General features: G+C 47.2%; 3 protein-coding genes, 2 long non-coding RNA genes and 1 pseudogene across 10 annotated transcripts in view; 3 read left to right on the top strand and 3 right to left on the bottom strand.

Moving 5' to 3' along the window:
- JHY (junctional cadherin complex regulator) overlaps positions 1-45,875 on the bottom strand; it is a 61,125-nt gene extending 15,250 nt beyond the window's left edge. For 2 of the 4 annotated variants that reach the window (XM_047824231.1, XM_047824232.1), the window contains exons 1-5: positions 45,773-45,875; positions 42,470-42,897; positions 28,777-29,293; positions 9,793-9,906; positions 3,390-4,051 (exon numbers count right to left, since the gene is read on the bottom strand). In XM_047824231.1, the coding sequence (XP_047680187.1) occupies positions 3,390-4,051; positions 9,793-9,906; positions 28,777-29,293; positions 42,470-42,804 (1,628 nt within the window). In that variant the 5' untranslated portion in view covers positions 42,805-42,897; positions 45,773-45,875. The remainder of the gene's footprint in view (positions 1-3,389; positions 4,052-9,792; positions 9,907-28,776; positions 29,294-42,469; positions 42,898-45,772) is intronic. The other 2 variants (XM_047824233.1, XM_047824234.1) reach the window with 2 other exon arrangements.
- A 17,895-nt stretch (positions 45,876-63,770) lies between these two features.
- Positions 63,771-92,333, bottom strand: CRTAM (cytotoxic and regulatory T cell molecule). Of its 2 annotated transcripts, XM_047824283.1 has the most exons (11): positions 92,292-92,333; positions 92,078-92,167; positions 84,055-84,201; positions 80,675-80,827; positions 78,304-78,447; positions 76,973-77,134; positions 72,552-72,632; positions 70,485-70,568; positions 68,841-68,987; positions 66,517-66,603; positions 63,771-64,613 (listed from the first exon to the last, which is right to left on the bottom strand). In XM_047824283.1, the coding sequence occupies exons 2-11, from the start codon at positions 92,121-92,123 to the stop codon at positions 64,483-64,485; spliced, it is 1,182 nt and encodes a 393-aa protein (XP_047680239.1). In that variant the 5' UTR covers positions 92,124-92,167; positions 92,292-92,333; the 3' UTR covers positions 63,771-64,482. The 2 variants fall into 2 exon arrangements, with proteins under 2 accessions (XP_047680239.1, XP_047680238.1); XM_047824282.1 differs by lacking the exons at positions 92,078-92,167; positions 92,292-92,333 and having other exon boundaries at positions 84,055-84,335.
- On the top strand, positions 82,684-82,784 carry LOC125147246 (uncharacterized; annotated as a pseudogene).
- An 11,716-nt stretch (positions 92,334-104,049) lies between the features above and the next one.
- On the bottom strand, positions 104,050-243,187 carry UBASH3B (ubiquitin associated and SH3 domain containing B). Of its 2 annotated transcripts, none has more exons than XM_047877346.1 (14): positions 242,698-243,187; positions 139,897-139,954; positions 138,925-139,111; positions 137,419-137,617; positions 133,880-134,049; positions 127,837-128,045; positions 123,366-123,498; positions 121,926-122,046; positions 121,161-121,283; positions 119,819-119,911; positions 118,085-118,229; positions 110,523-110,629; positions 108,746-108,855; positions 104,050-107,047 (listed from the first exon to the last, which is right to left on the bottom strand). In XM_047877346.1, exons 1-14 carry the CDS (start codon positions 242,747-242,749, stop codon positions 106,910-106,912), a joined length of 1,845 nt encoding a protein of 614 aa, XP_047733302.1. In that variant the 5' UTR covers positions 242,750-243,187; the 3' UTR covers positions 104,050-106,909. The 2 variants fall into 2 exon arrangements, with proteins under 2 accessions (XP_047733302.1, XP_047733301.1); XM_047877345.1 differs by having other exon boundaries at positions 139,901-139,954.
- LOC125176238 (uncharacterized) lies at positions 115,032-117,481 on the top strand. Its single transcript, XR_007156182.1, has 3 exons — positions 115,032-115,071; positions 115,180-115,320; positions 117,075-117,481. It is a non-coding gene; the product is annotated as an uncharacterized LOC125176238 (long non-coding RNA).
- Positions 165,472-168,428, top strand: LOC125176237 (uncharacterized). The gene is made up of 3 exons (XR_007156181.1): positions 165,472-166,166; positions 168,091-168,185; positions 168,287-168,428. It is a non-coding gene; the product is annotated as an uncharacterized LOC125176237 (long non-coding RNA).
- Positions 243,188-287,336: the final 44,149 nt, after the last annotated feature.

Below are 287,336 nucleotides of genomic sequence, written 5' to 3'. Positions count from 1 at the left end.
GGAGGGAAAACAGAGTAACTATTTACTGAGACAGGAAATATTCACAGGAAATAGTACATAATAATCAAAGGGAAAATGGATGGTAGTTTTATGGAATTTATGAAAGCGATGAATCCTCAGATTTAGGAATCACAAGCAGGATTAAAAACTTCATGTCGAGACCTAACACAGGGAAACCTCAGAATACCAAAAACAAAGGGGGAAGCCTTAAAAGAGAAAAACAAAAGGAATGATAATTATACTGACAAAAACTTTTCAAAGAAACAGAAACCAGGAGATAGGAAAATCTTTTCCAGCTCTTTACCAGGTTGAACTATAATTCAAGATAGAGAGTAAAGGTCCTTCAGGTAGATTTAGCAGTGACCTACCCTTCCTGAAAACCTTTCCAAAAGTTCTACCTCAGGAAGAAAGAGTCAAATGGAAGAAAAATGGTGAGGCAGAGACATTAATAAACAGTTAAGTTTAAAACACTCTCTACAAGAAGCCTTAACTTTTGGAGACCTAGGAACTACAAAAGATGCTGAAGGAAAGATGCGTGACTCAAAGGGCGATTGGATTGAAACAATCCAGCGATTCTGAATATGCTCTGGAAGAGAACAGAAATATTTTGCCTGGCTAAGTAAGTTTTTCAAAAACCTAAGTTGGGTGAATCTAGAGGGCATTATGCTAAGTGAATGAAGTCTGAGTCAAATACCATAGGATTCCACTCATAAATGAAATCTATAAACTCTAAAAAGCAGAATTGGTCCTGTAAATACGGAGAACAAACTGACAGTTGCCGGAGGGTAGGAGGTAGGGCGTTGGGCAAAGTGGGTGATGGAGAGAGGGAGATACAAGGCTTCCAGTTATGGAATGCATAAGTCACGGGAATAAAAATCATTGCATAAGGAATACAGTCAATGATACTGTAATAACAATGTGATGGGACAGAGGGCAGTTACACTTGTGAACGTAGCATAATGTATAAACTTGTCAGATCACTAGTTGTGCAGCTGAAACTAACATTGTGCGTCAACTATACTCAAAATAGACAAAGCGTATTTCCAAATCAGGGGAAAAAGTAACAATTCTATTCAATAAAAGACACAGACACACACACACAAAGGATAGAAACAGGGTGATGGACAAATTACGATGGTAGAAATAAATGCAAATATGATTATTACAGTAAACATAAAGAGATTAAAGTTGAAAATCTGCCCACAAACCGAACAAAGCCAAACAAAAAATACATGTGATCTAAATGGTTTTATAGGAAAATTCTATGAAACTTCAAGTAATAGAGAATTCCAATTGTATATCAAGTGTCCTAGAGGATGGAGAAAGAGGGAATACTCTGCAGCTAGTTTTATAAGGTTGGTATAGTCTTGATAACCCATTCAGATAAGGCTAGTGGCAGATAGGAAAATTTTAAGCCAACCTCACTTCATGCATGTGAATGTTAAATTCTAAATAGTGTTAAAAAATTAAGCAACATATTAAAAATACAATGTGACAAGTTAGGTTAATCCTAGGAATAAAAGGATGATGTCACATTAGGAAATCTATTAATAGGGGCACCTTCGGTAGCTCAGTCAGTTGAGTGACCGACTCCTGATTTTGGCTCAGGTCATGATCTTGTGGTTTTGTGGGTTCAAGCCCCATGCTGACCATACACAGAGCCTCTCTCTGTTGCTGCCCCTCCCCTGCTCATGCTCTCTTTGTCTCTCTCCAATAAAAATAATAACTTTAAAAAAAAGGAAATCTGTTAATATATGTAGCTACCTTAAAGGATTTAAAGAGAAAATTTTTCAATTGATGCAGGACAAGTCTTTGATAAAATTAAGTATCCATTTGTGATAAAAGCTCTTGGCAACAGGAATAGGAGACATTTCCTGTCTCCCCTCCCTGTCTAGCAAAAGTTAAATATTTTAATGGTATGAATGTTAGAAGCACTCCCTCTAAAGTCAGGAAAAAAGACAGGGATGCCTGCTACCTATCACGATCTCTTCTAGGAAGCCAGTTCTGAATTTTATTGACTGTTCCATACCTCCAGGTGAAGCACTGAGATGTCTTCTTACTTCAGACATGCAAAATTGTCTACCTACTTTGAAAGTAAGCTCCTTGAAGGCACCCGGGCATCACACTACTTTTGAACCTTCTATATAGCATTTTAGCACTGGATTTAGTGCATATCTGGTGTGTAATATACACATTCGATTGAATGACATCGGCACACGTCCCCTGATGTGAGTTTAAAAATAACTTTTTTTTTTTTTTTGGTCTGATGATGGAAGCGATACATCTACACCGCAGGGAACTTGAACAATTCAGATTCAGAAAGTATGCACAGGACATTAAAAATAAGTCCAATTTCTCTTGCCAGAAATAACTGCTATGGACATTTTGATGCATTTTTCCTCGTTGGTGCCTATTTCTGCATAGTAGAGCTCCTACTCCTTTGGTGTAAATTTGCACCTTACTGTTTGCTTTTTATAGAAGTATTTCTTTAAAATAGGTTTTTTTAATGTTTATTTTTGAGAAAGAGCACGAGCAGGGGGAGGGGCAGACAGAGAGGGAGACACAGAATCTGAAGCAGGCTCCAGGCTCCGACCTGTCAGCACAGAGCCCGAGGTGGGGCTCGAACCCACAAATTACAAGATCATGACCTGAGCCGAAGTTGGACCCTTAACCGTCTGAGCCACCCAGGCGCCCCTATAGAAGTGTTTCTTTGGGGCGCCTGGGTGGCGCAGTCGGTTAAGCGTCCGACTTCAGCCAGGTCACGATCTCGCAGTCTGTGAGTTCGAGCCCCACGTCGGGCTCTGGGCTGATGGCTCAGAGCCTGGAGCCTGTTTCCGATTCTGTGTCTCCCTCTCTCTCTGCCCCTCCCCCGTTCATGCTCTGTATCTCTCTGTCCCAAAAATAAATAAACGTTGAAAAAAAAAAAAAGTGTTTCTTTATAACCAAAGCTTTTTAATGGTTGCGTGACATTAAATACCATCATTAACCTAAACGTTTTCTTATTGTTGGATTATTGTTGTCATTTTGGTAAATGATGGTATTTGGGGGCATACCTATATTTCCTTAGGATAACCACGTTGGAGACCGTTTCCTCCAAACATTACTTGTAACCCTCAAAATATACTGATATTTTTTCCCCCCACCGGGTCCTTCTCTCTCCTCCCATCCCTCCAACTTCTGGCTTAACTACAGTGGGAAAAGTAGAGGAGACTGGGAAGAAGAAAAGAAATACCTCGAAAGTGGGCTATGTGAGGCAGAAATCAGAGCCAAGGACATTGCTAGGCGATGTTTTTCTCTCCCTTGACCGTCCCCATGACCCACGCCTTCTCCTGTCTCCAGTGGTCTCTCATAGCTCCTCTAGGAAAAAGTTGGGAAAAGGGAATTCTTACCATAATATTTCTAAGTTCTTATATTTCGTCTCTGTGTAAATCTGCTTGGGTTGCTTCTTATTTCTGGTTGATCCATTAACATTTACTGTAGGAACAGACTGTGAGCCTTTCTGGCTCAGGGGCACTTGTCTCTTACTAAGCTCGTTTAGGTGGTTCAAGCCCACATTGGAAAGAGTGTGGATGTGTGGCTGCTGGTGTGACGGTCTTTTCTCATCTTGGCCTTCGTGTCCTCTTTGTTTGTGAACATCCGTCACTGACTGATACCCAGTAGAGTTGTTATACGATGCCTTATCAGAAGCCTGCTGTGCTGGGCCAAGTTTGTTGGAGGTTACTTTGGGATCCCGGCTCCTAAGTGCACTTGAGTCTTGTAAATCATCATTCGGGGCATTCGTAATTACAGTTGTTTCGTGCTTTATTGAAGGATCAGTGGGCTTATTCTCGTTTGGTTGCTGTCTGGGAGTGCTATTCTGGTTTCCCTGACAGACGGCCAGCTCCTCAGTCACCAAAGACTTCAGGCCACGCTGGCGTTGATGCTGTTTCCGGATGCTGCGCTTGGCTGGTTTTCTGGAAGGCTGCTGACCGTTGGTGGTTTCAGAAGATTGACGTCTCAGTAGGTTGTTTGATTTTGCACTTTCACATTGAGACCAGTGTTCTTGGTGATTCTAAAAAGAGACCTTTGGTTAACGTAAAGCTAAATGATCAGCATGCTTCACAATTTATATTAGTATTTTCCAAATTGCCAGTTAAGACTTCTGGAAAGTGACCACAGAATCGAAAGGAGATTATGAATGGGGGGGAGGGGGGGACCTTTCCTAATTTCAGGATATGAGAGTGATTAATTCCTCTTGGCAATTTCAGATTATGAATTTTCTAGAAAGAAGAAGAGAGCTTAGAATGGGCTTTATATTCAGGACTAGTCTTTGACTTCAAATATAAAACGATGTATCACCACAGGGTGGGGAGGGAAAGGGGCTTTACCTCTACAGGGCTGCATTACAAAGAAAGTGCAAATCTATACCAAAATATGCAAGTTTATTCTAACCAAGACGAATATTTTTAAACATCTTAACCAGAGGGGACATCAATGATCTGCTTACCAACAAGGTACAAATCTAATAGGAGATACAATTTAGATGATCAGATCTTCTTACTCATATGGGTCAGAAGCTAGAAATGACCTCTTCACCAGATGAAACAAATTAGATTTTATTCAGAGGATTATAAAAGAGTCTGCACTGTGATAGGACATCTGTGAAACCACAAGGGTTGTTTTGCTTCAGTTCCTTAATATAGCCTGTACTTAGGCAATCAAACATCTGGGGGAAATATTTCAATTTCAGAAAGGTCTTTATGCTTTTCAAAGTCTTGTAACAACAAAATGTACTCCTGGTATAATAGATACACTATGTAACTATATTGTGCTAAGCCATTTAGAAATCTTTTCCAAGGAATAAAGCACTCATTACTTTGTGAAAAACTAGCAGAGTTAAGAGGCCTTTGGAAAAGAATGATTAAATGCTTAGTAAAAATAGTAAAGACCATATGCATCAGTGTGGAATATACCTGTGCCATATTTTTTCCTTTCTGAACACCTAAAAAATCTCTATGGCCTGTATCTATGCAATGTTAATTGAAAAATCCAAGTTACCTGGATCACTCGAGGGGGGAGAAACACCTTTTTTTTTCTTTCTTTTTTTTTTTTTTTTGCTCAAATTGTTTAAGCTTGCTATGAACAATGATTAAATTACTGCAGCGAGTTCAACTTTTTTTTCACTTTTCTGGTAGAATTACTAGGACATCCTGTTCTCCGTAATAATAAATGGCATTCTATTTCTTTTTTTAATTTTTTTTTTCAACGTTTATTTATTTTTGGGACAGAGAGAGACAGAGCATGAACGGGGGAGGGGCAGAGAGAGAGAGGGAGACACAGAATCGGAAACAGGCTCCAGGCTCTGAGCCATCAGCCCAGAGCCTGACGCGGGGCTCGAACTCACGGACCGCGAGATCGTGACCTGGCTGAAGTCGGACGCTTAACCGACTGCGCCACCCAGGCGCCTCTGGCATTCTATTTCTAATGAAGTCTCCTTATAATGATTAGGTCGAGACTGTTAAATTTAACACGATAACATACAATATTACTTTGCATTGTCAGATTTTTAAGTGAGAATGGCTTATCTGAAAATTTAGACTATGTTCTCCTCAGAATTTGAGCTTTCCGGAGGATTGGCCAGGCTCTGATTAGCTCGTCTAAACTTTGCATTTTTACCTTTGGTACTCGAAAAAAGAAAAAACTTCCTTTTTTTTTTTTTGTATTTCAGTTAAGAAAGGGGCACCTGGGTGGCTAGTTGGTTAAGCATCTGACTTCGGTTATGATCTCGTGGTTCATGAGTTTGAGCCCTGCATCAGGCTCGGTGCTGACCACTCAGAGCCTGGAGCCTGCTTAGGATTCTGTGTCTCCTCCCCCCCCCCCCCCCCCCCCCCCCCCCCGCCTAACCCCTCTCAAAATAAACATTAAAGAAAAACAGTTTTCCTTCCATGTGGTATATGGAGCTGCACGGGAGAAATGTGGGCACAGAGGCTCTGCAAATAGATAATCCAAGAGCATCCTTCCTTAAAGTGGACCCAGAAGAAAATGGCTATTTTACAGTCGTATCAGTGTGTTAATGAAACACGGTGGCTCTTTTCATGGCTGTCATCCCTGTTTATGAAGGCAAAAAAGAAAAATCACCTTTGCTGTGATCTCTAAATATTTATTGATGCTGATAGTGTCATATAGAAGAGTGTCTGTTCTGGAGCGCCTGGGTGGCTCGGTCGGTTAAGCGTCTGACTCGTGATTTCAGCTCAGGTCATGATCTCACAGTCTCGAGTGAGATCGAGCCCTGCGTGGGGCTCTGTGCTGATAGTGAGGCGCCTGCTTGGGATCGTCCCTCTCTCTCTGCCCCTCCCTGGCTCACACTCTATCTCCGGCTCTCTTCCTCTCTCAAAATAAACAAACAATTAAAAAGAAACTTGTCCAGCCTTTTAGTTGCTAGAAAAATAAGCGAACAGGAATTCTTTCTGCTGCCATCCTAGCCCTCCCTCCTCATTCCCACCGACAAAGAGGGGGGGAAAAAAGCTACCAAGAATTCTTTCTCTGGGGTCCCAGACCCAAAATCTTGGGTTACCACTTGGTTGTAATCATGTCCCACCTTTGCTGCTGACGATTCAGATTACAGTAGTACTCTTCATAGGGGGCTTTGTCAACAAGGCGGAGGACTCCTCATTTGAGGAAACTTCAATTGTCTCGAGTGTTAAATCCGCTATTCACGTGAGCGTAAGTGCCCAGAGATGGCATTTCAGTCCCCAGAAGGGAAGACATTTACGGGCTTGCTGTGATTTCTCTCACCTTGTGAGCAGACTACTTGAGCTGTGTGGTTTCCTGAAGATTTATTTCCCTACAATTGAGGTGCCAGGTGTCACTTTTTAGGTCACAAGACCTGAGTTCCCTCAAGGTAATATACAAAGCCATTCTCAGGCTATTTAATCTCCATCAGCGCTGAAATCCTCTATTTTATCCTGCTCTCAACGGGGTTCTTTTGTTACCAACACTCACAACCGGTCCATGCCACATGCACTCAGAATAACGGCTTAATGGCACTAGGGTTCCCTGGCCCACACACACCCTCGTCCATCGGAACAGCGTTTGCGTCGGGGAATCCTGGTGCCTCACGCTGGGAGGATGATTTCTTAGTAAGATCCGCACTTCGTTATTAACGTTTGTTCATACCGCGCCATCCAAGGGTAGTTTGCCCCCAACCCCGAAAAAGGCAGTGTCTGGCTGTTTCTCTTTGGCGGCTTTCCTGTTGCTATGCCATAAGCAGAGAGGAGGATGCATGGTCGTCTTAACCAAAGGTTCATCTGCTTTAAAACAAAAGCTGTTCTTGTCCTTAGTGACCCCGATCGACCCTGGCGTCCTGAGGGTTGTGCCTGGGCTCCAGGATCAGCTCTGACGTTGAGAAGTGTCTGTTGTGTTTATTAACAATGAAACACAAATACTTTGAACTTGGGTTAGAAATTCCATTGGATAATAGTAAGAAAACTTAGAGCACACGTATTAACTGGCTCTAATTTATAGCATCAGGAAGGGAGGGTTCTGTGTTCAGATGAACAAAAGACGTCAAGAAGTCTTGACAGTGTTGGAGCCCAAACCAAAACAATAGGTCTTTGGAAAGGTGGGAAGTTATTTAGGATGTGATTACAAGGAGCTTGACATTAACTAGTCAAAGATCCTACATACCCTGTCCTTCCTTTGCCTAGAAAGTCAAGAGTTATTTCATTATTTTTTAAATGTTTATTTTTGAGAGAGAGTTCTCCTGAACCATGAGATCATGAGCCAAAATCAAGAGCTGGATGCTTAACCAACTGAGCCACCCAGGCGTCCCAGTAGTTATTATTATTATTTTTTTTAAGTTTATTTTTGAGAGAGTGAGAGCTCTCATGCACATGAGTGGGGTAGGGGTGGGGGACAGAGAGAGAATCCCAAACAGGCTCCGTGATTTCACCATGGAGCCTGATCTGGGGCTTGATCTCAGGATCCGTGAGCTCATGACCTGAGCTGAAGTCAAGAGTCAGACGCTTAGGGGCGCCTGGGTGGCGCAGTCGGTTGAGCGGCCGACTTCAGCCAGGTCACGATCTCGCGGTCCGTGAGTTCGAGCCCCGCGTCGGGCTCTGGGCTGATGGCTCAGAGCCTGGAGCCTACTTCCGATTCTGTGTCTCCCTCTCTCTCTGCCCCTCCCCCGTTCATGCTCTGTCTCTCTCTGTTCCAAAAATAAATAAACGTTGAAAAAAAAAAATTAAAAAAAAAAAAAAAAAGAGTCAGACGCTTAAATGACTGAGTCACCCAGGTGCCCCAAGAGTTATTTTAGAGTGGCAAGAAAGCAAATCTCCTATTTCATTTTTTTTTTTTTTGAAGCTTTACTTAATTGGAGAACTTTGCATTTCTTTCTATTGGTGACCTGTTCCATGCCTGGGAAAGGATCTTCTGCTATTGGGAATGTGCTCCCTCACACTAGTCAGCAAAGTACTGGGTCTAGTTCTGGATACACAACGGAATTGGGATTTGGAATACCCAGGAGCGTTCACAGGACAGCACAGAATGATTCAGGACAAGACCTATGTGGAAAGGTAGAGTGAAGAGGGATTAGTTGGTTTAAAGTAGAGACCTTAGGCACAAGTAGGATGCTTCCATAGAAAATAATGATGATGGGGCGTTTGGGTGGCTCAGTTGGTTAAGCATCCGACTTCAGCTCAGGTCATGATCTTGCTGTTTGTGGGTTCGAGCCCCGCATTGGGCTCTGGGCTGACAGCTGGGAGCCTGGAGCCTGCTTCGGATTCTGTGTCTCCCTCTCTCTCTGTCCACCCCCCCCTCAAAAAGAAACATTTAAAAAAATCAAAAAAAGAAAAAAATGATTATGACGACCATCAGTTGTCAGTATTTTTAAAGTGAGGGTGCATAAATTTAAATTGTCTCGGGACCTTGTTTCCGGTGTCTTTTTCTTGAGATGTTCATGTCTCGGGTTCCATGGTCTTCCATCCAGAAAGAAGGCACTAGATTTGGGTAGTTGAAGAGGAAAAGGAAAGGCAGCCTGCAGCATTGGTATGCTGAACGCCTGACTGGTGTGTAGGATGCAGCAGGGAATTAACAAATCCTTTTGAAATGAACAAATCCTTTGGAAGCATCCCATGGGCCACTCCGTATTGCTGCCATGTTAGGTCTAACGACCTTGAGATACTTGGCTCCTCTTTATCTTCATTCAGGAGTGGGTTATAAACAAATGAGTTCTGGGCTGCTGGGTGGCTCTGTCGGTTAAGTGTCTGACTTCGGCTCAGGTCATGATCTTGTGGTTGGTGGGTTCAAGCCCCACATTGGGCTCTCTGCTGTCAGCACAGAGCCCTCTTTGGATCCTCTGTCCGCCCCCCTCCCCCCAAAAAATAAACCTCAAAAAAATAAAATAAACAAATGATGGGAATGCAAGCTGGTGCAGCCACTCTGGAAAACAGTATGGAGGTTCCTCAAAAAATAAAAATAGAACTACCCTACGACCCAGCAATTGCAATTCTGCCCATCTGGGCACAAATCAGTCTTACCTATGGTGGGTAACTATTCTCAGGCATAAGAATAGACCTGTAAATAGAGGTGCCTGGGTGGCTCAGTCGGTTAAGCATCTGACAGCTCAGAGCCTGGAGCCTGCTTTGGATCCTATGTCTCCCTCTCTGTGCCTCTCCCACTCACACTCTCTTTCTCAAAAATAATAAACATTAAAAAAAAAAAGAATACACCTGTAAGTAATAAGTCAGTGGTGGATATTATTGATATTTAGCAGTAACCCTCGAAACCCATTTAAAATTCAGTCTAGCGAGTAACCTTTAACTGTTGGGCTCTTTGATGCCATTTGTCTACAGGATCAATGGCAGCGTTTTCAGTCTCTTTGGCATTCTGAATGGACGTCTTGTCAGTTACACTGATGGAGTAGGAGATCTAAGAGGGTAGAACAGAGAGAGCATGTTAACAAGTTTCTTCTTAGTCTTAGAGCCACGAGGCTCGTCTGTGTAACCTAGAAAGAGACCCTGAAGGGCTGTGTTTTCCTTTTGGTTCAAGGATCTATCTCGGTGTTCAGGGACCTGGATTGTTCCTAAGGAAAATGGGAATAAATAACGTTTCCTCCTGTAGGCACGATGTGAGAATTGGTGCTTTGAGGTCAAACTATTTATTTTTTTTAATTAAAAAACTTTTAAAAGTTATTTATTGAGAGAGAGAGCAAGAGTGCGGTAGGGGCAGAGAGAGAAGGGAGAGAGAATCGCAAGCAGGCTCTGCACTGTCGGCACAGACCCTGATGTGGGGCTCGAACTCCCGAACCGTGAGATCATGGCCCGAGCTGAGATCAAGAGTTGGACGCTTAACCGACTGAGCCACCCAGACGCCCTGTACTTTAAATGTTCGATATATACTCAGGGGACCCAGTTTTCAAACAGTTACCTGAACTGAATGTAGCCACAAATGTCGAGTATATCAAATGAGATACTAACGTAGTGAAATAACACTGTACTTGAAGATAGCGACAACAACAACAGAAATAACAATATTCATTGGATGTGCATGGTGCGCTAGTAGCTGTCCTAAGCACTTAGCATATATTCTATCAGTTATAATATATTAAAGCTGATCAGGTATGTAACTATTAACTACCATATCAGGTATGTAACTATTAACTATTAACAGATGATCTGATTATCATCTCTCAGAGAGGTTAAGTAACTTGCCCAGAATCAACAGCTAGTAAGTAGAGGCACCAAACAGTCTAATTCCAGAGCCTCATATTTTGCAATTTTGCTCAAGTAACTCACTTATTACAGATATCATCTTTGGGGTGCCTGGGTGGCTCAGTCGGTTGAGCGTCCAACTTCAGCTCGGGTCACGGTTGGTGGGTTCGAGCCCCGTGTCGGGCTCTGTGCTGATAGCTCAGAGCCCGGAGCCTGCTTCAGGTTCTGTGTCTCCCTGTCTCTCTGCCCCTCCTCTGCCCATGTTCTGTCTCTCTCTCTCAAAAATGAATAAACGTTAAAAAAAAATTAAAAACGTAAAAACATAGAGAGCAATATCATCTTTGAGTTGCAGAATTTGTAATGTTGGCACTTAGTGAATTTGAATGATGGAGAGTGAGGTTCTCAACTTCAGTCAGATGTTGGAATGACAAGATATCAGGCGCCCCTGCAGTGATACAGTCTTAATGTTGGTAAAAGATTCTAGAGGTAATCCAGTATAACTATAGTACTTCTAAACCATCCATTTGCTATTTAGACACATGCCCCAGGGGGCGCCTGCGCAGCTCAGATGGTTGAGCATCCAACTCTTTTTTTTTTTTTTTTTTTTAATGTTTATTTATTTTTGAGACAGAGACAGCTTGGATAGGGGAGGGGCAGAGAGAGAAGGAGACACAGAATCTGAAGCAGGCTCCAGGCTCTGAGCTGTCAGCACAGAGCCCGACGCGGGGCTCAAACTCACAGACCGTGAGATCATGACCCGAGCTGAAGTTGGACGCTTAACCGACGGAGCCACCCAGGTGCCCTGAGCATCCAACTCTTGATTTCAGCTCAGGTCATGATCCCAGGGTCCTGGAATCGATCCCTGGGTTGGGCTCTGTCCTGAGTGTGCAGCCTGCTTGGGATTCTCTCCCCTTCCCTCTCCCCTCTCTGCTCTTCTCTCCTGCTCATGTGTGTGCACATGTGCACACTCTCTCTCCCTCCCTCCCTCCCTCTCTCTCAAAATAAACACACTCCCGTCTGTGTCACTGTAGGTTTAAAGACCTTCTGTGGACTAAGGAGGGGAGAAGGCATAAGGTGGCTTGAGAATATTCCTTTTTTTCTGTAGGAGACCTGGTCCTCTCGACCATCCCATGGAGTAAAACACTAGCTCTCTTAATCCCTGTTTCGTGGATGGTGAACATACTGTCGCATCACTGAGCCACCCAGTTGCTATAAAATTTCTTCCTATGAGAGCAGAAATACATCTTCCTGTAATTTCTAGCCTGCTTCCTTCTGAAATAATGGAGTAAGTCAAACAAAATGAGACTGTTTGGCTCGTTCAGACGATGGCCCCAAATAATAGAAGCCGACTGTGATGCCTTTGCTAAACCTCCTCTTATTCACGGGCGCGGTGGCGAGATTTCTTTGCCATTCGTCCTGGGACAGGTTACCCAGCTTGGGTTCCTTTGGCCACCGTGCCCGATGGCTCGTCAATGTCGAGCTTGCCCTTTCAAAACTGATATAACTTTCAAATTTAGGTTTTGGATCTTATACTTGTTTTATTAAATTGTCCCTGGTGGGCTGCGTAGCGTGACGAGCAGCGAGCCGTGTAATGCAGGAAGAAGCATGGGGTTTAGGGTCCGTTGTGTGTGTTCACGTGTTCCCATTCTCCTGCTGCTCCGTACTCCGCATACATGCAGAGTCAATACAGGGAAGAGGGGGAAATATTTGTTACATATTAATAAGTCAGCGTCTGACAGTAAAGATAACCTCATTCCTCGGGGCGCCTGTACTTAGAGGTTGATCTGAAAATGGAGAAAAATGAAAACAAAACTTCTTGATGCTCGAACCATCCTGGCAAATACACGGAGCGACTTGTGCCGTTGGGTCATGGGGATTTTTCTGATTACAAATGGGACTGATCAGCAGATTTTGAAGGATGACCTACTCTGCGAAAGGAAAGCTTCCCAACACCGTGAAACAGTGTAACTTGCACTGAGATAGTTAAGAAATATGAATGCTGCCACCCAAGGTCAGGAACCACTGTGTCATGATGCCCGTGTCTCTGTCCCTCTCATGGCACCGGTTCAAGAAACACAAGGGGATTATACAAGCATTAGGGTTTTACAGCTTTTGCTCCTCTTACTGTAAAGGTTTCCATCCCTTGTTGCCATGATGTTAAAAGGAAACACCACTCATTTAAAAGTAAAATCATCTCTTTCCTGGAGGAGAAATGAAGGCCAACAGAGTTTAAAAAAAAAAAAAAAAAGTTGGGGGGGGGGTTGGCGCCTGAGTGGCTCAGTCAGTTAAGCGTCCGACTTCGGCTCAGGTCATGATCTCACAGTTCTTGAGTTTCAGCCCCGCGTGGGGCTCTGTGCTGACAGCTCAGAGCCGGGAACCTGCTTCGGATTCTGTGTCTCCCTCTCTCTCTCTGCCCCTCCCCAGCTCATGTTCTGTCTCTCCTTCAAAAACAAATAAACATGAGAAAAATTAAGAGTCTAAATAGGCTGTCTAAGCAGGCAAGGAAATAATCCTTTTTCCAACCTCAAATGAGCGATGTCTTGGACAAAAACGTTATCTGGAGCCTGGAGGAAAAGTTGGGTTGATCTCCTAGAGCCTCCACTAGGATGTTTGATTCCCTGGGCTTCTGGGAAGGGGACTTGGTTTCATTAACTCAGTTTTTCACTGGTGATATCGATGGTTTGATGACCAGTAATGGGATCCCCTACACAGCCTCTGGTAAAGAATTTGCAAATTAAAAATGCATTGCCCTACGCTGCCTTCCCCAGAGAATGTGGGCTGCGTGATATTTCCATCCACACGCTGTTTCGGTGGACTCCGTGTCTGAATCACCCCAGCGAGAGACTCCGAGCAAGTAAAGCATGCTTCTTTCTACGTTATCTCTTTGAAAGTGGAGTGGGACACAACCTCTGCCAGCTACTTTTTTTTTTTTTTTTGTGAACCATTCTATTAATACCAATCAAATCGAGAAAATGATCAAATGAAATTGCATTTTGAGCATCATAAGCTGCGTAATGTCTATTCTGTTAAATTGGGGCCTATAATTGCTTCTCTACTGAAAAGATACAACAAAGACAGCAATCATGGCATGTCATTATCCCAGACTAGAAAACCGGCCTTTGCCGGGAGGACTTCAAAGGCTTGTGGTTCTCGAATTGCATTTGGCTGCTATTGATGAAGCACGGGCAATCCTGATTAGGTGTTTACACTGAGGTAAGGCGCAGAGCAGAGAGCCTGAGTGCCTGGGTCTAGAGCCATTAAAAAATTGTACATTATGTTCCTTGCTTTGAAGTGAGGGTTTGTAGGAAGGAAAGCAACTCAGATTGAGTACAGCTGAGCTAGACTGGGCTGCGGCTTCTCTCTCAAAGAAACTGGGCAGGTTCTCAGAGAGCATCGGCACCGCACAAAAAAGTTGAGGCTTTAACCAAGAGCGATATGTGAATTAGCGTATCTGCACGACACATGCTGAATTGTGTTTGCAAAGCGTATCAGCCTTAAGTCCCGTAATCGCTGGATGTTTGGCTCCTTTATTCCTTGATGTTGTGTGTTTTTTTTTTTACTTTATGGGGAGCCCCACTATTAATTTGTTTCCTTGTTATTCCTTGAGGGTATTAACTAGCACGTGCCCAAATTAAAGCAGATCAAGGAGTCTGATTTCTGAAATGTAGCGTTCGCCCGCCCTCACCCCAACACGTCTGCTATTGAAACCCTCCCTTCGGTGCATAGTCGCTGGATTCAATGAGCGTTTGTTAACTTGGCTGATCTGCTGTATTAATTCTGTCCTATTTCTCATACATTCTGCTCCGTGTCAGTCCCCACCCACTCACATGGGTGCTGCCACCTCTGTTCATACGTGGCCAGCAAAACAGGTGGAGGCGTGGCGGTCCAGAGAGCCTGCCGAGGTGGGGCTCCACCTCCGATACGTCGCACGGCTACTTGGATTGTCTGGGGACCTGTAGTAATTATTCAGCTGTTTAGAGACAATACACGTGAGATACTTTGGCTCCCGTGGGCCGCTTTCTCCGTGCCTGCCGATCACTTCCTAATGTATTTCACAAGTATGTGTTCAATAAGAATTTGAGGGCCTCGAGACCTCTGGATCTATTATTTTTTACATTCATTCTCCCTATAAGATACCGCAGCTTAAAAAACCCCTGAACTAATTATGCTAAGCCACCACTTTAAAAAACCCTTCAGTGGGGTGCCTGGGTGGCTCAGTGGGTTAAGCGTCCGACCTCAGCTCAGGTCATAATCTCATGGGTTATGAGTTCGAGCCCCATGTCAGGCTCTGCTCTGACAGTGTGGAGCCTGCTTGAGATTCTCTCTCTCTCTCTCTCTCTCTCTCTCTCTCTCTCTCTCTCTCTCTCTCAAAAAATAAACAAACTTAAAAAAACCTTCAGGGGTGCCTGGGTGGCTCAGTCGGTTAAATGTCCGACTTCGGCTCAGGTCATGATCTCACAGTTCATGGGTTCCGGTCCCGCTGGCTCTGTGCTGACAGCTCAGAGCCTGGAGCCTGCTTTGGATTCTGTCTCCTTCTCTCTCTGCCCCTCCCCACTTGTGCTCTCTCCCTCAAAAATAAAGAAATGAAAAAAACAAACAAACCTTCAGCACTTCTCCGTTGTCCTTAATCTTTAAAGGTTTGTAAGGCCCTGCATCCTATACTTGGTCTTTTCACACCGTATTTTCTCAGTTCTGTGGTTGGGCCACATGTACCATTATGTCTAGGTCCGCACATAGGCCATCCTTTGCTGAGAAACCCCTCTTCACCTGATTTATTCTGACCAATCCCATTCACTGTTCCTGTTCCAGCCTTGGCTGAAATATAACTTCCTCCAGGAAGCCCTCCTTGACTCCTCAGAGGTTACTTAACAATAGATGCACCTGAGCTTATGGCCTTGGCACTTTGTACTTTCCCTTTTGTAACAAGTCTTACCTTGGTCATTAGGTTCGTTTCTCTCACCTCCTTCATGACCTCTTTAAAACTATAATTTCCCCCCAGCCCCAAATTCACCATTTCTCTGCTCTATTTCTCTCCCTTGCACTGATTTATCTATTCTGTCTATTGTCTGTCTCCTCCTCCTAGAAAGTTAGCCCCATGGTGGTTGGAATTTTTTGGAATTTTGTTCAGTGATGTATTCTAAGTACCTAAGACAATGCCTGACCCACCATAAGCTGGTAATAAATATAGGCAAGTGAACGATGCAATTAACTGTTTTCAAGAATACGAAAGAGATTTTGTGTTCGATTAACCAGCAGCCCGAGTTCTATATAACACAACTAAGAATGTGGACGTGGGACCCCTGGATGACCACATAATTCAAATTGTTCCCTTACTAAAATCCTTCAATGATTCTATGTCGTGTAGAGGAAAAGATACTTCCTTAGCGCAGCATTCTAAAACTTGAGCATGTATTGGAATCACTTGGAGCGTTTATTAAAACATTGCTGGGGGTGGGGGAGGCGCCTGGGTGGCTCAGTGGGTTGAGTGTCTAATTCTTGGTTTCAGCTCAGGTCCTGATCTCAGGGTCGTGGGATGGAGCCCCATGTCAGACTGTGCACTGAGCACAGAGCCTGCTTAAGATTCTCTCTCTCTCCCTGTCCCCCTCTCCCCCGCTTGTGTGTGCACTCTCTCCAAAATTAAAAAATAAAATAGATTCCTGGGCCTCACCCCAGAGTTTCTGATTCAAGAAGTATAGGATGGGGCCCAGGAATTTGCACATCTAATAAGTTCCCAGGCAATGCTGACGCTGATCTAGGGACCACATTCTGAGAGCCCCTGCATTACAGTGACCTACAAGGGCCTGCATGAAAGGCACCAGCCAGTTTCTCTGCCTAGATACCTACACTCCCATCCTCACAATCTAGTCCCATGCAACACGGAAGTATTCGTCGTCTCAATTTACTGGATTAAGTAATACCCTCCAGTCCTTCTTTAAGATATCCTGGGGCGCCTGGGTGGCTCAGTCAGTTGAGCGTCCGACTTTGGCTCAGGTCACGATCTCACGGTCCGTGAGTTCGAGCCCCGCGTCGGGCTCTGTGCTGACAGCTCGGAGCCTGGAGCCTGCTTCCGATTCTGTGTCTCCCTCTCTCTCTGCCCCTCCCTTGCTCGCTCTCTCTTTCTCAAAAATAAACATTAGAAAAAACCAAAAAAGATATCCCAGCTAATGCCCACAGCCAGATGCCATGACTGGCCAGCTGCTCTCTAGGATGCCTGGGCATTTCTGTCTCCGGTAGTTGAACTGTATGTTTACCAGCAGTTTTCTCCATGTGTTTGCAAACCTGTTGATTTCTATTACACGTGTTATTAAAATTATAAAATTCATTGGAAGGTCAGATTGTTTGGAGAAGTCTGTGTGTGAACAGAGAGTCGTTCTTTTCATGACAACTAAGTAAAATAACTTAGAATGACCCAGCAAAGCAAAAGGCAAAGTGACAAGTAGGGCAGGGGGAAAGCTGTAAAAGATTATGGAAATGGTTATTAGCAAAATCAAAGATTATGTTCTTAGATCCTAGGCTTTTTAAGTTTTCCCTTTGCTTTTAAGAAATCCAAAGTACAAATCTTAGCTCTCAGACTGATTCAGGAACAGATGACGCAATACCCTGGTAGCATATGCACGGACAGAAGAGGCCTTGGCCCCTCTGTTAAAGGTTGGTGAATTAATGTATGTTTATATACTTTACGTGAAAATCAGCGATCTCAGATTATCATTGTTCATATCTGCCTTGACTGCTTTTTTCCTTAGGTTTATTTATTTATTTTGAGAGAGGCAGAGCAGGAGTGGGGAGGCGGAGGGGCAGAGAGACAGAGAGAGAGAAAGAGAGAGAGAGAGAGAGATTGAGAATCCCAACCAGGCTCTGCTAGGCCAGCCCAGAGCCCGACATGGGGCTTGAACTCACGAAACTGAGATCGCGAGCTGAGCCGAAATCCAGAGTTAAGATGCTTGGGGCGCCTGGGTGGCTCCGTCGGTTAAGCATCCGACTTCGGCTCAGGTCATGATCTCACGGCTCTTGAGTTCGAGCCCCGTGTCAGGGTCTGTGCTGACAGCTCGGAGCCTGGAGCCTGCTTCGGATTCTGTGTCTCTCTCTCTGCCCCTCCCCTGCTCACACTCTCTCTCCCTCTCAAAAATAAACATAAAAAAAAAAAAAGAGATGCTTAACCAACTGGACCACCCAGGCACCCAAGCCACTTGGATTGATTGACCAAATACCATTCCTGACCTGTATCCTAGAGGTTCCCACTGTACCAGGGGGCTTCTACCTAAACAGCATCCTCTCAATGCTTTTCTAAAAAAATTTACTTTTAACATTTATTTATTTTTGAGAGACAGAGACAGAGAGCACGAGTGGGGGTGGGGCAGAGAGAGAGGGAGACACAGAATCGGAAGCAGGCTCCAGGCCGTCAGCACAGAGCCCGACGCGGGGCTCGAACTCACGAACCGCGAGATCATGATCTGAGCTGAAGTCGGACGCTCAACCGACTGAGCCACCCGGGCGCCCCAGCATCCTCTCATTGCTTTTACACCATTGCACTTCACTCCCTAGGCCTCAATACTTTTTCCGCCCACTGCCACCTGCTAACTTCTGCTGCTTTTTAGAGAATCTGTTTAACGATGGCCTCTTCTGTGAAGCCCTCTCTGACTTCCCCTGCCAGACTTGCGCACTTCTTCTTCTGTGTTCCTTCGGGGCCGTACGTGTCTCTACTACAGCAGCTGCTACTTGGTACCCACTCTTTACTCTGTGGACTTGCCACGGGGCCAGAAGGTCCTGAAGAGCAGATATACTGACAGCCGCAAAAGAACGGCTTCTTCCCGTTGCCACAGCTCCCGACCTTACCGCAGAGCCACGCCGTATGGCCTGGGCAAGATGGCACGGAAGGGGTGGGCCCACCGGGCGCCTCTGTGCAAGCTGTCCTGAGACACGATTACTCGTGTTACGATCACTTCTGGCTTTCGAAAGGGCATGCTTTCGTTACGTGGAAAGGTTCTCTTTTCGTGGATCCCTCCTCAGTCACATGGAGTTAATGGAGTGCCACTCTGTGGATCCTACAACTGGTAGCCCAAGCCCGTGCTAGACAGCACGCGCGGAAAGACGCTGGACAAAACCGTAACGTTCAATTTAAATTAGGCTGTCGTGAGTAAGTGCTCATGTTGCGGTTGCACGGGGCAGAAGAAAAAAAAAAAAAGGCCAATCAATGAACGCACAGAGTACTTACTCTGTAGAAGAAACGTTTTTACCAGCATAAAAAGGTGAGACTCGAACGTGCCATCAGACTGGAAGAATTCTCTGGAATGGGATTCTACGTTTCTAGCCAGCTGTGTTTAGAAAAAGATGATCATCATTTAAAGGTAAAGCCTGATTTTCTAGACAGCCAAACGTCTTGCCAAGGCTGAAACTACGGAAAAGGCAAGCAATGTATCGCGTAACTGTTAATCTTCTCTGGTGGGAGACTAAGTTCAAATTAAATGTCAATAATAATAGACATGTAGGGCGACATGCCCATCCAAGGCTTTCACACATAGTATCTCATTCGGTCATCCCAATAACCCTGAACCTGTGGTACAAGGCCGAGGCCTTTGAGCTGCATCGCAAGAGGGGGGTACAGTTTTCCTAAGCAAACAAGATAGGGAAGGGTCGTCCATCAGGGTGGCCAGAAACACAGGGGAGATGCTGGGTTCGGGGAGCCGCGAGCTCCCAGAAGATGCAAGGGGGGGGAGGATGACAAAAAATAAATAAAAAGACTGAAGCAGCAGGAAGGGGCCGGGTCTCGGAGAGGGTGTGCGAGTCTGAGAGCCTGAGTCTGACCTACAACATGGCAAGTGTGAAGTGTCCCTCCGCCTGCCCGCTTTGCGGACGGTCTTCTGGGGGTCCTGCCGTCGACCGGGCTGGCAGGGCATTTCCATGCTATCCTTTTAGCTACACTTTCTTATCCCACTTGAAGCCCCACCCCTTTCCTTTTGCGTCACCATAACCTGAAAAAAGAAAACAATCTGTTTAGAAGCCGTGGCTTCGGAATGCCCAGTGTTGGTAACAGCTTCCCTCTGCTGAGTGTCTGCAGCGCGTCGGGGGCTTTGTATAATTTTTTTTCCAATAAGCCTCCAAGGCAGACGTTGACCCCACGTAATAGATGAAGAAGGTAAGGTTTAAAGAATCCCTTGCTCAGATGTCTAGGAAGTGCCACCACCTAGGACGTCGGGGGAGCCGGGATATATAATCCATGGTGGTCTGACTCCCAAACTAGCGCTTTGTGTTGGTTTTGTTTTTTTCTTCCATGACCTCGTGTTGCCCCTACGGGAGAACGCTGCTCCCAAGGCTGGCACAGACCGAACGAAGCTGGTCCCCCAGAGCTCCCGAAGTTTTCCCTTTGCCGTCCGTCCACGCCTCAACTTGGACGACGTCTCCGAGCCCTTCCCAAGAACCCAACCATCCCAGTTAGGCTCCCCCTCGTCATTTGATTAAGTAGCTATTCAGCATCCTCTGAGGCTTTTATTGGCGTTTGAAATTATTTTGTTACACGTTTCTTGCCTCTGTCACGTGACTGGAAGGTAAGCTCCTTGAAGACTAGGCTTTGTGTGTCTTGTTTTCTGTTCCATGCCGAGCACAGCACCGAGCACATCGTTGGTGCTCATTAAAGGTGTGTGGGCTGACTGAGCTGCTGTCGCAGCAAGAGCCACAAACGTATGTTGACCTTCAAAATGGGTAGTGGATACTTACAGGGCTTTACATTGGCTTCAAGGCTATAGGGCGACTGAATAACGTTTCTGTATTTGCACTTGAAAAGCATCTGTACTTTCTAAGGAAGGACAGGAGAGGACTAGCGTGCCTAAAGCTGCTCCTGCTGTTTTCCAGGCATGCTAGATTTCACCTTTATCAGTCTTCAGAGTCATACTGGAATCAAGACACAAAGGCAGCTCCTTTTTCAAGACCCCACTTTCTTTTCATGATAGATCATACATGGGCTCAAATCCTGGTGCGTTTCCGGCAAACGCTGAACAAACCATGAATAAAAAAGTTAAGCCTTGAATACTCCCCAGCAAAGCTCCTGGCTGACTGTGATACTTAGGTGCCCTCTAGTGTGTGTTCGTTTTTATATCCGTTCCTTGCTTTCCACGGCATGTGATAAACATCTCGTGTATTTCAAGGTGATTTCCAGTGCGTTTTAATGAACGATCAGCAGATGTGTGAAAAATGGCACACACAAAAAATTGCGGAGCAATTGAATTGAAAAGTCGGTGGTTCGGAGTCGTCATTTAAAAGCAGGGAATGCATTTTAGGTCACCCCCAAGCACTCGGGGGTGTATAGTTACAAGGGTTATTACAAGATGTTGTGTGTTGTGGATCCATAGGCATGGTTCCAAAGAGAGGAGCTATCAAAGGATAGAAAGTGAAAAGCTGTGCTCTCACTCTGGCCCCCCGTCCACCTTCTGCAATTAACGCCCGCCAGTCCTATCAGGGTTTTTTATGCGTTCCGAACAAAATGTGTATCTTTATTCTTCCTCACTTTTCTTACACCGTATGTGCCATTCTTCTAACCTTTACTTTCTCTGTTAATAAGCCCTGATAAGTTACCCATAAGAGGTCATGGAGAACATCCCCATTCTTTTTTTTTTTTTTTTTTTAACAGTTACAATGTCCTCTACTTTCTGGATGTACTATAATTTCAGTATGCCCCAAATAGTAGACATTTGGGTAGTTTCCAGTCTTTTGCTATTAAAAATAAGGCTGAAATGAATAATCCTATACACGATTTATTTAAAAACTGCACATACCTAACTAGGAAAAATGCCTCGGAGTGGAATGTGTTGGGTCAACTAAAAATAATTGTGGGGTGCCTGGGGAGCTCAGTCGGGTAAGTGTCCAACTCTCTCTCTCTCTCTCTCTCTTTTTTTTAATGTTTGTTTATTTTTGACAGAAAGAGAGAGACAGAGCATGAGTGGGGGTGGGGCAGAGAGAGAGGGAGACACAGAATCCGAAGCAGGCTCCAGGTCCTGAGCTGTCAGCAGCACAGAGCCTGACGCGGGGCTCGAACTCACAGACCGCGAGGTCGTGACCTGAGTCGAAGTCAGAAGCTCAACCGACTGAGCCACCCAGGCGCGTCTCTCTCTCTCTCTCTCTCTCTCTCTCTTTTTAATGTTTTTTATTTGTTTTGAGAGAGCGTGCAAAAGGGGGAGGGGCAGAGAGAGGAGAGAGAGAATCCCAAGCAGGCCCTGTGCTGTCATCACAGAGCCCAGTGCGGGGCTTGATCCCACGAACCATAAGACCATGACCTGAGCCAGAATGAAGAGTCAGACACTTAACAGACTGAGCCACCCAGGTGCCCCAAGTGTCCAACTCTTGATCTCAGCTCACATCTTGTTCTCATGGTCGTTAGTCCAAGCCCCGCATTGGGCTCCATGCCGGGCACAGAGCCTACTTAAAAAAAAAAAAAAAAAATCATAATCATTGCTAACACTTGTGTAGTTTTTGCTATAAGCCAGGCATTGATCTAAGCACACTCCCTATATTAACCCATTGATTTAATCTTCTTAATAATTCTGGGACGAAAGTACTATTTATTTATTTTATGTATTTATTTTATTTTTTTAAATTTTTTTTTCAACGTTTTTTATTTATTTTTGGGACAGAGAGAGGCAGAGCATGAACGGGGGAGGGGCAGAGAGAGAGGGAGACACAGAATCGGAAACAGGCTCCAGGCTCCGAGCCATCAGCCCAGAGCCTGACACGGGGCTCGAACTCACGGACCGCGAGATCGTGACCTGGCTGAAGTCGGACGCTTAACCGACTGCGCCACCCAGGCACCCCTATTTATTTTTTTAAGGATGAGGAAACTGAGGCACATAGAGGTTAAGCCACCTGCCCACGGTCAGACAGCTAGCAGGTGTCAGTGCCAGCTGCCGTGGCTCAAAAGTCTATTCTCTTAGCCATTATGCTTTACTTTTTCAAGGAGTAAATGTATTTGTATTTTAAATAGATATTAACAAAATGTCTTCCGTATCAGTTATACTAATTTATTCTCTCACCAACTATTCTGTACTGTTTTGGCCTAAAGGCTGAGGCCTAATGACTGAGGTTGGGGATCTTTTCATGTTTCATAGATACAGGTATTAACTTGTCTGAATTATCTATTCCCCACCTTTGTGTATTTTTATATTGGGATTTTTTGGTCTTGATTTCTAGGAGCTCTTTATATATTGGAGATATTAGTGTTCCATCTATGATATGAATTAGAAGTATTTTTCTACTTTGTTCTTTATATTTTGACTTTCTTAGGCTTTTTCTCTGCAGAAGTTTCTGATACTTATGTAGTCAAATTTCTCAGTCTTTTATAGACTTTGGACTGTGAACCATTTTGAGGTTCTAGGAGAATTTTCTTGTTTTTTTTTTTTTCCACCTAGTATTTTTACGGTTTAATTTTTTTCAATTAAATATTAGACCCATTTGGAATTTAGCTGGTTGTATGATATGAGGTATGGATATGACTTCATTTTTGCCCAGATGGCTACCCATTTGTTTTATCGAACAAGCCATCATTTCCTCACTGACTTGAGATCCTGCTTCATCGAATCGTAGTATCATATCCTATACTCCCGTATGTAATTTGGCTCTGTTTGTAGACTTTCTACCACCTTTTTTTTTTTTTTTTTCAACGTTTTTTATTTATTTTTGGGACAGAGAGAGACAGAGCATGAACGGGGGAGGGGCAGAGAGAGAGGGAGACACAGAATCGGAAACAGGCTCCAGGCTCTGAGCCATCAGCCCAGAGCCTGACGCGGGGCTCGAACTCACGGACCGCGAGATCGTGACCTGGCTGAAGTCGGACGCTTAACCGCCTGCGCCACCCAGGCGCCCCAGACTTTCTACCACTTTTTAATGTCTGTATATGCATTAAGTGTTACCCTAGTATTTAATTATTGAGACTTTATAATACACTATGTGGTAGTACTAGATTCTCTCAGGATTCTTTTTTTTAAATTTTTTAAAAATTTAATGTTTATTCATTTTGAGAGCGGGAAGGGCAGAGAGAGAGGGAGACGCAGAATCCGAAGCAGGCTTCAGGCTCTGAGCTGTCAGCAGAGAGCCCAACGTGGGGCTCAAACCCACGAACTGTGAGATCATGACCTGAGGTGAAGTTGGACGCTCAGCCTACTGAGCCACCCAGGTGCCCCTCCCGCATGATTCTTAATTTCCAGAGCTTTCTTTATTGTTCCTGGTTTTAGATTTCATCTGAACTTAATCAGCTTTTTTTTGAGTTTTGTTTTTTAAAAACACTTGACTTTTTTTAAATGTAAATTTCTTAGATTTACTTTCTTTTTTAAAAAAAAATTTTAACGTTTATTTATTTACTTGAGAGAGACAGAGACAGAGTGTAAGCAGGGGAGGGGCAGAAAGAGAGGGAGACACAGAATGTGAAGCAGGCTCCAGGCTCTGAGCTGTCAGCACAGAGCCCGACGCAGGGCTCGAACTCAAGAACTATGAGATCACGAGCTGAGCTGAAGTTGGATGCTTACCGAACTGAGCCACCCAGGTGCCCCTTAGATTTACTATCAAATCTTCCCAAAAACAATACACTACTTAAGACCCTGTATTACTCAACTGGGCAGGGATGCTTGCAACAATAAAATGTTTTAAGAAGCTGGTTTCCTTGGCTGTGTAATGGCAATTGACATTAAGTCATTCATTTGGCAACAGGTGTCATTTGTCCTCTCAGTATTTCTAGTTGTAAGACACTTGTCATCTTTTTCAAAGAAATTAGGAGGAGACAATAGATTTTCAAATATGAAAACCTTCCAGATAGATGCTGCTTAATCTAAAACAATAACTTCCGCAGCTGCCACCCCCAATACTTAACCTCCTGCTCCCAAATCCACAGAACAATTCTATCAGCCATTGAAAACATCAATGCTCTGTGGGTACTCACGTACCCAACTTTGACTTTGGGTCTCTGGAAACCCCTGTATGTGCTTTATGTGTGGTCCAGCAGCCTTGACATCACCTGGGAATTTGTTCGAAACGAACACTCTTAATTAAGTCTTGCCTCCGACCTACTCGATCGAAATCTGTACTTTAACAAGATCCTGAGGTGGCTCATTAGTGCCTTCGAAAAGTTTGAGGGGAAAAAAAGATCCATGATTCTCAGTGGGCCTGATAGCAGAAGTGGCATCACTCAGAACCTTGTAGAAAATTCAAATTCTTGGGTCCCACCCTATGCCTGCTACATCAGAAACCCTAGGTTAGGTCCAGCTGTCTGTTTTAATAAACCCAGAGTTGGCTCCGATGCACACTAACGTTTGGGAACCACTGTTGTTTTTGTTTTGAATGTTTGTTTGTTTATTTTGCAAGAGAGGGGGGCAGAGAGAGAGAGGCAGGGAGAGAGAGAATCCCAAGCAGGCTCTGCCCTGTCAGCGCAGAGCCTGATGCGGGGCTCGATCTCACGAACCGGGAGATCATGACCTGAGCCAAAATCAAGAGTCGGATGCTTAACTAACTGAGCCACCCAGGTGCCCCTGAACCACTCCGTTAGATCAAGGATCCTCTCAATCTTGGCTAAATATTAGAATCGCTTAGGGAGCTTTGAAAGAAAAATACTGGCTCTCAGGATCTTACCCCGAGGTGTCAGTTGGTCTGGGTGAAGCCAAGAATCATTTTACAATTCGTTTCTCAGGTGAATCTAATATCCAGTGAGGTTTTCTAACCACTGCTCTGGAAATACGATTTCCCCCTCAAATAAACTTTATACTGAAGAGAATAAGTTTGGAGGTGATGGAAGAGATTCAGTTTTCATTTCCCATATATTTACTGAGACCTTGCCATATGTTAGGCTCATTACCACGAAGATTAAAAATAACTACAAAGTGGGGGCGCCTGGGCGGCTCAGCCGATTAAGCATCCAACTTCAGCTCAGGTCATGATCTCACGGTTCCTGGGTTCGAGCCCCACATCGGGCTGTGCACTGACAGTATGGAGCCTGCTTGGGATTCTCTCTCTGTCTCTCTCTCTCCCTGCTCCGCCCCTGCTCTCACTCGCGCACGTGCTCTCTCTCTCTCTCTCTCTCAAAATAAATAAATAAGCTAAAAAAAAAGATAAGTCCAAAGCATAGTTCTTGCCCATAAGGGAACTTTTAATCTCTACTGGCAGAAAGACCTGCACATATTTCATATATAAATAATGAAAGGAACACGTCATTCTATGCTATTGACTATAATTCAGTAAAACAAGTTACATGTATCATATCACTGTTAGGTCAAACTGATTTCTAGCCTGTTTATTTATTTATTTTTTTTTTCAACGTTTATTTATTTTTGGGACAGAGAGAGACAGAGCATGAACGGGCGAGGGGCAGAGAGAGAGGGAGACACAGAATCGGAAACAGGCTCCAGGCTCCGAGCCATCAGCCCCGAGCCCGACGCGGGGCTCGAACTCACGGACCGCGAGATCGTGACCTGGCTGAAGTCGGACGCTTAACCGACTGCGCCACCCAGGCGCCCCTCTAGCCTGTTTATTTTTAAATTGCTACCTTTTTTTTTTTTTTAAATGGAGTAAGATGAAGGAAATATATGTTGGGAAATGATGAAGAAACACTTTTTCGATTATAATTATAAATAAGCCCTTCAACATTTAAACCTGGACCAAGTGGCAGACAAGGTCAATGGCCACTTCAAAGACTAATTCATGAGCTTAAAGATTGAGCGGGCCAAAAATGCTTTGAAGCTTCCTCACTGGCATAACACAGAATTATGCTGTGGAATCACTGACAGTCAATTCACCCCAATGTTGTCTGTAAATTAAGGTACAACTACTAAGAAAAATTAGCAATTAAGAAATCAGCAGTTAGGGGCGCCTGGGTGGCTCAGTCGGTTGAGCGTCCGACTTCGGCTCAGATCATGATCTCACGGTCCATGGGTTCGAGCCCCGCGTCGGGCTCTGTGCTGACAGCTCAGAGCCTGGAGCCCGTTTCAGATTCTGTGTCTCCCTTTTTCTCTGACTCTCCCCTGTTCATGCTCTCTCTCTCTGTCTCAAAAATAAATGTTAAAAAAAAAATCAGCAATTAAAGAGTTTATAATAAAGCTATTTTCACTTTTATTAGTAGACATATAACTCTTTCCTTTGGCTTCATCATTTGCCTCTCCTAGATTGGCTTCTTTGGAGAACACATTTAAAAATAAATGAAAAATATTGTTCTTGTCTGGGGGAAACTACTGGCTAAGCATTTTTCACAGATGCTGGACTGTTGAATTAAATTAAATAAAAATTTTTAATGTTTATTTATCTTTGAGAGAGAGAGGGAGACACAGAATCTGAAGCAGGCTCCAGGCTCCGAGCTGTCAGCACAGAGCCTGACGTGGGGCTCGAACTCATGACCTGAGCCAAAGTCAGACGGTTAACCAACTGAGCCACCCAGGCACCCCTATTTATATTTTTAAATGGGCAACGAAGCAAAATTCACAATTCCACCTAAGCTTCATGAAAATTATGTTAACATCTAAAATTGGGTCAAAATTAAATTCCGCTAAGTGTTTTGATAATTCTGCTGAATATAATGCATCCATTCCTTTGTTTTATTATTAGTTACAAAGGCAAGGATGTGACCCTAATCCTTTAAGACTATAAAAGGATTTTCTGAATTAAGGGAAAATCTCAAATGTTCATCTACCTCCTCTCTCTTGTTCTATCAAAAAAAAAAAAAAAAGCTACAGGTTAGAACAGGTTAGAGCACTTTAATACCAGTTTGAATCTGGAATGGGTTTAAGGGCATCCTCATTCAATACCCTTTCCTTCTTATTTGAAAATGATTCCACATTCGTAGGCAATGAATTTCAAGCCATTTCCCCAATATGGATGGTAGATATACTGATCCGGCCCTTCTTTTCTTTCTTAACAATTTTTAAACATTTACTTTTGAGAGAGAGAGGAGAGAGAGGGCTCGCAAGCAGGGAGGGTAGGGGCAGAGAGAAGGAGACACAGCATCTGAAGCAGGCTCCAGGCTCTGTCAGCACAGAACCTGACGTGGGGCTCAAACCCACGAGCCGTGAGGTCATGACCTGAGCCGAAGACAGGCGCTTAACCGACTGAGCCACCCAGGCGCCCCAGACCTTCTTTTCTTACATCCACAGACACGTCCACCAGGAGGTGGGCTGATAGGATCGTTAATGAGTGCCCATGAAATAGATTTTGAATCCATCATCTGGGATGGAATTTATTCTAGAAATGATCAGATGAGAAAGGGGGGGGGGGCATTTATTCTACTTTTATAGATGGAGAAACTAAAGTTTAATTATATCATCTGCCCAGAATAAAGGAAGGTGTAGTGATTATCAATCATGGCTGCAAAGGTAATAAAATCACGTGGAGAATGAAAAATGATGACCAAACAACCACATGTTGTACCCCGCCCCTCTCCCACTACCACACAATATGTATCTAAAATCTAAGTTGAGAATAACTTGCATATGTGAGTTGCTGTTTCTGATGTGAGTTTGTCATGTCACCTCCGTTGTCTTGGGCATTTAAGAGGGTTGAAAACCAGGTAACCAGCACAGGGAACCATACGTTCAGTCCTCTGTTTTATCTAATGGAATAGGCAGTTAAAAAAAAAAATCTGCATTTGGGGTGCCTGGATGGCTTAGTCGGTTAAGCGTCCAGCTTCAGCTCAGGTCATGATCTCGCAGCTCGTGAGTTCAAGCCCCGTGTCAGGCTCTGTGCTGACAGCTCAGAGCCTGGAGCCTGCTTGGGATTCTGTGTTTCCCTCTCTCTCTTTCTCTCTCTGCCCCTCCCCTGCTCACACTGTGTCTGTCTCTCTCTCTCTCAAAAATGAATAAACATTAAAAAAAATTTCTTTTTAAATTCTGTTTCCTTGAATGGAGATATTTTGGATATAATTGAATTATAGCATTGTAAGCCATTGATGGCTTTGATTTTGCTCTTAAGAATTAGTGGAATAACTCCCCCGATTCCTCAAAGAAGAGCAAGGACATTTGTCTTAGCCATGTGGTTACAATGACATCACCATCTCAAAGGAAGTGGTCTCCAGCCATTTCAAACAAGGGCAAGTCCCAGTCTAGGGCTGGGAAGAGAGAAAGGAGCACTTACATACCTGTTCTGAGAGAACGTCCCCCCTTTTTTTATTGTGAAGCTGAAGATACGAGTCCGTTTTAGGAGTAGGTAATCCCAGAGTCAGCTTGTTTTTTTCCACAAAATATTGTTTGGACTTCCTTCGCCGCCGGCCACGTGATCCTGGCAGAAAAACCTCATTATGTGAACTTGAACTCTTCAAGCACCGAGAGAGCTTGCTGGACTTCTCCAGATCACGGTCGCTCAGCTCCGAAGATGGCTGGCTGTGATGGGTGCCGCGCTCATAGTTCGGGCTTAAAAATTCACTGCCAAGTAAGGAGGCAACGCTCTGTGGGCTCCTCTTCTGTTCCGCCTTTCCCCCAGGGAGTTCCATGGACGTCTCCTTGGAGGGGTACAGTGGATCTGAAGTCAGATTTTCAGTCGAGCTGTCTACAGACTCTGGCAGTGCTTCCACCGTCAAGAACTTCCTCTCCTCTTTCTTACTCTTCCAGTTTGGGTCGTATCGCAGGTCTGAATATTTATCCTCTACCGGCTGTTGGCTGCCCAAAGCAGAAGGAAAATGTCAAGTCTTTCATCAAAATGAACTTACTCATTATATTTAGTTGATTATCCTACTTAAATCTTTCTCCTATAATTTTCCTCTTTACTATCTTTTTTGTTTTTAATGTTTGTTTATTTTGAGAGAGGCGGGGAGAGGGTGTGCACATGTGGGAGGGCTAGGGAGAGAGAGGGAGAGAGAGAATCCCAAGCTGGTTCTGCACTGTCCGTGCAGAGCCCAGTGTAGGGCTCGTTCTCACAAACCACGAGATCTTGACCTGAGCCGAAATCAAGAGTCAGATGCTTAACCTACTGAGCCATTCTTTTGCTATCTATACATTCAAGACCTATCTGAGGCTCAGATTACGTTTACACGCTGTACCTAAGGACGAAAAGGTCTTAATTACCCCAGTTCATTAAATTACAGAATCAAAGTGGGGGATAGTTAATTTATAAATGCCAGAAAAACAGCTGAAAAATAAATGTCAGTGACTCACTGGTTTAAGGGAGGCTGTTATGCACACCTTAAGTACTTCGGCTAATGAAGATAAAATTGATTTCACGTTTTGGCTGGTGACATACACATTTGACTGCTTATCTAGGAAGAACATGTTGTTGCTGCCTGGACGCTATTTTCCTCGGTCTGCGCCTTTTGTGAGGGAAAGCAAGATTCGTCTCAACTGAATACCCGCCTAGGTTCATCCTGCTGTAAAGCGATTTTACTTTTCACTTTGTCTTTGTAGGTTTTATCAGCCGCGCTACAGAAAGATCCCCAAATGTTGAGAATCCGAACTCCTCCTCCGTTCATGTTCTTTTCATTGGTCGGATCGATGCACACAGAACAGCAGACAGGTCAGCATGCGCTTTAAGCTGTAGGACAGCCCTGTTTCAGCCAAAGGTTAAACGTAGGGTCCTGCCTTAGGGACACGGGCCAGTCCATAATCCGTGCATATGACCCCAAATAAAGTCTTCCCTTTTCCTCCTGACAGTCTCAATTTGTAAAGCACCTCCCCGTCTTAACCAAAAAAGAAAAAAAAAAAAAAGGCTGGTAATATGGCATATTTAATGGCCCCTTTGATCTTCAAAAGCTAAATGGGGGAGATTTTCCTTCCTTGAGTACAGTACTTGCAATCCTCTAATCAAAAAGAAAATGTAAATCACCTAGGCTTTTATGCTACTTGATATTCCCGTTTACAGAGGACGTAATTCTATGCTGGGTAAACAGACTAATGGTGCCCCTACGGCTAATTTACTTCTCTTAACGTGGACCTAGATTTCTTTTGCTTCGATGTAAGGCAAAAATTAGGGCAACACCACAAAACTCCCATGCCTTGCTAAACCGTCATTTTGAATTTGGGGTTCACGTATTAAGACGGAGAACTTCTTGGAGCTGGTTTTCTTTCCCCACCCAGGGAAGCGAAATGACACGCTCTTCCAGCAAAATGCCTGAAGGGAGATTGCGCCCACGAGTCGGGAAGCCGGACACCGGTTGTGCAGCTTAGTTCACCCCCTAGGCAGCACAGGGTTACGTGCCTCTGGGGCTTTGAGGGGGACCTTTCTCCTGGGTGATGTCTTGTCACGTTGAACGCACTGTGTTGTGGCCTTGCCTTTCTCCTGGTTCCGTGGGTCTCTTTGGGCAGGTAGCGGGGACACGGAGTGGTGCAGCAGGGCACAATCTGGACCTGGGACTGGACAGTTCTGGGTCTGTCCTTACCTATCTGTGCATCGAATGCTGTCATCTCTGAGCCAGTCTCTCTGGTCTGTAAGTAGGGCTAAATTATATTTTGTTTACTTGTTGGGCTTGCATAAGCATCAAAATGAGGCAGTTATGTCATAATTAAGGGTTTGTATTTGCTTATTTTCACTGTGGTAACTTTGCCTCTCGACCTAGTTAAGGTTCTGGGCAACAGGGACTTAAGTGTCACCCTTCCTTCCCTAACCTCTGCCCTTAGTACTCCACCCTGAGCTATGGACAGAGGAGTTAACGGGTGTTTCTTAAATAACTGGGCCTCAAAAATACTCGAGTCAACACAAATGTGGCATCGGATGTTAATTTTTAAAAACCCAACAGTGTAGGAAATCAGACTCGAAACATGCAGGAAAGCTTCTTGCCTGGAACCAAATTAGTGAAAGCTTTCAAGGCTTGGTTCGTAATGAGTTAAACATAGGGTTCATCGGCGGTGGTTTAGGGACGAAAAGAGGAAGGGGTACCTTGATTATATCTTCAATATAATCATATAATCTTCAGTAAAGCCATGAATTTGTTTTTTTACATGAAGAAGGGTGCCGTTTCCCCGTATCCAGTACATATTGAAAGGAAAACATAACGTTTAACCTCTCCTTGTTCATTCATTTGCTCCGTTTCACAGAATTTAACTTCCCTCACTCGTTTGCTCACTCAGTGACTCTACAGGTATTTACTGAGCACTTACTGAGCTCGGGGATACAGCGATGGGCTCCCTGCCTTGTGGGGAATACAGACCAGGAAACAGGCAGTTTACAGTGGCCGTGATGAGGGACCTGATGACAGATTCTGTACGGATGCAGCGGAGGGCAGGTTGAGGAGAGCTCAGGGCGAAGCAGAGGGGAGGTCTTTGAAAGGCTTTGTGAACTCTGCGAAGGAACCTGGCCTGCGTGTACCTCAGTGAACTCGAGAGTCTGGCTTTCATTGAGCAAAAATAACTTAGAGAACAGAGGTGTTAGACACGAATACTTTCGAACAGTCCAGGCGATGAGTTTGGGGAAGGGATTGTCTCTAGAGGTGTGCGTATGTATTTGGTGTTTCGAACAGATAGAGTCCCCTTCTTTGCTGCACTCCGTTAAGAGTGACGCATCACTTTGCGGATCTGCTCGGCAACTCGGTCGGGGTGGGATGTGACGGGCTGACTTTGGGAAGGCAGCATACTTATTGCGTGCCAGGGAGGGGGAGTGCTCACGGCGAATCTCCAGTTTTTTCCTTAGAACAACCCTGTGCGGGCAGTACTCTCATGCGCCCCATTTAATAGATGAAGAAGCTGAAGCCCAGAGAGCTTGTGTCACTTTGCCAAGGTCACAGAGCGAACACGTGGTGGAGCCGGGACAGAGACGGCGGCAGCCTGCCCTGGCTCCTGTCCACGGGGTCGGTGGCCTGTGTTGTGCAGCTATCCCCGCGGGCGGTCACGGAGCGAGGCCTGCCTCATGTGAGTTAGCGAGTTAGTCCACATACACGCCGAGCGGCTCCCCGGGTGCGGAGGCATTGGAGCGTGGTGAGCAAACAGAACCGGGCCGGTGGATCTTACCTGCTGGAAAGGAACCAGGCTTTCTGCGCCAGCTCTCACAATCAAGGGCGAAGTTAGATGTGTACAGAAACATGCAGCATGTTATGGGTATTTAAAACGGGGGGCTGCACAACCTTGCTTATCACTGAAAACGTGTTAACCTCTTCTTTCCAGAGTCAGTTGCTAGATGATCACCTCAAGGTCCGTTTCAGGTCTATCCTTCTATGACCCTGTGATAAACTCACAGAAGAAGCGATACGCTGAGGGGTGCTTATTATTATCAAAAAAAAAAAAAATAGGTAGTCTTTGAGGATTGAAGGATATGAAGGATATGAAGGTTTGAAGGATATGAAGGATATGAAGGTTTCCCTGGTTGTATCTCTGCAGTAAGACTAGCGCTCAGAGCGGTCATCGTATTTACCCAGCATCGGCCGGGAATGGCATTATGCCCGCAGTCGCGACCGTAGACCTTCCTCAGTTATACATCATCTCCGTGGTGCTTTTTCTGCCTGGATAATGACAGGGAGTACTTTGGTTCTGAGAAATGGTACAGCAGAGCGTCTAAGGACAGGCGGCCCAAATCAGACTGCCCGTATTCACAATTCCTGATGCCACCAGTAACCGTGTGAGCGTGGGCCAATTATTTACCTTCTCTGCGCTTCCTCATCGGTAACAGGCGGATAAGAACAGCACCCATCTCACAGCGCTGTTGAGGGGATTAAGTGAATTAATACGTACGAATGCTTGTAGTTGTGTCCTTGACACAAGAGTGAGGGCTAGCTGTGAAAGCCTATGTCAGTGAGCTCTGTCACCGTTCTTTGCTTGCTGAGTGTCACAGTCACCGTGACATAACAGTGTTGTGTATTGTGCTTCCTGCTGATAGATCTCAAGGGATTCTTGTCTCCCTGGGGCTTATGTTCTTTCCAGAACATAAGGCTGTCTTGTGATGCACTAAGTGGCACCTGAGTGGCCTTGAAGGATTAACACTTATCTTTAAAAATCCAATTTTTTTTTTTCTTTAACCACGATTTAGGCACCGTGGACAATCTTTTTGAGCTATAGTTTAGGAGATGGGATTAAGAAATTTCAGCCACGTGGTGAAGTATTTTAAGAACCTGCTGAAAGATGAGGGGGAAGATAAAACAGGGAGAATTAAATTACTTTAGATCTACAGAAATAACTGTACTTTTGGGCCTCAACAAATTTCCATTCCTAAATGCCCGTAGAACTATATCACACGCCGCAGAGAGACTGGTGTTTATAAGTGGAACCTAGAAAACACGACGGGCTTGGAAACAAATCAGAAAGAATTAATGGCTTTGGCTGAGAAAACTGGTTTTGAACCAATCGTGTGGAGAGAAACGCTAATGATGTTTGCATAGCCGATTTAAATCTGAAAACGTGGCTCTTCTAAGAGCCTTAATTACGCTGTGCCACTTGCGCCGGCCACGACTGTCTCAAAGTCTCCCCTTGGTCCCCCGTCTAGATGGAAACTCTACGTTGAAACAAATGAAAGGTTACGTTTCGCAAAATCACGGGCATGGGAAGCTGTACTGTTTCACAGAAACAAATCTAATGGCCGAAACAGAACATGATACTGAAGGATCCCCATTGTAGCGGGCTTGTGTGCAAAGACGCTCAATTATGTCTCGTGGTCCAGGTCAACACGCGGGAACAAAATGAGCGTGAAGTGCTCCTTCATCGGTAATCATCTGCACACAAAACATGCACTTCTTTTCCTCCGCATTCGCTAGAAAGGTTACGCAGACAATGCGGACACAACTCTTTTGTTACCGTTCAGACAACAGATGCAAGGTCTCCTCTTCAGATGCCTAGGTAAGACACGGATGCAGAGAGGCAGGGGAGGGTGGTCTCATATGCATGCACCATGATATTCGCTGGCTTTCATGGACCGTATTCGAGGACTTACTGTACTCCAAACAAAATAAAATCAAATCTCCATTTAATGAAGAGCCTCACATGTAGCATAGCACTCGATCAAAAAAAAACCTACTAAAATTAGAGCATGTTTCTAGCACAATTAACATCCTTGGCACTCATAATAAAATATTCAATAACTGGCCATTTTGCCTGTTGAGGAGGTGAATAAAAGCACTGCTATTAATCATTTAGCAGTTATTTATTTGCCACTTTATTTTAAGTAGGCAGTTAAATTGAAACTGCACATGTTATTATTGATTCAGGTTTAATTTAATCCTTTTAAACAGACCAATTATTCCCAATTTATATGCCATTAAATCTTTTATGCATATGAACAGCAAATTCAATTTTTGTTTAAGTGTAAAGTTTTTAATGCTTCTTTAAGGAACTATAAAACTGACAATCACTGCCAAGGATTTCTGAATTCTAGGCTCATGTTCATCTTTTAATCAATGGCTTTTAAGTAAATCAAATGAAATAAATCCAAAGGATTAAAAAATCACTTCTGCAAATATGAAATAAAATGGTGCCACAACTATACGGATGTACTTCAAGTAGGTTGTTTGCAGTTCGGGAAATTTCATTTAATGTAGGCATTCTGCTAAAAAAAAAATTAAACATTTTAATGGAAGAATGTTGCTTTAATGAACTGAAGGCCAAACACTATCTACAGAAACACACCGAAGAGAAGGGATTGGATGGTACCGAGTGGATTTTATTTACAGCAATTAGATAATTTGGGTAATTCCGACTAAAGTCCCTTCTTTGTCGACAACAGATCTATGGCGGCAAAATAACCAGATATTTGCCCCACGTTCAGCCTTGATTCAAGGGCAATCTGTGAATTAAAGGAAAATAAATGCTGTAAAGAGTGTGTGTTTGTAATCGCAGTGTAAAATCCTAGTACCTCACCTCTATCACTTATGTGAAACAAAGCCTCCCTACAGCTTCACAAGGAAAATGTTGTATGTCCAGTATTTAGAAACATAATTCCTCGCAGTCAGTGAGAGGTACAGCGCTCACTAGGAATTTTCCGTACAGGTCTTGGATGTTCTTTTTAATCTGCAGAAACGCTGCCTTCTTAGAAGCAGAGCCTTGGATTTATAAAATGTCTAGGTGCTTACACTTTCTTTAGATAGAATTTCCTGTCTTTGAGATGCCAGATATTGACAGCATTGTACCTGCAAGGTAGCCGTGATGTCGTGAGAAAAGCAGTGGAAGGGACAGGTCTTGAAACCTGGGTCCCAAGTCCAGATTTTGCCACTGACCGGCTGGGTGCACTTGGGTGAATCTCTTCACCGCCCTCGGCCCTCGGTTCCTCCTTTGGACGATAAGGAAAATAGGCTGGGCTTTAAGAGCCCTGCAGCTCTAAGAATCCAGTTTTATTCATTGGGTTGCATCCATTGTGCTAAACTCACCAATGTACATAAGAGGTGGAGGGGTGGCTGGGTGGCTTGGTTGCGTAAGCGTCCAACTTTGGCTCAGGTCATGATGTCACGGTTTGCAAGACCTCATGGTTCATGAGTTCGAGGCCCGCATCGGGCTTTCTGCTGTCAGCGAGGAACCCTCTCTCTGCCCCTCCCTCCCTCCCTCCCTCCCTCTCAAAAATAAACATTAAAAAAAAAAAAAACGAATTGGAAAAAGCATTCATTTTAAATTCAATATATTCAAAATGTATAGTAATGAAAGCTTTCTATATTTTCCCACTTGCCAGGGAGTAGAAATAAAATGAATACAATAAAGGCCATGGATTAAGCCATTCCTTTAGTAACTTGGTTATAATCCGCTTAATCATCTTGATAAACTCACAGGATTGTAGGTGATGTGAATTTAAATTCTGCTTTGTGAGGTTCGGAACTCGCTATTTACTAATTTAACACAGTAAGCATCCCAATTTTGAAATAAGCCAGAAAGGAACTGGTGGTGGTCTCCGAGGGCATTAAACCCCAGGGCACTGCGGCGTTAGCATTTCTGGCGGGGACTCTGCCTTTAATGGACACAATCTATGCCCACGCACATTCTTTACTTTTGTCTCTGACGGCTCATCCGTTGTGATGGCACCCTGCCTTCCCGGGGGAGGGCACCGAGGTTTAACTACAGCAGAGTTTCTGAACAAGCGGATGAAAAGAAAACAAATGACCAATACCTACGGCAAAAAGTCACTTCTCTGATAACAGCCACTCCCACGTGATCGGAAACAAACAACAAAAATGCTAGTAGCCGTTCCCCCAAATACTGTGTGGAGTAAGGAAGGCAGTGTAATATATTTCAAGTGGTCGGCCAACCGATGTCCTTAAATTGAAAATCTATCCAATAAAGTCAATAAAAATGAACATGGGTGAATGTCTCTAGAGACCAATAGGGATGAGTGGGCTCCTGGAATCTCTCACAATGTTCTTAGTAACACTAGCATGTTAAACGTGCCCTCGGGTGTCATCCTTACTCTACTAATGGGGGGCGGGAATCTCTACACCACCTGTGAAAGAAAGTCTGCCCTCAGCTTAATATTTCCAGTGTGTTCTCCAAAACAGCCTGGGAAATTTGAGGGGAAATGAAATGCTGAGTTTTGCTCCTTTTTTTTTTTTTTTTTTTTTTAACATTTATTTATTTTTTGAGAGAGCACGAGCAAGGGAGGGGCAGAGAGAGAGGGAGACACAGAATGCAAAGCAGGCTCCAGGCTCGGAGCTGTCGGCACAGAGCCCGATGTGGGGCTCGAGCCCACAAGCCATGAGATCATGACCCGAGCCCAAGTCGGATGCTTAACTGACTGAGCCACCCAGGTGCCCCACTCAGTTTTGCTTTTTACCAAGCCTCTCTTTACCTACTGTCTCTTTTGGTTCTTCAGTACTGCTCTAAGCCCTCCACCTGATTCTTGTATTAGCAATCAGAAATAATACCTATGAAAGCATTTGAGGGGAAGATCCTATAACACCACAGCACGATAAAAATGCAGATTATTACTGAATCCATTTCTTACTTTTAGACAGTTTTGAGTATTACAGGGTAAGAATTCCTCATTGGGGGGGGGGGGGCACCTGGGTGGCTCAGTTGGTTAAGCGTGTGACTCCGGCTTAGGTCATGATCTCCTGGCACGTGAGTTCGAGCCCCACGCTGTGCTCTGTGCTGACAGCTCGGAGCCTGGAGCCTGCTTCGGATTCTGTGTCTCTCTCTCTGCCACTTCCCTGCTTGCACTCTGTCTCTCTCCCTCTCATAAATTAGCATTAAAATAAATTAAAAAAAAAATTCCTCATTGTGCCTGTCTCCTGCCCGGTGATTTCTGGTATGAGGTGGTTTATTAGAATATGGGATCTTTGGTGAAGGCTTTCATTCCCAGGTGATGCAGAAGACACCTACAGGCCTTGATGAATGAAAACATTTCTGTTTCCCGGGACACATGCTGCGGCATATAGGCTACAGTGACCCTGCCGCCCAGAGCAAAGTGCGATCAATGTTTGTGCATTGCAAAGGCACAGTATCCTTGAAAAAAATGTGTGTTACTTTCCTAAAATGTATAACCTTACATACATATTTACTCTGGCCTCCATTTAGTCCGTATCGAGATTGTTATAGCTTTAATTTTTGCTATCAGCCCTGATCACCTATCTAGATAACTGATAATTAGAGGATCAGGCTTTGGTTAGGAGAGCTTTCATTCAGTTCAATTTCTGGCTCTGCCACTTAGAAACGACATACAGCTACACGACTCTCAAAGCCTTGGTTCCTTATCTGCAAAATGGGGATAATGGTGCCTAAGAGGCTCTCGTAAGGATAAATGAGATAGTATATATAAAGCAAATAGTTCTACAAATGGTAGCTAATTACATTTAAATATTCTTATTAAACACATATACTAGGTATGGTACCGCTGCCCCCTGACTTTTTTTTTTTTTTTTTTTAACATATAAGGTTTCAGAGGCCCCACGACTGAAGAGGCTATTTCTAAAGCTCTAGGAATTACATTGATCTCTTTCTTTGCCATTGCCGAGTTTCCTATGGCTAGTTGTGGAGTGGGGTTTAAGGATTATCACGTGGAGATCCTCTCTCTCCACTCTCGATTCATTCACTGTAGTCAATGCCGCTCCAATTTCCATTAAGTAAAAGGTTTTCTCTAATCCATATACATTGAACTATGGCTTGACTTTGGTGAGGTACAGGAGAGTAATTGCTTTGAGGAGGTTCTGGGAACATCAAAACAGAAGAGTGGGGCTCAAGCGATTTGTCAGGCAGCTTTTAAAATTGTTGCTTATAACAGCAAGAGGAAAGAGATGTTTCATGGTTTTAAGGCACGGCTTTGACTAATTGTTTTTGAACTACAGTTCCCAGAATACCGTCTACCTCGCAAAAATGAAAGCCTGCTTGAATTTCATAGGAGAGCCTGGGATCGATTTGTCTGTTTCACGGCTAGCAAACTACCCAGGGCCAAGCAACAACTGCACACAGGAAAGGTTTCTGGGACTAAAGTGAAAAAGGCCAATAACTAACCTGAATAATATTTTTGAGGCATTATTTGGCTAAATGCTTCAGTTCTGTTTTCCTTTGTAGTGGAGAACTGGCCCTCCTAATGTTCAGTGCACGGAGCACTACACCGCCAAACAATTACTAGGGCTAAAAGCCATTCTAACCCCGGGGATGACAGTCTGTCATTAAAGATTTCGAAATAAAATCAGTCTACAAAAAGCAGCAATCTTCATGGATCTCTGAATCAGAAGACGAGGGCCCTGACCATAATTTTGATTTCTATAAGTAGTGGTCTTTATTTTGAAATATATTGAGTGGCATTTACATTGGCCTGGGGTAAAGAGCAAGGGAGAAAAGTCTGCTTCCTGAGCACTGGACTCAAAAGAAGAAAAACTCAACACTGGGGAAATGAGGTCACTTAATGGATCCTTGCTTTGGTTTCTCCGTTGTAAAAGTACCGACAAGAATGCCTATCTGCCGCAAAGATCTGTCCTTTCCAATGCCCTCGTTTCTGGAGGAAAAAAAACCCCAAAGAACTACCATTTATTACCTAGGAGACTCTGACTCTCTTAACATCAGAGCTAGGATAAAAACACGGCTTAAGGCACAGAGACTGTGTGAGTTTTCCACTCTACCACTCAGCCGATGTAATAAATGTATATAATGACAATCCCTTTAAGCGTCGTGGGCAGCCTTTAAAATGGGGATCGGGGGCGCCTGGGTGGCTCAGTCGGTTAAGCGGCCGACTTCGGCTCAGGTCATGATCTGGCGGTCAGTGAGTTCAAGCCCCGCATCGGGCTCTGTGCTGACAGCTCAGAGCCTGGAGCCTGTTTCCGATTCTGTGTCTCCCTCTCTCTGACCCTCCCCTGTTCATGCTCTCTCTCTGTCTCAAAAATAAATAAACGTTAAAAAAATTAAAATGGGGATCATTGTAGCATCTCCTAACAGGGCTGCATACAGATTAAATGAGACAATATGCATAAAGTGTTTAGTGCAGGGATGGGCTCATGATAAACATCCTATAAATGCTGGCTATTGTTACGAGAACCTTAATAGTGACCTTTGGTTTCTCTTCTTCCTTCAGTCACCATGTCTAATGTGTCAACAGGCCCTGTCAACTCATGTTCTCATTCTCTCTCTAAATTACCTATGCAGTAAATGAATAAAGGATTGCTAAGAAGGATACACATCCACGGAAGGGTACATACTGGTTCTCTCTGAGGAGGCACGTGGGGGAATGGGTTTGAGAAGGGGAATTAGGACACTTTATCTGTAACATTTTAGGTCTTTAAAAAAATATACGACACACATATGGCAAGAAGGGTTAATCTGTAGATTAGGATTTTTGTCATATTTTTTAAAATATTTTGAGAGAGAGGGAGAGAGAGAGGAAGAGAGAATCCCAAGCAGGCTTCACAATGTGGGCCTTGATCTCAGGCATCATGAGATCATGACCTGAGCTGAAATTAAGAGTCGGATGCTTAACTGACTGAGCCGCCCAGGCCCCCCAGAATTTTGTCGAAATTTAAATCAACATCAAGAACAAAACCACAAGTATCCTCCCACAGCACTATGATGTTCAACAAGTTACTTGATCTCTGTTCACCTCATTGTCCTTATCCATAAAATGGGAATAGCAGCATTTTCTTGCAGGATGGCAAGGCAGAATTAAAAGAAATTACAGATGGGCCTTTAAAAAGAGATACTGTTGTCATGGCTATAAATTGTTACTATTTGGTAGTCTCTTTGTCCATCATGAGTTTACCCTCTAATTCACGATGCACCTGCTTATGGTATAATCTTCCTTACACATGGCTTCATCTCCCAGGTGTCCCCAAGAGCCTGTATTCTCTCCCCGTGGTGTACCCAACCCAGGCCACGCAGGGGTGGCTGGCTGGCTGATGCCTCCCTGAGCCCCTCTCTCTCCCCCAGCGCCGTGGCTGCACCTTGGTCACAGCACTTACTGCTTAGAAGCAAATGCACTTGATTCTGCAGGATGTCCGTAGAGAAAGAAATAAGGAAGGAAAGCAGAAAGGAAGAAAAAGACTCAGGACTGGGCCCTCACTGTGGCTCCCGCAGGTGCCCTTGTTAGGACGGTGTTGCTGGGGCTGGTTGTTGGGTTCCATGTTCAATGCCCGGTCTGGGGGGTGGGCTGGTTGCATTCACTGTGGTCCCTATAATCAGGGCCCTGTGCCGTCCTCTTTCTCTATGCTCCTCTGGGACCAAGTGGGGCTTTAACGTGTCACGCGTTCGTTCTAATTCTGTTGTTGTCAAATTTTACCTTCTTTCCAAAACCCTGCCTGCCCAAGTTCTAGGCCTTCTATAAACTTTGTTCAATATATTTTACCCATTTAGGGGCGCCTGGGTGGCTCAGTCGGTTGAGCGTCTGACTTCGGCTCAGGTCATGATCTCACAGCTCGTGAGTTCGAGCCCCGCGTCGGGCTCTGCGTTGACAGCTCAGAGCCTGGAGCCTGTTTCGGATTCTGTGTCCTCCTCTCTCTCGGCCCCTAACCCACTCACATTCTGTCTGTCTCTCTCAAAAATAAATAAACACTAAAAGAATTTTTTTAATATATTTTATCCATTTAGAAAAAAAACCCTGATACCTATATAACTTATAAAGCACTTCATTCTACACACTCTGTGTATATTGATTGACTTTCACCTCAAAGCTCAGTGAAGGAACTATTGTCCCATTTCAGTGATGATGGAACTGAGGCACAGGGAGATTAAGTGAACTTGGCCAAGTCACACAGCTAGTAAGTGGCAGAATCTGAACCCAGACTGTCCGTTTTGGACTATATACTTCATCACCCTGTGAAAACCTCTTTTCTAATCAGTAGCTTTTAACTTCTTCCATACTGTGTTAGAAAATTGGTATTTTTCTTTAAAACTGAGTACTGTACTCATTTAGATTCTCTTAAATTATTTGGTAGCTCCCACATAGCATTATGTTAATACCCCATAAATACAGTTTACTAGAAATTAAATCCTTATATGATTATATAAGCCCCGGGAGGTAGCTAGGATTCTACTCCCAGAATGTATTTACTGACACTGATAGCCGTCCTGGGAGATATAGGCAGGCCAGATCAGTTTGACCGGTGAGAAAAATGAGTCGCAAAAGAGTTAAATGATTTATTCCAAATTACAGACTAGATAGCAGTGCCTGGACTAAATCAAGACCACCTGGTTCCACGTCCTGGTGCTTTCCTATATAACAGGCTTCCTGGAATTTCTCCAAGGTCAGGTCGTAGCAGTGGAGGCACTTGGAATATGGACAGGAAATAAGGAGTGCATAGCCCTTATTAATACCCGTCCTTGTCTTTTGCATATTTTTTAGTTAAAAAACAAACAACCAAACATGGCAAAAACTGGCTTCGAGCTGTCCTTAGTTGCTTGGGACCAGTGCCAGACACATTACAAGGTGTTCGTGACTCTAGCCTGTCCTTACTGTTGCTTGTAATTATTTAACAATACATTTCAGAACCCACTGGTATCTTACACAAGCCAATTCCTTACCTGGAATATATGCCATCGTTCTGGGTATGGAGGTTCTCCTTGCCGTCCTTCTGGGCTGCTCTTCTGCTTGCTTCCTCTTCTGTCTCACTCAGGCTTTCCAGTTGAGGGCTTTCCTCCTCCAGGCTGTCAGGCTCCATATTGTCCTGGGTTGGATTTCCAAGTCCAGACTGGGACTTGCTCTCTTGAGTGAAGCTTTCTGAATCGGATTCCAAGGAGTCTTTTGAAATCAGGTGTAAGTCTTTCTTAAAAGGTGGCTCTGTGGACTGGACTTTTAAGCTGGTGTGGTGGACAGGAGACCGAACTGAGAGCTTGGGAATTAATTTACTATGACTCATCTTGAAAAAATAGACTTACGAATATGAATACAAATATTCTCGATAGGAGCAGTTGGCTTGAATATTTAAAGCTGCGGTTCACCAAAGCATCACCTAAAAAACAATGAAGTTTATGTCACTTGGCGACTCCTGAAAGCTCTTTAATTCCAGGGTTACTCAAACATTTAAGTTGAGTAGAACTCCGTTATGTTATCTGCAGCCTTTTTGTACCCTTTTGTGGGAGGAAGGTCTATTAGAAAAACTGTTGTGTTTTTCTCTCTACGGAAACACATCTGATGTGGAGCTCATAAATAGCCTGAGTAATCAAATTTCCTTCCTCTGCCTTCCAAGGGCCTGTTACAGACACGCCTGGACAAAAGCTAAATGATTAATTATTTCGAATGCCCAGGGCACCAATACAAATATGCCAGGTTCAGGAGTATTCATGAATAGAACAAAACAGGTTCAGGGTCTACCTTTTGAAAAGTAGAGGAGAAAAAAAAGGGAAGAATGTGTTTTGGAACTGTAAAGAGGGAAGGCTTTTGTGCGTAGACCTATATTGGCCGGTCTTGCCATTTAGGAGACATGTTGGTACCCAGCTTGCTACTGGGTAGGAATGTGTAACTTAGGTGGCCATCACATGGAGGTCAACCTCCGGTCAGTATATATATCTAAAAAAGCAATGATTAGAACCGTTTAACAAAATATTTGGAGGCTTTGTGCATTCGGCCACTAAGTGACTCCTAGCAGAGGCTGGACATCTACCTACCTGAGAGGGACGTTGTCCCGGAGAATGTTGGGTGGGTGGGAGATTGGCCTGAGTAACAGCGAGGGTCCCTTCTAACTCTCTTAAGTGTGTGGTTCCAGGCGAGCCTTCCCTGTCTCAAAGGGCCGTCATAAAGACCCATGAGACGTTTTATGGAAAGGGGTGCTCTGAGTTCATATCAGATTGAAAGGAGATGATGATTTTGGATTGTGCTCCCTTTCATCTCCACCTAGCATTCCTATTTTGCTCTGTCTTCTTTCTCCCCGCCTTTGTGCCATTTTTTTCCCCCTGTAGGTCAGGTAACAGAAACTTTACCATCAGAGATTCCTGTAACTTTTTTTTTTTTTTAACGTTTATTTATTTTTGAGAGAGAGAGAGACACAGCATGAATGGGGGAGGGGCAGAGAGAGAGGGAAACACAGAATCTGAAGCAGGCTCCAGGCTCTGAGCCATCAGCCCAGAGGCTGACGCGGGGCTCGAACTCGCAGACCGCGAGATCATGACCCGAGCCGAAGTCGGACGCTCAAGCGACTGAGCCACCCCGGCGCCCCTCCTGTAACATTTTTAAGGGCTCTTGTTATTTTGGCCGACCGCTAGCTTTAATTAAATAAATGAACTTGTTCGGATTCCTTGCACTGTAATCACGTGGAATCTGGTTGCTAACGTTGTCAGCTCCTTAGAGGAAAATACCTTAACAAACAAAACGGACAAAAGGCAGCTTTCAGATTTAAATACATTATGAAGTGGTTTTCTTTTTAATTCAAAACCCCCCAAGGGGGTAGACCTAATATATTATCAGTTTAACTGTACAGACTAGTTTGCTGTATCAGCTCATTTTAAAAATACATAGTGTGCCTTACCTTGTTAGCTCAATATTGATAAGCAGATTAACTGTTGCTCTTCAGGGTGTTTTTATTTTTATTTTTTTAAGTTTTTTTTTAAGGTTTGTTTATTTTTGAGAGAGACACAGAGTGCTAGCAGGGAGGAGCGGGGAGAGAGAGAAAGAGACAGATTCAGAATCTGAAACAGGCTTCAGGCTCTGAGCTGTCAGCACAGAGCCCGAGGCAGGGCTTGAACTCATGAACCTGAGCTGAAGTCGGAGGCTTACCTGACAGAGCTACCCAGGGGCCCCTCGGGTGTTTTTAGAAAGCAGCAAATCCACCAAGGACTAACATTTTAATGGAAAATTTGTATAAACATCTGTTAAGAGTTTGAACGGAGTTTAAGCCTCTGTACTTGGGATCTTATAGACAAAGCTTAAAATAATCATTCTGTTTCAATTTGGAATGGCTCATGAAATCCTTCAGTCCCCTCAGTAGTTCTTAAATGAAATAGGCTAAGGTTTCTGAGATTTAACGAATAAAAAAATAATGTCCGTGGAAGAAGATAATTTTGTTGTTAATGAAATCTGGGATAGTGGGGAGAGAGCAAAGCCAAACATCACCAGGCTTTGGTGGAGGCCTGATCTCATAAAGGCGTGAGATTAAAGAGGGGAAACTGGTATCTTGAATAAATGAGCACACGGGCATTTTAAACGTAATGAAAGTGGCTCCCTAGTGGCACAGTTGTTTTTCACTGAATTTCTGACCTAGAGAGGCTGACAAATCTCGTTACAAAGTAAACAAGACAGGCTGGGATGTCGCCATTGGTATCCAGGCGCTGAGACTCGGCCAGTTCCCTAGGGTTCTCTTCAAGACCTTGAGTCTCACATACAGGGAGGAAGGAATTTCCTTCTGTAGGTGAAAGGGAACTCTGCGTGTTCTGGCTAAGAGGAAAAGTAGAAAGTTGTCCTGTTGTGGAACAGCCTGGAAACTGCCCGTACGGGGCGGCCGGTTTGTTTTCTGTATTTGCCTTCCCCCCCCCCCCCCCCCCCCCCCCCACTGATGGACAAGACTGGGCAGCAAAGGCGGTTTAAGATCAGGGAAGTGACGGGTCGTGCCCTGCACGGGTCTTAGTCAACAGAGGACAGGGCTGCTCTGGGAGTCGGGAACCGAAGCATTTCCAGGGGCCCTTGTCCCTGCCTCGCCACGGTCCCCCTTCCCGCCTGGACCCCAAATGCTGTCTAGCACGGGCTCCTTAGGTGTCTCCTGGTCCTGATCCAGTTTCCTCTGGAGGTTTCCTGCTGTCCCCGTCCCCACCAACCCCCCCCCAAGTCTCAGCTCTTCCCATTTCCCTCCCGGGCACGCGCACCCCGCCCCCCTTCAGGAGGCAACCGCTTGTCACCTGCCCAGCGCTCCTCGGAGACCGTGACCCCCGCAGCCCGCATTCTCCAGTGCCGCCACAAGCCGGCCTCCCTCCCGCCGCCCGGCCCCGCCCCGCCCCGCCCCGCCCCGCCCGCGTCGCAGGTGCTGCCCTGGAGACCGCAGCCAACAAGACCCAAGTCCCGAGCACAGCTAGCGAGGTGCCGGGGGCGGGGCCAGCGCCGGGGGCGGGGCCAGCGCCGGGGGCGGGGCCAGCGCCGGGGGCGGGGCCAGCGCCGGGGGCGGGGCCAGCGCCGGGGGCGGGGCCAGCGCCGGGGGCGGGGCCAGCGCCGGGGGCGGGGCCAGCGCCGGGGCCCGGGCGCTCGCGCGGTGGCGCCCCCTCTCGCTCTTGCAGAGAAGGATGGACCAGTTGTGATGACTGCGTTCAAATGCAATAGAGCAATGCAGAGAGGGATCTTAAAAATGTTGAGGAAGAAAACCCCCCAAAATACGTACTGTGTGATCTTGTTTATAAAGTTAAAAAGAGGAAAAACTGTGCTATATTTATGGATGCACAGTTTGTGTCGAAAACTAAAAAAAAAAAGTAGTGATTCTCATAAAGTTAGGATTGTGGTTAGCTCTGGCAAGCAGGCTGGGGGGGGCGTGTTGGCGTGAGAGACAATGGCTTAATAAGCAACACGGCAATACTCTGTTCTTCACAAATTCCTAAGAATTAGCACATACAAGGAAAGCCATAAAGTGCATTGTTTTTATCTGCTGCTATGATAATACCAGCGATACTTTGTGTATGAGTGACACTTCCCAGGGTTTGCAAAGTGCTTTTCCGTGTATCATCTGCTCAGAATTAAGCTGTCAACCTGACCATCACCAAAACACAAAGAAAAAGGAGAAAGATAAGGCAAAAAAATCATCAATATAGATAGGTTAGCAACGCCGGAGTGATTTTCATCCTTCCCCACCCCTACTCCGTCCATCCCTTCTCCCTACTGTTTTTTTTTTTTTTTAAATTAATTAATTTATTTTGAAAGAAAACACAAGCAGGGGAGGGACATTAAGAGAGGGAGGGAGGGAGAGAGAGAAAAAGAGAGAGGGAGGGAGGGAGAGAATCCTAAGCAAGCTCCACACCATCAGCACAGGGCTCAACTCGGGGCTCAAACTCATGAGCTGTGAGATCATGACCTGAGCTGAAATCAGTAAAATCCTCCACTAGTTCTCCCCTCCTGGACCAACTTCTACCCAGTTACATGACCTTGGTGAGCTTCCTCTCCTACAGGAAGAATTTTCAGACAGTCCCCTGACACTGTCCTCATGACCCTTGGACCCGGGTAGTTCTCAATCCTGGGCGGTATTGTCCTCCCGGGGACATCAGTGGTGTCTGGAGACATTTTTTATGGTCATGACTTCCAGGAGTGCTTCTGGCATCTACTGGCTGGAGGCCAGGGATGCAGCCAAACAACCTGCCAACAAGTAGGGCGGTCTCCACCACCAAAAAACCACTTAGTTCAAAATGTAAATAGGGCTGAGGTTGACAAACCCCATGCTAGACTAATGGCCCTTGGTCTGTGGCCCCATGGTACCCAAGTGCATGGTTCTGTCCTTATACGTGTCCTTATGTAGGTATGGTAGTGTATTTCTTATTAGTCACTTGTTAATGATTCTGTCACCTCCTTACTACAGGGTAAGCTCCTAGAGAGCGAGGACTAGCATTGTGCATGACACTTAGTAGATGCTCAATAAATGCTGAAAATCCCCAATACCTTGATAATTTAGCCCTTGCATGGAGGGTAGATAAGCTCTTTTAATAGAGATATACTCTTATTTGGCACATAACTAGGATGATTACGTCACTTGTTATTTAAGCCCAGGATGCACTCAAGAATAAAAAATATAGGCTATTAATAAATAGCAACTGAAATTTTCACGGGTAGCTGGAAAGTGCCGTCATTCTAGGCATAACTCTAACAAGGTTAATTGTCTGGTTCCATCGCCTATATGTTAAATTAGAAGCAGCACGTTAGAGATCGATAATGAAAGGCACCCAGAGGACAGAGATGGGACACTACCAGCAAGTGAAGAGACCGGAGTATTACAAAAATAAGACATGTTCAGGAAAACAAAGCAACGTGCAGTCATTTGGTGTAGACACCCGGGAAACTTGTAGCTGAAAACCCTGTGTGCCAGTCAGGGGATGATAGCAAGTACACGATTAATTTCCATAATGATTATTTATTTTTACAGTGTCAACATTTTTATTTTCCATTCGTATTTAAATTCATAACAAACCCACAAATTTGTAAAAGTATGCAATGAAAAAAATGGTGTGACTGAGCATGGAAGTGATCACTCTTTTTGCCGTTAGTAGATACTTAGACATAAGTTATTAAGAACAGAAAGTTCAGTCGAGAAACCGAAACCCAAAGAGCAAGGGACTTGGCCAAGTCTCAGGCTTTGATAATACAACTTGAAAAACAGCCTAAATTCTCTTCCACATTCTAGCACACACATATTCCGTTTCCATGGCTAGTTGGTAAGTTCCTTGGTATTGGAGATCTAGCTTCTAGCCCAGGCAGTTTGTCTCTGATTAGCTGTGTGACCTTGCGTGGGAATTAGACCATTAGGTCCCATAGTCCTCATCTGGGAGATGGAAAGGGTTAGATGAACTGTGGTTTTCACACTGTGCTCTTTGGTACCCTGTGGTTCCCTGGGGAGGGCAAGAGGGCAGCTGTCCGTTTACCAGCCTCTCCCAGTAGAACAGCTCTGTTTTTAATCACTTTTTAAAAAATTATTTATTTTTTAATTTACATCCAAGTTAGCATCTAGTGCAACAATGATTTCAGGAGTAGATTCCTTAGTGCCCCTTCCCCATTTAGCCCCTCCCCCCTCCAGCAACCCTCTGTTTGTTCTCCATATTTAAGAGTTTCTTTTTTTTTTTTTCAACGTTTATTTATTTTTGGGACAGAGAGAGACAGAGCATGAACGGGGGAGGGGCAGAGAGAGAGAGGGAGACACAGAATCTGAAACAGGCTCCTGGCTCCGAGCCATCAGCCCAGAGCCTGACGCGGGGCTCGAACTCATGGACCGCGAGATCGTGACCTGGCTGAAGTCAGACGCTTTAACCGACTGCGCCACCCAGGCGCCCCCATATTTAAGAGTTTCTTATGTTTCGTCCCCCTCCCTGTTTTTATATTATTTTTGTTTCCTTTTCCTTATGTTCCTCTGTTTTGTCTCTTAAAGTCCTCACATGAGTGAAGTCATATGATATTTGTCTTTCTCTGACTAATTTCGCTTAGCCTAATACCTTCCAGTTCCATCCATGTAGTCGCAAATGGCAAGATTTCATTCTCTTTGATTGCTGAGTAATACTCCATTGTGTGTGTGTGTGTGTGTGTGTGTTTGTGTATATATGTACATATGTGTGTATATATACACATATATATATATACATATATATACACACACACTTATACACCACATATTTTTTATCCATTCATCCATTGATGGACATTTGGGCTCTTTCCATACTTTGGCTATTGTGGATAGTGCTGCTATAAACGTTGGGGTGCATGTGCCCCTTCGATGGATGCTGTTATCCCTTGGATAAATACCTAGTAGTGCAATTGCTGGGTCGTAGGGTAGTTCGATTTTTAATTTTTTGAGGAACTTCCATACTGTTTTCCAGAGTGGCTGCCCCAGTTTGCATTCCCACCAGCAGTGCAAAAGGGATCCTCTTTCTCCGCAGCCTCGCCAGCATCTGTTGTTGCCTCAGTTGTTAATGTCAGCCATTCGGACAGGTGTGAGGTGGTATCTCATTGTGGTTTTGATTTGTATTTCCCTGATGATGAGTGATGTGGAGCATTTTTTCATCTGTCGGTTGGCCATCTCAATGTCTTCTTTGGAAAAGTATCTATTCCTGTCTTTTGTCCGTTTCTTCACTGGATGATTGCTTTTTTGGGTGTTGAGTTTGATAAGTTCTTTATAGATTTTGGATACTAACCCTTTATCTGATATGTCGTTTGCAAATATCTTCTCCCGTTCTGTAGGTTGCTTTGCAGTTTTGCTGATTGTTTCCTTCGCTGTGCAAAAGCTTTTTATCTTGGTGAGGTCCCAATAGTTCATTTCTGCTTTGGTTTCCCTTGCCTCTGGAGACATGTTGAGTAAGAAATTTCTGCGGCCAAGGTCAAAGAGGTTTTTGCCTGCTTTCTCCTCGAGGATTTTGATGGCTTCCTGTCTTACATTTAGGTCTTTCATCCAGTTTGAGTTTACTTTTGTGTGTTGTGTAAGAAAGTGGTCCAGGTTCATTTTTCTGCATGTTGCTGTCCAGTTTTCCCAGCATTACTTGCTGAAGAGACTGTCTTGATTCCATTGGATATTCTTTCCTGCTTTGTCAAAGATTAGCTGGCTGTACGTGTGTGGGTCCATTTCTGGGTTCTCAATTCTATTCCATGGATCTGAGTGTCTGTTTTTGTGCCACATAACTATTAACTCTTAAAAACTCATAGAGTAGATCAGTTAAGTAAATGCTGAGTAGAAAGGTAAAAATCATGCAATATATTTTAGAAAGAAAAGATTTTTTTTCCCAAAAATATTCAAATGTTTTCTTCTTTTTTTATTTGAGAGAGAGAGAGAGAGAGAGAGAGAGAGAGAGAGAGAGAGAATCCTAAGCAGGCTCCGTGCTCAGTGTGGAGCCTGACATGGGGCTTGATCTCACGACCTTGGGATCATTAACTGAGCCAGAAATCGAGACTCGGATGCTCAACTGAGCCACCAAGTTGCCCCTGAAATGTTTAAAATTTCAAGGGACAAACTCTCAATTATCCACCCCCTCCCCCCCGCCCCCACAAAGCATTTCTTTAGAATAACCAGTCTTGAGAATTTTAGAAGACTGAGATTGTAATCAATGTATGTTTATATAGACCATGCAGTTCCACAGACAGAAGTACAAGTAACCCTAACCCTGTTCCATAAGATTGAGTTGAGTGCTGGGGCCCACCAGAGTAGAAGAGGGGGATTCTGCCTGGCTGGAATCAGAGGCTTTAGGAATGAGATGATCCCATAGGATGGCTCTTATGAATATAAGTAACAAGTCATTAACATCTGTCTTTTTTTCTTTTTTTTTTCTTTCTTAAAAAGAATTTTAAAATGTTTATATTATGGACATTTAAAAATATATACAACAGTAGAGAGGAAAGTATGAGAGGATACATGAAGGCCCTTCTCCAGCTTCAGCAAAGACCAACATGTGATCAGTCTTGTTTCTAAACATACTGTGCTCAACTCCCACTAAATTATTTAAAGGCGAATCCCAGCTGTCATATGGTTTCTCTGTGAAGTACTTAAGGATGTATCTGTAAGAGATCATTTTTAAGTAACTGCAATAGAATTATCACATGTAAAATAAAATTAGTGACTCTTTAATATTGTTTGTACTGAGTCAGTATCTTCTAGGTATCCTTTTCGGGTTGGTACGTTTGAATCAGCATTCAAACAAGTTATACAAAGTGGTTTTTGAAATAACAGCTTTGAGATATAATTCACATAACACACACTTCACCCTCTAAAAATACATAATTCAGGGGCACCCGGGTGGCTCAGTCGGTTAAGCGTCTGACTTCGGCCCGGGTCACGATCTCACAGTTTGTGAGTTCAAGCCCCACGTTGGGCTCTGTGCTGACGGCTCGGAGCCTGGAGCCCGCTTCAGATTCTGTGTCTCCCTCTCTCTCTCTCTCTGCACCTCCCCAGCTCATGCTCGCACCCTGTCTCTGTCAAAAATAAATAAACTTAAAAAAATAACTTTAAAAATACATAATTCAGGGGTGCCTGGGTGGCTCAGTCGGTTGGGCGTCCACCTCTTTGATTTCCACTCAGGTCATCATCTCATGGTCACGAGATCGAGCCCTGTGTCAGGCTCTGCACTGAGCATGGAGCCTGTTTTGGGTTCTCTCCCCAACCCTGCCATCTCAGCCCCTCTCCCTTGCTCACACACTCTCTAAGATAAAAAAAAAAACAAAAAAACAACTACACAATTCATTAGTTTTTTGGCATATTCACAGAGTCTTGCAACCATCCTAACCGTCTAATTCCAGAATGTCTCAAAGCCCCACACGCATTGATCCCTCCTCATTCCCCAGATCCTGCCAGTGGCAACCACTAATCTACTTTGTCTCTATGGATTTACCTCTTCTGGTCATTTCGTATACATGGAGTCAGACAATATGTGGTGTGTGTATGTGTGTGTGTGTGTGTGTGTGTGTGAGAGAGAGAGAGAGAGAGAGAGAGAGAGACTGGCTTCTTTCACTTAGCTTCATGTTTTCAAGTTTATCCAGTTTGTATCAGTATTTCATTCTTTTTTATGGCCACATCATATTCTACTGCGTGAATATGCCACATTTCCTTCATCCATTCATCAGCTGATGGACACTCGTACTGTTGCTATGTTTCTACTATTACGGACAAGGCTGCTATGAACATTCATGGGCAAGTTTTGTGTGGATGTATGTTTTCACTTCTGATGGGTATGTGCCTGGGGGTGGGAGTTGTAGTTCATATGGTAACTCTCTGTTTCACTTTTTTTTTTCTTTTTAGATTCTCTATATTAACCTTGTGTATTTAGTAATATACATATTGTACTCTACATAACTTGGTTTTCTTCCTAAAATTATCTTTTTTTTTCAATATATGAAATTTATTGTCAAATTGGTTTCCATACAACACCCAGTGCTCATCCCAAAAGGTGCCCTCCTCAATACCCATCACCCACCCTCCCCTCCCTCCCACCCCCCATCAACCCTCAGTTTGTTCTCAGTTTTTAAGAGTCTCTTATGCTTTGGCCCTTTCCCACTCTAACCTCTTTTTTTTTTTTTTCCTTCCCCTCCTCCATGGGTTTCTGTTGAGTTTCTCAGGATCCACATAAGAGTGAAAACATATGGTGTCTGTCTTTCTCTGTATGGCTTATTTCACTTAGCATCACACTCTCCAGTTCCATCCACATTGCTACAAAGGGCCATATTTCGTTCTTTCTCATTGCCATGTAGTACTCCATTGGGTATATAAACCACAGCTTCTTTATCCATTCATCAGTTGATGGACATGTAGGCTCTTTCCATAATTTGGCTATTGTTGAGAGTGCTGCTATAAACATTGGGGTACAAGTGGCCCTATGCATCAGTACTCCTATATCCCTTGGGTAAATTCCTAGCAGTGCTATTGCTGGGTCATAGGGTAGGTCTATTTTTAATTTTCTGAGGAACCTCCACACTGCTTTCCAGAGTGGCTGCACCAATTTGCATTCCCACCAACAGTGCAAGAGGGTTCCCGTTTCTCCACATCCTCACCAGCATCTGTAGTCTCCCGATTTGTTCATTTTGGCCACTCTGATGGGCGTGAGGTGATATCTGAGTGTGGTTTTGATTTGTATTTCCCTGATAAGGAGCGACATTGAGCATCTTTTCATGTGCCTGTTGGCCATCCGGATGTCTTCTTTAGAGAAGTGTCTATTCATGTTTTCTGCCCATTTCTTCACTGGGTTATTTGTTTTTCGGGTGTGGAGTTTGGTGAGCTCTTTATAGATTTTGGATACTAGCCCTTTGTCTGATATGTCATTTGCAGATATCTTTTCCCATTCCGTTGGTTGCCTTTTAGTTTTGTTGGTTGTTTCCTTTGCTGTGCAGAAGCTTTTTATCTTCATAAGGTCCCAGTAATTCATTTTTGCTTTTAATTCCCTTGCCTTTGGGGATCTGTCGAGTAAGAGATTGCTACGGCTGAGGTCAGAGAGGTCTTTTCCTGCTTTCTCCTCTAAGGTTTTGATGGTTTCCTGTCTCACATTCAGGTCCTTTATCCATTTTGAGTTTATTTTTGTGAATGGTGTGAGAAAGTGGTCTAGTTTCAACCTTCTGCATGTTGCTGTCCAGTTCTCCCAGCACCATTTGTTAAAGAGGCTGTCTTTTTTCCATTGGATGTTCTTTCCTGCTTTGTCAAAGATTAGTTGGGCATACATTTGTGGGTCTAGTTCTGGGGTTTCTATTCTATTCCATTGGTCTATGTGTCTGTTTTTGTGCCAATACCACGCTGTCTTGATGATTACAGCTTTGTAGTAGAGGCTAAAGTCTGGGATTGTGATGCCTCCTGCTTTGGTCTTCTTCTTCAAAATTACTTTGGCTATTCGGGGCCTTTTGTGGTTCCATATGGATTTTAGGATTGCTTGTTCTAGCTTCGAGAAGAATGCTGGTGCAATTTTGATTGGGATTGCATTGAATGTGTAGATAGCTTTGGGTCGTATTGACATTTTGACAATATTTATTCTTCCAATCCATGAGCAGGGAATGTCTTTCCATTTCTTTATATCTTCTTCAATTACCTTCATAAGCTTTCTATAGTTTTCAGCATACAGATCTTTTACATCTTTGGTTAGATTTATTCCTAGGTATCTGCTTCACTTTTTGAGGAAAAAATTGATTGTTTTTCCAAAGGGGTTGAACCATTAATTCCTACCAATTATCTATGAAGATTCCCATTTCCCTATATTCTTTCCAGAACTTGTTATTGCTTTTTTTTTTTTTTAATCATAGCCATCCTTGCGGGTATGAAGTTCTGACTCATTGTAGTTTTGACTAGCATGTCCCTAATGACTAATGATGTTGAGCATCTTTTCATGTGTTTATGGCCATTTTTATTACACAGGGACTGTAATGATGTATTTCAAATTTCGTATGAAAGATCTGATGTCTGAGCAGTCTCTGAAAGTGACGAATAAGTTTAAGTGTCACGAGTTCATGAATTTCAACGTATTTAACATGTTACAGGTGATCAATGAATTTTTAAAGGATTATTATGAACTCATGGGTTTTAATGTATTTAATCCTTTACAACTTTTTCTCTTTTTGATGCTTGAATTGTTTCATTTTGAGCCAGTGGAAGTCCCTGAAGGGCATGCACAGGTTGGTTTCTGTGTCCTTCAGCACAGCCCTGGAAGAGTCCTTGCTTTCTAGTACAAAACGTTCCAGGCTTGTCTTCATACATTTCTCGCTCCAACCTGAAATTAGCCATTTCTGCAAGGAACCTTGGGTCATTTTAGTGAGAATGCTATGTAGAGACCACAATCTGGGCACTAAGGATGCTTATTGGTGCTGGAATGGTTATGGTCTCCAGGTCTGTTCAGTGGAAGAGGCTAGGAAATACACTTTTGTTTCTTTTTTTTAAGAGAAAGATACGAGTGCGTGCTTTTGTTTCCAATTTAGACGTAAGAACACAAGGCTTTTACTGAACTTCCTTGATTTGATGTTTATGTTTCTTTCATGCTGAGAGTCTTAGGGCAGCCATATTAACATAATTAGTTTACACGCTTCATCCTACACAATGTGTATTATACTTTCAAAGTGGCTATGCTAATACTGTGACTAACAATAGGGCTACTGAAAGTAATTTAAATTTTTAAGAATTTTTTTATTACATTTATTTTTGAGAGACAGAGTGAGACAGAGTGAGAGTGGGGGAGGGGCAGAGAGAGAGGGAGACACAGAACCCGGCGCGGGGCTCGAACTCAGAACCCGTGAGATCATGACCTGAGCCGAAGTCAGACGCCTAACCGACTGAGCCACCCAGGCGCCCCTGAAAGCAATTTAAATTTTATTTGCAGTTCTTCTTGTCATTGGGATTTATCCTGATGATATATGCGCTCAAACGTCTGTGTTTGATTTTATTTTTTTTTGAGAGAGAGAGAGTGTGCACAAGTGAGTGACGGGCAGAGAGAGCGAGAGAAACAGAGCTCACCTGAAGCGGGGCTGGAGCTCACTGGAAGCCAGGCTTGTACTCACCCGATGTGGGACTTGAATTCAAAACCATGAGATCGTGACCTGACTGGAAGTCAGATGCTTAATGACTGAGCCACCCAGGTGCCCCAAATGTCTGTGTTTTAAAGTAACCTGAGCTAATCCCTCTCTGTGTTGCAGTTTTTGTAAGGAAATTAATTTTTAACTTTGATTTATTTTTGAATTTTTTAATGTTTGTTTATTTTTGAGAGTGAGAGAGACAGGGCATGTGTGGGGGAGGGGCAGAGAGAGAGGGAGACACACAATCCAAAGCAGGCTCCAGGCTCTGAGCTGTCAGCACAGAGCCCGACGCGGGGCTCGAACTCACAGACTGCGAGATCATGACCTGAGCCGAAGTCGGCGGCTTAACCGACTGAGCCACCCAGGCGCCCCTTGATTTAATTTTTAAAATGATTAGGTAAGTCCTTTATGTAGTTCCAAAGTCAAAACTATAAAACCAGATGCATTTATAGAAGTCTAGCTTCTATCCCCATCCCTTTATTCAGTCCTCTCTTAGGTCATAGAGGTGATGATTTTTGTCAGTTTTTGGCTTAGTTATATTTAAAAAAATGTAATGCAATATGTACACGTTTCTAACCTCTCCCCTTTCTTAGATTAATGGGATATATATCTTCTGCACTTTGCTCTTTTTTCGTTCAATAATGCATCCTGGAGATGACTCTGTAGACCTATACAGTGAACTACCTCATTATTCCTTGGTATAGTTGTGTAATACTCCACTGTCTGCCCCAATCACCCCCTACTGATATATACTTGAGTTATTACAGATGGTACTGCAATGAGTCGTTGTGATGTTGTGATATAATACGAAATATATAAGGGTGTCTGAGTGGCTCAGTCAGTTAAGTGTCCTGACTCTTGATTACGGCTCAGGTCATGGATTCCACGATTCGCGTGGTTCACGCAGAGCCTGCTTGCGATTCTCTCTTTGCCCCTGCCCCACGGGTGCACATGTATGTGCTTGTGGTTGTGTGTGCATGCGCGCGCTCTCTCTCTCTCTCTCTCTCTCTCTCTCAAATCTTTAAAAAAAAGAAATATATATTTGGTAGGCATCCTGATACCCGGCACAGAGCTCCCAAACCGCTTGTCCTTTCCTGATCGAGAAGGGTGATAGGAGCATCGTCTATTATAATGTTTGGTCTTTGTCTCAGGTTTCTGAAACAAGAGCTGCTGAAACCCTTGGAATATCCTGAGAGATAGGTGTGAGAGGAGTATCTTTTGTTATTTATAATAAACCCCTTGCAGCCATATCGGAGTTTATGCTGATGAGGTGACTCCTGGTGGGCCCTCAGATAGCTTTAGGATGGCAGCTGGTTGCCATAGGAACCAACCAGGTGCAAGGAACTTTGGGCCCCAACTCCGGAGAGGGAGGGGCTGGAGAATGAGTTAATCACCAATGGCCAATGACTTGGTCACGCCCACTTAATGGAACTTCAATAAAAACCCCTAATAGATGGTGCTCAGGGAGCTTCTGGATTGGTGAATGCATCCATGTGCCAGAAGAATAATGCAACCCAACTCCACCGGGACTGAAGCTTCTGTGCCTGGGAATCTGTGGTGTATAGCTGGTCAGTCAGAAGTACTGGTGGCCTAGAATTTACGATTAGCATCTGAAGTGGGGACAGTACTGTGGGACTGAGCCCTAAACCTGTGGGGTCTGCGCTAACTCCAGATAGTGTTAGAATTGAATTGAATTGAATTGAATTGAAGGATAACCAGTTAGCATTTAGAGAGTTGGAAAATTGGTTGGTGTGGAGGAAAAAAGCCACACATTTGTTGTCAGAAGGCTTGTGAGTAATAAACAGTTCATAAACCTTGTGCATGAGTCAAATTATGCTTTTGCCATTTACCTTTGGGTTTGATTCCTGAAAGTGGGATTATTGGATCGAAAGTAAGTACTAATGTAATTTTGCTAGATTTTGACAAATTCCCCTTCAATAGAGGCTCTATTATTTTCCATTCCCACCAGCAACAGAAGAGAGAGCTTGTTTCTCTACAGCCTGGCCAACAAAGCATGCTGTGAAATGCTTGAATTTTTGCCAATATAATAGACAAGAAATAGTATTTCAGTGACGTTTTACTTTTGCATTTCCTTTATGTGTGGTTTTTATACATTTAAGAACAATTTGCCCTTTTTTCCTGTCTTGTGTGTGCAAATTTTTTTCCCACTTTGTCATTTGTTATTTACATTTTTTTTTTTGTCCACCAGAAGGCATTATGTAGTCAAATGTAGTCAAATTTATCAATCTTTTGTGCCTCTCCCCCCCCCCCCCCCCCCACTTCTGGATTTTGAGTCCTTATGAGGGAACTTTATCCCAACTGCAGGTTATGGAACGATCAACCTATGTTTTCTTCTAGTGTTTCTGTGCTTTCATTTTGTACATTTCAGTGTTGCGTCCATTTGGTTTTTATTTCTCATCGATGGTGTGAGCCACGCTTCTAATTTTACTTTCTTCCGTATGGATGCCCAGTTAGTAAAATGTGTATCTTTTCCTATCGATTTGACATACTACCTTTATCACGTATAACATTTTTATTTGATAGTCAATATTAAAACATATTCTCATAATTGCTACCGATTTCTTATGAGCTGACCAAGATCATCGATAGTCTCCAGTACCACTGAGTCTTTCTGCGTGCCTGTCTTCAATAGCTGTTCCTTTGTGCCCTGTTAGCTTTGAAGTTAAAATTCTACATGTTCAGTTGTCGGGTGTGCCCAGGAAGGACACCGAGACTCTGTGGTCTCCATGCCGTTGTCTCAGACTCACACAAGCAGAAGACAATCTAAAGTAGAGGAGAGGGGAGCCTGGGCCCCTCAGTCGGTTAAGTGCCTGACTCTCGATTTTGGCTCAGGTTATGATCTCACAGTTCCTGAGTTTGAACCCCAAGTCGGGCTCCACACTGACAGTGTGGGGCCTGCTTGGGATTCTCTCTCTCTGCCCCTCTCCTGCTCACTCCCTCTCTCTCAAAAATAAATAAACTTAAAAAAAAAAGAAGAGGAGAAAAATACATTTGTTATGTATTTATTATGTGTCTAATACTGGGCTAGACATTTTTGCCGGTATTATCTCATTTCATTTAATCCTTACACTAATCCTCTGTGAGGAGAATTGTTATCCTCACATCACAGATGAGGAAATTGAAGATCCAATAGGTTATTCGTGACCAAAACCAACTAACCACAATTTGGGAATAAGGAATTAGAGGGAGGCAAAAGAGGGAGAGCAGTTTCTCATTTTAAAGAGAAATATTCGTTTGTTTTATGTTTGTCTCCGGTAAAGGGGGTAATTCCATTAAAAAATTTGGTCTGGATAACTGAGGCTTAGCCTTCCTCAAACGACGTTGGAAATCCCAGAGTTCAGTATTTTTCCAAAGAGATACAATTTTTATTTCACGGATGAGGACCCAATTCAAAAGACATGTTCTGTGTTAATGAAAAATTGTGACCCACTGTTTCGTGGGATTTGCAGAAGACCTGGCAGAATTTTCTTTGTTTAAATGTCTATATATGGTGGTCTCACAAAGTTAGATCTTTCTACAGTCAGGCAACATATCTCTCCCCACCCCACCCTTTTTTTTTTTTTTTTTTTTAGGTAAACTGTGAGACATTTGGGGAGAATACGTTTTTGCTGCCTTGCTTTCGGTTTGCCTCTATCTAAAAATCAGATGTAAAGCAGAAAAGGTAGGGAAGAATTCACATATTCTCCAGGTCTAGAGTAATGATCTGTGATGACACATTTGCTCATGAATGCATCACAGGAAGGAAAAAAGCTCTCTCTTCGAAGGTGTGGTGCTGTAAAAATAGAACTACATTTCATCTAGATCAAAACCCCATTATAAATATAGCAAATTACCATGACCTCAACCAGAGGAAGTAACAAGAGATTATGTTGTTAGGTTAAATTAGTGGACTTGTGAATGATGGGCAATTCAATTTTCAGTTCAATAGTATAATCTCACTCTCTCTTCCGTTTACCTAATAATAGATGGTACAAATGATGCTTGGAGCCAGAAAATTTGGTGTGAGGTTTTTGTTTTTGGTGGGGTTTTTTTTTGTTTGTTTGTTTGTTAGTCATTTTTGAGAAAGTAATAGAAGCATCCTTTTGACTTAGTTCCCCCAAATGAAGAAGTTCATCTTTTAGTTCCCCAAGATGAAGAAGGATCATTAAATGGAAATGTCTCCATTGTTCTTTAGCTCCATCTCCCGACGAGCAAGAAGATGTGAGCATGAGGTCCTCTGCTGGTCATTTCAGTTCTGTGTAAGGAGAGGAGCAGGGTCCTGTTTTGGTCTCTTTAGGAACCAGGATATCAAGGTTCCAATCCCCACCGTCTTACTAATCAGTTGTGTGGTCTTTGATGACCTCGGAAACCTTTCTGGGCCTCAGAAAGCTGTTCTGAGGCCTCGTCTATCATACAAAAGAAAGCTCTAGATCAGTGTTTTTCCAAATCGTGTTACTTACACTAACGTTTCGAAAAACAGTTGTTTTGTACATCAAAAGATGCCCCATTTTGGAGCTGAAAGTAATTTAAAATCCAGTTCACCTCGGGGCGCCTGGGTGGCTCAGTCGGTTGAGCGGCCGACTTCGGCTCAGGTCACGATCTCGCGGTCTGTGAGTTCGAGTCCCGCGTCGGGCTCTGTGCTGGCAGCTCAGAGCCTGGAGCCTGTTTCAGATTCTGTGTCTCCCTCTCTCTGACCCTCCCCCATTCATGCTCTGTCTCTCTCTGTCTCAAATAAACATTAAAAAAATTTTTTTTTTTTTAAATAAAAAAAAAATCCAGTTCACCTGGTTAAAATAACACTATGGGGCTTTCTATCTCGAGAAGTTCTGAAATATTTAGCAGCTAAACAAAATCATCAAAGAGTCCCTGTCATTTTGTTCCTTTTCTAAATTGGCATCCTCACCACGTTGGCTCAGATTCCTTGACGGGCTCACAATGGCCGTAGCCATTCCAAGCATCGCTCACAGTTAAGACAACGTTTGGGGGTGAAGAAGATCCTTTCATTCTGAGCATCTCTTTTTATCATTAAGAAACAGCTTTCCCAGAAGCCTGCTAGGAGCTTCCAGATAAGTCCCAATGGCCAGCCTTGTTTTATGTATCCAAGTAGAAACTGACCACCAACAAGGGGAATGGGACCGTGACTGGTTCGGACCAATCATAAATTTCTCTTTTTGGCTGGGGGTGAGTTTCACCTACCCCAAAGCACAGGACTACATAATAACATGGGGTAGGTACTGGAACAAAATCACAGATCCGTTAGTAAGGAGGAAGACTTTGGCAAAAGGTCACTGGGTGGGCAACCATCATGAATTGCTCTAGATGGTTACGTTTGAGCTTTGCTGGGTTAAATAAAACTTAAGAGATTCCTTTATGAGAGGGCTTGTCAGAGCCTTTGCTATGCTAATAGGTATCACCTCTGTGGGGGAGTTAAAGTATTTGGCTTTTTTTTTTTTTTAAGTTTGAGAGAGAGAGAGTGTGCGCACATGTGTGTGAGCGGGAGAGGGGCAGAGAGAGAGAGAGAGAGAGAGAGAGAGAGAGAGAGAATTCCAAGCAGGCTTCACACTGTCAATGCAGAGCCCAACGTGGCTTGCAAGCTTTGAGATCATGACCTGAGCTGAAACCAAGAGTCAGACGCTTAACCAACCGAGCCACCCCAGCGCCCCGTGTTCAGCATTTTTCAAACTTATTTGAGCCCAGAAATCTTTAATTTTCCTGTCTTCCCTCTGCTATTTGCCAAATATAAATTAAGAAACTTCCCTTGAGCTAGGCACTGTACAGATTGGATGCTCTTTGTCCACAGAATGTGTTTGGCCTTTGTGTTGGGGTGTAGCTGTACATCTAGGACTAGATGTCTCATAAGGTCCCTCTGCTTCCAGAATATAATATTTTGAAATATTATTCCTAGTTCAGCTTTAATGATAGTACATCTTCTTTAGCTATGCTTTGGAAGATTCTGGTTTATGCTACAACAGGGCACCTTCCCCTACTGGAATCACTCACGGAGCTTTAAAAACTTGCAAATCCCGGGGCGCCTGGGTGGCTCAGTCGGTTAAGCGTCCGACTTCAGCACAGGTCGTGATCTTGCGGTCCGTGGGTTCGAGCCCCGCGTCGGGCTCTGTGCTGACAGCTCGGAGCCTGGAGCCTTTTTCGGATTCTGTGTCTCCCTCCTTCTCCGACCCTCCCCTGTTCATGCTCTCTCTCTGTCTCAAAAATAAATAAATGTTAAACAAAAATTAAAAAAAAAACACAAAACTCGCAAATCCCAAAGCTCTGTCTTTGGGATTGCCGTGACCAGTCTTTGAGGACAAACCTGGGAGTCCCTGTTTTATGAAATCCTCTCAGGTGATTCTGACGATTGACTAAGTCTGCTTACCTCTGCTCTGCATGGTGCTGTAATGTTGGCACCTTAGTTTGGTCTCTTGCTTCAAAGGCACCAGGGCAACAGAAACAGTCCCAGCCACCTTAGCACCAAGAGGGAATCCAGATCATGGAGGACTTGAAGGGGTGGGTCCGGGGTTTCTGGGGGTTGCTCATGGCCACTGCGGGTCTCCCAGCGTGCTCACAGGCAGCAGGCGTGACCTTCCCACCAGTTGTCTTCAATTTGGTCTTGGAACTGGCGTGGGCAGCTGTAAATAAATGCCCTTTGGCTTTTGCTGCCCACTCTTAAAAAACAAAACTGTGTGTAAGTGGACCTGGGAAGTTCAAACCAGTGTTGTTCAAGGGTCAAGTGTATGCATACTTTCTCATATATTTCCTAGCTCTGTCTACTGAGATGACTTGAGAACGATGATAGCCCCAAAGCAATGAGTACACCTTGCCCCTATGTTTTGGCTTCTACATATCCCTTTCCACTGAAAGGAACCAGGGATCCTTGGAGAAATGGCTCCTTAAAGGGCTGAGGCAGGAAAAGTTTAAGATGAGCGTGGAATATTTTGTACCAGAAAGGAAGAAAGTGCTCACAGGCTGAGGATAAGAAGGACACAAAAGCCTGTTTTCACAATTTGATCACCCAGTTAGCAAGACATTAATTTGAGGGTAACATTATAACCCAGTGAATGAGAGACTAGTAACAGATTGTGACTCCTTGGATAACAGGAAACTGTGAGTCCATACAGATATAAATAAATGAGTGGCTTGGAAGGGGATGAGGAATAGGTATCTACATATTTTTAAAGCATCTCTGCACAAAATATTAGTTTACATGGGAGGAAAGAGTAACTTTGCAGTGGGGAGGTCTGGCTGACACCGCCTTAATCAAGTGATCAAAGTAAACATCATCAATAAAGGGGTGAATAAAATGCAGCAAGAGAAACAAAACGTCACTTCTGTGACAGTCCTGTCAAAGTTTCATAACCTGAAGCTAATCACGAAAAAACAATCAGACAAAGGCAAACTGAGGGATAGTTTGCAAAATAAACTAGCCCACAATCTTCGAAAGTATCTCAAAACATCACGAACGTGAAGGAAAGATTGAGGAACTGTTCTAAACTTGAACGAGACTAAAATGAAACAAGTGGTTCTCAACTGGATCCTCTGGATCCTCTGGACAATTGGAGAGACTTGAGTCTGAAGACTGTTAGTAGAAATCCATCAATGTTAATTTTGTGATTTTTGTTAGTTACCTTGTAGTTACAGGGGCAGTGTCCTTGCTTGTAGGATATATACACGCAAGTGTTTGGGGTGTGGTAGGCAGCATGTCAACTGACTCTCAAATGGTTCAGAAAGAAAAATGCTGTTTTATTTTTACACCTTTCAGTAATTTTATCATTCTTAAAAAATTTTTTGGGGGGGCTCCTGTACGGTTCAGTCAGAGGGCATGCACCTCTTAATCTCGAGGTCCTGAATTTGAGCCCCACGTTGGGTGAACAGATTACTTAGTTTTTCTTTTTTATCAAGAAAAAAAAATCACAGCTGTATCTGGTTCTGTAACAAATTATAAACTCATATGAGTGTGTGTGATAGGGTGGGGAGATATTATTTTAGAATTAGTTTATTCAGGTCCAAATAATGAGAAATGTCATAAGTGAATGCTTATTCAGCGTTTGCTATATCTTAAATAAACTGATGGGGGGGGGTGGGGAAGACATGTCCCTTTCCCATAGTAAAATAAAAGGAGGAAATACAACTTGGACCATAACCACTAGAAAAACATTCAGCTTTTTATTAAATATTTTTTTAAAGCATTAATTAGGTCATAGTAAGTTAAACTCGTTGTTGTTGTTGTTGTTGTTTTGATACATGTTTTTGTAATGAAATGTCCTGTGAAAACTTGGCCAGATCCGCTCTTGTGATTTAGCAAGAAAACCTTCGAAAATCGAATCTTTGGGCCCGCCTTGAACTAAAGCTACATCTTCTTAAAGCCCTTCTTGAAAGTAAGCTCCTAGGATTGGAGACCTTCTTTAGGTCCTTTTCATCCCAAAGTTTGTTACTTGGCGATCAGAAGGAAAGATTTATTAAAAAAAAAAATTTTTTTTTAAAGTAGTTCTGCTCAAGCCCAGCATCTAAAAACTCCTTTTCCCTTCATGGTAAGATGCTAGCTGGCCCAATCAACCCTGATCTCCAAGACTTAAGAGTCTCCTCCTTCTCTGAAGTAGTGTCAGGCATGATAGGTTTTCTCTCTTCTTTTTTCTTTTCTTTTCCTCTTCTCTTCTCTTTTTTTTTTTTGTTTTTAAACTATGAAGCTTTGTGTCCATGGTCTGGTCCTCATTTCATAGCCCTGAATCCAGGGCAGTGTGCCACGGGAGGCTACCATGTTGCATTGCACTCAAAGTATATTTTTTCTTGTGACCGTAATTATGCTCCTTCCCATAGGCTGCTCCACTGTGAGGCCTGCAGCTGCACCGAAATCCATATTTGCTGTGGCAAAGAACGTTACACGATGCTCAATATTTGCTTGTTGCAAAGAACGTTACACGATGCTCTCTGGTATATGAGCGGGCTCTCCTTTGAATTTCGAACTCCGTGAATCGTCCTTCCGCTTTGTTTTTGCTTCAGAGTACAACCGTGTGATGTAGTTCATGTAGCTCTTCGAGTGGAAAGCTGAAAGAAAAGCAGGTCGAAGATGAACATTCCTTTTGAACAACAGTGCACCCGTTCGTTTGGGACACGTTGACTGCACGTGGTCTGGTTAGGTCCATATGTTAATGTCTTAAACATCAAATCAGAAATCGATGGATGCATATCCTATAAATGGTCTGAATGCATTGCCAGAGTCTGATTTTTAAAAAGTCTTACGTAAACAATACGCTAACCACCCTGAAATAAAATATGTAGACATTTCTGCTGTAAAACCCAACAAATAAAAACACACGTTGCATTTGGTAAATTTTATACTGAAAGTCACAGGGCTTACGGGAAACAGGACCACTCAAAGCCCGTTAACTATACACAGAGGCTGGAGACAGCTCCAGAGGATGCTTTTTAAGTGAGCGAAAACAGCGAAGTTGAAATGTCAGGTCTGAGGGAGCCAAGGGAAGGAGGATGGACGTAGAGGTTGGAGCCCAGGGGGAAGTACCACCTCCCACCTCTGTGGCAAGCCCCTGGGATTGGACCTTTCTGGGGAGGGAGCCCTGAGTGAAAGTACTCATTTTCTTAAGTTGAGATGCAAAAGGCTTTCCTGAGCTCAGGGCATTTTTTTCTCCTGCTAAAAGTTACAATTCAACACCCACTGTTCTAGTGCCCCTCACTTGGGAAAATTGGCATAGGAAACAATCCAACTTACGCCTCATACTGACGTTATTCTCCTACTTGCGGGTCGAGTACACAGACATTGACGTTATAGAAACACATGCGATACAACAGACTTTCTGCACCTCACACACACTTCCCCTCACACCCCCAGTTCTCACAGTCTGCCCTCTTGTTCCCCCCTCCCAGCCAGTAAGTGATTCTTCCCACTTCACACCCTACTGGGTCAAAGCAAAAAAAGGGCAGAGGTGTTGTGAAAGACCGGCTTCCTACAAAAACCTCAATAAAACCATTAGAAACTAGCAGCAAAGCTCTTCTGCATGTCTTGCAACTCTTGGCAGGGGGAGGAAGTTAATTTGCATGGAGGAAACAAAACGGTTGGAAGGTATAAGATTCTTTACTGTAGCGCTGGTTGCTGTCTACTGGATTTTTGTCAAACACACACACACACACACACACACACACACACACAATCTCCTTTTAGACCCTTCCTTTCACTCTTTGGAAACATATTTTGCTTGGGAAACTGCAATGGAGTGCTCCAAAAGCCCCCAAACATTTCTGCTTGAATCAGTTAAGCCTTGTGTTCGTTTATTCAACACACATTTGTCAAACACTCCATTCGCATCAGGCCCTGTGTTAGAATCTGCGGACACACTGAGATCAACCCAGCTCTTCACCACCCAAAGGAGATCTGTGGTGGCTAAATCAACACATCAAAAATGACCAGTTGGGGGGCGCCTGGGTGGGGCAGTCGATTAAGCGTCCGACTTCAGCCAGGTCACAATCTCGCGGTCCGGGAGTTCGAGCCCCGCGTCGGGCTCTGGGCTGATGATGGCTCAGAGCCTGGAGCCTGTTTCCGATTCTGTGTCTCCCTCTCCCTCTGCCCCTCCCCCGTTCATGCTCTGTCTCTCTCTGTCCCAAAAATAAATAAACGTTGAAAAAAAAAATTAAAAAAAAAATGACCAGTTGGTGCGGCAAGTGCTGGACTGTCAAGGTGTCTGTGAGATACCCCTCAGCACAAGAGGGACATACAGTCTACGGGTGTGTCTGGGTGTGACAGTCAGGACACAGAGATGGCTTCCCAAAGGAACTTAATGGTCTCTACTTTTCATTTTGGAAGATGCACTTGTGTGCTACACAAGACGATTTAGGTGATTGACTTTCTAGTGCTAAAAATCAGACTTGGCGTTTCACCCTCCTCCTTCAAGACAACAAATTATTTTTCAAGTTTTAGGTCATGTAGGTGACTCACTTTGGTCCTTTTTCTCTTGGGATGATGTTTCTTCATTATTTGACCTCGATTTGTAACTTTCCAGCGTGTGTTCTGAAATTTCATTCTCTGCAAGAAAACTGTGTTGTTAGTTTCTGATGTCACACATCACCTATGTGTAGAAATGTATTTTGAATAAGATGATCCTTCTGTCTACACAATAGTGGATTTACCCCTGCCCCTCCCATACATCATGCCCTCATTCATTTAGAGAATTGTTTTTGTTCTTTGCTATGATTCCTGCAGGCACTGTGCTAGGCAGTGTAAGAGTTGTGGAAATCAAATGACCACAGATTAGAATCAAGTATTGTTCTTTGAGATGGAATGATTCCAGGAGGCCTTAACGAACCCTGGGGGTGAAGCATTAACGGGGGGACTCTGCAACTATACGATGACATTTGCCTGTTGCGCAGGTACAGCCGAAAAGCCAGGCTTTGTCTCTAGGTCTAATTATGATGAACGTTGGTCCAGCTGAATATATAGAGAGAGTGACATCAAACCGGAAGTTGTACTTTTAAGAGGGTGAGAGCCATTCAAAGAGGTAGTGTATTTTGCCTTGGGACATAATGAGTTCTCTGCTACTGGGGATGTTGGAGCCACATGTCGCTAAATGATCCTGGGCCAGCAGCGCCGTAATGCAAGTCACATGTGTAATTTTATAAATTTTCTAATGGCCATGTTGAAAAAGCAAAAAGAAGTAGGTAAGATGAATAATTATTAACAATTTATATTTTATTTACCTAGTAGATCTAATATGTTATTATTAGAAATGTATTTGTGTGTGTGTTTTTTTTTTTTAACTTTCTTTTAATATTTGTTTATTTTTGAGAGAGAGAGAGAGAGAGTATGAGCAGGCAAGGGGTAGAGAGAAAGGGAGACACAGAATCTGAAGCAGGCTCCAGGCTCCGAGCTGTCAGCACAGAGCCCGACGCGGGGCTCGAACTCACGAACCGCGAGATCATGACCTGAGCCGAAGTCGGACGCTTAACCGACTGAGCCACCCACCCAGGCGCCCCCGTGTTGGGTTTTCAAAGTGGGGTGTATATTTTATCCTTGCAGCACATCTCGAAAGCAACTGGCAACATTTTAAGTGCTCAATAGCCATGTTGTGTCTACTCTGTTGGGCAACACAGGTCTAAATAATCACTCAGAATTAAAGAGGGGATATCACCCTGGTACACATTTATAGAAGGAACTGAGTAGATAGTTACTCTGGATAACTTCTGAAGTCCTTCCAGCCCTGATATGTGTTGAATCTATGCATTTCAATAGGCTGAATTATATATATATTACATGCTGTCTGAATTATATATATATTACATATATACATAATATATATAATAATCTTTATGTAATACTATTATATATGATACTATTATACTATTATATATGATACTTTTATAATATTGTATGTACTATTATAGTATATATAATACTATTATAATAGCATATATAATACTATTATAATGTTATATATATATATATATATATATATATATATATATGTTTTCCCCCCATTGATAACTTTTAAACCAGAATGCTTAGCAAAAATTACTAACATATTATGGTTGAGGGAGGCTGACTGCATTATTTCAAAGTAAGAACACAACTGGGACACCTGGGTGTCTCAGTCCGTTAAGCATCTGACTTTGGCTCAGGTCATGATCTCGCGGTTCGTGGGTTTCGAGCCCCGCATCGAGCTCTGTGCTGACAGCTCGGGGCCGGAGCCTGCTTCGGATTCCGTGTCTCCCTCTCTCTCTGCCCCTGCCCCTCTTGCGTGCATGCTCCCTCACGCACTCTCTCTTTCTCTCAAAAATAAACAAGCATTAAAAAAAATTTTTTTTTGAAACAAAAACAAAGTAAGAGCACAACCAAGACAGTATACATTCAACCTTTGATTGACCGTCCCTAGAATATGAACTCCTTGAGAGCAGGGGTCTTGTTGACAGAGGTATCCCCAGTGCCTGGAATCGCGCCCGGCGCATGATAGGTACTCCATGAATAGAGTGCATGAATGAATGCGTTTTCCGCCTGGCGTCCTTTTGCGAATGGCAGCTTTTATAATTTAATGTCAATCCCCGGAGCTACTCTATTTTCTCTTGGTTATACGCTCTTTGATTAGAGCCCCTGGAGATTGCACATCCCGTGTTTACTACGAAACAGACCATGGCGTATTTGCGTGACAACACTTCCCAAACAGATGGCTGAAGTATCTAACAGAAAAGCTTTAAGTTGGCAGAATTTCCTTTTGGCTAGCCAACCGTTTCTGCATCTTGCAGCCCCCCACCCGCTCCCCTGCCGCTCACCTTTTTTCCATATCACGTGTGCTTTCCGAAGCTTCATTATGAAGAGCTGGACGATGATGAAGAGGATGAAGATGAGAAAGGAGACCAGGGTGAGCAGCAGAATGCCATTTTTCCTCCTTATCACCCCCACATACTGAAGATTTGTTTCTGTAAGGCAAACGAGAGGAATTCAGCTCAAGGTCGGTTTGCTTCCGTCCCTGAGGAATTTGCAGGCTGCTTCCCAAATGTCAGATAGGCGGATAGGCCACTCAGACAAAAAGACGGAGGACTTTAACCTGAAGATAAAGAGATTCATACTATTTATTCTCCAGAAACAAGCCAACAGGCGGACAGACAAACAAGGCCATTCTGTGAGGCGATTGGAAAAACGCTCTTATGTGCCATAGGTAGTGAAGCTGTGATTTTTCATTTCTAGAGAACGCAGGCAAGAATATTGACTTAGATTAGAGTCGGGGGATTTAAGTGAGCTGTAAGGAATGAGTTTTTTTAGCAACATGTGGTTAAGCAGCAAGAGAGGTTGTTAAGGAGTGTGGAAAGCCATGCAAATGCAGCGAACATTCATGAATGTTGGCTTGGTTAAAGGTGGTCCTCCATGAAGGCATTCGGAGATCAACGAGGTGAGGTCTTGAAGATCTTTCTAAACCTCACACTCGGATTCGGCCGGCTCTGATTTTGCCCGAATGTCCTGCCCCCTCTAACAACAAGCAGTTCAGGAGCACCAGCTCCGTGTGGAGCTGCTTGGAGCTCATTAGACACAATCTCTGTGCTTTAGGGCATAGTTCTCTCTCTGTAGAAACAAATAAATTAATGAAACAGAAGTCAGAGTGCGCTTTATGGGAGGTTTGAGGGTCCTGTTCTGCCCCGTAGACTGTGGGAGCCACAGAGGTCTTGTGAACACAGGTGTGAAGCATGCAGAGGGGTGTTTCGATAATAGAGTCTTAAAAATGATCACAACTCCAGCGAGTCACAAGACTTTGTGCAGGAGACGATGAGAGTCTGGACCAGGGAGGTGGCAGTGATAGTAGACAAAAATCTGGAAGGGAAGACTCAAAAGTCCTTGGAGACGGACTGATTTTGTGTGTGTGTGTGTACACACATAGGAGTGAAGGATGACACCAAGGTGTGGGGCTTGTGTGATGGTTTGGACAAGCTGATTTTATGGGAAAAGATGCTGTTCGGTTTTTAGTGATGTTGAGTTTGAAGAGATGGCAGAAAATCCAGCCATGGGATACGTAGGAGGTGGAATGCAATAGGGATTCATTCTCCAGAGAATGTTCTGGAAGCATAGGTATGGAAACCTTCTGCGTAGTGGCAATAGGAACAATCCTGGGGAGGGGTAAACCCTTTAAGAATTAAGGGAGGAATCAAGAATAGAGAAGTAAAGTCAGAAGTATATCCACATATAAGAAGCCAGAGGAGGAAGGGAGGTTAGCGCATGGACACAGAGAAGGACTGATTAGCAAAGAGTGACAGGACCAGGCAGAGTATGTCAGGGAAGCCAGGGAGACCCTAAGTCAAGGAACAAGGGAGGGATTAACCAATAAAAAGGTCAAGGAAAGTAGGGACAGAAAAAGGCCATTGGATTTATTGGTTCAGAGGTTAAAATGTCAAGTGTTTATTCTAAATGCTGTAGGGGACACTTACCAGTGGTTAAGTCAGGATCTTGAGCGGTTTGGTTTTTCTCTTCCTTGTCAATCTCTGTTGTATTAGAATCTTCCACTACTGCAACTAAGTTGAAAGAAGTTAAGACATGATATATACATCTGACTCTCTGTGAATAGCGTGTATATACACATACTAATCCCCAAACAGCAAAGCATCTTTGGGAACCAAATTAAGTAGTCCGACTTAAAAACAAACAAACAAAACAAACAAAACACAAGACTATTTCTGAACTACTGACTTTTTCCAAAAATAGTTGCAAACGGCCAGGCTCATTTTGCTTTATTTTTTAAAGATACATGTTTACCGAACACTGTGCTAAGCCTGAAACTGAGCATTTGGTATGTTTCTCACGGCAGCTCTGAACAGAGGCTTAGAGAAGCTAAGTAAATTGTCACGCAGCAAAGAAGTGACAGAGCCTATCTGGAAATTCAGAATGCAGAATTTAAACCGTTCTTTTATACTTCCACCTGAACCAGGCCTGTGAGCGAGAAGGTCTTTAGAAAGGTGCAAGATAACAACAGAACACTGAAGGGTGACATCCCGAGCTTTATGGAAGGATAAGCTAGCAGCCTGGAAAGCAATGATTTTTATGTTGAAAAATAGGCTCCCTTGTCATTCAAACCTGTACTGGCCCCTCCCCCTTAGAAGCAGGGTGTTCTGTGATGGTTTTGCTAGGTGAGAGAAGTCATAGAAAGAAGAGATCTCTTCTTCTGATTTTGTTGCTCGTCCTGCCTATTCCCACCTCCCCGCCTCCCCCTCCCAACCTAGTCTCTTGCTTTTTTAACCCATTGCACAGCGCCACTGTGTGGATCCCACGGGGAATGAGACCACCCATTCTACTGAAAATGGCTATTATTAACTGTAATACAATCATAGGAATTGAAAGCTGAAAGGAAATTTAGAAACCATATTAAATCTTCGGTTCTATATGAAAAAGCAGAGCAGAAAATTGGGTTGTTTAGTAGCTCCGTAAGCCAATTTAAAGACAAGTCGATTCTAAACACGTTTAAAAAAATTGGATTATTAAAGCAAGTGATGTGACCGCTCCACTTCAGGTTATTTTCAATTTCCATCGCCCTTCAAAAAACCGTACGGTACATATTGCTTCTATCGGTGTTTAGAAACCCCAAACATTGACTTTTTAAATATTATTCCAGATAAAAGTTGTAGAAAAATACGATCTGATACTCAACCATGAACATACATGCTAATGATACGAAAACATTTATCCCATCAAATGAAATTATTAGAGACACACTATTTGAAATAGGAAGAGGACACGTAGGAATTTCTGCCCTTTCTGGCTGGGGCTGTTTTGCTCAAAACATCATAGCAAATGAATGTATTCGTACCCGTATATATTCGCACTGCGTTTTCTGAGTACCTCCTAGTGCCAGATACTACGCTAGTAAAATTCAAAGATAAACACGTGATTATTCCCCCCAGTTAACCCCCCAATAGGTTCACTGTCTAACAAGTTGGTTATAATTCATTCAGGCTTTTTAAATTCTGCGTTTAGGGTTCAATCCTGTCATCAAAAACTATCTGAGTTCTTGACAACCAAGTAACTGAGGTGTTTTCAAAGGTGATTTTGTTCTTCTGTGACGAAGAGCAGCAAATCTCCAGATCCTGTTTCTTTGCCTTTTGCTGAAATCAAGTCTTTATTTTGTGTTTAGTCTGTTCTGGATGAGAAAACAATGAAACGAGTCTCTCCATAAATGAATACAACCTTGCCCTTTACCATAGAGGAAATTCAAAGGTCACTATTGCGTGTGTGTGTGTGTGTGTGTGTGTGTGTGTGTGTGTGTGTGTGTTTATCAAGCAACATAGCACTGAATTTACAAGGCATTAGTGACCCTAACCCCCCCCCCCCCCCCCACTAAGGGAACATTCTACCACAAAGCTGGAACCAGCAGAGGGGGTCCTGCATAGTCTTATTAAAATTTTTTAAAAATCTGAAAATTGAGAATTGGAAAAGTGACCTTCCCGAGGAGGCTTTTTTTGTTTTTTTGTTTTGGTCTTAAGTTGTAATGGGTTGACACTTACCAGTGCTAGTGGGCTGCTGAGGGTCTGCAGACGATGGAGAGTTTTTCTCCAGGGCATCTGAAGCTGTCTCTCGATCAGTAACTAGGAAAGGGGAAAAACAGAATTCTGCAACCACGGAGAGCAGTTTTACCCACATTGTGCTCAGTACAGTAGGTTGGAGAATGTATTTGGCTGCTACCTGCTCGTGGAGGTTTTTGCAGAAACCTCAGCGCTACGTATTCTGCAGCTCTTGCTCTGGTCTTTGAATCTGTATCCTGCTGGCTGCCCATCTGCTAAGCTGCCTGGCTTAGAAGTGCAGCATGCTGGACTTGGAGTGGTACATTTGGCAATAATAGGCAGAGGGTATTCGCTGTCTTTCTCTCTCTTTCCATCTACCTGCCTGCCCCTCTGTCTGTCTGTCTGTCTGTGCATTCACCTATCTCCCTCCTTATTTATTAGTTAGGTGGCCTTGGAGTCCGTCACGGAGTGGGTCGAATTCCAATGCCGTTGACTTGGCTTGTGCTGAGTGAGTTTGAGCAAGATGCCTAATCTCTTGAACGCTCAATTTTTTCTTACCTGTAAAATGGAAATGCTAAGCTTTGCCCTTGGGGGGTTTTTTTGTGTGTACGTGAGAATTAATGAGTTCATTCATACAACACGTTCAGCCCAACGCTTTGCTGTTTATAAAACATAATGCTTACAGTATAACATAAAACGATGTTTAGGGATGTCTCCAGACATTCAGTGTAGCGCGGATTTGACCCCTGAGCAGTCCTGCAACCAGTGGGTGTATAGGAAAGGTGCCTGAAATTTTATAAATAGGGATACGTGACGGGTAGGTAATGTCTTTTTGGAATCTGTGAGTGCTTCTCAGCTTTTTATTTAATGGCTTTGAACGTTTCTTTTCTTAAACATGTAAAACTTTTGGAAACGATACAAATGCCAGAGTTGCATGCGAGAGCTCTGAGAAGAGGAAGAACCACCGCTAAGGAAACAATAGAGAAATAGTAATTTAGACTGTCAGGCTAAGATGAACTCTGTGACCACAAAGATGTCAGGGAAAATTGAAAAGACAGCTGCTAGCAATGAAAGGAGAGAAAAAGCTTGAAAGCTAGTAGGATGGAAATCCTGGAGGCAAATGATGAGACGAGTAGATGGGAAATATTGGGGGCACATAGAAAAATTATCAAGAATGATCAAGATCTTCTGGAATAATGTATATGATACTGTGTGGATTCAGATAATTATATATTTTTGTACAGAACAGGAGATATACACACACCCATGAGTTTGTATTTACTTTGATTTGTTCTCCCAGTCAACAAGCTAGTGAGTAGATTCAGTTAGACCAAATGTTATTTTGATTAAATGGGTACTGGTGCTTTATGATTTCTGTCCCTGCTTGGTTAGAATGTTATAGACTTGTGCTATTCAATACAGCATACACGGGCTACACTATTTAAGTTTAAATTAATGAGAGTTAATATTAAAAATTTACTCAGTTGCACCAGCCACATTTCCGTTTTGAAAAACCTGTACCCACCCCTGTGAGCTTGACAGCTTCTAAATACTAAGACTTCGATGAAATCAGTGACGATATTAATGAATGGGATTTTGACGCCGAAATGTGTCAACATTTGAAAATTCTGTATAAATCAATATATTGATATTTTCCAAATGACCAAGGCATGATGCTACAAATCATGCCTGGCTAAAAGATTTATCCAAAGTGCAAATCTGTTCAAAGAATTTAATGTAACAAGGGCACGAAAAGTTCATTGATAGGGTTCCAGAGTCCACATAGCAATTAACCTTTAAGAAGTCACCTCTTGTTGAGTTTTAGTATAGTATCAAAGAAGAATATCCACAATTATCTGAAAAGTTATTAATATCATCTTCCCTTTCCCAACTACGTATTTGTGGGAGGCTGTATTTTTGTATATATCTCAAGCAAAACAACATATCGCAAGAGAAAAAACGCTGAAATTATGAGAACCTAATTCTATGAAAACAGATACCAAAGAGATTTTCAAGATGAAAAACAATGCCATTTTCCTCGCTAACATTTTGGCGTTGCAAAATACAGGTTTTTTTTTTTTTTTTTTTTATACAAGTGTGTCATTTCTATGTATATGTAGTGGATTCATTTTTTAAATAAGTCAACTTTTTTTAGTTTTAATTTCTAATGCGTAAGTATGGACAGGTACGATTCACATAAGTAAAAATTCTTTGGGGTCCTCAAATATTTGTAGGAGCGTCGAGGGTTCCTGCAATCGGTGAGTGTGAGAACTGTCGCTCAAGTTTTTTGTTTTTATCTCACCTCCAGATAAGTAACAGGAAATCAAGATTCCTCATTGGGAATACTAAAAAGATGAAGTAAATCATTGTGAAGGTGGCCTGATCTATTCCTGTCCTGTTTTCCTTCTCCAAGCATTGCGTTGTGAGTTTTTCAAAGGAAGACATTACTCATTCCAGTACCTTCCCCCCCTCCAGATATGGTGCTTGCCTGATGTTCATTTTCTCAAGTCCTACGATGCAGTGTGGGGATGAAGGGGGTCAGAATCCTTACTTGTAAAATTATTTTATCTTATTTTATTAAAAAATGTTTTTTTTAATGTTTGTTTATTTTTGAGAGAGAGAGAGAGAGAGCACAAGCAGGAAAGGGGCAGAGAGAGAGAGGGAGACACAGAATCCAAAGCAGACTCCAGGCTCTGAACTGTCAGCACAGAGCCTGACGCAGGACTCGAACACACAGATTGCAAGATCGTGACCTGAGCTGAAGTCCGAGGCTTAACGGACTGAGCCACCCAGACGTCCCCTTGTAAGTGTGTTTTAAAGCATTCTCACTAATCCACCTTGTAAAACTCATGGGATGAACAAAATGGGTGTAGTATGCAGTAGCTTGCCACAGGGGAAAGTCATAAACACATGGAAGCCACCAACAGCTGATACTGGAATTACTCTTTGAATACTTAATGAAGATCTGGCAGTGGGGGCTAAACAGTCGACCGTTAGGTCATAGATAAAAGTCAAGTCGTATCCCATTACTGTTAGAAGCATTGGATGGCTAGGATTTTGAGTCGTAGAGAACTACGGCCATAATGGAAGAGAAAGAAACTGTGATTTCCCCTCAAGAGTAAATTTTTGTAGGTGGCCCGAACAGTAGCTGAAGAAGTCAACATAGATTTTTTTTCGACATGGTTGGTTCTCTTATTTAAGACCCTGAATGACTTTCAGAAGCAGCCCCTAATAACCCCCCCCTCCCACGCATGCCCTGTGCTCCATTGACAGCAGAGGCTGGAGGAGGAGGAGTCATCAGGAGGTAGGAATGTTTGCGTCAGATTATAGTACCCAGCCGTGTCTGCGGGGGCTTAAGTCTTCTAAATGCAGCTTCCTCAAGACTTGCTACTTTTGGTTTGACGAGAAAGTGACTGGTGGAAAACCTGTGGTAGTGAGGGGGGGACCTGTTAGCCACAGCAGCGGCACCCCCACCCCCCACGGGGCAGCATGGCAGTTTTCCCACCATGGTGTTCTCCTTCACCAGCGCCTTTCATTAGCAGTAATTTCCCAAAGAGCTTTTTCAGCAAACGCGTCCTCATCCAACAGCTTCCTCCTTCCCTAGTGTGAGTGGATCCTTGTACTTCAGAAATTCTTCTGACACTGAGAGGTACTTTATACAACAACGAAGGTCAGAGTCTTGTGATTCATGCTACCTCTTACTAGATACTTCTTGACTCAAAAATTTTCTAGAGTTTTGAAATCACTTTTTTTTTTTTTGCATTTGATGAAGGAATGCATTTTTCCACTGGAAAAATGGAGGCGACTCATCTTCACAGGTTTTTTTTTTTTTTTGCATTTGATGAAGGAATGCATTTTTCCACTGGAAAAATGGAGGCGACTCCTCTTCACAGTTACGATGTGACGTTTCGTTTGTTATTTGTTCTGCTCGGAATGTTAACCTGGTTAAACTAAAATCCGCAGAACGGTCATAACAAAAGAAATCTAAAGAGTAACCATGACTTAGTTTGACTGTGTGAGTGTTTTATATTAACGTAAAATGATATGGACAAGTTTAGATTTATTTCAACGGCAATTATCTCCTTTTGGGTATGCTTCAGATAACCTCTTCAAAATCATGAGTGCAATCAAACGATTCAAGGCCAAGTTATGTCAGCGGTTATTATCAAAAAGCAGGCATGATGCTGTTTGCATATGGCGCTCTGCTAGGCTTTGTGCACAACTGGGGTTCCCAACGTTGGGACGGTCGCATTCTGACGCCCAGCTGGAGAAATTTCAATCATTAAAGGAATCTGCTGTTAAGGAGAGCTTTGTTGACTGCGATCTCACTCTGAAGGACTTTTCCCATTCCATTTAATTTTGTTCAAAAGTGTACTATGAAGGTAAATTGAAAATGATTAAAAGCAATCATTCATCCCTCTTACCCATATCTTCAAATCGGAATGGTGCCACCAGTTTTCTTCCTTGTAGACCTTTGTGTCGGATAATGCAGTCCACTGTTGAGTTTTTGCTGTACGTGTGGACTCTGAGGATGCTGCTGCTGTTACATTTCTTCCCATCGGTTTCAAACTCATGGTGGGTTTCACCTATGGAGCGAGTTAAAGAGGTGTTTGAAGTTGTGGCTACTTAATACCATGGGGTGGTTTGGTTCCCTCAGAGACCAATGGCCTTGACCTCTTGGCAAAGCTGTTAGACTTCTAACCTCATTCTGACTTCAGCCAACTCCCTTGTACCTACGTGGCCCTAGTCACAGAGGGGAGCAGGTGAATAGCAATGAATAGGTTTCTGTAAACCCATCACTACTGGGGGAAAAAAAATCCAAAGCTTATCGTGGTTACAACAAGGGCAGCCCGATGTTGTCAAACACAAAGACCCACGACTTTACTCAGTTTGGACGAATGAGCCAAATTAATGGAGAGGTCTTGGAATGATGTAGAATTGGCATTGGAATGAATCTCTCTATGATTAAGTAAAATTGAATGTAACCTGTGTTACAACGTACACAGACCGTAAACAGGTCCCAATTGTGACAGTTTGTTATCCTGCTTAGTCAATTGAACGCTGCTTCAGTCTAATCAAAGTTCAGATTCTTTGGTACCATATGATATTTTTATCTGTCACTGAGGGTACTGCACTTTATAAGTGTTCCAATATACAAGCATTGTGGTAAATGTATTTTCAATTTTGTGTCTGCTACACAAGTCATGCTGAGGTAATAGCTGTTTTCCTGTTTTATGAAATTTTGTTGAATTTTAAGAAGCCATAATAACTCTATTTTAGGTTTCTACTTTTTTTTTTGTTTTTTTTTAATTTTTTTTCAACGTTTTTTATTTTATTTTTGGGACAGACAGAGACAGAGCATGAACGGGGAAGGGGCAGAGAGAGAGGGAGTCACAGAATCGGAAACAGGCTCCAGGCTCCGAGCCATCAGCCCAGAGCCTGACGCGGGGCTCGAACTCACAGACCGCGAGATCGTGACCTGGCTGAAGTCGGACGCTTAACCAATTGCACCACCCAGGCGCCCCTCTACTTTGTTTTAAGCACAAACAGGGAATCATATTATTTGTGATAGGTTTTCAAGATGAAGCCATAGTATCGATTGGTTATCAAGATAATTTGGAAAAGAACTGATGGGTTAATGAATGTTGTTTTCTGGCACTTGGTGCCACCAGAGGGCGCCAGAGGATTGAAGACTTCCTTGGAAATGTAAGTAGGAAGGAAAACAAAGGAGGAAAGAACCATCTCCCCTACTTACCGTAGAGCTCTATGTCGTTCCCTAAAATCCAAGTTATCTGCGGAGGGGGCTTACTTCTCACGGTGGAGCATGTAAGCGTAACGTGTTCTTTTCCATTTTGCATTCTGGTAACTGAAGCTTCCAGGATTGGTGTGGAAGGAGTTGCTGGAAGAAAATTGTTTTTTTTTTTTTTTTTCATGCTTAATTAGCTGGTCTACGTATCCCAGTAAAGCACGGAGTCTGATCATCTGTAGGGATGATTGTAGCGTATGGTCTCAATAATGGGATTTTTTTTTTTTTTTTTGCTCGACCTTTTCCAGAATACTGTTAAAGGGCTTTTATGTACTTGTAACGCTACCTTGGCTGTAGTCACATTGTTTGTTACCCAGTGTATGATTAGTCCCTGAAAATCCCCAATGTTTCAACGGCAATTTTTGCCTTTGACAAATGACTGTATTTGATTAGTGACATGAAAGGAGTTGGTTTATGGCTGTTTCCGTTCTAAACTTTCACGAGTGTATGATTCACGCCAAGGTAAGTTAGTTCCGTCCCCTCCTTACATCAAAAGGTGCATTTCTTTCTTTCTTTTCTTTTTTTTTTAATTTTTTTTTTTAACATTTATTTATTTTTGAGACAGAGAGAGACAGAGCACGAACGGGGAGGGTCAGAGAGAGGGAGACACAGAATCTGAAACAGGCTCCAGGCTCTGAGCAGTCAGCACAGAGCCCGACGCGGGGCTCGAACTCACGGACCGCGAGATCGTGACCTGAGCTGAAGTCGGCCGCTTAACCGACTGAGCCACCCAGGCGCCCCAAAAGGTGCATTTCTTTTATAAAGGACCCATTTGTCCTTTTTCTTCCTACTCCTGTCTTGGGAATGGAATTCACCCTTGAACAGTGTGGGCATTAGGGGCACTGACACCTCCCTCAACCCCTGTGCAGTCAAAAATCTCTGTATAACTTTTGGCTCCCCCCAAACTTAACTAAAAGCCTGCTGTTGATGGGAAGCCTTACCGATAACAGGAACACCTGGTTAGCACGTTTTTGTATGTTCTATGTATTTTATAGTGTATTCTTACAGTAAAATAAGCTGGAGAAAAGAAACTGTGAAGAAAATCATAAGGAAGAGAAAATACATTTATAGGACTGGACTGTATTTATTGGCAAAAATCCACGCGTAAGTGGAGCGGCACAATTCAAGCCTGTGTGGTTCAAGGGGCAAGTGTGATTTTTAGTTAGGCTAACTTCTTCCTCTTTCCCGTTCTACTTCACACTTTGGTCCAGAACCCTACTCTTCCGCATTTATTTGCTGATTTGTCTGCCATCGAAACATGGTAAAGTCAGCCCCGAGTATGCAGCATTGGATGCCGGCAGTACACATATGAAAAAATTAGCTATTTGAGGAGCTCACAGTCCGGTGATAGACTCAGCCCCTAAACTGTCAGTTGAAAGATCATGTATTAAGTGCAGCGAGAGAGGTACGTGTGGAGAGTTCTAAGACCCCAGAAGAGCACGCAAGCAGCGTGAGCCAGGGTGCCACAAGGGGTGGCCAGTAAGGTGGGTGAGTCACATTGGTTCTTAAAACCCGAAGGGAGCTGTTCCTTCCCAGGTACTTTGTTACCCCGCAGGCACCACGCTGTATTAATTCAACCGAAGTCTAAGAAATCCACTTGTGGGATATGTGGAATTATGCCACTTAGAGATCGACAGAAAGCAGTGTTTCGAATTGATCTGTTCCATCACAAAAATCGGAAAAGTAAAGACAGTAAGACTCAGGCTGAACACAGCTGACCGTCCACAGAACCGGGCAGGTCCCGGGCGATCTGGACGCTGTTACTTCCTATCCTCGTCTCCCAACCCACCTCTCACTGGCAGAGAGGGACTGGTTTGGGCAGAGGATGCGAGCCGTTGCCCAGTGCAGTCACCTCTGAATTCATCCCATCTTAGGCTATGCAGTCGTGAGGTTCTACTTTTTTTTTTTTTTTTTTTTTTTTTTTTTTTTTTTACACACTGCTTTGCCTGTCTAAACTAGCATGCCAACTCCTGGCGGGCACGGATTGTGTCTAATCCCTCATTGATTCCCAGGAGCTTAGTACAGTGCCTGGCACACAGTCGTGGCTCATCAAATATTAATTCTCCTTCCTTTTAATTTCCCCAGAGAGGAAACTTCGCTGATGCCAGAGACACGTTTCACAAAGTCACATTTTAATCTAGAGCTCGCCGGTCAACATGTTCCTTTCTGCTTCCTTTCGACAAAGGATGGCAGAGGTCCCCTGGGAAATGCCTTGCTACAGGCGCTGTTTCTAAACTCAGATGTTAAGCGTAAGCATGATGTATCCTGTTCAGAGGCCCGTCGCTCACCCTGCTGGGTGTGCTGGCTGTCAACCACCTACCTGTCACGATCACTTTTACTTCCTTTGTTCTCACGGAGCTGCCGTATCGTAAACACTTGTACACGCCTTCATCTTGCTGGCTGACATTAAGCACGCGGATGGAGAGCTGATGGGCGGAGTGATTCAGAAGCTGGTATTTGGGATTTTTTAAAGCTGGACCAGAAGGTAAAGGAAGTGTTAGGAAGCAAACTAGCAGATGCACACAGACTCTCTGCCCATTGGCTCTTCACGGGAATGGCCTTTGAATTTCACACGTGGACGGAGCAAATGTCACATCTTTGATTGAGCTGCCTTCCAAATTTCTGGTGTTACCAGCTGGATGCCTCTCAACAGCTCCACGTTCGTTTAGGAAACAAAATATTTTGCTACTGGGATCTGTGAGATAAACCGGTCGCTTTATTTGCACGTGTATGAAATTAACTGACATTAACCCTGTGCTGGTGAAGGGTTCAGGCTGCAGGAGGATTACATCCCCCCCCCTTTTTTTTACATTATGAAAAATGCCCCATTGTAATTACCTCCTCGAAATCTGATTGATTTGAGGCTGTCTTGTCACAAAGGATGTGAAGAATGGAAGATCAGTGCACGGCTAGTCATTACGCCCGTTGGCTGCTTTATCTTTTTATGTTTTTTAAGGGCTTTTTAAAAAAAATTTTTTTTTTTAATGTTTATTTATTTTTGAGAGAGAGAGAGAGAGACAGAGCATGAACGGGGGAGGAGCAGAGAGAGAGGGAGACACAGAATCGGAAGCAGGCTCCAGGCTCTGAGCCGTCAGCCCAGAGCCCGACGCGGGGCTCAAACTCACGGACCCCGAGATCGTGACCCGAGCTGAAGTCGGACGCTTAACCGACTGCGCCACCCAGGCGCCCCATTAAGGGCTTTATTTTTGAGTAATCTCTACACACAACGTGGGCTCGAGCTCATAACCCGGGATCGAGAGTTGCATGCTCCATCAACGGAGCCAGCCAGGCGCCCCTTTTGTTTTTAATGTTTTAGAAGTTGGTTATTATTTGAAGTTTCCTAAAGATTTTAGCAAGTGGTTTTTGTTTTTATTTTTGTTCTGTTTGGTTTGATTCTATACTGACCTGGGATGTCTATCTCAGACCATAGGTCCCTTAGCAAATCAGAGGCTCCTGAAATGAGTGGTTTTGTCTTCCTTCCCTTCCTTCCCCTCCTTCTCCACCGCCCCCCCCCCTTGCTCTCCCTGCTTTCTTTCTAGATTTGTAACACAAACAAACCTAAAATAGTTGTGCTTTGAATGGCTGCCCAAGGAAGGTTGTCTCTCATCTGAAATAATGGTTGTATGTCCTGGGACACTACTGTTACCCCGGCTAGAACCCCTGAATTGTCAGCCTCAGCACTGTTGACTTTTGAGTCCATAATTCCTGGTTGTGGGGGCCCTCCTGTACATTATAAGATGTTTAGCAACAACCCGGGCCTTTCTACTCACTAGATGCCAGTGCCCCTGCCTGTCCCCAATTACAACAACCAGAATTCTTTCCAGACATTGCCCTATGTCCCCTGGAAGGCAAGAATGACCCCCAGTTGAGCATCACCGAGTTCAATCAAGGTACTCTGCTAGAAACTGGGGAGTGCCCATCTTATCCTGGTTTGCCAAAAACCAAGCCAAAACAAGAGAAAGCGTGATTTAACGGCAATTATCTCTACCCAAAGTTTTTCTCTCAAAACTTTTAACAACCAATATCTACTTTATTGGAATCTACTATTGATAGTTGATTTAGTTTGAAATATGTGGTTATTTTACATTGAACATAGCAATATTTAAAGATTTTTTTAATGTTTATTTTTGAGAGAGAGAGAGAGAGAGAGGGAGAGAGACCGCATGAGTGGGGGAGGGGCGGAGAGAGAGGGAGCCACAGAATCCGAACCAGGCTCCAGGCTCTGAGCTGCCAGCACAGAGCCCGACACGGGGCTCAAACTCCCTTACTGTGAGGTCATGATCTGAGCCAAAGTCCGATGCTTAACCAACTGAGCCACGCAGGCGCCCCGAACACAGCAATATTTAAAAAATGTTTCATAGCTGCAGAGAAGAATAGCATGGCCCCTGTGCAAGGATGACCTGCAAATTCGTGAAGCATTCCATATTTTTCTGGGTGTTGTATGGAAACCAATTTGACAATAAATTTCATATTTAAAAAAAATTTTTTTAAATGTTTCATAGCATATTAAGTTTTTTAGGGGCTCTGCTTTTACAAGGCAGAATGCAATTTGCTGTTTTGGAGACTTTTCCAAGTATTTGGCAGCTGAGAATATTAAATGGAGACATGCAATGGTCTCATTATCTAGGGGAGGGTTTAGTAAAATTCTGCCCAAAGAGATGAACTAAATAGACTTTTAAGAACACCTTTCCTTGGGGCACCTGGGTGGCTCGGTTTGTGAAGCGTCTGACTCTTGATTTCAGCTCAAGTCATGATCTCACAGTCCGTGAGTTCGAGCCCCGAGTGGGGCTCTGCGCTGACAGTGTGGAGCCTGCTTGGGATTCTCTCTCTCCTTCTCTCTCTCTCTCTCTCTCTGCCCCTCCCCTGCTTGCCGGCTTTCTCTCTCTCTCTCTCAAAATGAATACATAAACATAAAAAAAAATCCCTTAAGAAAAAAACAACAACATTGTGACTCTGTGCGGTGATGGATGCTAATTAGATTTACTGTGGCAATTGCTCTGAAACATATACATAATACTAGATCATTGTACACATCAATACAGGGTGACATGTCTGCTATATCTCAATAAAACTGGGCGGGGGAGGGGGTTGCGGGGAAGAATCCCCTTCCATCTCAGGCATCCAGGGCTCATTGTGTGCTTGTGAAAAGGAGGAATGACTGTCCTCCTTTCCAAAGCGGCATGTCCTGTCAGTTGCTCGGCGACCTTGCTTTTGTGCTGAGGCCAGCAGAAGAGGAGATATTGGGAAGGGAGTTTTGTGATGTGACTTTGAGCTGCTCAGATGGAAAACGAAGCAGCTGGCTCCAGACGGGGGGCGACGGTGTTAGCTGCTGGGGGACAAAGGGCCTCTAGTCAGTCTCCTGCCTGCCTGTCATGGCGCTGCGGAGAGTGAAAAAGCGAGGTGGGGGTCAGGTGCGGGCATGGAAACGTGCTTTGTAATTTGAGCCCCCTTTACCAATCATTCTGGGGGGGCTTTCCATTTCAGACTTCCTGTCAAAAAAAGCAGCTGTGTGTAAAATGGTAGGCTGCTGGGTGTGATCCCCGCGTAATCGTAGGTGGGCCAAGCCCATCGTTGGGGTGACTCATGCTGGTTTCTATCCCCCACCAGCTTGTCTGTCTGGAAAATCCCTCAGGTTGCGATCTGGTGGCGATTGTTTTTTTTGTTTGTTTGTTTGTTTGTTTTTTTGTTTTTTTCACTTACCAGGATGCTCATTGAAAAAAATGGTGAACCCTGATGGGGCCAGCCACTGCAGGGATGTGGTCTTCCCCTGAGAAACGACACACTTGAGAGTGAGCGTCTGGCCTTCCTCCACGGTGACCGTTTCTGTGTGGTTGGTCAGAAGGGCTTCTGCAGAGGAAGAGATGTGGAGACAGTCAGGCTGGCAATGGGGCAAGGCACTCCCAAGCTGAGGCAGGGTCAACGCAACCTCCTCCTCAGCATAGCCTCCTTCGTTCATTCAGTCATTCATTACGTACTTTTTTTTTTTTCCTAATAAACATTTTGAAAATTATTTATTTATTTATTTTGAGAGAGAGAGAGCAAGCGGGGTTGGGGCAGAGAGCGAGAATCCCAAGCAGGCTCCACGCTGTCCGCGCAGAGCCCGATGTGGGGCTCGATCTCACAGACCGTGAGATCATGATCTGAGCCGAAATCAAGAGTCGGTCGCTCAACCAACTGAGCCCCCCGGGCCCCTCTCATTACATACTTCTTATAGAAACAAAACGTAAGTCAGTACAAAGGAGACAGCACTGTAGGTAGCGACAGTAGGATGTGTCCTGAAGGGGTGCGATTTTGATAGGAAATAAAGGAAAACGTTGAACAACATCCATCGGGCGCCTGCTTTCTCTCGTAGCCCAGAAACTCAGCCAGGCCACGTCAAACCTATATTTAATTTAACTTTCGAAATAATCCTATAAAGAGCGAGTTACTTCGCTGGCTCTACAGATGGAGGGAGTAGAGGCTGATGGTCACACAGGTCCTGGAGCTGGGATCTGGACCCATGTCTGTGGTCTTCCAAGTCCACGGTCATGTAACTAGGTCAGACTGTCTCCATGATGAGACCAGAAAACTCAGCCTCTCTGGCCTCCGTTTATGAAGCAAGCTCCTTCTGGCTTGAAGTATAAGCAGTGTGTCTGGAATTCTAAGCGGCGCTCTTGTGAATTAGGGAGCTCCCCTTCACAGGAGCAGGGAGGCCCCCCCTGCAAAAGAGCTGCTGTGCCGGAGGAATGATGTTCTAAGATCTCTTCCAATTTAATTTTCCACAGCAGCACTTTCTCCAGGCAAACACGAGAGACTAGTTTCCCGAATCGCAGCCCCCAGAGAATGGTAAACAATTGGTCGTAAACAGCTGCAAATGTATCCTCCCAAAAAAGGAAATTGATAAAAAAAAAAAAATTATAATAATAAATTGGATTTACTGCTGATTTGGCTGCCATCGGTTCTTCAAGTTTTAAATTAAAAAAAAAAATTTTTTTTTTTTTTGTTTTTAAGGACAAGACAATTGTTAGCAATGAAAGTACAAAACACTTCCGTAGACAGAAGAATACCGTGGGGTTATAAATTATGAATAGCAAATGTAATGAGTTTTACTCCATCATCTGAAACCTTAAAAAAAAAAAAGAGGGAAAGGAAAAAAGGAGTTTATTTCCTTGTGATAAATTTCAAGTATTAGGAAAAGTGCTTTGGAGAGCCCTGGGAATTAATTGGTGCAGACTTTTTAGTTTGTTCCATTTCTAGGTCATTAATTTCCAGCTGGCCCCTGGCAATAATAACCCAGAATTGTTGTATTGCATTTGTATTGACTTCCATGGGAAAAAAGTTTGCTTGCGTTCTAATGGAAAAATACCCATATCATCAGTCAATACTATAATGAACAATGAAGAGTCAATAAAAAGATACTGTGTTTTCCTAAGAGCGTTGAAGCATAAGCCCTGAATGCTGCTTAGGTTGGGTCATTTGGAAATATTTTCATCTATAAAGTCAACCCATAATTGAGTAATAGGGATAATATTAGTAGAGATGCTTTGAAATGACAATGGAACTAAGGTGAAGCAACTTCTGAGCCAAGAAATTGAATCTGAAACTGTCTACCTTCTATCGCTTCCATAATCATTCCATTATGATTCTCGCTTTACTTTCTAGTTCTTGTGTTAGCCTGCTTCCCACAGGTTGAAGTTTCTAGAGGGCAGTGACTATGTCATATTTCTCTAAAATTCATTCCTTACAGAAGCTATCACAGTGTGAGCTTGAAAAGTAATGGTTTAATGCCAGCTTTCATGATGGCACCATAATGCCGGCGATGGGCAGATGTCTTTGGTCTCCTGTTGTTAATAAGAATACTGAGAGACAGGAGGGAAGGCACTACGTTGAATCAAGGATAGAATAAAAGACCGCTGTTAAGCAACATGCCCTGATTTCATCCTTCAGGCCAGAAATTGATACTTGGAAGTTTTGCCCAAGTTCTTATCTTTCAGTAAAGTGACGGTCTAGACAGGAAGCCTGTATTTGGGGAAATAGAAGCAGTGATATGTATCGGCAGCCTGTTTATGAACGAATGGCTTCCATTTTAAAGCTATCTTTTTCTCGAGATGCATGCTTTTGAGTGAAATTGCGTTATTTGATTCTTACAATGTAAAAAATTATAATGAGGGGCGCCTGGGTAGCTCAATCAGTTAAGCGTCCGACTCTTGGTTTCAGCTCAGGTCATGATCTCACGGTTCGTGGGTTCAATCCCCGCGTTGGGCTCCATGCTGTCACCCCTGCTTGGGATTCTCTCTCTCTCTCCTGTCTCCTCTCTCCTCTCTCCTGTCTCCTCTCTCCTCTCTCTCTCTCTCTCTGCCCCCCCCCCACTCCACATACTCTCTCTCTCTCTCAAAATAAATAAATACATTAAAAAAATTGTAATGAAATACAATACGACTTCTTAGCATATGCTATAAAGAATTGTATCTCCTAAGATCGGTTTACTCCCGTTGAGAATGTAATATCGGCCAACTGACCTACCACAACTATAAATGCCTGGGTTTCAGATGGAAAGGGCTGCGTTGGAGACATAGGCTGTTTTTGTGACTCTGCTCCAAGCCTTGCCTTTAGCTTGACCAGCTCATTTCTCTTGCAGTGTTACCAGTGGGGGACCCCTTGTTTAGTTTTGAGACAGGAAGTCTTTGTAGAAAGGAAGAATGGCTCCAGTGAGAAGCCACAGGCCCACGCTGCTTCAGCTGCGGTGCTTAAAAATACTGTTCACTGTGTCAAGGGCCCGCCGAAGGGTAGAAGAGGAAGACACCTGTACCTGACTTTTCGTGGGACGCCTTCTGAGGGAAAGTTCCCCAGGATTCTCTCATTGCCACTGCACGCTGAGGGGGAACTCTTCTTTTACATTTTCTTTTTCATCTAAGTTTTGGAGTCCAACTTTCACCTTCTTTGTCAGAGGGATGGGGTGTGGGTTACCTTCTTTGTTCACCACTTCCTCCCCCGTAGGCTCTAAACATGTCTATGCTTGTGCACCCTTCCTTGGCCTTTCTTATGTAGATCCTGAGGGCTGCGTCCCCTTCCTAGTGCTCCCCAGCCGGGCCTCAGGGTTCCAGTCTGCGGGTTAGCGCGCCACACGGCTCCACAGATACCGGGGAGCAAAGCTTGGCAGTGAATGGCTGTGGAGTTTCTCCTGGGAGCTCACCGCTTACTGTTAGTAGGTCGTGTCTACTGAGTGGATTATTGACTTCTGACCAGATCCATCCATCCATCCATGTAAGGCCACGTGTTATGAGGCTGCTAGTTGACTCTGGGCTCATAGATCGGGACTGGTTTATATATGGAAGTAGAACCTGTGACCTTCACCGTCGTCTCCACCCCCAACCTCACGAACTAATTGTCCTATCAGTGGAATGGCCACACACCAAAGCCTATGTGACCGGGCCTCAGGCAAAAGGGCAAGCATCAGTGACCACCACCTACGCAGGCATCCACGGATAAGACCTGTGCAGTGCCTAAGATTCCTTGATGTCCCCCCAAGATTTTGGGAGTTGCCACGTCTGCTCTCCCCTTTACTAGGGGCTATCATGGAGATCGAAGAACGAATAAGATGTTCTTTCTTGTTCTTACCTTAGTAGGCCAATTATTGCGTGCGGCACATTTTAAAACTCCAGAACCGAGCACGTCTGTCCTGCAGGGACCCAGACTCATCACGCCCCATTGGAAATCATCATCTCTCGCGTCCCCCTATGCTCCAGACGCGTCCTACACAGATACGCCACCTGCTCTGTCCCAGCTCTTGCTTGTGTTAACTAATGTCGTCGCCAGCCACTGCCAGGTTCAGGGTCAAGAAGATACTTTACCTTCATGCTGTTCTGTCATCCTGGATACATTTCTTATCCCCGCCAGGACTCAACTCAGATTATCCGGCTTTTGTCGAACCTGCCTAATGAGTCTTTAGCCTCCTCCTTCCTCACAATGACCTGCCCTCTCCTCCAAGACCCTCAAAGGTTCTGAATGGACTCCTGTTATAGCACTTGGCACATTCCTTTATAGTTATTTAGTTACAAGTATGTCTCTGTGTGTAGATTACAGACTTCTCGTGGAAAGGTTGTTTGCCATTCATTCATTTTACAGTCCCAGGGCCTTACACAAAGGAAGATTTTAAGTATTAGCTGAGTCAGTGGCTACAAAGATGAAGAAATGTATATATTCATGACTAAACACTATAATAGGATATAAGCTTAGCTCTGTTATTGTTATGTTGCATAGAAAAGCTTGAGTTAAATTAACACCAGAGACACAGAATGAATTGTCTCAAATCAGAGCCCTATCTACACGACTATTATGCAGTAGTAGACAAAAAAGTGCTTCAATTTAGATCGTTATGAAAAATGCTTACTATCATTTTTTTGAGATAGAATCAACAGAGAAAGTTACGAGGGTGACAATGAATCTGGCTCGGCCCAAATTAAATTATTTCCAATATGGCTTTCTTTTCTTTTCTTTTTTTTTTTTTAAACGTTTATTTATTATTGAGAGACAGAGAGACACAGAGCATGAGCAGGAGAGGGGTAGAGACAGGGGGAGACACAGAATCCGAAACAGGCTCCACGCTCTGAGCTGTCAGCACAGAGCCCGACGCGGGGCTCGAAGTCACAAACTGCAAGATCATGACCTGAGCCGAAGTCGGTCACTCAACCAACTGCGCCCCTCCAATATGGCTTTCAAGAAGACCTCTCAAAGTATCCACACACTTGGGAATTATCAACAGGCGTATCAACAGAACCTTATATTTGCAACTGTTCTTTGCTTCCTATATCCTACCCTCCACTAAAGACCAGAATAGCGGGAGTCTCATCATCCACAGTATAGGTGAATGGGATGAATTTTGAAAAATTGTTCGTTCTTGAACTGCGTTTTACCCATCCCAAAGGCTCTTTATGTGAGTGGTAGCCTTGAAAAGAGGGAGGCTCTGAGATTATGGGACTTTTCTTGTCTATAATTCTTGGCGGCCTTAGTTAGAAGTTGCCCTGGTGGAAGCAGGTGCAGTGATCTTCCCATAGTTCATAGCTAAAAACAGCCGGCAGTGTCCAGTGTTGCCAGAATTGATGATTTGCTGCCTTTTTTTGCCAACAGGAAAGCAACACGACCAGCCCCTTTCCTATTTGGAACTCTGATGGGCCTGAGCAAGGTGAGGTCAGAGGGGACAGTTTGTGCTTAATACCATTAAGTCTAGATGCCTTCTGGGTGGCCCTTTGGGTGAGTTTCCAGGTTGGGATTTTTCAATTACACATCTTCCAAACTGTATAGATCAGTGGCTATCAAACTTTTGATCTACATTAGGAAACACTTTCTATCACAGCCTGGTAGAAAGACACACACACACACACACACACACTAAATGTTTCATTAGAAAATACATAAGTGCTGTGTAAGCTGATTGACTACCTGTGAAAACTTAGGCGGGTTATCTAACTTCTTTTAAACTCTCTATTCTCATGTAAATTAGGGATATTAAATGTTTGTTTATTTTTGGGAGCGTGCAAGTGGGGGAGGGGCAGAGAGAAGGGAACAGAGGATCTAAAGCAGGCTCTGCACTGACAGGCCGAGGGCAGGGAGCCCGATGTGGGGCTCGAACTCACGAACTGCAAGATCATGACCTGAGCCGAAGTCAGAGGCTCAACAGACTAAGCCACCCAGGTGCCCCAGGGATACTAATACCTCAGTATCTTTGCTAGGATTAGATGTAACTGATAAAAGTGCCCAGCACTGTGCACAATGAATAGCTTTTTCTACCGTCTTTATAAATAGTATTTGAATAATTTACATTCTAAAAAAGTTGTCTCAGGTTTACCTTAAGACGCGATTATTACTGCCTTTAAAAACTTTTTTTGGGGGCGCCTGGGTGGCTCAGTCGGTTAAGCGTCCGACTTCAGCTCAGGTCACGATCTCGCGGTCCGTGAGTTCGAGCCCCGCGTCGGGCTCTGGGCTGATGGCTCAGAGCCTGGAGCCTGCTTCCGATTCTGTGTCTCCCTCTCTCTCTGCTCCTCCCCCGTTCATGCTCTGTCTCTCTCTGTCTCAAAAATAAATAAACATTAAAAAAAAAATTTAAAATAAAAAAAAATAAATAAAAAAAAACAAAAACTTTTTTTTGTATGGTACTTTTCTGAGGCAATAACTTGAATCCTCAAAAAATTAAGGTCTCTTAAAGGCTTCAAACTTTGGAATAATTGCAAAAACATTCTAATTTTATCTATCTAAATGTACTTCTCCTGAATGTATGAGCTGTTCTTTAAGCCACTTATTGAAGAAACTAATATTATTACCAATATTGAATTCATATTATGTGCCTCAGGGTAGAGGGACCAAAAAAGAAAGCACTTCATTTAATTGTATAAAGTAGGAAATTGAAGGACTATGTAAAATAGGAAATCGAGTTTTTTAAAATAATGTCATTCAGATGCAGTTGTATCGTGAATGTAGATTTAGGACAGGTGCGTTACCTGAAACATAACTACAGTTCAGCTCAATATTTGCAAACAAACACAGCCAGCAATACACTTCTGCATAGCTTCTTTTGCAAGAATTTGGTACAACTTGCAATCAGAGATTTAAAGACACCTATATCCTGCCTCCCGTTTGAGCAGGCTAAAAAGGTAACAAGAGTTTTAATTTTCATATTGCTACATTAGAAGTAAGTGAGCATCAAAAATCAAAATGGGAAATCATAATAAAATGTAGAGTATAATAGGGGCACCTGGCTGGCTCAATCGGTTAAGTGCCCGACTTCCGCTCAGGTCACGATCTCGCCCTCAGTGAGTTCCAGCCCTGCGTCAGGCTTTGTACTGACAGCTCGGAGCCTGGAGCCTGCTTCGAATTCCGTGTCTCCCTCTCTCCCTGCCCCTCCCCCACTCATGCTCTGTCTCTCTCTCTCAAAAATAAAAACATAAAAAAATTAAAAGGTAAAGTATAACTGACTCCAAAAATAAGCAGGAACTTTTCACGAGGCTCATTAATATCTCGGAACTAATTAAGAGTTGTATAGCTAGCCTTTGCCATTTTCAAAGTGCTTTCACGTTTGAAATTTGATCCTTGTAAAAATGTGAGTTGGTTGGCCCAACATTTTTAATCATTCTTCGTTTCAAGATACAGAAATTGAGTTTTCTTTTATTAAATGTTTGTTTATTTTTGAGAGAGAGAGTGCGAGCAGGGGAGGGGCAAGGAGGGAGGGAGACACAGAATCCGAAGCAGGCTCCAGGCTCTGAGCTGTCAGCACAGAGCCCCACGCGGGACTTGAACCCACGGACCGCGAGATCATGAGGAGCCAAAGTCAGACGCTTAGCGGACTGAGCCTCCCAGGCGCCCCCAGAAATTGAGTTTTTAGAGCAATTATCTGGCTAAGGCTTATTCAGTGAGGAAGTTTTTAAAATCCAAAACTGATGCCCTTTCAACTGGTCGACCCTTACAACACAGAGCCTAAGGAGCCCGTTTGTTACATTTTGCCATAACGCAGATCCCACAGAGACACGTGCTACAGTGACCCTTTTCCATCCCGGTTAGCAATTGAACAACAGGTTAAATAAAGCAGTAACATCCCTCCCTGTGAGATCTTGGTGTCCCTTGGAAAGCATTAACATATTTACCTGGGTTGCCTTCTGTGGTAGGTCCGCTGTGAACGCAGCTGACTGATGGGTAGATTTGGTAACATACCAGGTCGACTGAGTGGCATAAAAAATGAGCTCTAAGGGCTTACCTTGTAAGGGGAAGCAAGCCAGCAAGCTGCAAAGTCTCCACCACATACTGTGCCGTGCTGTTGTTATACTTTGTCAACTTCCTCTAGATTCTGAAATAAATGGAGCAGAGTGGTTTCTTTTGAAGGGGGAGAGGCAGGAGCTTTGTGACCTCACGTGTCTCACCGCCCCCATTGGCTCTGGAAGCCCCCTCTTAGTTCGCTGCCCCCAAAATACCTCCAGGTGGAACATTTAGGGGACCACATGTGTCATCGCGATCGTGGAGAGGTGTGAGTGATGTGTTGGTGGCACAGATCACTCTGCCACACGTGGGAAGTACTGGTAAATCTACTAGTTGTGAGGCTTTTTGGGGGAGGAGGGGTGGGAGAGAGATTAAAATTTCCCCGTGTAGTGACGTAATCTTATTTTTACTTTTCTGGTGTATTGACGGTGATAGACGATTTATTTTATTTGTTTTTATTTATTTATGTTAATTTACATCCAAGTGAGTTAGCATCTAGTGCAACAGTGATTTCAGGAGTAGATTCCTTAATGCCCCTCCCCCCTTTAGCCCATCCCCCCCTCCCACCACCCCTCCAGGAACCCTCTGTCTGTTCTCCATGCTGAACTTTTGTGAATATTTTGTTTCTAATTCTGACAATAATGTATAATGGTCTTCAGGGGCTAGAATTCAGTCACGTTATTTGATCATTTAAAAAATCTTCATCCAGCCAGCCAGCCAGCCAGCCATCTCTACATCTATCCAGCCATCTATCTAGTATGTATTGTTCCAAGATATCGCATATAAAAGATAAATTCCTTGCTTTCAAGGAGAATATGATCTCGTAGGGGGTGACAACTGGCAAATGAACTATTTTGGTATTGAACTGTCATTAATTGGGCAAATTGAGATACGTTATTTCATTTTTTCCAGGACACACAGCCAAGTACTTATGGTTAGACTTATGGTTCGAAAATAGTCTAGTCTGCAATGTTTGACAAATTATAAAGGAAATAATATTTTCTGGTTTGAATTAAAATGAGTCTTGATGGGATGCCTGGCTGGTTCAGTTGACAGAATATGCGACTCTTGATCTTGGGGTCATGAGTTCAAGCCCCACGTTGGGTGTAGAAATTACTTTAAAAAAGAATAAAATTTAAAACCAACAAACGTGAGTGCTGCTATTCTGTAAATGTGTTGATACTTTGGGGAGGGAAAATTCTACCCACCGAAAATGTTTTTCAAATATTTAACCTATTTTAACGGGTAGAAACAGATTGAAAAGAGGAGAGAAAATTGTATTTTCTTGTAGGGCGTAACATGATATAATGGGATGTTTCTCGAATTGCATGATGATAAAAATGCCTTGGGCCTCTAGCCAAAAAAGGCAGTTTGCTAGGGTCAGCCCCAGACCGATTAAGTCAGATTCTCACTTGAATCAGGAGCTACCTGTGTGTTTAACAAGCTCTCCAGGGTATCGTAAGTCAAGTTTGAGCAACACTGACAGTGTTCTGGAACAGAAATCAAGACATGTGGGAGCTAGCCTTCACCCTGCTACTAGCCGGTGTGGCTAGGGTCCTAGACGATTCTCCATAAATTGCTTGTTGACTATATTGACATATATTGACTTGCTTATGGAAGCAGGGAATGGATAGGTTGCCTTGTACCATTTTTTATTTTATTCTTTTTAAAAATTTTATAGGGAGTACGGGCAGTGGAGGGAGCAGAGGGAAAGTTGGCAGGCTCTGTGCTCAGCGCAGAACCCAATGCAGGGCTCGATCGCACGACCCTAGGATCACGACCTGAGCCGAAATCAAGAGTTGGACGCTCAACAGACTGAGCCACCCGGGTGCCCCTTATTATACCGTTTTTAAAATAGAGAATTAAGGAGTTTGCTAGAAGGGACAGTCAGTGGCAGAGCTGAGAAGACAAACCAAGACTTAAGTCTTTGGTCTGATTTTTATTTTTTTCCCACATGAAATTCTCTCCAGTTACTTCCAGTTTTTGTATTTGAGGCTGTGTGGTGTCTGAGCATCTGGTTTTCCTGTTGCTGCCATGTCCTTGCTTTAGGGTGATGCCTTATTTTTGTACCCTGTCTCCTACCCCCTTAAGAAAGCCCAAGGAACATGTGTAAGGCTCTCTGTGGACCTCACATGGGAGGTGTGAATTGCTTATGGTTAGTTTCTCACATTTTCACCTGGAAGAGTGCTGTTCCTTACAGGATTTTCTAACACTTCCTGTCAAAGCACAGAGGGAAAGAAGTTTACTTCGGGTCTCGTGTCACATGGGCCACCATGGAACCAGCATCATGTCTGGACCTAGATACTGATTTTCCAGATCATGAACACATCGTCTAACATGAATGTGTGAGGAGGGCCAAAACCACTTTTACAGGAAACAAACATGTCATCATGGGACATTTCATTTTAAGCCAGTGGAAAAAAAAATCACGGTCCAGCTCTGAATTAAATTCAGGTAGAATTAATCACTCTGAAGGGTCACTCTGCTTCTCTCTTTCCCAGGGGTGGTTTTCTGTAATTTTCTCTGTTGGGTAAAAACGTATGGAAACATGGGTGAAAACAGAATGAACATAGGACTCAGGTGACCAGAGAATAAAATATCCTGACATTGAAACTAAAATTACAGTGTAGTCCAAAATATACTCATACACTACATTGAAGGCCATTCACACCCTGGCCCCAATCTACTTTTCAACCCCCTTTTCTACCTTGGCCCAAAATAATACTCCTAGAAAATTCTTGCTGTATTTCAGGCATACAATACATTTTTTTGTAGTCGTAGTCTTTTTTATTTTTTTGTAATGTTTTTGAGGATACTAGCTTTATTTTTTTAGAGAGAGAGAGAGACAGAGAGAGAGAAAACACCAGTGGGGGAGGGGCAGAGAGAAGGAGACAGAGGACCAGAAGTAGGCTGACAGTGGAGAGCCTGATGTGGGGCTCGAACTCCCAAACTGTGAGATCATGCCCTGAGCTGAGGTCAGACGCTTAACCAACGGAGTCACCCAGGTGCCCCTTTGTAGTCGTAGTCTTACTGGGTCAGAGTTCATACTGCCCTCTCTGCCGAAAATTGCCTTTGTTCTCTGGGGAGATTCTGGTTATCTTCCAAGGCCCAGATCAAATCAGGGAGGAGTAGTGATAGCGATTAGGAACATGGATTCTGGAGCCAAAGCCTCAGTTTCCTCACCTGTGAAATGGGTATAATGACAGCACCCACTCATATGGTTGCTGTAAGAATTAAATTAATGTACGTAGTGCCTGGCACATAGTTAGCCATTACTAGCCTCAGTACTCCTAGAAAGAAGTCACCTCTCCACTTTTCTTTGCCCCCATAAGAGCTTTTCTTTTTCTTTGTTCTTATACTGGTTTTTATCATGACTTGCATCATGTGTCTTTGAATGCGCCTGTCTCCTTTGGTGGACTCCAAGCTTCCCGAAAACAGGGTTTGTTTCTCTCTACCTTGGTGTCCCTGAGGCCTGCTGGCACGGGTCCTTTCCCAGCAAAAAATGTTTTTAAAAATAGCCTTCTTGGGGCACCTGGGTGGCTCGGTTGGTTAAGCATCCGACTCTCGATTTCAGCTCAGGTCGTGATCTCACAATTCGTGGGATTGATCCCATGTTGGGCTCTGCACTGACCATGGAGCCTGCTTGAGAGTCTCTCTCTCCCTCTCTGCCCCTCCCCCACCCATGCCCTCTTTCTCTCTCAAAAAATAAACAACAAAAATAATAAAAATAGTTTTATTGAGGTGTAATTGACATAAGGAGCAGTATGTATTTGAGGTGTACAATTTGATAAATGTTCACGTGTGCATATGCCCGGTCAAGATAGCGAACATCCCCATTACACCTACAAGTTTCTTCCTGCGTGTTGTAACCCGCTCCCTTGTCCTCCCCCCCCCATCACCTCCCACCTTGAAGCCGCCACAGATCTGCTTTCTGTCTCCATCAATTAGTTTTAATTTTCTAGAAGTTACATAAATGAGATCATACAGTGTGCACTTCCTTTTATCTTTTGCTCGGCATATTTTGAGGTTCATCTGTGATGTTAGCGTGTGTTGAGGGTTCATTCATTCTAGGGCTGAGAAGTGGCTCATTCTATAAATGTACCATGGTTTGTTTCCCTGTTCACCTGTGGCTGGATTTCAGGGTTGTTTGCCATAGTAGAGGTTTTTTTTTTTTGTTTTTATTTTTAAATTATTTTAAAGTTTATTTATCTTGAGAGAAGAGAGAGAACAAGCAGAGAAGGGGCAGAGAGAGAGAGGGAGACAGAGAATCCCCAGCAGCCTCCGTACCGCCAGCACAGAGCCCAATTTGGGGCTCAAACTCACGAACCGTGACATCATGACCGAGCCGAAGCCAGGAGTTGGATGCTTGACCGACTGAGCCCCCCAGGTGCCCCATCATGGTGTAGTTTTTAAATAATTATTTAGAGTCACCCCAGAACTGATTCAATGTAATAGACAAAGAGAACCTAGTATATTCCCATATTTGCTTTTCATGATCTCATTCAGACCAAAAAGTTCAAGTTAGTTAAATTAAGTGCTGGTCCTCAGTTGGCACTTGGGGTGTATACTCTGACGTGCCCCCCAGATTCTCCCTTGATCCCCCAGCAGCTGAAGGGATGGGACATGCCAGCTGGGTCTGGGAATTGCTCTCGGTGGGATAGACCCATCTCACCCAACTTCCTCCCTCCAGCATGGGGCACTCAGGAAGGGACTTAGCGGTTCTGTCCTCTTTGTCCCAAGACGGAGCCGCTCCGAAGGGAAACATTCTAGCTCCTCACCTCTCTGCAGGATCCGGATCCGGAGAGGCCTTTGTCGTCCCAGTGTTTCACTCCAGTATCTTGCTTTGCTCGATCTTGCTTCCTTCACAAGTGTCCTCCCCAAAAGCATCTCCCATAAACCTGTGCGCACAAATCTCGTCAACTACCTGACCTGGGGAACCTGACCCCACGACAGCACTTGAAATAAATTGTCAAATGAGTGAGCGAATGAAAGGTCGGACTCTCCATCTGAGATGTTCTTTTTGCTCTCAAACCTCAAAGGATGTTTGACTTCTCATTCTTCTGGAGCATTAAGGGAGACCCCGCTTTATTTTTTTAACGTTTATTTTTGAGAGAGCAGGGGAGGGGCAGAAAGAGGGGGACAGAGGATCCAAAGTGGGTTCTGTACTGATGGGCTGACAGCAGCGAGCCTGATGCGGGGCCTGATGCGGGGCTCGAACTCACCATCCGTGAGATGATGACCTAAGCTGAAGTTGGATGCTCAACCAACAGAGCCACCTGGGCGCCCCTAGGAGACCTTGCTTTAAATTGCACTGTGGGCGATGATGAGTGTATCTTTTTCACCCACCGGTGTGATATCTAACTTGTCACAGACCTTGACACACGTCACCATAGTCCAGCGGTCTGAGGTTTAAAATGGTCCGTGGGGGCAGTGCCGGAAGGCAGGCCGGTGACCCTGAGTGACACACAGTTGTGGTTTGCTCGGTTCTTTCCACCCCCTCGCCACCCCCACTTCACCCTGCAGCCCACAGGGGGTTCAGCAGAAGGTGGCTCTGGTGGCTGCTTAGCCGGGTGGAAGGAAAAGGCGAGGTTGGAGTGTGGTGGTCATGGGGTGACCTGTTATCTGTACTCTGATGGGACAGGGTCTGCTGGCCACCTTGCATGTGGGAGGCCTTGCGACTGACAGCCAGCGGGTCATTTTGATCTTCATTTAATGAAATCCTCCTACTGTGTTCCAGCACTAATAGGAAGTCACATTTCAGGGGGTGGGGGCGTGGGGACAGATTTTAGAGAAACAGACAGACATCTTCCCTTTCCTGCCATCGCCTTGGTCAACGTCGGTTGTCAGAGGGAGGGGGAAAAAAAAACTGAAAAGGGAGACATTGATGAAGTGCGTGAAAGGTGGCCTGTTTAAAGGGTCAGAAGCGAGACGGGATTTCCCCACGTGTAGAAGCCACCGGGCTTTTTGTTGCAATTAGCAGAGGGCCTAAACTTTCTTGACATTTCACGGCTGCTGGGAGGAACCCATGGCCTTTCCCAAGGTCAAGGCCAGAAGTGGCCTCACCTGCGTTTCCCAGCAGGTGCCTTGGGTGGGTAGTTCACACCTAAGTAGGGAGTCTACAGCTCTGTTGTAGACACGCAGGGTAGCTGCGGAGTTTCTCAAGTTGGGCAGCAGCCGTTGTAGTTGAGAGAAGGCTTTTTATAGCAGCAGCAGAGCTTAGTGGGATGGGGTGGGGGTGGGGTAGGAGGCAGGCAGACAGACCTGGACTGTCTCCTGGGCCCCGTCACTAGTGGCTGTGGAGCCCTGAATAACGTACTTGCTTCTTGGCGTCAGTTTCCTCATCTGTAAAAATGGGAAGAATTATAGCATAAGGTGACTGTGTGGTATGACTCAGAGACGGTATCCCAAGTGCCTAGCACAGAGGCCCATAAAAGATCTTCCATCGGTCTGGAGACTGCAGGGGGCTGGGGCTATATTCCATGCCCCCAGGAACCACCGGAGGTTAGATGCAGCTGCAAGAGGAGGGAGTCTGCCAAGCCTTTGTTCTAAAGACTTCTGCCTAGAATTGAATCACGTGGATCATTTCTGGAAACACACACACACATACACACACACACACACACACACACACACACACAAAACCCAAGTAAGAGTTGATTTCACAAGGAAACTGTGGTTTGGGGGAATGCACCACCGAACAGCCAGTGTGCCAGCTTTGGGCCTCAGCTCACATCTCTCTCCCGGGACAAAGGAGTTCCCTGGGGGTCCTTGGTCCCACAAATGAGGGGATTGAATGAGAGCAGTGGTTCCCAAACGGTACTTCGAAGAAACTGCGTATCTGCTAGGTGCCTCCGGGCCGGGCAATACGTTCCTTAAAGTTTCTTTACAAAAAACGTTTTAAGCGATTAGTCCAGGCTTCGGAACCAGGTTGACTTGGCTCGAATGTCAGCTCTAACGTGTACTAGCCATGGGACTTTGGGTGAGTTACCGCACCTAAGACTCCGTTTCCTCCTCTGTAAACTGGAAATAACAGAAGATTGAAGAACGCTTACGTCTGGTCAGTACTTGGAAAAGTGTTAGGTACACATAACCACTCAACAAATGCTATCATTTTGCCAGCCTCTGAACACCACCAATCCATTAATTTGTTATGCCCGGTAAACTAGTTTCTGGGCTGGATTCCTTGGGCTTCGAATCAAACCCGAAGATTTCACCGTGGTCTACGACAGGCGTTGGCGAACTTTTCCTATAAAGCACCGAGCAGCCTTAGGCTGTAAGCGAATGAGCATTGGCTGTGTGCCAATAAACTTTATTGATAGGCCCTGGAATTTGGATTTTATATAATTAGCATGGGTCATGAAATAATATTTCTCTTTTGATTTTTTTTAAGTTTATTTGAGAGAGAGAGAGAGAGAGAGAGAGAGAGAGAGAGAGAGAGAGAGAATATATCCCAAGCAGGCTCCATGCTGTTAGCAGAGCCCAGTATGGGGCTCGATCTCTCGAACCATGACATCATGACCTGAGCCTAAATGAAGAGTTGGATGCTTACCTGACTGAGCCCCCCCTTCCCCCCCCACGCAGGGGCCTCTCATTCGATGCTTTTTAACCACTTAAACTTATAAAAACATTCTTGTTTCTCCCTACTTTCTGCCACGCTTACTAAGTTTTAAAGCTCTCTGACCCCTTGTGTTCGTTCTCACCCAGCTAACTCCTTTTTACTTGAGGGCATCTGCGATCCTTCTGTCTTCCTGGAGCCTCCTCAGTTAGCTCTTGACCATGACCAGCTTCTACTCAGCCTTAGCCAGGAGTTTCATTGCCAGCTTGCTGGGGGACCCCATACGTGACCTTATGTGACGTATGCCTTGCCCCACATCCCTCCCGGAGTTACTGTCGTATAACGCAGTTTTCTTCTTAGACAACATCGATCAACATCTGTAATTATCTTGTTTATGTATTAAGGGTCTATCTCTCTGCTCCACAAGAGCAGGGATCTTGCTGTATTTGCTACTGTAGCACCAGCCGGCCACCCTGCTAAGAACGTAGCATCTAATCAATATTGTGGAACGATGAATGAACCTATGGCCCCAGTGTCTTCGTTTCTTTCACACAGTGAGTTAATAATGCCTGATTTCATTACCTTGTAAAATTATGAGGCTCCAATGCCAACGTGTTTGTTTTTAAGACTATAAAGGGTGACACAAAAAAGGAAGGTGGTAAACCATTAAGGCAGCCTCTTCGTCAAACTCCAGAATTCAACCAACACACCCCCTTGCACCATTCTGACCGCGGAAGCCAATTTACGGGGATAACAGTAACGTGAGACTGGTATGCATGAGGCTACTTATAGTCCTTGCCCCCGATATTTTCCACAGATAGGAAAACGGCTACATGTGTGATTTCACTTTTGGCTTTAGCAAAAGCAATTGTTTATTTATTAGCAAGTAGTGTCTTCTTCTTAGCATGTCCTGTTAGGCTTTTAATTTACTTACCTAATTTTTTTAATGTTTACTTTTGAAAGAGAGTGAGTGTGAATGGGGGAGGAGGAGAGAGACACAGAGAGAGAGAGAGAGAGAGAGAGAGAGAGAGAGAGAGAGAGAGAGAGAGAGAGAGAGAATCTGAAATAGGATCCAGGCCCTGAGCTGTCAGCACAGATCCTGATGCGGGGCTCGAACTCATGGACTGTGAGATCGTGACCTAAGCCCAAGTCAGATGCTTAACCGACTGAGCCCCCCAGGCGCCCCTAGGCTTTTCATACTCATTATCCCATTTCATACAACCATGCCGTAAAAACTTATGTGCCCATTTCGCAGGGGCAAACAGTCCAAGGGATCTAGCAAGCAGCTAAGCCAGGATAGCAATAACCCAGCTCTGACCCCAGAATGAGGGCTTCCTCTGTGGTACAGCGTGCCGTTCTTCTCCAGTGATAGGCTGTGTTGATTCTCCTTCTCAACGTACAACTGGCACCCGGGGATCTATCTAAACCTGTTTCTTTTCATGGTCAGGAGCAAGCCATCTGGGTTTTACAGGTTGATTTCTGGCAAAATGAAGTATTCTGTTTCTTCAGGAGGAAGACTGTTTTTTAGTCTTTAAAGAAAAAAAAAAAAAAAGACATTTCGTTGATTGCAGCTTAAATCAATCCAGAGCATACGGATTCATTTTCTCTGGATGTGCAGGCAGCCTTTCCTTCCATCACAAGAGGGCAAAATGAGTTAGGGTGTCCGTCAAGCAGAGAACGACCGAGGACGAGCCACGAGGCTAAACACACCCGGTCTTTTGTTGTCCGATAGCAGCAGGAGCTGCTGTTTCCTCGGGCAGTAAACCGTGCCAGGGGAGTGGCTGGCTGTGTCCATGAAAATCTGTGTTCGTGTCGGAGTATAAATTGGTACACGTGGCTTGTGGCTTGTTCTACATCAGCTTAATATATCCGTACCTCAAAAATGGGCTCTATTACGGCTTTGGGGAGTGTGGAACCTAGCTTGAGCTGGATTTCCCCTCTGTCTTACCAAATTCCTTTTTTATGTTTATTTATTTATTTATTTTGTGTGTGTGTGAGAGAGAGAGAGGGAGAGAGAGAATCCCAAGGAGGCTCCACGCTATCAATGCAGAGCCTGACACGGGGCTTGAACTCCTGAACTATGAGATCATGACCTGGGATGAAATCAAGAGTCGGATGCTTAACTGACTGAGCCACTCAGGCGCCCCTCATTTACCCAAATTCTTAGTCTATGGATCATTCCTGGAGCACTTACGTCCTCAAAGTGAGCAGGGGTGAGGGGTGAAGGCTCGCCTGTGGGCAGTGGGAGTATTTTGGAGCTTGTTTTCTCGCTCCTGGGCGTCCCCTCTCCAGCCTGGGTGACTCGGAGAGCAGCCTCACCAGAGGGGACCAGAGAGACCCACAGTGCTGCTGGAGCGTCATCCCTCCATTTCCATCAGCAGCAAATGCCCCTCTGGCCCTCTGAGCGAAGGACCACACTCTTAATGGACATTGATGAAATAGTAATGACCACAGCAGCATCGAAAGACATGAAGGAAGAGAGACCACTCAGAATTTAATAGGAGACGGCTCTGGATTGACTGAGGACACAGCTCCTCTTTATTAAATCATCTATGAACCACTTCAACGGAGATGCTCGTGGAATGGAATGATCTAATTACAGCAGTATCCAGAGGAAGAACACACAGCCAGGAGAGCACGGATGCCACAGGTCGTTTACAAGGAACTTGGCGATACAATTTGGTGCGGGTTTCCTTTTTTAGAATTACAGACCTTTTTCTTCAAATAAATACACCCGAGTCACATAGAATAAAAACAAAACCAAACCCCCAGAAACCGAAAAAACAAAAACAAAAACAAAAACACCGCACACGATACAATAGCCTTATAAATGAGAGTGAAACGGATACACCTCCAGAAACAGCAGGTTGAGAATGGTCTATGCAGAACCAGAATGCTTTGGGATGGTGTTCCCATCTTGAGTGACAGAGAAAAGAACCAGCACACATTTCCCATTATACGATTGTATCCTGTACAAAGTCCAAGAATAGTTCAAAACAGCTATAAAATTCTGATTTTTGTGGGGGCCGTGGCAGCTAAGTGGTTTTGTGTAATACATTTCTAAGAGCTGATTGTGTATTAAGTCTGACTACTTCCTATTATTTTAAGCTTACATAGACTGAACACAACATTATATGTATTTAAAGATCACGTTATTTCCTCTGTATTTCACGGCAGTTCTTTCCTTCCCTTGAATTTTCTTTCTAGCTAGTTGCCTTTCCTAGGAAAAGTTCATAATGGTGAAGTGTTAAAGAGAAGTAAACCCAATTTGAATCCTACGTTTAAACAGGAAAAGCATCTGCCATCACCGAACAAAATATCCGCCCCCCGCCATCACCTTTGTAAAGTGAATATTAACCTACGTAGATGTTAAATAGCTCTTTTCCCTACCCTCCAAGGCCAGGCTCATCATCCCTCCTGGCAAGGCACCCGGACTAAGCTAGCACCTCTCAGTTCTCATACGTGCAGGACTACAATTTAAATGCAAATAACCCTGTGCCTCATTATCTGAGAAGTTCGTGCAGACACAGTACAGTTGTGACTTTGCCTGTGAAAATAAAAGGAGGTTCATCTGTATTCGAACACACGCATTACTTAGAGTAGATTCCAAAGAGCAATTCATCACTGGTCTCAAATTAAACACTGGAGTTGCGGAGTGCCTAGGTTACGGAGGAATGCCTTCCTTTTTGCTACACAGGAGACGCTTTCCTACAAAGGCAAGGAGATAGGAACTTCTCTGACCATCGCTCTTCAGTGAGTACCCAGTGACACTGGTTAACTGGCCTTTAATAGGAACACAGCTAGTTGAGTGGAAAAGATACATTTATGGTAACGCTAAGCACAGCTGGATGACGATGTATATGCCTCCAAATACCACCGACGGGAAAATGACCACATCAGCTTGAAATGCGGGAAAATTATCCACAGTGATTTAGCAAACCGACCTCACTCCAGAAGATAGTATTTTTTGTTTTTTTTGTGTTTATTTTTTGCAAAATCATCTTCTAAATATAAGGTTATTCTAAAATAATTCTTTGGTTAAAGTATACTTCAAATAAAAAGTAGAAACTCCTCCAAGCCTTCCACTACAGGGTGAAAAATACCCCCCTCTTTTAGCCATCAGATGGCCATTTAATCAGCCATTCAGATTCTATGAATCTAAATGTAATGGAAAACACTGTATTCTAACTCCACACTGGGGTAAAGCTCCTAGCTACCGACGCAGCGATGGAGAAGAGGGCCTGGGAAAGTAAGACTCCCAGCTTGTGCATTAAAATGTGCCAATTATTCTAGTCCACAAGGAATAGACGTGGCATGTTAAAATCACCGAAACCCAAGTCCCATCTATGAATAATCCTGGGGCATTAGCCGATTGATGTGGCCCAGTAGGGCAAGCAGGAAACTGTTGCAGAGTTTCAGTCCCAGATTAAATCCTTCAGTTAATTTCATCTCTGTTCATTTCAGGTAACTTTCTACATTAAAACAAAACAAAACAAAACAAAAAAAACCTCTCTACCAGAAACATTTGATTCTTCCTCTCTTGCATGTCCGTCCTTCCTTCCTTCCTTCCTTCCTTCCTTCCTTCCTTCCTTCCTTCCTTCCTTCTCTCTCCTCCCTTCCAGGTTTTGTTCTTAATAAATATCAGCCTCAGATCCAAAAGAACCACGCTGAACTTCAGGTTGTAATATCAACCTAGGATTTGTGGATGAAAATGAAATCAGGTAATATACTTGTGCATTCCTCTTACTACACATAGATTCAACATGATTTTCAGAGAACTTCTCAGTTGGGAGTCCGAGTTTAGTTTTTTAAACAGGTATAGGTGAAAAGAGAATTTAATAGGAATTCCAACCATTCAGACCATTTTGATAAACAATCTAGAGGATTCAAGCAGAGGAATAAACTCTCTAATTCAGGGTTTTCCACCTAAATTATTCAGAAAATGATTTCAGATCTGTGCCTCCTGCTCACGTAGATGACAGCCTAAGACTCTGTCCATATTGTGCTAAGGACAATAGATTGTTGCCCAGCTAACCTGGCCTATCAGGTCATCTAGGACCAAGACAGCCAAGAGCGAGGGAGGGCATGGCCTATTCTAAACTTTGTTCAGTTCAAGTACAGACCCTGCCGAGAACACACCGCTAAAGCTTTCAAGGAAATCGGACGTGAAGTGTTCAAGCATTATTCTGAGCATTGCAAGTCCATGAAAATTTGTGGAGAATCTAATAAATGTGACAGATCTGGTTAAACAGTGGATTCATTTCATGACAGATAAAAGAACGAACAGCAGTGATGTTACATCGGCTGTAACGTGATTTTTCTCTTAAAGCCTTTTAAGAGAAAGGAGTATTTCCCCCATTATAAGGTTAAAACTTTTCGATTACTCAATGGTATCCGCCCAGAGTACTTTTATACCCAGTAGCGGGATCAGTGTTTGTGCAGTGCTGGAAGAAATCAAGATTGTTTCTTAAAACGTAAAATTCATGACCTATGTGTCCAAGTGACTTAAAAAAGAAAGAAAAACCAACTGTAAGCCTCTTGCCGATTAACATACATAGCCAGCATCCTTTTACTTCTTTTTAGGAATCCTCAAATGCCAGTTTCAAACAGGAGCATAGATCTATTTTTACATACTGGGTTTTACGTCTATTTGGGTTTTGAAGCTTATTCAAGTGCTACGACGCCTATTGATTTGTTTTGCGCTAATGTTTCCTTTAAATGTCTGGGACTTTTGCACACATACTCTGTCTAGTGAACTACACTGTACCAGACCACTGTCTGTTGCCAACAGTCAGCTAGTCACACAATTAAATACACACTGATAGCTGATGTTTTGGTTTGATTGTCATTTATTTTTCTTTTCAATAGACTCCCTCTGAATTTGGGAAGCAAGGTATGAGGAGAAACCACAGGACATGGCTCTCCCACCTTTTCTTGAGTAGCCCTACCTACATATTTTAAGTTATAGAAAAACACACAAACAAATAAAAACGACAGCACAAACAGCGATCGTGACTGTCATCCTTTAAATTAGTTCCCTGACTTCAATATACTTCCCTGGTATAACCGACCCATTGGTGGATGCTCTGCTATGTTTTTTTCAACGTTTACTTATTTTTGGGACAGAGAGAGACAGAGCATGAACGGGGGAGGGGCAGAGAGAGAGCCGTCAGCCCAGAGCCCGACGCGGGGCTCGAACTCACGGACCGCGAGATCGTGACCTGGCTGAAGTCGGACGCTTAACCGACTGCGCCACCCAGGCGCCCCTGTTCTGCTATGTTTGACAGGTACCCTAAGTGTACAATGACCTGACCCTTGGAATGGTTTGTAAAGATGTCCATATTGCACAAGAATGAGCTGCTTGCTGACTCCAATAATGTATCGAATGTACATGCTTTCAAATCGTCGACATCCTTAACCAGTTACCACAGTCTAGACTCTATGGGCAAAGACAAGCAAATCATGGCCGTTTGGAAGTGCTGTGACATGGAAAATTCCAGGTGACTTTATATTTTGCAAGTTCTTTGCTCCTACAGCTGCATACTTCACACGTTTATCTTCCTCCTGAGTCTCCAAAAGTGCTTTGTCTCCCGTTTCACAGAAGCAAGGGGGAAGGGCTGTAGCAAAAAGCTGTAGCCAGCTGTTCTAGAGACAATGTGGTGGTACCGGGGTGGATGTGAGTCCTCAAGCAGGCGTCTTGAGCCAGCAGCACTGGTGGGTGGGTCACGTTGAGGGTAGAATTTGATGGGGAATCTAAGAATAACTCTGCAGGGGCATGTTTTCTAAGAACGGTCAAAGAATTCTTCAGCTTGGCTTTGCCTCACTGGAACATGGAGTTAAAAAGAAAATCCCATCACCAAAATGGCAGCTCAGTGTCCCTCCAGCTGGATTCTGGACTTACTCCCTCATCCTGAACCTTTCCTTAGCGTGAGCTGACCGCTCCCTTTGGGAGCGCTCTGACTCCTTGGCCATGCGTAGAAGGAAGGAAGAAACCCATCCTTTGCCGTAGCAGCTGCCTCGATTTGTGAAGACAATTCTCGAAAGCCTTGTTAGCTAGGTAAGCATCCAGAGAGAATGAATTTTATCCCTGAATCAAGTCTTTTTCTCCTTCACACAGTCTCATCATGAGAGCTTTAAAGCGTGAAAGGAAATATGCTAAATTATTCTGAGCTGTCCACTGAGAAGGTGGTGCAGACTTTCCCACTGTTACTAAACACACAGAAAGACCCTTCTCCCAAAGGCTTGCTAAAGCCTTTCCATCTCATTCACTGGTGTGGCTTATTCCTGTAGCAAGGTCTCTCTCCAGTTAAAGCCCCCAGTTGGTCCATGGGTAAGAGGAAGGATAGGTGGGTCTGTCAGCTGCCATATTCCAGTTTCTCCCAGTTCTTCACAGGAACAAAACCCCAGGTATGGGATCTGAAGTCAGAGTAGTAAAGATAGGGAAGAATAGAAAACAGAGGTTTAATGCTTTAACTTCTACCTAGACACAAAGATCTTCAGGTGGCCCATGAGAATAAAGAGTATTCATTGGGGCGCCTGGGTGGTTCAGTCGGTTAAGCATCTGACTTCGGCTCAGGTCATGATCTCACGGTCCGTGAGCTGGAGCCCTGCATTGGGCTCTGTGCTGACAGCTCAGAGCCTGGAGCCTGCTTCGGATTCTGTGTCTTCCCCTCTCTTTGACCCTCCCCCCGTTCATGTTCTGTTGCGCTCTGTCTCAAAAATAAGCAAACATTTAAAAAAATATATTTACAGGCATTAATAGGGGCTCGGTAGACCTGCGTCTCTTCGAAGAGTCAATAAAGACAAATGAGATGGACAAAGCTGACAAATTAGAGGGAAGAGTATTTACACTGCAAGGGGATTCATCGGAAGGCTTTATTAAATGGTGAGCTCCCTAGTGTAATTAAGTAATTGTTTATAGATTGCTTCTTGATTGTGTGGGAGGAAAGAAGACAATAATGCAGAAAGCTGAGGTGCCCAGAGTTGATTCTTAATTGCAAATCAAGCTAAAAATGCAGCTTGGACATTTCAGAAATAATATTTGGGCAATGAGAGAGAGGATGCTATTTTTAAAAATATTTCACCCAGTTTTGTCCTTTTTTTTTTTTTTGGCATGGGCACCTATAACATTCAAAGCGGAAGCTGCGCCATTCCTAAATTCAGCTTGAAACGTATTTTTGTGTGTCCCCAGAGCTGCAGTTATACACAAAAGCAAAAATCTCTGCCCTCAAGCAGCTTACGGAGTCACGGGGAGACGTGGACGCATAAATAAGCTTTTAAAAACGGAGAAAAAGAATCGCAATTGAGTTTGGATCAGGTTCTCCGGGGGCAGATACAGGAAGCACGTAAGTCAGCCTGGAGGGAAGCGTGTGGGAGGGCGACTGACAGGAAAGCCTCTTGCACAGCCATGAGAAGGAAGAAGCCAGATGTGTTGTCAGTCTCATGGGTTTTGTCTTGTGGCCTTGTTCCTGGTTTGCCCAACAGCCCGATCGTTTAAAAAAAAAGTTTTGTTTTTTTTTTTTTTACATTTATTTATTTTTGAGAGACAGAGCACAAGTAGGGGACGGGCAGAGAGAGGAGACATAGAATCCGAAGCAGGCTCCAGGCTCCGAGCTGACAGCACAGAGCCCGACGTGGGGCTCGAACTCACACACCATGAGATCATGACCTGAGCCGAAGTCAGATGCTCAACTGACTGAGCCACCCAGGCGCCCCCAGCCTGATCGTTTTAAATCACTGCTTGCTTTGGCCTACCTGCCAGGCCCTCTCTTCTGGCTGAGGCTTCAGATGCTCCGTGTTGGTCCACTCCCCCCTCTTCATCCAATCCATGGCCCCCCGAGGGAAATCCAGACAGTCTGCTGATAATTCTTAGCTCCTTTCTAAATGTGCACTCTTAGCAACTAAAACCAGCTCAAACACATCTCTCTTCCACAAGGCCTCATAAAGTGCCTTACACAGAGCACCACTCAGGACATCTTGGTCGAGTGAATCAATATGTGCGTATTCCCAGCTCAGGATAAACTCGTGCTGCAAACAACTTAGCTACCGGCCAGTCATCGAACTGCTCTGAGACTACTTGGCACCACAGGCCTCCGAAATGTAAGTGTGAATTACCTTTCGGACCATTTGTACAAAGTCCTTGGAGTTCTGGGGTGACAGACCCTGGAGCTGGCAGGTACATGCTTCAAGGGAAGATGCGTGAGCCACAATCAGGATGTTATTTCCTGGAGAAGAGAAAAAAAAAAAAAAAAAAGGCAAGGGACTGGGAAGACCATTTCTATAAAGACCTATGTTAACTCCATAAATACTGGAAGACGAATGTTCCAGGGAGGGACAAACATTCTCAAGAATGAGACAATTTGGCTAAGCGATTGTTAAGGCAGCCTAACATCATTAAAAAACAAACAAAACAACCCTTTTAATCTTAAAATAATTATAGATGCACAGGAGGTTATAATTATGTATATATACAATATATAAATATTTACAATATATTAAGTTATATAATGTATATACATATATATGATTATACATGTATGACCTCTATATTGTGTAACGTGTACATACACAAACATATATTGTGTGTGTGTATCGTATATATACTATATACTAAACTGTATACTATATACACACACACATATGCACACCAAGGAGGTCCCATATTCCGGTCATCCAGCCTCCTCCAGTGGTAACATCTTGCCTAGCCATGGTACCCTAGCTCAATCAGGACGTGGATGCTGATACAACCTACTTGGTTTATTTCGGTTCCACCAGGTTTAACCAACGATCTCCTGTGTAACTCTTCGTAACCTCCACAATCAAGATACAAATTATTCTGTGTCTGTAGGGCTCTCTGCCACTTCTAATAACAATTCTCAATGTCACCACTATAGAATTGGGTGAGCACTTCATACTTTCTGGCTGATAGAATATGCTGATGAGTATCTTTACAGTGGGTGCCTAGGAGTAGTAATGAAGTGAGTGGTTTATCAATGTTTAAAAAATTTTTATTTTTGAGAGACAGAGGGAGACACACACACAGAACCTGAAGCAGGCTCCAGGCTCTGAGCTGTCAGCACAGAGCCCGACACCGGGCTCGAGCTCATGAACCGTGAAATCATGACCTGAGCCGAAGTCAGACGCTTAACCGACTGAGCCACCCAGGCGCCCCGAAGAGAAGTAACTTAAAAAGGAATGGTAATGCGCAGACGCTTTTGTAATCCTTTTTTATCTAAAAATTTAGAGTGAATTGTCTTATGTATCACTTAATATTTGAGTTCAGTGTTTATAAGATTCAATAGGGAACATACTGGAATCTTCCAGAACACTACTTTTGGTCAGTGCTAGCAGTGACCGTGTATTGGCGAAGGTGTGTTTGTGCGTGGGTGCCTGTGCACCTGGATCAAATTATAGGCAAAATAGTGTTATGCAGAATTGTAAACTATTTCATACAGTAACTAAGTCTGGTGTATTCCTATGGAATATCTGCCATTTTAGCTACTCAAGAGAAGATATTACAAATTTAACGTGAAAGTATCTACATGAAAGTCTAGAACTACTTTTCTTTCTCATTAAGCAAGTTAGAATATCTTGAATAGCTTATTAACCAGGATGGAGAAATGATCACATATTTAACATTTGTTTATTTATTTTGAGAGAGAGCACAAGTGGGGAAAGGGCAGAGAGAGAGAGAGAGAGAGAGAGAGAGAGAGAATCTCAAGCAGGCTCTGCACTGTCAGCACAGAGCCCGACGCACAGGGCCTGAACTCACAAAACCGTGAGATCGTGACCTGAGCTGAAATCAAGAGTTGGACGCTTAACCAACTGAGCCACCCAGGCGCCCCTAAATGATCACATTTTAAAATATGGAGTCCAAAAGAATACCACCTACCTTTACTTTTACATTCACTTATTATTTCTTTTGTTACTTGGAAACTTCTACTAATATAAGTGTCATAGGATTCTGAAACCACTAATTTGCCGACTGGAATGTGAGGTCTGTAATAGAAAAATGAACAAAGGCAATGAAAACATTTTGATCCCAAGACAAAGCAACTGATATTATTCTAAACTTTTTCTTTCAAGACCTTTCTAGAGTTCCATGTTTCTGTTCACCCATTTCCCTAGAAAGGATGGAGGTATAGGGAAGAGTATTTCCACTACATGGAAGTGGGGTCCAAACGTACACAATGCACAGAAATAAAGGCTGTGCATGTGTGGTGTTAGAGTGACCGGCTGCAAAATGAAACATTTTTCATTTGCAGATATCACTTGCAGGATAACTCGTAAGCAGTTTGACTAATCTTACCATCAGTGCTAGGTCACATTGCTAACGGGAAGCAGAGGTTAGATTTCTTTCTTTCTTTCTTTCTTTCTTTCTTTCTTTCTTTCTTTCTCTCTCTCTCTCTCTCTCTCTCTCTCTCTCTCTTTCCTTCCTTCCTTCCTTCCTTCCTTCCTTCCTTCCTTCCTCCCCTTTCTTTTCTTTCTTTCCTTTCTTTCTCTCCTTCCTTCCCCTCCCTTCCAACATGTTAACTGTTCTTTTCTTTTTCTTTCATGTTTTATTTATTTATTTTCTGAGAGAGAAAGAGAATGAGCAGGGGAGGGGCAGAGAGAGGACAGAGACAGAGAATCCCAAGCTGGTTCTTGGCTGTTAGTGCAGAGCCTGAGGCGGGGCTCGAACTCACCAACTGTGAGGTCATTCCCTGAGCGGAAACCCAGAGTCGGATGCTTAACCGACCGAGCCACCCAGGCGCCCCCCTCTCTTTCTCTATTTAGATCACCGGAGATTTCCTAAGCCTTCTTTTCTGTAGCCTTACCCATGAGAAGCTGTAAGGATAGGTTTTATTTATTTTTACATTGTTTCCAGCTTTATTGGGATAGAATTGACACTTACCGTCATGAAAGTTTAAGGTGTAAAAGTGTTGATCAGATACCCTTACATACTACAAGACGATTTCCACCGTAGTGTTGCCTAGCACTTTCGTCACGTCACATAATCAGTTTCCTTTTTGTGGTGAGAACATTTATGTTCGACCGTCTTGGCAACTTTCAAGTATGTAATACAGTATTATCAACTATAATCCCCACAGTGTGCATTAGATCCCCAGAACTTATCAACTAGAAGTTTGTACACTTTGGCCGACATCTCCCCATCCCTGCCCCCGCTCCCGTTTCTACCACATTCTACTCCTGTTTCTTGGAGTTTGGCTTTTTAGATTCCATAAACGAGTGATATCATGCACAGATACCTCTTTGAGATCCTGTATTCATTTCCTTTGAATATTTGCCCAGAAGTGGGATTGCAGGATCCTACGGGAGTTCTATCTTTAATTTTTTAAGGAATCTCCGTATTGTTTCCCATAGTGGCTACGCTGACCTACATGTTCACCAACACTCAACAGCTCTTTTCTTTTTGATGACAGCCATTCTGACAGGTGTGAGGTGGTATCTCATTGTGGTTTTAAATTGCATTTCCCTACTGGAGAGTGTTATGCTAAGTGAAATAAGTCACACAGAGAAGGACAGATTCCATATGTTTTCACTCCTATGTGGATCTTGAGAAACTTAACAGAAGACCATGGCGGAGGGGAGGAAAAAAAAAATGGTTAGAGAGGGAGGGAGCCAAAACATAAGAGACTCCTAAAAACTGAGAACAAACTGAGGGTTTATGGGGGGTGGGAGGGAGGAGCGGGTGGGTGATGGGTATTGAGGGCACCTGTTGGGATGAGCACTGGGTGTTGTATGGAAACCAATTTGACAATAAGTTTCATAATAAAAATTGCATTTCCCTGACCACGTGATATCGAGCATCTTTTCATGTACTTGTTAGCCATTTGTATGTCATTTTTGGAAAAATATTGGTGAAGTTCTGCCCATTTTTAATCGGATTTTTTTGGTACCAGTTCTTCATATGTTTTAGGTATTAACCCCTTATCAGAGGTAGGATTTGTACATATGCTCTCCTATTGTGTAGGTTGCTTTTTCATTTTTTAAATCCTTTTGCTTTGCAGGAGCTTCTTAGTTTGATGTAGTCTCACTTATAAATTTTGGCGACTGTTACTTGTGCTTTTCGTGTCCCATCCAAAAAATTGTTGCCAAGAGCAATGTCAAGGAGCTTTTTCCCTACGTTTCCTTCTGGAGGTTTTATGGTTTCAGTCGTTACGTTTTAAGTCTTTAATCCATTTTGAGTTAATTTTTGTGACTGCTGTATCTGCAGGCTGTTATACTATTTTCCCAACACCATTTATCGGAGAGACTATCCTTTCCTCACTGAGTATTCTCGCGTCCTTTATCAAATGTTAGTTGAACGTATTGGAGGGTTTATTTCTAGGCTATCAATTCTGTTCCATTGGTCTGTGCCTATTTTCATGCCAGTACCATACTGTTTGGATTACTATAGCTTTGTAGTATAATTTGAAGTCAGCAAGTGTGATGCTTCCAGCTTTGTTGTTTTTTGTTGGGTTTACTTTGGCTATTTACGATCTTTTGTGGTCTCATACAAATTTTAGGATTGTTTTTTCGATTTCTGTGGAAAACACCGTTGGGATTTTGATAGGGATTGCATTTAATATACAGATGGCTTAGGGTAGAATGGACATTTTAATATTATTAATTCTTCTCATCCATGAATATGGGATATCTTTCTATTTGTGTCCTCAGTTTCTTTCATTAGTCTTGCAGATTTCGGTATACAGATCTTTCACCTCTTTCGTTGAATTGATTTCTAAGTCTTTTATTGTGTTTGATGCTATTGTGAATGGGATTGCTTTATTTCTCCTTCAGGTGTGTTGTTGTTAGTGCATAGAAACACAAATGATTTCTGTACGTTGATTTTGTATCCTGCAACTTTACGGAGTTTGTTGACTAGCTCTGACAGCCTTATGGTAGTCTTTAGGATTTTCTATATATAAAATCATACGATCTGCAAACAAAGACATTTTTACTTCTGTGTTTCCAGTTTGGATGCCTTTTATTTCTTTTTCTTACCTGATTGCTTTGGATAGGCCTTTTCAGTACTTTGTTGAATATGAGTGGTAAGAATTGGCCTTGTTCCTGACGTTAGAGGAAAAGCTTTCAGTCTTTCGCCATTGGGTTCGATGTTAGCTGCAGGCGGGTTGTATATGGCCTTTATTATGTGGAGGTGTATTCCTTGTACACCCAATTTGTTGAGCATTTTTATTATGAAGGGATGGTATATTTTGTTAAATGATTTTTCTTCCTGAGGTGAACATACGATTTTACCTTTCATTCTATGTAGTGTATCCTATATGGATTTTTGTATGTTGGACCATCCTAGCATCTGAGGGATAAATCCCAGTTGGTAATGCTGGCCTTGTAAAATGAGCTGGGGAGTTGAAAGGATAGGTTTTGCAAGCAGCTATTAGGTTCATTGGGCCTGTGAGCTTATAAAATCTTCACCAGTCTTTTCTTTCTTACTTTGAACACAGACCGTCCGCCTGGAACTGGGAAAAGCTAAGGGAACACAGAGACAAAGAGGAACCGAGTTTCTGTGCTTGAGGAGTCCTCAGTGTGTGGTCGGGGTGAGCCGGCTGTCGATGTAAATGGTAATTATGACGCATTGTACGAAGCCATATGAGGGCATGATCAGTGCAGGGCCCTCCCATCTTGGTGACCCTGCAGGTCTTCAATCTTGGCCACTTCTGCCGCTCCCCTCTCCATTTACTACTTAGGGTTGCTAGCCTAGGAGATGTGTATCTTGTTTTCGAGTACAACTGTGTCATATTTTCTGTCTTATTTGATCTTTCACTGTTGGTGTTTAGTGGAGGGTTGATGGAGGTGGTAGTGAGTTATCCAAGTGAATTTGCGTGGCATCTTGATCAGAATACATTACTGCTACCACTGCAAAGGTTTACTAAAATACTCCCACGTGTCAGGCTCTGTACAAAGTGCCTTACTTGCATTCATTGAGTATAGCCCTCCCAGCGACCCTTTGGCAAATCCCGTTCATGGTTGACAAGACAGGCTCAGAAAGTTTAGAGATGAGCTGCCTATACTTAACATCGTTAGCAACTCTTAGGGCCTGGATTTGAACCTGGGTCTGAGATTAATACTGGTAAACTTATCCTCCATTTTGGATGGCTTCTGAAAGTGCCTCCCTTCCCCCACCCCGCGAAGGTTGCCCTTCCGTGCACTTGGGTTTACTGTCCAGAGAGGAAGGATGCTATTCCACTTGAAAGAAACCTGCCCGCATCGAAATCACATTCCCTCAGCAGGCATACTTCTCCTAGGAAACAACCTTCTGTGTCTCACCATACCCTGGGGATAGGGGGAGACATGAATCACCACTTTTAGGGATGCACCTCATTGTTCTGAGCAAGCTCTTTCTTCCATCATCACCTCTCATCTAGTTCCGTGGTCTCCCGGGAGCCCCAGACAGTGACAAAAGGCCACTTCGTGTGGTCTAGGAAGTCCTTTCCAGGGTGAGATCACATTGTAATGTGGGAGACTTGTGTAAGTAAAGAGCAGGTAGATGCTGGGATCGAGTTCCTCCTGGCTAATTTCCGCCTTTGTCTGTTCTTGCCTTGAAGTTGAGCCCATGAAAGGCTTACCACGTTTGAACTAGTTCTGATGGGGGTAGGACAGAGTCCACGCTTCCTCACCCCTGTCTACAAGCACGTGCCATGCCTCCAGCCACAACCGCAGGACTCACGGACTCCACTCAGAGTCAGGTAGGCCTCCAACCACCAGCTAGACCTGGAACCCAGGGAACCGGGTACTCGGGTAGCCTTCCTGGAATAGTATTCTTCCCAGTACGCGCTCTGTTCCACACTTTGATCTAGGCTATAGGGTGGACTTCTGCCTTGAGCCCCACACCAAAGTATGATTCGTTGCCCCTCTAACACTCCAGACTCATGCCCTATCCACACCTAGTCAGAGCCCTATTCTGAAGCCCCACCCAACTGGTGTATATTTTATTTTTCCTGCCTTGGTCCTTCTGGCCCAGCTCCCTAAGACTGGGGCTGCTTTTTACACCCAGCCCCCAGGCTCAGTCTTGGTGCCTGTGGATGATGCTTGGATGTTAGTCACCAGGCTGGTTTTCCTTAACCTGTTTCCGTCCCACCTCCTTCCTGTTCCAGAGTGACGGGGCTCTTTCTCTTTCAGTGGTGCCTTCTTGACTGACAATACCCTATCCGTCCTCGCCCCTATGCCCACCACATTTATTCAATCATTTAGGCATCACTACGTGCTTTAAAAGGCCTGCTCACTTGGCATGATTAATTTCAGAGGGAATTTAGAGGCCATGCCTCTCACGTGCTTTACTGTTGACTTTTACAGAGTTAGAGGCTTCGTCTCTTTCTCTCCCCCTCATATACAGAAATGATCGGATGGAATTCTGATTTTCTGTAGGGGAAAAGAAAATCTGGAATAAGGATCACGTCCTGGCCCCCAAGATGGTGTGTGGGTCTGCGTGTGCATTGCAAGGCTCAGACAGGGTGATTCTGGAAACTCTGTAAAATCAGCTTGGGAGGAACTGCAGGATGCATTTAAGGGGAAACCCAAGACATAGACTTGCCCCAGGATGGCCTGGGAGGTGCTGCGTGGTGAGTGAGGAAAATCATTTCACCAATGTTGGCAATCACTCACCCTCTTTCCAGCCCGGAGGGATGAGGGCTGTTGGACAACAATTTATTGCATTTCCCCCAAAGGACAGAAAAACAGTTGCCACAGGGTAGACAGGACAAACTGTGAAGTACAGTTCAGCCTTGAGCAATACAGGTTTGAACTGCATGCGTTCACTCATACGCATGGAATTTTTTTTTTTAAATAAATACAGTACTGTCCCTTTATTTTCTTTGATTTTCTTAACATTGTCTTTTGTCTTCCTTAGAACATACAAAATATGTGTTAATTATTTAGGTTACCAGTAAGGCTTCCAGTCAACAGTACGGTGTGAGTAGTTGAGTTTTGGGGAGATCAAAAGCTCTACGTGGATTTGACTGTGTGGGGGTCAGCTCCCCCACCCCCTGTGTTGTTTAAGGGTCAACTGCCTATTAGTAGGGGATCTGATGGATTTAACTGTATTTTTGAGGAATGCTAATTCCGTTAAGCAAGTAGCACTTATTAATTAATTTAGGGGGTAACCTGAAGTTTCATTTACAGAAGAGGAAAATGGATATGGAAAAAAGGCATTTTCTCCTATCTTGGCCAGAAGTTCACATTGCTTCATTTGTGGTTGGGGTAGGTATTTGAAATGAAACGTCAAGGGACACCACAAGGAGGACATTTCTGCTTCAGTTGGTCACTTGCTTCCAATTCTGCCTTACGAAACATGAACTTAATTCCCCACCACGATGGTCGTGAATATCCCTTTCTCAGGGACATTTTACAAAATGCCTGAGTGGCGTTTTGATAGTTAATTGTTTACATGTGGATTATTCGTTTGTGATCAATCTGCAAACACTTCTTTTTACTCCCCGCACAGACTGGTCTAATGGCAAGAAGCAACGAACTAGGAATGGGGAAGACGGTAAAGCAGGTTATACAGTTCCTGACATGCAGAAAATGATCAATAGAGGTTAGTTGTTGTAATCATTGTTAGGTGTGGCCACTTAAACATATGACTTTAGGCAAGCTGCTGGGACTCTCTTATAGATTAGAGTGGCTTGCCTACACTCTGGGGTTCCAGCAATAATAAATGAAGATAAAGACAATTAGAAATACTTTGAAAGAGGACAATCCAAGGCAAGACCTTGTGATTTCCCTTATCACCCAACAAGCTTCTGGAACCACATCGTCACTAGCCGGTGCATAATCCTGGAGTGCAAAGTGGTTTTATTATTCCCTGAAAGAGATATAATAAAGTCCGGAAAGTCCAATGTGTGGGGCTTTCCTAAATATAAGGGAACTATATATATATAATATATTATTATAATATAATATATAATATAATATAATATAATATAATATATTATATGTAACACATGTAATATATATGTATATATTATATATCATATATATGTATATATGTGTATATATCATATATATGATATATATATGATATATATGGATATATATGATATATATGTATATATACACCATATATATGTATCTATATATATACACATATATATACATATATATATGTGTGAATATCATATATATGTATATATACAGCATATATATGTATATATCTATATACACATATATATACACATATACACATACACATATGTATGTACATATATATGTATCTATATGTGTATATATATAGATATATATGATATGAACAACATATATATATGTTATATGTATAACCTTAAATACAAAGGGATGCTGGCTTTCTCCAGTTGTGGTTTTTCAAAATCAGAACTTGACTTCCACCAATATGGACAACTGCCCACAGGCTACATCTAGTCCTTCCTCTTCGTGGTTAGCCTGGCGTAGAAAAGTGCTTCCGCATCGACTCTGGGAAGTAGCAGCGCGGAGGGTTACCTGTAGGTTGTATCAACACTCAGGTTGGCTGCAGCTAACTCTGATGGAGGTATCCACGCAGGTAAGGTGTTCCCAGCAACCCATTTTGTCCACTCAAATAAGCCAGGCTCTACACGGATCTTCAAGTGATTTTCTTGTTGTAAACCTTAGAGGTAAAATGAAATGCAGATGAAGGCAATACCACTGTGTTCTCAGTGGAGAAGTAAATCAGAGGCCAACTTGTTATCAAACTTCGGGTAAATCTGTTCTCTTTTACCCGTTGCTCTACACGGCGATAAGAAGGTGGAAAGCATGTGGGTTTGGACAAGGGTTTTTAATTTCCATGTGTGACAGACATTCGAGTTTAATACTCTGGCCACACCAACAGGATGTATGCTGGCTTTGAGTGGTCTCTGACTTAAGGAAAAGAACACAAGTCCTTCCCCCATATAATGTATACACTTCTGTGACTACAATTCCTTTTTCTAAGGTAAGTCCCAAGATTGCCTTACTAAGGAACTTAAGGGGTGCCTGGGTGGCTCATGGCTTGAGCATCCGACTCTTGATTTTGGCTCAGGTCATGACTCCAGGGTTGTGGGATCGAGCCCTGTGACTAGCCTGCTTAAGGTTCTCTCCTTCTCTCTCCCAGACTCTCTCTCTCTCAACAACAAACAAAATTTCAGAAAGTCTCGTAGCCTCCACTACTCTACAATAGCTTACACTGTATTTGAATATCATATAAATTACTCATTTTCTCTACCAGAAAATCCGATGTTGAATATTTGCAAGTGCCAGTGCACAAGTCTTGTGTTTTTTCAAAGGGTAATTACCCACAGAGTAGGACTGGTCCCTTTTCAACATTCTTTGTATTGCCTTCTGCCCAGTTTTTCTGTGCAAATTTAGTACATACGGTATTTTAATACACACATGCATTCTGGTTTACTTAAGGAAGTCTCAAAGATAGTGTAAATTCTTCACTGGCTTGGCTATTTCTGGCTCTTTTGTTTTTTTGGTATAAGTGAGTAGTTCCCCTCTGTTTCTACTACTCTTCCTTCCCGTGAAATGAGAATGGAGATCCCTGTAACTCAAGCATCCCGAGATTTTCGGGTGAAAGTTGTGTATCTTTATAGCAATGTACTTTTAAAGTCATCCAATTAACTAAAGAAACAAGGATGATTAAGATTTGTAGACACTTAGGAGCATCGTTGCTACTATAAACGAGAAGCAACCAGAGCAGAGTGGGAAGAAATGATTTCACTGTTTCACTGCAAAAAAGGGATCACTCTGTAGGCTCCAAATTATTGCTAGACAACGATATTCTACAAGGCTACCGTTCATCCAAGAGGCTTTGCATTTTCAAGAGAAAAATTGTTTATCCTTTCATCTTATTTAGGCCGCCAGAGTATGATTTGGGGACTCTTTGCAAAGACCTCTTCCATAGGAATCCTGGCTAAAAATTCCAAAAATTTTTAAGTTTTTCTTTTCTTTGAGAGGAAAAGTACAAGTGAGAGAGAGGCAGAGAGCGAGAGGCACCGAATCCGAAGCGGGCTCTGAGCTGTCAGCACAGGGCTCGAACCCACAAACTGGGAGATCATGGCCTGAGCCGAAGTCAGATGCTTAACCGACTGAGCCACCCCTAAAAATTCCCAATGTGAAGCTCTCAATTGGCTCATGTCCCATGAGTCCAGGGTAATTTGGGTGTAGGGCTGCCTAGAGGCAGAAGGGTGGAGTTAGCCGACCTTTGTCGAGTCTAACCTTTCAAGATGTTGTACGCAGTCTGAACACAACGCAGAGATGGGGAGCAGTAGACGTGGTCGATAATGGTGTTGCTCTCTAATAAGGCTTCACCTGCAAAGGAAGGCAGACCGTTTGCTGGATTCACTCAGCCTCAGCTGGACCTCCGTGTGGGAGGGGGTGGCGGGCAGAGCCTGCGAACCCCTTTTTCAGCGGGGGCTCACACAGAGCCGGCGGTATCAGCCTCGTTTCTGGCCCATCCCCTCATCTGTGTTCCCATGAAAGAGCCCCAGTGGAAGACCCCCCGCCTCGTCTTTTTCTCTGCTTCTCTCTGGTGCTAACGAGCAGCAACTTACCCATCTAGGAGAGACCCCGAAACCTGACCGTGCTCTGATTTGCCCCTTGTGATGTAAGCGAGATGGTTTCTATTGTGACCGTTAGGTCTTGTTTCACACTTATCCCGTGCTGAACAAGATCTCAACCTGTCATCGTCTTATTAGAGAACAGAGGTAGATCCCAACACCTGCTGCTTCCACACTTCCTCACAGAATACGCTTCTTTTCTCTACTGGATAAAGTCTAGATGCCTTAATATGGGGGGCAAGGTCTTCCGTAAACTTGTCTTTATCGGCGTCACCAACCTTCTCTCCTGTGTGGCTCACCAGCCATGTTCTAGAAAACGAGAGCTTTTTCCTAAGTACTTTTGATATTATTTCTCACATCTGTGACTTCGTTTTTCTCCCCTCTTGGGAACACACTTCCCAACTTCCCACTCTTTCTCTACCCAGCTGACTTCCCTTCTCTTTGTGTGTGTGTGTGTGTGTGTGTTTTAATGCTCCCATATTACTCTGTACACAGTTCTATTCCTGACGACACCAGACTGTACAAGTTTGTTCCCTGGAGGGCGGGGACTCTGCTTGCGTCCCCGGCACCTAGCAAAGGACCTCGCCCCAAGTGATCAGTGAATATGTTAAATGATTGAACAGGACAAGGCTGCTGTCTCTGCCTGGCAGGTATGGAACAGACCGGCAAAGAACGGACCGTCTTCAAAGGATCAGTTGGCCTGTCTACATCCAGCCACTCCAGGATTCTCCTCCCCTGTGCAGTAGACGCTGACCTTGCCCCATCACTGGGCCACAGAGCCCTCAAGGGGTCACACCTGCTTCACTTTGGTAAACCGGCCTAGCGCCCAGCACAGTGTCCTGAACTTAATGGTTATGTAATAAATCCCTTCTGAATTGGAGAAATACACTACTTGTAGGAAAGTTGGAGGAAGCCCTGGGAAGTGTCCTGGCCTGCCCACTGGAACCAGTCTTTGGAAGGAGCAGCCAGGAGAGGCTGTGCAATCACCCCGGGACACTCACCCACCAGTCTTGCTTGCATACATCCAAACACGGTGATCGGAGCGTCTTTCTCATAGTCCCGGAAACCACCACTCCGCTGAGGTAAGCTATGAGGCATGTTCAGGTTGGTGCGTATGTAGCGGCCTGGAAAGAAAAGAAAAAAAAAATCAGACAAAAGACAACTTTCTGTTTTCCTCAGGACTTCTGTTGCTGCTCCCGACAGCCCTCCACTTCCATTCCTTGTTTGGCCAAAGACACCGAATTGAACTTTCTAGAAACTATTGAGGCTGACGCTTTTTCTGTGGTAGAGTCTTGGAATCCACCCCTCCGTTCTACTGACAGAAAACTACCTCTTGCCACGTCTGTGTGAAAGTAACAACCATACACTCTAAGGCAGGAGAATTCTGCGCTACACCAGCCTTCTTCTCTTAGACATGTCACTCAAAGGGAACTGGAACCAAAATGAGCCAGGGTGATTTAATGGAGGGAATTCTGGCCACAGAATCAGGACACCTGTCTCTGCCTCTGCCAAATGACCACGGGCGAGACATTTGTTTCTTTGGTCCCTGGTGTCCCAGTTTATGGAATAGGGGACAAGAACACTTACTTACCTCTTCGCTAACACTCAAGACAATTGGGAAGGACTTAGTTTGTAACACATTCTAGGCATTTCCTATGTAGCACAGGAACCAGGAAGGACTCCCGTCTAGACGAATGTAGCTTGACTGTGCCCCCTAGAGGCCATAAAGGGTACGCCGATGCTAAGCAGGCCAACGCAGCACTCACCTTTGGCATCAAAGCACTGGGACAGCCAGTACTTCCCAAACACAACATCCATCCTCTCACCGTGCCGACACACAAAGAGGCATCTCTTCTGAGGGCCAGGCTGGCTATTGACCCTCAGGGGCTGCAGAGCAAGAAAGGCCATTAGTGGGGGGGTGGGCGGGCGGGGAAAGCACAGAAGAAAACGGACACGTCCTGGAGCCAGGTGCCAGATGAGCAGAACTGAGCTCTAGGACAAGGGCCCCGCAACGATCTTGGATTAACGTTGGCAGGTCTGTAACACAGTGGGGGCAGGAAGACGCCTCCTACAGACCTCACAAGTTAGTCTGAGGCCCAGATGAGATGAATGGCACGCGTTCTGCAAAATCAGAAGGGCTGTGAAAATTGCCTCACCGTTGCGGTTGCCGGTGTGGGACTAGCATTTGGCCGGTAGGGGAACGGGCAGACCGCTTGGGCTACCGCTCAGAGGTACCTCCAGCCAGTACGTGCCTCTAGTCATCTAGCCCCCCTCTACAGGGATACTTCATCAACTTCAGAGGGCGAGGACTGTTAATCACAACAGTGCTTGCCTCCCCTCTAACACATGGTGGGTAGACCGAATGGACGGTCTCCTCCAGCAACGACGTTCTTCTCTGGCTATTCTAATCGTACTTTTGGCTCTCTTGTCTGGCTACACGCGCGTTGGTGTTCCCGCAAATGGTTCAGGGAGGTCAGCGGTGACGAAATAGGCCAGTCTAGTCAAAGGCGTGTCCAAATGACCTTGGGCTCTGGAAGTGCTGGGTGGATCCTTCCACATGTTTCTATATTCCTTCCTTCTGATGGTCAGCTATTCCCCGTTTGCTTCGTGTGGTCACCTTCATGTGGGCTGGTACTTTACACGTGCTGCCCGTTAGTTGCCCCGACAGGGTTAATAGGTGGGATAATGGCATGATCTTTCCTGTTTCTTCTCCTGCTCGTCCCTAATTCAGGCCCTGGGCTCCAGCCAATGTGATCTAGTCTCTTGATCCTCCACTTGCCTTTGCCTCTCTTGTTCCAAACGATCCCCACCCCCACACTCTCCATTTTGCAACATTTCTGGCATCTGTTGAGCACTCAGACATACATACAGGTGCCAGGCACTGTGCCGAGGGCCTTATTTTCTTTTTAATCTCACGATGGCCTATGAAACAGAACTATTACGACTTTACAGGTAACATGTCCTTCCCTCTGTAGAACCTCTTCCTCTGCCAGCCTAGACCCAGATGCCGGTAGGTGCGATCAGTACCACCCAACCGACTCTCCCTGGCCTTAAATTCTGTGTGTCTTTCATAAAATTGTGCGTCGTCGCCCCCAAGAGACCTAGGACCCTTGGGGGCACCAAGGGCAAGCCCTCACACTCCGCAAAGACGTGCTCAGTGAATCCTGAAGTAGAGTCGAGGATGCGGCCCCAATGGTCAGCCTTACCTGCGTGGGCTGGCAGATGATAGTCAGGGGAGCCGTCTCCCCCAGGCCCTGGTCCTCATACTGCCGTCTGTCCACCACACCATCGCCAAATGAGAGGGCGTTAGAGGACGCCGTGTTCAGGATGGAGTGAGAACTGTAGGGGAAGATGAGGACGCCGTTAACTGTTTGGGCCAGGAGTCATTAGCACGTCACCCTTGGGCTCAAGGGGGAGCGTGGGAATTCGCGGGAAACACGCCCAGGGCGACGGGTGGGAAAGCCGAGGAGGCGACACCCCCTTTCGGGAGGGGAACAGCTTGTTCTCTACTTAGGTCTTGCAGTGGCTAAACTAGGGGAAGATGGATTTCTGTACTTGGAACAGATGTGTTCATCTCTCTGGGTAGGGATGGGGCCCTGAGTGCGTGCCAATCAGGATGCCACCGCCGCGGCTGGCGCCGAAGGCATGTTAAAGAATGAGTTTTCAATTTTGTGCCATTGTTTCCAGCTATTTTTCTGGCTCCAAAGAAGAAAACAATTCCTGTTGCCTTTAATCTTTTCCATGGCGATTTCCATCCGAACTGACAAACGAGAGGGAGGATTTGTACTGTCTCCACCAGTGTGCCTGTGGCTCTTAACTGATGGAGGAAACCCGATGGCCATCATCCTCTCTTCCACCTTCTTCGGTGGCCCCACCCCCTCCCCAACTCAGTAACACCTCCAACACGATGATTAAACACAGAATTCTTTCGGAGGAAGCCGTTCTCGCCAGATGTATGGAGCCGTGGGCCGAGAGCTCTCATTTCTGGGTTTTACACCGTAGCTACAGAAGCCCCAAAGAGGCCTCGCTGACAGCGAGGCAGCAAATTATGCCATGTTTGAGTTACTGTGATTAGTAAGTCCTCCAAAAGGCTTTATCTAATAAACACTGCAATTCAACTACGGTCGCAAGGCGAATCCAGTGAACATCTCTTTCTGCCTCACTGAGCGGCGTTCAAGGGAGACCATTTGCATTTGAGATTTCTCGCTTCTTTGCGGCCAGGGTAGCCGTATGTTTCAATCTGCTCAAACCCGAGTCCTGGTCTGTACCTGTTGACCTACTCTGTTCAGGAATATTTCATTTTAACACAGCAGTATTCTTCGAATTTCATTTTGGAAAAGCCCTTTTTATAGTCAGCGATGTAACAAAGCTAACTGGCTGTTAGGAAAACAGTTTTTTTTTTTTAAGGCTCTTAAGAGTTTTAGGATCCCCTTCCAGTCTCTTTTTTTTTTTTTTTTTGACTGTAAATAGACTCCTCCTACTGACAAAGGCTTCAGAAGCCTCACACCCTGCAAAAGTGGCCTTTCAGCCCTAGTGCATATCAGAATCGCCAGGAGAGCTTTAAAAAAAATACACGGCTGGGCCCGACTTGTCACAGATTGTGATTCAGCAGATCTGGGCGCGGAGGGGGGGTGGGGGATGGGGGGGGTGGCGGGAAGCTGTCATCTAACAAAGCTGCATCAGCAAGTGTGATGTGCAGCCTGAGAGACCAACTGGAAAAATTAAGCAACTGTAGACCAAGAAAATCTAGTGCCATTCACAGTCGGAGAGACAGGCTGTTCTCCTTTGCAAACATCACAGTTAAAGAAAATTTGGTTTCGCTGTCTGATTCATCAAAGCTTCGGGGCCTGAGGTGTCTGGATAGACAGAATCGGCTTGACGTCCTGCTTGTACATGTCCCTTAATTTCTTTATTACAGCTGTGAAGACACTGGCAGAGTCCCTCCTCTCTCTCTCTCTCCAGCTCGGTTGGCAAGGAGAATGCCAACCTTCTTCTCAACTGTCACTGTAATCAAAGGACCGGGCTCACTTTGAGACAGTCTGGTGCTGTCACTTCCATTAAGACAACAGTCAGATGCTTTGTGCTGAGAAGTTGCGTAGGGAGGAAGCTGAGCCTGGTACCCAGGACATCTTCTCAAGGACCAGGGCCGGGTGCTGGCACTTTCCCAGACACAGCAGTCCTGTGCGTAAGCCCGGAAGGACCGGCCAGCCCCCACCCATAATTCAAAGGACACAGTGGGGCTTCACCAACTGACAAGTACTGAGAGACAGAACCAGGCGAGATGCCCTAATCAGGGTGGCAGGAAAAGATTTCCTCAGGGGCCACCCGGGTGGCTCAGTCGGTCGAGTGGCGGACTTCCCCTCGGGTCATGATCTCGCGGTTTGGGAGTTCGAGCCCCGCATCGGGCTCTGTGCTGACAGCGCAGAGCCTGCTTCAGGGCCTCTGTCTTCCTCTCTCTCTCTCTCTGCCCCTCTCCTGCTCACGCTTTCTCTCTCAAAAATAAACGTTAAAAAATAGATAAAAAATACTTTCTTATGAGTGACTTAGAACTGAGAAGAACCGGGCAGAAAGGGCGATGAAAGGTCACTCCTTGTGGCCTGAGTCCCCTCTGCGACCTGCCATCGGGTCAGCCGGGTCACTGAAGGAGCATCTCCTGTGGCTGTACCTCCTCAAGGCTAACTTTAGTTGGGGGAGAGAGAAGATCCGTCTTATCAGGAGCCTCCTTACATCATTTCTGCTTCTGGAGTTAAATAGGAAAGTACAGTTCTTCTATAGGATCACCTCGGGAAGAGACATTTGATTGGACAAGCATGTAAGAGAGGACTGGAAAACACGAGGTAGAAAAATCAGAAAGCTGACAGCTTTTTAGGTTCAGTGCTATTACGGGTGTGGCACTTACCCGTGTAAGGCTAAGTCCTTCACCGTGGTCTTTATAAGGCTCCTGTGAGGTAAATGCAATTATCCTCCCCGCCTTATAGAGTAACAGACGGGGGCTCAGAGAGGTGATGTAACTTGGCCAAGGTCACACAGCTTTTAAGTGGGAGTGTTAAGATTTGAACCCAAGACTAGCGGCCTAAAAACTCAAATTCTTGATTACGGGGTCCTGACACCTAACACGAGCCTTTCCCCACTCTCAGCAGCACTGGCTGCGGAAGCTGACAGTTTCAGATACGGTTCCAGGGCAGTATCAGCGGTAGGGACCTCTCCAGAGAAAAGGAGGTGGCACGCGAACGTCCCTGTGGTCCGTGGACCCATGTTTCCGCCTGAGCTCCAATTTGGACAGCAGTGGGTCTGGAAACAGTACTCTGGAGTGGGTCAGCAGGCCTTCTCCCACCTACTCTGCTCCAACTTCTAGCCCGACTTTTTCTTTTTTTTTTTAAAAAAAGGTCTGAGAGCTGTGCATCATATCATCTTAGTGTTCAGTGTATCCACGGATAATATGCTTCACTCGTTTTTCTAAGGGATAAAACGGTGACTGTGGAAACACAACGTAGATGTTCAGAAGCCTTTCTGAGAACGCAAACGTTTGGGGAACACGAGGCAGCTTTGACCTTCCGACTGTGCCCTGAAAAGCTGGATGTTCCCGGGCAGGGGGTGGGGGGGGGGGTGGACCAAAAGGAAGCGGAAGGAATTGCTGGGTAGAAGGAATTGCTGGGTAGGGGGTTGTTAAGGAGGAAGGTGTTCTCTCCCATCTTTGGGTTTGTGGTTTGCCTGCTTGCTGCTAACTGGGGGGAGAGAACCTTTTCTTTTCTCCCTCCGGGCAACGCACTCCCTGAAAGTGCCCCTCTCGCCTTCTCTTCCATGGCGGTAATAACAATGTTAGACGCACCACGCAGCTGGTGCTCAGAGCTTCCGGCTCTCAGCCACGCTGGCACAGAGCAAGAACAAGAGAGAGGAAAAACAAATCAGCATGCGCACCCTGGCGAGACGCCTGCATGTGCTAGGGAAGGGCTGGCTGGCTTTGAGCGTCTCCGATTAAGAAAGAGAAGGTGCCTCCTGTGCCCGTTTCATCTGCCGAGGCAAAGCTGGCCCTACAGCACGGGCCACGCTGACCGAGCGACCAGTTTGGTTTGGGGACAAACCAGTCGTGAGGGATGGGTGGAAAGTTCCCACTCTAGAGGACACTAGGGGCACCGCGTGTCTTTTTACGGTTCTGGCAGTTGCCCATTTCTTTAGACGGTCTCTCTCTCTAGGTGCTTATGCGCCACGTCGGAGGACTCGCTCAAGGCCACCTAGCAAGCGAGGGGCAGTTAGGTCTCCTGACCCTTGCAAAGCCTTCCACTGCCGGTCTGGCTGGCTTATTGGGAACCTACCCAGCGGTTCTGGGGAGTCAGACCACTCTTGAGCAACGGCCCAGGACAGAGCGGACAGGAGACCCAAAAGCACTGGGATGACCCACACTTCACAGCCAGGGAGATGGACCCCCATGCGTGCCCCCCCCCCCCCCCAAGCCGCCTCAGTTGAGTCTCTGACCAGGAACTCCATCCCATCAAATGGGGCAGGCAGTGAGAAGCGGAGCAGACCCATCCCTCATTTTGCCATGCCCCAGGTCGGCCCTTCCCTGAGCGTCCTGAACCAACAGCTTTCCTCCCATCTCCTGAGCCCGTTTCCCCACCACCTGCCCACAGCCCGTGGTGGTCTCCCAAAGCAGCAGGTGAAGGACGTGAGTCTGCGTACCCGTGAAATATCCAGGTGCTGCATTCGTCGGCCTTGGTGATGTAATTCTCCGGCAACAGTCCGGAGCAGCCCGTGGTTAAGGACGTGCCGTAGATCCAGCCCTCGCTGGTGCTGGTCTGCTCCATCGGAGACATGAAGACGAAATCCCCAGGGACCAGCTCTAGCTCGTCGTCATTCTGTGGGGTGTACGGGTAGATCACCTGGAGCGTCTGAGAGAGGAGGAGAGGGAGGAGTGAGGCCCAGTCTGAGCGCCTCCGGGGCACGTCTGCGTGTCCCGCTTCCAGATGTGGACGTTGCAGGCGCCCCTGGGGTCTGCAGGCTCTGAGTAGATTTGCACTCCGATCCGAAGGCATGTCTCCCCCCCCGCCCCCCCCAGGGTATTGTAGATGTGTGCCTGGTCCTGCTGAATAGTTCCAGACTTCCCTTCAGGCAGGCCTTTCTTCCTTTCAGGATTCAAAATAGTTTTCTGAAATTTATCTGAAAGCCCGTAGGCGCTCTATTAAGCTGCTATACAAATGGGGTTGGACCTATCTCCCCTTTTCCATCTGCGGTAGGCACCCTAATAGACACCTTAAACCCCACTCATGGAAAGCCAGTCTTCCGTATGGGGGTTACAGAGGGTCTGGGTGCAGACACTCTCCTGTAGGAAGGCTTTGGGACTGACGCATTTCCCCTTCTAAGTCACTCTGGGGTTTAAACAAGGCAGTCTCTGCCTTCAAGGAGCTTTCTTTAAACCTACATTAAAAAAAAAAAATTTTTTTTTAATGTCTATTTTTGAGGGGGAGGGGAAGGGGCAGAGAGGCAGAGGGAGACACAGACTCCTAAAGCAGGCTCCAGGCTCCCAACAGTCGGCACAGAGCCCGACGCGGGGCTCGAACTCCCAAACCATGAGGTCATGACCTGAGCCAAAGTCCGATGCTTAACCAACTGAGCCACGCAGGCGCCCCTAAACCTACGTTTTCAACAAAGACCTTGAAAGAAAAATATCTTTCACAGCCATCAGTGTATACAGTACGTCTGTGTAACCAGCTTTCACCGGCAACCAGATGGAAACCACATGTTTCTTCTCTGGGCTCATAAAGAGCCTTCAGAGCCAACCAGAGGCCATACCGCTTGGCTGACGTACTTGGTGTTTTGCGTCCTTTCCCGGTAGACACAAACAGCATGGGCACGAAGATATTTTGGAAAAACATCTTCCTGATTTCTCATTAACAGCAAGCGTCCTCAATTGTGAGGAAGACATTTCTATCCTATTTATCTCACATGGGACACTGAGATAGAGATACTTTAACAGACTTTCCTGAAGTTCCAAAGTCATTACTGGCAGGCTAACCATTCTGCTTCCACCTTCAGGCTTTTAACTTGGGCCTCTGTTTTCTCATCGGTAACCTAATGCCTGGATTATAACAGTTAATGAGACCATCTAAGGAAACTCTTTAGGACGGAGCCTGTATCCAGAAGGCGCATCATGATGTCTATTGAACCAGGACACCTGATCTCCCTTCTCGCCTGACCCCCCAGACTGTGTGCCCGTGAGCTAATCAGCTCTCTGTGTGTCTGTCAAGGTGACACATCGGAACATGTTTCATGGACCTTCCTTCTGGAAGTCTCTAAGGAAAGGCACTGGCAAAAAGGTGATTTTTTTTTTTCCTCAGAGAATGCAAATAAAAATGCACAGGACTCCGTGGTACCGCTGGATTCTGATTTTCCTTTCGCTTGGGGCCCCCGTTTCTTTCCCTATTTCTTTTCCAGTACCTTTCAGCTCCAGACCGTTGCCCCTGGTGGCCTCCTGCTCCTTTCCCTGTCCTCTGCCACGTTCGTGCTCAAACCACCATTTCCAAACTAGCCAGGGAGGTAGTTTCTGCTTCGTTGTGAAAACAGCTTGCGGAAAGAAAAGAAGAACTCTCTTAAGCTAGGTATGCGATGCTCCACCAAAAGGAACACTCCTTTTCCCGGAACAGGGTGGAGAGAGGCACCGAGTCATGGGGGAACAAGTCGAAACTTCTCTTAGATCCTCAAGCACAGCATAGTTTTGACTAATTAATTATGCCTTTGGCCCAGAAGTGTCTTTCCTTCGAGAAACTCAAAGTGACTTCAGAACACTCATTCCCCCTATCACTTGGCGGGGGCAGGGTGAGTATTCTGTCTCCAGGTTACCTCCAGGGAAATCGAGGCCCAGCAAAGGAGCATAGGAGACCTTGTGTCCTAGGACCTTGTGTCCTAGACCTTGTGTCCTAGGGTAGTTAGGCGACAAGGAGCTTCGATTTACTGAATAAGCAATACGATAATTAAGATATTGCAGCAAATCTAAAATTATAACTCGTGCCCATGTCCCCACAGCCCATGCAAAAGCTCGTGCAAAAAGCCTACGTTTGAGAGATACCAGGAGACATGCCTAGTTTTGCACTACATCATACTCTTTTTCAAGTTTTTTTTAAGTTTCTTTGTTTTGAGAGAGAGAGAGACGCAGCACGAGCGGGGGAGGAGCAGAGAGAGAGAATCCCAGGCAGGCTCTGTGCCATCAGCGCAGAGCCCGACGCAGGGCTCGAACCCACGAACCGCGAGATCAAGACCTGAGCCGAACGAAGCCAAGAGTTGGACGCTTAACCGAACAAGCCACCCAGGCGCCCCTATACTCTTTTATGTTTACCACTGACCTGCAAGAATTGTGGGGTCTATCTCGAGTTTGTGCCTCCCCTCGTGCAGGGCAGCTGCGACCCTACGTGGGGTAGGAGCCTAACACCCTTGCCTTTGAAGCTCTTTATGCTCCTAGCACAGCAGGAGCTGCGACACTTCTGTCTTGCACCCACCCGGGGCTACATATTACGGCCCTTCCATCATCTTCTTTTGTAGCCTGCACGACAGCAACAGTCCAGCAAAATACTATCGCCGTTGTCCGCAGGAGACAACGTAGGACGGGAGCGTTCTAGAAGCTGTGAAAGTGAACCTAACAACTGCCGAAGGGATGGAGCCACGTGTGCTTTTTTGTCCTTCCTCAGGTTTCTGTCGCTCGGCATATAAACCGGGCACGGCCCAACGCAGTCCCTAACACGGAAAACTACGCGAAGCACAGACAGGCATTTGCAGGTCGGAATCAAAGGGAGAACCAGCAGAGGGAGGAGACCTAGGAGTTCTCCCGAGCATGGCTTGCTGCGTGCTCTTGTCCAAACCACTTTCCTTCTCTAGACCTCTGTTGCCTCAGTGGAACCGTGAACGGTCCTGGGGACAGAAGGCAGGCAAGAAAAGGTATGCAGGGGGGGCTCAGGGAAAGCCAGATGACCTCAGAGAGAGAGAGAGAGCTGTATCAGAAGGAACAGTAATAAATGAGCTTTTACAAATCAGAGATAAAAGCGGCCAAGTTATTTTTAGAAAATAATTCGTGTGGGCGCTTGCTGCCTCTTTCCCTCCGTGCCAAGTGCGCAGAATGTGGGTCAGGCAGAAAAGCAATTACCCTTTGATTTAACTGGAGGGCAGTGTTGATTAGAAGATATTCCTGGTAAAATTCCATTGCCACCTTCCCTCTCTGAGAAAGGTGACTTCTCACAGCCCATCTGCATGCAACCCTTGACTTCCTTTTTCTTTGTCCTTGTGAGGAGTCCGGTCAGCCACACCTCTCTCGTTATATTTAGGGCTCATCCTGAGCAATTCCAGGAGATGTCAGAATTCTTAAGCAAGATCAAGCCCCGTCTCCTTGGTGTGTCTTTCCAGAAACTTCCATCAAATGACTTGGAAGGAGGGCAGGACATTCTCGTCAGCGGGGTCAGACAAAGCTGCATGTCCCTGACGCTCGCAGGCCCCGTGCCCTGGCCCGGACCTCTGGTTCATGGGTCAGCTCTTCTCAACATTCCAAGACAGTGGCGAGATCAGCTGGTCTAGACCCTGAGATTTCATTCAACCGTGTTTCATATTTTACAAGAGGGTAGGAGGATGGTTCAGTCAGCTGAGCGGCCGACTCTTGATTTTGGCTCAGGTCATGATTTCACGGTCGTGGGATCGAGCCCCACGTCGGGCTTCTCTCTCCCTCTGCCCCCTCCCCCCCACCCCTGCTCACACATGTGCGCTCTCTTTCAAAACAAACTTAAAAAAAAAAAGTCAACAGAGATATTAAGAGGCTAGATAACCTGCCAAAAATATCAGCCCTTTTACTGTTGAAAAACTGGAAGCAAATTCGATTTCATAAATGTATTTACACTAGATGACAAGTTTCTCATTAAACTGTGTGGTCTTTTTTTTTTTTTTTTTTTTTTTCAGATGGGCTGCTTGTTTTTATTGGTCAGAATGCCTGGGTTCTGGCTTCAGCTCTGGTCCTAAATTGCTAATTAGGTATGGACCAGCCACTTGCCATTCTCTTTGTCTCAGCTTTTCCTTAAAACAAAGGGCAATATTACTCTTCAGAGTAGCATAGGCTTGTCTTGGAAATCACTATCGATTCCCTCAAAAGAAGGATGCTAGGATTATGCCAACCTTCCCACATGCACTGGGAATCAGTGGTCCCACTCAGGCCTCCCAGGGGATGCACGTAATTGTCACAACATGTCGCCTCTGTTTTTTATTTCATGTGTCTGCTCTCTCTCCCCTGCTGGACTCAAACTCCTTGAGGACAGGACCACATTTAAAAATTCTAGGGGCGCCTGGGTGGCGCAGTCGGTTAAGCGTCCAACTTCAGCCAGGTCATGATCTCGCGGTCCGTGAGTTCGAGCCCCGCGTCAGGCTCTGGGCTGATGGCTCGGAGCCTGGAGCCTGTTTCCGATTCTGTGTCTCCCTCTCTCTCTGCCCCTCCCCCGTTCATGCTCTGTCTCTCTCTGTCCCAAAAATAAAATAAAAAACGTTGAAAAAAAAAATTCTAGTATATTTCTGGGAATGCAAGCTGGTACAGCCACTCTGGAAAACAGTATGGAGGTTCCTCAAAAAACTTAACATAGAACTACCCTACGACCCAGCAATTGCACTACTAGGCATTTATCCACGGGAAACAGGTGTGCTGTTTCGAAGGGACACATGCACCCCCATGTTTATAGCAGCACTATCAACAATAGCCAAAGTATAGAAAGAGCCCAAATGTCGGTCGATGGATGAATGGATAAAGAAGATGTGGGATATATACACAATGGAGTATTACTCGGCAATCCAAAAGAATGAAATCTTGCCATTTGCAACTATGTGGATGGAACTGGAGGGTATTATGCTAAGCGAAATTAGAGAAAGACAAAAATCCTATGACTTCACTCATATGAGGACTTTAAGAGACAAAACAGAGGAACATAAGGGAAGGGACACAAAAGTAATATAAAAACAGGGAGGGGGACAAAACAGAAGAGACTCATAAATATGGAGAACAAACTGAGGGTTACGGGAGAGGTGGTGGGAGGGGAGATGGGCTAAAAGGGTCAGAGGCACTAAGGAATCTACTCCTGAAATCACTGTTGCACTATATGCTAATTTGGATGTAAATTAAAAAAAATAAAATAAAAAATAAAATTCTAGTATGTTCCATGGTAACTTACATGCCATAGATACTTAGCAAGTATCTGTTAATTATGTGTTCAGATATATATATACGTATATATGTATATATATATATTGTGTTCATATATATATTGTGTTCATATATATATATATTGTGTTCAGATATATATATATACATATATATATGTATATATATATATTTGTATTTCTGTGTCCTCCTTACCTAAGATCTGGATGAGGTCTTCTATTAACTCCATGAATTTATAGAATTAAAATCTTTTCCAACATACTTTTCTACTCTCCCTTTTCACTTCTGCATCATTCCAGTAAGGTTGGCAGGGCAGACAGGACAACGGGGCTATTACACAGATGAGTCACTTGGGACCCGGGGAGGAGGGCTGCAAGCTCAGAACTTCCCAAGGAAGCAGGCCGAGCCCGGAGGAAATTGTGGTCCGGTGCTCACTCCACTGCTTGCCTTTGGTCCCCATCTCCCCGTAGCAGGGAGCTGCCCGTGCTCCCGGTTCTGGCCGCACCCCCTGTGCCTCCGGTAGGGTCAGGAGCCACAGTGAGACATTACCTCATGGTTGGCAAACCGGATATCTCGCGAGAATATGGTAGCCACCCAGTCACAGCCGAGTTTGACATCGATGTTCTGGGCTAGTTTCTCCAGGGTGGGTAAGTGGCTAGCTTGGAAGTGGTAAGCCAGGGTTACGTGCAGCTGCTTCTTGTGAGGTTCCACGTGTACTTCTGGAAACAAAGGAAGGGAACCGTTATTGGAACGTGGTCAGCAGAGCAACGGTGGAGGCTCCAGGAAGAACACGGAAGGATTGCCCTCATAAATCCCGCCTCCCATGTGACAAAGGAGGGCATCCCGTGGCCGGACAAGAGCTGCTGCTGTCCTTCACAGCAGCGGAATAAGGGGACAGGCAGGTGCAACAGATCGCGAACAGCCTACAGTTCGAGAGGGAAAGGGCCACACCTGGCTCCCGACAAGGGAAGCGGAGAGGTCATTGTTTGGGTCGGCGTTGCCTCCTAGTAACACACGGAGGATCACCAGCCCGAGGAGACCGCGACCTCAAAGGATGAGCTAATTCACGCCAAAGCAGAGATCCTGCGACGGCGTGCGGGCCAGGGCCGATCACCGTCGTTTTGAAATCGCGTCTCTTGGCTTCTGGGCGGCTCCGACAGAGGAGCCAGGGGAAAAGATGGAATATTTTCAAGGTCCAAGACAGGGTTTTCCAGGGTTTAAAACAGAATGATTCTCTGTTGTGGGGGCTGCCCCGTGCACTGTGGGGTCTGCGGCCCCATCCCCGGCCCCCACCCACTAGATTCCGGTAGTACAACCTCAGAAGTTGTGGCAACCAAAAACGACTCCAGACACGGCCACGTGTGCCCCGGGGGATGAAATCTCCCCGACTGAAGCCACTGCTTTAAAGTATACAACGGACTGGTGGGGTGCCTGGGTGACGCGGTTAAACGTCCGACTCTCGATTTCGGCTCAGGTCGTCATCTCACGGTTCATGAGTTCTAGCCCTGCATCGGGCTCTGTGCGGATAGCGTGGAGCCTGCTTGGGATTCTGTCTCTCCTCCTCTCTGCCCCTCCCCTGCTTGTGCTTTCTCTCTCTCTCAAAATACATAAGTAAACTTGAAAAAATATATATATATACAGACTGTGCTTCTAAGACACTGTAAGAAACAAAACAAACAAAACGGTGAATTATGTTTCTCTTTTGTACATCTTTACATGGGGGAGATCCATCTACTGTCCAAGCTAGAACAGCGCAGAAGATACAACCAAAGGGAAGGTAGGGAATTTGCGAAGGTAGGGAATTGAGGGGCTTGTTCATGTCCCAGGGAGACAGATGTAGCAGTTGGATATTTTTCTGTTACACTACATCGTATTTTTTTTGGGTGTAAGCCCCGTGAGGCAAGGTTTTCTGTGTCCTGTTTGCAATGAATCCCCAGTGCTCAGGACGTGATATAGGCTTTTAGGATTCGGTCAATGATCGAACATACATGCATGATGAATCTCCTTAAGCCACCCAGGACGGAGGAGGACAAGAAATCTACTTGCTGATGGACTCTGGGTCTGCAGAAAAGTCTAGAATATCGAGGCATAGGTTCTAGGGCCAAGACGGGATGGCCAGCCATCCACGTAAGGAGGCAAGAAGCTGGACCAGCTACCCAGGGCAGCGCCACCCGGTTCTCCCGGTCACCACCAGGGGGCCGCACAGGGGCAGAGATCGAGCGGCCGAGTTCTTAGACAGAGTGGCCAAGTGGAGAAGAGCTGGCCCTCCCTTGCCTACAAGGAAAGCAAGCAAGGGCCTCGCAGCCTCTCACTCATCATGCGCCTTAAGAGTCTGGCACAGCCCTGGCTGAGACCCGCTTTACACATTTGTGAAGGATTTGAGTTTTGTGGCCACACCACCAGTTTTGGGTCTTGTGGGAGTTTTAGTGGTTTTGGTAATAGCTACTGTAGAATGAAAAAGAGTCATTTTCCTGAAGTGGAGGGATAGGAACAGGAAACAATTTGCCTCTCTATTATGTCATTTCTCTGAAATATTAAGCCATGAAATGGCAGGCCCCAGCGAAGTCAGAAAGCAGAGCCTGGTCCTGGGAGAAGAAGGGGTGCCTGGGGAGGGGCTCTAAGGAGCCCCCCACTTCCCTAAGTAGAAGAGGTATCTTAAGGGTCACAGCTCCTCTGAGAGGGGAGACCTCCCTGCAATCCTGCTCGGTGACGCTGAGCCTTCGCTACACTCTTTCTAGAATCCTGAGCCCTAACGGGGGCTTTTCTGGTAAAGAACACTAAGCAAAATGGCAGGTGAGTTATAGGTCAGAGGTTCGGAGACCAAGGGGCAAAGCAGGGGTTTTACTCAGGTCTCTCCCGTCTCCATCCCTCCTTGAAAGGGGCGGGGTGCGGGGGGTGCTGGCCAACTCTGGGCCTCCTCCAGTTTGCATGCGATGCTCAGATTCAGCTGTACCGTTCACGCCCAGCTCTGCTCTGCTGGGGGCTCTGCTCCACACAAGCCTCTGCACACACTTTGTTCCTTCCTGCCTGCAGGGCCCTTTCTCCACTGTAGGGATCCACATCGCCCAGCCCAGCATGCATTTCCTTTTTTGCGAAGGGGGAGCCACTGCATCCTATGATGGCCTTTCTCTTCTCAGAGCTCTCTGTGAGCACAGGTACTTGAACCTGTATCTCGGGCCTGGAGAAACCACTTGTCACGTTGCTTTCTTCACGGATGAATGCATCGCGGTCCCTAAGAAATACCCACTGATGGTGATTTCTCAAGGGAACCAGCAGAAACTGCCCCCTGCCAACTCTTCCCCCCTCGACCCCACTGTCTGTCTGTCCCACTGCAGGTAAGGCTCACCTTGACCTAAGTGAGCTCGTCTGTACCTATAGGCAGACCGGAAAGCTCTGGCAACTTCTCCCACTTGTCCCCTCTCCGTGCTTCCTGCCTCTAAGTCAACACATATGCTGAGCATCTTTTAAGCTAATTCCTTTGGTGGGAAATCTCAGCTGGCTTGAACTAAGACCTGCCATGGAAAGAGCAAGAAACAGCTTGAAGGGGTGACATTTCTGGACAGACTGTTGAAGCTTCGGGACCCCTCTAATGGGTTTCGGGGAGTTGCGGGACATGGGCCCGGTGGATCTATTATCTGACACTAAGTGGCTCCACTCTATTCTCTGTGCTGTGCTACCCCGCCGAGCACAGCCCTGGGTCCTCACGGAGTGAGCCGTGAGACCCCGACAGAGGCCTTCATGGCAGGGAGGCTGGCAGGGAAGGAAGGCTCGTTAACTCTGAACTAGAGAGAGGCAGTGGTGCTACAGAGGATGCGCTTACGGCTTCAGTGTGAAACAGTGAGTTGTGAGCCTTCAACTTGGCTGTTGAGGGTCGACGCTGGACATTCTCCCAGGAGGCTTAGCAGAACAGGAGTCTGCTATTTTTAAGAGGGAGCCCACAGGTGCTGCAGGAAAGGGCTGTGCTCCGCGCATCCCTGCAGGGCCCTCCACCTGCCGGCCCCAGCCCAGCCGTCCATAACTCCCGATCCCTTTCCTTCCCCATTTTTGATGAACGGGACCCACGCCTGGCCTGGCAGCTGTCAGCTCACCGGTTTTGGACGCAGCCTCCGCGGCAAAGTCCGCGGCAAACTTCTTGAGGACCTCCGCGCTGTCTTCCTTCACGAAGAGGCCAATGAAGTTGGAGGAGGTATAGAGCTCCAGGGGCAGCGGGGCCGAGAACTTGCACTTCCAGCGACTGACCGTGGTCTGGAGGGCTTCCCCCAGGGCGTCCACCTTGCTGTCCTCACACTGGCAGGGGAAAACAAAACGCTCCATTCAGAGGGGGGCGGAGGTCTACCGCTACTGAACATTTGACATCCTCTGCCCGGGGCTGGAGGCCGAGGACGCCATCCCTAAACCCTCGCTTCTGTCTGTGAGGACGGAGGAGAACTGCAGGCTCCCGGTTATCCGGACGTGGGCCGTCTAACTGGTAAATTCAGCTGGGGCCATGGGACCGACACTTGCCTCCCGCCCTGCCCTGCTGTGCCCCTGGGCGCAGCCTGGTCCAGCGGGAAGGAAGAATAGGGGAATGTGCCCGGAGAAAAAGGCATCTCAGGGTAAAGGATGTGCTTTCCCCTGCTCTCACATCATCTGTGACTTTTCTGTTCTCCTTGGATGATCAGAAGTTGACTCGGCTGCCAGTCTCACGCTAGCTCAGAGAGCTGTGATATCATCTCCCCACCCTCTTGGAGCACTGGGGGAAAATGAGTATCTCTAACGTTCGGAATGCTTTTGAGAAAGATCCTGGAATGACTGGGAGGAAGTGATAATCATTATAATTCTCAGAGGGAACGGTAAGAAAGAAGGTGTGAGGAACACGGTTTTGTTTTGTTTTGTTTTGTTTGTCTTAAAGAGGCAGAGACAATCTGGAAAAAAAATACTTCAAAATACTTTTTGAAAATGTTGTCTAAAAGTGCTACCATTCTGCCTCATCTCGAATACACCTGGATAAGCCAATTCTGCTCTATCTCCACAGGGAACTAAAGTAGATGAAAAGTATTTATATTTATTACACGGAGGGGGATTTAATTTAGTCATTAAGTAAGCTCTGTGATAGCTAGGATTATGGAGGTTAGGTAACTATGGCGGGTCACAGGTATCTTTGCTGTCTCTAGAAAGATCTGGTGAGACAAAACTCGTGGCCAGAGGGTCTATGAGGCTAAAGTCCCCTCCCGTGTCTGTAGAGCACATTTCTTGTTCCTAGCTCCCTAATTTCTACTCTTACCCGTGGACCAGGGTGGAAATGCTTTAGTTTCAGTGTTGGGGCCGCCCATCCAGGTCCTGACTCAGTGGGTCAGGCTTGTCCCTAGAGTCCTGAGGAACAGCAATCATCATGATGGTGCATCCGACCCGGGGTGCTCCTGGGCCCCGGCAGATGGGACCTTACTCATTCCTTAACGGTCCATCCAAGCCCAGGAGCCCGTGACTCCTTCGGCCAGCTCCCCAAGGCTGCTGACTCTGACTCCAGGTCCCAAGGCGCTGGCTGGGGTGTGGCAGCCAGGCTCCCCGGGCAGGGGCTGAGGGGCTGGGGGGCCGGGGCAGGGTCTGCGGCTCACCATGAAGAACTGGCAGAGGGTGATGTGGGGGAAGATGTTGTGGGCTTTGTTCTTCCCGCAGATCTGCTTCGACTGTTGCCAAAAGTCGGAGAGCTTCTGTGCTAAGGGGCCGGTGGGTCGGAGGTAGAGGACGTACTCCCGGGGCAGGGGGTCATCCAGGAAGGGGTCGCCGACATGGGAGAACAACCTGCCAGAGAGGAGGGAGCCAAGCAGGACCCGCTTGAGAACAATGGAAGGGAAGGAAGACCCGAAAGGGACAGATCCGCCCTCCAAAGGCTCCATACCCCAGGCACTGTAAGGGGATGGGTTTTCGTTTTTGTGCTTTAAAAATCCATCCTGGGGCGCCTGGGTGGCTCAGTCGGTTAAGCCTCCGACTTCGGCTCAGGTCATGATCTCACGGCTCGTGAGTTCGAGTCCCACATCGGGCCCTGTGCTGACAGCTCAGAGCCTGGAGCCTGCTTCGGATTCTGTGTCTCCCTCTCTCTCTGCCCCTCCCCCACTCATGCTCTGTCTCTGTCTCTGTCTCTCTCTCAAAAATAAACATTAAAAAAAAAAATCCATCCCTACGATTAAACCCACATGCCTCCAGACAGGAGCGTAGGGACCTGCCCTGGGCAGTGATGTCCCGCAAGGTGTTTTTGTTTTGTTTTGTTTTGTTGAAATCGATTCACCCAGCACCCACGCACCTAAGGTGTATCTTTGAGTGAAGTCGGGGGACAGATACCGTGTTAGGGGCTGTATCGTGGAAATGCTTTGAATTTCTTTAAACAGCTTTAAGGAGAAGCACGCCCTGGAACCAAGACCCAGGAGGCCATGAGCTTGATAACCCTGTCACATGTCACATGGCTTGTCACATGGTCTTTTGCCCCCCACCCCCCGCCCGGTCCGTTAGAGAAAGGCTGCACATCCCTGCTCAACCACGTACACTTAGAGTTAATTATATGCTATTTTCCCTATTTATTTATTTCATACCAACCAGTCACATGCTGCCTGAACACTTCTCCCTCCTGTGGATGCCAAGGCTTTTTGTCTGGAAGAAGAAATCAAATTTCTATTGTTAGTATTTTTAGCCTCCGATCAGCCTTTCTCACTGCTGTGGCGACAGTGTGAAGGAGACGACATCAGAGCCTCCTCAATGGCGTGTGGGGGTGGGGGTGAGACCAGACACCTGCAGCAAGGACGCCCCCTCCCCCCAAGGGTCCTAGCGAGGCATATGGAAATTAGGACTTGTAATTAATTTCCATGTAATTAGCACTGGATTTGCATGCAGCCCGACAGCCATGCAGTCTATTTTCAGCAGTTTCCACATTAGAATTTTATTTTTGCTTCCCTAAAGGTTGCCTGTCTTGGTCCGTCCTCCTTCCTTTTCACCCACTCTCATTGACCCAGATCCCCGGCGGAGCAGTTTTGTGTTTGCAGCCCCTTGGCAAAGCGTGTTAGAAGCTGATGCCCACAAGGATGCTTGCTTTGGTCCAGTTCAGTGACCCCTCCCACCCATCTCCAGCCACCACCCACAGCCTCAGGCTAGATCTATAATCTCCCCGCTATTTTAGACGCCTCTGGGGACAAAAGACAGGTTGAGTGTGGCCCAGAGCTCTGCCTCCATCACTCCCCCTGCTGGAGTCAAAACTCTATTACTGGACGGGGCGGTGTCACAGGAAGGTGACAGCGGTGAGGCCCTTGGGCACAAGCACGCGAGTAAGAGTGTCTCAAATCTCAGGTCTCTGAGAGCCAGCCAGTCCTGGCAAAGCTTTGTCACCAGCTTTGCCTTGCATCCATTCGTTCTGCATTCATGCTTCCGTTTGCTCGAGAAATACTTCCTGAAGTGCAACGATTTTGTCAGCACTGTGCTAAGCTCCAGGAATACGGTGACAAACAAGACTTCTACGGTCCCCACCCTCATGGAGATTTGGGTGGAGCGGGCATGAAAACCTTGATTGTACAGATACTTACATTGGTGGTGAGTGCAATGAAGGGAAAGCATGGGGAGCCCTAAGAACGTAGGACGGGAACACTGAACTTGGGCTGGTCAAGGGGTCAGGGAAGGCTTCACTGAGGAAGCATTTTGAGTGGGATCCAAATAGTGTAGACGCCTCTGGGCAGGGGTGGGTGGGTGGGAAGGTTGTGGTGGCAGCCACTTAGCATATCTGCTCTGTAGGTGTGTACCTAAGGGGCCTTGAACTCTCATCTGACCCCACGGAGTTGATCGATAAGTGGCCGTTCCCATCCCTTGTAGTCTACAGATCCCGGTTCTTTGGAAGAGGGAGGAAAGGGAAGGGAATTCTAGCTTCAGTTGATACTCTCCAAACACCCTTCTTCCAACTGGCCACTAAAGCCAGCTTCTCTGTCCATCGCCTGGGCCCTCTGTGGAGCAACCAGAAGGGCTGGTGCTGTGAATCACAGGGGTCAGCCTGGAAGGACCTTCAGATCATCTGTGAGTGAGCCCAACTTCTTCACTTTACCCCGGAGGATCTCAGGTGAGGGCTCAAAGCAGCCTGTCCCTACCATTGGCTCTGTAGCTCGGTTCCACAGCCCAAAGATCAATTTAATACCTTCTCCCGTATGAAATTCTGAGCATAAACACCATATGATCAGGATTAGGATATCTACACAGCTAAGTAGAACAGCATTACAGAAGCAAGCCAGACAGCCCCCTCTGAACCCCTCAGAACAAAAGCTGGTACAGAAAAGGCTGGAAACCCAGGGACCCCCCTCCCTCCCCCCTCCACACATACTCGCCCCAGACCTTAAGGTGCTTAATTGCTGCCACGTTGCCCACTTATTAGAGGCACACATCGTATGCTTTTTTTTTGGATGCAGAACCCACATACCCACGAAAGAATGCAAATCATGGTCTTTTAGGTTAGAATCTCTGAGGAATTAAATTCACCAAAAAAAGACCCATTGTTTCAAAAACCCGGGGAAGGAAAAACTCATTTGTGATACAATGTCCTATTTATATAAAGGATCCAATTTCTTTCTTTCTTTCTTTCTTTCTTTCTTTCTTTCTTTTCTTTTTTTTACAGGCCCTTCCCCCAGTGAAATATATCTGACTGAAATTTAATTCATTTTTCCTTAAGCACCAGGAGTATCATCTGGAAATGAGAGATCTAATTAAGTTATGGTCCCCATAACTCAAAAGACAGGTTTTGGAGAGGGCTCAAAGATATAATTGAGAAAGATAATGAAAGGTTTGGGTGACAAGGCTCCGATGAAAGGTTAAGAAAACCCAAATCTTTCTGAAGAAGACAGGTCTGAGAAATCTTCATTCAATTTTATGGAAGGTTCTTGTATCTGATGTACCTTCTCTAGCAAGGGCCAAAGTAAAATAAGCTTTGGGGCACCTGGGTGGCTCAGTCAGTTAAGCGGCCGACTTCGGCTCAGGTCATGATCTCACAGTCCGTGAGTTCAAGCCCCGCGTCGGGCTCTGTGCTGACAGCTCAGAGCCTGGAGCCTGTTTCGGATTCTGTGTCTCCGTCTCTCTCTGCCCCTCCCCTATTCATGCTCTGTCTCTCTCTGTCTCAAAAATAAATAAACGTTAAAAAAAAAAATAATAAGCTTTGGCTAGAGCACAAAGGGCTCACGTTAGACACCAGAAAGAACTTTCTGGGGGGCGCCTGGGTGGCTCAGTTGGTTAAGCATCTGACTTCGGCTCAGGTCATGATCTTGCTGTTCATGAGTTCGAGCTGCTTGCCTGTGCTGACAGTTCAGAGCCTGGAGCCTGCCTCAGATTCTGTGTCTCCCTCTCTCTCTCTGGCCCTCCCTCATTTGCACTGTCTCTCCCTCTCTCAAAAATAAATAAACATTAAAAAGAAAAACTTTCTGGAAGGAAGGTGTTGTGAAAGTGAGGTGCTCTGTTTTTTGTTGTTGTTGTTGTTGGCGGCGGTGGGGGGGGGGGAGTAGAGAAAGTTTCTAGAAAGCCATTACCGATCGGAAACAGAGGAATGGGATTCTCTGGGCAGCGGGAGTAAAAGCACCGCTTCCCTAGGGTCACAAGCCACAGGCAGGGCTCTGCTGCTCCTTCACACACTACCAGGCTGACAATGGTTTGGGTGGTGTTCCCAGAACTCTGCCCACAGAACAGACGGAACATGGGCAGTGGCACAGCACATCTCCCCGCTCCACCCTGCTGTACAAAGACTGTTGCTATAGAGCTCCCACCTCCACGGCCCATCGATGGGGCCAATGCCAAGAACAGCGGGGTGTGCGGGGTGGACCCCAAACACCAGGCTGAGCCTGTACAGCTGCTCCGCTCGGAGTGACTCAGAAGTTGGCAGACTGTCGGAGACCCTGGGCCGATCAAGGCGGAGTATCCCTTTAAACTCAAAGGCGAGTGGTCTAGCCATTGGATTATAGCAGCCGATTATTCAGATGGGATCTTTGTGGTTGGACTTGGCGGGACACGGGAAATGCTGCAGCTCTGTTACGTGAGAACACAAATGTCACCTCTGATCCTGGTCCTAACCTTGCCCATTATGTCTAGGGTTCATTTGTAGCAGAAGGTGGGGGGAAAAAAACCCCAAAAACCAACCAAACAAACAAAAAAACCAACTCAAACTCTGATGTCCTACTCATGGTGGTTTGAAAGAACAGCACCACTCAGATCAAAGCAATGGCTCACCGACAGATCAGGCAAGCATCTGTGAGGACACTAGCCCACACGGGAGGAACCAGCAGCCCCCACTGATGGCCTTGCTTCGCTCTCGCTGGGATCCCTCCCACTGTCTGCCCTCAGCTCTCCTGAATTTTAGGTTCCAGGTTGGTCTGGCCCCAGGGCCACCGCTCGACCCCACCACCACGGTCACGGAGAGGCCCTCAAGTCTTAAAAGGGCTTGGGAAGGAAATATTCCTTTCTGGTTTGCCTAAGACAAAGTGGCATTCTTCCCTCTGCGTCTTCCTCCCTTCCTTTCTTTCCTCTCGCCTTCGCTTCCTCCCCAGGAACTCTTACCAGGAAACCAAGCGAAAACCAAAACCCAAACCAGAAGTTTAGCTCAGAAAGCTACACTCTAATGGAGTTTGGCCTGGGTCCTTTTGGGAGACCATCGCCTCTGGGTCCTGTGGTTGGGTTCAGGCCTGCCTGTGTGGATTCAGGCCGGCCCCGTGTCCCAGTGCAGCATGATTCCTGCTCCCTCTCAGAACCACAGCTTTTGAGCTGGACTGGAATGTCCTGTTTAAGGGCCACCCTTGGCCGAACACCAGCCGTATGTCAGGCGCTGGGCATAGAGAAGAGGAAAGGGAGTTTCTGGGGCTGGCGTTCTTAAATTGTAGGCCAAGCGACCCTAGGCAGTATAGTACAGATAAGTCTGCGCATGGTGAGCACGAACAATTTCTGTTATGTTCCATGAGGACAGCTAGACCGAGAATCCTCGGCAGACACCAGGTCTCATTGTGGAAACCACATTCATAAAGCTTCTTCTGTTAGCCTGTGATTCCATATCTCTTTCTGTTCGTAAGCCAGACACTTCTTTTAGGCTACCCAGTGAGTTCCGATTCCCTACGGAGTACCGTCAGCTCCCAAATCACTCAATACTGGGATCAATAGTCAAGGCATCCCTGGCTCAGGTAGACAGGTTGGCTCAGACTCCCAGGTTCTCCAGGGTCATTCATCTTTTACGTGCCTTCAGAAGAGTTCTTCCCCTATTTTTCTGCACCTGACAAAACTCAGATATCTGACACCGGAATCTTTTAAAACACAAGAAGCAACACACATACTACTAGAAAAGGAAGGACATTCCCTCAAAGTAGTAAGAGCTTGATCCAAGCAAGCCGAGCTTTCCAATTACTTGAAGTTGTTCTGTCCTTGGCTTTGGATTGCTGGTCAGCACATCTTGCGGCCTCCAGATCGTGTACGCTCTTGCTTTGGTTCCCTGTGACCGAAAACTTCGTTATGTAGGAAAAGAGAAGACAGGAGGCCAAGCCTGTAATCCTGCAAGTGGATGAAACTCCCCATGCGACGAAAATTCTATCATTCCTTCATGTAGCTAAGTAATCTCAAATATTAGCAATATTTAATGCTCACTGTAGGATTAAAAAAAAAAGTTCTCAACCTCCAGGATACCAGTTGTTACATTTTCCACATCTAATACTTTGAATTCAATTAAAGGATGACCTAATTAACCAGATACCTTATTCTCTTTCCTCACAATTAGCTTAATGATCTGTGCTAGACTGGGGAGCGAGCAAACTTAGAGGGAACCCAACTTCTGTTTTTCCTGGTTGGAAAGTCCAGCCCTATCAAGGGGCCACTGGTTCCACTAAACAACGTTGAGGGATTCTGTTAGGGTGTATTTGAAAAACGGACATTGTTTTGTAGTGTGGTTTTAGGGAGAAATACCAGAGGCTTTTAGTGTGCTGGGTGGAGAATTGCCAGCTTAATGCGGACCTTCTTCGGACCTTCTTCATCAGAGAATTGGAGGCGGCTTAACGACTTGCCTGAGGCTGACAGCTATCCTGAGAATAGGGGCAAGCAGGTGACTCTGCACCCACAGCTTGCTCCAGCAGGAGGAAAACAGTCAACACAGTCAATAATGATTGGAGGCCTTCCTTGCACCGAGAGTTTCACAGACTTTAAACGCTCATGAAAAATGGTCAAGCTATATTGTCAAGAAGCCTCCTCTCTGGACCTGGGCAGCTCTCACCTGATAGGTCAGCTGTCCGGTCATTTCTGTGGTTGTCCCAATCCAGGGGCTGCTCCCACAGGCTGTGGCTAAGCTCTGAATCAGTGAAAGAAGTATACTGAACAGTTGACGCCCTGAGCCTAGAGCCCTGGGAAGCATTTCTGCTAACTGCCCCCAAGCTTCCTCTTCTCTGGAAACCCAGGGTGAAGTGGCCCCTACCCTTCTGGCTGGGAATGGTCGTGGACACCTGCTCCTGCCTCCTGGGTGCCTACCTGCTCCTGCCTACCAGAATGGGGTTTCTTGGTAGAAGAGGGAGGTGGAAATGTTGAGAATATTAGCACCTGTCTGCCTGTGCATTTACCTCTGCTCAATCAGCACAGTCCTCCCTCTTATCCTCCACATAAAAGTGAGTAAAACCAAACCTATCCTCTGAAGGAGCAAGTCTAGACATGAAGAAAGCTTTTAGGACTAAAAAAAAAAAAATCAAAAAATGAAAAAAAAAAAACCCACAAAACCCCTACTAATCTCTAAAGGAGAAGTTCTCCCTACCTTATTATCTTTTTTCTATGCATCAGAAATGACTTGTTTCTTGGGCTTTTGCTTAATACCCACTTCCTCTCGGATTCCGACTTTCTCCTCTGGTGAAGGTTTGCTTCCACCTCAAACTATGATCAGCCTGCTTCTGCTTTCTCTTCTGTTAGGTTGGGTAGGGTTGTTTCAGCAATGAGGCATCGCCCACGTGCAGAGCAGAAAGGTGTGAGGACGGGTTGGACACAGAATATGGGGCAGACATGAGTCCAGACACTTCAGGGGCCAAGGATGGGAGATGCTTCCAGAGCAACCAACTTGATCCCCTGAACGTCTCATCCATCGCTGCCCACTAATCGATACTTCATTTTCGGACATAATTACCCTCTCAGCTACCAGTGGCCAATACGACCCATACAAATTTGGTCCCGACTTTAACTGATGGTCAGAAGGCAAATGAATGTTGGGGAGCATTTGAGGAGCATCTAAGAACCACACAAGCCAAAGCAGAGATGGTTATTTTAGCCAAAACTTCTTGGCGGATGTAAAATCAAGGAGTGGCCAAATGCTGTTGCCCCAGTGGGTCCTTGCAGGAGCTGGGACACGGGCACAGGTTCTCAGGTGCTTTTTCCCCAGAGGAAGTTGTTTCCCAACTTGATGCTTTAGTTTTTCATCTTCAAAGAGAAAGTGATGAATGCCCACCCAGGGAGTTTGAGAAAGAAAGGTGTGACATCTGTAAAGTCTTACGAGGTCCTCAGAAGCCACCATAAGTACTAAACCATGATTCTGTGGTTACAAAGGATCTAGAAACTGGCTGGTCCATTCTTCCTTACGGCCAGACAAGGCTGTCCTTCCTTCGAGGTTGCACCTTTGAAGGAATCTTTCTCGTTCTCACAGATCTTCAGGGGAATCCGCCATGTCTCTTGATTATAGAAAGTAATGGCCCTTGAGCTCAGAAAGTTCTTCCGTGTGTTCAGACTCTTCCCAACTGTGCCCAAACTCATGCCACCTTTCCTGTACCTGGTAGGGTCGATCACTCTTTCCTACATAACAAAATAATGTATTCTGTCACTTTGGCCCAAGGAATCCCAGCTACTGTTTGTCACCAAAGGCCAGTAAGAGAGGCTTGCAAGAGGCTGGGCAGTTCAGTTTCACAACCTCACCTCCGAAGTCTCTTGACTCCTCCCTGTGAAGCTGGAGAAGGCCAGTGGAGAGGCCTGTCAATAAACATAAACCATAATGGTCCTACCCATTTCCTTTGGAGGAAATGAATCTAATGGAGAAAGATATATTGATCATAAAGACCCAATCTCGGAATCAGTCTCCTGGCGGTGAACCCTTTCAGTTAGCTGGGGCTAATGGCCTAGGCTTTCAGCTGCTGGGGCCTGTTTGAGAGCTGTACATCTAACAATCGATGGGATCTCAAGCCTGCCAGGGGGCCGGGGACGCGACCACCAAAAGGCTGGCCAACAGGAAGGAAAGTGCTGTGGGCTTTTTTATAAGGCTAATCAGAGAAGGGGAGCGGGGGGAATGCTGAGCTGTTTGGGAGCCTTAAGGAGGCCTTCCAGTTGAAGAAACCCAACCTGTGGTGACACCCCTCTTTCTCTTCTATCAACAAGACTCTATTTTCCAACCCGGAAAGAGCCCATTAAGCCGCTCTCCGCAGGGGGTGGTTAGCAGGGAAAATGCTGCTTAGGTTCCCTGATGTGTTTATGTGGCAGGGCCCAGCGGTCCAGATGGAGAGGCCTTGTTTTGTTCTTGTGTAAAGGGGGCTGAAGCCCTGGCCTCTCTGGAGTTTGTAATTGGGAAACCAGCCATTAGACCATGGGTGGTGACATAATAAAACACATTGCTTTCTGCCTCTGTTGTAAGTCTCCCTAGGATCCAGACAATAGCTTTCCTCCCCCCAAAATCGAAGACTTTTTGCACAGAGACACAAGTGGTATGCTCGTAGTATAAAACGAACTTTATAGTTCATTCTTGGGAGCTGACTAACTGTGGGACTATGGACAAGTTAATTATCTGAAGAATAATTTTCCCAGTCTCTTAGGTGGGGATAACAGCACCCACCTTGCAATGATAAATATTGGTATCAGATCCTGTATCTGAAGAGTTCAGCACGGCGTCCGGCATCTACTAGGCACTCAAAAATAACACCTGCACGTACACCTCTCCATGGTATCTAACGATCTTCGCAATTTTCCCAGAATAAGTGTAAGTTCTGCACTAATGGGAATATTTCAAGACGGGGCATCGGAAGACGCGGATTCGTTCTCTGCTAAAAACATCCTCAAACCATCTAGCATGGTCTCGAGGAGTGTACGGGATTTGGGGCAAAAGGAAAGCTTTCTAGACACGGCCACAAGAAAAGGCGCGGAGGGGAAATCGGCCAGTGATGTGGAACTATTGTCACGGGAAGTCTACAGGAGAAGGGGACACAACCCAGGAGGCAGGGGACTTTAGGTCAGCTCAGGAGAGAAGTTGGAAGTCCCTGAGAGGCTCTGAGCATCAGTGGGGGGGCAGTCTTCACTCACTTATCCAAGGCAGACCTAGGCGGAGGGTGGGGGGTGGTCAATGATCATCATGCACTGGGGAGAGTCTGGCCAGGGTTCCCCCTTTTCCTCTAAGATCCTAAGTTACTGGTGCTCCCTGTGGGGCTGCAGAGACCCACTCCTCTCTCTCTCTCTGCCTGTGGTACTTCCCAAGAGAATGGGATCAAAGTTTCAAAAGTTCAACGCACTGCACCTGTTGAACCATAGTTATTCCCCCAAGAAACCGGATCAGAAGTTGCCTCTGTTTTGTTCAAGGACACACAGCCAGCCAGGGACACACCGATCCCAGAGACAGACTGAATGTATCATGAATGTTATAGTAACACTTGGCCCCGCCCCCTGCCTATAATAGGTGCTCGGTAAACACGGCGGTGATTTCTATTTTTATGACCAGCTCCCTCTCCAGAACGTCACCATTTCTGCATGTTTTCATATGCGCTTCCTCCCCTAAGACATACCTGCGAATGGAGTGTGGGTTAGTGCCCTATCTAGCTGCTTGGCTCGGTTTCACATTTAAGGCGGCAAGTCTCTTGTGTTCAGTCCAGAAGGTTCTGTTTTTAGGTTACGGGTTCTATAGAAAACCACGGAAATCAGGCACCCCTGGAGGGGGAGTGTCTGTTGTGTAGAGTCTCTGAGTCCCTGCAGAGGAGAGTCCAGCCGGTTGAAAGCAAAGGTGTCCAGCGGATAAAAGAGGGTGTGTCCCTGGGGGGCACTGGGGAAGGCGGGAGGTTAATCCAGAGCCATGGGCGGCCCCCGGACGCCTGTCAGGCTGGCAGCCCAGGCAGAAGTGCTTGGAGACGTGCGGAAGGCAGGATGTGCCCAGGAAAAGGATGGCACTTACTGATAAAAATGATGGGTAGCCCCAACGCCATGGTAATAGAGAAGCTTTTAAGACTTTTATGTAATCGTTCATGGATCCTCTAACAGCCCTGAGAAACAGGCCGATCATCACTGGTTTTGTTTTTGTTTTGTTTTTTAAGTTTATTTTTTGAGAAAGGGAGAGAGAGAATCCCAAGCAGGCTCCATGCTGTCAGCAGAGAGCCCGACGTGGGGCTCGATCCCACGAACCGTGAGGTCATGACCTGAGCCGAAATCAAGGGTCGGACGTTCAACCGACTGAGCCACCCGGTGCCCCGTTATTTTCGTTCACAGAAGAGGAGAAGGAGACGACGGAGAGGGGAAAGGATGTGTTCAGCTCACACAGGAGCGTAGGGTGGAGCTGTGACTGAGACCCTGGCTCCTCCTCCTAGTCTGGAGCTCGGAGGTCACCAGGACCTCAGGGGGTGAAGGAACAGGGCGGGTCTGGGCTCCAGCAATTGGCAAGTGGGATTTCAAACGCAGAGAGGGGGCAGCGCCTTCCCTCACTACCAACCCCCCCCCCCCCATATCTGGGTGAAACAGATGAAAACGAGGAGTCGTTTCGGGTTGCTGGGCTCATTTTTTCTCCTCCCGTTCCCACTACCTGTCTCCCCGAGCCCCTGGGATCAGCTAAACATACTTAAACACGGGTGGTTTTTAACACTTCTGAAATGGTTTCAGCTCAAAGCTACATAAGAGGCTCTGACTCAACACTGGTGGGTCAGGGGAAAGCACACAGACCAGACCCAGCCATTGTCATTGTCACCGTTCTGTGCCTCTCCACACGAGTGGCGTACTAGCTAACAGGTACTGAGCGTGTACGAGGAACCAGGCACTTTACTACACGTTGTAAATAGAAATGGTCTCCCTGGGTCCTTACTCAACCCTGTGAGGCTGGTGCCATCGTATCCCTCACTGAGCAGGTGGGGAAAGCGAGGCTTAGCGGGATTATGGAACTTGGTCCGGGTCCCTCTGCCGAAAAAAGGAAGGCGTGGCACTCAAGTGTGTGCTCAGCCACCGGGCCACTTGTCCCCCCGAGCGGATGGATGTCAGCACCAGCAGTGGCCTCTGTTTCTGGATCACGGTGAGGGGAAACACAGTGACAGTCTTCCACGGGAACTTTCTCTAAAACCCAACTCCTGACGGTTCACGCGTTTGCTCATTCAATGAAACGTTCCTTCAACAAGCACGTACTGTGGCAAGCTCTGGCACTGGGTTCGGGGCTGTGAACATCAGAATAGGAAAACATGGCCCATGCCCATCAGGGAGCTTGTCATAGGACCACTTCAGCAAATGGATGGAGGGGCGCCTGGGTGGCTGTCAGTTAAATGCTCGACTTCGGCTCAGGTCCTGATCTTGCGGTTTGTGGGTTCGAGCCCCGTGTCAGGTTCTGTGCTGACAGCTCAGCATCTGGAGGCTGCTTCGAATTCTGCCTCTCTCTCTCTCTCTCTCTGTGCCCCTCCCCGACTTGTAGGCTCCCTCTCTGCCTCAAAAATAAATACATAAATATTTTTTACAAACCCAAAGGGATGGGTATTTGGACAGAGAAGGAAGCGAACATTAATGGAGTACCTATTATATGCTGTGCAATTTACAGGTTATCGTACTTAATTCCTGAAGCCAGTTCGGCGAGGTGGATATTACTGCCTCCATCTTATACATGATGAAGCTATGGTGTAGAAAGATTAAGAACACTGTTGAAGGCCTACAGGTAGTGACAGTTCCGGGATCAAAACAGGTCTTATTTAATTTTTTATAAGAACATAATATTTAATTTCTTTCACAGACTGCTTCCTCATGGGTACTTAGGCTAACACTAAGTGAATTGCTATATGCTAAACGTTCACATTTCCTGGAAGAAAGAAGCCATACATGTTGTCAGTTAGTGGCAGAGGCAGGGCTGGGAATCGTCAGGACAGAAGATCCAAAATATAGTTATCAAGAACAGGGACTCTGGGGGCGCCTGGGTGGCGCAGTCGGTTAAGCGTCCGACTTCAGCCAGGTCACGATCTCGCGGTCCGTGAGTTCGAGCCCCGCGTCGGGCTCTGGGCTGATGGCTCAGAGCCTGGAACCTGTTCCCGATTCTGTGTCTCCCTCTCTCTCTGCCCCTCCCCCGTTCATGCTCTGTCTCTCTCTGTCCCAAAAATAAATAAACATTGAAAAAAAAATTAAAAAAAAAAAAGAATAGGGACTCTGATTTTGATTATTTAATTTTTTCCCCCCAAATACCTTACCTGCATCCACAGGGTATGATACTGACACTTGTTTATGAAATAAATGATCATACCTATAATTACAATTGCCAATTGGCACACATGCATCGGGGCGACAGTCAGTTAAGCGTCCGACTTCGGCTCAGGTCATGATCTAACGGTCCGTGAGTTTGAGCCCCGTGTCGGGCTCCGGGCTGACAGCTCGGAGCCTGGAGCCTGCTTCGGATTCTGTGTCTCCCTCTCGCTCTGCTCCCCTCCCCTGCTCACACTGTCTCTTTTTTGTCTATTTTTATCCTTCAAAAATAAACAAACATCAGGAAAAAAACGGGGGTCCAATCAGTCTTATCAACTATTAAGTTATTTCATAGTGATGGCATCTAACCTTGTCCTGCAAGATGCCGATTAATTACTGGTTCACGGTTGCCCAGCACATGCGCAGCCCAACCTGAACTCCCCTCTGACTTCACTTGAGCTTTGTTTCCAACAAATTCCCATTTAGTGAGGTCAGAACAGGGGTTATTTTCAGACTCACGTGCCTGTCTGCACCCCGCCTATCCGCCCCTTGTCTCTCCCTCCACTGAACGGGGTCAGTTTCATTTATTTTTTTTTTTCAACGTTTTTTTTTTAATTTATTTTTGGGACAGAGAGAGACAGAGCATGAACTGGGGAGGGTCAGAGAGAGAGGGAGACACAGAATCGGAAACAGGCTCCAGGCTCCAAGCCATCAGCCCAGAGCCCGACGCGGGGCTCGAACTCACAGACCGCGAGATCGTGACCTGGCTGAAGTCGGACGCTTAACCGACTGCGCCACCCAGGCGCCCCCGGGGTCAGTTTCAAAAGGAGGGTATGTGGGGAAACAACAGTGAGTCCAGGATTTGAAGAATTCAGCTGAGGGTCTTCTACCGGGAGGACGGATCGTTACCACAGGATTCTTGGGTGCGCTTTGAAGGAGAACGTAAGGCAAAGGGTGACCGCGGAGTCTCACGGGGGTCCCAAGCGCGCGAGAGCGAGCGCCAGTCTCTCCCAGGTCGAATCCCATTCTGCCGACCGCTTGTTTCAAGAGATTCGTGGAGACCAAAACGCAAGCCAGCAAAAGAAGCGGGCAGTCCCGGGGCTCTGAATGAGGCGAGGACCAATAAGTTCTATACGCGCCGTGAAGGCGCAAAGAGGGGACTCGGAGCTAAGTGGACTGGCTGCTGTAGACACCTGCCGCCATCCGGGATCCAACAGAAACCATCCCTGTCCGATTTTTAAAGATCTTCCTCTCCGAGAACACGTATAAACGCCTCACTGTGCACACCAAGCCCTCCACGGACTCTGCCTCACCCTCAAGCACTCGGTTCCCCGACTCTTGTCTCTTAAACCTTTCTCCTGTTTGTTCCTTTTCCTGCAAGGTCAACTCTACCATCGGGTACCTGGCTACTGCTTACTAACCCTTGACACTCCCCATAGGTTTTGTCCCCTGCAGGAAGCGGTCTTTGGCCTGGCCCCGAACGCCCCGTACGTAACTATATCATGGCACCTTCCGCATTCTACTTAAGCGTCTGCGTTTCCCCACGAACTGTGAGCTACTTGAAGCAGAGACCATTTTTTATTTTCTTTGTAGCCCAACAGCGGTCGTAGTATTTGGCACAGAGTATGTTTCAAATACATTTTGAAAAAACGTATTTATTTTTGGGAGAACGAGAGAAGAGAGTGAGCCGGGGAGGGGCAGAGGATCCAAAGGGGGTTCCACACTGCTAGCGACGAGCCCAATGTGGGGCTCGACCTCACGAACCGTGAGAGCATGACCTGAGCTGAAGTTGGACACTCAACCGACTGAGCCACCCAGGTACCCCTAAATACTTTTTTTTTTTTTTTAAGCAGGAACTTCATGAAGATGTTAAAGATATCGATATCCAGCGTGGTGGATGGGCTTTAAGCTGACACCCTAGCAATCACTGCCTTCTGGTATTTGCTCCCTTGTATAACCCCCTCCCACAGCGTGCGGATGAGACCCAAGGCCTGCCCCTGTCCCAAAGAATACGACAAAGGTGCCGGGTGCCATTCCTGTGACCCCATGACGATGCACATATAAGAATCCCCTTGGTTGCCTTGGGCTCCACGGTGAGGTCTGCCGCCCGGACCCTCCCCCTCCTCACCCAGGTCCCACTTCCCTCCTTGACTTCCTCCCCCCAGGTTGCCCCGGGCCCTACCTCAGCCCTCCACACACTACGACCTTTGAGAACAGCTCAGAACCACCCCTGATGTGAAGGCAGGGGAGCGTGCCAAGAGCCACACACACCCCTTTCCCTGGGTTCTAGGAATTAGACGCTGGAAATAAATGGTGTGCGGCGGGGGGGGGGGGGGGGGGGCACAAGGAAGGAAAAGAAGGGGGTGCGGGGAAAGACTGCGTGTCTGTCACTGGCCTGGGCACCTTTGCTCATGTGACAATACCTTCTCCGGCTTCAGGGCAGGTCTTTGAGGTTTTTGTTTTTTTTTTTTTAACATTTTATTTATTTTTGAGAGAGAGACAGAGCCCGACGCGGGGCTCGAACTCACGGACCGTGAGATCATGACCTGGATGCTCAACCGACCGAGCCACCCAGGCGCCCCGGAGGTATTTTTTAAAGCCAAGGAAGCTGAAGCTTGCGGAGGGAGGCAGATATCGTTACGACCACACAAGAGTCCAATCTAGTCACTGGCTCCCGTAACTGAGACACCGTCCGGAGTGTCTGAAGCACCAAGTACGCCTGACTCATCTGTGGGTTAACTAACTGCATGGGTTTCGAGGCCGCAAGCGCTGACGAATCTCTCACATGGTTCATTCTTCCTGCCACCTTCAAATGTCAGCCCAGGCTGCAGTCAGCCTCGAGCCGTCTTACGCCAACACACGGTATTGCTCTGGCCCAAATGCCAGGCTCGATTCCTTCCGTCCTAACCGACCGATGCTTTTCCTTAACCAGCTCGGGAATTGTGCAGGAACACCTGTCTCCTGCGTCCGGCGCCGTCCGTGGTGACAGGGAGAGGGGCACCGCAATGGCTGGTTACAGACGATTCCTCCAATTATCTCCAAACCTGGGAAACGGACAATCAAATGCAACCAGGGAGTAAAAAACCAAAAGCCGATTATCACGAAGTACCCACGTTCAGACCCGGGTTGCCGTTAAACCACAGATTTACAAAAGTGCTTTCTGGTCTGTTTTCTTTTTTCTAAATATAAATCCCATCTTAGAATCGTAGTGCCTTGAGCCTGAGTTGACAAAGGCTGAACTGACTGTCCCCAGCTCAGAAGAGGACCCTGGGAGGGAGAGATCAGGAGGTCAGGGTTGAGAACTACTTCGGCATCATCCAGCTGCGGAGGGCATGCCCTTCTCGGAGGAATGATCCTTGTTGACATTGTAGGCTCTTCCGAAGCTGGCTGGCAAAACCCCCTAGGTGCCAGACCATCACCATGAGCGGCCACACTCTCTAACCCTAGTTGCTTCCCCCCCCACCCCGACCCATAGCCCGATCCTCATTTGTCTTAAAAAAAAAATTATCAAATGTTCAGCCCCTTTCCACAGAAGGGTCAACTGATACCTAAAGTCATCTGCGTCTTTGATTTATTTTTAAATTATTTTTTAAATGTTTATTTTTGAGAGAGAGAGAGAAAGCACAAGCAGGGGAGGGGCAGAGAGAGAGGAAGACACAGAATCCAAAGCAGGCTCCAGGCTCTGAGCTGTCAGCACAGAGCCCGATGCAGGGCTCGAACTCAAAAACCATAAGATCGTGACCTGAGCCGAAGTCAGACGCCAAAACGACTGAGCCACCCAGGCGCCCGTATCTGAGTCTTGTGGACAAGGTGGAACTCAAGAAGCTAGGAGGGGAGAAGACGCTGCATTTTCCTTATGATTAGGTATTAAACTGTATGCACAGCGTTAGAAAGAAGCCCCAAATGGAGTCCCTTTTGCTAATTCCCACCAAGGCTTTCCTGACAGTTCCAGCCTCTCCCAGCAAGGAAGTTTTAAACCAGTCTGGAATGCCCTGATCAGCACTACTGAGGTAATCAGCCTGATGAGACCCCCTTCTCCTAAGGGAAGGTGACTTGGCCTTGAACAATCCTTTCTTTTCTTTTGCTAATAAACCCAGGCCCGCATCTGCCTAGAAACCCCTTTCAGTTTGTACAGCCCCTGGGTACTCCTCTCCACTGGCTGGATGGGACGCTGCCTGGTTCATGAATTGTTGAATAAATCTGATGAGATCTTTATTTTTTTTCATGTTGATTTAATTTTGAGAGAGAGAGAAAGAGAGAAAGAGACAGCACGAGCAGGGGAGGGGCAGAGAGAGAAGGAGACAGAATCCGAAGCAGGCTCCAGGCCCCGAACTGTCAGCACAGAGCCCCACGCGGGGCTCGAACTCACAAATCGCGAGATCGTGACCTGAGCCGAAGTCACTCAGGCACCCCATGATTAGATCTTTAACTTCACTCAGTGGAATGTTGTTTTCCAACAATGGCGATGTGCAGTTTGGGGTGACGGCGGGTATTAACTTCATTAAATACGCTTAAGAGCTTTGGGGCTTTGCTGGAGATGTTCCCTGTTGGACTGGGAAGGGGGCGACATTGTGCCGTCTTCCCCATTTTTATAGAGCAGGGGACTGAGGCTTAGAGAAGAAACATGACTTCCTTAAGGTCATGGGGAGTTGGTGCAGAGCTTAACGTAGAGCCCAGGACTTACATATCCTTGTCATGTACCCCTCCCTCCACCACAACCTAGATCTTCTTCCCCCCACTTCTGGACGGTGCAGCCCTCGGGCGGGGAAGGACGGAGGTCAGCTAAAATTAGGGTCCTAGCTCTGTCACCAGTGTGCCCCCGAGCAAGTCCCCTGACTCTCCAGAGACTGTGGAAAAATGCAAAGAGACTTAGATGGATTGGGGGGGGGGGCCCTTCCAGTTCTAACAGCCTGTGTGTGCTGTGGATACTCTTTTTCTAGCCACCGGGAGAGGAAGCCGGGCTCTGTGCTTAACCGTACCAGGCAGGGGCACCTGGGTGGCTCAGTCGGTTAAGTGGCAGACTTCGGCCAGGGTCATGAGTTCGAGCCCTGCGTCAGGCTCTGAGCTCAGAGCCTGGACCCTGCCTCGGGTTCTGGGTCTCTCTCTCTCTCTCTCTGCCCCCGCCCTGCTTGCGTTCCCTCTCTCAACAATAAATAAGATTAAAAACAATTTTTGAAACCTCACCTTACCAGGCACAAAGGATAAAGGGGTAAAGCCGAGATGCCGGGTACGGGGCCGATGACGAGAGGTGGCCTGACCGTGAGGGGTGGCCTGCGAGGGAGGGAGGGTGCAGGTCCCGAGAGAGTCCTCGGTGGGAACTGACACCAGAAACCGAAGCCGGAGTCGCACCTACAACAGCCAATGCGACTGTAAAGCAGCCACACAGCAGCCACCTTAAAGTGCTCTCCTCTCTTGAGGTGGCAGCCCCAAGCCCCACTCTGCTTTGTCCCACCCCGGAGGCACCGTCTACTCTCCCCAAGCCCCTCAGGCTCGGTCTGACCCCTTCCGCTGCTTGCCCGTAGGCGACACTGGCCGGGTTCCCCTAATTCCTGTTCTGTGTTCAGCGGTTAAGACCCAAAGAGAATGATTCTTCAGGAAAGTGAGGTGCTATTTTTAGTTTATCAGCAAGGCAATTTCCTTAGGAAGAGAGGAAGCTTCTGGAGTGGCAGCGACATGCTCGAGGGACAGGCTCCACTATCCCCAGAGAAAGGCTTCTTCCCCTTGGACTTCGCTTTTCTCAGCAGTTGAGCGCGCGGTTGGAATCCCCCCTCACTACCGTGTGTAAAACCGTCCCTCGAGAACGGGGGACATGCTTACCACCAGCCACATGTTACCTGCCACTAAAACTTCAGTTCCTGGCCACACTAGCCACGTTGCAAGTGCCCGTGGATGCCATGTTGGCAGTGCAGACGTGAACATTCTCATCATCACAGAACATTTGACTCCAGGATGTAAGCTCCGCCGAGGCCAGGGACTTGGCCTTGGTCATTTCCGGATCTCAAGTACCTAGGCAGTGCCGGGCACATAACTAGCACTCAACCTGTTGCATGCATACATTGAATTCATGGATAAGCAGGTTGGAAGAAGGTACCATTGGGCTAGGAATTCAAAATTACACAGCAGATTTCTAAGAGACTCTGCCTGCTCCCAGCGTTCCTTCTCTAAGAGGTTTCTGAGCGCCCATCGGTGCTCCCCAAGGAAGGACAGGAACACCACCACCGCTAAGAGAAGACGCAGTCAAATGTAATAGAAGAGGCAGAGGACGGGGAAAGGCAAGACCCAGGCTCTAGTCCAGATTGCATTCAGAAGGGCGAGTGGGGGAGAGTCAACCCCCTTGAGTCTCAGTCTCTTCAGCTATAAAAGGGGACTAATAATACTGTCTCCCAGGATTTGTTTGTAGGAAGGAACGATAGAACAGAAAGTGCTAGGGGAACTGTAAAGAGTTGGATGTTTGTATTATTAACCTTGACCTCAAGTTGCCTTTGAGCCTCATTGCCACGGCCTTTAAGAGTATTTGCCTTCTCCGAATGCCACCCCCCACCCCCGCCCCGCCTGGGGATCATTACTTCACCCCAACTAGCTTTGTACGGTAGACTGTTTTTCCTTCAGTGGATTCCGTGGTCTAGTATACACATTTCAAATATCGTGTGTTTATAAGTAATAATTCATTCTTTTCCCCCTTTGTTGTACTTTAGAGCTTGTTACAGTTTCAGGAACATAAAATTGTAGTTAGTTGAGGCTTGACTCTAGAGACCGGGCTTTTTTGGGTTGTAGCAATTGGTCCCACCCTGGATCAAAGCTCTAGGACCCCCAATCTTCATCTAGAAGCTTCTCACACTGGTCTAGGAGGAGGGATAGCAACGGTGGCTGTCATGTGGAGCTCAGTGACTGAAGACGGTATTCTAGGGGAAAGCAGAGCGCTGTCATCAGGCAAGATCATCCCAGACGACGATCCCAGGCTCCCAAGCCACTGCAGAAGGCCTGGGTGTGTGGCCCCGGATTTCATCCCCTTCATAATAAATACCACCTCCCCAGGGGAGAGCCGGGATTATAGCCAGGCAGCCACTGCCTGTGTGAGGCCCACGCCAGCACAACAATTCTGGCTGAGTATAAACAGAGGGCCCAATTAAAACACCTAATTACAGGGCAGGCTGGAACCAGGAGGGGGACTTTGTTGGTGGCCCTGAAGCCTGACGACAGACAGGCTCCCGGCATCTCCCCGATCGGCCACAGCCTGAAATGAGCTTCCATGGGGACAGATGGACTGAAGGACAGAGAAGGCAGAGAAGGAGCTTCTTAGTTCCGAGGGCTGTGGAGAATATTCTGCCAAGGAGCATCTAGGCAGCTTCCTGGAAGACGCTCCTGAGTGCAAGAGAATTAGGATTTTACATTTTGGGGGACCCTGTTGCCTCATCTATAGAATGGAGTATCTAATTCACAGGATTACGAAGAAATAAATGCTGTCGGGAGTAACTTCGAAACTTTCTGCCCTTGGCTAAATGCTGCAATAGATTATATACTTTCCCCCAAAGCAGGGGGAGGAGGGGCAGCAATGTTGTGAACAGCAGTGGCCCAAAACCTGGGCACAAAATACAATCCCCCCACCAACCTGGGGGTGCTCGTCCCTCTTGTCAGGCACAGAAATACGGCCGTTCAGTCAACTCTACCTCAATCGTGGCATACAGTCAGTGCTTAATGTATGTCTTTCTCAGCACTACTCTATAAAATGGGTTTCTGCGCTTTCTTCCTAGGGTCTCAAAGCAGGTTTATACAGTTGTCTGTTAGTCCGACCTTCCTAAGAGGCTGACGAGAGGGACAGACATCTGTCTGTCTGATGGAGAATGGGGGGCTCTGTGTCCAAGTGACACGCCCCAGCCCCCCTAGAGCTGGGACGGGGACCGTAAAAGACAAGCATCAGGATCACCTCCTCTTGGACTCGCCCTCAAGGCGCTGTCGAAAGTGAACACTCCGGAAACGGAGAACTGAGTAACAAGCCCCAGGTAGAATTCGGATGGAGCCTGGGTTCTAAGCTTCTCTGGAATCATCTCACGGGGCTCTTTTGGCAAGGATGCTGCTTCTGCGCTATCAAAGGACGGATGGGTTGGGTCCCTCGCTCCATGGAGGGTGATACCATCGGTCTCACATACCACTGGCTGAGGGCAGGTCTTTGGGGCCTTCGAGGTTTAGGTGAAAGCCACAGCAACAATGGCGTGTGGCTGTAACTGAGGCTCTGTTGTGCCTGGGAGTGGAGAAAACACCTTGCCCCTGCCAACCAGCCTGAGCAGGAGGCCAGAAAGGGGGCCCTGCAAAGGAGCCCCATCTCAGCAGTGGGCATCCACCCTGGCAAGCGTGTTTCATCAGCAGACCGGCATTCTGACCGGGGGACGGGAGTCATACTAACAACTACGCTGAGCCCCAGGTCGTCAGAGGCTCTGGCTTTGAGCCCTGGCTCTGCTATTTAACCACGATTTGGGGGGAACCTCTTTGGGCCCTTCTATCTCATCCGTACAAGCAGAATGATAGCGAGGACTCCACGGAGCTCCTGTTACAGTGTAGAGACCGTGTGGCATAGGGGTCAGACCCCTGGCCTCGAGAGACAGACTTGGATTTGAACCCTGGCCCGCCACTTACTCGTTAAACTTCACTGCAGAGGGCTAACCTCTAGTCTTCCTGCCTGGCACCAGGGGATGGTAGTAATACATCAGAGCTGTCTGGAGGCTTTCACGGACGGTGCCTGGTACGCGGGGGGCACTCTGTAAAGTCTGGCCGTTAACGTTGCAGACCTAAGACGCAAAGCACAAATGCACATGCAAACGATCGTGGTTCTTTTCCAGGCTTTGGGCAAGCGTGGCCAACATGTGCAGCGCTTTGCAGAGCGTAAGTGCATAATGAGTATCTGCTCCGCGGTAATTACGGCAGCCTTAGCAGCAGCTTTGCTCTGGAATTCGGCTCGGAGATAAGTATCGTTTGCAGTTAACTACATTCCAGGCTGCCAGCCCTACAAATTAGACCGACTAAAGATATGCCGTGCATGATCGGGCTGCAGCCCAGGGGAGGGTTTCTGGTGACAGTGAAAGCCACAAGGGATCCGACCTCGGGATGGTCGATGTGTCAGCAAAGACTATTTGTCCCACAGGGAGGAGAAACATACCGCCGTGTGGAGCTGGGGCGTGCGCTGGGCGGGGACCACTCTGGGACCAGGAGGACACGCAGCTGTCCCAGGCTGTCCGGCAGCAAAGAAAGCCGAGGGCAACCCCTCCCTGCTCTCTTCCCCGTGTCTCCATCCCTCAGTGCCAGCCAAGAACTTGGCGGGTGGCAAACGGGGTGCGCAAGTGACCCAGGGACCGGGGACCCGTGGCGTGGGGCTGCTGAGAAAGGGGCGGTAGCTCCTCACCTCCAGCCATCCTCCGACCTGCAGGATGGGAGTTCAGAGCTACGCACGGCCTTCCGGAATGAGGATTTCATCAGCTGCCAACCACTGCGTGTGAACGCTCTACCTTCTCTTATTTGCCACGTGCATTCCTTCAAGCACATTCTTCCCCCCATCTCCGCGATCTGGGGACTCACTGAGCAGATACCCTCTTCCCAGTTAACATGAAAGCCGTCAGGAAGTGCTTCTCATGAGTCACTCCTCGCACAAAGCTCTCTACCTTCCTGTGTCATGCAATCCTTACAACAAACAGCTCAGGACGATCATCCCTTAGACAAGTGAGGAAACAGACGCTCAGGGATGCTAGGGAGCTCGGCCAAGCCAATAGGATTTTATTTTATTTTTTAAAGCCTATTTATTTTTGAGAGAGAGAAAGAAAACACGAGTGGGGGAAGGGAGAGACAAACAAGCAGACACACACACACACACACACACACACACACACACACACACACACAGAATCTGAAGCAGGCTCCAGGCTCTGAGCTGTCAGCACAGACCCTGACACGGGGCTGGAATTCACGAACCGTGAGATCATGACCTGAGCCGAAGTCGGACGCTCAACCGACCGAGCCACCCGGGTGCCCCTGTTGTTGTTTTTAAGTAAACCTCTATGCCCAACTCATGACCGGGGGGATCAAGAGTCCCATGCTCTACTGACTGAGCCAGCCAGGGGCTCCAGTAGGCGGCTTTTAAATTATAGAGTCGGGATTTGAACCCGGGCAGTTGGTCTGCGTCTCTGTCCGCTCCTGTGCTGTAAAGCCTAAGCCTGGCAGACTCCCTTTGTTCTTCCACACTGGGGAGTTCCAATGTTTTCATCACGTCTCTATAAAGAAACCTTTCTAACCTCTTGGTTGCCCCAGTGCCCTTCCCTGGACTTTCTCCAGCATTGGTTTTTATCTCTCAATGCGTAGGAGCCCAAACCACCCAGCTGCTGACCCTACTGTTTACACAGAGCTTGGCGATAGGTCATCTCACTTTGTTCTCCCAGCACTCCTGGTAGGGGCTCAGGCCAGCCAGGTCACAGAGCCAGGCTCAGCCCAGGACCCGTGCCGCCGGCACACCCTTCTCCCCTCCCAGCTAAGGCTGCTTCTAGGTGCCGGGCTCAGCACTGTCCCCCCAGGGTACCCTGCATGTCTAGAAGGAGAATAACATTCCCAAAGCTTACTGGCTGAGGTCCCAGGCCAATTCCACCCCTGAAGTCACTCTGGGTCCATTCATTCCTTCCTTCATTCATTCTATTCTCAGTGCATAAGCTCTCGCTTGGATGATTTTAGAGGTTCTCTTGGCTGCGGTTTTTGTGCCCCTGCTTTCCATTGTCCAATTACCAGCCCCCCTCCCCCACTACAGAGGCCACGACAATCTTCCTAAAATATTAACCTGGATCATGCCATGGTCTTGCTGACCCTGAGCTCCCACTGGCTTTACCTACCTCTCCCGCTGCTCCCCCCGCACCTGTTACCTTTCTACGACGCAGCCCTGCTTCAGCCACCGGAACCCCGTGGTTGCCCGAAATACCCTGAAGCCCTCTCTGTCGAACCTTTGTCCACTTGGCTTTTTCTAGTGGAACTGTCCATACCTCCTCTTTTCTGTCTAGTGAACTTAAAATTAATCGAATGGAGTGACTCCCAGGTCCCTGCTCTTTCTTGCCAATGCTAATCAGAGAGAGGCAGCATCTTGTATCTCAGATAAGCCCTGCCTAAATGCAGGGCCTTAAATTTGTTCGCACTGAAGCACGTCAAGTCCTATCTTAGGGGTTCCTCCAATGGTCTACCCCCCTGGCAGGGCACTTCCCCTCCAAAAGAGCTCTGAGTCATCTACAGATATGCAAGTTTCACTCCGAACTTCCTTTTCCAGATCATTCACAAATATGTTAAAGAAGCCCAGTCATGGGGATGAAAAGTACATCACAGGCAACAAAGTCGATAATGTTGTACGAACGTCGCGTATGGTGACAGACGGTAATTACTACATTTGTTGTGCCGAGCATAACGGACAGGGTTGTCCAATGATTATGTTGTACACCTGAAACTAACATGGCCCTGGATGTCAACTCTATTTCAAGTTTTTAAAAAAGGATAATCTTGGGGCACCTGGGTGGCTCAGTCGGTTGAGCGTCCCTCTGACTTCGGCTCAGGTCACGATCTCACAGTTCGTGGGTTCGAGCCCCGGGTCGGGCTCTGTGCTGACACCTCAGAGCCTGGAGCCTGCTTCGGATTCTGTGTCTCCCTCTCTCTCTCTCTCTCTCTCTCTCTCTCTCTCTGCCCCTCCCCCGCTCATGCTCGGTCTCTCTCTCTCTGTCAAAAATAAATAAACATAAAAAAAATTTTTTTTAAAAGGTGAGAGAGGGAACGTTCATTCATCCATTCATCTATCCCACATGTGTTAAGCATCTGAGAAGGACTGGGTTTTGTGCCAGGCTCTGGGAAATTCAGCGATAGAGAAGACATAATTCCTGGCCTCAAGGAGCTCAGGTGGCACTGAAGACAATCGCAGTGCTCAGTGATGCATCTACACGGTCATTTACAGATTAACTTTGCCCCCAGAGGGGGCAGGACTTGAACTGGGCCTTGATGGATGAGTGGAATCTGCCATCCAGACGAGAAGGGAGAAGGACACAGTGTGGGAAAGAGGGAAGGGGCTTGGAGGTCCAAGGTGGCCAACAGTGGGCTAGGGGAGGGGGCACGGGAGGAGAGAGGCACCTTACCCTTGTTCACGTTCTCACATGTTTGTTTCCAAAAGACTGTGTCAATAATATTACCTTAGTGATAACATTCAATATGAAAAGGCATATGGACTATGGCCTTCCCTCTGCCAGTAGCCAGAAAAAGCTAGAGCCTCAATTAGAAAACTAATGAAAGAAAAGGAATTTATTCTGTCATCCTACGCTAACAACACTGCCATATTTCCATACATAGTTGTGGGATCGCGATGGTATCCCCCCAGCGACTGTAAGCTCCCCGAGAGCAGAGACTTTGTAATGATCTGCATTGACTCTCAAGAGCCTTGACTTCCTGGTACATAGTAAGCACCCCATGAATACTTCCTGCTGGTTGCCAGGAACCAGCGTAGGTCCTTGGGGTAGAAAAAGAGACTTAGATGCACTGCCTGCCATCCAAGTGAAGGGCTGAGTCTGCTCTACTGTGTTCTAGTTCCTTAGGAAGCCAGTTTTGGACTGGTAAAGAAATTGTTTCTGTTTTACAGGTTGGGGAAAAAAAGACATTGGGGCGCTTGGGTGGCTCAGTCAGTTAAGCATCCGACTTCGGCTCAGGTCATGATCTCGCGGTCCGTGAGTTCGAGCCCCGCGTCGGGCTCTGTGCTGACCGCTCGGAGCCTGGCGCCTGCTTCGGATTCTGTGTCTCCCTCTCTCTGCCCCTCCCCTGCTTGTGCTCTGTCTCTCTCTCTCTCTCTCAAAAATAAATAAAATGTTAAAAAAATATTTAAAAAGCATGTCATATAAATAAATGAACAAATAAAAGGGAATAATGAAATAAAGTTGTTCTTAGACCTACAAAAGCTGAAAGAATTCATTGCCAGCATACCAGCAACTACAAGCAATGTTAAAGGTTGCAAAATAATTTTTTTTTTTTTTGCAAAATAATACTTTAGGTTATGTATGTAACTATTCTCATTGTCTCTTTAAATAATAGACTTTAAAAAATAATAATGTAGTTTGTACACAAATGTAAAATGCAGGGGGGCGCCTGGGTGGCTCAGTCGGTTAGGCATCTGACTTTGGCTCAGGTCATGATCTCACGGTTCATGAGTTTGAGCCCCGCACTGGGCTCTGTGTTGACAGCTCAGAGCCTGGAGCCTGCTTCGGATTCTGTGTCTCCCTCTCTCTCTGCCCCTCCCTCACTCAAGCTCTGTTTCTCCCTCTCAAAAAATAAATAAATGTAAAATAAAATAAAAAATAAAATAAAATAATAAAATAAAATAAATAAAAAGATCTTTCTACAAGCTAAGAGAGGAGTTCTCCAGTTGACAGGAAAGGCCCCAGCAGCCCTCCTGGGCAGGCTCACAGACACTGATCTCACAGCGTGCCTTCCTCTGGTTAGTCAGGCAGCCGGGTGTGCTGGGAGGGCAGGAGCACTGGCATCCCCTGTGGGGGCGAGCCCTCCGCCTCAGCTGCCTTCCCCAGGCGGTGCGACGCACCCATGCTCATACACACACACACACACACACACACACACACACACACACACACACACGCGCGCGCGCGCGCGCGCAGCCTGAGCTGTTAAAGTGACAGCACTCACATTTTCCATTTATTGGTGATTTCAAAACAGGAAGCCTCGGTGGGGAGCGGGGAGGAGTCGGCAAAGGGAGAGCTGCTGCAAAGGGGCCCAGGTGCATAGGCGGGACTCAGGCAGAGATGTTGCTGGCGCCGGTCTCCACGGACAGGAAAGGCCCCGGGCCCAGCCCAGCTCCTAAGCAGCATCGGTCTGGGGCCCGGCTGGGACTGTCCAGCGGGCCAGGCAGCAACAAAGACGCATCTCTCCCTGGGGCAGGGGTTTTCTGTGAGGAAGAAGGGAGCACCCTATGCCTTCCTGTCTGCCAACGCAGAGCCCCTTCTGAGGAAACCTCCTCGGGAGCCCTCCAGGACTGACTCCTGAGGGCCGCAGTCCCCGGCCCCTTAGGCCCTCCGCGACTTAACTGGGCCATGCCCCTTTGCAGTGGAATATTCTGTCTGATGCCCTGTCCCCACCCCACTCGAACATGCAATTCGCCAGGGTTTCCAGTCTCAGCTCCTTGCGGCACCTCGCGTTTTGCAAAGTTGTTTCATCACCAGCGTGTGCTTCTATCTTCAGGACAGCTCCCCGAGGTGGCAAACAGCACGCCCATGTTACAGAGGCGGAAGCTGGGAGCAAAGAGAGTAAGCCGCGTGTGCCGGCGTTCCAGAAGCAGACCTTCTGATCTCAGACTCTTCCTTTTCAAGGAAGTCCCAACTCCTATCTCCTACCTGGCTCTGAACCCAAGGTGTGTCTAAGATGGCCAGGGACGCCAGAACAGCCAGGGAGAAGAGTGAAGGTAAGAAGGGCTGAAAGGCGAGAGGGCATAAAGCGCACCCACGGGCTGGCGTGGCGAACAACCAGGCACAGCCTGGGCCGTGGGGGCACCAGCTTTACCCCGTCTCTCCTACGTCTATGTGCACCTAGAGCAAACCACACACGCACACACACACACACACACATCCTAGCTGGCCTGGCACCAGGAAGGGGGTAGGTCCACACACACACACACACACACACACACACACACACACACACACACACACAATCCTAGCTGGCCTGGCACCAGGAAGGGGGTAGGTCCATTTCCACAGTTTAATTGCCTGAGGAGCTTGGGGCTGATTTCCACAACTTACATTTCTGGAACTTTGCTTTCTCTGGCTCTCTGAGAGAAGGGGTTAAAAAAATCATCATTTCCCTCAGCAGTGACCTTGCAGAGGAAGCTGCATGCTGTGTTTCTGCCAGAGGGTGCTCTGGAGGGCAGAGGAGGGGTGTCCACAGGCTGTGGCCAGCCCAGGACAATAAAATCTGGTGATAGCATGACAGTGGCTGGAAGGAGACAGGAGGGGACAAAAAAAAAAAAAAAAAAAAGAGAGACCAGGCTGGATTTTTCCGCCAGGCTAGCGTTTCTGTCAGACCACAACCTCCTTTTCCTGGCGCCCTCCCCTTTCAGGTTTCACAGATTGAACAGCCGGGACCCATAAAAGGGGACATTGCGGGTCACAGGAAAAAGGATGGGTTAGACTCAGGGGAAGCCCTGGAATTTCCTTGCCTGGAGATCTTCAAGACTCAAATGAGAGTCTCCTGAACCCGGGAGGATTTCTTGCTCTTCTCCTTGGCCTCTTTCCCTTCCCCTGTCTGGAATGCTCTCCAAATCTCTTTCTCGAAGTCCCGCCCTTTTCTTAAAAGCCTCTCCTGACCCTTCCAGGCTTCAGGGCTCCCTGAGGCCAGAGACCATGACCCTAGAGCCTTGCTGACCGACAGTGAGAAAGCAGACGCCCGAGAGGACCCTGGGTCCCACCCAACTCTGAGGGTCTGTCATCACGGTCTTTGACGAGGGTGGGGAGCGCCTTCTCAAGGTTGTGCTCTCGCGTCTGACAGGAGAGGTTAAACTCCAGCTTGTGTGGGTGTCGAAAAGATCTGGGCCAGAGGGGAGGACGGTTGTCCTAGAAGAATTGGGTTGGGTCACACACCAAGGAATTGCTCAAGGCTGGTTTCGCCGGTCAGCAAAAGGGTCCAGGAAGCAGAACCCGTGGGAGGGAAAAGAAACTGGGCTGCTCACTCCAAAAGCCTGGCCACCCAAGTTCAGCAAGTTCACGTTCCTGGGGCCTTGTGGGAGGGAAGGGGAACAGCTGGGCTCCTTGCTATAGGTCTGTGCTTTTCCAAGCAAAGCGTCACGGAGCCTCATCATCCAAAGAGATCAACACGCCTACTGGGAGACTAACGAAGATCTCAAATCTGGAGTATTCGATTACTAACGCAGGTCCTGGGCACTGGGAGGTTGAAAAACCACCATACGAACGGAGTTAGATCTGAAAGCAAGGGGCTTGATCTCTCACCACACACATCAGCTGAACTGTGCCGTGAACCTGATGTTTGTTTATTAGTAAACAACCAGTACCAGTGTGCTATTTTTGTGGTCGATTTCTTTGTTTGGGTTCATTTCCTTTTTGAAACATTTCATGAATATATGTGTACCACAATCAGATTCATGATTCTTAAAATTCACTAGGAGGCAAAACACAAAACAAAACAAAACAAAACTCAGAGCATGAAAATATTCTATGAAGGGAGAGTAAATGGAACAGATTTTTTTTTTTTTCTGTGCAAGTTTCTTGTAGAAATCTGAATCCTGTCACTTTTCGTCCTTAAACTAACTGGAGGCTAAAGCCTATCTTTATTCCTTGATTTTTAATTGGAGAATACATTTGACCATTTTTAAGGTGAAAACAGTAAACGACTTAGAAGTACTTTTTTCTACCTCGTTGGGGTTTACTTTGGTGACTGAAAATCAAGGGTCTCAGGACGCTGTTTGCAAGTAAGTAGGAATCAAAATTTCTAAGAACAACAAGCTTTTAAGTTAGGTCTCTTATCCCAAACCTCCTGTCTCATTTACACAATTATCTCCCACTAAAACAGGGCTTATGCTGAAAACGTGCGTGGGGGCACCTGGATGGCTCAGTCGGTTAAGCGTCGGACTCTTGATTTCGGCTCAGGTCGTGATCTCACGGTTCGTGGGTTCGAGCCCCGCATGAGGCTCTGTGCTGACAACGTGGCGCCTGCATGGGATTCTCTCTCTCTCTCTCTCTCTCTCTCTCTCTGGCCCTCCCCACTCGCTCTCAAAATAAATAAAAGTAAACTTAAGCCAGTGTGTCTAAATAGGGTCCTATCTCACTTTAAAAGGAATGCAGTTACATTTTTATAAAAAAATAAACATGCAAAGATGAATCTACTAATGCCACATCTGGCCTCATCCCCCCAGAGGCATCACCCCCCACTCTGCCTTACACTTTGCTACCCCACTGCCCGCAGGAGCCAGCACCCAGCTCGCCTGCCACGATGCTTCAGAGTCCACAGGCCCTCGAGTAGGATGGTCTGTGTTCAGATCCTTGCCGTGTCATCGGGTGATTTCGGGCAAGTTACTCAAGCCCTCTAAGCATCGCTTAGCTCCCGTGTGAGATGGGGGCAGTCGTGGGACCTGCCTCTTCAGGTTGTTCTGGGCCTCAAACGAACTAAAACAAAGCACTTAGCACCCTGCCTGGCCCATACTGGACTCTCAGTGAACATTTTGTGGGCATTCTCATCCTGGAACAACAAATGATTCACGCTTCTCGGGGCCAAACGTCCTCTTTCAAATTACATGCTGGTTCCTCGAGAAAACAGGTCAGGAAAGCCCGTCCCCTTTTTCTTCACCTGGGAAAATGAGGCTCCCACATCAGGAGTCCATTCAAATATCAGCTTTGCTAAAGTATTTTCTTTAAAAAAGGAATACTTTAGCTTTGCTAAAGTATTTTCCTTAAAAAAGATTTTTTTTAAATGTTTATTTTTGAGAGAGACAGACAGACTGTGAATAGAGGAGGGGCAGAGAGAGAGGGAGACACAGAATCCAAAGCAGGCTCCAGGCTCCGAGCTGTCAGCCCAGAGCCCGATGCAGGGCTTGAACTCATGAAGAGTGAGATCATGACCCGAGCCAAAATCAGATGCTTAACCAAATGAGCCACCCAGGTGCCCCTGAAGTATTTTCTTGTAGCTGCCCATCCCCCACCCACTTTGAAGCTGGTCGGTAGCTCCTACTTAACTGAGCCATAATCGACCGAACCTATTATGTCTTTGGGTCTTGCTTTGCCACAAAATCTGGGACCATTTAGAACGCAGAACTGAACGTTGTTCCTCTTTGCACTATGGATGCCAAGCGCCCAAGCAGACACTCAATAAATATTTATTGAATGAATAAAACAAAATGGAATCAAATGACATCTGCATGGATGCCAGGATGTACAGAGCATATGGCTTTAGAGAAATGTAATCCATATTACATCTTTTCCAGAAACCAGTTATTTCGGGCTGGAAATGAATTTAACCAAACCAGATGTCGTGGAAGACAGGAGAAAAAGAGAAACTGGGAGAAAAGTGAGGGGAATGGTTTCAGGGTTTTGCTCTCTTTCCAGGAAGGATGTGTTCTCCATCTTGTAGGTAAATGCCTTCACAGCTTTATGGGAAAGGGCTACCCTTGAGCCACTGCCCAGCCCCAAACACAAGCATCCGTGCATCAAGACACATTGGTACAAAGCACATGAAACACATCAATCTTCCAAATCAGGGAGGGAGCGGGGATGACACATTAACCCTATTCTGGAAAGGAAACTTTTTGAAGACGAGATTGTTGTTTAATTTTAGTACCGCACAGAACCACAGGAAGCAAAACTAGCTCTCCTGAAAATCAGGCGAGAGCAAGGCCTTCGGGTACGCTACCAAGAGTGGGAGGGGAGGCAGGACGGGAATGGGAAGGACATTGACCGAAGAGTTCATTGTACGCTAACCCCCATCCTGGATACTTGACATAAAATATAATGCGCCAAAAAACCTTAGAGGTAGACAGTACCACCCCCACTCTCTTGATGGGGAAGCTGAGTCTGAGCCAGGTTAAATGACCGAGGCAAGGTCGCACGCTCCCAAGTGGTTTTTTGCTCTGTCTTAAAACTCTTCCGTCGACAATCACAGTGTGGATAGCTTTTCCCTAAATCCTTCTCCGCTAGAACCCATCCCTCCCTCCCTCTTCTGTTAATTTTCCTGAAACAAGGTGAGCTAAACGTATTCTTTTAAAACTGCCAGCGGCTCCCTTACATTCATAAAACAAAAACTCAAAGACGCCAACTCCATTCATGGTACATTCTTTATAGGCTCCGCTCCCTCCCGTAACTCGTCCTGCCTCTTCGCAGCCATCACACTTGACCGCGGTCCCCTTCCCGCCAGCTTCTTTGGCTCATGCCTGTCCAGTGTCGTTCCCTTTATCCCCACGAAAACCAATGCATCTTCTGCTGCACCTTCCCCTTCTTCCTCCCTGTGAACTCCTCCTCACACCCCAACGATCCGCCCCCACCCTCTATCTCACTTTCCTTCCTAGAAGCTACTGTAATCTGGCGCCTCGCCACTAAAACCGGCTCTAGAAACAGTGTGAAAAATAATGGCCCCCCTGTTTACTGAGCCTTTAGATGCTGATCTGAATACGGAACAATCACGCCCAAGTGTAGGCGAGGCTCCGTGTAAAATTCAGTGACTTGTCTAAGGTCACTCAGTAAGTAGCAGTGAGCATCTGGGTCACTAGGGTCTGGTCCACCGGGCTTTTGGCATTTCAGTCTCTCGTGACTTCTCATGAGCATTTCACGTCACTGACGCTCCCTTCACCGCTCTCTGTTTTTTACTGCCCTGACTCTACGCTTTTGGTTTTTCCTCGGATTTCCCTAGCTATACCTTCTCAGCTTCCTTTGTAAGCTCGACTCCTCTGCAGGCACTTTGGTTGCTGGTATTCCTCGAGAGACTCTGTGCGGTTTTCCTTTACACATTCTGTGCCTTCTCTGTAGGAGATCTGAGCCATTCGCTGGGCTAAAAGTCCCACCTCTCCATTCCAATGTTGCCCTAATCCCTAGGTACCATCATTTTCTCTTTCTTAACCTTTGGGCTTCCATCACATGTCCTGGAAGGTATAATCAGTACTTGAACATCTTGCTTGTACCGAAGCCTCGTGTATTCAAACACCAAACTCGCCTTGCCCCCTCCCAACCTGCTTCTTTCCAGATTCTTTTGGTTAATGCCACACCATCCACCCAACTTCCCAAGTTATAAGCTCCAGATCAACCTTGACTTCTCCGCCCTTGCTTCCTTCTCAGATGCAATTAATCGCTAAGTCCTGTCCGGGTCTGCCTCCGAAATCGCACACCTGTTCTCTCCAATCTGCTGTCCCCTCTCGGTGCTAACCCACCGTCACCCGTCTGACTACTGCAACGGTGTGTCTGTCCTAACAGATCTGTTCTTCCAGCTTTGCCCTGTGCAGTGTATTCTCCAGTTATGCAGTAATCTCACCACTCTTCTGCTTACGACCTCGATAGCTCCCTATACCCTTTGGGATAAATCTCCAGAACCTTAACCTGGTAAATAAGCCTGTGTGATCTATTCCGGCCCCTCCCGGCCTTCCTTCAGGCCACTCCCCCTGCTCTTATGTGCCATTCACATTAGATTTCTTTCAGTTCCTTGAACATGCCTCATTTTCCCACCACTGAGCAAGCGGACGCGTACTTCTCTCTTCGGGAACATTCCCCTACGCTGGTATCTCGACTCACCTGTCATGTCTCAGCTTAAACCTTCTGGGTTTGCTTTCCCTGATACCTCAGACTAATCTCTCCGTTGTTTATTCTCATGACAGCCCGTATTTCTCTTTTCCAGTATTCACCCTGCTTATAATTCCTTATTTAATGTTTTTTCTTCCTCCTTCTCATGTATATGTATTTGACTGCTCTTCTCAGTGCCTGAGACCTACATGGCATGTGATAGATGCTCAGTAAAAACGAACAGCCTGGTGCAAACCCCCGGTGTGAAATCCTCCCGAGTCCCCCCCCCCCCCCCCCGGCTTCTTCTATGCCCTCACAGCCCTTTGGTTTTCACTCAGCCTTGGTTAATATTTACTGTTTTACAGGTCTTCCTCCTCCATGAGTTTATTATGAGCTTCTTGAGGAAGAAGACCAGCTCTTCATCCTTCACGGTGCCAACGATGTTTGTTGAATTGAAGAAGAAAGAGCTAAAAGCCTAAGCCCTGTACAAGTCCCCAGACAAAAAGGTCAGAAACGTGGAAGGAGGCTGTGCTTTAGCAGATGTTAGCTTGTAACTGTCCACGTCAAACACTGGCCATACCAGTGAGATAAACAGAAATTAGGAAACACTCACGGCTCCCTCATCTTCCTCATGCCCAGTCCTCAAGCAGGAACCAAGGCATCCTGAGTGAGGCTGACTGCACTTCCTCTGCTCCATCCGCATGCTCCCCTGACTCGGGCCAGCCTGTTTCTCACCTGTCGAGTCCACTCTGGTTTCCCCTAGCCTTTCCTCCCTCTTGTACACCATCCTCATTGCTGGCAGGGTCATTATTCTAGAACTTAGATTTGACCATATTACCTCTGCTTAAGCCTTCGGACTCCCTGTTAACTGAAAGATATCATCTTTTCCACATGGCATCCGAGGTGCTCCATGGTGGTCCCCAAATCCACCCTTCTAGACTCAACCCTGCCATTTTCCTCCCAGGCTCCCTACATCTCAACAACCCTGAACTCTCTCTCCCCCTCAATACGTTGTTTCCTTCCTTGTCTTTGTGCATGCTGGGCCCCTCTGCCCGGGAAACTGCTCCCCCTTCTCCACTCATACATGTTCTCTACACATTTTTCTATATCCAGCCCAAATACCTCTCTGTGCAACACAGTGGAGTTAATTGTTCCCACCAAGGCCTCATAGATCTGTTTGGGTAGCCATTAAGCTGTGTGTTCATTTACAGAACCCAAAGAACAGAGGACGATGTCTTTTACTTCTTTGATCTCCAACACCTATCCTATACTGGGTGCTCAAGAAATGTTGAATAAATAAAGGAATAAAGTCTAGGTCTTTGTGAGTCAGGTTGGTGGAACAGGCCTTCCTATCTGTCTAGGCTTTTGTTTCTTCCCTTAACTACAAGACTGTGTATTTAGCCTCTCTTCATGACAAGCTGTTCTCGTTAGAGAAGAGTTATATTATTCTAGCTTTCAGTCACCCACTGGCTGATGGGTTATCCAATGGAAACTCTGTTGCCCGTCTACTATATGGATAAGAATTGCAAATGAAAGCAGCTTAGTGTGCTGAAAACAAGATCTTAAGTACATTCGAAGGGCAAATAAACAAATGGGGAATGTATGCCATTGGTATTATATGTGATTGCTTTAATGTCATTTTGCTGATAATTTATGCAGATCCCCTTCTCTAGTCAACCCCTTAAGTGCAAATAATTGAGGGTTGTCAAAACATTTTCAATAACTCTGACCTTTGCACATATATGGTGAGTAAGAAGGTATAGAAAAATTACTGGCCTTCAAAAAGGGGAAAGGTTCACTCCTGAATTGCTTAAGAAATGACAAAATGAGTTCATATAAAGCTTGATAGGGAACAGGAAGTTAAAAAAAAAAAAAAACTGTGATAAGGAAAGAGAAATGCTGACCCAGAAAAGATGATCTGAAAATGCAGAGGGAAACTTTTTTGACACAGATGTAATATAAGATCATTGCTCTGAGGTGGGTTTTTTTTTTTTTTTTTAAGATAGGGCTATAAAAGTGAGAATTGAACTCATGATTCTGTAAGACAAGCATGTCTGATGAGCGGGGGGAAATGGTTATTCACTCTACTGGAATTGCTTTAATGGAAACTTCTTGATGAGAGTTGTGTCTTAAAATACTCATCCAGTGATGAGGAGTTATTTCAAGATGTGAAGTCAAGGAGGTGGTTGCAGTGAGGTTCGTGTGTGAAGCACGCCATGTCTTCAGGAGGCCGAGTGGAGCCAGATGAACAGTGTGCCAACAACTGTTCCCACTGGCCTTTTTGGACAGCTGGTTCCCATCCCAGGGACATACTGGCAGCCATCAGCAACTAGTAAATCTATGAATGCCGCCCAAGCAAAAGGGCGGGGCGAGGCCTTGAGCTCCTTCCTTTCTCCTTGGTAATCCCCATCTGCCCAGCAGAGTCCTTCCCTCTGGCTCAGCCGTCCTAAACTCTTCTCCATTCTCGCTCTCTACTACGACAGTAGACAAGGCCCCCAGTAGACCTCCGGGCCTCCAGCCCGCTTTCTGTGCCCATGAAAACCAACAGCTTTTGAAGTGCAACTCTCAAGAGAGGAGAAATTAAATTTCAACTGTCCAATTCGGCCGTCCCTGTTCCGGTGCGTCATTCAAGACCCAGGTCAATGTCACCTCCTCTGATGCTTCTTCCAGTTCTCCCAGGCAGCAAGACACTACTTCTCCTGTGTTAATACGTTTCTGTACATGCCTCCACTTTCATAGACTCCTATCGCTACTATGGTAATCTGGTTGCACACCTTGGGTGCCCTTAAAGTCAAAGACTCCAAGTCTCCATTCCCCCAAGCCTAGCACAAGGCGTCTCAGTATGTGCTTGTGGAATGAATGTCCATATGAATATACTTCCGAATGAAGAGCAACCGTGGGCAGATTTTGTCTGTTGACATCCTTTTGAAGACAAGAGCCAAACATGTTGAATGGCAGCCATTGCCCATGTGAAACTTGAATTTGGGGTGAGGTTTGGTACAAGGTGCCTGAGCCACATAAACAAGCAAACTGGAGGGCTGGGATTGGTTTCCAGTAACTTATCAGTGACATACTTGGGGATGTGAACACTCCCCTTTCCAAAGTCAATACCCAGTCCTTGCCAGACATCTTCTCCTGAAGCACTTATTAAACGGGGCGCCACGGAGCTCCAGAAATAAAGGAGCTTGAAGAAAGCACTTTGCATTTATGATGGTTTGGATTAAAATTTAATTGGGACTGAGATGGACTGAGTGGGAAGCTAAGGTGAGTTTCCTAGTGCAAAGGGGAGCTCATTTTCTGTTCGTGTGAGGTTACCTATGTGTTCACCCCACCCCTACACTCGCTCCCCATATCCACAGTCCTTTCTCAATTCCTATTTAGCACAAGGCTTTGGGTCTCTAAAGAGAGGAAGGCCAATTATGTAACCCATGTGGGTGGGAGACATTGACCCTGATATGCCACAGGCCTTTAAAACCTTCTGTTTGATATGATGTAGGTACAGTGGTGGGTACACCATAATAGGTCAGAAATTTCAATACTATTCATTGGAAGAGATGGAAAGGTTTCACGGGCGGGAGAGAAGGAGGGAAGGTAGAATTCTAGCACTAATTTGAAGAGAAGGAGCCATTTGGGGAAACTAGAAGTTTAAAAATAGCTCACCTTTGGGGCACCTGGGTGGCTCAGTCAGTTAAGCGGCCGACTCTTGATCTCTGCTCAGGTCATGATCTCACAGTTTGCGAGATCAAGCCCTGTGTTGAGCTCTGCCCTGACAGCACGGAACCTGCTGGGGATTCGCTCTCTCTCTCTCTCTCTCTCTCTCTCTCTGCCCCTCCCCCACTTACTTGCAAGAGCTCTCTCTCAAAAAAACTTTAAAAAAATAGCTCAACTTTTTAGGTCTTATGGCTAATCCTTATCGAATGGCATCCAGAACGCTGTCAGACCCTTTGAATGGGCATAGGAAATTTCAGGGGAAGACTTCTAGGATAAAGTTGTTGGCATACCCAGGCAACCCTCACTTTAAGGCTATTTCAAATGGGCTTGTCGGCTTATATAATTGAGGCTTGTAGGGAGCTGGAAGAGGGGTGGTGGGAAAACCATGATTTCATCTCCGTTATAAACACAGGAAATAAGTGTGCCACGAAAGGACTTCATAGGTTGTGTTTTACAAGCTGCGGGAAATGCCATGGGAGAACCTAAGCCTACCATATGGTGAGATGAAGTCCAGCCAGGAGCAAAATTCCTGAGTCTCAGTTAAGATATTGATACCTAAAATGTGAAGAGTAGAAAGGGAAGCCTGGGGAAGCCTGGCTGGCTCAGTGGGTAGAGCCTGTGATTCTTGATCTTGGGGTTGTGAGTTCGAACCCCATGTTGGATGTAGGAAAAAACAAAAAAAGGGAGGTCCAGATAGCCCCTGTCTAAATGTTTGAAAGTAATAAATCAAGTGAACAAACTGGTCAATTAAATAGGTCTTACCCTCCGACTTGACAAATATCCCTTCATAACGGCCCGATTAGATGTCTCAAGCTGCTTGGCATTCTGTGCGGGAGATAGCAGCCAACAACCCCGGATTCCTCTCTACCTGTGGTGTGCCCCCATCCACATTACACTCTGCCCCTGGCTTCTTTGGGTACCAAGAGGGGCCCCACATGCACGTGGATGGACACCCCAGGAGTATGTCAAAGCTCTGTCTGTACCTCCATGAATAGCTGCACCTTGGTCATCCTCAGGGTTAGAAGTATCTGTCCTCAGGAGGCCAGACATGAGGAAGAAACCCAAGAAACGGGTTCTCAGTCATTTGGGTCTCCAATACCCCATATGTAGCATTTTTGTCGGGAGCGGCGAGGGGATACCTGGGAGGACACGGGCTCCAGGCAAGCAAATCTCCGTGAACCTAAGGAGTCTTCATCTATACTAAAGGGCATGGCCATAAGAAGCCCAGAATGGAGACTTCGGGTCAAGAGCAGGTCCAGGTACAAAAGCTTCGTGAACGAGTCACGTGAGAGAGAACAAAGGGAAATGAACTAGGAAGAGTGACATCCCTACGTTGTACAGGCTGTGCGTGACTGCAGATCCTTCTGTAAAACTATCGGCGGGCAGAAGTAGCGACAGGGTCACGGTTGGGGGTGTGGGGGAGAGGAAAGGGCCAGATACGGACGAAGGGCTGAGTAAGGAATCAGATATATGTATCGCAACACGCTGAAGAGATAAGTTCTGTGGCACAGCGTTGGTAATGCATTTCGTGACGGCTGAGCGACAGAATCTGCCTCAGGATGGGCCTCTCTGGGGGAGCCTGAGGGGCCAGCCTGCGGCAGAAATGGAACCAGAGATGACACTTGTGTCCACCTGGCAGCCGCTTCCAGAGACAGGGGTGAGCTGGGCATCGGTGACATCACAAAGACAGATGTGCTCAAGAGGAAGCGTTCCAGTCCTTCTGGGTATCCTCTGAGATAAGTAACCAGGAACTCAGGCCAATTACTCTGGGGCCTCCGTACCCTCATCCCGATCCGGTCAGCCACGCAGTGCCAGCCTCCGTTCTGTCAGGAAGGGGTTTCGCTGTAAGTAGGGAGGGCAAGGGTAGACACCCAGGCCCTATTTTTAAAGAAGACTGTTTATTCTGGAATTTTCCAGACACATACAAAAGCGGAGGGTATTGTATGACAACCCCACCCCGACCCCTTCAACGATTAACCACGGTCAACGTTTTGTCAAACCGTTGGTCTATTCCCCGGCTTTCTCCCCCGCTGGAATATTATTTTATTTTGTTCTACTTTAAATGTTTGCCCATCTATTTTTGAGAGAGAGAGAGAGAGAGAGAGCGCGCACAAGCAGGGGAGGGGCAGAGAGAGAGAGAGAGACGGAGACACAGAATCAGAAGCAGGCTCCCAGCTCCACCCTGTCAGCACGGATCCCAACGTGGGGCTCAAACCCCCAAACCGTGAGATCATGACCTGAGCTTAAGTCAGATACTTAACCGACTGAGCCACCCAGGGGCCACCCCCTGGCCCCCGCCCCCCGCCAATATTTTAAAAATAACCCAGACACCAGTATGCATCGCTAATGACTGTTTTTGTCTTTAACACAATCACTGTGCTATTATCATACCTAACATTCACTATCATTCCCTAATATCACTGAATGTCACATCCACATTTATGTTTCCCTAATCGCCTCCTAAATGTCTTTTTACATTTAGTTTGTTTGAATAGGAGTCAGACAAGGTCCTGGCCATATTTTAGCAGAATGGAAAGCCCCACTTTTTTTTTTTTTTAGTGTTTATTTATTTTTGAGAGAAGAGCGTGAACGAGTGGGGGGCAGAAAGAGAGGGAGACACAGAATCTGAAGCAGACCCCAGGCTCCGAGCTGTCAGCACAGAGCCCGACGCGGGGCTTGAACCCACGAACCGTGAGATCAAGACCTGAGCCGAAGTCAGAGGCTTAACCGACTGAGCCAGCCAGGTGCCCCGGAAAGCCCTTCTCTGTGGTTTTATGAACTAGAATCCCTCATACACCTTATCCCGAAAACCATTCAGCACCTCAGCTGAACAGAGCCGTAAGGTCAAAACTGATGAGCCTTCATCTTGAGAGTTCTGGACTCTCCGGAAAGATGTCCCCAGTGGGCGCTCGCAGGCAGCTGAGCCCTGGCTGCCTTTGAACAGCTCACTCTGCAGTCCGAGTGTGAGAACCACTGTCCAAAGCTTCCGAGCACTTGCAGGATTTGGGGCACGGAGCATCAGCAGACGTTCGGTGAGAGTGTGCTCCCGCGTGCTCTGGTACCGCCTTCCGCTTTTCAGGATTTGCTCTTTCTAGTTAAAGGGCAAAAGCAAGCCACATGGGGTGCCCCAAAGAGCCAAAAACAAGGACTGGGGACAATTCTCACTCTGCTTCGCCTGACTGTGTGGCCATGAACGCAAGCCTCTCACCCATCAGTCTCTTCATTTCTGAAATGAGAGGGAGGGACTCTGAAATCCCGAAGACACTCCAGCTCTATCATCCTGCAACCCTCAACTCAGAAGGCACCAAGCGGCCTCTAGATTTCTGGCACTGAGATAGACGGGAGGAGTATGCAGATGCCTCTTCTCTTAGACTATCAACTCTTCAACGTTTTTTATTTATTTTTGGGACAGAGAGAGACAGAGCATGAACGGGGGAGGGTCAGAGAGAGAGGGAGACACAGAACCGAAAACAGGCTCCAGGCTCTGAGCCATCAGCCCAGAGCCCGACGGGGGGCTCGAACTCACGGACCGCAAGATCGTGACCTGGCTGAAGTCGGACGCTTAACCGACTGCGCCACCCAGGCGCCCCAGACTATCAACTCTTTATGGGCAGGGGCTGTGTCTTATTCTGGCATTACCGGATTCCAGCAAAGTGCCACGCACGTAGTCAGCACTCAATCGATGATGTCGTTGAGTGAAAAACAATCCAACGACCAATTACTGAATATTCACGATGAGCCTGACGTTGCGCGGGGCTAGGGTTCACAAATATCTCCCTGGAGAGGCTAATGTTTCGAGGGGGAGCCGTTCAGTGGAGAAGGAAAGTTATCTAACTAACGGAAGGGGTTGTGGGCCGCAAGGGCTCAGACCCAGAATATACACATCGCGCCGGTCGCCCCCATATACGGGTTTCCGGCTCCTCACGCTGAACGAACCCCACCGAATCCAACAGGAGCACAGTAGAGAGTGGTCCCAGCAAAAAGGAAGCGCAGAAAGCCGTCCGTGCCAATTGACGGAGGGGAACACCTGCCAAGCAGCACCCAGAGCCCTTTTAAGGGTCAGTCTTCCCAAAGGGAGGCCCACAGGAACGATGCAGATCGCTAAACACTCCATCAGTGAACCCAAGGATTCTCGCGTCCTCCTGAAAACTGAGGACAGACTCACACAGGACAACTGTGTAGTTCCCGTTCGCCACGAGCGAAAACTACCAGGCAGGAGTGGGTCCCGACTGCGAGGTGAGGGCTGGGAGCCCTTGGCACAGGGAACGGGCCTCGCTGGGAGAGGAGGGTGAAGAAGAGACTATTCCAAGTCCCTCCGGGTCCTTACGTAGGACAAGGATTTCTTGAATTCACAAAGTTGGCGCTGGTAAGGTTTGAAATCATGATCCAGCAGTAAGGTCCTCAAAACCAGGTTCGTGTCTGGGAGACAGTGGCTTTATGTGCTACCTAAGCACCAACATGAACCTACTGCTTAGAAAAGACCTCCAGGAAGCTTTCCAGTAAAACAAAACCCAAGTCCCTTTCAAAACATTGACCAGGCTCTGTGGATTCCAGGCAGTGGCATCACCGACCTTTCTCGCCTGGTCCGCATCCCAGGGGCCTCTCCTCACACCGTCCAGCCAGCATGCTGTGCAGAACGGTTAACTCCTGACGTTGGGACCGGGAGTCCCCGACGGTGTCACTAAAGTGTGATTTTAGAACCAAAGAGATCTTCAGAGATCATCTAATCTAGCCCCTCCGCCATTTCACAGACAACTTCCTTCCTGAGTCTCTCCCGCAACCCTAGAGGACGCGGGAAGTTCTCTCTACAGGAAGCAAAGGTGCCCTGTCTTTCTGGCCGGGAAGAGTTTGCCATTCTAGCCAGTTAACAGCCAGCTCTGGCTCACCGCTGCCCTGTGATTGGGACTCTGGAAGTTTCTGTGCACCTCAGCACACGCAGTGGGAAAAATAAAGAACTTTGCCAACAGATACCACGAAAAACACTCGACTCTGGACGCAGGCAGGTGGGAGGACCCAGCAGGTTGGAGTTTAAAATCAGATACACACGGCCCCCAGCAGAGACTACGGCTGCCAACTGAGACTCAGAAGTTTGGCGAGGAAAAGCTGGAGGGGAGGAAATAAATAAATAAATAAATAAACTAACAACTTGTTAACAATTTGCAGTCAACATTAAAAAAAAAATAAATAAAGGATCCTGGGATTGGAGAACAAGAGGAAATATTTCACTGAGAAATCAAAACAGAGCCAGTGTGAGAATCCCTTCCACCAGAAAGCTCAAAGCTGTTTATGAATGTGAAATTGATTATGACTTTCCCCCATGGGAGCCAGGGCGGACAGAATATGGCCTCTATTTTACGTAGCAGGGAGACAAAGTCACAGCACAGCCTCCGCTCCCCTTTGTTCTGTTCTAGAAGGAATAGCCGGACGAGTCCGAAATTCCTTAACAAGTACAATTTTTGTGTTTCAAAGAGGTCGTTCATATTCTCCCTGGAGCGGATACATATTCTAAAGAAGAAAGGGGGGTACAGGAAGAATCTAAGCTCGTATTTGCATAGATAAATGCCAGAAGGGTACCCAAGAAAATGAGTGAGGGTGGTGTCTCGTGGGGGCGCCTGGCTGGCGCGGTCGGTTACGTGTCTGACTCCTGGTTTGGGCTCAGGTCGTGATCTCACAGCTCGTGGGTTCCAGCCCCGCACTGGGCTCCACGCTGTTAGCACAGAGCCTGCTTGGAATTCTCGCTCACTCCTTCCCCTGTTCCCTCCCTCTCTCAAAATAAATACACAAACTTAAAAAAAAGAAAGAGCGGTTTCTTGTGGCAGGGCTGGGGACAAAAGGATGGACGGGCACAGGAGCGAGCCTGGCCACGCGTAACTTCTTCGGTCACTTTGCTTTTTGAATGACGAGGACACTCCCTTCGTTAAATAATAAAGTCAAGTGCAAATGTATTTGACACAGAGAGAAAACCAGCAATGCACGGACAGACACCCAGCTTTCCTTTTGAGTAGGCTACATTTTGGGGGGCTGGAGTATATAGCACACGGCTCCTACGTTACCTACAGATGAGGTAGGGAGAGGGGCAGTATGTCCTGCTCGAGGTCACCCGGAAGGCCACGGGAGATGGCCACTCTCCACAGCCTTGCCTGCCGGCCACAGTGGGCACTGGGCGCTCTCCGAAATGGTGGCTGCCCAACACCCACGTTTAACGAGGGTGAGAAACTCAGGTCATTCAGCGGCTTTGCTTCCTTTCTTACTGTTCTGTACTCCTCATGGCAACCAGAATGATTTTATTAAAAGGCACACTTGAGGGGCGCCTGGGTGGCTCAGTCGGTTGGGCGGCCGACTACAGCTCAGGTCACGATCTCGCGGTCCGTGAGTTCGAGCCCCACTTCGGGCTCTGTGCTGACAGCTCGGAGCCTGGAGCCCGCTTGGGGTTCTGGGTGTCTCTCTCTCTGTCCCTCCCCTGCTCACGCTCTGCCTCCACCTGTAATGCCTTGCCCCTTTCTTCTACCTGGAGGATTCCTGCTCATGCTTTGAAATCAAATGCCGTCGCCTCTAGCTCGGGCTTAGCCCCAGCCCCTTCATGGCACACGGTTCTCCGGACGTCCCGTTACTGCACTTCCCACCCGCCTGGGCGACTGTACGTGGCAATAATCCATTTCTGTCTGCCTCCCAGTGAACTGTGAAATCCTACGAGGCGGCGCCCATGGTTGTCCTTTGTGCCACAGTGGTGGCCCCAGAATGTGATGTTTGCTGCGCAGCAGAGACCCTAGCAGCCCCTTTCGCGCGCCTGCCTCCATTCTAAGTACTCCGCGATGCTCACCATTATAACCCGAGGCAGTGGGTACCAGCGTCAGCGCGACCCTACAGATGCGGAAACCGAGGCACGGCCACATTAAAAAGTTACGAGGCCAGTAGGTGGCAGAGCCAGATTTTGAGTCCAGGAAATCTGCCTCGAGGGCCCTAATTTTAACCAGGATGCCATAATGCCTCTAAGGAAATAAATGAATAAAGTAACTGGAAGTCACTGGACTCCTCCTAAGGCCAAGGTCCTCTGGGTTTCAATCCCCAGCAGCCACACTGGGGATCGGGGTGAGGAGGGCACCTGCGAAGTCAACCCAGGCTTTCGGCGGCAGGGGCTCAAAATGGTACAGGCCCGGCCGGAACCAAAGAGCCCAGCGCTCTGGTTACTTTTCCAAGCTGACATGTCCTCACCCACCAGAACCAGAAAATCCACTCAGAGTTTCCCATACCCACCCCCAAGGGCCACCCTGCATCCTTCCCATTATAAGGAAACTTGAGATTCTGAGGTTTCTTCCTGATGAGCCAGCTCCAAACACAATGCACATGGAAAAAGAGGCAAGATTTACCACCAACTCTCCACGCCAGTGGTCAGTGGTTTCTGCCTATGCACTTCAGGATTCTTTCTTGGAACTGGGCTGACGGATCTGTGTGGCCATGAAGGCCTGTCTGGGGCCCCCACCCCACTCAGCTGCTGATGGTGCGGCGCCTTCAGGGTGAGGCTGGCCTGTATACCATCGTTGCCTCACAGCCCAGAGAACCAATATGGTCGGAAGCCCCAAAATGCTGCCTCAAGGGCCTGTACTCTCACTCAAAGCTGCTCAGAGCTGCCCTCGGGGAAGAAGAGTTGGATCCGGTGAGTAAGACTGCTGGTAAGCAGTCAGAATATGAGGAGAAACCAACACCCCCAGGGTAACAGAGAGATGGGAGAATGAGTCTCCAGGGGGCGAGCACAGAGGAAGGTCGGACTCCAGCTTGGGGACAAAGGCCGTGGGCTGGACCCCACCATTCCCTAACTGAGAGCCTCGCGGTAAGTTATTTACCGTATTTGAGCCACATCTGCAAAAGAGGTTAACAGCTTCCTCATGTGTTGTGAGGAACAAACGAAATATTATATACAAAAGGCCTTTGTAATCTAAACAGTGGTTTCCAAGCCTCATTAATTGTCAGGATTGCCAAGGATTTTTTTTTTTTTTTCCTCTTAAATTACAGATTTCTGGATCCTTCTCAAACCTACTGAGTTACATTCTCCAGAGGAAGCGTCCAGGAATCTGTATTTTCAAAGACCCCCCCGCCCCGGCCCCGGATGCTTCTGAAGCACAACCACAATTATACAGCGCCGTACAAAGGTTGGTGTTGCTGCGATTCTGTGGAGAGATAGCAGGTCTGAGTACTATGCTAAGAGGGAACCCTCTAGAGCTGCCTGACTTCCAAGTGGAGGATTTCCAAGGGGTGTCACTTCACGGCGGAGGTCCAGGGAAGAAGTCCGATGAATTTAGGGAATCCGTGAACTTGGGGAGTGCAGCTCTCCATGGAGGTATAGATGGTTCCTTCTGCCTCCAAACGTTCTCCTGGCAAGAGAACAGCCCCCTAAATACACAGAGACACGCAGACAGTGCCCCTCTGTCTCAGAACCTGCAGAAGCTGTAAGTTCCAGAGGGATACCCACAGTAGAAGCCAACCGTCAAGTGTTTGAGGCTATCCAGGAGTACAAGGGAGAACCAGGCGGGCACCTGTCCCTGCTGAGGGGAGCCCCCGATGCCGAAGCGAAAGTCCTGCATAGCCAGGAAGCGAGAGCAGAAGCCCTGGGACCTGGAGCCCGCCGGGCCCCCCACCAGGACCAGCGATGAGCAAACCACTACCCTCTCTTGTGCCTCCGGCTTTCATCTGTGAAGCGTGGACACAACTTGTCCGCTACAGGAAGCTTCCGTGAGCATCAAACGAAATAACGGATGTGAAGGGTCGCGGAGCATTACGAAAAGCCGTGCAAACGCAACACAACGTTTCTGTTCTTCCAAAGGAGCAGGACTACCACACCCTCCCACAAACACGAAACTTTCTCCAAAGGACCAGAAGTCTGTGCAACCGATTCGTTCGATACCAAGTAGCCTCTGTGAGTCTCATGCTTTGCCTCCCCGAGGAAAAGAAGCCTCACTCCCCTAAGAGACCGCCCCAAAGAAGCGCGTGGCTTGCTTCTGGATCTCCCCCACCGCGGGACCCCAGTGCAGGTGGAGTGCGCTAACCGACGTGGGAGGGGAGGGGTGCTGCAACCTCAAAGAGGTTATGTTAGGTGACTTCGCAAAGAAGGGTTAAAAGTGAAAAAGATCCTGGAAGGCTTTTCAAAACCACTAAGTAACAAATGTAGCTCCCACCTCCCACCCACGCACCACTGGAAATAACTTTAAATAATGCATCTGAGAATGTCTGCAGAACAGGCAGTCTGGATTAAGGCCTTTTGAAGGGATGGCGTTCCAACAAGGATACTTTCAGGCGCATCGTCTTGAGAGCCACTGAATTCTCAGGCAAGTTCACCCTGACAAGTATCTTTAGGCAAGCCTGGCGACAGAGCTGAGATCTTGGCGTGCTGACTCTCCCCGACGTGGAAAAAGAGGGCTGGGAGCCCTCCCGGCCACCGCGTTACCCCAACTCTTACCCCGACAGTGTTGTGTGGAAGGCTCGCCTACTCCGTGTGACCAGAATTCCATAAAGAGCCTGGCTGGTCGCTGGGATGTTGTAGAAACGCGGCCATCGCCATTTGCTCTCTTTAACAAGCATCGATCGAACCCCTACCTTGTGCGCCGGGCGCTGTTCTGGCCCTTGGGGATGCAGCGGGGAACAAAACATACGCAAATCTTCGCCCTCGCGCAGCCTGTGTTGTTGGACAGAGGGCGGACAAGAAATACGTAGATAGACGCCCGTGCCTTCCAGCAAGTATTTTGGACAGGAGTAAGGAGGGAACGGTGGGAGGGAATCCCTGTTCTATGCAGGGTGGTCAAAGATCACGGGCGAATCCGGGAGGGAGCGAAGCATGCGGCCATCTGCGGGAAGAGCCTTCCTGGCAGAGATCAGCGGGCGCAAAATGCTCCCGCCAGTGGCACACTGAATGCACACTCCAGCAACAAGCAGCAGGGCCTGAGGCTTCCGTTGACTGAGCAAGGAAGGTGACGGGAGAGAAGATTCACAGGTAGCAAGGGAGCACCCCCGGGAAGGACTTGCAGATTTTTACCTTGACCGTGATGGAGAAAACATGGGGGGCATTTGGGGCGGTGGAGTAATACAATCTCTCCTACGCTTTAGAAGGATCTCCGTGACCGAGGTGCCTATTTGCACCCTAAGGAGATGCTGAGCATGGAGGCTGGAAAACACGAGAGGGGTCTGGGCTGGGGACGGAAAGGAGGGGCTGTCAGCCCATGGCTGGTATTCGAAGCCAGGAGTCTGGATGAGACAGAAGAGAAGAGGTGCGTGTCTCGGCCGGGGGGCCCTCCAACTCTCACAGCGAGCGGACAGAAACCTGCGCAGGGGTCAGGGCAGAAGCAGCCAATGGGGGGGTAGGGGCACTCAGAACTGACTCCCGGCCGCCCGGTTCTCTCTCTCTCAAAATAAACAAAGATTAAAAAAAAAAAAAAAAAGTTTTTTTCATGTTTAGTTATTGTTGAGAGACAGAGCATGAGCGGGGGAGGGGCAGAGAGAGAGCGAGACACGGAATCCGAAGCAGGCTCCAGGCTCCGAGCTGTCAGCACAGAGCCCGACGTGGGGCTCAGACTCACGAACCACAAGATTATGACCTGAGCCGAAGTCGGACGCTCCACCGACGGAGCCACCCAGGCGCCCCAGAAGATTAATTCTTCTTCAAGACTCCGTTCTTAATGCTTTAGGTTGTGCAAGAAGAGAAACAGCTAGAATGATCTCTCTAGCTGCTAACGCTGTCACTGCCTTTGCTTACAGGCTCCCTGGCTCATACGATGGGATAGATGCTGGGTTCTGATGAGCTAATGCATGCTACAAGTCTTTTGCTCTCAGAGACTTACTTGGAGGAGGTGGAGGGAGAAGGAAGTCCTTTTAAGACTTTTAAAGACTTTTTAATCCTTTTAAGTCCTTTTAAAGACTTTCAGGTGAGGGGCGCCTGGGTGGCTCGGTCGGTGAAGTGTCCGACTTGGGCTCAGGTGATGATCTCACATCACAGCCCGTGGGTTTGAGCCCCGTGTCAGGATCTGTGCTGATAGCTCCGAGCCTGGAGCTTGCTTCGGATTCTGGGTCTCTCTCTCTCTCTGCCCCTCCCGTGTCTCTGTGTCTCTCTCAAAAATAAACATTAAAAAAAAAAAAAAAAAAAAAAAGACTTTCAGGTCCTTGAAAGCTTCCTCAGTGGTTTCTTTTCTGCCACCAACGTCACTAAAGTGACTCTCAGATTCCCACATACTCCAGAAAGTTTCCCGGGTCAATTTAGCACAGACACAGGATCGTGGACATTCGTGCGCATCTAAACCAAGCCCCTGAGGAGGACAACGAAGCTCAGAGAGAGGAATGACTTTCTGTCCCTCCCCGTGATTAGCTGTGTGGTCTCGGGCAGTTACTTTCAACCTCAGTGCGCTAGTTAAGGCATCTGTAAAATGGGCAATTACAAGAACACCCGCCATCTTGGGTTCTGATGAGAATTAAGATGGTCGTTCCGTGCACGATTCTTAGAACGGTGGCTGGCACGTGCTACGTGCTCAACAGTGTCATTCTTAATTTCTATCGCACAAGTCCCTCAGAGGGTTTGTGTTGGAGGAGCAGGGTCATAAGGCAGTCCGACCTGACACAAACCCTGACACGGAACCTTATCCTTCCCTCCACAAAAGGCCCAACTACGGTGAGTGAGCTTTTGATCTCTGCCCCTCTGTGATCGCTTTATCCACTCTAACCGAAAAGATTTTCTTTATCCCACACTACGAATTAAAAAGGACTATTATCGGGGCGCCCGGGTGGCTCAGTCGGTTGAGCGTCCGACTTCGGCTCAGGTCACGATCTCGCGGTCCGTGAGTTCGAGCCCCGCGTCGGGCTCTGGGCTGACGGCTCGGAGCCTGGAGCCTGCTTCGGATTCTGCGTCTCCCTCTGTCTGACCCTCCCCCATTCATGCTCTGTCTCTCTCTGTCTCAAAAATAAGTCAACATTAAAAAAAAAAATTAAAAAATAAAAGAAATAAAAAGGACTATTATCAAGGGTCTGAGGAGCGTTTTGCTATTTGCTTTTACATAGATCATACTCAAGCCTCACACAGTCCCCTGAGGCAGCTCAACTATCCCATTTCCCAGGTCAGGAGGGTTCAATCTCGTGCCCAAGGTCACAGGGCTGTAGGTGGCAGAGCTGGGAGTCAAGCAAGTCCCTGGGACCCCAGAGCCTCTCTCCTTCCACAAGCCCGCCCAGCACTGAATGGCGACACCAGGTACAAAGGGGTCAGTGATCCGCCCACAATGTGAGGCTCTCGGGCCTTGTTAGGTTGTTTTGAAACAAGCAAAGCTGGTCCGCCTGACTAGATTCTGTTTTTTATTTATTTTTAAAAGGCTGTGAGCTTTGTACTTATTTTTTTAATGTCTTATTGATTTTTAAGAGAAAGAGAGAGAGCGAGCGAGCACGTGAGCAGGGGAGGGGCAGAGAGAGGGAGGGAGAGAGAGGATCTGAAGCGGGCTCTGCACCGAGAGCCCGACGCAGGACTCGAACCCACGCACTGCAAGATGGTAACCCGAGCCAACGTCAGACACTTAACCGACGGAGGCACCCAGGAGCCCCCTGCGCTGCATTTTAAAGCCCTGACTAGGCAGGCACGTATGCGTCTCCCGTCTCGGAGAGGTCTGAGACCCAGGTGAGAAACCCGCTTGCAGCTGTATTCATTCTCACCGCCCAGCTCACAGGGAGGGGCCGGGCTGTCGCGGGTAGGAGGGGAAGGGAACAGGAAATCATTTGCTGGTGGTTGACCAGGCCCCCTGTGACTTCTCTGAGTTACAGAAGTGCCACCAACAGTCACAGCAGCTCCTGAGAACCACGAGCATCTTGGGGTCAGCCAGAAGGCACCTGTGGTGACAGCACGGGGTGTGGCAGTGGAAAATAACACAATCTCCAAGGGCCCGTTTCCCGCTTTGTGAACACCAGAGTGCTAGAAATGCTAATTTTAACCGCCATGCCCCCCAGCCCCCTCCGAGGGCGACCGACATTTATAGAAGCGTCTTTGCTATTTGTAGGGTTTCTCCCTCTACTGATCTGGAGCCACAGCCGTGCCCATTGCACATGGTGGAGGCCACAGGGTCCAGACGGCCTGGGTGGGGGTGAGGCCACCCCATCCCCACCCCATCTCCGCTGCTGCCGAGATATCTCGCCCCCTGCTAGATTCTAATGGGATTATCTCGTTGGGCTACAGCGTCCAATCACTTCTCTAGGGGTGAAGGGGGGCGGGGGGGACCCGACAGTCCCACTGTCAGCCAGCCTCGGGTATGGCAGCTCCAGGGCCAGACAATGAGGATCCGGAAGGTAGGCCTTCCCAGGAAGCAGAAGAGACAAGTTCCGCGTCTCTGGGCCTCCCCCGTCTTATGCTAAGACTCCAGGGAGTCTGGCTGTTATTTGCAGATCATTCTGGGACCCGGGGGACAGGGGTGTCTGCCATATGGAGGCAGGCCATAGGGGAGCTCCAGGAGATGGGGCTGGTCCCAAGAAGAGCCCCGATCCTGAGCTGCTGGCGAAGGTTGCACAGTTTGGGACGCGGGAGCCTCAGCTGTGCTATGGGAAAATGAGGCAGGAGGGGGAGGGAAGGAGAGGAAGCTGTGATGGCCAGGACCCCACCACCACACGGCATTTCTGCGTCTACAGAGGGCCACTGTGACAGCAACAGGAGACCCCACCTCCGGGTCCCCTCTGCACGGTCCCCACGCCGCTAACCCCCATGCGGAGAGGTGAGGGAGTACCGGCGTGGAGAACAGGGAAAGAAGCCTTTGCCATCTCCCCCACCCTTGGAACATTTTCAAAAGAGAGGAAAATGGAGTTTTGACTACAGTTCAAGGGGCTGAACTCCACGACCCCTCGTCTTCGAGGGAGGGGCGCCGTCTCTGTCGCAGATGGTCCCGCGGCTTGGGGGTGGGGAGCCACCCTCTCTTTGTGGTTTGCAGAACCTGGCAATGGCTAGGAAGCCATATGTTGTGTTCTGAGACTCCAGCATAAACTTCTGCTGGATGTTTGGATTCGGGTTGTTTAATTATTCCCTGTTTGGGGAGAGAGAGAAAAAAAGGGGGGGGGTGTGTCCATGTGTGGGCTTCGAAGGGGGTGGGGACGAGGAGGGACAGCCCTTGCCGTGACGGGCTTTCTGAGCAGGGTTTCGCCAGCAAGGTCCGCGGTGTCCTCTAGGGAGCCGATGGGGTAAACGGCCCTAAAGATAATAGTTCAGCTGATACGACACCAGTCACGGGGGGGGGGGGTCTACTGAACCACAAGCTGTCTGGGGGATCGCTGCGGAGCTTAATAAAGCAGCCCGTGTGCCCGCTTCATTCTTAACAGACACTGACAGGAGCGCTCCGATCGGTCCCAGAGATGGCAGCGAGGCAAAGTCTTTCCAGATGAAAAAAAAAAAAAAAAAAAAAATCACACCCCCAACTGCCAATCAGCGATGAGAAATACCATTTCTTGAATGTTAACTGATCTCCCAAGCACCACTTTCAATCGTCAGAATTCTGTCATAGAGCTGCTATTACTCTACATACCCACTTTCCAGATGAGCAAAGGAGAAGGTAAGTCATCTGTACGAGGTTATGCCCGCAGCGTGTGGGATCTGCGCTCGAACTCAGGTTTGCCTGCTACCTCTGCTCTTGGCTACTATCCTACCCTGCCGTCCCATCACCAGCTGGCAATTTCCATGCTGGACTCCGGCAGCTGGCACAGCCTCACTTGTGACCCAAGGCTAGAGGAGGAAGCACACTTATGAAGGGTTTAAGCTTCATTCCTACCGGCCATTAAGATCTCCAGTGTTAGGGGCGCCTGGGTGGCTCGGCTGGTCAAGCATCCAACTCTTGATCTTGGCTCAGGTCATGATCTCGTGGTTCATGAGTTTGAGACCCGAGTTGTGCTCTGCACTGACAGTGCGGAGCCTGCTTGGGATTCTCTCTCTCTCTCCCTCTCCCTCTGCCCCTCCCCTACTTGTGCACTCTCTCTCTCTCTTTCAAAATAAATAAACATTAATATATATATATATATATATATATATATATATTTAAGAAAGTCTGGGGAATAATAAAGTTTAAGAAAGAAAAAGATCTCTGGTTTTATTGATGAGGAAACAGAACGTCACAAGTAATTTGTTCAAAGGCACACAACAAAGCCACAGCCCAGCCAGGAATCAGCAATTCAATCAGGAGTTCGATCCTGTTTTCTCCATTTTATCGCCCGGTCTCTGGACCAGGTGCCTGGAGGAAGGGGTCTGCCTCTCTATCGCTTCACACAGTAAAGCCAAGGTAGGAAAGGAAGCTCAGATTTTCTTAAATGTTGCGTAAATATGTTTAGCTGGGATCTTGGAAAAGACTTGAACCTGAAGCCCGCTGGGTTGCAACTTCAGGGAGGCAGATTTGCGAAGAACTTCCTAATCATCAAACATGTCGACGAAAGAATGGGTTGCTTTGTGGGGTGGACAGCTCCACAATGATGGAGAAGTTCAAGCACAATCTTGGTGAATCCCTGGTGATCCTGGAGAGGAAATCCAGTGACCAACTGGTATTTTAGCTGTCCAGTATTTGACCACCAGTCTTAGGGAGCATCCCATATAAGTGAGAGGGGAGCCCCAGTAGGGAGGCCAATGGGGCAGGTGTTCTCTCCTTCAGCTTCCCGCCAGAAAATACCCAGGTGTATGACCTAGACTTAGCCACTCAACTGCTCCCATCAAGGTCTTGGAACCTTAAAAGAGTGACCCAAAATGCAGGGGTGGTGGCCACGATCCTTGGTTCCTGTTTTCAGAGCCTGGCTATCCAACTTCCAGGTCAGATACATGAGTTACCTAAAATCTTCTAGGTTAGCCAGATGTGGTTTCTGACATGGGATACGAGCACCTAATGCAAAACTAGATTTAGATCAGGTCACCACGCTGGCCACACAGGTCCGGTGCAACAGTAAAAATACAGATTCCAAGTTCCCAGGTTCAATGGAACCCACTCAATCAGAAGCTTCAGAGGTGTATTGGAAAAATCTACTTATTTTAAAGCTCCCCAGATGATTCTGACATGTAGCCAGATTTAGAAGAGGCTGGAATAAATAATCTCTATAGTTCCCAAACGAAAGTACTAGGATTCTTGAAAAACTCTTACCAAGAACTTGGGCATGACTCTCAGAACAATGAAAGGGGTCTATTCAGTGGATTCTTGAACAATGCAAGGGTTAGGGGCACTGACCCCTGCACAGAAATCTCACATGTAACTTTTGACTATCCACAAGCTTAACTACTAATAACCTACTGTGGACTGGAAGTCTTACTAATAACAGACACATATTGTGTCTATGCGTTATGATTAACCCATATTTTGTATGTTATATGTGTTCCTTTCTGCATTAAAAAAATTTTTTTAATGTTTATTGATTTTTGAGAAAGAGAGATACAGAGTGAGAGAGAGAGAGAGAGAGAGAGAGAGACAGAGACAGAGAGTGAGCAGGGAAGGGCAGAGAGAGAGAGGGAGACACAAAATCTGAGGCAGGCTCCAGGCTCTGAGCTGTCAGCACAGAGCCTGATGCGGGGCTTGAACTCACGAACTGTTAGATCATGACCTGAGCCGAAGTCACAGGCTCAACCAACTGAGCCACCCAGGTGCCCCCTCCATTCTGCAGTCTTACAATAAAGCTAAAGAAAACATTCACAAGATACACTTATAATGCTGTACTGTAAACAATCTGTGTATAAGCAGACCCACCCAGTTCAAAGCTGCATTGTTCAAGGGTCAACTGTAGTTACATTTGCTAACAAGAAGGATATCTCCCTGGATCATAACCTTCACTCCCTAGAGGCTAAAGCTCAGAGATCCCTTCCATTTCCACAGGACATTCCTTTCCAAAGGCTTTCACATCTACAGATCTTTACCACTGCCTACCATTGTCCTATCCCTTCCTCAGGAGGATAAGATCTGTGTGTTTGTGCACATGTGTTCGATCCTACGATGTCTGTGCACCCCAGACATCTGTGTCTTCTGTGCACCCCAAGGAAAACCCCAGCCCCATTCTGAGCCTTAACGTTCCTGCCTGAAGTGAGGAACCCCAACACCAAGCTACTCTGTCTTGGTCCCACCGCCTAAGAAGGACAAAGGAAGGCTGAGAGGTTGGCACATCGTCACCCCTGGCTTCTGGTTATGAAGGCTCAGAAAGTTGGCATTTTAAATTTTTTTTTTCAACGTTTTTATTTATTTTGGGGACAGAGAGAGACAGAGCATGAACGGGGGAGGGGCAGAGAGAGAGGGAGACACAGAATCGGAAACAGGCTCCAGGCTCTGAGCCATCAGCCCAGAGCCCGACGCGGGGCTCGAACTCACGGACCGCAAGATCGTGACCTGGCTGAAGTCGGACGCTTAACCGACTGCGCCACCCAGGCGCCCCCAGAAAGTTGGCATTTTAGAGCAGGAAGACGAACATCCAACTTCCTGCGGCTCACCATTGCTCATTCATCCTGAAGCAACATCCCCATTTCTGCTGGAAACAACTGCTTTTCAGAAGCTGTGCTTGAGGCTATTGATACTTTACATATTTCATGGGCTTCTTGTGCATGTGTGCGTGTGTGCGTGCGTGTGTGTTTATTTTTTTAACACCATAGGTAGGAAGGGATGTGCAAAGCACATAGCCCCCTCCCTTTGCATCCCAGCACTTAGATTTAGACAAGGTACTTTCTGGCACCTTCTGGAAATTCTGTAGCCTCCCTTGGTAGCCTTCCTGGTACTCAACAAGGCTAGAGAATGCAAGAGACTTGGGCCAAGTGGATCCCAGCAGTGACAAACCATCACTCGGGGGCAGGATGGAAGGAGGCGTGGGAGCCTCTGGGTCCATTCAGCCTGCTGAGAAAGCCCATCTCGTGTGACCACCCCCCCCCCCTTCTCTGGAGGATGCTTCCAGGTCCACCGTGGGCATGTATCTGCCAAGGCGGCCCCTCAGGAAAGTCACCCAACCTCCTACTTCCTCACCCTAGAGCTTGAGATCAGCCACCATCCTCAACAGGACCTTGAGGACAACTTGGCCATCTGGTTTCTGTACAAGCTGCATCCATACAGTGCACATAAATTTATCTTCCAGAGCCTTCCAAATGTACACAGCTGAATTCTACTGCTGACTTTGGCACTTGCTCCTGGTATCTGAGAAGAACAGATTCAATTAAAAAGGAAGTAACAGATGCTGCAAATCACTCCCTCATTTTGAGAGAAGGTTTTTTTTCTTTTTTTCTTTTGCAAATGGCCCGAATTACTTGATGATGAACAGCAATGCAGCAAAAAAAAAAAAAAAAAAAAAAAAAAAAAGCTGGCATGACAACTTCCAGCTTGGCTTCAAGCCAAGGGGAAGCTGTGGGTTCTTCCTCCTAGGTGGTCTTTATGCCCTGGCACATTCTTTTGTCTGGCCTGGGTATTGTGCAGAGAACTTGGCCGAAGGTAGGGAATGGACAAGATGAACTCAGCGTGCCTTCCTAGCCTTGGGATTCTTTGCTCTTACCCCCTTGTTTTCACAGTGTCCTCGCGAGGGCTATGTGTGGACATCAGAGACAGAATTAGTATCCCTATTTTAGAGGTGGGAGAAGAAAGGCCCCAGGAAAGGAAGGTATTTCCCCAAACGTAAACACAGGAAACCAGTGCTGTCAGGCAGGAAACCTCGGTCCTTTTCCCACGTGCATCTATGCTCAGTACACAGAGTGACGTAGCAATGAGGCCGAGGCCAGACTGAAGTGCCCCAGAGCAAGCTCAAGAGAATCACACATGTAGGTATTCCCGTGTCCTCAAAAGCCACTTGACGGGTTGGTTGCCAATGCTCTGCCTTCCCCGCCTGCCATTCAGACCTGCTCAGCAATTGCACGTCCTGGCCTGAGCTCAGCTCCTGGCCGCCTGTGACTCCGGAGGCCATCTTGTCATCGATGACTTGCGATAGAACCCCCCTAGCTGGAGACTCAGGTGAGGAAAAAGAAAGGAGTTGGATTTTTGCTTGGAATCCTGTTGCCTCTCCTCTTTTTTCCCCCCTAAGTCCTGGAACACTAAAAAGATTAAGAATCCCAGGGTTTAGACAGAAGATGGGGTGCCCCCCACCAAGAAAAAAAAAAGACCTCTGCTGAAGAGAGTTTGGGAGCCTGGAACAGCAAGGCTGAGAAGCTTCCTTGCCAGAGATTTTGAAGAGGAAGGATGGGGCTCCCTTTGGGGGAACTGGCTGAGGGGATCCTGCCTGGATCCAGAGGCACAAAGTCAGGAGTGCTCACACTTTTTTCCCCATGAATCTTGCCTCCGACAGTCCTCAAGCGACAGCGCTCCCACAATTCCTAACCCCAGGATTTTACCGGTGACCTTAGTGTCTGAGACAAGAGTCAACGGCCTGTCAATGAAAGGCGTGATTTGAAAATTAGGATTGTTCCAGAAGACTCGAGATATGCTTAGCTATTCCCGTGACCTCTCCACCACCTCCCCTCCCCACCTCCCAAAGCCTACGCCTTGGGCTTCCTTTCCCTGTGGAACAAGAACACAAAAACTCTAGGGAGGCGGTGGGCAGCATGGGCAATAATGGCCTCATCTCCACAACTCCCAGGACACTCCCAAACTTGCTCTGCCTCATGGTCCTGAGCCTTCTCTAAAGCACATCTATTTGTGTCTTCTAACTTGACTTCCGTTGGGCTCATCTCCCTTCGTGGTGGGGAGCTGGAAGGCCAGGCCTTCCATCATCTTAAAACCATGACTGAGAATACACTTTCAATCCCAGGAGAAAGAACGAATGAACGAACGAATGAATGAACCCAAACAAAAAATGGCTTAGAGCCCTAGCTTCTGAGACGCTGATAATCTCTTCCCGGTCTCTAGGAGAATGAACCAGGTGGGGACTTTACAAAGGTGGGGACTTTACAAAGGGGACTCTACAACACCCTTAGACTAGACAAGGCCACCGAAGGTATCAGGTCCTGATGATTTGAAACGTTTCTGCTGATCACAGGCCCACACCTGGAAAGAGTTAACCATCAGCTGCCGGGGATATTTTCCTGGTCTTTAACAAGGGGATCAAAGTAGCAGGACACATGTGCATTGAATCTCTAATTTTTCCACCACCCACACATGGTCCCCTTCTGATTTACTGAAGTTCATGCTCACTTATCAGGCAATACACTTGGTGGCTTCCACTGGGGCCGAGCCACAAGTGATGAAATCGCAGGTCTTCCCCAAATCCTTCACTCCGGAAATCCCTCCTACAATGAGGCTACTTTTTACAAAGTCAACATAAAAGGTGGGGATGGGGACAGGCGGGTGAAATTTCAAGTGTGAATGAGTTTCTCACGGTTAAGTTGGCTGGCTCTTGGGGAGACATGAGAATGCTCCCCGAATTAAGGAAGGTGACGTGTTGAACACTTACACCCCAGACACCAAGCTGGATGCATCACCTACCTGTTCTCCTTTCCTACCCAACAACTACGACAGAGGGATTATTCACATTCTGCTCATTCAGGCCCAGAGTGGGGGCTTGTCCCACGTCCCATGGCTCCTGGAACATAAAGCCAGGACTCAAACAAACACCAAACTTGGAGATGTTCTGATTCTAAAACTGGTGTAAGCCTTCTGAGAGACACAAGTGAATAAATTTGACAATAAAATGGACAACAAAATTTGTTGGAAGAATGAACATATAGGTTACCAAACATCAGAGTAAAATGAACTGTGAAATGATTTAGGGAAACACCCCAGAGGAGGGTCCTGCGTCTCACATCTGAGGCCCTCTCTCCTTTGTAGGAGGAGGAAGGTGAGAACCTTGGAGATAATTTCTCTGGATCCTTTTCCTTTATAGAGAATATGGAGTCTTCAGAGGATCCAGAGACAGATCTAGAGCCCAGGTTTCCAGATTCTTGGCTCAGTGCTTCTCGACTAGTATTATTTTAAGCCAGGAGAAGAGATGGCCAAAGAGGGAATCCATTATGGTAGTTCCACATCGTAAGGATTATTATGTAGGAGTTTAGCTGTTTATTTCCACTGAGGGAGACAAAGGGGACCATAAGTTTTAACTGCAGCCTTAGATTCAGGGTTCCTCTTCACTCAACAAAATATATTGATCAAGCATTGTGCTTAGACATTATAAAAACTAAATAAAATAAAATAAAATAAAATAAAATAAAATAAAATAAAATAAAATAAAAACAAAAATAAAAAGATAAACTAGCAGGGACCACACAGCTTGGTGAGAAAGAGGTTCATTCAAATAATGATCTTTTATCATGGTAAGGTTATACCAAGGTATGGACAAGGTGCTTAGACAGCCCCGAGGAGGAAGATGTAAATTAGCTCTCTTGCAAGAGATGGTTTCAGAGAGAAGGAAGAGAGGACATCAAGCGGAGAAGGCACGGGCTAGCAAAAGCCTCTACTCCGCATCAGGGGCAAGCAAGTCTTAGAAAAGCCTACATGGGGCACCTGGGTGGCTCAGTCGGTGAAGCGTCTGACTTCAGCTCAGGTCATGATCTCACGGTTTGTGAGTTCAAGCCCCGCATCAGGCTCTGTGCTGACAGCTCAGAGCCTGGAGCCTGCTTAGGATTCTGTGTGTGTCTCTCTCTGCCCCTCCCCTGCTCATGCTCTGTCTCTCTCTCTCTCTCTCTCTCAAAAATAAATAAACAATTAAAAAAAAAAAAGCCTACAAAGGAGAGTCTTCTCTTAGGTTAGGAGCAGAAAAGTCTCATCTGCCTGCTGGCTTACAAGAATGTGGGTAGATCAGTTGGTCCCAGATATTTGCACGGAGAGCAGGGGCCAGTGGGATGAAGGTGATTATTATGGAATTAACTTTTAATTTTCTCCATTAAGATCTTATTCTAAAATCCCCAGCTCCAACTATCACCATTAGTTCATAAAAGAAGGGACTTGTCTTTTAACTTTCAATTTTCATTTTGGGGAAAGAGAGAGAGAGAGACAGAGACAGAGCGCAAGTTGGGGAGGGGCAGAGACAGAAGGAGACACAGGCCCCAGGCTCTGAGCTGTCAGCACAGACGTGGGGCTTGAACTCGTGAACTGTGGGATCATGACCTGAGCCAAAGTCGGACGCTTAACCGACTAAGCCACCCAGGCCCCCCAAGGACGTTGTAATACCAAAACAATAGGAAGGGTACCATCACAAAGGGCTCTTCTACCTGAGGAAGGTCATCTGGGAACTTTCCACCAGTATTCTTGTTTGTTATTTCACTCTGTACTAATGACAAGGCTGATTGGGGACCAAAATCGTGACGGAAGGATATCACCCGTCAGCCCTGCTACAGGGAGACAGCTTTAAAGGGAGAGGCAACCCATATTCTTTTACCTGGAATGGTGCAAACTCCTGCTTGGCATACTTAAGACAATCGACAGGTATGTGCAGCTGAAATGCTCCATCGTTTAGCCCCTTTTTCGGTACATGAACCAAGCTGTTAAGTTAGATTTGTGTACATATGTGACTTCTCAGTACTCCCTCCGGCCAAGGGCTTCTAGAACCATCCCATCCACAGAGTGCTTCTGAAAGAACTCCACTCCTTTAAATTCCAGCATCAGGAGAGCAAAGAGCCTTCTGAAGGCTGTCCCCAAAACAGCCCCTCCCCACCCAACGCACTCAAGAGGACCAGTAATTCCCAAGGGAATCTTGTATCCAGGGTACTGGAGTGAAATGCACAACGTACACTCTATCTTAACGACCCAAGTTGTTGGCAGCAAAGCCACTTGTCCAGACCCTTATGGGGGGAACTTTCCCACAGGCGGCCAGATGTGCAAACAAGACCTTTGAATGCCTTTGTGTGCTCAGACGACAGAAGTGACCAGAAGGGTGTAGCCGAGGAGAGGGTTCTCAGACCTATTTTTTCCAACTTTGCTCGGAAGGGGAGCAAACAGCCCCCTTCCAAACAGCCCACAAGTCCCCTAGCCCTAGATCTGAATCGGCGGGGGGGGGGGGGTGGGGGGGGGGGTGGGCAGCATTGATACCTAAGCTTCGACAAATAAGGTGGAACGTTTTCATCTTCTTCCTTCACGGCCATTATTTGGCCTCCTCAGGAATGGCCATCAGGACATTCGGTGGCCTGATATGCAGACCCGGTCGGGCCTCGGCTTGACTTTGTGGAGTTGAATGCCATCCCCGGGATCACAGGATTGCAGCTAGTTGACGGCTTCCCTCACAAAAGAGGGATATCAGCCTTTTAGGACTGCGGCTGAGCAAGGGGAGTACAACGTCCTGTGACACCGAGTGGTAAGGATGGGAAGGTCAGAAGGAAGCCCATGGCAGTTGCTTTCTTTCTCACCTCACCCGCCCACAGGGCCGCTCAGCCTCCCCCGTCAACTAACCACATGAGGTAGCTGGGGAAAGGGGATGCCCCACTGGGTTGGTGAGGTTCAAGGTCATTGGTGAAGAAGGCCATGGGCCACCAGCACATTCCGGATGTTAGGTCTTTGGAAAACAGCCTATCTTCATTAGGACGGGAAAGCAGGCCTTGCTTCTACGTTTTCCATGAGGAATCACCGTGGCCTATAAAGGGAAGGGAGGTCACTGCCCCCCCGCCTCCCCACCACAGTGGACTGTGGGCTTTTGGATGGTCAGTGGTGAAGAGAATTTTAGGCTGTGCCAGCTGCAACCTCAAAGCCACTCCCCTTTGAGATTCACGAATTGGGTGGGCAGCTAGCTGGGCAGTCTGTGTCCATGGGAACAGTTGCTCTCCCCGCAGGGCCAGGGGGCTGGGACCTGGCGAAAACATATCATGTTGGCCAGGTTAGTACCTGTTCCCTCCCACTAGCTCAGTAACTAGGTTTCGAGCCCTCACACAAATTCTTCTTTCACCATAGATTTTTCATCTGGGTGACTATTTCCCCCTTCCTTCTAACCCTCCAAATAAAGACAACATAAGAGGCCTGATTATTTCTACCCGCTGCCGTCTCTAGAAAGCGTAGCCCTTAAAGAAACCCTGGAATAAAGTTCTCTATTTAAAAACAGACAGGGGCACCTGGGTGGCTCCATTGGTTAAGCGGCCCGACTCTTGATATCGGCTCAGGTCGTGATCTCAAGGTTGTGAGATTGAGCCCCATGTCGGGCTCTGCACTCAGCGTGGAGCCTGCTTGAGATTCTCTCTCCCTCTCTCTGCTCCTCCCCTGCTTGCTCTCCTTCCCTCTCTCTCAAAATAAATAAATAAACTTTAAAAAAAAAGAATTAAAAATAAACAAACAATGTAAACAATTGTTTTCGGAGACATCAATCCATAATCCCTCTGGAGAAAGTGGCCTCTTAAATCAGGTACCGGCCTTAGAATCGGGCAACTTTCTTATGATCGGCTGCAACCAAATCCTCCCCATCCCCTGTGCCGGGTCCCTGTGGAAACTGTTCTCGTACTCGCTGGCCTGTCTGACCTTTCACAAGGTGACCCTCCACCAAGGTCAAGAACAGCAGTGGTTTTCTAAGCTGAAACCCATGAACTTCTTCCAGCCACCTTCTCAAAGGAAGATACTGGGAGATTGCGATTCAGAGGCTCCATATTTGGCCAGATGAGAATGTGCAACTCTCAGGTTTCAAGCTCCCCAAGCCAAAGACTCAGCCCCCGTGTAAAATGTCAACCGGCTCTGGTCTCTCTTGAGTTCACACCATAGCCTATGAACCACTCGGTGCTGTTGGCAAAACACTGCTCTGGTCGCTCTGGGACCTGTAAGCCGCAGGCCCCTTGAGCACGGCAGGCTGGTTTTGGAGTCCAAGTGAGTCATTCTTGAGGTCACGACTGTTGGCCTGTAGGGGACAGTGGCCCCCGACCCAAGAGATCTTCATGTCCAACAAGACAGGAACAACCACTCTGAAGCCAGTAGGGCTCAAGCCAAGGATGCCAGGTCTCTAGAGAGCACCTGTCAGGGCCCGTGCCATTGCCAATGTCTCTCCTATCCTAGGAAAATGAGCTTTTCTGTCAACCCCCAAAACCAGTCCAGGTGAGGGTCCAAGTCCTCATTCTCTTAGAACCTCAGTCAGTCATTTCCTGTGTCCTGGGAGGCAGGACGCTTGCCCTCACAAAACGAGGGGCTCAAAAGTACAATAAAACAATACTTTATATTTATGCCAAAACTCTTGGACTCTCACATGGCCCCACTTATTCTCCAGGCCTAAAAGTCTCTATTCAGACAGCATTTAACCTTCTTTTTGAGATCAATCAACCGGCCAAGTTTCAAAACTTCGTCTATGACTCTCAGCCGGGCAGATTTGTCTGCATTTTTCAAGAGGATAAGCATCATTTGACTGATAGTGGTTTTGAAAAGTAGAAAGAAGGAATTTCAAAGGAAGAGGTGGCGTATCTGCAACCGATCCAGTTCCGCAACTTGTAGGTGGGCACCTGCTCCGGGCCACACTCAGGAAAAGGAGGATGAAGAAGATATTTCAGTAATGAACCAGACACAGCACCCATCTCCAGGGAGTATGGGATGTTTTTAAAGAATGAGCGAATAAATGAACAGATGAATGACGAATGAATGCAAAATCAGGATTAACGGTAAGTTTTACAGCAATTCCCCACCTTCATTTAATTGCATCAAGACGGCCCAAAGAGGGGGGCGCCGGGGTGGCTCAGTCGGTTGGGCGTCCGACTTTGGCTCAGGTCATGATCTCGCGGTTTGTGGGTTCAAGCCCCGTGTCGGGCTCTGTGCTACCAGCTCAGAGCCTGGAATCTGCTTCAGTTTCTGTGTTTCCCTCTCTCTCTGTCCCTTCCCCTCCCCTGCTCACGTTTTCTCTCTCTCTCTCTCTCTCTCTCTCTCTCTCTCTCTCTCACACACACACACACACACACACACACACTATAAGGCGAATATACATCTTTCCAGAGTTAAAATCTGATGGCTCTTCTTCCTGCTTAATGTTTTATCTCTTCCCCAAAACCCCAAACACATCTTTGGTTTCTAGAATCTTTTGCAATTCGGGTTTCTCTGAAGTCTCTAATCTGAATGATGAAGGCAAGGAGCCTTCATGCCTTTTGGAGGTCAAGTCCTAGATTTTATTTTCTGTGATGATATTCTCTGCCTTCCCTTACATACTTCCAACAGATCTTTATTTTCGACTCTTACATCCCTCTCCATGCTGAGGTCGTTAGTGTTTTGGATGGCACGTTGCCTTGAACACAAATGTGTCAGACTTGGATTCATTATTAAGGCGAGTAATTCCATTTTCTAAGGAACAAGTACCACCTCTCACACCGGTGTTTGCTGATGCCTCTGTTCAGACACTCGAGTAGTTGCCAGCTACGTGTTAGAACAAGGGGAGACACTGCTTCTGCCCTCACGGAGACTGTAGTCTCCCCTGGGCATCAAGGTTAAAAATGGGAAGCTGTCGGGGCGCCTGGGTGGCTCAGTTGGTTAAGCATCCAACTTGAGCTCAGGGCTCGTGAGTTCGAGCCCCACACCCGGCTCTGTGCTGACAGCTTGGGGGCTGAAGCCTGCTTCAGATTCTGTCTCTCTCTCTCTCTCTCTCTGCCCCTCCCCTGCTCATGCTCTGTCTCTCTCTCTCTCTCTCTCTCAAAAATAAATAAACATTTAAAAAAATTAAAAAAAAAAAAAAGGAAGCCGCTGAGTGGCAGCACAGGGCCTCATAAGGGAGGCCAACATATGCCCTGGGGGTTCGAAACATATACGATTTAGGGGGAGACGGTTCGCTGTGGGCAAAAGCTGCCAGGGAAGGTTTTGAGATGGGGGCGGGGACACCTCCAGGGGAAAGTCAAAAGGAAAGAACTGGTCCTATTCTCCACCCTCCATCCCTTCTACCCTGAACACACCTTAGTTTCTCATGAGAAGCACCGGGCTGGAGAGCGGGTGCCAAAGTGCCATGGATGCACCATATAGATGCACCCCCGTGCCTTTGCATAAACCTCTCCCCCCCGCGTGGCTCAGGGCCTCGAGATGAGCGTCAAAAGGAAGAACACGCTTCTCGTGCAAAGCCCACAGATGTCGGAAACTGTGAGTGTTACCCAAAAAGCAGCTCGCAAAGGCTCCCATCCCCATCAGGCGACCGGCGGAACTTGCCAAGACTTCATTTTGTTATTTCCACGCTATAGAATTCCTCCCACTGCCTTTTACACTGGAACAGTTTTACTTTTTGCACCTCGTGTTCGTTACTCTGGGGGCGACTTCAGGCCACGGCACACAATAAAAAGACCAAAGAACATTTCCCAGTCTTTCTGTTTCCTTGCAATCCCCCGACAACCAGATTTGCGAATGCCCTCGGACAAAGAAGCCAAGAAATTCAAAGCAGATGGGGCTGAATCACACGACCTTGCAAATTAGTACAGGCCCCTGGGCCGGACAGGATTAGAATGTTGGGGGCTGGGAATTAATTGTTAATATAAAACAGAAATAATCAGCCAGGGCCCGAATGTGCCTTTTTGTGATGCAACAAGACGGGTCTGTTTTAAAATGCGGGACACGGCGTCTTCCGAGCTCTGAGCGCATACAGACTGAGACCCGAATCTCCCCAGGCTTGCCCCCATGGCACAAAGTTCATCATCCGGGGGCAAGCGTGCCCTTAACCGCAGGCGAGGTTTTCCCTCCCGGGTCGGCGATATGCTTCCAGACTACCTCCCAAACTGCCAACGTCAAGACCAGAAGTAAAACACGAGGGCGGGTGAGATGAACCCATTGAAAAAAAAAACCTCTAAGTTGAAAAAAAAAAAATCAAATGAGAAAAAATGCTAGGTGGACGCTCAAGTGGAAAAGTTTAACAAGAAATCCTCAAGTTGGTGAAGCGTTGACAGAAAAAAAAAAGGCACTCACCACCTGCAGCTCTGGTCAGGGCCCCCACCGAGGAGGAGACGACGCTCTCGGTCTGACATCAGCCACCCAGCAGTGGGGACGTCACGCTTCGTTCCAAGTCTTGAGGACTCGGGTCTCAAACCAGGTCTGTGGAGAAGAACTTCTGGGTCTGCCACGGAGTCGGCAGGGACTGACCTCTTCCTCACGCAAGAGGCAGGGCTGCTCCCTGAGGGGGACGATGGCTTCTCGAGCTTCTTCTCCTGGCCTTCCGGGCTCCCTCTCATCCCCACACCTGGCTCCTCGCACCACACACCTGCCCACCAAACGGGGCCAGGTGAATAGAGGCCCTGATTGGCTCCACCACCACCGGCCTGTGGGTACCACTGTCGATTCCCTGACCGAGTTTTCGAAGGAAATCATACCAGTCCCAGAGAACCTCAGCGATCACAGAACACTGAAAGATCTCGCGCCATAATCCTGGATAATCACTTACAGATCGTTCCCGGAAGAGATCTAGCGCAGAGAGACCGGAGGACGTGCTACGCCCACACGGTGAGGGCCGGGCCGGGCCAAGGTTCGACCCCAAGTCTGTGGCCCCACGTGCGTGCTCTTTTGAGGTGTGAGTTCTTCGAGATCGGGAGGTCGTGTTGTTTCCCCCCTTAGATGCTGGAGGCGGGCTCTCAGGCTACGTCTGATGCGTGGCAAAGTGGAAAGAGTACGTGCCCTGGAGAGAAAGCGGGGGTCCTGATCCTGGCTCTGCCGCTGGCTGGGAAACGTTAGCTGGGAGACGTTGAGCAAATTACCTACCACTGTGAGCTCCTCGGTCTTCCCCTCCGTCAAGTGGGATGAAAACCCAGCTCACGGTGCTGTGAGGATTACAGGAAATAACTTCTGTAGAGCAGGCACCTGATAGATAACCGGTTCCCTTCCCAGCAATCCCTTCACCTCCCTCGCCCAGGACCAAGAGACAGCGAACCAATCCCGGTAACGTGGTGTGCGCTTATACGCGCAACTTTGGGTTAAGGTGAACGTCAATGACAGCACGGAAGCGAGGAGATTTCCAAAGGGGTGGGGTAATCCCAAAGGCCAGGTGTAACGAGAGCAGACGATGGAGGACTGTGGGAGCTCTACGGGCGGGAGGTCAACTTTACGTTCTGGCCTATGCAGCGGCATGGGAGCCTCCACAACACGGCGCCCATGGTGCCCCAGGGCTGCGTGTCTGGTATCCTCAAGGCTGGTGCCTTCCTAACACTGACTCTGGGCTGGTGCATCCATTTGTCTCCATGTTAGCTCTAGGCTATCCTGTCTTCTGTAGTCTCATCCCGCGCTGCAAGGTAGGGAGAAAATGTACAAATCAAATAGTCAGATGGGGTTACTTGGGAACAACTTTTGTCAGAGCCTAGGTGAGGGGCATGGAACATTCTGGAAGGTGGAGAGCAACAAGAGGTAAAAAAAAAAAAAAAAAGAAAGAAAGAAAGAAATTAATGGCTGGTGTGAACTGCAGCAAAAGCTCTCATGACTCCCGGGGCACGGGTCGGGGGAGGGGAGGTCATCTGCAATGTTGACAACTTTTCATCTGGTGGGACACAGGGGAATCCCAACCCTCAGAGATGAGGTCTGCCAGGTGGGCTGGGAAGAGGGTGGGGATCATGTGGAGGAGACCGAGCTCCGCCGTTGCTGTGAGACCATAGCCGTGGCTCGACTACTCTGGTTTCCTCATCAGTAGAATGTGGGGGGTTGGACTGGGCTGGCTTTGGAATCAGACGAACCCCGGGGCTCCAATTCAGGCTCCAACCGCTTACTTGTTACGTACCTTTGGGCAAGTTTCTTTGTGTCTAGGCTCTGGTGCTCTCATTTGTCAGATAGGGATGAGAGACCATGTCTCTAGAAGCTGGTGGAGGCTGGAGGATTAAGGGAGGAGGTATTTAAATATATACCCTCTTGTACAGTGACAGGTCCACGAAGCTCACAGAACGGGAGCTGCTTGCCCAGTAACTACTAGTCTCTTAATTCTACCTCTAAGTTGCTGTAAACTCCTCTACCGATGGTGCAATACGTTGAGTCAATTCCCAATGATCTTCCATGGCTACCCTGCCCTCCCTCGTCCTCAATTATCAAGGCACTGAAGTGCTCTATGCTGTGGCCACAAATGGATGGTTCAATTTGGACAAGAAAATGGCAACAAGTGTGGGGCAGCATCGTGGCGGAAAAAGGACCCACAACCGGGAGGCGGCGGACAGGGGTTTGATTTCTACCCAACTCGGTGACGAGCTCTACCGCAGAGGACCGTGGTTAAAATTTTCTTCATATTTCTGTGCTTCATCTCCTAGGCGGGAATAATCCTGTGTAAAAGTGCTTTGTGGACTGAGAAGTGCAATTGACATACTAGTGGTCAGTTGCATGCAATGATTCCTGATGATCGATTTGAAAAACTATCTGAGTTTGACATTGAAGCTTAAACGTTTTGAGAGCTGTAACCTAGTGCCCCTTAGCAGTCCAACGGCACTTCAAGCAAACCCTAATCTCCAAAATGGAATGACTATTGTGTAGATGGTGGAGGTATTCCCCAAAAGAGCTGAGTTGGGTTTTTCTTTGCCATCCACACATCTCTCCAGTGACCCGCTGGAATTACCAGTTACTGGTGGCCTGATCTGTACTTGAAAAACAATACGATCAACCACGCTCTTATTTTAACAGCTAGCACAGGGCAGGGCAGGAGGAACCCCCACCCACGCTTGTTCTCAACGCACATCGTGTTGCAACTGATGTGAAAACAAGATAAGCGGAACCGTCTGTCTGTCAACAGACACGGGCCTTCCCTAGTGCCGGGCTGCTTTCTGCGTATTCTGCACAGATGAGAGCCAGAGGCCATGTGGTCACCTGCAGTGTTGCCCTGATACAGCTGTGGGGCGAACCATGGCCCAAGGAAAGGGGGCAGCAGTCCAGACGCACAGGCAGCGCACTCGCTTTTTGCCTTTAGCTGTGTTTTTTGAATTTTTTAAATGTTTATTTATTTTTAGAGAGAGAGAGAGACAGAGTGCAAGTGGGGGAGGGGCAGAGAGAGAGAGAGAGAGAGAGAGGGAGGGGGAGAGACAGAATCTGAAGCAGGCTCCCAGTCTCCGAGCTGTCAGCACAGAGCCCGATGTGGGGCTCAAACCCACGAACGGTGAGATCATGACCTGAGCCGAAGTCGGATGCTTAACTGACTGAGCCACCCAGGCGCCCCACCCCCCCGCCTTGAGCTGTCTATTTTAAAGTATATGTGTAGTGGCATAATGCCCTGCAGAAATCATCATTAAGGTTAAAATCCTACCTGCTTAAAACTGAGGAATTAAAAACTGTTTGCTCATCAGCATAAGCTCAACGTGTCTGTTCATTAACTTCCCCAAAGCTCTATACTATGGGAAGCTTTAAGCGATGTCTTTGAAGACTTCATTGTATTCGTTTTTTTATATACACAGCAAAGCATTTTTTATAGGTTCCGAACGGTCAGTCGTGTAATTAACTTTATTTCAGTTACAGAGACCGAACCTTGCTACCTTTCCTTTTTCTTTCTCCCCTCGGCTTGAAAGCTTCTTTGTAAGCCCCGTTTGATGTGGCTGGGATGCGGGTACCGATGAACTGGGGCTAAAGTGCTACAAGGCAGTTTTTTTTTCTGTCTTTCCTGAGCATCATGGGACCTCCAGGGAGAGAGACACAGTGCAGAGAGGGGTCCAAACAACATGCCCAAGGGCGGAGAGGACCATAACGCATAAAACATGACATGCATAAACGCTTATGAGTAGTGAAAAAAAAGATCTTTTTAAAAGAACAAGAAAGAAACCACAAGGTCTCTTCGAGCTACTGAAATGGCAACAGCATCAGACACTTATCAGCACCCACCATCTCTGGGTGTCCTCTCTCTGAGAACAATGGAGTGCCTACCATAGGATCCAAGGAGACAGTCCCCAGGTGTCATCACCACAGGTAGAGAAGACTCGACACGTTTGCACAGGACGACCGGGGTGCACGTGCTCTCTGGCCTGCTGGCCCTAGGTTCAGGAACCACTATCCCTCCGCAGGCTCCTGGCAGAGAGTATCAGAGCTTCCAGCTCCTTCCAAGCATCTACGCAACTGAGAGATGACCTGAGTGGAAGGAATGAATGCAACTTTTCTGTTTTAGTGCAGACTAGGTGTGAATGGCATGCCTTGGGATACTCCAAATTGAGCCCATGCAAAGGGCCAAGCTCTATGCCAGGAGTTGGGACCTCAAAACCAATATGGCACACTTAGCTTTGACATCCAAGAAAATTTTCACGGCTCTTCCTTCCCCGTGCTTACAATGGCTTCTGCCAGGCTTCTGCCATTTCCATATCAGCGTGTTAGTTTTTGCCAGATCTGCATCGGCACTCTACTGTAGTAAGGTATTTTTCTCTCAAATAACTCATTTACTGGGGCGCCTGGGTGGCTCAGTCGGTTAAGCGTCTGACTTCAACTCGGGTCATGGTCTCACAGTTCATGAGTTCGAGCCCCGTGTCGGGCTCTGTGCTGACAGCTCAGAGCCTGGAGCCGGCTTCGGATTCTGGGTCTCCCTCTCTCTCTCTCTCTGCCCCTTCCCCGCTCACACTCTGTCTCTCTGTCCCTCTCTCTCTCTCTCTCTCTCTCTCTCACAAAAATAAACAAACATTAAAAAAAAATTAATAAAATAACTCATTTGCTTCAACTCAACCACATCTTAAAGAAAATTCCATATGACCTCCATGAATAGAAAACAAGCACCACTCGCCATAAACAGAAAATATCCAGTAACTAAAAAAAAAAAAAAAAAAGCAAAAACCCCAGAAACCAGGAAACACAATAATTTTACAAAATTCCAGTTGCACACTCTGGGCCGACAGTGCTCTGAGCCTCAGGCCCGGAGCTCCCGGTGAGAAAGACGAACAAGTTATTAGATTGACCTGTTCTGAGCAATGACCCTCCCCCCACCCCCACCAGCCTTGTAATCAGAATCCAAAAAGGAATCATTGTTCACCGTGTGATTCGTTGCTTCTTCATGTTATGTCTGCATATCACCCAAATCAGACCCCGTGGTCCACACATGCCATCTGTGTTTCCTAATCTACTTTGGGACTGGGTGTCGGCCGTTGCACCCGCAGGGCCCAGGGCGCTGTGCAGGGAACACTGTGGGCATTGCACACATATTTGTGAAATGAATCAGTGCGTGCATTTTAGCTTCCTTTATTCCCGCCATACCTATTGGCTTGTTTTGCCCCCAAGTGACCCGCACCCACTCACAAACCTCCATGTCCTTTTCCATTTTGTGCCCTTTATGGAATGTTTTTCCTTCTCCCCCACTCTCCACCAACTGATTAACTCTCTACTCTTCCAGTCTTCGGCTGTCTCATCACCCCTTCCTGGCTTTTCCTTACCACTTTGGGTTGAGGATAGAAATCTCTTCCTCAGGGGCGCCTGGGTGGCTCAGTCGGTTAAGCGTCCGACTTCGGCGCGGGTCATGATCTCGCGCGCGCGCGCGCGCGCGTGGCTCACGGGTTCGAGCCCCGCGTGGGGGCCTGTGCTGACAGCTCAGAGCCTGGAGCCTGCTTCAGATTCTGTGTGTTTCTCTCTCTCTCTGCCCCTCCCCAGCTCACGTACGCATCCTCTGTCTCTCTCAAAAATAAATAAACATTAAAGAAATTTTTTTTCAGTATGCCCACTCTAGGGGTCCCTTGCTTATTGGGATTATCACATGATAATCACCAAATGCTTATCTTTGTCTTCCTATCAGTCTCTAAACCGCCTGAGGGGAGGAAATGTCTTCTATCTCTGGTGTTGAAGCATCTCGGACTATTTCCCCACAAGCTCTGCACCAATCTCTGCCCTCCCCTTCTCTGAGGCTCTTGCAGGCTACGTCTTTGCCTAGAATGTCTTCAACAATACGCACACTTCCATGTTCCTGCTCTCAGGAGCCCCGTTCCCCAAGCCAGCTGTGACATCCCTTTGCCCCTTGTCCCCGCAGTCCCCCCCCCTTACATCCCTTTTACTGTAGGATTCACCCCCAGTCAGTGCAATTCTGTTTCCGTATGATTTGCCACGCTGTGTCAGCTTCTCGTTTTTGTGTCCCCAAGGCCCAGAGAGTGCCTGGCATACAGCCAGTAATCACTAAACAGCTTTTGAAGGTATGAAATATCTAGTAGGAAAACAGTTTTCTATTCACCTCTCTCCTCTCATCAGTTCTAAAACTCCCGAAAGTCACAGTCAGAGCATAACAATACTAAATTTATTGCTGACATTATAGAGTGCTTCCTATTTGCCACGTGCTTTATTAGCAGTCTCTCCCTTAATTATCCCCATAACCTCGCGAGGGGCGTACGTCTGTTGATGCAAATTTGCAGGTGAGGAGGAACTCTGGGGTTAGGGAGGTTAAGTCACTTGACCCTGGTCACCTAAGTGACAGGGCCAAGGAATGGACCCAGGCCGGAAAAACTCCAGCGATCTTAACTACGAGCCTGGCCCAGTCTAGGACCTGATTCTGTCTGACCTACTGCCCTCCCTCAAGGTCAGGAGCCAAATCCTGAGCAGACAGACCTGAGCCTGCTGTGGGTAGCTCTGAGTGTGCCCTTTGCGAGTACAATCGGGGTCACCTGGCAGGCCCTGCCCACGGCACACGGCTTTGCCACAAAACGGCCACCAGGCTTCCAGGCTTCCGCAGCAGAAGGCCCCTCAGGGCGGCCTTTTCCTCGATTCCAAAGGTGTCTCTTTTCTTCATTTGTAAAGTAACCCACAAGTTGACATTTAGGGATTCTCTTGCAAATGGCAAGGGTTACTGCAAGGAGCGAGCGAGGCACTCTGGCGTCTTTGAAATAACGCGGAAAACACTCTTTAAATAAAGATGTTTAAACTTCAGCTTGACGGAGGAGCGAGGTGGGAGTCCAGCCGTACCCCAGGGGGAGGAAGAGTCTTAGTCCTGTTTTTAATAACTGCGTTCTCTGAGCAAGAGAAAGAGGCTGGTCTTTCTTCACCCACGGTCCTGTGTCAAGAACGTGTGAGGTAACAAAGGCTGGTTTCCTCCGGTTTGAGAAATGCTGCTCGGCTGCACACGTTTTCTTGTCCAGAACACGGTGACTTTGTCTCACAAAAACTAGCTTCAAACATGGTACGAAATTGGGCGGGGGGGAGGGGGGGGGGGAGGGGGAGAGAAAAAAATTAGAGCCACCTCATAAAAGCTCTTTCCTGCTTCTTGATGACGTTAACAGATTCTCTGTAGGAAAGGTCCGGCCCCGGCACCGGGCAGAAGACACAGCCATGTGGTTTTGTTTTTCCAGGGATGAGCCTCTCAGGAGAAACACTTGTTTTGGAAAGAGAGGCATATGTATATCTGGACAACAAGTTAACCGTGACCTCGGATCCTGGGTTCCTTTTCTCTTGCTGGAAATAAGCACGGTCGGGGGGGGGGGGAGTCCTGGCCGGGGGGAGGGCTCCGGAAGACCTGGGGTCTGGTTCTGGCTTTGCCACTCATTTGTTTTATGACCTTGAACAAATCACTTAAGCGCTCTGAGCTGCAGCCTTTCCCAGACGTGAAGGGATCAGGCCCCATTATCAAGAAGTTTCCTTTCGGCTCTGGAACTCTAGGCTATTATGTAGTATATCATACACAGCAAGACGACACGTGTGGCCCACTCTAGCGGGTCACACCCTCAGGCGAATCCTCTCGCAGTAGCCACGACGGATATGCTGGGGAGCTAGCATCCCACCCTCAGCCACCCTTCCGTGCACCTAAGGCACAAAGACGGGAAAGGAAGGGGACGAGGATGAGTTCCCGGGGGAGGCAAGGCTCGACGCGGCTCTCACTGGCGTGTATTTAAACCTAAGCAGCTGCCGGGCCACGCAAACTGTCGGCGGATCAGGAGTCTGGGTCTCAGCCAGGGACGCCGGGGGCAGTGGCCGTCTGACTGCCATGACCCCATGTGCGGGTCGACGGCCGCCCTACCTGATGGGCTTAAGCGATAGGTGCCAACGGCTTCCTGTTTTACGTGTTCTTCTTCCCGCTGACCTCTAGAGAGCTAACGCAATTAAACCACAGAGCCCTCATAAACCTTGAGAGTGCCCTTCCGCCTTTTTAGCACTTGAGAAAATAATCAGATGTGAAGTAAGCTAGCAATAAGAACTGTCATTTGTGGAGAGCTAACTGTGTGCGAGGCACCATGCTAAGTACTTGTGTGTATTATTCTACGCGACAGTGCTGTGAAATGGACGTTATCACCTCCGTTTTACGGAAGATGCGACCGAGGCCCTTAATCTCACTCTGCGATTCAGGACGCACAAATTTGCGTGGGTTTCAAGGGGCTGTCGGAAGGAATAAAGGTGGCATGCAACCAAATGGCCCAGGTTTCCAAAAACAGGGGACCAGTTCCAGAGTAGTTGCCTCTAATGGCATACTAGAAACACACGAGAAATCGCATTAGAGTAATTAGCGGCACAGAAAAATATCCACGACAAATCGCTAGGTAAGAATCCCCACAATTTATAGGTAATTATATATAATATGTGTGATATGGTATTTTTCTATATTTCCCCAAATGTACGCAATATGCGTATATTAATTTTTAAATTGGCCGGGGGAGGGGGGGAGGGGCTTCTTCAAGGCCCATCAGATATAAGCAAGAGCCCATCCCCATCCCACTTAGTGTCCGGATCCTAGACAAGGCGTTTTAGACAAAGGTCATCGCCCCAATCAGACGGAAGAGGTCCCCTCAGCTACTCGTCTTATTCCTGAGGCATAGAGCGCCTGAGTGAGGGACTGAGAAGGGAGTTTAAGGCAGATGAACAGTCCTCTCTCTATGGGTGTGGCTCCTGAGGTACGAGTTGGCCCCGATCACCATGCCCCAAAGGAGTCCAGCAGAGAATCCACAATGAAGCCACCTAATAAAACAAAACGAAATTCATGACCACTGTCTCTGCTCGGTGGTTTTTATTGCGATCATCATCAGTAAGGGTAGCAGCAGGAGTTACTTAAGTTGAGGCGTCAGTGTCTGGATAGGGAGATGAGACAGGGCACAGCTGGCTTCACGACTCGGAAAATTCTCTCAGCTTGGGGCCCTGGGAGCACCAGGAAAGCGGTCACGGAAGTGCGGCAAGACTCTGGGGTGTGGGGGAAAGAACGTGGGCCTTGGCTTCTGGCCGCCACGAGTTGGAATCTCGATCCCATTTACCAGCCGAGGGGCACTGGGCAAATCGTTAACCTTCTCATCTGTCAAGTGGGTTTCAAGGGGCCGTCGAAAGGGATAAAGGTAGCATGGGAAAAACACAGCATTAGCAGGGGACACACAGTCAGGGGGCCTGATGTCTCTCTCCCAGCCCTTTCCTCATGCGTCCTTTTCCCAGAACACACCTGTTCTCCACCACCGTCAAGTTCTAAAATCTTCCCCCCTTGGCGGGAGCGTAGCAAGACCCCCCTAACTTGACACCTGGTGTCACGAGGGGTCCAGCTCAAATAGGAGGCTGGGTCAAAGGGCCAAGGCATTCAGTCAGCCACCACTGCCCCACGGGACTGAGGCAGGGTCCCACAGGTGGCAAAATGCCATTTGATGCATTCCTGGAGATCCCCTGCCCTTATCGTATTTGTTAGACCCTCCAAAAGCATCTAAGGTGATGCTATCAAAACCATCTACCGTTTGTGTGGCTTACGGTAAACTTACAACTTTTCATACTCATGGTACCTCACCTCCCTGGAGGTATAGAAAAATAGGAAAGAGCTTTGTTTCAGTACAAAAGAGAGCTCACTCAGAGACTGGTTGATTTGTCTGAGATCAGCTGGCATGCGAGAGTGGAGGTGGGGGAGGAAGGAAGGGGATTTAAGGGAAAGGAGGAAGCCAGTGGCTGGGCTGGTTATTCCAATGGGGACGGCGAGAGGAGACAGAATATTCTGTTCTCTGCTCTCCCCCTCAAGTTCACCACCCCGAGCTCTATTCATGTGCCCAGATGGCCTTTCCTTCAAGGTCACATTCTTTCCCTGCACATCACGGCCAAGGGCCCACTCGCCCTACACAGATCCAGCCTCCAAATATGGTTTCGAGTCGTTCGCCTAACCTTTAAGACCCTTTCAACCTTTCTTATAAAGCAGTCCACGGCAGCCCTAGGCTCAAGCTAAAAGCGACAGCTGCCGCCAGTCCTGAGCCCCGACGCAGGGCCCCGGCCTTCCTCACAGAACCGGACGTGACTCCCGCTGTTTCTGCACTAGGCCTCGGGTGGGCCAGTCTTCGACCTACTCTCCCTCCGTGGGCTCTCCCCTCTGCCTTGACCTGACTCAGCCCTCATGGAGAAAAAAAAGTCTGCTTCTCCCGGATCCATTCCGGCGTCACCTGGCAGGCCTTTCTGCTGGGCACTTAACCGGCCCCAGACATCGTGCTCCCCTCAAAACTCCAAGCCGCTTAAGGCTGAAGATGGGTTCAGATTTAATCCCAGAGGGCTTTTCTGAGTGGCCTGGGATGAAACCTGCGTTTGTCGGCCTTTATTCTCCACCAGCAGAGAAAGGAGACGCGCCTGAGGGTCTGGAGGCAGCGTCGCACCGGGGCGAGCGCACCAGCTTGGGCGCCGGGCAGGCCTGGCTTCAGCGGCCAGCTTTCAATAAATCCGTTTCCTCCTACACGCCGGAGCACTCACAGGAGGAAACGTGCAGGGGGAAAGACCACCCCGGGGGTAGAAGAGGAGGGAGCGGACAAAGATAGACACATTGGCGAGCTGTACAATATTCTGGAACACGCGCTCTGGCAAAGTCTTCCGGCAAACAGTAGGATCAGGGTGATGAGGGGGACGGTCAAGGTCTTTGCTCTCAGGAAGCTGCATCCTGGCGGAAGAGTAGGCAGAGAAGAAGCAAGCAAGGAAACAAGATCGGTAGGAGTCATCCTCCCGCCGTGGCGCACAAGTGGGCTTTCAGCCTCGCCCATTTCCTTGTTCTGAGGCTGCAGGAACACTGGCCGCACGCTCAGCGTGAATCCCTCCCCTCGCCGGGACGGGAGGAGCGGGTTTCAGATCTGGGGCACATGAACGTGTCTTTACATCCTGGGCAAGGTCACAGCACGATGAGATGTCGATGAGCCAGGAAAGTTAAGGCATGAGCGATCCAGACGAATGATTTTCCAGGCAAATGAGGATTGCTGGCCTCTGCGTGGAACCTTGTCGAAATCTTTAAAAAAGGAACACGAGGCCTGCATCACTTGCCTTCCTGTCCATTTTTCCACACGCAGGAAACGGCGCCCAATGTTTTCAGTTCTCAACTTGTTCGTATCTTGGGGCATCTGGGTGGCTCAGTCAGTGACGCACGCGTCTGACTCGTGGTTTCAGTTCAGGCCATGATCTTGGGGTTGGGGGGTTCGAGCCCCATGTTAGCCTCTGCGCTGACAGCACAGAGCCTGCTGGGGATTCTCTCTCTCTCTCTCTCTCTCTCTCTGTCTCCCTTTCTCTCTGCCCCTCCCCTGCTCATGCTCGCTCTCTCTCTCAAAAATAAATAAATAAACTTCAAAAACATGAAAATTGTTCATATCTCCTCCTTCTTAATAGGTCGCCTCCTTGGGGAAGCTCTGCACCACTCAGTGAGACCAATAGCCACCTTCTCCACAGCTCCGGTGTCTGTAACTCCGCACGGCACTTACGTGATATACCATCATCCCTGACTTTGTCCCTCACTAAGGGCAAAGAATCCCCGGCCAGGGCTCTGCTCCATTTGATTTTGAGTCCCCAATGCCTGCTGTCATGGAGGACACACAGCAGGGACCCAGTAAATGTTTATTCACCAGATCACTTCTTGTCGGTCAATCTTGTTCGTAGATGCGCTGGCCATGAACACGGACCGCAGGACGCTCTCTGTCGGTTGGTTTAACGATCCAAACGCCCCCGTCTTACCTTATTCTTCGGTGACTTTCCCATTTCTCCTGGAAGGACTTGTGCTGTATCTGGTGTCTTCCCAAGAGCTCCTGGTCAGGTGAGGTTTTGAGCCCAAATGAAATCTACATGAAAACCTGATAATTCCCTTAGCATGATGAGCACTGAGTAATGTACAGAAGTGTTGAATCACTATACTGTACGCCCAAAATTAACAATAACTGTAGGCTAATCATACTGAAATTTAATACAATTAGGGGCGCCTGGGTGGCTCAGTCGGTTAAGCGTCCGACTTCGGCTCAGGTCATGATCTCACGGTCCGTGGGTTCGAGCCCCGCGTCGGGCTCTGGGCTGACCGCTCAGAGCCTGGAGCCTGTTTCCGATTCTGTGTCTCCCTCTCTCTCTGCCCCTCCCCCGTTCGTGCTCTGTCTCTCTCTGTCTCAAAAATAAATAAATGTTAAAAAAATTTTTTTAAAACAATCAATAGTTTCCACTTGATCTAACCACCGATTTGTAAGAACTACCAGGGAAAAGATGTTCCATTGACATCCTGGGCCTGCCGTCAGCATAATCCAAACTATGGGAAGCTACAGACACGCGACCTAGTTTTGTCAACCAAAACATTACAAGTGAAAAGTAAGAGAAGGACAAGAAGAGAGAGAAGCCATACTGAAAGACACATCTGTCCTTTAAAGTATGGGCCTTATTTGAATCCGGGTTCACTCACAAAACAATTACTTAAAAAAAGCAAAACAACTATAAGTCAACAGAAGATATGTGATCGCGGATGACATGTCTGATATTACATCATTCTTTATTTTTCAGGTGTGATAATGACCCTGTGGTTATATTTTAAAAAGAGCTGTAACCTTAAAGAGATACATACAGGAATATTTACAGATGAAATGACATGATGTCTAGGATTTAACGTCAAGAACTGGAGAACGGTCGAGACACGGGCGTGGAAGCGTATGGTAGAGGACATTCAGACCAAGCAGGAAGTGCTCGATTTCAATGTACTATTCTTACCACTCTTGTAAAAGTTGGAAATTTTCCATTAAATTAAAAAAAAAATTTTTAAGTGTTTATTTTTGAGAGAGAGAGAGAGAGAGAGAGAGAGAGAGACAGCAAGCAGGGGAGGGGAGAGAGAGAGCGGGAGACACAGAATTTGCAGCAGGCTCCAGGCTCCAAGCTGTCAGCACAGAGCCCTGTGCAGGGCTCGAACCCACGAACGGTGAGATCATGACCCGAGCTGAAGGCGGTCAGGACCGAGCCGCTCAGACGCCCCTCCATTAAATTTCTTAAAAAATCGCTTTGAACACTACCAGAGGACTCTGATGAATTCTACGGAGCAGGTTGCCATGACAATGCTGCACAGGGTACCAGCCCTTCCTGGCAGGTGGGGCAGGCTGTAGGCAGTCAGAGCTGGGCTCTTCCTCTCGCCCTGCCAGGGGAGAATGAGAGCCAGCCCCCGGAGACCTGATTACCGTCTTCCTCAGAGAAGCTCCTGGTTAGACAGAGATGTGTATCTCGGCTTCTGGGAGCCAATGGAGGGAAGAAGAAGTATGTCTTCTAATATGGTAAAATAAGCTCTCAGGAAAGGCAGGCTGAAAAGAATCCGGAATCGGGAGTCAGAAGTCTTGGATTCCCTCCTTGCCCCACAACCGGGGCTAGTTAACTTCTCAGCGCCTCCGTGTTCTCATCTATAAAATGGGAATATGGCTACCATTCGTATCAGAGAACTGGTGTGTCGATAAGATGAGACCTCATTCGGGGAGGTGAGAGGCAGCATGGTGCGGTGGGTCGGGCGCTTGGGTCCGAACCGTGGCTCCGTTGTACCATCCACACAGTCAAGTACTCAATACGTGAAAACTGCTACAATTATTTACGGAAAAGCAATTTGTTCAAGGCTTCAAAGTGAGTCAGCAGGGTACTACTCAGGAGGAGAATCCGCACTCGGCTGTCCTCCGACTACCCTTTGAGCCTCTCTCATGGCTCGATGTGGGCAGCTGATTCACAACCGGTCGCTTTTTCGACAGCGCAGGCAAGACGGAGACGGGAAGATGGGCCATTCCTGTTCCGACAGCTGGGCCACCCCGGGTGGCAGTGATGAATCAGCTTTGCTCCCGGCCTTGCATACTCAGCCCACAAGGCTTCCCAAGCAGAAGAGAGCATCAGGGATGCCCTGACCAAGCGGAGGTTGTGTGATGGCAACCGATGACGGCCTGTCTCTCTGTACCCTCGTGCCCCGCAGCACTCAGCAACCTCCCAGGCTCTTCCCAGCTTCTGAGTACAAGCATATTTTTTTTCCAACTCCCGGGATCAAGCTGGCAAGAGGGACACACGTGTGTGCACGTGTGCACACGCGTGTGCATGCGTTACGTGTTAAACCCGGGCCCATTACCCCAGCGGGACGGTGCACTGTGTCTGTGCCAGAGCAGAACAAGAGGAAACAGGACACCCAAACAATGGGCGACAACAGCCTCACTTTCCTGGGCCCTGCTCTGTGTAGAGGTGTCCCCAGAGGACCTCCCTGCACACGTGGCTTCAGAGTGGAGGATTCAGCTGGAGTTTCCCAGGACCTGTGCTCCGAATCTCACCAGTATCTATCTATCTGTATCCAAACACAAAGCCCAAGACGTACCAGGAGGCAAAAACTCCACTCCCTTTGTGAGTGACTGTTTGTTCGACTGGGGAGTCTGGCTGGGAAAAGAGAAGGGTAACAGCTGAGGGTGTGGTTACAGATGTGGAATGTATTGCTGGTTTTTTTTTTTAATTTTTTTTAATGTTTATTTATTTTTGACAGAAAGAGAGAGACAGAGCATGAGCGGGGAAGGGGCAGACAGAGAGGGAGACATAGAATCCGAAGCGGGCTCCAGGCTCCAAGCTGTCAGCGCAGAGCCCGACGCGGGGCTCGAACTCACGGACCGCGAGATCGTGACCTGAGCTGAAGTCAGACACTCAACCGACTGAGCCACCCAGGCGCCCCGTGGTTTTTTTGTTTTTTTTTTTAATTTTACAATGTCTTGGATTTTACTATAAGAATCTTTAGGCTTGCTCCCGTCTTGTATAAGAAGACAAGTGGAACACTTGATTCGTGCATTCTATTATGCTTTTAAATAACTACTCTAATGAACGACCCATTAATTACCATGAATGAACAAGATCGAAATGAAAGCAAATAGGTATACATGAAATAATCTCTAGCCAAACTTCATTTCTTATGGAGTAGCACCTAATCTAAGTTGTATTTTGCTAAATTAAAAAAAAAAAAAAAAGAGCTTCGCTGTCTTATTTTGGGTGTGGAAAAGTCTTGGGTCTTGCTTTGCAGAACACATTTTCCTGGGACAGGCTGCTCATAGCATTTGGCTTTGACAAAGCAGCTTTGACATTTAAAAAGCCCTTAACTAACTGCTTGCAATTTATCAGGAAGAAAAAGGTGATTCGCCTCTTAAGCATTGTTTATCCTGCTTATGGTATGGAAAAAAAAAAAGAGAGAGAGAGAAGGCTCTAGATCCCCTTTCAAATCGGTTATACACGGAGCAGGGAATGAGCATTTGCTTGGAAGCAAGCAAGCCTGTTTTCGAGTCTTAACCAGTAAGTTGCTGTATTACGTTGAGAAAGTCATTTTCCCACCTAGAAGCGTTTGGAATGTCATTCCCAGCTCACCGGGTTTTCACAATAAAGCATGAGGTTCAGGAGGTATCATGTGAAAGCTGAGGGTCCAAATCCTATAGATCGGGGGTCAGCCAACTACAGCTCACGGTCAAATCCAGCCTGCCACCTACTTTTATATACAACCCACAAGCGAAGAATGAGGCTTACATTTTTAAATGGTTGGGAAAGAAAACAAAAACTCGAAAGAAGAATATTGGGTGACAGGTGAAAGTAACATGAAATTCAAGTTTCAGTAGCCACACATAAACTTTTATCAGAACACAGCCAAGCTCATTTGTTTACATATCATCTGTCTGCTTCTGTGTGACGACAGCGAAGTTAAGTAGTTGCCACAGAGACCATGTGGTCTGTTGAATCTAAAATATTTATTCTCTGATTCTTCATCAAGTTTGCTGACCCTCGCTATAGGTCAGTAGGTCTCCAGCTTTAACATACATACGATGACCTAGGGATCTTATTAAAACGTAGCTTCTGGGGCGCCTGGGTGGCTCAGTCAGTTAAGCGTCCGACTTCAGCTCAGGTCATGATCTCGCGGTCCGTGAGTTCGAGCCCCACATCAGGCTCTGTGCAGACAGCTCAGGGCCTGGAGTCCTCTTTGGATTCTGGGTCTCCCTCTCTCTCTGCCCCTCCCCAGCTCACACTCTGTCCCTCTCTCAAAAATAAACAGGAAAAAAATAAATAAATAAAAAATAAAACGTAGCTTCTAATTTAGTAGGTGTGGGGCGGAGCTCAGGCGCTGCATTTCTAACAAGCCCCAGGGCGCTGCCAGAGCTTGGACTGGGGACCACACTTTGAGTGGCAAGGCGAGGCTCTATCAGAAAAATCTGGTTATGCCATGAACCTGCTCAACGTCCTTTGATGCCTTTCCAGAACCTTCAAAATAAACTTGGACTTCTTACTCCTATGTGATTCTTGCCAGTCTGTCCGGTTTCGTTGCCCCCCACCCCACCCCCGCCATGCATCTCCTGCATATACCTGAACACACACTCCCAAGTGTGCACACTCCCACGTGTGCCTTCTGCTCCCTGATGCACTGGGCTTGCTCATCCATGTGCTGAAGCACACACTGGTCTCTTCATCTGGAGCATTCTCTCCTCTCCCCACCCCTCCCCCCTGCCCCAGACACGACCAATTGTCCAGCGTCTTGTCCTTCACGTTTCAACTCAAGTTTTGAAAGGAGCCTTTCCAGATTCCCTGAGGCTGAGTTGAGTGGCCCTTTAGTGAGGTCCCTTAGTGTTTCGTGGCCCTCGTCACAGCCTGAATCACACGCCCCATGACCTGTGTCCTTAAAGCAGACGTCACTTCACTTATTCCTGCATGCAGGGGTATAACGTACGTTATTTGGAATGGGACAAATGAAATGTCCAGGGTCACCTAGCAAATCAAGTGAAGAGCTGGGACCACAGCCTACACCTTCGGGTTCCGGGCGTGTGTTTTCTTTTCCCCCGAGCCACACCTCAGAAACAGATATGCTCTGTTGCGACCGATGGGGGAATTTGTTTTATAGCATTCCTAACAGAAATAAAGCCTGTGCTCTGAAACCCTTAGAGTGTTTGGGGAGGGCAGCTTCTTCCCGTGGCTGGCCACTCTGTAGGGTACCGAGAACTTCCGAGCCCAGGGAGCAGCTCCTGAAGACCTATCTCTGGAACTCTGGGCAGCAGGTCCTGGCAACAGCACCAGCAGGCTCGGCACCCAGAGCAGGGTGTCCATCGTCCCGGGGCGGGAGGGGGGCCAGGACTTATGCAAAGTGCTCAAAGGGCTCAGTGAGAAGGCCTGGGAAACAGATACCTGAGGCTTCAGGCATGCCCCTTCTTACTTCTTGTGGCTTCTACTTGCCGGTCGGTTACCTGAACCCAGAGGAATGTGGATCAGCCAGCCAGACATAGGCTGAGGGCAGCCACAGTGGAAAGAAGGGTGGGGACCCCTGTCAGCCAGCTGATCAAGAGGCCTGGGGAAGGAGGGGTGGGCGGTGGGAAGGGACAGTGTGTGGAGCGCGCCCCAGCCTGAGTATGACCCTGCTTGCTGAATGTGGCATCTTCCCCACCCCTCCTCCACCTGGCCTAAAATTCCCATCCTTAAATTCACAGGGCTATTCTCTCCAGACGGTCATGGAGGGTTGCTGTGGACTGAACTGAACGGTGTCCCCCCAGAATGCATATGTTGAAGTCCAACCCCTTCACATGATGGTATTTGAAAATGGGGACTTTGCGAGGCAACTGGGGTTAGATAAGGGCATGAGGGTGGAACACAGATCTGCTAGGATTCGTGTCCTTATAAGAACGACTCACCTAAGAAAGGCCATGTGAAGACACAGTGAGAAGGGAGTGGTGTGCAAACCGGGAGGAGGGCCCTCATCGGACCCCCTCACCCTCCCAGATCTTGATCTTGGACCTCCAGCCTCCACAACTGTGAGAAAATAACTGACTGTGGTTGAATCTGCCCAATCTGTGGCACTTTTTCAGGGCAGCCCGAGCTGACTATGACCGCAACCTTCCTTCATGGGTAATTTGATCAATTTCAGTTTCCTCCAATGAACCGTTATTAAGCTCATGAAGGCAGCAGGGGCCAGTGCAGCTTGGCTTGCCATCGTCTCCCCAGCACACAGTAGGGGGACACAGAAATAATAAATGTTAATAAAGGAATGAACGTATGGAGTGTTTGCTAGGGACTGGGCACCGTGCAAAGTCCTAGGGAAACAGGAGAAACTAAGACACCATCACTCCAAGGAGACACGGTCCAGTCTACGAGATGGATGTAAACCAACCCTGATGATGTGATGGGCCAAGTGCCCCAACAGAGACATCTAATGTGCCGGGGTAACACGCAGGTGTGCATGCGCACACACAGGTACCTGCCAGAGGCTTGAGTGTGTGCTCTGCTTCAAGATGGGAGTGGACAGAGCTGGACGCAGACGTGGGAAATGAGTAATGCGATCCGAGAAATTTTCTCAAAGGGCAGCATATTTGAAAAGGGCATAGATGATTTCACTCGAGAGAAAAGTGCACCCAGGAAAAAAGGCACTTGTTGATTCACTGATTCATTAACGAACTTGAGCCCGCGCGGGGGGTGTTAAAATTGTGGGAAACTGAGCAAAGCTAGCTGAGTGCGACAAAGGGTACTAGGGCGGAGGGGAAGGAGAGGAAGAGGGGGCTGGAAAGACAGGCAGCAAGAAGCCTCACTGATACCTGATACCTGGGAAACACACACACACACACACACACACACACACACACACACACACAGAAGGGAGCTAAGGGAGGAGAAACGAGACATTTCAGCAGCAGAGGAACGTTGGACTGTGGGTATCTTGAAACATTCAAATGAAATCTTCAAATGGTCTTCAGGGGGAGGCAGAAAGGGAAAGGCTCCAAAGACAGACTAATGTGGGGATGTTGGAATAGTCACTTACAAGCTGGAAAAAGCCTTTAATTGCTGTGCCTGGCTTTTCGCATTTGTAAAATGGAAACACTACCTACTAATCCCCTCAAGATGGAGAAGAGAGTAAAACACACACACACACACACACACACACACACACACACACACACACAGAGTAGGATCACAACAAATGTAAGATCTTACTAGCTAACTGTCTCTAATTAAGAACCTCCAAAAAAGCTCCCAACACGCTGAAGTTTCAAGGTGCTTCTCTGAAAGCTTGGAGGAAACCCGGCTGCCTCGAAGCACGTCATACCTTCTTGTTTGGTGATTATCCACCACTTCTGTATCTGTCTGTCCCTTTCCTAATCTCCGGGATTCACAGGGGCTAGGAATGCATCCTGTTTGTCTGGGGCCCATGGACCTACATGGTCCTCAGCTCGTCAGAGGCGCTCCTTGAAACTTTGGATAATTAATTGCACAGATGGGCAAAGCAGACGTAAACCGTCTTACCCAAAGCATGTTCTAGAACTTTGACCTCACAGCCCATTGACTTCTTGAGACGACACGGTTGCAGACCAAACAGAGCAAAGACTCTGATCTCATCCGGGGACAGACGCATTCCTCTCCGAATTCCCACCAAATGGGAACGGCCACCCAACACTGAGCAGCCCATGTCACCTCCCTCTCAGAAGCGGCATCCACACTTTCGCAAGGAGAAGCAGACGCAACACTCAAAACAACTCTTAAAACACCTTCCTGCAATGTGGGCTATAAACACAGGAAACAGCAGCTGGCTGAGCCACCAGTAACGTTTATTTGCCAGTCAGGGTGCTAGAGCTCCGTGTGTGAGTTTAAAGTCGTCATCCAGGACCCAAAATAAGCGAGTAAAGCAGAAATTGAGGCACCCTGACTATAGGTCTAATGGTAAGGGCTTTGGAGTCAGAAACGCTAGGGTTAGAAGCCCAGCTCTCTGCCCCTTACTCAATGCATGTTAAATAACCTTTTGAGCCTCCATTTGCTCATTTGCAAATGGGTCTATTAATACGAACTGCAGAGGTGTTCACTGAGGAGTAACTGACACAGTGTTTGGAAGGGGCTGAGGCTGGCGACTGGCGCACAAAAGATGATTATGAATGGTCTTTCCCATCATGCTCCTTGGTATCTGCCCGAAGGAGCCGAAAATTTATGCTACACAAAAGCCTGCCCATGGAAGTTCACAGCAGCTTTATTCAGAACTGCCAAAACTTGGAAGGTACCCAGATGTCCTTTATCAGGTGAATGGACGAATAAACTGGTGATCCAGATCATGGGATATTATTCAGGGCTAGAACGCAGGGAGCTAGCAAGCCGTGAAGACATGGCCGGACACTAAATGTACATTATGAAGTGAAAGGAGTCCATCTGTGAAGGCTCCGTACTGTATGGTTCCAAATGTGTGACGTATTAGAAAAGGCAAAACCATGGAGTGGTTGCAGGAGGGGCAAGGCTAGGAGGTGGAGGGGTTAGCGGGGTGCAGGGAGAGGATGAACAGCTAACAGGTAGAGCACAGAGAGGCTCTGGAGAGCACTGCAAATACTCTGTATGATACTTTATTTTTTTTTAACGTTTATTTATTTTTGAGACAGAGACAGAGCACAAACGGGGGAGGGGCAGAGAGAGAGGGAGACACAGAATCGGAAACAGGATCCAGGCTCTGAGCTGTCAGCCCAGAGCCCGACGCGGGGCTCAAACTCACGAACCGCGAGATCATGACCTGAGCTGAAGTCGGACGCTCAACCGACTGAGCCACCCAGGCGCCCCTCTGTATGATACTTTAATGACAGATACGTGTCAGTCTACATTTATCCAAATCCGTAATAAATATAACGACAGTGAACCCTAAGGTAAACTACAGGCTTTGGGTTGACTGTCATGTGTCAATGTAGATTCATCAGATGTAACACACATACCACTCGGGTGAGCCAATACTGATGATGGGAGAGGATGTGCGTGGGGTGGGGGGCAGGGACAAATGGGAAATCTCTATACCTTCCACCCCATTTTGCTATGAACCTAAAACGGCTTGAAAAGATAGTCTTTAAAAATGACACCTATCTCCAACAGCTCGGAGGACCTACTATAAATTCACCCGACAACGTCCAGATCTTTGAAAGCACCACGGACCCCGAAGCACAGCTATTCGCTAGCCCCTGTGCTGTTCCATATCACCTTCCTCCTCTCTCTGTTTCTGGGCATGGGGTAGAGTGCAATGAACGTTGAACGTATCTGATCACTTCTTGGTCCTCCCTATTCGACCGGGAGCACCAAGACGGCAGGGGCCGTTCCTGAAGCATGTTTTTCCCTTTTGCTCCTAGCAGGATGCAAGCCCGATAATTGCATGTTGAAACAAACAAACACACAAAACAGCCCCATGAACAGGAAATTGGAGCAGAGGAGAAAGCGGCGCCCTGGACCCGGACATAGAGCTCTACAATGGTACTCCCGATGTTCTGGCAAGAGTCCAGCAGTGAGCTGAGAAAGGCTGAAGAAACATGATAATACTTCCTCCTTCATGGTGATCTTCTTCTTTTTCTTTTAAAGAAGAAAACTCCCTCTGTAAAAAAAGGCAATTCCAGAGCAAAGAAAACCAAACAAGGAAAGAACGTTCGATTCTTTAGCCAAAAGTGTTGCAATATACATTCTCTCCGTCATCAAAAACTGCAGTGACAACAGAAAGAACATCAGCCCTTCTGGAATTTTTCTATTGCAAGGAGTTCAAGGCTGATTTAAGCCTATTTCTTTTACTTTCTTAAAAACATTTTGTATTTTATTAAATTTTTTTGATGTTTATTTTTGAGAGAGAGAGACAGCACGTGAGCAGGGGAAGGGGCAGAAAGAGAGAGGGAGATACAGAATCCAAAGTAGGCTCCAGGCTCTGAGCTGTCAGCACAGAGCCCGACACGGGGCTCAAACTCATAAACCATGAGATCAAGACCTGAGCCCAAGTCGGATGCTTAAGGGACTGAGCCACCCAGGTGCCCCAAGGCTATTTCTTTCCTAGCTGAAAATTCCAGCCTCCTAAGTCTGTAAAAAACTCACAGCCATCTTCCTTCCCATTCTGTCCGACTTACAAGTTCTTTCTCTTCCTAGTGTTAGGGCTGCTTCTCTGCCCTGGCGTGGTTACATTGAACTTGTACATCTGCTCTGCATCTTGCTCACTGCTGCTTCTCGGAGCCTCTGCCCATTCCCTCTGTCCCAAGGGGATCACATGCCCAGAGCCGAGAGACATGAGTGAATATGTGCCCAGCAAGGGAGCGCTCAATGCTCACTCCTTCTGAGGTCCTTGCCCAACTCCCTGAGCTCAGCACCACAACGTCCCTTCAGCCCGGGGGGTGTGGATAATCCATTCCTAACCAACCCTGGGCGGGGCTGCTCCAGAAGGTGACAACTTCCAAAAAGAAAGGGGATGTTCAGAGAATCCCAGAGACTTGGCATGGAGACTCTTTAAAGACAGGGGGCTCGGAGGTCATGTCCACATCCCGCTAGCTCTTCCTAGCTCTTGGCTGTTGAGTATCTCAGGGAGTCAGTAAGCTTCCTCCGTGGGCTCTCTATCTGTATGCTCGCAGTTCTGGGACTGCCTCATTGTACCCTGTACTAGCTTTGTGTGCATTTCACTTTCGTAGGCTTCTTCTCTTTTGTTCCCCCCCCCCCCCCATATTTTAAATAGGGGAAATGATCTGTTGTACTGTCAGAGCTGTGGAGACAATCTTGCATGTGAGGGCACCTACCCAGAAGGATACCTTCAGATTTCACATCCTTCCCCACAGACCTCAGGTCCAGGCTGGGTCCCCACCGGGACTTCAGACGTGTTCTCCACCCCGGAACACCTGAGTCCTTCTGAGGAGGCTGATAAGAAAGCTCAGTCACTCATAACCGGAGAGAGAAAACACGACCTCCGGAGGCAGAACACATCACGGTTGGGCCATCGGTTTCCAAACTGTGTTTCTGGTGACCTGGAAACTGCCCACCCCCAGCAACAGAACTTCCCAGCGAGGTCCACAAAATAAGCAGCCTCTTTTCCTATGTCAGCACTCTAGCCAGCTATCAGAGGAGAGAACCTTCCTCTGTCTCTTATCACATGATATTGCAGTCATCTGCTTGAGTCTTTCTTGCCCAAGACCTTGAGGGCTCCCTTCGCTCAGAGACAGGGTCTTCCTCGTATTTCTATGTCTAGCGCGCAGCACAAGTCCCGGCTGCCTGGCACAAAGTCGTTGCTCAGCACATTTTTTGTTGAATCAACAGGATCTTCTTTCTGCCCTGCCTCAACATCTCCCATATATCCCTGTAAATCACGTTTAGCCCCACACGACCTGTCTCCCAGGTCAACTCGGAAACGCACTGGCCAGATCCCCACCATGTGAGAGACGGACGGGAGAAATTAAAAAGAGATTCAAATGAGACTCGCCCCCTTATCTTCCACATCTTTCGGAGCCAGCTGCCGAGGGAACAGCAACCCTCCTTGTTGCTGCAAGGTCCCCCGAGAGTCCTGCCATTTGAAAGCCTTCACCAATCGCGCATGATACAGCCATCTTGTTCGAGTGGTTTCCCTGGTGTCCCTCCTCCCCCGCTGGCCCGCCTCAGGGCTGGCAGCCGCAGGCCATAACAACACAAACACACTTGTCACCCCCCCACCCCCCGCCACGGCTTGGTGGATGAAGTGACACCCAGGGGTCCGTGGCGTCTGAAGCAACCAGACGGCAAAGGGGCATGTATGGCCGCGGTCCGTTCAGCCTCACAGTTGAGAGGCTGTGACCTTACGTTTGGAGGAAGAGAAGAACTTCAAACGTTCTCCTCAATCCTGACGCGCGAAGGTGCCGAAGGTCTGAGCGAGGTCCGAGGTCCCTACGGGGCTCATCGTGATGATGTGTTGATTTTGAAGACCTACCTAAAAGCGGACTCCCCCGGGGGCCCCTGTCATCATCACCACACCGCTGACGTGCCAAGGAGTCTTCCTGATAAGGAGAGCCACTCTGTGTACTTGTGAGCGGGCCGAAGGCAGCAGTGGTGTGGTCAGGGTCCAGCGCTGAGAAGAACCACTCCACGTGCCTCGACCAGCAACCCCCCCCATCGTCCTGCCCCCAGCCCCCCCACCGTGTATCCGATCAACCCAATGCTACTGTAATTAGCCCTAGGCCCCAGGTCTTATTTTTTTTTTTTTTAATTTTTTTTTTTTTCAAAGTTTATTTATTTTTGGGACAGAGAGAGACAGAGCATGAACGGGGGAGGGGCAGAGAGAGAGGGAGACACAGAATCGGAAACAGGCTCCAGGCTCTGAGCCATCAGCCCAGAGCCTGACGCGGGGCTCGAACTCACGGACCGCGAGATCGTGACCTGGCTGAAGTCGGACACTTAACCGACTGCGCCACCCAGGCGCCCCTAGGCCCCAGGTCTTAAAGACGTTGGGAAGCGAACCTAGAAACTCACCGAAGATTTACAGTGGCTCATTAACTTATACCCAGAGTCCCCTCCTGTGCCCCAAGCGATGCTGTGATTCCAGAGCTACTGATCTGAACCACCACATCTACCATTTACTGATGAGTCAGGCTCTGCACCATTTCGTGTGTATTCGCTCATTCAAACAAGGACCAGGCAAACCATTAGGTTCTCTGCCCGAAGAGCCCCTCATGGAGGCCACGGGAACAGCATCCTTCCTGTTTCTACTGTGGAGGCCGGAGAAGTGGCCGGCAGGGAACGTGGTGTTCTGTAAATTCTTCAGTACAATCCTGTGCCTGTCTTCTCAAAGTCCGGAGCTGAGATGGGTAGTGCGCACACACACACACACACACACACACACACACACACACACACACCCTTTCAGAAAGAGTGATAATGTCACTGTAACTCTGTACAACATCAGTAGACAGCCAACCACATTGCAATTATTTGAGCGCAGCAACAGATTAAACCAGTGACCCCAGTTCTGTGTAATCTAAGGCCATCACATCATTTCTCCGGACCTCAAGTTTGCGAAGCACAGCCACACATCAACACGGTGGGTGTGGGTGAGGAACTCAGACCTGGGAGTCTGGCTGCCTGGAGTTTGCTTCTTGGATCTACCACTTACTAGCTGTGTGGTCTTGGGCCACTTACAAATTGCTGGGCCTCAGTTTTCTCATCTATAAAATGGGGATAATAACAGTTCCTATCTCATAAGGCTGGTATGTGGAATAAACAAAACAATGTACACGTAAAGTTTTAAAATACTGCCTGGCACACAGTAGGCGCTCAGCGAAGGTTAGCGAGGAGCACTCACGGCTCCCGTTGGGATGATGAGGGTTGACAAGACGGCAGATGGGTTAGCAACCGGAAAGGCAAATGAGGAGCACCTGCTAGACCCCCATTCTGTGCCAAACATCACGAACTACGAGGACAGGCAGAGCAAGTGTGTAACACTTGGTAACCACATGCCGTGGTAGACAAGACAATGGTCCCCAAAGACGCCCATGTCCTAATCCTCTGAACCTATGAATATGTTCCCTTACCAGGCAAAAGGGACTTTGCAGATGTGCCTAAGTTAAGCATCTTGAGCTGGAGCGATGCGGTCCTTAGGTCTTTCTAGAGGGAGGCAGGAGAGGAAGAGACAGAGGGAAACAGAAGTGGGTGTGGTCATTCTGTTGATGGAAGAAGGGGCCATGAGCCAGGGAATGCAGGCAGGCTCTGGGAAGCTGGAAAAGTCAAGGGAACCAGTTCCCTCCGAGAGGGACAGCACAGCACTGTGGATATCTTGGTGTTAGCCCATAATACCCATTTTGGACTTCTGATCTCCTGACTGTAAGAGAATGAATTCGTGTTGTTTTAAGTCCCCCCATCTGCGACAGAAGCAATAGGAAATTATACGACACGTGGCTTTGGTCACATGTACTGTGTTTCACAAAACGTCTTGTTGTTCCCAAAAGCCCCTTGGCTAACTCATTATGACTCACATCCCTACTTCCCAAAAGGGGGTGCAGTGAAAATTTAAGCATCCAGAAGGAAGCGTTGACTTTGACGGAACTGGCCTCTCGTGTGGCTGCTCGCGTTCCTTGCTCAGCGTTTGCCTCTCTGAAACATCGGAGCTTGCTTAGGGAAGACTAGAACAGCCTACCAGACGTCACACAAAACCAACAGTTCACAGACTTTCTGGAAGAGCCTCAAAGTCCCAGGTACTATCGCATCATGTGTGCATGACTTTTTGTCATTTTTCATTACATTTTCATTACATATGTATAACTGTGTATACACATTGCCTCATTTTGATTCATCCAACCTATCAAAATACTTGATCAAAACCACATCCTCAGGGACACCTGGGTGGCTCAGTCTGCTAAGTGTCTGACTTTAGCTCAGGTCACGATCCCACAGTCCATGAGTTCGAGCCCCGCCATGAGCTCTGTGCTGACAGCTCGGGGCCTGGAGCCTGCTTGGGATTCTGTGTCTCCCTCGCTCTCTGCCCCTTCCCCACTCGCACTCTGTCTCTCAAAAATGAATAAATGTTGGGGCGCCTGGGTGGCGCAGTCGGTTAAGCGTCCGACTTCAGCCAGGTCACGATCTCGCGGTCCGTGAGTTCGAGCCCCACGTCGGGCTCTGGGCTGATGGCTCGGAGCCTGGAGCCTGTTTCCGATTCTGTGTCTCCCTCTCTCTCTGCCCCTCCCCCGTTCATGCTCTGTCTCTCTCTGTCCCAAAAATAAATAAACGTTGGAAAAAAAAAATGAATAAATGTTAAAAAAAAAATTAAAAAAGTAAATACACATCTTCAGAAAGTGACAGATCCAGAATCTGAAGCTAGTCTTTTTGTCTCTAAAGCCGGCCTTCCTTCCCCCCAGAGCAGAAGGCAATATTTGTTCTTACACTCCAGGATGGGTGGCCGAGACACCTAAGGGTCCCAGAGGTGACCATTCCAACTGGCCAGAGACAAATTAGCTCCCTCTTCCAGAGGCCAAGATGTAAGCACATAGCAGGCAGAAGGAGGGGAGCAAAGGGAAAGAAAGGGCAGAGAACCTGTATGAAAGGGTTGATCAAGGGACTAGCCCAGTCCATTCCTCCAGGAAATGGAGGCAAAAAGCCTTGTTAGAAATCTCCCTCTTGGAGGCAGAGCCTGGACTCAGGGAAGTCGCCTGATGTATATAAAAAAGAAACTGTTCTGGCCTGGGAGTCAGGAGGCCTAAGGTCCACTTCTGTCATAGACCAGCTGTCGGTCTTGAAAAAGTCACTTCGTTTGTTTGTCTCATTTTACTTTTACGTAAAAAGAGGAAGTTGGGCTGGAGAAGGTTCACTGGCAATTCTCACTACGCATTGAACTTCTTCACCCCAAAGCAAACCCTACCATCCATCATACGGGACTCTCCAGCCAGGAGCAAGAGATTATCATCACGAGGTTAAATACTAGGCACAGTCTGGGAGGTCAAAACTAACGAACGTCTCTTGGACACCTGTGTCGACCTACACCTTCTGTTATCTGTAGCTTTCACAAAGTATTGTGTTCACGACGCTGCTCATTTTCACATTCTTTGGCGACCCATGAAGAACCACCGCTCGCCAAACCACCGAAACTTAAAACTGTATCTTCTGTTCTCTACGTCGTCCATGCCTACCGACTCTGAGAAATTCAACGTAAAACCTACTATGTAAACTATAACTTCCTTTTCTTTGGAGTAAAAGCACTCTCTCCAACCTTGATTCAGGTGCCCCCATCTCAAGGTCTTCTCTTGGTTCCCTCTCCCTCTTCTTTCCTCCAGCATTTCCTTCCTGAGCACCCAATAGAGCCGTCATCCGTTCAGGGGCCACACATCCCCGCTCGTCTCCGGGTTGTAGGGGAGGGCAGGCAGACCCATGTGTGCGAACCAGCTTGCAATGACTTAGAAGACTGGACAACACCTTCTCTTGGGGACACGGAGGCTGCTCCAGTCCCTGACCACTGGCCACCTCACGAGTCTTGATGTCTTACAGACGGAGCACAGATCCCCAGCCTTCCTCGAAGAGCTATTTCTGATGCAGAGATGGTAGTAACAGGTGCTTACTGGAGAGAGGAAATTACAGAAAATGAGCTGAGCGCATGGCAGTCTGAGATCTCACCATCCGGAGGCCAAAGAGAGGAGGAACTGAGAAGGTTTCTCACTGCTTTAGCCACAGTCCTTAGGGCATTGGCGGGCATGCAGTAACCACCGGGAAAGACTGAAATGAATGAAGGGTCACTCCAGCAAGGAGAATCAGGTGACCTTGGCCTGGTTTCCAGTGAGGACAGGTGAGTTCAGATATGGATGGGTGGAGGCAGGGTTCTGAGATATGGATGGAGGAGCAGGTGAAATCTCTAGTGGTGAGGGAATCCAAAGGGGAGATGATTCTTACATCAGAGATTCCAGATAATCTGTCCATTCACGGTTAGCTCTCGGTCAGCGGCCTCAATTCCAGAAAGAAGACTCCAGCCGTCCGAGGAAAGCGTTCTCAGAGAGCAGGGCGGCATCCCAGGGGTCTGATCCTCAGGAAGTCTGGGGATGCTGGGGAGGATTGCCAGAAACCCCACAGAGGGGCTTTGGAATCTTCGTCTGGGAACACCTCCTCCACAACCAACAACTTTACTCACTTTGGAAGTGCAGAGGGAATGGAACATTTTGTGGACCTCAATCTTTTTCATGAAAGTCTCTTCTCCCCTGTCCTCTTCCAGGACACCTGTCATTTCGTTCTTTTCCTGCCTCTTGAACCATTCCTCTTAGCCTCCTTCACCTTCTTTCTTCCCTACCCACCAGCTGGTCCCCGCAATTCTATCCTTGGGGGTTGGCTCCTTTCCTTTTCTTTGCTCTCTGCCTGTTCTTCACACCTGCCTTCTGCTCCCATCAGTTCCCAGCCCGACCTCCCCTCGGAGCGCCAGATCCCTCTTTCCTGATCTATGTGTTCACAGCACCTCTAACGTGTCCCAGAGTACGTCATCGCATCCTCTGGGTCACCCAACCTTCTGTGTGTCCTAACTTGGTTGGTAATGTTTCCACCTTTCCAATTTGCCAAGCTCAAAATCTCCGGCTACCTTTCCGCTGCCCCTCCTCCTCGCATCCAATGGATCATAAATCCTGTCGATTCCATTTCAAAAATATCTCTAGAACCTGGCTCTTGTGATCTCAATCCGAGTCCTATGAATCGTCCACTGGGACCATTACAGGCACCTTGCAACTGGATTCCATGTGTAGTGCTGCTCTGCTCTGTTCCATTCTTTCCACCGCCTTCTCGCTTTAAGACTTTATTTCCCACAACCTCCAGAAAGCAATCCGGCCCCAGTGCATTTTTCCACCTCCCCTCTCACTACTTCTCTGTCTCCTTCCCACCAATCCCAGCCCCGGGGTGCCTTGCTCTGAAGCCAAGCTGTTCCCTCTGACTGAAATGCGTCCTCTCCTCCTGCCCAGAAAAATCTCTACTCGTTATTTAAGGTCTGCCTTAATGATCACCTCCTCTGCTTTCCTCAAAACCTTCTTCAGTTACACTAATTGTTTTTTTCTGTGGTCCCACAGGGCTTATTTCAAATCTCAACCACAGCACTAATCATATTGCTAAATCACAATTAGTGTTTCCACGTCTTTCTCTCTCGAGGAAGGCTGAGCTCTTGGAGAAGAAAGACAACCGTCACATCCCTAACAAGTTCCTGGCATACAGGAGGCACTCAGTAAATGCCAGTGGAAGAGTGAATGAAATAACATCCAACCTCAACTCAGGCCCAGCTATGGGCCAGCCGTGTCTTTTGGTAGCCAAAATGTCTCCTTCTCTTTCCAAACTAGATAGTAACAGCAGGGGGAGAAGGCGGGAGTGTCATGAGCAGTGAGTCAAGAAACTCAAGTTTAAATTAAAATCTTATCTTCCCTTGTGGTAAAATACGAAATCATTCAAACGGTCTACTCATCTTCCCAAACTCCCCCCCTGTCACACTGAAGGGTGCTGCGGCCATTCTATTCACACCTTGAGTTTACCTCAGGTCTTCCTGTCTGGTTACAGCACCCTCTTCCTCTCACATACACACTGCGTCTATCTCTTGCAGCGCATGGACCACATTTTATCATAATTTTCTATCTTCTGCACTAGACTGCCAGTTCCTTGAGGGCAGAGATTATATATAATGATCCTCTGTACTCCCGACTCCTGTTATCACAGGTTATCACAGTTGCCCATAAATACGTAATAAAGTGCATATACAGTTAAAAAACAAAATTGGCACTGGGGCGCCCGGGTGGCTCAGTCCGTCAAGCCTCCGACTTCGGCTCAGGTCACGATCGCACGGTTCGGGGGTTCGAGCCCCGCATCGGGCTCTCTGCTGTCAGCACAAAGCCCGCTTCGGATCCTCTGTGCCTCTCTCTCTGCTCCTCCCCCACCTCTCAAAAAGAAAATAAACATTTTTTTTTTAATTAAAAAAAAACTAAAAAAAAAAAAATCTTTTTGACGGGCATTACGAAACACTTGATGGAGATAACACCTGCAATGTTACGCTGGTTTTTTGTTTGTTTTTTTTAAAGTTTTATTGAAGTAGAGTTGACACAATGTTGTATTAATTTCGGGTGTACAGCATAGGGATTTGGCAAGACGATATGTAACGCTGTGCTCACAGCAAGTGTGGCTACCGTCAGTCACCAGAAAGCTCTATTACGGTACCACTGACGTACTCCCTACGCTGGGCCCTTCATTCCTGTGACTTATTCATTCCACACCTGGACGCCTAGATCTCCCCCTCCCCTTCACCCGTGTTGCCCACTCCCCCACCTTCGGCAACCATCCGTTTTGTCTTCTGTATTTGGGGGCCTGTTTCTGCCTTTTGTTGGTTTGTTGATTCATTTGTTCTGTTTTTTAGATTCCACCTATAGGTAAAACCGTATGGTATTTGTCCAGGCTTTCCCTTCCCCTGTCTTGTTCTTCAAGATTTCATTCGTTAAGAGGCCGGGTAAAGTAGGCATCGTGCCCCTCTCTTCCCTGCTTGCCTCGCAGAGAGTAAAGTTCAATAAGCCTGGAGGGAGAAGGGACCAGAAAAGAAAAGAGAGAGGAGAGAAGAAGGGAGGCCGGGAGGGCAGGGAAGGGACAGGCCAGGGAAGAGACGCCGGACGTATTTGTGATTGAACTAGTTCTCCAGGGTGGGTGCGATCTGCTTAGGCAGAAAGCAAAGAAATGACGGGTCCCCGCAGTCGATTCAAGGACAGGATGGTTACGGTCCGACGCACGAGACACCACTGGTTCAGAATTCGGCTGCTCCGTACGGTTCTGAGTGTGTTTGTCTGTGTTTAAATAGACTGGATACATGAGCAGCCATCGGAGGCACATTTCTTCCCTGCCCTGTAAGCGTTTCCTACCCGAGATAAGAGACCAAACATTTGGAGAGGGAAGGCTCACTATAAATATTTTGGAACGGGGCACAGCCAACACGGAAGCGGGATTCTAAACAAGCTGGCTACCTGATTCCGAGAGAAGGTTTATCCAACTAAACCCGAAGAGAAGTCTGAACCGTTCGGCTGCCTCTGGCCATCTGTGCTGTCCGCGTCCCCTTGGCATTTTCCGGGCTGCTGTGAGCTGCTCTGGTGGTGTTCCTTTCAGCTTCCCGCTGTGGGTGGCGACGGCCCTCGTCCCTGGCGGGGTTCATTGCCACGGCTGCTTTATGTACAAGAGCGTTCACGCTTCCACTGGGGCAGCCGAACACAACGGGAACTGTTGTTACACCAACAGCTGGTGACTTCCAGAAGGGGAGATGCCCCTTTGATTAAAAAGGTGCCCGTGGGCAATTTGTTTCCCCCAGGGGCTGGGCTCCAGGCACCAACCTCCTCTCTCAGTTAACCAGCACTTTCCTTGTGTTTTTGCAAGAGAGCACATCATGTGCCAATTTGAAAATTACACTATTGTGTACTACTTAAATGACGCCCCCCCTCCCCGCTCGTGGTAATTACCTCCTATCATTCTTTCTTCCCGTTTGTTTACTCTCCAGAATTTCAGTTGTCAGTCCTGAACCGTTTTCTCTGAAGGGAGAAGAGAAGAATTTGACGGCAAAGCACCGGAAAAAATAAAACAGACACGGAGAAGCCAAATGCTCTGGAACAGACAAGCACACAAGAGGCGGTGAAAACATCCTCGTGCTGTCCAGAGACACCTGTCCGTGTCACCCTCGCGTCACCAGAACGCCTGAGGTGTGGTTGACTTCGACCCCTTTTGCAGTTGGCAAGTCTGAGGCCCGGAGAAGGAAAAGGCTGGGTGTGAAGCCACATGGCCAAAAAATGAGAGCAGAGCGAGAGTGCAAAGCCAGGGTCTGACAGAAAGGTAAACTGAGTGTGCTTTATGCGACCACTGGGCTACCAGTGGGGTGTGAGCGGAGTACAGAGCCTTCAGACTATCACCCAGGCCCAGAAGGATGCACAGGAGGGTCACTGTGGAGGATGGCAGTCAGCTAGAGAGAGTTCCAGGCTGCCTCTCACAGCCGACTTCAGAGGGCCAGGTGGTGGAACTTGGCATTCATCTTCCCCTCCTGAGAACCACGCGGAGTTTACTGGGATGCTGCGCACATAGTAAGAGCTCAGGCGATTTCTGGATGTTCGTCTGAGGCATTCGTGAATAGGCCTCCTCCCCATAAACAGTAGGTGGCAAGGAACACGCCTGCAAAGTCGCCAGGAAAGTGGGGGGGCTGTTGGCCAGAGGGACCAACAAGACAGGAGCCCTCCTATCACATGACCCTGAGCACCTGACAAGAAGGTCTGCCACACCTATGCACCCACCCTCCAGGGACGTTGTCCCATAAGCCTCTGGGTGACACCCAGTGCCCCCTGGGAAATTCCTCCAATGAAGAAGACAAGAGCTGTCGGTCCCGGTGGGGACCACAAGTGTCTCGCTCTCCAGAGGCCACCCAGTTCCGCCGGGACTGTGCCCATCACAGTGCAGAGAAACCGTTCTTGAATGAGCTTTTCTCCGCCCCTCTCTCCAGGGCTACAGTCTGATTCCATTTGAGACGAATCAGAAGCCAACCATATGGCACTCCCACAAATCCCCAACCCGGGCCACTTATGATAGCCAGCAGCTCGGGCAGCACTGGCTCACCTCCAGATCTGCTTCTGCTCCGCCTGGCACCCCTCAGGGCGCTCTACGGACAGAGGTGCAGGGAGAACAGAACCCGAGTACTGAGGAATGGCATAGGCTCTACCCCCGACTCACTTCTTTCGGCCCACGGCTCAGTGAGGCGCGAGGAGATGAAACGCGGTGGCCACAAAGGAGCCGTGGAGGATAAGATCACCGCTGGAGTGGCCGCGACGCCTGTGTCTGCACCCAAGGCTCACTGAATGCCACATGCGCCGGGACTGTTGGCACGGAATGGCACCCTCAGCCTTTCCAACAGCCCTTCAAGGTACGTGTGTTATTGTCAACGTTTTACAGACGAGGTGACGGAAGCATTGCACGCTGGACGGCCGGCCCCCAGGTCTCCCGACTGTCTGAACGGCCACGGTTGACACGTCGGTGTATGAGGCAGATGATGATGGGGTCTGTCCAGTTCCCGGCTGCCCAAGTAGAGGGGCGCCCTGTCACAAGCACACACACGCCGGGGCCTGCGGGGATCACGGGGACGCCGACACCTCCACCACCACTGTCACCGGCCAGAGTGGAGATGGCAGGGGACCCAGGACTCCCTAGGTTTATTGCTTCTCTGAAAAGGCAAGCCTTTAGCTCTGAGAACTAATTAATGCCCACCGCGTGAAAAGCAGCCAGAGTTTGGGGCAGCGGAGGGCAGGGGGCAGGTGGTGACAAAAACCAGGGGACAGAGTCCCGAAGCATGGTGCTCTTCGCTCTTTGTGGCACTGAATCTCCCGAACCTCAGTTTTCTCATGAAACCATCCAATGTCTGAGACTTGAGAGTGATTACGTATATAAAGCTGCCAGGTCATCTCTAAGGTGGTCGAAAAATCTAAGGTAATATTATTAGGGCGTCACGGAACTTCCACAGAAAGTGGAACCCAAGGGGTTATAATTACGTTAGCAGCAAATTCAAAGACCTCAAGACCTACCAGCGACAACAGGAGATGAACTACTGATTCACGCAACATCATGGAAGAATCTCAAAAATATGAGGCCGAAGGGAAGAAGCCAGGCAGGCATAAGAGTATATACACTGTAGGATTCTGCGTCCATGCAGGTCTAGAAGATGCAAGCTAATCTGCAGTGACAGAAAGCAGACCAGTTCCCCAGGGATAGGGTGGAGAAGAAACTGACTGGAAAGAGGCGCAAGGGAACTTTCAGGGGTGACAGGCAAGTGCTGCGTCTTACGGCGGTGATTCCACGGGGGTGTTCACATGCCAAAGCTGATCAATCCTTCGACAGATTTCATTTCAGGTACATAAATTTTACCTCAATAAAATTAAAAATAAAAATGCGTGTCGAAGTCCCCTCCCTTTGGGGCCACCTGAGTGGCTCGGTCGGTGAAGCGTTCGACTCTTGATCGCAGGGTGGTTGAGTTCGAGCCCCGTGTCGGGCTCTGTGCTGATAGCTCAGAGCCTGGAGCCTGCTTCGGATTGCATCTCCCTCTCTCTGCCCCTCCCCCACTCGTACTCTGTTCTCTCTCTCAAAAGTAAGTAAGTAAATAAATAAATAAATAAATAAATAAATAAAACGAGCCTTTAATCGTGTGCTTTACCTCACAAGACTGCCATGCTAATCAAGAGGGCAATTTGGTGCCCGTGAGAGTAATTTTTTCAACTGCAAAATAACACACAGACGTAGAGGAGTGTCGGATGAATGCGCGGTCTAGCCGGGTAGCTTCGAGAATTCTTTGCCTCGCCCACCTATGAGAAAGATCCTCTCACCCCCAGGTGGGTCGGGGTTTGTCTTCTCTCTCTCCCCAAGGTCCCTGCCCAGAAGTGGCCACAACTCAGGGATGCTGAGTTAACCAAGCACTTTCAGAGGATCTAAGGTCAACCACCAGGTAAGCTAGAGAAGGCCGGAGAAACTGGATACTTTAATTCATGGGCTCTGCAAGGTGCCTCTCAGTTGCACGCACAGCCAGCTCTGAGGGTGTTTTCTCTTTGCGCAGCAAGGCATAGCGAATGCAGCTTACCGTCCCAAGGAAAGTTCCTTCTTCTACTGTCCTGCTCTTCCACTAGGCATCGTTCAAATATGCTTCATAGGAGAAAAGGTCGACCTAACGGCACATGACCATCTTGCTGGAGACCTCAACCAGCAAGCACCTTACCTCCGTTTCTTCCAACCCAACACAACAATACCATAATCCTATCTGTCTGGCGTCCACATTATATTTTTAAGTAATTCGAGATCCTTTCCTGCCCGTGACTCGTCTTGTCTTCACAAAGCCCCGTGAGTTACACAGGCTAGGTGTTGCTGTGCCCGCAAGCTGATCGGGATATTGAGGAAAATGGAAAACCTAAAAGCTTTCTGTGTCAGAAGCGGGACCTGCACATGGGCCCCGGATCCCCTGCCCACCCCCCCCACCCCCCCCAACCCCATCCTTTTGCAAGACTGTATCTTTCCATCCTTAGCAAACATTAGAGTCATTTGCTAGAGACAGACTTCTAGCCACCGGCAGCCTCAAACAAACCCAAGACTCCTCAAATTCAATGGTTTGGTGAAGCTCCCACAGTTGGCCTCAAGCTGCAGAAGAGGTAAGAGATAAGAGCCCCACCCCCCCTCCCCCCCACCAACCACAGAGGCCAGGAGCTGATGGTATGAAATCAAGTAGCAAAGCAACAAACCCCATCAGAGCGCCTGTCCCGCCGCCTTCTCTCCTGACCCCTAGGCACCCTCCTCCTTGGCTCGGCAGGCTCTTCTCTATCCTTCCCACTAAACCTGCTCTAGCCTTGACCAAGCTGGACCTTTATTTTTAGAACTTCTGGAACAGAAACTTTTAGAAGAGCTAATAGGCATAAAAAGGAAAAGGAAAAAGAAAAAGGAAAAGAAAAAAAAAAAAAAAAAAAGGAAGGCATTGGCCATTTTGACCCCTTAAAGTCTTCCTTCCTGAGGCCTTCCTAACACCTCCTTACGTTGTGCACTCCCTCCCTCCCTCCCTCCCTCCCTCTCTCTCTCTCTCTCTCCCTCTCTCTCTCTCTCTCTCTCTCTCTCTCACACACACACACACACACACACACACACACGCACGCACACACGCGCACACACGCACAGACACCGGAAAAATCGCTACTTCTTAATCCTCCATTTGGCAGGTCTTTCTACAGCAGTGTCGATGGACCGAAGGTAATAGGGTAGGATGGAAAAATCCTAGCGCAGCTCCAGGGAAGTGATGAGCTAGAAGGAACATACCCTGAGGTCACCCTGCTGGCTCAGCGCTCCTCTCCCTTGTAGGCACCTAATAAGCATGCGCTAATTAATCCTGTTCCCCCCAGAGGGAGCCAGTGAGGCCCCGAGGAGTTAAGTGACTTACCCAAGACCACAGCACAGGCTGGAATAGGACCTGGGCCTTGCTGGCCTGAGCTCTCTGCCCACCCACCCAGAACTCCGTGGAAGGTCCCTTTCTGCTGCTGCAAGGCAGCAGACCCAGGGACACCCACAGGGAAACCAGAGCTGTCGGCCTGGGCCACCACCATTCTCTCCAAAGGGCCGCGTTCCAGACACTGGTCTCATCCCTTCCTGAGGCATCACAGCCAAGTCTCCCAGAGCCCAGGAAACCATCACTGCTCCCTCCTGCTTGCGATGTCATCGTGCTGCTGCCTCCAGCCTTAAGGCCCGAGAAAGAGGCTTCCCAGAAGCTAAGCCCGATGCCCCAGCTCTCTTTCTTCTTGGCCTGGCAGCCTGGGGAGAGTAAAACCAGGTCAGGTGACAGCCATGGGCTCTGCCCCCACCCCACCCCCCCAGGCAGGGAATCTGATGGGGAGACAGAATGGCAAAGCCAACCTCCTTCCAGCCCAGGCTGCCTCATGAGGACCCACTTGGCCCCCCTTTCAGCAAAGAGAGGCAGGCAGTGCTAGTCATAATAATAATAATAGCTGTGATCGGCTGAAGAATGGCTCCCCAAAAGATAGACAAGTCTGTATCCCTGGAACTGTAAACATTGCCTGATGGTAAAAATTAAAAAAAAAAAAAAAGCTTTTGCGGATGTGATTAAGGATCCTGAGATGGGAAGGCTATCCTGAATTACCTGGAGGGCCCTAAAAGCAATCACAAGGTCCTTATAGGAAAGGGGCAGAGGGAGACTCGAGCCACAAAGAACGGCGACGTGGCCGCGCAGGCAGAGATGAGAGTGATGCACCCACAAGCCAAAACCTGCCAGCAGCCACAAAGGCTTGGGTGAGGCAAGGGAATGGATTCTCCCCTGGAACCTTCCAGAGGAGGCACGGCCCTGCTGATACTTTGATTGCAGCCAGTGACACAGATTTAGGGCTTCTCGCCTCCAGAACTAGGAGAAAATCAATTTCCGTTGGCTCCAGCCTGCGAATTTGTGGTTATTTGTTATAGCAGCCACAGAAACTAATACAGGAGCTGACATTTAATAATTACCCACTAGGCTCCAGGGCACTGCCCTAAGCGTTTTACCCGCATTAAGGCATTACATACTGGCTCTGGATGTGAGGTCAGGCAGACATACTCCGGGTTTGCAGGCCAGCTTTATTGCTTAGTGTTGTGACTTTAAGCAAGTTACGTAACTTCTGTAAACCTGCCTCCGAATGCGCAAAACAGGCGTACGAATTACCTTTCTCATCGCGTTGCTGGAAGGATACGTGGTTACTTAACGTAAAGTGCTTAGAACAGTACACAGTAAGTCCTCAATAAATGCTAGCTATTAGGAGATCTCAGGAATTCGGCCAGCCACAATTAGACCATCATCCTCATCTGTCAGGACATGGGCAAGGCCTCCTGGACCCAGTGCAGGAGAAAAGACGCCGCTGGCAAGTGGGTTTGAAGAGCCAACAGGACAGTCTGAGTGCAGTTAAGCATTTCTTGCCTTAATTAAGCAATTTAGGTCCTTACTGCTGGCCTCGCTTCCAAAAAGGCAGATGCCCAAGACGGCGCTCATTGTGCAGCGTTGCCCAGCTGATTTTCCAGCCCCTACCTCCCGTGCTTAAGGAGAGGGAGGCACACACATCACCCATAGTAAGGACCTAAGTGGCAACATAACATCCACGCCTGACGCAGCCCTGCAGAACCCACCACACTTTCTCCCTGTAACGCTGGCATCGGGAAGCGGAGTCCCACAGCTTTGGAAGTCAAACCCCGGCAAACACCTGAGTCCACCTCCTGAGTTTCCAAGGCCACTCCAACCAGTCCCAGCCGGGCGGGGTGGAACGATAAAACCAGGGGTCTGCTTTGGTTACGAGATTGCAGCCAAGTCAGTAAAGAACAGAGGAAGCAAGATCCGCCCAGGGGCTGGGGAAGGGTAACCTAGACTTACCAACCGAAGAAAAGGGAGGAGAAAATTTTTTTTTTCCTTAACTTGGCCCTTTCCGATAAAGTTTGCCCAACTCTCCCGTTCAGGTGATGTCATTCAAAGAAGCAGCGCCTCCACAGGATGGCAGGCCTTGTGTCCCCACCTAAGAAATCTGCCCTCCAGAAATTAACCAAGGGAGAAGGGGCCTGGCCCGGCCACCCGGCCTTGGCTTCCTCCTAGGCAGGGTTCCAGCCCCACGGGCTTAGTCGACAGGCTTAAGGCCCCTGCTGCTGCTGCCGCCTCGTGCAAGCAAGCGGCCGGGCCTCTTCCCGGCGGACTGCAGGAACAGCCACCTGCGCTCGCTCGGCCCTTCCCTACCCCACCCTCCAAGGGGAAGAAGGATGAGGGAGGACAGCTCCCCTCCTTACTCTCGGGCACCCACAGATTTCCGCGCTGCCGTCACCACTGACGAGAACCCAGGTCCCCAGGAGGAATCGCTTCTCCTTCCTATTCCATCCTCCCTATCAATGAACACGCAGCAACACCCACGTCCCCGCTCCTCCTACTCCGCAGGGAGACCGACCCGGGGAGCGACATCCGGAGCTGGAAGGCACCGCAGTAAGCGCGCCGGCCCCTCCGCCCCGCCGGTGCCTTCGCCTTTTCCCAGCCACCGGAGGAGCCTACGCCAGCCCAGCGTTCGGGATGGGATCCTCGGCGGGGCCCCGCCTCCCCGGGGGCCCGGCGCTGCAGACCTCGGGGAGCCCGCCACGGACGGGCTCATCCCACCGCGGGGGCCGGCCGCAGGGCACGGCACCTGGGACCCGACCCCGTAGGCGTGCCTCACCTTGGGCGCCGCAAGCAGGCGCCCCCGCCCGCTCCCGCGCCGGGAGGGGCCGAGTCCCGGGCCGCCCGCGCGCCCGTGCTGCCCCAGCAGGTGGTGGGCAGCGGGGGAGCGCGCCGCCCGTCCGGCAGGCGCGGGGAGGCGAGCCGGAGCGAAGCCGAGGGCCGGCCGCGTGGGGCGCGAGGGGCGCGAGCCCCGCCACTTACGCGCGGGCTCTGGGGAAGCCCATGGAGAGCAGCACGTCCAGCGCCGATCCATGCTTGATGGTGCCCGGGCGCTGCTGGCGGCTCCTCCGCGGGGTGACTTTGCTGTACAGCTCCTCTCTCGCAGCCATGCCGAGCGGGCCGGGGTGGCCGTACTGAGCCATGGCTCAGCGGCCAGCCATCGCCGGGGAAGGCGCCCGAGCCCGAGCGTCCGGGAGGGAGCAGGGGAGGGGGCTCGGGGACCCGGCGCCGGGCGGGAGGCGGCGGCGGCGGCGGAGGCGGCGCTCGGAGCTTCCCCAGAGTCGAGACTGACGCTTCCTGGTGAGGCCACCGGAGCCGGAGCGGCCCGCGGGCTGCTGGGGCCGGACCAGCCGTCAGCTGCTCGGGCCCCTGGGTGCCCCCCCAGCGCGGCGCCCGCAGCAGCCCTCTCTCCTCCGCCCCCTTCCTTCTCCGCTCCCAGCAGTCCGGGAATTTGCAATGAGTAATTTTTGAATGGATCAAAAAGGAAAAAGGAGCCCGGTGGGCCGGCCCTGCCTTGCCAGTACCGGGGCCCCGCCCCTCTCTTAAAGCCACAGCGCCGCCGGAGGCTGCTCCGGGCCGGGCGCGGGCTGCCGCGTCCGGGTGCGGCCAAGGCGGCGGATTCGAACCAAAGAGGGCCGCCCGTGTGCGTGGGTTCCGGGGAGTCGCTCCCCAGGCCCCAGTCTTCTCCATGACTTGCACATAGAGCCAGCTGGGCCTCCAGATACCAGCTCGGGCCGTGTCAACTTTCATGTGGTTCCTGCGGTTGTAGATGGGTTAATAATGGAAATTGGGCCAACTGATGGATGGTATTAATGAACCAGAAGGCCAAGCCCTGTAGGCCCAGATAAAAGGTTTTGCTTCCGAAAGACCCTACAAAATCCAGAGGATTGTCGTGGCCACTGGAGACCAAGTTCCCAGCAGGTGGCCAAGTGGCCACACTGAAGACCTACCGTGCTCTCCAGGACTGAAGTAGTGACTTCAGGGACCTCAGGCTCTCGGGGCCTGGGAGGGGAGAGGGAGAGGACTGAGTGGGAAGACGAAGAGAAAGGGGAAGATGAAAGGAGGAAGGAGGACAGGGAAAGTGGGAAGTGGAGGGGGAGGTGGAGGGAGAAGGAACAGAGAAAGAACACTTTCTAATTATAAAAGGTGTTCAGGCTGGAAATGGGTGGGTTTTCGTTAGGGAATGAGCACCCTGTCAATGAAAGGATTCAAGGAAAGAGTAGCTGATCATTGCTCAGTGGTGACATGTAAGTGAATGTGTATCATAGGTTGGATAAAACTACTCTCACCTCAAAGAAGGTGGGAGTCTTCTTTAAAAATTATTTATTTATTTATTTAGAGAGAGAGAGAGAGAAAGGGCACAAGTGAGCGAGTGGCAGACAGAGAGAGAATCCCACCAGGGGCAGAGAGAGAAGGCGAGAGACAAGCAGGGCTCACCCAATGTGGGACTCCAACTCACAAACCATGAGATCATGACCTGAGCCAAAAGTCAGACACTTGAACGACTGAGCCCCCCAGGCGCCCAAAGGTGGGAGTCCTAACCATACCCACCCCACCCCATCCCCCACACCCTGAACTTGGCTTGGGGGTTAAAGCTCTTTCATTTGGAGACAAACTTGTCGTCCTCCGTCAAGGACAAGAGCCCCACTTGATTTCATGGAAAAGGCACAGAGTAAAACCCTAGCTGCTCTTTTTCTGCGCAATTACGAACCTAACATTTATTGGACTATTTTATGTCAGTCCTTGTGCTACGCATACGAGATGAATTGACTCTTCGGATGTTTATGACCCTATGGGGTGTGTACAATGGTTATCCCAGTTTACAGATGACAAAACTCAGCTCAGCAAAGTTGAGGAAGATCATAATGCTGGTAAGGGCATAATGAAACCTTTTATCCACTGTGGCGGCTGGATAAATTGCTTCTGCCCTCCACAGCCCCCTGCCCTTATCTGTGTGCATCCTAGTAACCTAGCCTTACACGCATGAGGGTTCTCCAAAAATATCAGCTCCTTTCCCTGCCTGGAGTGTGTGTGTGGGGGGGGGGGGGTGGTGGTGACCAGCGCTCGCGAAACCGTTTTTTGCTGCTGCTTTGTAAGACGTCTAAAGCTTTCGGCAGGGGAAATGACACAGCTTAATTCTCTTGGGCCAGAACTGCTTTTCTAAAGAATGTCCAGTGGTTCTAGAAGTGGGGAGATAAAGACTACTGGGGCTCCGTCAACAATGTGCATAATTCTGCCTTCTGCCTGTGTAAGGGGTGCGGGAGAGTTCATACTTCCCAGGGCGAGAGCTTCTGCCAGAGCAGAGGAAGTGTCCCAAAGCCTTGCAGAGCACTTGCTCAGAGCACGGAGCAAAAAGACAGGACCGGGCTGAGAAAATCATACCTAACAGACTAGCCTCCTGGTGGTGGGGGTGGGGGAGGGATCAGTAAAGGATGCTGGACCTTACCCAATATTCTGAATTTCTTCCAAATACCTGGGCTGAGAGGCAAATGATCTGGAGGCTAGTCAGGAGATAATAATGTCTGTGGAAGCATTTTGTAAACCAGAAGCATAACAAACGAATAATATATAATATTACAAATATATACAAATATTACAATACAAATAGTAACTCAAGTGTATTGAGAACTTACTATCTGCCAGTGTTCTTCTTCGTTTCTTACATATATAACTTACTCATTTAATCCCTCGACAAGACATTGAAATAGGAACTGCCATATTATCACTGGCCACTTTACACATGAAGATGTGGAAGCAGACGGAGGTCAAGTATCTTGTCCAAGGTCACATGGCCAATAAATGGTAGAGCCAGGATTTGAACTCTTAAAACTCGTCCAAACGACCCCTTACTGCCATCGTTATGATGGTGAAGAGACGTCAACCATTGAAATAACCTCATTACCTTTCTGACTCGTCCAATGCCCCCTGGCACAAAATTGCTGGGTCTCTGTTTCTCCAGCAAAATTGAATTGTCTTGCTCCCTGCCTGTAGGCAGACTGTGCGAGGAAATGTTGGGTATAAACATAGTTGTAGGTAGCCTGGAAAAATCACCATGGAAAACCAGACTCCTTAGATGGGAACTGTTTTGTCTGGAGCACTTTGACAGAAATCCCAGACTCGTTTCCTCGCCCTTCTTCAGCACGGTTCCAGCACTCCTTATATTTAGGACTGATGTCATTTGTCTGCACAGGACAGAGGGCTGGCAATGAGGGTGCATCGTGTTTCGGTTGTGTTAACTTTGAAAAGCTAGGGGAAGCTTTATATGTGTCCATATCATTATATTAACTGTACTCCCAAGTTCAGAAGCCCGTCTTACGTCTTTTTCTTCTTCTCTCTGTCCTTGAGGAACGGTCAAGTGACTGCAGACTGTTTCCAGTCCCGAGGGTTGGAAATGTTGCTTTGGCAACTGAAGGCAGTTTTTGAATCACTGGGAATGATTTTAGCCCCCAGACTTCAAGGGGATTCCTCTTGGCCAGAAGACTTTGAAACTGTGTGGTAAGGAAAGAAAGGAGAGGACGGGAGGGCTCCAGAGCTGGGAATCAGGATGCCGAGGTGTTGGCTGTGACTTTGATATGTTCTCTGCCCGTCTCGGGGCTTCAGCTTCCTCACCTGCCAAATGAGCGTGTTGGCTTAGGTTGGGGATCCCTTGGACTTTGCCCAGGGACCCTCAGGGACCCTTGAGGGACAGGGGTGGTTGGGGTTATTAACTGAAGGTTGTGTGGGTGAAGCATGACATCCTCTTCTCAGAGTGGGTACACTTGGTCAGCTTTGGATCACGGGCGTTTCTTGTAAGGTTTTCTGTGGGAAGATCGTGGAGAGGATCAAAAACCATCTTGAAACCCACTAAACTAGCTGATATTTAATGCCCGGTCTAGTTCAGAGAGACCATAACTTCCCCGTAAAAGGCAAAGTACAGAGGCATGGAGTGGAATTGTTACAAGGGGAGGAGGTTACTGGGAAGAGGGGTGGGCTGGGAGAATGTTCCACACAAGTAGCATGGTAGAGAAACAGACTTTCCCACTAGGAGAAATGCTAATTATGTGACGGGACAGAATGCTACCATGTGAATCACACACATTGCATTATAAATGTATCAAACCAATATGTTCTTTACCTTAAATTTACACGGCGTTGTGTGTTGATTACGCCTCCATGAAAGAAAAGAAAAACTAAAATTAAAAAAGTCATGTCACGGGGCGCCTGGGTGGCTCAGTAGGTTAAGGCGTCCGACTCTTGATCTTGGTGCAGGTCATGATCTCACAGTTTCCTGAGTTCAAGCCCCACGTTGGGCTCTGTGCTGACCCTGTGGAGCCTGCTTGGGATTCCCTCTCTCCCTCTCTCCCTGCCCCTGCCCTACTGTGCTCTCTAAATAAACAAATAAATAGGTCCTGTCGGTCCTACCCTGTCCGGAGGCACAATAACAGATGTAAAGACTTAGAGATTGGTGACTATTTCACAGTATTGTATTTGTCCTTAGGACTTAGTTCAGGCACATTCAAAGTCTGTGGTAGTATTTCTACAATTCCTGCTGGGTTGTTTAATCTTCAAAGCCATACATACGCACAGTAGGAAACACTAAGGCAGAAACACAATTTGGAACATCATGCCCACCGACGAAAAGCTTCTATTTTTCTCACACATTGGACAAATTAAGATCCCTCCCTCCACTGCAAAAGGAAGAAAGAGAGAGAGGGGGGAGTCTAATTTCTTTTTTATTTTTGCCCACTTCTGAACAAAGCTGCCAGCGTGCCCTTCTGGAATCCTCCTAGGAGACACTCCATGGTCCGTGTTTCCTCCTTGCAAAGGCCTCATCCCAAATGTCACTGCCCCAGGGTTTGTGAAAAAAAGGCTTTCCCTCTTCTCGTACAACTTCCTTTTTGTAAAAGCAGCAAAAGGGGAAATCTTATTTCTAAGAAATAGAATAAAGCTAAATAGCTATAAAAACCTAGGTAAGAGGCCAAAAGAAAAAAAAAACAAACAAACAAACCCCCATACCCCAGCTTCCCCTTGATTTAAAAGAGTGGGGAGGCGCTTGACTGGCTGAGTCAGTAGAACATGCCACTGGGATCTCAGAGTTGTGGGTTCGAGCCCCATGTCGGGGGCTCGGGGTACTTAAAAATAACATTTTACAAAAATAAATAAGAGAGTGGAAACAATAGTCATGGACCAAGATACTTGGAAAAGTAGTGTTTAACCATTAAAAAATTCAAGTGAGCTTAGGTTGCAAGATAAAATTTTTGAGTATTTGTTTGTAAAAATGTAAGTTTGCTTTAAAAGTCTATAAAAGAGGGGCGCCTGGGTGGCTCAGTCGGTTGAGCGTCCGACTTCAGCTCAGGTCATGATCTCACGGTACGTGAGTTCGAGCCCCGCGTCAGGCTCTGTGCTGACAGCTCAGAGCCTGGAGCCTGCTTCCGATTCTGTGTCTCCCTCTCTCTCTGCCCCTCCCCTGCTCATGCTCTGTCTCTCTCTGTCTCAGAAATAAATAAAAACATTTTAAAAAATCAATCAATCAATCAAAGTCTATAAAAGACATTTTCATGAATCTTTGTGGGACTGTGTACATGGCTTTAGATATATTTTTCCAGCTCATGCATAATATATATTTTTATGTTTATTGATTTATTTTGAGAGAAAGAGAGAGAAAGCGAGAAAGCTCATGGGAGAGGGGCAGAGAGAGGGAGAGAGAGAATCCCAAACAGGCTCCACACTGTCAGTGCGGAGCCGGACGCCAGGCTTGATCCCACAGACCATGAGATCCCACAGACCTGAGCCGAAATCCAGAGTCAGAGGCTTAACCCAGAACCCCTAGCGTACTGTTAAGTAGAAACAACAGGCCTCAAATGGAGTCACTTTTGCCGAACCCCACCAAGATTTAATACCTAACCCAATAGCAATTTCAGTGTCTCTCAAGAGTGGAATTTTAAAGCAATCAGTCGGGGAATATGCTGATCAGCAGTGGTGAGGTGATCCGCCTAAGACCTCTGCCTTCCCCCTAAGGGAAGGTGACCTGACCTTGAATTTTCTTTTCTTTTCTCTTGCTAATTAACCCCCGGGTCCCATCCCGGTTCTCCCTATAAAATCCTTCCATTTTGCACAGCTCCTGGGTGCTCCTCTCTCCTTGCTAGATGGCATCCTGCCTGGTTCCTAAATTGTTAAATAAAGCCGATTCGATCTTCACATTTACTCAGTTGAATTTTGTTCTTTTAATAGTACAATATAAACATACATGACTTGTGACCTATACACGTAGGGAAAATTTTGTTATGCCAAGCAAGCCGTAGGTAGGGTCACACCCTGGCCAGCAAGATTTCTTACATCTTCATTCTGGGAATGAAAATATTAAAAGTTCCACTTCCTGCCAACCCCCCCGCCCCCTACCCCCCACCCCGCCTGCCCCATCTCTCCCCAAACCACCCTAGAAGGGGGTTCGTTACACCTTAGGACAAGTCCCATTCTAGGATAGGGTTATAAGCTTGGAAAAGTAGGAAAATTAATTTGCTTCCCTTTCCTCATCTTTAGGATGGAAACAGCAACACTTTCCTCACAGGGTTTTTGTGACAATTAAGTGAATCAAGAGGATGAAAGGACCCGGGTGCCTGGCTGGCTGGCTCAGTGGGTGGGGCATGCGACTCTTGGTCTCAGGTTTGTGGGTTTGAGCCCTGCACTGGGTGTGGAGATCGCTTAAAAGTAAAATCTTAAAAAAAAAAAAAAAAAAGAGGGGTGCCTGGGTGGCTCAGTCGGTTAAGCGTCCGACTTCGGCTCAGGTCATGATCTCACGGTCCGTCAGTTCGAGCCCCGCGTCGGGCTCTGGGCTGACAGCTCAGAGCCTGGAGCCTGTTTCAGATTCTGTGTCTCCCTCTCTGCCCCTCCCCTGTTCATGCTCTGTCTCTGTGTCAAAAATAAATAAACGTTTAAAAAAAAATTAAAAAAAGAAAGAAAGAAAGAAAGAAAGGAAAGAAAAGAAAGTACCAAGCAAGGTGCCACATGCTGAGGGCTTAATGTTGTTGAGGCCTTAATAAAACTGTTTTTTTTCCCCTGTGTTCTACCCACCTTCCCATTCTCATGACGTGTAGTTTCTGCATTTAATGCATTTAATCAATGTTTAGGTCTGCAGGATTATTTATTTATTTGAGAGAGAGAGTGTGTGTGCGCGAGCAGGGGAGGGGGCAGAGAGACACAGAAATCTTTTTTTTTTTTTAATGTTTATTTTTGAGAGAGAGAGAGAGCGAGCGAGCAGGGGAGGGACAGAGGAGAAAGACACAGAATCTGAAGCAGGCTCCAGGCTCTGAACCGTCAGCACAGAGCCTGATGCGGGGCTCGAACCCACAACCTGCAGAATTAGATTCATCGCAATCGATGGTCCAGATGCCTCAATTTTAGCCATTTAGCTGGTCTCTGTTATCAGTTCGTTTTTATTTTTTTCAGTCCTCTGTCTTTATTAAAGAGAATGAGAAAGAGACTGTACCTGGCAACCGAGGAGCGAAGTGCTGGGCGGAAACGTGGGCTCAGGCCCTGGGGATTGAAGGGCAGACTGATGCCCCCCTCCCCGGGAGGGGCCAAGGAGACCACCAGTTCCTGGCAGCAGCCGAAGAGATTCAGGAGGATGAGCTTTCAGGCCCCGGGGCAGTCAGCTGGTGCTGCCGGGGGTGCAGGGTAAGCTGGGCTGGTTGGTTTGATTGGCCTGGCATTTCCCTGAGGCCACGCCGCCTGGTCTCCTAATGCCTCCACTGGTCCTCATCCGGTGGTTCCGTGCCTTCCAGGCCCGCCTCACGGACCTCGCCAGCATCAGGTGACTCACCGTGGTCATTCACGCCGTCCGTGTCCCGCTTGCTCTCAGTTTCTTGCTCTCAAGAAACCCACGGTGCCTCAGTTGCAAGGGGGAACAGCGAGGGAAGCAAAGTGGCCGAGGCTCCTAGACCGAGGTTACGGGTCAGGTGAATCCAGCTTTCAGATGGATTTGGCCTTGATTTTTATTTGGTTTGCAATACGATCTGGGGATGGGGTGGAGTAGAAGGTAGCAGGGAATTAGCTCTTCCCTGAGGGTAGCAGACAGACCGGGGTTGGAGTCCCGGCTCCAGCACTTACCAGCTGTTTGACCTTGGCCAAGTCACTGAACCTTTCTGAGCCTCAGTTTCCTCATCACGCCTGGAGGCAGCAAACGGCTATCAGTTCATTTCTAATAGTTTAATAATCACCCACAAACCCTTCACCTAAAGCACAGGTTAGGACCTTGATAATGACCCCTGTCTTACCAGATGACCACGCCTTCTTCCAACAAGCCCGTCCCCCCCAGCCCATGCCCCAGGCTCTTTACCCTGTGTTTTTTCGTCATTTCCTTGTTTTCCTTCTCATTTAACCTCATTGAACCTATACGTGTGCCTGGAAATATATACTTAAAATGTTTTAGATGTTGTAATATCACAAAAAGGTATCACGCCATTTGAAATCTTTTGGAGCGCGCTGTCTTTTGTTCGGTAGCATATGCCTAAGGCTCAGCCGCCCTGGCGAATGTCGGGTAGTTCATCGGTTTGACTGCTGTGTAATTGTCCACTCTCCTGTTCGCTCATGTTTGGATTATTTACGAGCCTTTGCTTTTATGACTCAGCCACTACGAACATCGTTTACATGCCTCCAGCTGTATGTGTAGGGGGGTTACTCTTGGGTATGTCCCTAGAAGAATTGCTGGGTCATCTTCAACTTAGAAGGTACCGCCAGGATGTTTCCCAGAGGAGGTAGGAGACAGGGAAACTGAAGGTCTCCACGAAACTCTGCTTTCTGCTCCTTTTCCTGTGTCTCGTCTTGCTAGGACCTGCACCCCCACCCCACGCCGCACACATGTCATACTGCACACAGTGCGGGTGCTCCGTGTGAGGGACGAGGAGTGAATGATTTCTCTAGAAGAGATAACATCTGAGGAAGGACCAGGTGAGGAGGACCTGTCGTATGTGTACTCCAGACCACCTGCACGGCACAGCCCCATGCCGAGACCCCCCCGGCTCAAGCAATGACACCTGGGCCCTCATCTTTGATCTATCCGGCCCCTGGATGCCCGAGAGGACATGTACACCAGACTGCCGTCCTCGATAAAACCCCCAGACTCCAGACATAGACGAGAGTCCCTCCCTTCCTTTCTGAGTCTCCCAGACGCTCTGTCTGTACCTGCACTCTCTCTGCACCATCAGTAAACTTTGCTTTCACCTCCTGCTGGCTTGTGTTGATCTCTATCCTGCTGGCAGCCAGGGACCCTCTTGGCTGGCCCCGTGGGACCCCCTTTAGGTCCTTCTTCAACCTGGCCCGCTAGCATCAGTTACACCAACTTCTATTCCCACCAGCAGCAGATAAGAGATCTCTTTGAGGGGCGCCTGGGTGGCTCAGTCTGTTAGGCATCCGACTCTTGGTTTCAGCTCAGGTCCTGATCTCTTGGTTCGTGGGTTCAAGCCCCACATCCGGTCTGCGCTGACAGTGCGGAGCCTGCTTGGGATTCTCTCTCTCCCCCTCTCTCTGTCCCTCCCCTGCTCGTGCTCTCTCTCTCTCTCTCAAAATAAATAATAAACTGAAAAAAACAAAACAAAAAGGAGGGATCTTTTTGCATTGTAGCTGCGTATAGCTGTGCAATTATTATGTATTCTAGATATTCTACAAGCTACTCGAGGATGAGGTAATGTTGTTAGGGAGATCAAGAGTATGGGGTTTATGTTTGACTTCTACTTTCTTCCTTATTAGCCGTGTGACCTTGAACAAATTCATTCATTCAACAATTATCCACTGAACATCTACTATGTGCTGAAGACACAGAAATAAACAAGATAAAGTCCTGGTTCCCAAGGAGCCTACATTCCAGGGGGCGGGGGGCGGGGGGGATAGTAAATGAGTAGATGTGCTAAAGAGTGACTGAGTGGGGAGCTACTTTAGCCCAAGTAGGTAGGGAAGGTCACCTATGTGAAGGTGACCTCACAGCTCAGATCTCAATGACAGGAAGGAGGCAGCCCAACGAAGATGTGGACGGAGGGAGTTGGAGGCAGAGGGCACAGCAAATGCCGAGGCTCTCAGGGGACCATGCTCAGAGGAACATAAGGAAAGGTAGGAAGGTGAAAGCACAGTGGTGTGGAGAGTTAAGACAGGCAGGGGGTGTGACAGGGCCAGCTCCGGTAGCTGGGCACAGCCCATTGTCCAATCCTTGGGAGTTAGACCATTGGCAGCTGGAAGTCGGCCGTGGTGGGTGTATTTCCAATACTACCTGGCAAGCGCTTCCTCGGGGCCTCCCCACGGGCCCTGAGCGTGAGTAGTTACCGAACAGATGCAGTTAAGAGGTGAGACGGAGTCGTAACCTCTCAGAACCTAACCTCAAGGGCTTGCCTTGAGAATGAAATGAGTTGGTATACAGAAACCCCAGGGTGCATGCCGAGCGCTGTTTAAAGAGACTTACCTGCAGAGTGGGAGAGAGCCAAAGCATAAGAGACTCTTAAAAACTGAGAACAAACTGAGGGCTGATGGGGGGGTGGGAGGGAGGGGAGGGGAGGGGAGGTGATGAGCATTGCAGAGGGCATCTTTTGGGATGAGCACTGGGTGTTGTATGGAAACCAATTTGACAATAAATTTCATATATTAAAAAAATAAATAAATAAATAAATACAGAGACTTACCTGCTTCTGACAATTTCCAAGCTCCTTCCCCAGCCTCTCTGCCCTCCAACACTCTGTTCATGATGATCCTTGGAGGACAAAGAACAAACATGTTGAGTGCTTGCTTTAAGCTAAGACTCACCTATTATTACTTCAGACCATCAGCAACACTGACAGACAGACATCTATCTATATGGGCAATTGACTGATCACCCTATTACGGCTCAGGGAGGTCATGTAACTTGCCCAAGGTCACATAGCCGCTAAGTGTTGGACCCGGCAGACATCTGAATCTCGCTCTAGGATCTGCTACAATTACCCTTAAGTGGTTCATATCAATTAAAATTGTAATTGAAACTAGAGAGATAATAGATTTGTAGTCAATAGATCATGTATCTCCATGAACCCCGTGACTGATGGAACCTACGGGTCCAGGCTGTTTGGTGAAGATTTGTAAGATCTGCTATCGAAGTAACCTTTACACCAAGTCGTCAAGTGACTAACAAGCAAGTGACAAAATCCTTCCTTCCTCCTTCTTTCTTCCCTTCTACGGTAATTAGATACCTACTCTATCTAGACATGGGGTTCCAAGAGACTGATGGCTTCAAGGTACCCCACGTTTAGAGGGAGACAGGCATCCCCAGCCCATGCCCACACAGGATGATTGAGAGACATATGGCCTTTGTATGTGGTATTTTCGCTGCTGGGGAGTATCCTTCCTTCTCGTCTCTTTCTCCCCAGCCCCACCCTCCTCCTACTACCCCAGTCCTTACTTAGTTAACTTCTTCTTCTTCTTCTTCTTCTTCTTCTTCTTTTTTATACCTACTCATTTTTGAAAGAGAGAGAGAGAGAGAGAGAGAGCATGCAAAGGCCATTTGAAGCTGTGCATGGGAGAAGTACGGGGTTTTGGGGGGATGAAGGAGATTCAGAGACTGGTGCAGGGTTAGAGAATGTACGTGACTGCAGAACCAGACAATTTTATGGGTGAGATTTCCCTAACTGGTGTCTTCCCAGCGTTGACCCCCTATTGAGAAATCCATCATTGTCTGCTGATTAGGTTAGCAGTCCAAAGCCACTTAGAGTCCAAGCTGCTATGGTCTGAATGTTTGTCCCCCATCAAATTAGTATGTTGAAATCCTAAGCCCCAACGTGATGGTATTAGGAAGTGGGGCCTCTGGGGGGTGATTAGGTCAAGAGGGTGGAGCCTCCGTGAATGGGATTAACCCCAGAAAGCTCCCTCTCCCCTTCTACCATGTGAGGACACAGAGAGAAGTCCGCAACCTCAAAGAGGGCCCTTACCACACCATGGGGGCACTCTGACCTCAGACTTTCAGCCTCCAGAACTGTAAGAAATAAGTTACTGTCGTGTATAAGCCACCCAGTCTGTGGTATTATGTTATAGCAGCCGAACAGGCTAAGACACAAGGACAAATCAAAGCTGAATTTCAAAATATTGAAGGTTTCATTCATTTCATTCATTCCTTAAGGTTCAGCTGAGGTCCTGAAGTTTTCCCAAGCCCTAGCTGCTAAGAACACTCAGAGCACTCTTTAAACCCTAAGATCTCATGGATAATTTACAACATACTGCCTTTCGTTTTTCTTTTACTTCTTCATTCTCTCTTTTAAATGTAAATGCTTCTTAGAAAAATTATAGGAGCAATACAATCAGGTATTTTTATCATACAGTTCATGCCAAAGAAATGAAGAAGAAAAAGCAATCACTTCCGTGGAAGTGATCTGCGGAAATATTTTAACACGTTTTCTACTGTTTTGAGTACACTTGATAATCAGTGCTCTGGCCTACTTAAATTATTTCTAAATGACTTCAGAGGAGGGATCACACACTATCTCTACATCACCTTTTACCTTTCACGGAGCCCCTTAAATGTTCGTTCATGATGGAGACGATCCTCAATGGATTATGGGCTCCCAGCTAGTTGGGACCACAGGGCATGTGACGGAGGAGCGTGGTGATGTAGGTTTGCTTGAAAGCTTGTGGGTGGTGTGAAAAGTCCAGAAGAGAAGACGACCAAGTCAGCCTTGTCATCTTCAAAAATACAGGACCGTCTTCACACACGCGTGGTTCTCTAGAGCGGAGACCCCCAGTGTCGTCTAATATCCCAGAGGGATGCTGGATCCCCCTCTGGTGTGGGTGGCCAGACTACCACTGGAAAAATAACAAAACAAGCACCAGGTCATCCTTTCTCTCTCCTCCCTCTGGGTCTTACAAAAGACTCGGCAAAATTGACGCTTGATCTCGGTAGGGATCTAATTGTTAGTTTCCTGTGGCTGCTGTGACACGTGATCACAAATTGGATGTTTTAGAACAAGAAATCTATTCTCTCTCAGTTCTGGAGGCCAGAGCCCTAAATCAAGGCCCCTCGGCTGAAATCAAGCTGTCAGCAGGGCTGAGCTTCCTCTGGAGGTTCGAGGGGGAAAATCCCCTTCCTGCCTCTTCTGGCTTCTGGTGGCGCTGGCATTGGCTTGTGGCCCCGTCATTCCATTCTTTAAGGCAGCATCTTCAAATCTCTCTCTGCTCTGTCTTCATATCAGCTTCTACCCGTGTGGCTGGCTGAACTCTCTTTTTGCCTCTTCCTGATAAGAACCCTTGAGATTGCATGTAGGGCCCACCCAGATAACCCAGGATACTTTCTCTCTCTCAAAACCCTTAATTTCATTATATCTGCAAAACCTCTATTTTCCATATATATATATTTTTTTTTTTTTTTTGAGAGAGAGAGAGAGAGAGAGAGGACACGAGTGAGGGGCAGAGAGAGAGAAAGGGAGAGAGAGAGAGAGAGAGAAGTGGGGCTCACATGAAGTGGGGATTGAGCCCACCCAAAGCAAGGCTAGAGGTCACCGATGTGAGACTCGAATTCACGAACCATGAGATCAGTTCCTAACCTGAGCCGAAGTCAGATGCTTAATGACCGAGCCACACAGATGCCCTAACCCTATTTTCCTTATAAAGAAACATTTACACTTCCCAGAGATTGGGACCTGAGATCTGTTTTGGGGGGGGGGAGGGACATTATTTAGCCAACTGTACTAGTATTCCTCGGAGCAGTTAGCTTTGAGGCTGAATGGACTTCATGGTTCAGAAGAAGCTTCTTCAACCTCATGATCTGGGTTAAGGGGTGGAGATAGATTGTGGAGAGGGGCAGGAAATGAGTAAGCAACTCATACTTTCCCAGTCCTTTTAGAAAAAGCTACTTGCTTCAATTTATTCTGTTCTCTCTGCCTGGAACCCTTCCTTCCCTTGACCTCCTCTAAGAGGCCTTGCCCGACCTCACCTCCCTTCCTTGCCCATACCGCGTGGAGGAAATCTACAACCCCCTTGTCCTCCGTGCCCCCTTTATTATTGCGCAAGCACAACGAAAGGCATGTCATATACTTAATGCTTCCCTCCAGAGTAGAATGTAAGCTCCATAAAACTCCATGTGTCTTACCCAGAGCTGTGCCCTCAGTAGGTGCTTAATAAATGTCTGCTGAGCTGACTTGAATTGTATTCCAACTGAGATGAGAGGCATCCTGATAGCACATGTGCAATTGCATTGTCTCGCTTCTCTGACTTTGGAACTGAGGCCAAGAGACTCTCTCTTCCACTCCACAGCCCTACCCTGGCTGGCCTGGCTCAGAGCCCTGGTCAAAATCTGCCTCCCCCTGCCTCAGTTTCCTTGGTGAGTAGACAGATCTTCATCCCTAGTTCAGCTCGCTGCTACCGAGAGTGCTGTGAGTAGACCAGAAGTCCGTCTCCTTAAAGCAGCCTTTGTGGAAAGGTCTAAGGGGCACACACCGGCAGTGGTGCACCTGTGACAGGAAGCTGGTAGAGGCCATAGAAGGGAAAATGACCCTTCTCGAATGGGCTGGCCCGCACCAGGAAGAGAGGTGATATTTAAACAAATCTCCGATGTTCGGTGGGAAGAATGGCTTGGGAAACACGTGTCTCTAAATGACAATGACTCTGTGCTTTCAGGCCCTGACCTCTACTTTAATCGTTGTCCTCCCACCAGGCTTAAGGATGGGTGCTCTCCGTGCCCAATGTCCAGCGGGAGCATGAACGAAACCTCCAGATCACTCCTAGAAGTTTCTTTACGGCCTGTTCTCTGCTCCTTAGTTGGAAGCTCCTGTAAAGGGAAGTCAAGAGAGGAGGAAAAATCTAAGTCCAAATCAGTCCCTTAGTTAGAGACTTTAATTAAAGAGCTGGGGACTGAGTTTTTTCTTGAACTTCAATTATCTATGCTGCTTCTACCTACCCAAAATGTCTCACTCTTGTTCCCACTTAGTGATTACATAGCTCTTTACAATTTTCTAGCACTTTCAGGCATGGTGTCTTGTTTCATTATTATCCCTCTAAGACAACAAAATGCTATGAAGAAGTTACACTGAATACATTTTTCTTAGGGACAAACAAAAACCAAAAAAACAAGACCAAAGCTCAGAAAAATTATGTGATATACCCACAGTAATACAGTGATGCAGGAGAGCAAATCAGTATTTAAACTCAGGTTTTTCAGAAATGGAAGCCGTTCTAGTAATGTTCTCTCTTTCTTGGCTGGGTCCAAAAATGTCTTATGACTTGGTATTTTCACAGGGTTCTGGCAAGTTCCTTAAAGCAGTGGAGACAAATATCTCTGGTGAGGCCAGGGGAAGGCTTGGATCACCCCTCAGCTTTTGAAAGGTGTCAAAATGGAAATTCTCTCGGGAAGAAGGGTTAATGGGCCTCTGGAGTCATGCCCTATTGCTGTTAGCTCTGATAATGTCTGGGTAATACCAGGCATGGGTAGAAGAGGCCTAGAAATGATTGATTTCAAATTGCAACCCAAAAGTGCAGGTAAGAGCACATGCCGTGCATAGACTTTGATTGCTAAGTACCACTGCCCACCTAAAGGAACCAGGGCTCCATGGAGAGATGTTAATTCCGGGTCAGAGGCAGACGGAGGACAACATCTTGCGCCACAAAGTAGGGGACTGCCCCAAGATCGATGGGATTATTGAACAGGATTCTGGAGCCAGTTTGAAGGAACTCTCACAGCCAAATCCAATTTGATCATTCCTCTTCCTGCCCCCAAATGATGATATTGGATTATAGGAGGGTATAGAATGAAAAAAAATCCATGCATCCATAGTGATATTTTAAAAGATAAAGAAAGATATCCCTATCAAAATAACACCAGCATTCTTCACAGAGCGAGAACAAACAATCCTAAAATTTGCATGGAACCAGAAAAGACCCTGAAGAGCCAAAACAATCTTGAAAAAGGAAACCAAAGCTGGAGGGCATCACAATCCCAGACTTCAAGATGTATTACAAAGCTGTAATCATCAAGACAGTATGGTATTGGCACAAAAACAGACACTCAGATCAATGGAACAGAACAGAGAACCCAGAAATGGACCCACAGATGTATGGCCAAAGCAGGAAAGAATATCCAATGGAATAAAGACAGTCTCTTCAGCAACTGGTGCTGGGAAAACTGGACAGCAACATGCAGAAAAATGAACCTGGAACACTTCTTACACCATACACAAAAATGAACTCAAAATGGATGAAAGACCTAAACATAAGACAGGAAGCCATCAAAATCCTCGAGGAGAAAGCAGGCAAACACCTCTTTGATCTTGGCCACAGCAACTTCTTACTCAACACGTCTCTGGACGCAAGGGAAACAAAAGCAAAAGCAAACTACTGGGACCTCATCAAAATAAAAAGCTTCTGCACAGCGAGGGAAACAATCAGCAACACTGAAAGGCAACCGACAGAACGGGAGAAGATATTTGCAAACGGCATATCAGATAAAGGGTTAGCATCCAAAACCTGTGAAGAACTTACCAAACTCAACACCCAGAAAACAAATCATCAGTGAAGAAATGAGCAAAAGACACGAATAGACACTTCTCCAAAGAAGACATCCGGATGGCAAACAGGCACATAAAAAAATGCTCAACGTCACTCATCAGCAGGGAAATACAAATCAAAACCACAATGAGACACCACCTCACACCTGTCAGAATGGCACAGCTAGAGATGAAATTGGAGATACAGGTCTTCCTAAGCAGCAAGAGCCCCAAAGCCTCAGGACCATTCTTGCTGCTTGGCTTCTTGTTCACGGACTTTTCCTCCTTCACGTCACAATTCAGGCTTCTCATAAATCCACAGATTTGGCTAGTCATCACTAGTTAAGAGCATCAACATGGTTGGCCTTTGAAATCTAACTAAAGTGGTTTTTCTTTTTTTAAAAAAAATTTTTTTTAAACGTTTATTTATTTTTGAGACAGAGAGAGACAGAGCATGAGCAGGGGAGGGGCAGAGAGAGAGGGAGACACAGAATCGGAAACAGGCTCCAGGCTCTGAGCCATCAGCCCAGAGCCCGATGCGGGGCTCGAACTCACGGACCGCGAGATCGTGACCTGGCTGAAGTCGGACGCTTAACCGACCGAGCCACCCAGGCACCCCAAAGTGGTTTTTCTTCAGGATGCTCACAGACAAAGCAAATTTTTCTGTAAGTGAGGGCTCTTGAGACCATCCCCAGGGAAGTGCTATTCCCTGAAATGGGGTTGCCTCACTCCCACATTGGCCTTATTAAACACCACCCAACTCTCTCTCATTAAAGCTAGTGCTTTGGAACTTTTCTCTAGAGAAAAGAATGTTCTAGATATTTGTAATTCTATTTTTGGTCCCCTCTATTTTCAGGAACGTCACCATCCCTCACCTCCTGTGACTAATACATGTTGTCTGTCCCTCAGAGCCGATCCACTTCCCCATTTAGAAAGTAGCTGCTGGTGAAGTCACCAACAAGTGCTTCTCTGAGCACATGTGGCAAAAGTTCTGGGAGACTGAGTGATAACTTGACGGGATTGCTGAATGGCCACTCGGCAAAGTGGGGCTAGTGTTGGGGCTTGCTTCTCTATTGGTCTGTTTTGAGCAATAATCACTCATTCACTTGTTTAGGATGAGTAAGAGTCCATGATGGATGAATAACAACTTGTTGATTTCACTTCCTGTGAGCGTCTTCTGCATAGAGGTCTGACTGGTAGAGGGACGCATCCCAGAAATGGTGTGGGCAAACAGAGCATAGACAGGCAAAGTGGGTAGCTTCCCAAGATGTACTGCTATTCTGGGGCAGTGTTCCTTCCTGTATGTTTGCGTGCAATATCAATTTTGCTCTTTATTTTATAGTCATATCTCCTTTATGGGCTGGGAAAATCTCTATAACAAAGGGTAGTGGAAGGAGACTAAAGTTGACTCATCACCGACTGCACACCAGGTTGATGACATGGGCTGGTTAATTTCATCCTTACACATCCCTGTAAATAAGGTTTTCCTGTCTTCATTTTACGGACGAGAACAGTAAACGCAGAGAGTTAGGGGATTAAACCTAAAACACAACGGTGAGAAAGACCAGATGCTCAAATTTATGCTCTGTCTGCCGTCGCCAGTAACTTACGGTCAACTGTAGCAGTTGCCTGACCGGTAATGGCCCGCAGATTTTGAATTGCTAATTTCCTTTCATCCCCAAACGCACATCTGAGCCATCTTCTCCTCGTGACCAGTCAACATCTACTCTTGGTGAAATGATCTTCCGTAAAATCTATAGGGAAGAAGAGGCATTTTCAAGCCAGATATTAATGAGGCCCATGTTGCTGCTTGCCTCCATTACTCTGAAAAATGCACTTGAATCGCTCCATTATTGTACCCATCAACGAAATCACCAATTTCAGTAATTCTCCATCCTCCTGAAGTCGGTAGATATTAAGATGTCCCCAATTTTCTTAAGAAATGTGGTGGAAGTGGGGCGCCTGGGTGGCTCCGTCGGTTGAGCGTCCGACTTCGTCTCAGGTCATGATCGTGCGGTTCATGAGTTCGAGTTCCGCGTCGGGCTCTGTGCTGACAGCTCAGAGCCTGGAGCCTGCTTCGGATGCTGTGTCTCCCTCTCTCTCTGCCCCTCCCCTGCTCATGCTCTGCCTCTCACTCTCTCTCTCAAAACTAAATAAACATTAAAAAAAATTTTTTTAATAAAAAACAAGAAAAATGTAGACGTTACACATTAGTTCTGAGAATAACAATAACAACGAACACCCCTATGCTAAAAACAACCGTTGGGCACGTTCGGGAGACCACACAGAATTTAAAAGTGTGACCTTTGCAATCAAACATCTGAACTTTTTCTTCATAAGTAGGCTTGCCACCCGGCACAGAGCCCGGTGCGGGGCCTGCCCTCGGGACCCTGACATCAAGACCTGGGCCGAAATCAAGAGTCAGATGTTTAACTGACTGAGCCACTCTTCTATTTAGAGTAACCATGCTATTCGCGTTTCAGCTCGGAAAGTAACCTCAACTCCACGAACTCCAGTTTTGCGTGAGCAAGACAGAGACCAAAGTGTACTAGCTTCGTGAGTCTCTCGCGATTATTTTATTCCGGGGTGAAGGTCAATGGCTCACGGGCTTACAAACAACACAGATGCTGTCAAACAGCAGTGGGGACGGGGTGAAGAACGTACACAGGCGAGTGGGGAAGAGAGTGAGGTAGGAGAGGACACTGGCGGGGTGGACGGGGAAGGCCTGGGAGTTCTGACCTGAATATGCAGCAGGAGGCAGATATGCCGGAGAGGGGCAGGGGTGCCCGGCTTCCATGGAGAGGCGCTGAGCCCAAGTTCCCGCGCTGTGACTTCTCGCTCGTTCGCCATTCATCCGTCGTTCATCGTAGGCAAGTCTGGATCTCGCGGTCCTGGTCTGCAAAAAGCAACCAACGAGAAACTACCTCGAGGGCTGTGAAGGTTAACGTCAGGCGGCGTGTCGAGGTGCATCGCAGACTGGGACATCCCATAAAAGGGGAGTCAACACAACACTCCTCCTGTACTGACAAAAATACCGTGACTTTCATGTATTCGCTCACTGGTGTTTTGCTTTTTTTTTTTTTTTTTTATGTTCATATATTTCTTTTGCGAGGGAGGGTGGAGAGGTGCAGAGGGAGGGAGAGAGAGAATCCTGGCACTGACAGGGCCACGCCTGACATGGGGTTCGATCCCACAGACTGGGAGGTCACGACCTGAGCCCAAAGCCAGTGTTGGATGTTTAAACGGTTCTCGCATTAATTACACTCCCAGAGCCTTGGGAAGCCTGCCGCCCTTGCTGCCATTTGACGGGTGAGGACATCGGGAATCACCTTTACGACACGCCTGGAACGACTGTTCACGCGTGAGGCAATTGCCTGTCTCCACTGCTGGAGGGAAGCCCCTCAAGGGCAAGGATATGGGCTGTGGATGTTCGCGGAGGCTCTTTTATCCTCTAAGCCGCTCCTCGTGGCTGAGGCCCCTACAAACTCTCAGGAGACGAGAGCACACACCGTAAAAATGAAGGCCAGACGGACACGGCCAGGCTGCGTTCTTCCCCAAGAAACGTACAGTGGGAAAGATGCGTTGCTAGGCCCCAGGGCAAGGTATACAGCCACCTGTTCACGGGGTGACCGAATTTTCTGGACCCGACATCAACTGACAAGAAGACACGATACATCGAGCCAGACTACCTCTGACGGGCGTATGGTTGGCAGATGGTTGCTGTAGACAGAGGAGTCGTGGCTTTGCAATGGGATCGGGTCCAGCTCACTTGCTGCCTTCCGGGAATGCCGGGATTAGACTGGGAGGGAGGACAGGAAGAGAGGAAACGAAACAAACAGGTTCGGGCAAACACAGAGTCGGGGGCCCATCCACCTGCAAATTCCCCAGTTTTCCTGCTCTTACTCTCACTGGTTAGAACCCCGGGGAGGATGGTTCTCGGTGGATTACTCATCCCCGAATGAAAGCTGGTGCCCGTCTGGCAGGAATGGTCTCTAAGAAATGAAAATAAGGAAGTTTCTCGAAACGAGTGGCGGCTTCAAATCTCCCGGGCCCATCAGAGGGGACAGAAGTTAGTGCAGGAAGCCCCCGAGTTGTTGTCTCTTGCTGGTAGTCGGAGGGGGTTGAGAAGCCTTGCTGTGTTCAGAAGGCAGGGATGGAGGGAGCCTGTAGGGAGGAGAGAAGGAAGGAGGGAGACACAGCGGCACTGGCTCCTTCAACTGCTTCCTTTTGTTCTGGTGGCTCTTCCACTCCTAGAATCTGTGGTAGGATGTGAAGTGGAAAGTGTTTTGTGGTCACAGAACTGCACAGCTGTGGGGGGTGGCGTGGCCCAGTGGACACTCTGGAGAGACATAGCTAGCGGAGGACGGGAGGAGGGTGGGGAAGAGCCCAGGGGGTGGTATTTGAAGACAATTCTCCTCCCCCCCTCCCCCGCATCCGGTCTGCTTATTTGTCTCCAAGTCCAAGGGTTTCAGATCAGTGCCTACGGTTTGGTGTCCTGGGGCTGAGTCACTGGGTTTAACGTGCAGTTTGGGTTCTCGGCTTTCATGCAGGGTGGCCTTGGATAAGTCACGTAGCCCCTGGGCCTCAGATCCTTCCCCTGCGAAGTGGAGACGATACCATTTAGAGCATAAAGTTGTTGAAAATAAATGAAATGTCTTGAGGGGCCCCTGGGGGGCTCAGTCGGCTAAGCATCTGACTTCGGCTCAGGTCGTGATCTCAGGGCTCGTGGGTTCGAACCCCGCGTCGGGCTCTGTGCTCACAGCTCAGAGCCTGGAGCTGGCATCCCATTCTGTGGCGCCCTCTCTCTCTGCCCCTCCCCTGCTCATGCGCTCTCTGTCTCTCTCTCTCTCAAAAATACATAAACATTAACAAAGTTTTGAAAATAAATGAAACGCCTTGCAAACCGAAATGCACATGCATGTAAGCTACTCTTGGGGTTTTCTAGAAATGGCTAGAAGGCATGATGGTGCAAGAGGGCTCCAGAAGGGCAGCCTCTGGTGCAACAAACCCAGTGAGTACGTGTCGCTCCCCCCTCTGCCGCTCACCGGCATTTTCCAGCCGTTTCCCTTTTATGGGCATCACGTTCTCCACCGGGGGTCTGCCTGTGCCAGCTGTCGGCCTGCGGTCCCACTCATGTCCCTACTTGTCCCTGCAAGCCCCCTTCTCCCACCCTCTCCTTACCTGGCTGCAGAAATACCGGGAAGAAAATGCAATGACTGCTCTTTGATGGCATCCTTCAAGAGGGGCTGAATGGAGAGAAGGAAGGCACGAAGGAAGGCGGGGTGGTTCGCCATTTATTTATGCCGCCCACAGCCTCTGCTCTGCTCGCCCCAGTAAATATCATCCCCAGCGCCTCCTCGGATCACGCCTCGCCCGGTGGCTCCTCGTCCCTCATAGCACCTGAGCTATGCAACCACAGAGACGATCAAAAGGAAGAAGCGATGGCCACTGCGTGAGCGTTTGAACCCCATGGGGCAGTTTGCAGTCATTCTGCATTCGTGATGTCACATGAGACCCCAGCAAGCCTCCTGCTATTGTCACCCCCATCGGATAGGTGGGGGACTGTGGTCCAATGAGGTGAACAGATTGACCTACAGGCACGCAGCCTGTCAGTGCCACCCCCTGGGGCTCACCCCCGGGGACCCCTGACTTTTCCCCTCTTCTATGCCTGTCTTAGGAGTGGAGTGGTAAGTGTTGAGGGGAGGGGGGGGGGCGGACAGGAGGGGACAATTCCCTGATGAAACTTGCACCTTAACAGAACTGGAATAAGAATGATATACAATATAGTTCTACACGAACCACCCCTCCACCAACGTCCAACCCAAGCGCTGTCTCGTTTCTCAAGAGAATCCAGAGTCACACGTTTGGAAGCATCATAAGCAGTTCTCAGTGCCTCGTGCGCGTGAGGAGATGTCTACAAACTATCTTAAGGGAACGAAGGTGTCCGGCTTTCACACTTGGCCCGTCCAGAGTGTGAGGTGTGCCGAGGCACGCGGGTCCTGAATGTGCTAGCGCCTTCCCTTCTCCCGGAGGGAAGGACGGAATTGGAAAATGTCACCGGGTGACTTAGAATCCAATAGAGCAAACGTGAGCTCAGCCATCCGCCTAGGAGTCCACTTAAAATGGGGTTTTTGCACCTGTACTAAGGCAACCGGAATGTGACCCGGATCCAAGCAAGAGCATCGAACATTAGCAATGTTAAAAGGGCTGTTATGTCAATTAAATTGGGAATGGACTTGTAAATAATAGCGTACTAATTCAGGGTGGTCTTTTGAGAGGGTATGCAAAAGGGAGCCCAAACGGCAAAAATTAGCGTCCCCTGAGCCCTCTTTGGAAGCCAGGACATCTAGATCTCTAGGACAAATACTTTACTCACCTGGATCTCTGGCTTAGCCCCTTTCAGCTGCTGACAGACACCATAGACTAGGGGGCTTAGACACATCAGAAATGTATTTCTCACAGTTCTGGAGGCCGGGATGTCCAAGATCAAGGTGAGAGCGTATTCAGTGTCTGATGAGAGCCCGCTTCCTGGTTCCTACATGGCTATTTTCTCGCTGTGCCCTCATACAGCAGAAGAGGTGAGGGAGCTTTCTGGGTCTCTTGTAAAAGGTCACTAATCCCAGGGGAGCCTGCGCGGCTCATTCGGTTGAGCATCTGACTTCAGTTCAGGTCACGTACCTCACGGTTCCTGAGTTCGCGCCCCGCATCGGGCTCTGTGCTGACAGCTCAGAGCCTGGAGCCTGCTTCCGATTCTGTGTCTCCTTCTCTTTCTCTCCCCCTTCCCTGCTCTCTCTCTCTCTCTCTCAAAAATAAAAACATTAAAATTTTTTTTCAAAAATAAACAAATAAATGGGCACTAATCCCATTCATGAGGGCTTCGTCCTTATGATCTAATCGCCCCCAAAGGCCCCACCCCCAGATCCCATCACAGTGAGAATTAGGTTTCAACATGTGAATTGGGGGAGGGGATGAAGGACAGATATTCAGTTTATAACAATCTCCAAACCTATTCTTTTTTTTTCTATTTTTTTTTTTAACATTTTTTATTTATTTTTGGGACACAGAGAGACAGCATGAACGGGGGAGGGGCAGAGAGAGAGGGAGACACAGAATCGGAAACAGGCTCCAGGCTCTAAGCCATCAGCCCAGAGCCCGACGCGGGGCTCGAACTCACGGACCGCAAGATCGTGACCTGGCTGAAGTCGGACGCTTAACCGATTGCGCCACCCAGGCGCCCCCCTATTCTTTTTTTTTTAATGTTTATTTATTATTGAGAGAGACACACACACACACACACACACACACACACACAGAGCATGAGCAAGGGAGGAGCAGAGAGAGAGGGAGACACAGAATCCGAGGCAGGCTCCAGGCTCCCAGCTGTCAGCACAGAGCCCGACGCGGGGCTCGAACTCACCAATTGCGAGATCATGACCTGAGCCGAAGTCGGATGCTCAACCGACTGAGCCACCCAGGTGCCCCTCTCACTCTGAAATCTTAACAGGGGATGTACTCCTGTCCTTCCCAAACTAAAAGACCCTTTATTTTTATTTATTTTTAATTCTATTTTATTTTAGAGAAAGAGAGCACACATGAGCAGAGAGATGGGCAGAGAGAGAGAGAGAGAGAGAGAGAGAGAGAGAATCTCAAGCAGGTTCCATGCTCAGTGCAGAGCCTGACACAGGGCTCGATCCCATGACCCTGGGATCGGGACCTGAGCCAAAATCGAGAGTAGGACGCTCAACCGACTGAGTCACCAAGGTGCCCCTAACCACCCTTTAAAAGGGTTCTTTACTGCCTTCAGGATGAAGTCAAATTCCTTTGCATGATATTCAAGGCCCACCTCACCGTGGCCTGTGTTTTCCTCCACGACATGTCGTGCGGCCATTGCCACCAACACACGTGTTCTTTGCCCCAATTCAACACAACGGTGAGTGAAGCGATGACCCTGCTTTGCAGACGCGCACTGGTGCTCTGGAAGGAAGGCTGGCAGACAGGTGATTATGGCGTGGACGGATGAGTGCTCTTATGCGAAGGGCTGGGTTTTAAGGGGAACCTACAGGAAGGACACTTGGGCCAGATTTAGGAGCTCAGGGAGGACTTCCCAGAGGGAGTGATATCTAAGTCTATCGCTAGGTGATGATAACAGATCAAGAGGGTAAGGAAGAGTGTCTCGAGCAAGCAGAACGAGATGTGTACATGCAGGGGGCAAGCAAGGTCAGAGAGTTCCGGAACCAAAGCAAGAAGGTGTGGTTGGAGATGGGGCTGGAGGTGGCCGGGGGGCCAGAGAGTGCTAAAGCCTTCTAAGCCCTGCCAAGGAACCAGACTATGCCCTGAAGCCTATGGGACACAAGGGAAGGGTTGATTTATTTATTTATTTTTAAAGTTTATTTTGAAAAGAAAAAAAAAAAGTTAGAGAGGGAGGGAGCCAAACCATAAGAGACTCTTAAAAACTGAGACTAAACTGAGGGTTGATGGAGGGAGGGGAAAGTGGGTGATGGGCATTGAGGAGGGCACCTGTTGGGATGAGCACTGGGTGTTGTATGGAAACCATTTTGACAATCAATTTCATATTAAAAAAAAATAAAGTTTATTTTGAGAGAGAGAGGGGGGGTGGGGTAGAGAATCCCATGCAGGCTCCACGCCGTCAGCACAGAGCCTGACATGGGGCTCAAACTCACGAACCATGAGATCATGACCTGAGCCGAAATCAAGAGTCAGACCCTCAACCGACCGAGCCACCCGGGCACCGCCCCCCCCTCCCCACCCCAGTGAAGGGTTTTAAGCTTAACCTGAAGTGAACAAGGAATTGAAGAGAGAGAGTCGGTGGAGGGAGAGAGAGGGAGGTTTTGAGAAGAGATCTCGCTGCTCAGTCGGTAAAAAATCGTTAAAAGAACCACGCTGCTCAGTCAGTAAACAATCACACAAAGCTCTCTGTTAAACCTAGTAGGGAATATCCAGAAAAGAACAGCCAAAGCTTTCCCTTAAGCATCTCACGGTCTAGAAAGAGAGGTAAGATAAAAATGAAAACAAAACAGAAACAAAAACAGAACAAACAAAACCCACAACCGGGCAGAAGAGTGAAACCGTTAACAGAGGTAAAATCCAATGTTAGCTGAATTCAAGAAAGAGAGTAAATCCTCCTTCTATTTGTGCTCTGTCTCTTTCTCTCAAAAAGAAATAAATGTAAAAAAAAATTTCAAGAAAAAGGGGGGGGGGGGCGCCTGGGTGGCTCAGTCGGTGAAGCGTCCGACTTCGGCTCGGGTCATGATCTCACGGTTCCTGAGTTCCAGCCCCGCATCGGGCTCTGAGCTGACAGCTCGGAGCCTGGAGCCTGCTGGGGAGTCTGTGTCTCCTTCTATCTCTGCCCCTCCCCGACTTGTGCTCTGTCTCTCAAAAATAAATAAATGTCAAAAAAAAAAAATTAAAAAAAAGAAAGAGTAAATGGATTTAGTTGGAACATTATTAAAGGTCTCATGAGGATTGTTGAAGCTGCATTGAAGGGCAGGAGGGATTTCAGTCCGCAGCGATGGGGAGTGCTAGGAGCTGAGTGTCCAGGCTGATCAAAAGGCCACCGGAGTGGGAAGTAGGGGGAGGGAGCAGGGGGTAGCCGCCTCAGACTATTTCCCTCCCTGACAGGGAGTGGAATAGCGAAAGATAAACCTGGTGGATGGAAGCCTGAGGACTAAGGGTCCCAAATGCCAGGCCATGGAATTTGGACTTCACCGAGGAAGTAATGGAGAGCGCTAACAGTTTTTAAGATCCAAAGAATCATGTTAAGAACTTGAAGATTAATTGGCGGGGGCATCTGCATACCGGTCGGCTGGGGGCTGGAGATGTAGTCTCCGTGCTCTGAAAATTCCACAGTAATTTTCAAAGTTGGTATTTTATCCTAATGAGAATCTTTTTAAAAAATGTTTATTTAGAAAAGAGTGGGAGGGGAGGGACAGAGAGTGACAGGGAGGGGGAGACAGAGAATCCCAAGCTGTTGGCGCAGAGCCCAGCACGGGCCTCGAACACACACACCGTGAGATCATGACCTGAGCCGAAATCAAGAGTGGGACGCTCCACCGACCGAGCCACCCAGGGCCCCCGATATCCTAATGAGAATCAAGGTATCGTAGTATTCTGGAGTATTTGAATGACCGCACCGTAGAACAGAATTCTGCCACTCAAGTTCAATGTCCATGCCTTCGCAGGAAGTGTTGCCTGAACATCTACTATGTGCCAGGCATTGTTCTAAGCACCGGGTATGTAACCGTAGACAAAACTAAGGTCTTCCTCTGCAAATTTGAACACTAACTGGATATTTGTCAATATTAAGAAATTATTGGGGTTTTCTTAAGGTATAATAATGGTAGGTGGTTATGTTTTAAAATATTTAAACACTAAATTTATATTAATTTATATTAAATTATATATTTATATTAAATATATATTTAATTTATATTAAATACTAAAGTATTTATATATGAATTTACCTGATGTCTAGAAATAGCTTCAAAAGTATCCAGTGGGGGGGGGGGTCAGGGTGGGGGAAAGTGGGTGAGGATACACACGGAATAAGATTGTCCAGGATTTGATGGTTGTGGTGGTTGGGCAAAGGGTGCAAAGAGACTTGTTATGCTATTCTCCTTACTTTTGTGTATGCTTAATATTTTTCCCAGAAGGAAGGAAAGGAAAGGAAAGGAAAGGAAAGGAAAGGAAAGGAAAGGAAAGGAAAGGAAAGACAAAAGAAAAACAGAAAAGACAAGACAAGACGTCTGCCCTTATGGAGTTTACTGTCTAGTGTATGAACCTGTGGTCATGATGGCGTTGATGCCAATTTAAGGCAAGTGAAGCAGGTTACATAAAGGGGAGCGAGGAGACATTGACCTGGCACAGGGAAGTGCGGGCATCCTGGATTCTAAAGAACTAGCTGGATACCCGGAGCCTCTTGAAAGTAGAAGTTTCCTGAACATTCTTTTTGTCTACATTTTCACTTGCAACTATGCATTAGCAACTAAAGAAGAAAGCATTAAGATTTTCATTTTTGAATTATCGGGTACACTATTAAAAAATCATCCGGTGACAGTTTCAGAAGTGATTATTCTTTTAATATTTTTTTAAGTTTATTTTTTTATTTTGAGAGACAGAGAGAGGGAGGGAGGGAGGGAGGGAGAGCACAAGCAGAAGAGAGAGAATCCTAAGCAGGCTCTGTGATGTCAGCACAGAGCCTGACGTGGGGACTCAAACTCATGAACCTGGAGACCATGACCTGAGCTGAGATCAAGAGTCTGATGCTTCACCAACCGAGCTGCCCAGGCACCCCCAAGAAGTGATTATTCTTTTTTTTAAAAATTTTTTTTTAACGTTTTTTAATTTATTTTTGAGACAGAGAGAGACAGAGCATGAACGGGGGAGGGGCAGAGAGAGAGGGAGACACAGAATCAGAAGCAGGTTCCAGGCTCTGAGCCATCAGCCCAGAGCCCGACGCGGGGCTCGAACTCACGGACCGCGAGATCGTGACCTGAGCTGAAGTCGGACGCTTAACCGACTGAGCCACCCAGGCGCCCCAAGAAGTGATTACTCTTAAACAATGTGACAGTAACTCAAAGTTACTTTCAGTAAAACAATACACTGCATTAAAATGAATGTTTCATTAGTTTTGCATGTCTATTTAATTTAAGGTAAAATGTTTTAATTTTACTGTATACGAACTACAGGTAAAAATATTCACAATTAATTTTATGTTGGCATCTATTTAAATTGAAATAAATATATTTAAATAATAATAAATACATTAAGTCATAATAAGAATGAATTACATCAACACTGAAAGACCATAGGATTGTCCTCCCTCTGATGCAAAGTCAGCATCGTTTCAGGGATATAGAGAGATTGATCATAGTGTTACAAAAACCCAAGTGAGGACATTGAATAGGTTGTTGGTGATGCAGTTGCAAATGAGAAATGAAATTCCAGAGCTAGTTTGGAGGTAAATCTACACCTTTTAGAGGATCAGAAATGACTTCGATACAGGGAGTGAATGAAAAATGTTTGAGTCGCAAAGACAAAGACAGTGCCATTCTCAGAAACCGGATCCTCGAGAAGAGAAACTTAATTGGGGGCAGGAGGAGAGGGGTTTGTGAAATTAGTTTTGGATGTGTTGCATCTGAAAAGCCAGCGTGGTAGCAAGCTGGAAAGACAAAGTGGAGCTTGAAAGGCATTGATCCCTCTCTTCAGAACTAGAAGACACATCACCCGCACTTGATTACGTTTGGGACCAGGTGTCCCTGCACTCCTCACGCCGCAGATCGGGCTGAGTGTGAACCCCGCAAGCAAGGCTGGTTCCCAGTCAGCCCAAACAAAGCCCTAAACTGGAAGGCTAGGGGGCCAGCAGAGCCTGTGGTTAGGACCACGTGTGGGGTGGGGCAGAACACCCCAGGGCTCCCCTTACCCTGCTCCAAGCCAGAGGGAGTTGCTGGCATTGACTTTCAGCCATCCGTTCTGTGAGTTGTCACTTGAAGGCAATTGTATCTACCTCCTGTTTTTGGTTCAGATTACAAATGGTAAACAACCAAAAAAAAAATTTTTTTTTTCCGGTTTGGAAATCAAAGACCATCTGTTTCTCATTCTATTTTCCCTCTCCTCTGGCTTTCTTTCATTCTCCCCCTCTCCCTCTCCCTCTCCCCCACCCTAAGAACACACAGCTCAGCTGGGAGCATGGTGACCTTATTTGACTATCTTTGCTTTAATGAGAATGTTGGGTTTGTCATTGGGCTTAACACTAGAACATGCCGTGTTCCCACTCCAAATAGGTGTCTCAGATTGTTTACTTACAAATCGTCTTTTGCATGAAAATGAAGTTTCTCTATTTAATCTAAGGAATAAATACATCTAAACAAAGTAAAGTAATAATAAACTCAGGTCTGATGAAACCAAGGGTCGTTTTGGTGAAGACAATGGCCACATTCCTTAATGTCTGGTTAACAGACTCCTTTATAGTTTACCCAAGGATGATAGTTGACTTTTAAATCAGTTAAGGATAAAAATGAAATCTTGAACTGGGCAAATTGGCGACCACTGTATCGCCTGGATTGCTTCTCTCCTGGGATTCGAGAGTGGGCGGGCGGTTTTCAGCCGGCTCTATTTTCCTGTAGCCTGGTGTTACAGGTCCCTCTTGTGTTGGTTATTAACATTGTCTTGTTTCCATCGCCAGAACCATGAGAACACAATGAATGTGCCACTCGGTTCATCGGCTTATCGCATCCCATGTCCTCCCCATCATCGCCACCATCATTTCTATCACCACCACCAGCATCAGCGGTCATCACCGTCCGCATAACGGGAACACAGCGCAGGGCAGCTCTAAACCGTGTGCTTTGGAACCAGACAGATCTGAATTTGAATTCCTTCCTCCCCGCTTGGGCGAGTGGCTTCCGCTCTTAGTTGTCAGTTTCTGCGTTAAGTGGAGGTCGTGATGACGCGCACATCACTGCTTTCAGGAGCAACTAGGATAAAGTGTGTAAGGTGTCTGACGTGCAGGCTCAAAACACATTACTCCCTTTCTCATTCATTTCTCCTTTCCCTAAGGAAGATGGACATTCTCGCCAGGAAATAGCTGCGATGTAATTGAGACAGATCAGATGTAATGGGAACTAATCAAAGGATTGAGTCATCTTTAAGTTGCCTACACAATAACAAAGCAACCAAACTTAAAAATGAAAGCTTCGGGGCGCCTGGGTGGCTCAGTCGGCTGAGCATCCAACTTCGGCGCAGGTCATGATCTCGCGGTCTGTGAGTTCAAGCCCCGCGTCGGGCTCTGTGCTGACGGCTCAGAGCCTGGAGCCTGCTTCCGATTCTGTGTCTCCCTCTCTCTCTGCCCCTCCCCTGCTTATGCTCTCTGTCTCAAAAATAAATTAAAAAAAATTTAAAAAATGAAAGCTTTGTCCGTGATGTTGTTTTCGTTCACTGTTATATCCAGAAGGGGACCCTTTGCTCACTTCCTGGTTTCCCAACCCCCCTGCCTTCACTGTCACTACTCGCTAAGGCAGAAGGACTTACCGTTTTTCCTGCCTGTTTCTTCTGTCCTATAGCCTTGCTCGCAGCAAGGCCTCGCGTCAGAATACAAACACATTGTCTTGAGATTAATCAGGAGAGCTGTGTGTACAAAATATTCACCAAGGCATTACCGCTTATACATAATTACGCTCCTGCTCAAATAAAGGATTTCTCCTTCTTCCGAATGCGTGCAGAACTCATGCAAATAACTCAGCCCTCAGCATACACCATTTTGTTGTTTTATACTGTTTGCTTTAATGTATGCATCTCTAGGATCCTTGGGGCTGTCTCAGTTCCTCCCTGAATTTCTACAGACAAGCTTCACCTCAAAGTCAGCTCTGATAAATATTTATAGAATTAAATCAAATTACGTATCTTGTTTGCCCAAGGATACTGCAAATATTTCAAAAGCAAATATTTCAACTATTATTCTCTGCTTCTTTGTACCCCCTTTCCTCTCCTCTTCCCCCACCAGGATACTCAAAAAATAAGCTATAAAAAATGATCAATATTATTTGGTCATATTTATGATAAGTGATAGGACATAGCTGAAGCCCAATGCTGCAAGGAACCTTCACAAACATCCAGTTCCGGGCCTGAATTCTGTGACGACAGTCCTGCCAAAGGTCATCATTTTTTTTTTTTTTTTTTTTTTTTTTTTGGCCAGGGCAACTCTGGTGCTTGGGAATGTCAGAAAGTTTTCTCTCTGTTGAGCTACACTTTGTCTCCCTTTATCTTTCATCTTGGATCTAAAATCCAGCCATTGGAAGAAACCAGAACACTCTCTTCTTAAATGTTTATTTCTCTTCGAGAGACAGAGAGAGAAATAGTGCGGGGTGGAGGGGCAGAGAGGGGACAGAGGATCCGAAGCGGGCTCTGTACTGACAGCAGAGAGCCCGATGTGAGGCTCGAATCCACGAACCACGAGATCATGACCTGAGCCGAAGTCGGACGCTCGACCGACCGAGCCACCCAGGTGCCCCGAAAGCAAAACACTTCTAAGCCCACTTGCCACATGACAGCCCATCACAGATTCAAAGATAGCTCTTGAATCTGTTTTTCTACGATGAAAACTTCAGTCCGTTACATGACTTAATTTCTCTGGCCTCTAGTTCTCTCTCTCTGATTTTTCACTCGGTGCTTCATTTGGACTAATTACAATTAGCATTATCTTTAATTGAGAACTTACTCTGTGTCAGGCATTGCGAGGAATTGCTTGTGAATGTCGTCTCTTGTAATTCTCCCAAACTCATGAGGTGGGTGGTGTTACCACAGGTAAGCTTACTGGGGATAAGCAACTTGCCCGAACAGTAGACGGCAGAGCTGGGTTTGAATCTAGAAATGCCTGGTTCCCAGGTCCACAGTCACTTGTACTATACTATGCTGCCTCCCCAAGATGAATTGGTTCAGTCTGCTCAGCCCTGAGTTCATTTTTCATCTGGACTGGATTTTTTTTTTTGTGTGCCTATTTTCCCCAAATTCTATTTCTTCTCTTATTTCCACTGTGAAAGAAATCTACCTCCCTCGCAGTGTTGATTTTTTTTCCCCTCTAGATGTTCTTCTTGATCCTTCCAGGTTTTTAAAAAAATTTTTTTAATGTTTTTATTTACTTTTGAGACAGAGAGAGACAGAGCATGAGCAGGGGAGGGGCAGAGAGAGAGAGAATCGGAAGCAGGCTCCAGGCTCTGAGCTGTCAGCACAGAGCCCGACACGGGGCTCGAACTCACGGACTGTGAGATCACGACCTGAGCCGAAGTCGGCAGCCCAACCGACTGAGCCACCCGGGCACCCCGATCTTTCCAGTTTAAGGCCATTTCCTTTTTTGCTCTCCATCTTAAATTAAAAAAAAAAAATCCTGTTTTTAGGATTGCATGGTGACATGTCTAAAGTATCAAGGTCATGTCCAGACACATGACCTGTTACCGTCACTGTCACATGGCATACCAGGCATAAACATGTCTACACGGTAACTGCCATGCTTTCTTGTCCACACAGCCCAAGCCTAAGATTGGTTGGGCTGATGTTCCGGTTGCCCCGGCAACATGGCCGAAGAAACAGAAAAAGTGAGAAGGTGTCTGCCAGGCTAGGGGAGTCTGCCGGGACACTACTCACGAGTTCCTGGAAGAAGTACAGATCCCAGGTCCTGGTGGCCAAATGCTGGGGGGGAAACTATGTTGTGGTGAACGAGGCAAAAACCAAACTAAACCAAGGCGATGCCAAAGCCGTATGTGATGCCAAGGGTTATTACCCAATGATGAGGTGAGAAAATGAGACTTAAGCTCTAAATTCAGGAAGGCTGGGAATGGGATATACAGTGGGGAAGGGTGAGAGGTTCAGAGAAGAGACTATGGACAGGGAGAGGGGCCCCTTTCTGGGACAGAGGGGGACTCAGAGTCAGATCTGATTATCTAAAGGCATTGGGTATGTCCCAATAGAAATAGGGGAACCGACGCTGTTTTCTGTTTACTGGTTTGACCTGTTTTTAGTCATAGACCTTTTTTTCTTTCTTCCAGGACTATCCTGAAATGCCTACTCAAGGAGTTCATGTTTGCAACCAACTGCTTCATCGGGCAGAAAGGGTACTTACGTGTTGCCAGGATGGAGGCTGAGCTCTGTGACCTCTCCCCTGGGAGGGATGGTAGGTTATGAAGTTCATCCCTGGGTCACCAGCTCTGAAACATGGGGAAGTTGTAAGCCTTACTTTTTCTTGCTTTTTTTTTTTTTTTAAAGTTTATTTATTTATTTTGAGAGAGACAGAGATAGCACAAACAGGGGAGGTGCAGCGAGAGGGGGAGAGAGGAGGAAGCCCAAGCAGGCTCCTCGATGCCAGTGTAGGGCCAGACGCAGGGCTCAAACTTCCCAAACTGCGAGATCATGACCTGAGTCGACACCAAGAGTCAGACACTTAATTGACTGAGCCACCCAGGGGCCCTGTTTCTTGCTATTTAAAATCGTGACATCTTGGGGCGCCTGGGTGGCGCAGTCGGTTGAGCGTCCGACTTCGGCCAGGTCACGATCTCGCGGTCCGTGAGTTCGAGCCCCGCGTCAGGCTCTGGGCTGATGGCTCAGAGCCTGGAGCCTGTTTCCGATTCTGTGTCTCCCTCTCTCTCTGCCCCTCCCCCGTTCATGCTCTGTCTCTCTCTGTCCCAAAAATAAATAAAAACGTTGAAAAAAAATTTAAAAAAATAAAATAAAATAAAATCGTGACATCTTGGACCCACATCTGCGTATTTTAAGTGACACATAGGTGCCAAACATTCAGATTTAACGGAGAATTTGAGATGAGGTATAGGAAAAGAGTGAGGTGGGGGAGGGAGAGAGGACGATTAAAAAAAATTTTTTTTAATGTTTATTTATTTTTGAAGGAGAGAGAGAGCAGGGGTGGGACAGAGAGAGAGGGAGACACAGAATCCGAAGCAGGTTCCAGGCTCTGAGCCATCAGCACAGAGCCTGATGCAGGGCTTGAACTCACAAGCTACGAGATCATGACCTGAGCCGAAGTCGGACACTTGACCGACTGTCACCCAGGAGCCCCAAGAAAGATTTTTTCTTTTTAATGTTTATTTTTGAGAGAGAAACTGTAAGCAGGGGAGTGGCAGGGGTGGGTACACAGAGGATCTGAAGTGGGTCCTGCGCTGACAGCAGAGAGCCTGACGCGGGGCTCGAACTCACAAACTGTGAGATCATGACCTGAGCCGAAGTCGGTCCCTTAACCAAATGAGCAACTGAGCCAGGCAGGCGCCCCGAGAAAGATTTTCTGATTCATCAAATTATCAAATAAATATAATATTTTTAACATGGTAAAATATACATAATGTGAAAGTTACATGACATAAAAATTTGGGACGTTTTTAACCATTTTAAAGTGTACCATTCAGGGGCACCTGGGTGGTTCAGTTGGTTGAGCTTCTGACTCTTGGTTCCGCTTCAGGTCATGATCTTGAGGCTTCCTGAGTTCAAGCCCCACATCCGGCTCTGCGGTGACAGCCCGGAGTCTGCTTGGGATTCTCTCTCTCACCCTCCCTCTCTGCCCCTCCCTCGCTTGCGCTCTGTGTCTCTCAAAATAAATAAACTTAAAAAAAAAATAGAGCCTACAGTTCAGTGACATAAAACAGTCACATTGTTGTGTAACAACCACTACCCCCACCTTTAGTTTGTTTTCATCTTCCCAAGTGGGACCTCTGTACCCGTTAATGTAAATAATAACTCCCCCCGCCCCAGCCCCTGGCTGTTCTACTTTCTATCTCTCTGAGTTTGACGTTCTCTGTACCGCATATGAACAGATCATACCGTATTTGTCTTTTTGTGACTGGCTTATTTCACTTAGCGTAACGTCCTCAAGGTTCATCCATGGTATAGCAGGTGTCAGGATTTCCTTCCTTTTAAAGGAAGAAACGCACGCACCCCTTTTCATTTGTGCGTTCATCCACACCTTTCGGAGGCTTTTTTGAGGTTCGGCGTGGGCCCTGCGTCCCTAGGGGCTGGCTCACATTCCTGGAGGAGCAGGTCTCCGCCTTCCTGCGCACACTGCCGCCAGTCTGTTGGAGGCAGGAATCAAAAAGAACAGTCTGTTTGCCAAGGGAATGTGTCTGTGCAGAAACATAGAACTCCCCACAACTGCTGCACTGAGAGAAAATCCCAGCAGCTGCCAACCCACCAAGCCTGCTCACAGCTTTCCCCCTGCACTCCCTTCCGCTGCTGATAACAGCCCTATGGTTATTCCACATCACAGTTAAAGGATTATTCGGGAAAAGAAGAGCACAGGCCTGGAACCGCCATCAGATCTAAGAGCTCATTTGTACTTGGCCAGGAGATGCGGAGTATTGGCTCCAGTGACCTCAGGGAGTTGAAAGCCACGGGGTGAAATTTTCATGATGTTTACGTTTTCTAAGAGATTTTATCCAGGACTTGTAACTGAGGAAACCGGCCACAAGTATAAACCCAGATACATTAACATTCAATGCTAAGGAAAACTAATGAAGCCCAGAGCAAATATTTATTGTATATCTATTATATTCCGAGGACTGTGCTAGATGACGTAGGAAAGTTAGAGCTGCTTTTATGGGGACCCGATTTTTCTTTTTAGCCTCTACTGAGTTCAAAAAAACGAATACTGGTGTTTCATTTGGGTTCTTGATGGATCCTGGTGCTGTGATCTGTTATTGCACTCAGGATTAGAACCAGTTGATGTGCATGGGGCTTAATTTTTTTTTTAATAAATGTATTTATGTATTTATTTACTTACTCATACGCATTCATCAAACATATTTTGGTCTCCGTTTGCTTTTTTTTTTTATTGTGGCAAGAATATTGAGCATGAGATCTACCCTCTTACATTTTTAAACGTATTGTACGGTGTCATTAACTGTAGGTACAATGCCGTACAGCAATCTCTAGAATGTATCCATCTTGCGTGATTGAAACTATAGCCACTGGACAGAGGCTCCCCGTTTCCCACTCTCCCTGGTCCCTGCAACCACCATTCTACTCCTTGTTTCTATGGATTTGACTATTTATTTATTTATTTATTTATTTATTTATTTATTTATGAGAGAGAGAGCGCACATAAGTGGGGCAGGGGCAGAGAGAGAGAGAGAGAGAGAGAGAGAGAGAGAGAGAGAATCCTAAGCAGGCTCTATGCTGTCAGCCCAGAGCCCGATGCGGGGCTCAAGCTCACAAACCATGAGATCATGACCTGGGCCAAAATCAAGAGTTGGATGCTTAACTGACTCAGCCACCCAGGCACCCCTGGGTTTGACTATTTTCGATACTTCACGTAAGTGGAATCATGTAGTATTTGTCCTTCTGTGTCTAGTCTGTTTCACTTACATGTCCTTTAGGGTCCTTCATGTTGTTGCATATGGCAGGATTCTATCTAATATCTATCTATCTGTCTATGTATGTATGTATGTATGTATGTATGTATGTATCTGCCTACCTATCCATCCATCCATCCATCCATCCATCTACCTATCTTAAAAGTTTTTAATTCCAGTTTAACATACAGTGTTATATTAGTTTCAGGTGTTCAATATAGTGACTCACCACTTCCATATATCACCTGGTGCTCATCACAACAGATGCCCTCCTTACTCCCCGTCTCCCCACTCACCTCCTCGCTGGGAACCATCAGATTATTCTCTATAACTAAGAGTCCGTTTCTTGGTTTGTGTCTCTCTCATTTTTCCCCTTTGCTTGTTTGTTTTATTTCTTAAATTCCACGTATGAGTGAAATCATATGGTATTTGTCCTTCTCTGACTTTATTTCGCTTAGCATGATACCGTCCAGCTCCATCCACGTTGATGCAAATGGCTGAGATTTCATTCTTTCTTATGGCTGAATACGATTCCATTGTTTATATATACCACATCTTCGTTTTCCATTCATCAATCGATGCACACTTAGGCTGCTTCTGTATCTTGACTATTATAAATAATGCTGCTATTAACATAGGGGTGCATGTATCCCTTTGGAATTAGTGTTCTTGTATTCTTTGGGTAAATATCCAGTAATGCCATTGCCGGATTGCAGGCTAGTTCTGTTTTTCACTTGTTGAGGCAGGATTTATAAAAGCCACTGTCCTAAGATCCATTAGGGAAGCCCTACTTCATTCCAGAGGAGGAGCTCTCACTTCTGGCTCCTTCCTTAGTCCTGTGATCTTTCTGTCACTCTGTGCTTTAGCCAGATGGGCAGGAAAGCTGGAGTCGGCCCAGTGTTGCATATTCTAGGGAAAGGAAGAGCTTGGGTGCTATGGTTGGCAGTGCATATTCGCGCTTGGTTCATTTTCGATCTTTCCACCAGTGAGAATTGCTGTAGCCCATGGCTTCACTGGTTGACCAGTTACATAAGAGCCTTCCTTGAAGACAAACGTTAGATTTTTCCTGAAGACAGTACCATCCAAACCCACACGGGGAAAAATATTTCCCCCCGGTAGGCAAGGCTCTGCGTTTGTCCTTCTGTTCTTAAACCCTCGTCCCTGTTACGATACCAAAAGCATTCGGATTTTTTTTTTCTGCTTCAGTGGAGAGGCCTGGCAACGTCACAGAAGGATGACACTAGCTTTTAATGGTTCTCTGTCTCTATTTCTCAGGGAACGGCCCTTAAAAGTGCTCTAGCTTCAGAGCCTCACTTGGATGGAGGTGAGTGGCCATGGAGGGTGCTGCCAGTTCCTCTCCCTTCTCCCTGTTTCAGGAAGAGGTAGAAATGGGGCAGTGAAGCAGGGTCTCCTCAGACAAGTTTTTATTCGGGGTTCCCTTTGGGAAGTGTTTTGAGAGAAGCTGGGCTTTAGGAAAAGCCGGAACAGCGTCCAGCTTCCTGCAGCAAGATAAGAATAAATGGTCTCGGATACGGACACGGAGGGACGTGGCTGGAGAACTAGGGGTTGATCTCTAGGGGCTGGTCTACATGAGGGGCTGAGGAGCCCCCTGAGGAAGGACTTACCCCGAGGGAGAAGGGCGGCGGGCTGGCAGACAGAAGTCAACACCATGTCCGCCGGGGCGGAGAGGAGAGGGTGCCACTCAAAGTGTCCTCTCCCTGCCCTTGGATTCTATATCCATGAGGAGAGGGCAGGGGAGGACAGGGCCTGCAGAATAACAGTTTTATCAAAGACTCTGAAAATATCCACGGCATAAGTGTCTTGGAGCCCTTGCAAAGACAGTAACCAGGTGAGCAAAGTTTTCTCGTCCTGTCGTGGCATTGCTGGCTGCATCTTCGTTCAGAACCTTCCGCCAACTGTCAAGCCAGTGGTCTTTCCATCACCCCATGCTGCCTCTTAAAACCACCCTTAAACCTCAGGTCCTTTTTATTTTCCTCATCGGGGGGACATGTGTGGAAGGGGAAGGCTTTTCTTCCTTAAGCCCTTTGTCCTTCTGCCATACATGCTCCCAGGCTCTCCCCTTTGCGGCCTGGACAGTAGTCTTGTGGTAGTCATGCGTAGGCCCCTGGAGATCTTTACAGAGCAGCATGACTTCCCCGGGGCTGCGGCTGCTCAGTCTTGAAATCCCATCACCACATCCATGTAGGGACTGCTCCTGCCAGTGGCGAGTGGCAGGGCTACTAAGGCAGATCTCTTCCCGAAAGGCCTAGAATTCTTGCATCTTCTGACTTTGGCTCAAGGCCTCCCAGTTGGTCTTCTTGAAACATCCGTTAACCGCGTGGCAATTTAGGGGGCGCCTGGGTGGCTCCGTAGGCTAAGCGCCCGACCTGGGCTCAGGTCGCGATCTCGTAGTTCATGGGTTCAAGCCCCATGTCGGGCTCCGTGCTGACAGCCCTGAACCCGCTTCCGATCCTCTGTCTCCCTCTCTTTCCGGCCCTACCCCACTTGCCCTTGTGCTCTCTCTCAAAAATAAATAAATAAACATTTACGTAAAAAAACCCCACACGACTGCCTAACAATTTAGGATGCTTCTACCCAACCTTTTCTCCCACTCTCTTCCTTCAATCATGGTCTGACAGTGTTCCCCAGCCTCCTCCGGCTCCAACCCTATTTCCATCACGAGTGTGGACTAACTCAGTTCTATTCTACCTGGACCTGAGATCATTAGCATAGGTCAGCTATGATTCTCGGACCATAGACTGAATCTCCATTGTTCCTCTCTCTGGACCCGAGGCCTCCGATGACAAATAATCTCTTGGGGAGAGGACACAACCTCTACCGATAGCGATTCTTACCTTGTAGGTGCGTCAGGAGTGTATGTTGAGATGGTAATTTCATTTTTGTCAGAAACGTTGACTGTCTTCATTCTAAGCAGGGAGACAGGCCCTCCATACTCGTCTGCCTGAAGAGAGGTGGGTGTTGTAGAATCGGCTTTTAGAGGCTGCTTGAGAACATCCTCTCATCCCGTCCTTTGGGAAAATCTCAACCCATTATGCTAGGCGTCTCTGGGGAAGAGAAGCAATATTTTGGAGAAGGGAGAGCAGGAAAGAGATTTCTCAAGCTCAAAGGAGGGAAAGCGGTCCATGGGTTTTGCTAGAGTGGGGACATGAGATTTGGCTTATTTAGGGGGCAGCTGTAAAGAATTCAGAGTGGAGTAGGGATGGCTCTGCGAGCTCTGAGAGGCACTAGGGTTCCAAGATGGTCCTAGTGAGTGGGGGAGGGAAAGAGAGAGGGAGACACAGAATCCCAAGCAGGCTCCAGGCTCCGAGCTGTCAGCACAGAGCCCGATGCGGGGCTCGAACCCACGAACCGCGAGATCATGACGTGAGCTGAAGTCGGACGCTTAACCGACTGAGCCACCCAGACGCCCCCTACACCTTTTTTGACATAAACAGTTGCATAGTCTTTTTTCTGTACTTTTCCCCCTTCATATTACATCTTCAAACTCTCTCCATGGCCATGCTATAGGCCCACCTTATTCTTTTAAAAAGTTAGATAGTATTTTATTATATTGCTGTATCAGGTTGTATATGTGTTTCCAGATTTTGACACTAACTAAAGATTCTGCAGTTCATATTCTTCTACCCACATATCTGGGCACACATATATCTGAGGGGTCAATCCTAGAATTGAAATTGCTACGTCAGGGATATATGTCTTTTAAATCTTGATAGATATTGCTAATTTCTTTCCAAACAAACTATATCAAATTACACCCTCAGCAACAATGTGGAAACGCTCATACCTTTGCCAATAATAGATGTTAGCCAGTTTTTTAAAAATCTTTGCCAATCTGAAAAATAAAACATGAAATCTCATAGCTTTCCTTTGCATTTATTTGAAAAGGTAATAATAACAATACAAACAACAGGTAGCAGTTAAATAAGCACTTTCTGAATACTTTGTACACATTTAAACATCTTTTTAAATACTTACAAGGCATTTGTATTTATTTTTCAAATCGTATTCTTGTCGTCTGTCCATTTTCTATTAAGGACATTGGACTTTGTATGGAATGTGAATTGAAAATACTTTTCCCCCAGCTGTCATTTGTTTTTCAACTTTATGGCACTTTTTTTTTTTTTTAATTTTTTTTTTCAACGTTGATTTATTTGGGACAGAGAGAGACAGAGCATGAACGGGGGAGGGGCAGAGAGAGAGGGAGACACAGAATCGGAAACAGGCTCCAGGCTCCTAGCCATCAGCCCAGAGCCTGACGCGGGGCTCGAACTCACGGACCGAGAGATCGTGACCTGGCTGAAGTCGGATGCTTAACCGACTGCGCCACCCAGGCGCCCCATCTTTATGGCACTTTTAAAATGTAGATTTTACATTTATTTATCTATTACTTTAAAATGTTTTACTTTAAAAAAGGCAAGGACTGCTGGTTTCTGGTTCTGCATGTGCAAGTAAAAAGCTAAACAGACTGAAAAATCAACAACTTTTCTGGGATCTGTAAGAGAGCTGAGGACACAGGGCAAACCACAACCCCCAAGTTGGTAGAGACGGTCGGATGAATACAGAATCACAGCTTCCCAGGGTGGAGACTCGTGAGTGGAAACCATCTTGGAAACCAGTGCGGGGGTAAGAGAACCTGAGCTGTTATTGACAAATCGTTGGAGGTTCTGTGTGGGCAAGTCTGAGAATGAAAACTTCGGGGAGACCCAGTCATAGGGGGACCCCCACAATATCGTGAGATTTTCCTCCAAGAGCTTGACCAGGTTCCTGCAGTAAATTTTGGAGAAAAATCCTTAAGTGCTTCTTGCAGGGAGAGGGGAAAAGAACTATTCTGAGGGGCGCCTGGGTGGCTCAGTCGGTTGAGCGTCTAATTTCAGCTCAGGTCGTGATATCGTAGTCAGTGGGTTCGAGCCCCGCATCGGGCTCTGTGCTGACAGCGCAGAGCCTGGAGCCTGCTTCGGATTCTGTGTCTCCCCGTCTCTCTACCCCTCCCCAACTCAGGCTCTGTCTCTCTCTCTCAAAAATGAATAAACATTAAAAAAAATTTTTTTAAAGAAAGTAAGGGTGGCTCTATTTCAGACAGAGCAACTTCAAAATAAGGAAAGTTATCAGGGATTTTAAAAAAGGCATTACATAATGATAAAGGGATCACATATTAAAAAAATTTTTTTAATGTTTATTTATTTTTGAGAGAAAGAGAGAGCGCACATGAGCATGCTTGAGAGGGGAGGGGCAGGGAGAAAGGGGGGCAGAGGGTCTGAACCACGCTCTGTGCTGACATCAGACAGCCCAATGTGGGGCTTGAACTCGTGAACTGCAAGATCATGACCTGAGCCGAAGTTGGACCGTAACCGACTGAGCCACCCAGACTCCCCAAGGCATTAGATCTTTACTGTGTATGTGCCTAGTAACAGAGCATCAAACTACATGAAGCAAAAACTGATAGAAGGAATAGATGAATTCACTGTCACAGTGACTCATGGGACTTCACATGGGATGATGCAGGGGACTTCAACACCCCCCCCCCCCCCCCAGAAGTGGACAGATCCAGCAGGCAGAAGACAACTAAGGACAGAGTTGAAATCAACAATACGGGTCAATCATCTGGATACAATTGACGTTTGTAGACTACTTCATCCAACAACAGCGAATCACATTCTTCTCAAGCTCGCATGTGACATTCACGGAGATAGAACACGTTCTGGGCCATGAAACAGAACTTACCAAATTTAAAACAATAGAAATCATGCAGCGTCTGCTCTCAGACCATAATGGGTTTAAACCCATTATGTCAGTACCAGAAAGACAACTAGAAAAATCTCAAAATATGTGAACATTATACAACACCCTTCTAAATAATACATGGGTCAAAGAAGAACTTTCCAAAGAAATTGAAATAGATGTTTACATCAAAATGTGTGAGACGCAACAAAAGCAGTGCTTATAGGGAAATGTATAGCATTAACTACATTTATTAGAAGAAAAGATCTAAAATCAATAAGTTTGCACCTTGGGAAACTGGACAAGGAAGAGCAAATTAAATCCAAAGTAGGCGGAAGAAAAGAAATGATAAGAACTAAAGCAAAAGTTAATGAAATTGCAAACAGGAAATCAGTAGAGAAAATCAATGACACTAAAAACTGGTCCCTTGAAAATATCAATAAAATCAACAAGCCCCTAGCCAGACTGTCTAAGAAAGAAAGAGAACATAGATTACTGAGATTAGGAATGACAGAGGAGACAGCACTACAGAGACCACGGACACTAAAAGGATGATAAAGGAATGCTGTGAACAACCGCATGCGCGCAAATTTGAAAATCTAGATGAAATGGACCAATTCTTCGAAAGACACAGGTACCAAAACCCACAGAAGAAGAGACAGACGAACTGAATAGGCCCATATCCATTCAAGACATTGAGCCAATAATTAATAATCTCCCCAAACAGTATGCACCAGGTTCAGACAGATTCACTTATGAATTCTTCCACACATTTAAGGAAGAAATTACACCGAGTCTCCAGTTTCTTTCCGAGGATAGAAGCTGAACTCTTCTCACCCGCATACCAAACCGGACAAAGACTTCAGAAGAAAACTACAGACCGGTATCTCTCATGAACACAGTTGTAAAAATCCGCCGTAAAATATTAGCAAGTCAAAACCTACAGTGTGTAAAAAAGATTATACACCAAGACCAGATGGGGTTTATCCCAGGTATGCAAAGCTGACACCATATTAAAAAATCAGTTAATGTGCTCCATCACATCCACAGGCTCAGAAAGAAAAAACACACGATCATATCAATAGATACAGAAAAAAGCATTTGACAAAACCCAAGACCCATTCATGATAAAAGCTGTCAGGAAACGAGGAATAGAGGGGGACTTCCTCAACTCGATAAAGAATATCTAAAGAATATCTAGCCACGTGGGTGGCTTAGTCGGTTCAGTGGCCGACACTCGATTTCGGCTCAGGTCACGATCTCGCTGTTCCTGAGCTCTGTGCTGACAGCGCGGGGCCTGCTTGGGATTCTGTCTTCCTCTCTCTCTGCTTTCCCTCCCCTGCTCGCTCTCTATCGCCGTCTCCAAAAATAAATAAAAAATAAACTTCAAAAAAAAAAAAAAGAATATCTGCAAAAAACTATAGCTATCATACTTCACAGTAAGAAACCTGGAGCTTTCCCATGAAGGTCAAGTACAAGGCAAGGACGTCCCCTCTCGCTACTTCCTGTTCTCATACTGCAGACTATCTCGCAACCCAGGACCTGCAGGGACGCCCAGGGAGCAGGCGACAGGAAGCACACAGTGTTTTTACATTTATTTTGCCATAAAGCTTCCCTCTGGTCCCCGCCAAGAGTGACTCACATGTTCTGTAGCAGTTGTACTCAGAGTGTATTTTGTAGGTTTTTTGGGAATGTCATTTCTCAAGTAAATCATTTTTCTTGCGTGTCACACAATCATCTGCCCGTCATAGGTTGGAATTTTTTTTTTAAATGTCACTCAACACAGTTTGAGGGACACTGCTCTGTAGTGCGCCCCGTGAAAGGCTACTTGTATACGGCACCCACCTTTGGCATTTCCTCTGATGCCTCTACTGCAACTTAAATTCCTTTTTTTGTAAAACTGTGGGAGAGTTAACCCCCCACGGGGTGATCTCCGACCAATGGGAGACCAGAGGTTGGTGGAAGCTGGGCAGACTGGTTCCCTCACTGTCTTCTCTAGACAGCCTTCCTGGACGCATGCCGCATGCCAAGTAAACACCCCCTCAAAGATCTGCTCTGCCTCTTTGTGGTGGTCATGAACAGTAGCCAGCATGCTGATACATTGCCTTACACCTTTCCTTGTCTCATTTTCCTTTTACCACAATTTTCCTGCCCTGTATTTGTGTCTCACAAAGCATCAGGCTCTGGTTTCTAGAAGACCCCTCACTAAACACTGCTATGGATAGGTCATAGTGACCAAGCAGCTTTCAGAATGATTTTCTCATATGTAAATAAACCTAGAGAGAGAGGACCCTATATCTGTATGAAGTAAGTTATTTTTTTTTAGAGAGAGAGAGAGAGAGAGAGAGCGAGCACCAGGTGGGGAGAGGGGCAGAGGGCAAGAGAGAATCTTAAGCAGGCTCCACACTCAGCATGGAGCCCGACGTGGGGCTTGATCTCATGACCATGAGATTCTGACCTGAGCTGAAATCAAGAGTCAATGCTTAACCAACTGAGCCACCCAGGTGCCCCATCTTTTTTTTTGGTTGTTTTTAAGTTCAGTGCAGGGCTTGAAGTCACGACC

This window comes from Prionailurus viverrinus, chromosome D1 (genome assembly GCF_022837055.1).
Source record: "Prionailurus viverrinus isolate Anna chromosome D1, UM_Priviv_1.0, whole genome shotgun sequence".
Classification (NCBI taxonomy): domain Eukaryota; kingdom Metazoa; phylum Chordata; class Mammalia; order Carnivora; family Felidae; genus Prionailurus; species Prionailurus viverrinus.
This window is presented reverse-complemented; position numbering and strand designations above follow the sequence as displayed.

What these genes read in the sequence shown, in the direction of transcription:
- CRTAM (XM_047824282.1), bottom strand. Translation starts at nt 84,310, where the DNA reads ATGAACGAAGGAGGCTATGCTGAGGAGGAGGTTGCGTTGACCCTGCCT. An exon ending in GAACGACATAGAGCTCTACG is followed by an intron (nt 77,135 to 78,303) that starts GTAAGTAGGGGA and finishes CTCGCTCCATAG; the next exon opens with GTGAAACCCACCATGAGTTT. An exon ending in TCAGCAGCCCACTAGCACTG is followed by an intron (nt 70,569 to 72,551) that starts GTAAGTGTCAAC and finishes CTTTCAACTTAG; the next exon opens with TTGCAGTAGTGGAAGATTCT.
- UBASH3B (XM_047877345.1), bottom strand. Translation starts at nt 242,858, where the DNA reads ATGGCTCAGTACGGCCACCCCGGCCCGCTCGGCATGGCTGCGAGAGAG. An exon ending in AGCACCTGGATATTTCACGG is followed by an intron (nt 123,499 to 127,836) that starts GTACGCAGACTC and finishes CTTCCCCTACAG; the next exon opens with TTCTCACTCCATCCTGAACA. An exon ending in TTGTACAAATGGTCCGAAAG is followed by an intron (nt 107,048 to 108,745) that starts GTAATTCACACT and finishes CTCTGACTTCAG; the next exon opens with ATCCCATACCTGGGGTTTTG.